This window comes from Schistocerca nitens, chromosome 9, assembly GCF_023898315.1.
Source record: "Schistocerca nitens isolate TAMUIC-IGC-003100 chromosome 9, iqSchNite1.1, whole genome shotgun sequence".
Classification (NCBI taxonomy): Eukaryota; Metazoa; Arthropoda; class Insecta; order Orthoptera; family Acrididae; genus Schistocerca; species Schistocerca nitens.
The window spans coordinates 97457011-97745368 of NC_064622.1; the positions used below are offsets into that span (position 1 = coordinate 97457011).

Sequence of the window (288358 nt, forward strand, 5' to 3'; positions counted from 1 at the left end):
GTGGAGGAGGGAGAGTTGCTTCCTGCTGCAGGTACCCCCCATGCGACCACAGGTTACTTTCTTCCCCCCTCAACTCGTTGTGCTTTTAGATGCTCTTGTGCACAATGCTGCCTGGGTTATCTCAATTTTCTTTTACCTATTGTGCAACTACTGCCATGTTCTTTTTGAAACTCTCTGACTTGCTTATATAGTTGGAGCAGCCAAGTCCCCACTTTCTTCACTCTTTTACCTTTTTATGTGTTTCTCTCCTGAAATGGAGGGACTGATGACCCAGTAGTTTAGTCCCTTTAAACACATAATCCTCCTCCTCCCCATTATCATCATTAACATCAACATCATCATCCAGCTTGCCCTACAGTTCCCTGCTTATGGATCTCCCTTCATGTTGTTTTGATGCTGACAGGGTTCATGAGTGTGACTTCCAGTTCTGCAGTGACTTTTGCAGCTGTTACCCTCTTAATTTTCATCACAAACCTCTTCAATGACAGTCCATCATGATCACTCAGCATGAACTCTGACTTATTACATAGTGTGTGATTTTTTCTGCTTTTCCTGTATGTGGTATAATCTTTGATATGGTGCCTCTTGCAACATCAAACACTTCATCTCCCACAGTTACTGGAGCACCCTCCATGTGAGCATCAAATTTTTTTCCACATTTGAATTCTCTTAGCTCTGACATATGCACTCACAATTACACAGAACATTATTCTGACCAAGACTGGCACTTACAACATGTTGATATTACACAGGTGCCACTTATGATTAAATATAACAGCACCACTGGCAGGCTTGGCTGTCATCTGCATTTATCTTTAAGCACGTGTTTCTCATGGTGTTTCCAAATTTTTGACCAACCTCTGTACTTCCATACACTGCAAACCACTGTCAGGAGCATGGCAGAGGGGTAATTCCCCTTGTACCAGCTGTTAGAGCTTGTTCCCATTCCATTCACATATGGAACTTGGTACTGTATGTGTCCTCACAATCCCTACAAGGGTGATACATAGGGGTTCTAGTCTATTCCTAGATGCATCATTTAAATTTGGTTCTTGAAACTTTGTAAATAGAGTTTTCCCTGGATAGTTTGCATCTATCTTCAAGCATCTGCCAGTTCAGTTTCTTCACCATCTCTGTGACATTCTTCCGCAGGTCAGACAAAACTGTGACAATTTGCACTGCTCTTCTCTACATATATTCAATATCCTCTGTTAGTTCTGTCTGGAATGGGTCCCATACACTTGAGCTATAGGACTAACAGAGGATTTGGATGTATATAGAGAAGGTCAGTGTGTACAGTCACAGATTTGCTTGACCTTTCGAAGATTGTCAGAGAAATGATTAAGAAACCAAAGTGGCAGACACCTGAATATAGATCAAATTATCTAGAAGAGCCTATTTACAAAGTTTCAAGGGTCAACTTTAAATGATGAATCTAGGAATGTACTACACATCACTCCTGTAGGAATTTGAGGACAAGATTAGTTTAATCACAGTGGAAACAGTGCCAAGACAGGATGGGTCGCATAAGTGATTTGTAGGCCCTAAAAAATTTCCTCTATGGACTGACTGTATTTCTCTAGTTTTCTATCAATAAATGGAAGTCTGCCACCTGTTTCACCTCCAACTGAGCCAATGTGATTGTTCCATTCCACATCCCTAGAAATTGTTACACCCAGGTATTTGTATCAGTTGACCGATTCCAGCTATGACTCATTGATACTGTAGTCATAGGATACTGTATGAAGAGCACAATTATACATTCCTGAACATTTAAATCAAGTTGTCAATCTTTCCATCTTATCATGATGTGACTATTTGTGCAGCCTTATTCAGCAGTGCTTTGTTATACGAGGGCAGTTCAATAAGTAATGCAACACATTTTTTTTCTGAAACAGGGGTTGTTTTATTCAGCATTGAAATACACCAGGTTATTCCCCAATCTTTTAGCTACACAACACTATTTTTCAACGTAATCTCCATTCAATGCTACGGCCTTACGCCACCTTGAAATGAGGGCCTGTATGCCTGCACGGTACCATTCCACTGGTCGATGTCGGAGCCAACGTCGTACTGCATCAATAACTTCTTCATCATCCGCGTAGTGCCTCCCACGGATTGTGTCCTTCATTGGGCCAAACATATGGAAATCCGACGGTGCGAGATCGGGGCTGTAGGATGCATGAGGAAGAACAGTCCACTGAAGTTTTGTGAGCTCCTCTCGGGTGCGAAGACTTGTGTGAGGTCTTGCGTTGTCATGAAGAAGGAGAAGTTCGTTCAGATTTTTGTGCCTACGAACACGCTGAAGTCGTTTCTTCAATTTCTGAAGAGTAGCACAATACACTTCAGAGTTGATCGTTTGACCATGGGGAAGGACATCGAACAGAATAACCCCTTCAGCATCCCAGAAGACTGTAACCATGACTTTACCGGCTGAGGGTATGGCTTTAAACTTTTTCTTGGTAGGGGAGTGGGTGTGGCACCACTCCAGTGATTGCCGTTTTGTTTCAGGTTCGAAGGCATGAACCCATGTTTCATCGCCTGTAACAATCTTTGACAAGAAATTGTCACCCTCAGCCACATGACGAGCAAGCAATTCCGCACAGATGGTTCTCCTTTGCTCTTTATGGTGTTCGGTTAGACAACGAGGGACCCAGCGGGAACAAACCTTTGAATATCCCAACTGGTGAACAATTGTGACAGCACTACCAACAGAGATGTCAAGTTGAGCACTGAGTTGTTTGATGGTGATCCGTCGATCATCTCGAACGAGTGTGTTCGCACGCTCCGCCATTGCAGGAGTCACAGCTGTGCACGGCCGGCCCGCACGCGGGAGATCAGACAGTCTTGCTTGACCTTGCGGCGATGTTGAGACACGCTTTGCCCAACGACTCACCGTGCTTTTGTCCACTGCCAGATCACCGTAGACATTCTGCAAGCGCCTATGAATATCTGAGATGCCCTGGTTTTCCGCCAAAAGAAACTCGATCACTGCCCGTTGTTTGCAACGCACATCCGTTACAGACGCCATTTTAACAGCTCCGTACAGCGCTGCCACCTGTCGGAAGTCAATGAAACTATACGAGACGAAGCAGGAATGTTTGAAAATATTCCACAAGAAATTTCCGGTTTTTTCAACCAAAATTGGCCGAGAAAAAAAATGTGTTGCATTACTTATTGAACTGCCCTCGTAGATAACTGCATCATCTGTGAAAAGTCTGAGGTTGCTATTAATATTTTCTGCAAGGTCATTAATGTACAACATGAGCAGAAATTGTCCCAACACACTTGCCTGCAGCACACACAAGGTCACTTTTACATCTGTTAACAACTCTCCATCCAAGATAACTTGTTGTTTCTTCCCTACCAAGAACTCCTGAATCCAGTAGCAAATTTTGCTTGATACACTATATGATCATACATTCGATTATAGGTGTAAGTTTGGAACTGAGTCAAATGCTTTTCAATAAAACTGGACAACTGCAAGTACGGCTTCACTCTGCAGGTTCCATACAAACTTAATTGTGTATGTTGATGATGATAATGATGATGATGATAGTGATAATGATAATGATAACAATTCCATGTAACTCAGTAGCGTGTTGCAAGTCTTTACATCAAGTGCCACTTTGGTGACTTGCCTGTCCGTAATCTACACAAGTTATCCATCAAGGGAAAGGGGATCTACACGAGTTATCCATCAAGGGAAAGGGAACCTACATTTTAACATGGAATCTGGATCACACATTGTTTGTGGAAACTTTTTGTACTGTTGAGAGATGAAAGCTATGTTGAAATGAAGACAGAATAATCCATGGTCCACCCAGGATTTGGTCCTGTGACCTCTCAGTTTCCAGGTGCAATCTTTATCACTAGACCACCAGGCTTGATATGTATATAGACAGTTCATCTATAGGATTTGATTTGTGAGTTTGTGAATATCAAAACATTTGACGTATATGGTTGTATCTTCTGATTGCATTAACTTAGAAGCTTAAATTATTTATCCTGCCAAGGGACCATAGACATTAATACTTATCATAAAGTTCAACTCAGTACCTTTACCCATTCCTGAGAAAAAGGGGTCTGAAAAGACAGAGAGACAAAAAGCAGAGAACAAATGGCAAAAAACTATGTTTTGTGTGATATAATTAAAAAATTTTCCCCCCCATGAACCATGGACCTTGCTGTTGGTGGGGAGGCTTGCGTGCCTCAGCGATACAGATAGCCGTACCGTAGGTACAACCACAACAGAGGGGTATCTGTTGAGAGGCCAGACAAACGTGTGGTTCCTGAAGAGGGGCAGCAGCCTTTTCAGTCGTTGCAAGGGCAACAGTTTGGATGATTGACTGATCTGGCCTTGTAACAATAACCAAAACGGCCTTGCTGTGCTGGTACTGCGAACGGCTGAAAGCAAGGGGAAACTACAGCCGTAATTTTTCCCGAGGGCATGCAGCTTTACTGTATGATTAAATGATGATGGCATCCTCTTGGGTAAAATATTCCGGAGGTAAAATAGTCCCCCATTCGGATCTCCGGGCGGGGACTACTCAAGAGGATGTCGTTATCAGGAGAAAGAAAACTGGCATTCTACGGATCGGAGTGTGGAATGTCAGATCCCTTAATCGGGCAGGTAGGTTAGAAAATTTAAAAAGGGAAATAGATAGGTTAAAGTTAGATATAGTGGGAATTAGTGAAGTTCGGTGGCAGGAGGAACAAGACTTCTGGTCAGGTGACTACAGGGTTATCAACACAAAGTCAAATAGGGGTAATGCAGGAGTAGGTTTAATAATGAATAGGAAAATAGGAATGCGGGTAAGCTACTACAAACAGCATAGTGAACGCATTATTGTGGCCAAGATAGATACGAAGCCCACACCTACTACAGTAGTACAAGTTTATATGCCAACTAGCTCTGCAGATGATGAAGAAATTGAAGAAATGTATGATGAAATAAAAGAAATTATTCAGATAGTGAAGGGAGATGAAAATTTAATAGTCATGGGTGACTGGAATTCGAGTGTAGGAAAAGGGAGAGAAGGAAACGTAGTATGTGAATATGGATTGGGGCTAAGAAATGAAAGAGGAAGCTGCCTGGTAGAATTTTGCACAGAGCACAACTTAATCATAGCTAACACTTGGTTTAAGAATCATGATAGAAGGTTGTATACATGGAAGAACCCTGGAGATACTAAAAGGTATCAGATAGATTATATAATGGTAAGACAGAGATTTAGGAACCAGGTTTTAAATAGTAAGACATTTCCAGGGGCAGATGTGGACTCTGACCACAATCTATTGGTTATGACCTGTAGATTAAAACTGAAGAAACTGCAAAAAGATGGGAATTTAAGGAGATGGAACCTGGATAAACTGAAAGAACCAGAGGTTGTACAGAGTTTCAGGGAGAGCATAAGGGAACAATTGACAGGAATGGGGGAAAGAAATACAGTAGAAGAGGAATGGGTAGCTTTGAGGGATGAAGTAGTGAAGGCAGCAGAGGATCAAATAGGTAAAAATACGAGGGCTAGTAAAAATCCTTGGGTAACAGAAGAAATATTGAATTTAATTGATGAAAGGAGAAAATATAAAAATGCAGTAAATGAAGCAGGCAAAAAGGAATACAAACTTCTGAAATTTTCCCAGCGTATTTCTTCTTCTAATAATTTCTGGGTATGCAGCCGGATCCCGTCGACATTCTGCCATGATATTTCGGCCCAGAGACGTCCGGCCATCATCAGGTGAGTACGCAACTACTGAAGAGCCCAGGTGCAGTCGCGGTATTTATGCCGAGTCTAGCGCATGCGAAATGTACTGGCATCCTACAGCGCATGCGTCAGGTGTTGACATGCGCAGCATAGCCGAGTTGTACGTGGTGCCCTCGGTGGTGAAAATAAAGGTTCATCTAGTCATTGAGTATCGAATGACACTGTCGATTCCACTGTGATTGTATAATTTTAATAACAGGATTCCAATTTTTATCCAGCTGAAAGCCGTTGTCACGATTTATAAGATTATTGGCAAGACGTCTTTCCACTGATTCCTTGATTACGGAATCCCACTTCCGGAAACCGGGGCTAAAATTTTTGTTCCATTGTATTCCATGGAATGTTCCAATGAAATACAGTGCTCTGCTACTGCCGATTTTGACGGTTGACGCAGACGGGTGTATCTTCCCTGTGAATGTGGCTCTGCATATATTGGCCAGACGACAAGAACTGTCCATGAACGATGTATAGAACATGAAAGATACACCCGTCTGCGGCAACCGTCAAAATCGGCAGTAGCAGAGCACTGTATTTCATTGGGACATTCCATGGAGTACAATGGAACAAAAATTTTAGCCCCGGTTTCCGGTTTTTGGGATTCCGTAATCAAGGAATCAGTGGAAATACGTCTTGCCAATAATCTTATAAATCGTGACAACAGCTTTCAGCTGGATAAAAATTGGAATCCTGTTATTAAAATTATACAATCACAGTGGAATCGACAGTGTCATTCGATACTCAATGACTAGATGAACCTTTATTTTCACCACCGAGGGCAGCATGTACAACTCGGCTATGCTGTGCATGTCAACACCTGACGCATGCACTGTAGGATGCCAGTACATTTCGCATGCGCGAGACTCGGCATAAATACCGCGACTGCACCTGGGCTCTTCAGTAGTTGCGTACTCACCTGATGATGGCCGGACATCTCTGGGCCGAAATATCATGGCAGAATGTCGACGGGATCCAGCTGCATACCCGGAAATTATTAGAAGGAATACAAACGTCTCTAAAATGAGATCGACAGGAAGTGCAAAATGGCTAAGCAGGGATGGCTAGAGAACAAATGTAAGGATGTAGAGGCTTTTCTCACTAGGGGTAAGATAGATACTGCCTACAGGAAAATTAAAGAGACCTTTGGAGAGAAGAGAACCACTTGTATGAATATCACGAGCTCAGATGGCTACCCAGTTCTAAGCAAAGAAGGGAAGACGGAAAGGTGGAAGGAGTATATAGAGGGTCTATACAGGGGCGATGTACTTGAGGACAATATTATGGAAATGGAAGAGGATGTAGATGAAGATGAAATGGGAGATACGATACTGTGTGAAGAGTTTGACAGAGCACTGAAAGACCTAGGTCGAAACGAGGCCCCCGGAGTAGACAACATTCCATTGGAACTACTGACGGCCTTGGGAGAGCCAGTCCTGACAAAACTCTACCATCTGGTGAGCAAGATGTATGAAACATGAAATACCCTCAGACTTCAAGAAGAATATAATAATTCCAATCCCAAAGAAAGCAGGTGTTGACAGATGTGAAAATTACCGGACAATCAGTTTAATAAGCCACAGCTGCAAAATACTAACACGAATTCTTTACAGACGAATGGAAAAACTAGTAGAAGCCGGCCTCGGGGAAGATCAGTTTGGATTCCGTAGAAATACTGGAACACGTGAGGCAATACTGACCTTATGACTTATCTTAGAAGAAAAATTATGGAAAGGCAAACCTACATTTCTAGCATTTGTAGACTTAGAGAAAGCTTTTGACAATGTTGACTGGAATACTCTCTTTCAAATTCTAAAGGTGGCAGGGGTAAAATACAGGGAGCGAAAGGCTATTTACAATTTGTACAGAAACCAGATGGCAGTTATAAGAGTCGAGGGGCATGAAAGAGAAGCAGTGGTTGGGAAGGGAGTGAGACAGGGTTGTAGCCTCTCCCCGATGTTATTCAATCTGTATATTGAGCAAGCAGTAAAGGAAACAAAAGAAAAATTCAGAGTAGGTATTAAAATTCATGGAGAAGAAATAAAAACTTTGAGGTTCGCCGATGACATTGTAATTCTGTCAGAGACAGCAAAGGACTTGGAAGAGCAGTTGAACGGAATGGATGGTGTCTTGAAAGGAGTATATAAGATGAACATCAACAAAAGCAAAACGAGGATAATGGAATGTAGTCGAATTCAGTCGGGTGACGTTGAGGGTATTAGATTAGGAAATGAGACACTTAAAGTAGTAAAGGAGTTTTGCTATTTGGGGAGCAAAATAACTGATGATGGTCGAAGTAGAGAGGATATAAAATGTAGACTGGCAATGGCAAGGAAAGCGTTTCTGAAGAAGAGAAATTTGTTAACATCGAGTATAGAGGTGTCAGGAAGTCATTTCTGAAAGCATTTGTATGGAGTGTAGCCATGTATGGAAGTGAAACATGGACGGTAAATAGTTTGGACAAGAAGAGAATAGAAGCTTTCAAAATGTGGTGCTACAGAAGAATGCTGAAGATTAGATGGGTAGATCACATAACTAATGAGGAAGTATTGAATAGGATTGGGGAGAAGAGAAGTTTGTGGCACAACTTGACCAGAAGAAGGGATCGGTTGGTAGGACATGTTCTGAGGCATCAAGGGATCACCAATTTAGTATTGGAGGGCATCGTGGAGGGTAAAAATCGTAGGGGGAGACCAAGAGATGAATACACTAAGCAAATTCAGAAGGATGTAGGTTGCAGTAGGTACTGGGAGATGAAGATGTTTGCACAGGATAGAGTAGAATGGGGAGCTGCATCAAACCAGTCTCAGGACTGAAGACCACAACAACAACAACAACAATTAAAAATTAACAATTTTTGGATTTTTCACTTTGCTTCTTGCCTATTTTTATGATTCTAGGGGAAAGGGAAGTGACCTCTATGTTTTGATGAGTGGGTTTATGAGTATTGAAGTATGTGACACAAATGGACATATCTTTTGATTGCATTGACTTAGATGCTTAAATTTTTCAAATTATCGAGGGACTGTGGACCTCAGTAAGTGACATAAATTTCAATTCAATACCTCTACCTGTTCCTAAGGAAAAGGGGCCTTACCTGTTGGACAAAGAGGCAGACAGACAGGCAGGCAGGCAGACAGACAGGAAGGCAGGCAGACAACAGAGTGAAAATAGTGCATCTACCTGACTGTCTTGATCCATGGATTTCAAGATATCATGTGAGAAAAATATGAGTTGGATTCACATGATTGATATTTTCAGAATCCATGCTAACTGGCATAGAGGAGGTCATTCCACTCAACATACCTCGTTACATTTGAGCTCAAAATATATTCTAAGATTCTACAGAAAACTGATGTTAAACATATTGGATGGTACCTTTGTGGATTACTTGCTACCCTTCATTTAGACGGGTGTGATCTGTGCTGTCTTCCAGCCACCCAGCATGGCTTTTTGTTTGAGGGATCTAAGACAGATTATGGTTTAAAAAAGTGGTTACCCAGCCACAAATTCAGTATAGAATCCGATAAGGATTCCATCAGGCCCTGATATTCATTAACAAATAAACATTTGAAAATAAAGTTCATCGTTTCTACTTTTGCTTTGCTACACTATATTTCAGTCCTTGTCTCGCCCTCGCCCATGAATGTCATGCCACCAACTCAGGTACTGCAACGGCCTTTACATATGGGCAGAATTTCTTTGGGTTTTGTGAGAGATCTCTCAATAATATTCTGCTACAGTTCTCATTGAAGACTTCATGCATTGCCCTCTTGACTGCCAAACACATTTCATTCAGCATCTTCCTGTCTATAGTTCTTTGCTTTGTTTTATACATATTATACAGTAGCCTCTGTTTGTTTAGAAGTATCTTTACAGCAACTGTATACCATACAGAGTCCCCCCACCATCAAGAATTATTCTACTAGTTACATATCTATTTAGTGCATGATCAACTAATCTTCTAAACCTAAGCCATACTTCTGCTACAAGCTTCTCTCCAGTGCTAAATATTTCAAGTTCTTTATTAAGATACAACACTAATGCTGGCTCTTTACCTACTTTTCTCAGCATGTAAATCGTTCCACTTGTTGAACTTGCAGTCATACAGTAAAAGATTTTTCCATGTAATTTATTGTTGCGCCTTATCATAGTCCTGAAAGGTACTTATGGAATTATTCATACGAGATCAGCCAATTTCTTTTTACTCTTACACTAAATCAGAGTTGATACAAACTTATTAGTATCTGATGGAAACAAAGATTACAATAAATATTTGTGTGAAACAGTCTTTATCTGCATTCCAAGTAACTCTGTGTTTTCGGACCTGCAAGATATATCCTGATCCCTGTTCATGTTTTTCTGAGGCCATCACTAGTTTTTCTGCTCCTGGAATGTGGTTACTACACATATTTAAGTAGCGAGTACTTAATGCCATTGATCAGTATTTACAGCTTTCACTATTATTAGTACAATAGTCCTGTTAGACTAATAAAAGCAATAAATAATTTAATACTTTCTGTTTTTGTTCTTTCACACTTCACACAACATTTTTTCATACTGCTTATGGATGGCGACAATCTGTTTTTGATGAAACTGATAACCATGTTCCAGAAACGACCGATGGAAGTAGATGCAAAAAGCAACAAAGGCTATCATGAATGGCATCATAGCAATGGTACCAGCCCAGCATGCCGTTAGTGTGTAGTCCCAGAATTTCACCCAGTTCAGCAAAACAATCTGAAAAATTTAAACACAGATACGTTAACCTGCAAGCTTACCAAAGAATATAGTTAAAATATCTGATATCATTATGGTACAGACTAGTATACAGTCTGATCCTGTAACTTCAGTATACAACCTGTACATAGGTCATGGGAATGACTGCATCTGTAATTATTGTCAACTTTCCGACATCTACAATTTCTGTGTAATTTTTATGTTATGCCAGGTTTCAAATGTAATTAGAGTTAACAAAAATACTGATGTGATTCTTGAAGTTTTCTCAGCGTACTGAATGTTCAATGAGATTTCGGGATTGCAGCCAGATCACGTTGACTTCTTGCCACGATATTTCGGCTGGCAAGAATTCAATGTGATCCAGCTGCAATCCCGAAATCTCATTGAACAAAAATACTGTTTATGACATACTATTGTTATTTTGTATAAAACCATGATCTATGGAAGATTTCAAAATACTTTATTTTTTGTAAACAACTTAAATATATTCATCCCATTTCTGCAAAAGTGCTGACTATAATAAATTTTCACCTTTTGTCAAAGGCTTAAAGAGAATGTTTGTAGCAAGAAGCACCAAGCAATTAAAATGTATATTGACTTTATCTGTGCTAATTGTTTGCAATACATAATTCTCCAAATTTCGATCTAAAACTGTTTCTATGTATAAATTCTGCTCACGTAAGATTTGAAATTACATTTTGTGTTAACGAATCCTATGTTTTAACTGTCAAAGATTTAGAACTTTTAATTAGAATTTCAGTTTGGTATCATCTAAATAGTAATGTGAAATAAGCTGATTGTTGTATTTATTTATACTGCTGTGGCAGTGACTGCCAAAGTCCAATTCCAGCTACTTTTAAGGCAGGTAGCTTGTGATAGTTATTGCCAGGAGAGTGTAAAATAAAATTTTTCTTTGTCAGGTGAAATTGGGAGCAGTAAATGACAAGTAATATAAAACAGTGTTTTGGTTCATTAAGATTAGTAATATCCAGACAGAATTACACATCTCACAGATGAGTATACTTTCAAAATTGTTCAAACTTCAGTCTCTTGGTGATGTACATTGGCGACTGTTCCAATAAAGTCAGAATAGTTTTTTTAAAAATAATTATTTACAATGTTTACAGTGCTTATTATTTCATGATTTTCAAATGGCAGATGTTATGATATACTGTGAATAAGGCATAGCAATAAGTTACGACTGCTGTTTAATCTGCACCATAAAGATGTTTAACTTATATTAATATGTGCAAAACATGTCAGGTATACAGCATGACAATTAATGGTGCAAGACATAATGGGAACAAAACATTCATAGCAGTCCTAATATGATATTCCTTAGTGCTTTGAGAGAATGAGGCTGAAGTGAAGCTTGTTTTGTTTGGACGCAAAATTTAACTCTTTCTGAAACATATTCCTAAAGCAATTTGAGTTTTGTTCTTCCCAAAAAAGAAATGAGGATAAAATTGAATACAATCAAGGATGAGGGTTGGATATCATAACACATGGGAAGAGAGTGTCCCAGCAGTGTGAAGCTCGGAGAAGGAAATGTAGCACCAAGTCGATGAAGCGATGCGGTGATCAGTCGGTATCAGATGTCGTGTGTGACCTGACTAGCTGTGTTGTATCTGGCCTGGAAAGAGGTCACAACTGGACTGTTTCTCACAGAAGGGAAAGGTGTGGAGCTGTGTAGGTCCAAAACAATGAAGTTTTGAAGTCATGGCAGAGGACAGAGTGGATGGCAATCAAAGTGATGCAGTCTTCCTCCACATCAGAGGAAGGATGACAGTGCTCAGGAGTGTGACATGGTGTGTAGAGTAATTGAGCATGCAGGGGGATGTGTGGAGCACAAAGAGAATGTGATTATGTAGCTGTAAGGAGAGATCCTTGACTGAGGAAGAGGGGATGTCGATGTTAAAGAGTGCGACACAGGAGAAAGAGAGAGACACTGGAAGCTGGAGACAAGCGCCAGTGGGAGAAGTATAAGAAGGAGGGATGTCATATGTGTTTCCTCGAGCACTCGGAACACATGAAGCACATGAATCACATGTGTAGCTGGTGCTGGGGAAGTCAGACAGTGAGAGTTCCATGGGGGAGGAGAAAAGTCATCAGGTGAAGGAGATGTTAAGGTATCCATGAGAGGGTGACCATCATCAAGCATACAAGTTGGCTTAAGGGTCTGTTTGATGGAGACAGTGGCTTATCATGTAAGAGGATATTGATGGTGTGGGTGGCTCTACAGTGCACTTTGTAGGGACCAGAATAAGGCCCTTACAGTGTCATCGCAGAGTATTATGTAGTCACAGTGCTCTAAGTTCTTATGAATAAAGGCATGTGGGGCAGTGTGGGTGTGCAAAGGCAGAGCGCAGATGTGAGTAATGTGTATGCGGACATGCTCAACCAAAGTTGAGAGCTTGGATGACAGGGGGAGGCTTGGAGTCTTTGACAAATTCAGTAGGCAAGATCAGTGGTTTGCTGTAAAGTACATTGGCCAGTGAAGCCTGTAAGTCCTTAAGTCCTCCTCAAATGCCGTGCAAATTCTGAGCAGAACCCAGAGGGGGAGGGGGGGGGGCTTGGACCAGGAAGAGGAATGACACATTAGTGCTGCTTTAAGGGTGTGGTGGCAGTGTTCAACCAACCTGTTACTTTTGGGATGGTAAGCAGTTGTGCAAAATTTATTGGCACTGCACAAATCGCACAGCCTGCTGGAAAGGACTGATATGAACTTTTGCCCTTGATCAGTAGTAATACGAAAGGGGCAATCATAGTGAACAATCCAAGAGGTGACAAATGCACAAGTGACAGTATCTGCAGTGATGTGATGAAGCAAGCTGGGATAATTTTAATTCCCCTCCTGTTTTGCCATTTGCCTCCTTAAATGCGTTTTGTTACTTTTAACTAATTATCATTAACATATGTTAATATAATCTACATTTCCATAAAGGAGAAAGATTGGCCCTCAGTTTTAAAGTAAATTACACCAGCTCTAATTTTGTGCTTAGTTTTATGTATGTAATTGATTTTCTAATTTATTTTGACTATTCCTAGTTAGTATCTTTCAGTATAGGGTGAAATTGGTCACTGTTTTGTAACTTAAACTCTACTGTTGATGTATAAACAAATGTAAATTCTATACTAATTATAAACATCTGGAAGATGAACTAATAGTATTCTTTAAGTATGTATTTGGGTCCATTTGAAAACATGTTAGCAAAAGCCAGCCCTTCATTAATTCCAAAGTAATTAACAGTTTTGTCAAAAGTATTGTTTGCATAACTATATTTGGTAATTTCATGATTTAAACAAACAATTCAGCCTAAACCTCGTAGTAAAAGAAAATGTTAAAAAGACGCAATTTTTTGATAGATTCAGTTAATTTAATGAGTTAAGTTTTAATTGTGATTTCTGTAAATTTAACTTCAAACAATGTGTAGTTTCAGTACTGATTATTGTGATGATATATAAGGGTCCTATTTTTGGTCATGAGACAGTCAGTCCACGGCCAAGTTTCAGACGAGTAACCTGTGCTGGTTAGAACAACAACAATGCTTCAAATTAATTGTGGAACAACTGTTAAACAATTAGGCTGTGTGCAAAAACAGTCACAGTGTCTGCTCCATACGTACCTGATTATTCTACAAAAACTGTGAACTTTGTGGTTAGGTTTTACTACTCATAGCTGATCAACAGTAAACTATCATAGCAGTATGTGGAGTTTCGCAAGCTAACTAATAATGAGGCTTATCAAAGGTTAAACAATAGTGCACTGGGCATATAACTGTATTATTAGGGGGTTGTGAACAGTGAAATTAAAGTACTGTAAAGAGTAACTGTGCATAGGTCAGCTACATCATTTAAAGTAGTCAGTGTCGGAATCCATACAACCCATTTTTCAGCCAGTACATCGACACTGAGAACAACAAACGAAGAAATAAAAGCAGGTGGAACCGCCACAGTGGCCGGGAGAGGCACAGCCTCAACCCACCTGCTGATGCTATCAATAATATATGGTATGTATTTTCAGCCATCTAAAAGGAGCAAAGGACCAATGAGGTTGTTATAACAATGTTGAAATCATCCTTTGTGGATGCTGAATTGGCCCAGTGAAGGTCAGACATAGCATCCAACTTTATTATGGTGACATAGTAAGCTTGCATTTTTCCAGGCACAACAGTCTGACTTAACCCCTGTCCAAATGAAAAGTTTGGTGACATGACGGGTAATGGCCTTAATGCCAGGATGAGCGAGTCATGAATTGCTTAGAAGACTGCAGTGCATTGAGACCAGATTGAGGGGGCATATGGTACCTGCAGAGGTATCACATAGCACAAGGCATGAAGAGCCAGGGAGGCGGTGTGGCTCAATAGCCGATGTGGTAGCATCATTTTGTGGTAAATGGCAGATATCCAGGTATCCAGATCATCTTGTTGTGGGCATGCCAGTTCAACCAACTCCAAAAGTAAAGCGGTGATGTGTACTTGTGACATGTAGTCTGTGATAACATTATTGGCTCCTTTGATATAATGGACTTCAGTTGTGTACTGGCAATGAGGTCCATGTGATAAATGCTCCAGGGTGGCAAGTCATTAGCATGATTATGGATGCCATCTGATAGTGGTTTGTGATGTGTGTAATTAGTTACAAATCAGCTTTCTATGTCTTCACGAAATTGGTGGACCACCTTTTATATCACAAATAGTTCCTATGGGAAGCAGACCACTTTTGTAGTGAGGCAGAGAGATTCTTGGAGAAGAAACAAAGGAGCTGTGTTGAGCCACCAAAGTGCTTTTGTAGGATGGTGCTGATCAAAGATTCGCTCATCTTGGTAGTGATAGAAATGTGTGCATCAGTGAAGGTGTGAGTGAGCATGACAGCATTGGCCAGTGTGATTTTAAGCATGTCGAAAGCATGCCACATGTCATCCGACCATAGCACTTTGCAGGTGACAGAAGTGTTTTTGCTTGCCAAGGCATCTGTCAGACTGTATTGCAGGGATGAAGTGTGAGAAATATGATGCTGGAAAAATAATCATTCCAAGGAAATGTCAGATGTTGCAAAATGTCTTGGTTAATGGCAAATCATGGATGAACATGACATGATTGGATGTAGGGCAAATGACATTGGCAGAGATGGTTTGGCCCAGGAAACGTGTTCTTCAAGAGAAACAGATCAAGATATGTTTAGTAAAAGTGAGTGAGAACAAAAGTAGCAATATTCAAATAAGATGAATGGGTGATACTAACAGTTTTAGGTATATCACCACGGTGCATGGGGGTTTTGTGATAAGCCTTGTGACAGTCAGTATTGCTGAAAATCTGTGCACCATACAATTGTTGCACAAAATCCTGGATGTACAGTATTGGATAATTGTTGAGGATTCTCCAAGCATTGGAGTTTGCAATAGTCCCCACATAAGCAGAAAGAACCATCTCTCTTAGTACTAGGTGTATACGGGACATAAATTACTGTCCAAAGGATGCACAGTTCCAGAATCTAAGAGGTCCTGGGCTGCAACTTTAGCATGGCATTGAGGCAGTGAGCCATACACTGGTTTGGGGAGACCTCTGTAGTAACTAGCCTATGGCAGGTGCTGTTAGTGATAGTACCTATGAATGAGGGGAGCACATGTGTAACAATACTGGACAGTGGAGCTGGAACATATGAAACACTGGTAGTTTGATTGTCCCTGACCTGCAGAGTTTGCAGCGAAGGTAAAGATGGAGATCGGTCAGGAACAGGTGAAGCAATGATGATGTCGTGTGGCCATAATGCAGTGAAGTCAGTGACAGTGCCGAGAGCAAGTGACAGGTTAGCAGAGGCATCGGTGATCAGTTGATGCAGTTTGTTGTTGTCAGAATGATGACTGATGATCTCACAATGTTGAGTCACAAGCTGGGCCACCAAGTTGATGAATTCCATCTTCAGACATGTGCAATTGGAGACAGTGGAGATGAGCGTGTTACAGTGAATGGGAGGAGAGGGGTGTGAGGCTGCAAGGTACATGAAATGTGGGAGCTCGATGTGTGATGAAACAGTGTGGCTGGCTAGAGGATTGGTAAGAGATCAAAATGTTTGAAAAAATTGATCTCGAGGTTGAGGCTGTTGATGTCTACTACCTGGAAGGTCCAAAGGAAGAGTAGGTCTGGTAAAAAAATGAAATGAACGCATGGCATCGTTGACCGGGAGGCCCCATCCAGGGAAGTTCGGCCACCAAGTGCAAGTTTTATTTCAGTCGCCGCCGCATTGGGTGCCCAGTGATGAGGATGAAATGATGATGAGGACAACACAACACCCAGCCCTGAGCAGAGAAAATCTCCAACCTGGCCGGGAATTGAACCCGGGCCCACTTGCATTGGAGGCGAGCACGTTACCATCCAGCTAAGCAGGCGGACAGTAGGTCTGGTGTGTGCTGGAGATGGCCAGTTGAGCCATAGACAGCTATGTCAGAGTTGTTGGCTGTATGAAGTAACAGTGATGCAGGGAGAAGGCTTGAAGGAGCACACTATGGCGGGTTGATACTGGCATGGGCCTCGGTGTCAATGACGAAGTTGAGAATGCTGGTGCGGTCGAAAATTTAGAGCCTGCCAGCGGGTAGAGCCAGTATGTTGGACAACTGAGTAGAGGAATGGCACCGTGTAGCATGGCAGTGAGTCATGGCACCTAGATGGATTCACAGCCAGAATCTGAGTACTGACATGGCAAATGACATGACTTTTTTGAGTTGCCAAAAGTTACATGATATTAACATAATAGGTATGCCGGATGCAGCATCTGCTGTGCATTACTCTAGCTGCATGGTGTGCTGCACACTTGCTCAGCCACAGGAGAAGAGTAGGAAGGAGGTGCTGATGGCACAGGTAGTACTGGAGGTTGACGTCAGATGGCATAGTAGGTAGCTGATGGAAGTGTGCACTGCAGGCATGACCTCTACCTGTTAGATGAGGAGGCACCTGGCAGGAGGAGTATTGCTAGCCTTTGAATCAACATGAGAGCTGCTGGAGGGAAGGAGCCGGTGATGCTGAATAATACTGTAGGCCTGGGCAACAAGATGGAGTTTCTCTTTTAAAACAGCAGACTTGTGGGCTAGGAGATGTACTTGAAGACTGGCTGGAAATTTAACCGCCATAGGGTCCATAGGACGACACCAAGCAACTTGTCGGGCACCACTTGGGCATGGAGATGATGCCACAATTGTGATGGAATCCCATCCTACAGTTGCACATCATGTATAATGTAGTGAATTGCTTCAGCAGGAAGGTGTGACAGGCACCCGATAATGCTGCACTGAGCTGTTGCATATTTATGTTATGATGGTGGATTCAGCATCAGGTCACTAAGCAGGTCTGGCTCATTGTGTAAGTGGCTAACTGAGCGTATGAAGCATGGATCGTCACTCAGAATTCCATGGACATTCAACAGGTGATCAATCAAGTCAAATCACATTTTGGGTTTCTCTTTCCGCAGGCGAGCTAGCTTAGGAAAATTTCTGACAGGCACCTGCTGCAGCATCGCAGGAAGAGATGATGGCAGCATGGTGACCGTGGTAGCTCCGTAGACCAAGGAAGTGGTGCATTGCCCAGATCTGCATGGAGAGGGTAGGGATACACTGTCCACACAAGGCACATGGTGCAATTGGTGCAGATGAGCACACCATCATCATGGATGGTAACAAATGAGCAAAACATAATGTTGGTGGTACGGGGACCGCACGAAAGTACATGTCTGGTCATAGTGGAAGAGGGGAGTAACTCCACATTATCTACATACATCTGGTGTGGTGTCACTGGGAAAGGGGAAGACACATCTTCTTTGATTTGGCATGGAATGAAGTCGGGATATTTTGGCATGTTGTGTAAGTGCACATGTTGGCCTGTGTGCAGTTCCTGTGTTTGATGGCAGCAACCTGGAGAGGGCAGAGTTCACATTTGCAGACAGATGGAAGCTGGTGGCTACAAACAAGTGCGGAATTTGTATAGGCTGAATGGCAGAAGTGTCACTGTATTTAAAAAAAAGTGCTACATGAAAACATGGTTACCAATGTGGTAATTCCTATTCCCATGGCGAATTAATGAAGAAAGGAGATGATCTACACAAAAGCAAACATTTGGAGAAACCACTTTTATTGAATTTAGCACAATACAAAAAGAGACTGGATCAGAGATAATCATGAAGTCCTTCATCTTTACATGTTCAATGTTGGTGGTCACCATAAGGTTCTCTAAATTTACTCAACAGGGTTTCATGAGAACTATGTAAGCTCTTTTTGAAGGATTTCTGTTTAAGATTCATGAGCATATTTTTGTATGGATTGTACTGACCTATGATGTTCTTAGCAGTGCCTCTCTGAATTTGTTCAGTGTCTGTCATGCTAACACATAAGAACTCCAAATGCTCAAAAAATACTCAAGAATTAGCCACGCTAGCAGCTTGTTTGTGATTTCCTTAACAGCTGCATTGCATTTTCCTAGGACCATTCAAACAGATCCAAGTCTTACATTCACCCACCCTAATACTTTTATTATGTGATCTTCCCATTTCAAATAGCTTGTTAGTAATAGTTATGTGATGTTCTGTGCTCAAGATGTGTACTACCAATCTTGTAGTCAGGTACTGTTGGGATCTTCATCTTTGTTATAGGCATTATCTTACACATGTCCACTTTTTAAAAAAATCTGCCATTCATTAAACCAAGAGGAAATTTTGTCCAAGCATTTCTGTTATTCCATATGATTGTCACATGATGATACTTTTCTGTACACAACTGCAGCACCAACAATCAATCTTATAATGCTGCTGATCCTTTGTGACAATCATTTATCTGTATTGAAAGCATTAGAAGTCCTGTTACACTTCTTTTGAACACATGCAATGTTGCTTTCATTTCTGTGTAACATTCACCATCCATGCTAACATACTGGGTCCTATTAATCAGATATTTCTCAAGCCAATCGCATGCTTGCGAAGACACTCCATATAGCCATATCTCGGTTAGTAGTTGAAATGTGGTACAGTGGTGAATACCTTTTGGCAATCTAGGAAGATGATTAAAATGGAGTCAACACGTAAACTAATCAATAAGCTCAGTTCACCATGTTTTGCCCTGAGAAGGATCTCTCATTGAGTTGACCTAAGGCAAAGGTTGTAGATTAGGTTCCCCCACCCACCCTCTGCCCTCTGGGAGTATGGAGCTCTGTGGGAGGAGGTAATCAGGATTGGGAGACATCAAAACTGTGATCCTCTTCATGCCTGTGCATGTGGCGAGCTGCACCGTGGCTGACTGCAGTGCAGGGCATGGCTGGATCATTTCTCAGCGAGTCAGGAAAGAGAGCACAATGATGTTGGCTTCACATTGTTGAATGTAGCCAGTATTGGCTGACAATGTTACCTGCACTACTAAAGAATGGGTACGTATGAACAGTCTATTGAGTGACTTTGTTCATGATTGTAAATGCCTGCATACCATGAAGATGCAGTGGGACAGGCTGCTGTAAATGCCAATTATGGAATGTTCTCCAACACTGTCATGCCCACAGTGCCACATACGAATCTGATCAACCAGTTTATACCAGGTCACATGGTCCAACTGGTTGTACAGTTTGTGGACATCCTCACAGGATTTACAACTGTGCCACATCCAGGAATTGAGAGCTCATCCATTGTGCCTCTCCAAACACTGATGAGGCAACCAGCACCATCATATACCAGTGACAAGTCTGTATGCCTTAGTGCACATCTTAAGTTACAATCATACCGTCCTTACCAAATGGCAGTGTCATTTGCAATCTCTGAGTGTGTACTTGCCAATCACAGCATTTCTGATGACAGTGAAAAATTCATTGCATTCCCGTGTCACCTAGGTGACCACGTACTCGTAGATGTTATCAGTGACACCATTCTGGTATACCGAGATGACAATGGATATGACACTGTGAAATCAGCATTACTCCAACATTGTGGCAGCAATTAAAACAAGTCATATAAGACAAACATCTGGGAACCAGTCCACCTTCACAACTTTGATGCTGGCTGTGTAAGCTTTTGGACATGAATCTCGTGCCTGATCACACACTTCAGACTCTGTGGATCAACAAACTACCACCCCAAGTGTTACTAGTAATGATTTTGCATGAGCCTGAATTATTTAAGCAGAAATTAATGTCAGCAGGTGGAACTGGTACAATATTGCAACATAGACAATGTATCAGTGTTGTCAATAACAGTGCTGTGCACTGGGACACACAGCAGCTAGTCCGCACCAAGCAGCTGAACCGACCTGAGAACTCATGGACACCAAGTGTCATGTCAACCCCACCCCACAGAGTGGTGATTTCCAGACAATCAAAACAAACACCCACACACTCAGCACAATACCCCTACCAAGACACAATGTCAAGGCCATTGCTGTCCTGGTTTCACACAAAATTTGGCACCACAGTGTAGAGCTGTATGCCAGTGTATGGCCCCAAAATTGAAAGCATGTCCACAATAGGTGCACTGGGTTGTAACAGCAGTTCATGGTGACTAACTCCATTACACGTTGGAAAAAAGTCCCACTTATCATCTCACCAGGGTGGCAGACTCTTTATCCTTGACCACATTCGAAACCAATGTTTCCTCATTGACATGGGTTTGGCAGTAAGTACCTAACTTTCTGAACACTTGCGAGAGGAGATGGACATATCTGCCACACACATTCAAGTGGTGAATGATTCCATATTCTAATATTCTCTATAAGTTGTTCTGTATGGTGAGCTGCTCACTCTGCCTGCAGACTTTGTGATTCCTTTATAAGCACAAGGGACCACAGAGCTCGCCACTCTCCTAAAATGAAATAAGCAACACACTCCATGGCTCAGAATGCCACCATCATAGATGCACAGTTCACCAAAAGCTTTTGTTCATCAAGCACTAGCAGACTGTGACTATGTCACATTATGGGACAACAATGTCCGAGTCACATTGCAGCCACCTTACTCTGGCCCACTCCAGACCAATACTTTTGATATATTGCTCCATGGGAAGCATATCACCAAGGCAGTCAACTGGCTTAAATTCACAAGGGTCTGGCACAATATCACTTGTAATGATAATGTGGAGGCCACGCATATTGATACCACAACACACATCATTTCAGAAGCTGATGGCCCATCGCCCATTCCAAACACAAATGACACGTTCATCATAAACCTTGACATACATCAATTCCTGCCAGATGACATCTGGGTCTAGCTGGTAAATAACTTCCTCATGTTTGAATGGAAGCACGAGGAGCATGAAGTCAACAACACTTTGACTTGCAGTTACAAACTCTTGAGTGATGTAGATTCAGCCACAAATACAACCAGTTTTTCAACTGACTTTCTCATAATTACAGCCCCCAGAACACCGTGATCTCCTACTACCATTCCTATGGATGCTGATGCCTCCACTCTCCCTACCTCACTGCACGCACAAACTAGTTGTGCACTGGCACCAACCATTACAGATTGTTCCTGTTACAGCCACCTATACCAGCCTTTGCCCCAGCTCAGGCAATACCACGTACATTAAACAAGGTGAAGTCAACATCATTGTGCTCCCTGTCCTTCCTCATTGAGAAATGATCCAGCTGTGCCCTGCATTGCAGTCAGTCATGGTATGGCTGATCACATGGTAGGTGTTGAGAGGACCACAGTGTTGACAACTACCTAATCCATATTGCCTCCTTCCCCAGAGCTCCGCACTCCCAGAGGGCAGATGGGGCAATCTGTTTGGACCTCACCAGCAATAGTGGCAGTGGAGCTGATAAAACTCTCTGACCAGAACGGCTATGAGTAGTGTATCTAGAGCAGAAAGTAGTGTGTGCTGAACTTTACACTTATTGTGTTGTGTTGCTGTACAGAATAAAGTTAATTTTTTCCACAACCAAACTGTTATTAGCTATTGGCTTTGTCCTTTTCTGGGATAAAATCCACAGACATTTATGGCACAATCCAACTAAAAGAAGGCACTGGTTGATAGAATACATTCTGAGGCATCAAGGAATCATCAGTTTGGTAATGGAGGGGCATTAAAATTGAATGTCTGAATACAGCAAGCAGGTTCAAATGAATATAGGTTGCAGTAGTTATGCAGAGACACTGCATTGAAACACGTTTTTCTGTTTCACAAGAGGTGGTCATTGAACATGTTAATGTGAAGCACTAAAAGCACCCATATGAAAGGTGCTCTCCCACCATATAAATTCTGGTGAACTATAGTTGCAAGATGGCTCCATTGTCAATGCTCATTAGCAAATTCACAGAATGCAGACAAGTTCCAAGTTTTTCTGCACATGGTTGTCGTAGGTCACCAGTGTGGATTTTGCCCTGGGAAAGGATAAAGCCAAATGAATAACGCTGGCATGGTTGTGGGTAAAATGCACGTGATTGTTTACAGCACTACAACTGATATGCATCCTTACAGGCATAAAGTTCAGAGCACACTACTTTCCTCCCAACATATTCCACTCATGGCTGCTGCCACATCAGTCAGAGAGTCGTATCTCCTCTGCTGCCACTTTGCTGGTGAAGTCCCCACGTGTCTTTTTTTGATCATTTTGATTCAGTACTTCATCATTAGTTAGCTGTTAAGTAATTGTCAAAAAACTGCATTAACTGAAATCTAAGAAGTGGTTGGTCATTTTGGTTATTTTGATTTATTATAAATATCTGTATATTCAAGAGATGAACTGCAAAGAAGGCATCTTATGAGGCACTGACTTCAGTTACATTACAAAAGTGCTATCAAGTCAGCAGAAAATTTGAGCACTTGAGTTGAAAAACCACCATAGTATAATAATCATCACTTTTCACTTACTTAATGATTTTCGTAAGGTCTTAAAGTGGAGAGCAGCTGCGAAGACGGGTGAGGGTTGGATGCGCAGAAGCATGCGGATGTGTACCACATGACTCACAACCAGTCACATGCCAGTGACATTCTTGTCTTCGTTCTGTGCAGGGTGTGCTGCGTTTGGAAGTTCTAACTGTTTATTTCAGTCATTGTGTTCCATGCTGAGTGCTGATAAGCAATCACGCCAAGTGCTACACAAACAGGCAAGAAGAATAGTGTTCCGTGTGTACTTTAAGAGACAATCTTCCACTGAATCCACGCCGGCACAAGGTGCGGATCATGCCATTGCCAAATGCCAGGAGCACACAGCTGAAGCCTGTGGTATTGGTTTGAGGACCATTCAGAGAATATCCAGTGAAGCTAAGATGTCTATCCAAGCCTGCGGCTCAGGTGGTTTCAAATCACCAAGGAAGCAACACAACCACAAAAAAGAAGTGGGTGAGCAAGACGATTTTGTGAAAAATGTTTTGTGGCACATAGTGTTCAGCATGTATGCTGAAGGTGAGTATCCAACAGCTGGAAATTTTAACGGAAGCAAATGAACCATGTTGAGGATACTGAAAGACATGGGGTTCAGGTATCATAAAACTAACAGTGGTAGGAAATTGTTAATGGAACGAAGCAATATTGTAGCTGCAAGGACTGCATTTTTGAGAACAATGCAGGAGATAATAGAAGCTGGCACATCTCGAATTTATTGCTTGGATGAAATTTTGTTAATCAGAACCACAAAAGGACTATTGCTGGAAAATGAGCGACGGGTACGGTGGATTAAAAGTTCCTGTTGGTTAGGGTAACAGAATTATAGTGCTTCATGTCAGATCAGCAGATACTGGCTTTATTCCCCAGGGTAAGCTGACTTTTAAGGCGCCTAAAGCTAAGAATTCTGAAGATTACCACTCTGAAATGACATACAGCGTCTTCAAAAGATGGTTTATACAACAATTATTGCCACATATTCCTGCATTTTCAGTTATAGTCATGGACAATGCTATAGTCATGGATAATGCAAGCATCCGCTCAGTGCGAGTGAACAAAACTCCATATATGAACTCCAAAAAGACAGACATTACTGCATGGCTGTCATCTAACAGAATACCTCATAACTCGTCGCATACCAGAGCACAATTGCTGGTTCTTGACAGTCAACACAAGCCTGCATACAGAGTTTAAGAGATAGACAAAACTGCAAAGCAGTATAGACATCGTGTCATTAGATTACCCCCATACCATTGCCATTAAAACCCAACTGAGCTGGCATGGGCTCAGATGAAAGCATATCGTGTGGAACAGAACAATACATTCAAAATTGCAGATGGTGAGAGACTTACACATGAGGCAATAGACTGCATCTCAACATCTGCATGGGCAGCTTGCGTAAGACATGCAGAAAAACTGCAAGATGAAAGTTACAACAGGGAAACTGGCAGGGACATGGTTATGGAACCATTCATCATAAATCTTGCTGAAACTGACTCATGCATGTTGGACAGCGAAGATGATGAGAGTGGATTTCTTGCTCTGAAGTATGTAAGCACCAATTACTGCTACTTATGTATGACTTTGTGTGACTGTGCCCGCAGCAGCATAAAAAATTATTATTAGCTCAAGTTTCATCTCTGACCTCGTAACAATGCTGTTTTCTTCATAAAACATATTTTGTTCAAATGAGTACACAAACTATAATGCCATAGCTGGTTACACAATGAAAGAAAATTAGTTTTTAGCAACACATTAAATGATCTATTTCTGATATCCTTATGGTCACAAATTATTACAACTTGAAAATGCTTTAAATGTAAATGTATTCGATCACTGTGGGTGCCTAATGTAAGCAATGCAAAAATTCGTTTGATTAACAAAACAAATCCTTGGCATTCAAAGATGGAACATTAAACACTGACAGTATTTAAAGAAAGAAAGAAGCTACATCATGATTACTGACAAAATAGCGTGTGTATCATCTTAAGATTGAAGCTCTTCCATCTCTGTTTGCTTTACAAATAAACTGCACTTTTGGAAGGGATCCGACTTGAGCAAAACACGATTGTTTCTTTTTGTGTTATCCCTCAGAGACATTTTGTTGAGGTTCCAGCATCGTCACTGGGCTTTCATTTGCTTTCTGTCATACAATAGGAAAAATATTTGTTATTACTTACATATAAATAAATTATTGTTCCTAAGAATGTTTTTACAAATCTGAAAACAGCACAAAGTTTTGCATATATACCTTGTTACCACATGTAGTGGTTTTCCTGTTTTTTTTTTTTTTTTTAATGTTTTTCTTTACAGCTGTTCTACTTTCACAGCCTGTCATCTTCAACCATATAGAACTTAATGTAGAGAAATCATTTATTCCGATATTTTGTACGATTGGGAATGTTGTGATTGAGTTCAATATTACTTAATTCTATGTGGAAGGTTGTGTGTGTGTGCACGTAAGGATTCTTGTTACTAAGAATGCGGTTCTTAAAGTTCACTGTGGAATGATGTTTATGTTAGCGTGCCATCAGCTGTCTCAGAGCGTGACCTGACACAAGGAAATTGGCAGCATCACAATGTATCTTCCCTCTCTCTCTCTCTGCGCAGAACGTGACCCTCACCCACCTTCATAGCTGCTCTCCACTCTAAGAGTGGAGATGGCAAAACTGATGCATGATGAAGAAGTACACAACACCGTTGTAAGTAAATCTAGTGGATCTTCTTTTGGCAATCAGTTTCCTGCCCCTATGTTTTCTACCATTGTTGGGAAGAATTCATTGAATTTCATGACCAATAATTTTAATCTAACATCATCTGGCATGCAGATACTGTTATCAGGTAGTCCAACATAATTTACTGTACTGAACTTATTCACTTCACTCTTAATAATATTACCAGTCACCTTTGCTTTGCACTTGAATCTGTTTGTTTCTCGTGTATAATGTGTCATTTGTTTTTTCCTTAACATACTATTGTTCCTGATCCACTGTGAAGGAGCATTGGTTTCAATATGCTCCAAGAATAAATCAGAAGAGAGTTAAATTTTTTATCTATTGTGTGGTAACTGATTTATTTGTGGCCTTCCACATTCACATATACATCTGCATCTACATCTACACCTGCACCTACACAGTGGCAGCTGCCGTGTAAGAGCACACGAGCACATGAACACCCTAATTTTCAACACCTTGTGCATTTTTTGGTTATTTTCTTTTTAATGCTGTTGTATGTAATGTAGATGCAGTGATCTGAAATACACAGGACTAAATCTACTGTACTATGCTACATTGCTACTCCTGTAGACGTCATGAAACTTGGCATCAGTGTCATGGCTCAAATGGCTCTGAGCACTATGGAACTCAACATCTGAGGTCATTAGTCCCTTAGAACTTAGAACTACTTAAACCTAACTAACCTAAGGACATCACACACAGCCATGCCCGAGGCAGGATTCGAACCTGCGACCATAGCAGTCACGCGGTTCCGGACTGAAGTGCCTAGAACCACAAGGCCACCACGGCCGGCCATCAGTGTCATGAGCACACCTTCAGTTGTGCACATTTTAAGGAGCTTTTGCGCATGTGCAACTGGCTTGATGTAATTGCCTTACAGGCCAAACACATATGGATTTGATAAACAACATGCATGGTTCATGGCATGCATAGCTAGCCCCTGCCACTCAACTACAAGTTTACTTCAATGCTATTGGGTGGTAGCACACTGCAGCAAACTTTTAACCCCATTTGATTGGCAGAAATCCTGCTGGATGGTAGCACCCTCCACAGATATACCAATTCACTCAACAACATAGCAAAATTAGTTTGGATGTCGGTGTATGTTATAGATATACAGACAGAAAAACTTATTTTGCGTGTTTCTGAATGAGTTATTGGATATTTAGTTTTGAATTTTATCATATAGTAATCCAGTTGAGGTGCTGAGAACAATAAATCACATCTTTGTCGACTGTGAGAATGCAGATATTCATGATTCTGAAATCTTATGGTCTTATGGTGAGTCAGGTTTATCTGTGCTGTAGGCCCACATTGATTGTATAAACATTCACGAAAAACTGACTCACCAGTTTGTCTGATATTCACTTAAATGTTGGATCAACGACGGTGTGCTTTTGACCCTTATGGTTCTCCGTGCCTTATTTGTGTTCTAGTCAAGTGATCATGCTGGTAGACATTACTACCTGAATCTAATCATTTCCACAAATGGCAGTTTGTTTGGAGTTGGGTTGTTTACTGTGATGGAATCGGCTTTTGTGTGCAGTGTCAACATGAACTCTGCATTAAATGCTAACAGAAAAGAAAATTACCAGTATAAGCCAGTCACAAAGGAACTAAGGCCACCCAGACCAGTTCCATTGGCTCAGAAAGTGACAAAATCAAATAAAGGTGCCTATGAGCTGTAATAAAAATGATTATGGTGAGATAAGTGTACTAACCAATCATGGATCATATGAAGTGAACGATACTGCACCAAAGACACAAAAACCAAAAATCCATTACTACAAAGCTATGTGAAAATGTTTAAAAGTCAATGTTTATAAATACTGAATGTAATTGCAATGATGATTATGGACTTCTCAAAAAAAGATAGTCAATTAATTGTAATTTATTTATGAAATGTATGTGCATATGTAAACTGATGGAGGAGGAGATCGGTGTTTAGCGTCCTGTCGGTAACGAGATCATTAGAGACAGTATAGATTGATATGTCATAGTAAATTCTTAGCTACATGTTGTTAGAGGTAAATCTTCGTTCTTTTGTGTCATTGACTGTATGCGTTTGAAGTGCGAGGATCGAGAACGATTCATGTGTGTTTCATTTATTTGTATTGTGAAGTGAAATGACTGAAATATATGTGTAACTCTGCAGAAGGTCCACCAGAATTCATATTATCATTGAAACATCAACCTGATTATCCTTTAGATGATTAAAAGATAAATCTCAGAAAGGAGAAGAACGACACACCAACAATACAAACAAAGAAGAACACCAAAAAAGATGAGTATTTTTATTATTAACAGAACTGGTTATTTGAATTTGACTGTCCCTTTCACTGGCTGCAGTGTGTCACTATCCAAGTGTGACAGGTGCTGTGAAAATGTGATCAGCAGCCCAAGTTACTAACTTATTCCAAACATTAATAAACCAACTTTGGGCAACAAGAGGGTGGGGACAGTCAGAAAGTTAACATTTAACAAAGAAGTGTATAATAACCATAAGGTGTTGTGTAGATGCAATGTAAGAATGTTCCAGAAGTTAATGTGTGGACTAATACATGCATTACAGATCTTGTATGTTTGCCCAAAAGAATAAAAAAGCACAAAACACCCCTGACCAAAAATGCAAAACAGGGAGGAGCAAAAGCTTCTTGCATAAACTGTTCTTAATTACAAAACAGTACAATTCCAAAAAACAATTATTTCTTTTCAAGACAAGTTATGCATATTATTATTACAAGGATCATTCAGTAATTAAAGTGACAAATTGGTCTGGGGAAAAACTGTTAGCAGGGCAAGTTTGGTACTTTTATGGCTTTAAGTTGGTATCACTGGGATGAGTTCTGATCAGCTGATGTATCATCATTGCTTTGTTTAAAACCTCAAAAATACATCTCAAGATGACGAGTCTGCTCGAAACGTCCACATTAGTTGAACAGCATTCTGTAATTCATTTTTTACTTGTTGATGGTGAGAAACCAGTGAATATATACTGTAGAATGTCTAAAGTTTATGCTGAAGGTTGTATGAATCATGAAATTTTTTACAAGTGGGTAGTACAGTTCAAAAATGGCCGTTACTCAGTGACTGACGAACACCGTTCTAGCTGATCAGTTGCAGTTTCAACTCCCTCACTTGAAAGTAGAATTTATGACGTTATTTGTGCCAACCACCATGTGACTGTGGAAATGATAGTTGATAAAGTTCATGTTAGTACTCGCACAGTTCGTAACATTATCTTTAACAATCTGAAGTACCATAAAACATGTGCAAGATGGGTCCCAAAGGAGTTGACACGGCTACACAAGGAAACGAGGTTGAGAGTGTGCACAGAGTTAAAGGAACATTATGAAAGAGAAGGTGAGCACTTCCTCAACAAAATTTTAACTTGTGATGAAACTTGGGTTCACAATTATGAGCCAGAAGCAAAAAGACTAAGCATGAAGTGGAAGCACACCAACTCACCTGTCAAGAAAAAATTCAAAACCCAAGCATCAGCAGGAAAAGTCATGTTGACAGTGTTTTGGGATGCTGAAGGCCCAGGTTTTTGTTATTATCTCAAAGAGCAGTGTACAATGAACAGACAATATTACTCGGATTTGCTTTTAAACAAGGTGAAACCAGCAATGATATAGAGAGACATCATGGATCTCAGAGGAGAGATGTGATTCTCCAGCAAGACAACGCATGTCCACATATTGCTCAGCTAACCCATGACACCATTGACAAAATGGGCTGGGAAGTACTGCCTCATCTCCCTTACAGTCCTGATTTAGCAAAGAGTGATTTCCATTTGTTTGGTGCACTGAAGGAGGCATTACATGCAAAGAGGTTCCAGGACAACGAGAACATGAAAATGTTTGTGGGAAATTGTTTCAAACATCAAGATAAAGAGTTCTTTGCAGCCAGAATAAAAAAGATTGAAGCCCATTGGAATAAGCATATAAATGTTCAAGAGGATTATGTTGAAAAGTAGAAAAAGTATTGTCTTCTAAAAATAAATGCTTTCTTCTACAGACCAATTTGTCTCTTTAGTTATTGAATGACCCTTGTATTATTACTATTGTTGGCAATGGCTGTAGTTGTATAACCTTGTTGATAAGAATAACTGTTATACAGCATATGCTATTAATGTCACACTCTCAAACTTACCTGAATGTAAAAATTTGTGAATACCCGGAATACATAATCATGAGCCGCCACTGCCTACACTTACAACTGTGCCTACAGCTGTACTTGTCATCTGCAGGCTGACATATGGCACTTGGCAAATGGAACATGTGAGCAAGTTTTATTGCACTGATGCGAGGGCAGGGGCAGGTGTTACCTCCACCATGAAGAGGAAGAGTCCAGCGACGGAGGAGCAGCCCCAGGCAATCTCTATGAGCCGACGCAGCGCGGGTGTCAGAAGGCGCACCACAAGCGGGTGGGTGACACGGTGGTGGGGCACGTGCAGGTCAGGCATCAGGAAGGTGGAGATGACGAGAGTAGCCGTATGCACCGCCACCAGTGCCACGGTGCACACCGCGAACATGGTGAACAGCCAGGCCGGGCAGCGTGTTGGCACATTCACCTGCAGCTCCACCATTGACTGCTGTGGGCACACAAAATGAGTGCGGTTCTTATGCTCTGCCACCTGCTCTGTATACAGTTTGCAAACCACTGTAAACTACTACCTGCATTGATGAGCTAAAACATTATTATCACTTGTTTAGTAGTGTGTTGATCAACTGTCTGCAGACAAAACAGCAGTGATTCTATGTAGCATGGATTCAACAAGTCTTTGGTAGGTTTCCGGAGGTGTGTAGCACCAAATGTCTGTGTACAACCCGAGCAATCCTCCTACATTATGGGCCAATGGTTTCTAGACATGGAGTTGTCTCCAGCTGGTGGCTCAGGTTGTTTCATCGGATTCAGATCATGCGAATTTGGTTCCCTATCGTGCCCCTCAAACTGCTGTAGTTTGATTCTGGTCTGTTGACACGTGCAGTTATACTGCTGGAAGATGCCATAGCTGTCAGGGAAGATACTGAGGATAAAAAGATGCAGGGAGTTCACAATAATGTTCATTGTAGTCCACAGCTGTCACGGTGTCTTCGATTACTATCACAGGTCCCATGGAAGCTCAGTTGAATGATCCCCATAGTGTAATACTACCTCCATCAGGCTGTGTCTTGGGTGCAGTGCATGTTTCAAGCAGCCATTTGCCAGGATAATGGCATATCCAGAAATGATCACTAACTGGTTCAATCTCAATCATGCCGTTACCACAGATTGTTATTGATGATGTCAACATGAGAACATGTAAGGGTCACATACTGTAGAGTACTGTGTTGAACAGCATACATTGAACGTTGTGTAGCAAAACACTTGTGCCTAAAACATGTTGTCAAATCTGTCTCTGATTCCTCCTATCCTGTTTAGAGAACTGACAAGCCTCTGCACCATGTGCCCACAATCCCATAATATAATGGGCAGTGGTCATAATGCTCTTTTGGTTCATCAGCGTAGCATATTAATAGTTGCAACAGTATTATGAAAAGGATACATTGCTACTCGCCTACTCGCCATAAAGAGGAAACACTGAGTCACAGACAAGCACAATGAAAATACTGCTACATTTTGTGTTTAGTGATCATTTCATTGTGCTTGTCTGTGACTCAACATCTCCTCTATATGGTGAGCAGCAATCCATTCTTTTGATAATATTTTGATTAGTCCATCATGGTCTTTCCGTTTGTTAATAATTAAGAGTTTCATCCCGTTCCATCCGCATATGGAGCAAAGATACCTCAAACTCAGTCCCACCTAAAACTTTATGAAGGTTTTTCACCCAAGAGAACTTGAACAAGCTAAATGCCCTCCTTAGTAAAGAAAAGTGGACAGAGATGTACACAGCCAATGATGTCAACATGAAATTCAACATATTTCTTGACATAATGATCCACCACTTTGAAGAGGCATTTCCGCAAAAACCAGTAAGAATAAATAATAATAATAATAATAATAATAATAATAATAATAATAATAATAATAATAAACATGTACCATACAGCAAAAAGGAAGTGACGCTTGATAAAGGTCCGCGTCACTCCATTCTTAACCAGACTTCTAAAAAGTCTGAGAAAGTAAAGAAATAATAATAATAATAATAATAATAATAGAAACAAGAGTTGAATTACATCAGCTATAAAATTTCTTGCAAACATAAAAGAATACTCCATATGTTATGTAAACAAAGTAGTGACTCCCCCAACTAACGGAACACTATAAAAACTACACATGTATCCTAAGAAGAGTGATTAGACAAGCAAAAAGGATGCAGAATGATGAGTACATTGACAAATCCAGCAATAAAATAAAAGCGATGTGGAATACCATAAAAAGGGAAAGAGGGGAAATGAAAGTTTCACACACGAACATAGAAATCAAACTCAACAATGAATCTATATCCAATCCCGAAGTTGTGGTGAACTCTTTCAACAATTTCTGTACAAGCATAGCTGAAAAACTGGTCCAAAATAATCCTAACACAAATTACCAACCAGCAAACCAAAAATATCACACATGTGCAGAGTCAATTTTTATTACCAAAGTCACTGAAATTGATGTTGCAAAAGCCCTCAGAGAGTTAAAAAATTCATATTCAGCTGGAATTGATGGTATCCCAGCAGCTGTAATCAAAAATTGTGAACACACAATTGCTGAACCATTAACTCACCTCTGTGACTGTTCTTTCCAGGCAGATATCTTCCCTGAAGCTCTGAAACTTTCTAAAGTAATCCCTATCTTCAAAAAAAGTGATAATAAAGATATGAATAACTACAGGCCTATCTCAATCTCATTCTGCTTTTCTAAAGTTTTTGAAAAAATAATGTACAAAAAAATGATGGACTTCATCGAAAAAACAGATTTACTAAGTTTAGCTCAACATGGGTTCAGAAGCAACAAATCTACTGAAACTGCAGTATATGATTGCATAAGTACGCTATTAGAACTGTTAGATAGAAAACAACCCATAACAGGCATATTTCTGGATCTGTCAAAGGCTTTTGACACTGTTGACCACAAAATATTACTGGAAAAATTAGAACACTACGGTATCAGAGGAATTGCAAACAACTGGATTGCTACATTCCTAACCAATCGGATGCAGAGAGTCAGCATGAAATATACTAATAGACAAAATAACTCAATAACCGAAATACTATCAAGTAATAAAACTGTAAAGCAAGGTGTTCCCCAGGGCTCAGTATTGGGACCCCTACTTTTCCTCCTGTATATTAATGACTTGAGCCTGAATATTGATGCACACAAAACAATAATATTTGCTGATGACACAACTGTACTCCTCAAAGGGGAGAATACAGAAGCTGTGCAAAAAGCTGTGAACTTGGCTACTGATCAACTCGGCAACTGGGCAAAAATCAACAGATTAACTATCAACACCAAAAAGACAGCTTCCATGAATTTTCACACAACACAAAATGCAAATTCCTCTCAGCCATTTGTCACTATAAATAACCAGTCAATAGATACCGACACTGTTTTCAAATTCCTAGGTCTGTGGGTTCAAGATAACCTGAAATGGAATACACATACAGGAAAGGTAAATGCCAGGATTTGTACTGGCTGTTATGCATTGAGTGTACTGAAAACATGTGCTAGCCTGAAAACATTAACCAGTGTGTACTACGCTTACATACAAGCCCACCTAAAATATGGTGTAATATTCTGGGGAAATTCTCCAACTGCTCCGAGCACATTCAGAATCCGGAAGAGAGCCATGAGGATTATTACTGGAAGCAAACCCAGAGACTCCTGCAAACCCATCTTCAGAGAGATGGAAATCCTTACACTGCCTTGCCTCTACATTTTTGAGACTCTAAATTTTTTCAGAAACCACATAGTGCCAACTGACCCCAGAATCGTAAAAAATAATGAAATACATGAACACAACACCAGGAAAAACGCAAACCTGCATGTTATATGTACACACACTCAACTGTGTAAAAAGGGAGTTTTCCACATGGGCCTCCAACTGTTCAACAATCTTCCCACTGGTATTAAGTCCATTGAAGACAACATAAAATTTAGCAAAGCTGTGAAGTCATATTTGTTGTGTCACTGTTCTTACTCTGTAAATGAATACTTAGAACAGTAATGTTGCTGTTTGTGTTAAATTGAAAACATTGAGCAATATAATACATTAGGATACTATAGGCCTACGTTAATATATGTTAACAATGTTAAATGATATTTTCCGACATCTGCAACACACTGTGTACCATCAGATCACATGGAATAAATAAATAGAATGTTTACATGCCTCCAAATGTAGTGGAATTAGTCTAAAATTGCCTTCATGATCTCTACGGAAGTGATAATTAGGGAAGAAAAATATATCTAGACTAATTCTGGTTCTCGAAATTTTTTAAGTGGGCTTTTGAGGGATAATTTGCATCTCCAATTGCTGGGGCTCTGGTGCAGCTTCCTGGTGAGAGCTTGGGGTGACCCTGGATAGGCCTGCTTAAGTTGGAGCTGCAGTGTGGGAAAGGTCCTCCATTCGTACAGAGTTTCTTGCATCTGGGTACTTAGACAGTGTGTTATGTCATGCAACCAGGAAGGTCTCAGGTGGCGAATTCTCAATGCCTTTTGGGGGACCTCACTGTTCAATGAGAGCCATTCAACAGGGAGTTTCTTGATGTCTGAATAAATAGGTTCATACTACAGAGTCCTTACGAAAGTTGATAGAGCTTGAGCTCTCATATTCATTGTCCCTGCCACTTCCTACAAACCTCTTTGAGGCATAGTGACTCACAAGCACAGTTGGAGGGAGAAGTGGAGTCAGATGCTTTGTCTGGCCAGGCCTAGGTATGCTCAGGGGCAGCGACTTACAAAAAATATTGGGGGGGGGGGGCATACTGGGGGTTATGATCTGGGAAATTTTATAAATTTTAGATGAAAAATAGTGAGTTTTAAAGTTTTTTAAAGCATTTTAGAGTCATATGATCATTAGAACCCCAAAAACTGGACTCTCGATACCTCAACACTCCAGGAAACTCAACAAGCCTGACACATTTTTTAGCTTTGAAAAAAACACAGTATTTTTGTAAAAATATAATTCAATTTACAGTAACAATCGTGCTTATAGACTATTACAGAGCAGTAAATATATAGCTCTGAAAAGACTGAAATTATATTTAAATAAATCCTAAACTATCATTAAAAGAATAAAACATAAAATATTGCTGTTGCACAATAATAGCACTTTGATTAATAATTGAAATAGCTAATTTAAGCTTACTTTGAATAAAGCTCAGTGTCATTAAATAAAAACAGTATTTCAAAGTTAATGCTTTAATACAGTTAATAAAGTTAATACAGTATGCCTAATACTTTCAGTCAAAAATTACGTAAATAGCGGGTTTTAATTGGGTCTTACACCCTAAAAATATTTAAGTATTTGAAAATAACTAATAAAGTAATATAGTAATACAGTACTAAACTAGTACCAATATTTCGAAACTGAAAATTTAACACTATGTTTGTATTTAATTCTCTATTTTATAAAGATTTTTAATATTGCTCTAAATGCAATTATTAGGGCTAGAGTGTCTTTAGAAAGGTAAAAATGTCAGCCGTCTGACTGGATTAGTGAATATGAAGTCATTGATGACTGGTCGGATATCCAATTCCTCCAAAACATCTCGGTGGGCATGAAGAACAGCCAAGTTGTTCAATCATTTCTGTCCCATTGTTGATCGGAGACATGACTTCAGAAGTCTAAGGGAGCTAAATGGCCATACTGCTGTTGCTGTCATGATTGGATCTACTTGGAGAAACTTAATGCACTTCACTACTTTACAAAACATTTCTCCAATTGCAGGCTCTTGTGTAATGTACTTTCTTATATCACGCATGTTTTTTAAGACCAGTTGTTTTTTATTAGTGATATCGGCTAACATATTCAAGAGTAAGCTCAGTCTCTCAATTTCTATGTCATTTTTGAAAAACTCAATTGATTTTTCCAAAATTGTTTCACCTCTGTTTACTAAAAGCAAGCATTCTTGTTGAACTGCAATGACCTGTGTGAGTACAGTTGAAGCAAACCACTCAGTAATGAAAGATTGCACCATTCCACAAACTTCAATGTAAATAGCTTTGAAGTAATCCTTTGGAGTTTTGAAAGTGTGCGGTGAGCTGGCTTCATTGTGTTCATACTTCTTTGGTATACTTCGATTCCGAGGAAGCGAAGAATCATCTACTTGCAAAGGTTTTTCTTTTAAACACAATTCCCAGAAGTGTTCAAAACTATCATGCCTTCCATTCAATATACAAATCAAGCCCTCATATATTTTTTGCTGATAAGCAAAACTTAGATGAGGGCATTGACTTTTTTTATTAAAATCCTCTACTGGGTTCATTGCATGGCAGTAAAGACATAAAAAGGAATAAGTCTTATTGTATCATTGACGCAAGGTAGCCTGCACATTTGTAACCTGCCTCTGTTTTTCCTCTGCAGAAAATGTTTCAAAAAACTCTAGAAGTTCTTCAAAGTTTTTCAATATTATCAAGATACTAGAAGTTTGCATAGTCCATTGAGTCAGGCAAAGGGGCTCGCAGACCAACTTGATCATTGGCACTCTCACAGCATTTGCTTCTGAAAAGTCCCATCCTTTTGTTGGATTTCCTTACGGTGTTTATTAAGTCCTTGGCTAAAGCCATAATATCCCTCATAGACGTAAGATGGCATAGACTGTCTACAACTGCCAAGTCTAAACTGGGAGCAGTGCAATGCACATAACGTTTTTAGTCCTTCGAACTTACCTCTCATATTCGAGGCACCATCATAGCACTGTCCTCTTAAGTTATCCACTGACAAATCAAGATGAGCAAAAACGTCTTTTAAAATATTAAACAGAGTTTGTGATTCAGTGTTGGGGGTCTCGTATAAGCCAGTAAAGTCTTCATTGAAGATTAACGGATCATCGACAGTATGAATAGAAAATGACACTTGTTCGTGAATCGAAGAATCACTTGTTTCATCAATCATGATAGAAAAATGTTCATTCTTCTTGACCGAAGCCAATACCTTTCTCAATACAGACTTTCTAGTAGATCAATAATCTCATTTTGAATATCGAGGGACATCCACTTATACCCCAAATGCCCTAACAAATCTTTAAACTGAAGTATGTGCTGAATGACAGGACCAAAAGTGCAAGTTTTTTCATTTCCAAAGGAAGAAAAATTATTAGAAAAATGGAAACGGGCTATCCCAACGGAAAATTTAACACTCAGCAAAACAACAAAGGTAAGTCATTTAAGTTCATTTGCGATTATGCTGTAGTATAAAGTAAACATTGAGAGCCATAACCTTAAATTTACACATGCCCTGGCACTTACTGTGTTAATCTTTTGAAAGTATTGTATTATTATTGTTATTACCGCCACTAATGTACCTTAAATTCTGTAAGGGGAAATTAAAGCTAAACACCATTCATAAAGCGTGTCCATTGCAATTTCGATTTTCTATGTTGTCTCTGAATTCTTAGAAGTTACAGGACACTAAACGCCAATTTCTGTTGGGTTATGAGCGTAACACTAATATTTACCTACTTGCTTTTATTTCCTGTCCAATTTTAGTTGTTTGCTTTCCATGAAAGTGAAGCCAAATATGGATCAAGCACGAGTCATTATGTGCTTCGGCATTTTCCACGTAATGTGTTTAAAGAGATTGTTTTGTTATTGATTTAGAGAACTGCATTTGAGGAGTTTTATTACTATGTCAGCAGACCTGCTCTTATAAATCTAACAAGTGGTTGTGTTTAGCAGGTTTAGATGTTTAGGCCTGTTAGCTTTTCAGCATGTTTATCATAGCTTCATCAATTGAACTTATACATGTATGCAGCTCTCTGTGATTTTAAATAGGCTATTATAGGGACAACTGATATTGGTCTATAGTTACCTTGTATGTCTCTGTCACAATTTTTGTGTACTGAAAGTGTAACTATAATTTTAAGAAATTCAGGGAAAGGATTATCATAAATAATTTTATTTATAAAATGGAGCATTGGCTTTCTAATTTCCATAAGTATACATTTTAGAACATAGTTGCTGTGCCCATGGTAGCCCTCTGTTCTCGAGCTGTTCAGTTTGTTTTCCGAGTTGTGAAGATCTGTAGCAGTAATTTTTATCCAAGTGTTTCTTTTATTTATTATACTCTGTAATTGCAAAAGGAAGGTCCCCACATAAGATGCATCATCACTTTGTGATACAAGGAAACTTTCAGAGTTCACAAAATATTCATTGAAGTTAATTGGGATAGTGATTTCTTCCAGTCCTATGTTTGTTTCACTTTTTATCACATTGCAGGATGCTTTACATTTCTTTTTAGAATTTAAAATGTAGTTATTAGCTTTGATTTTTGCTGCTTTAATTTCAAATATGTACACTTCTCTCAAGCTTACAGAGTTGTTCTTGTTCTTACAATTGTCAGCAGTTACGTTCTTCAGGAGCAGTAAAATATCTTCATTTTACTTAGTTGTGGTGTGCTCCATTTTTTAGTGTGTGGTTAGTGATTATGGTATTGCCAGTGTTGCATCTTTAGAAACAAGAGGGCTGTTACTGCCTAGTGTGTGTTTCATGATGGAAATTAATGTAAAGAAGCTGGTCAGTATAATGGACCGTTCAATTAGTTTGAAGTCATTTCTCATTCTTTCAGTGTTCTCTTCATTGAGAATTCTGTATTTAGTTAACATCTTTAAATTATCAGTAGACAGTTTTCCATCTTCAAGCCATATGCCATCATGTCATATATTCCTAATTTGCTGGTATCACATTCCGCTTATTTCTGCTCATTGCTAATTGTCAAGCCATGCTTCCATTCTGGTTGGTTTTTTATTTCAGCAACATAAATTCATTGAGCTTACCACATTCAGCAAATAACATTTTTTTCTCTTTAGTTTTTATTTCTAGGTTAATATCTCCAGTGCCAAAAATTTTGTAATGATTTTATTTTGCAATCATTAGAATTGAAGTGGAGAACCTTCTTGTTTCTTCATCAGTAGCTGGCATTTGGTAAATAGAGGCAATAAGAAGTTTGTGAGTGTGAAATGCCACAGCAAATACTTCAAAAACATAACTTGTTGTCACTGAATAAGCAAATAGTACAAACAAGTTTATTTCTGTACTTTTAATCCAATGTTCAGTCACACAGACATTGTTGCACTTAATTTCATCCTGCCAGTACTGGAATTAAGTAACTATACTACTTAAGGATTGTACATTTACATGTAACAAAATTAGCTCATTTTCGCTACAACAAGGAACTGGACCTAGTTTTTGTATTAAATTTTAGTGTGTCTTTTGTACTATGTTCTGATGTTCTTTGTCATTTGCCAAGACCCATATATCTCTGGCTTTGTCAGGCTTATACATTTCTCTGATCAGGTTCTGATGGTTAAGACATGTGGTACTACTTGCTAGAGCAGGTAAATTTATTATTTCCCATGTTAAATATTTTTTGGGTTAGTTTTAATGAATGAACTGACCTAGAAAGAGAATGTGGTACTCATAGTGCTCAAGATATTTGAAAAAAGTAATGAGGATTTCAACTAGCTTTTTTAATAACATGACTCGGGAAAGAACAGGTGGTCTTATATGAATGGTCAGACACTGAGGTCAAAGATAACTCAACTAATAGTTCCTAAATATCTGCCAGAAATAGTTATAAAATGTAATATTCAGCATTTACAAATATGAAAGTTTCTTTTTAATTTAGTCTCTTAGTAATATTAGTTGCTTTACTAAGATCATTGTAATTGGTCCAGCATTGTCATGTGGATTATTGGTTGTAGGTGTGTGAACAGCATTTTCATCCTCATGAAATTATAGCAACATCTCAAGATGTCAGAAGAAATGGAGACGTTCCTCGCACACTTGCAAGACCAAGTTTGCTTTCAACAGCAGTTCCTTCTGTTTTTCTGAACTGCCCTCACTATTTGAGCAAACCTCCAAGCTACAGAATTGGCGCTGAGGTAAAGAGACAGAAACTTTAAGAGCAAAATATTCAGGCAGCTGTTCAGGGTGGTCTGAAGGAAAGGGAAATATATTTAAAAGCTCAGTCCATTGAATCACTGTGTGAGTTAAAGGCAAACCTGCCAATGTTAAAGCTATCTGATTTCTGGAGTATCATTGCAAAACCTACATTTGTATTGTTTGCAAACATTCAGACAGTTCCTTCTCCTGTGATAAAATATCCTGTTCTTCTTAGTGAAGGCCTTGATGTATCAGTATTTGTCCTGAACAAGCAAAGAAACAAAATAGGACTAAATGGGGACAAGGTTTTCACAAGGGTTTCAAGCATTCTTGAATTAGGTAATCTGTTAGACTGTGTGGAAGAAGCTGACATGCAGATTAATATTCGAAATAATATTGAACAAATTTTGAGTTACGTATGTGACATTCTGCAGACACTTAATTTATCTTAGTATGAAAACAGCAAAAACATACACTTTATCATTGAACAGTTGAAATTACTATCGTCAAAGAAAATTTCATACACTCCATCATTCATGATATTGTCTTGTTTATCTTACAGTATTTCCCCATGTGCTTATAGGTTTAATAGAGATTATGGTTTTTTTGTAGGCCCTCATCCATCAACAATTCAAAGAGTGTGTTCTAGTATTAACATAGGCCCCCAGAAAGAGCAATGTGAAAATAATTTTTTATCATATACAAGAGGTTAATTTAAATTTCTTGAACCACATGAATATCATGTCAACCTTTTAATAGATGAGATACATCTAAAAGAATATTTTGACTATAAAGGAGGAAGTGTTGTTGGTATGGTTAATGGTGAATGTTTGACAGCAAATTCAGCATATGTTTTCATGATCAGCAGTATACTGAGTAACTTTAAAGATGTTGTTCATATTTTACCAATCAAGAAATTAACAGGTGATAATTTGCATCAGTGGATCAAAAGAATTATATTGGGTCTTGAAGATACAGATTTCAAAGTACTGTCTGTAATTTCAGATAATAATTCCATTAATAGGAGGGCAATGTCATCATTTTCAAATCCCTCTTCAGTCTCTTATGTATATAACCATCCTAAAGATTCAATGAGACCATTGTTTTTTGTAATTGATTCTGTACACATTATGAAGTGCATTTGACATAACTGGTTAAAGCAAAAAACTAATTCCCCTATGATTTATCCCACATTTCAAAAAAAATGATTCTTGCATACATTATGCCTGTTTTGATACCTTACTGAGGCTATATGACCTTGAACATGAAAAACTGGCAAAATATTGTTATGGTCTTACTTTGAACGCTATGAGACCAAATAACTTTGAGAAACAAAATGCTAAACTAGCTCTGCAAATTTTCAGTGATGTCACAGCTAATGCCCTTCAAACACTAGCTCCAAAACACTCCTTAGATCACTGTGTGGAAACAGCAAATTACATTAGTTTGTTTATCAAATGGTGGAAAATAGCTAATGTGAAAACACCATTTAAAGGTAATAGGTTAAACGATGAATTCATGAGCCCTTTAAAACAATGTACAATAGATGACCCCAAGTATGCATATCTTACAGGAATGTTAGAATGGCTAAGCAGATGGGAAAAAAATAAACATCTGATATCCTGAGGGCTCACTAACAAAAGAAACATGTTCAGCATTAATTCAGACAACACCGGCCTTTATAAAATTGTCTGAATGTTGTATTAATGAGTTGCAGTTTTCCTACTTTTTACCTGGAAAATTTCAAACTGATTTGTTCAAAGAGAGATTGGAAAGTATAGGCAGTTATGTGGAGGTCAGTACAATGTAAGTATCAGGTAGGTGTATGAGGTAGAAAAGAAGCTTCGTTTGCAGTCTGTAATCAGGCTAAATTTAAAATCAACTGTTTTTGGCGAAATAAGTACACAGTCCATACAGGATATTTTCTCAGATGACCCAAATAATGACATCGAGATTCTTTCCACATATGATGAAACAGTAGTCAATCCATCAGAACTTAATGAAAACTCCAGTGAAGATTTGCCTGTTCTTACATATATAGCAGGGTATTGTTGCTACTCTGTTTTGAAAAATACAATATGTGAGTTTTGTAAAGATATTCTGGTGTTAGATAACATTTTATATGATCAAGAAATGTATTCCCTAATACAGAATGTAAGTAGAGGAAAACTACTCATTCCTTGCTCTCAAATTATCAGTGTGGTTGTCACTACTTACCTGACTGTTATGAAATTGTGTCATAAATTTGAAGCTGAGTTCCTTAAAGTAACAAACCAAAGGGAACTGGTTTCCCACCAGGCTTGGAATTCAGTTTTAATGAATGAAATGCTCTGGGAAAGAGAATGTGATAGTCACAGTCCTCAAGATACTTGCAAAAAAGTAATATGGATTTCAACCAATGTATTTCTTAATAATTTCACCAAAAAGAAAAATCAGAGCAGTGTGAAGGATGATGTCCCTAGAAAGAAAAACATATTCAACAGAAGTAAGTGAAGGCTGAATTGAACTTTAATTGTAAACAGCATGCTGAATTTATGCATTTTGAATACATACTGTACACACAAGTTGTAAGAATATTTTTACCCTGTATTACTCTGAGCTATTGTGATTAGTAAAGCTATTACTTAAAAAAGAAGACTGATTAATTGGTCAGTGCATGTTCTTGAAACCTTGGATTTTCATAAATTTTTTGTACATTGTGTTCAAATTTGCTCCAGTTATCATTAATTTCCATTTTGATAATTTGAAACAAAAGCAAACAGTGAGTATCCCACTAGCTCCAGCTATAATACAATTTTTTTGCCTTAATACAGCAAATTTTGAGAATGCAATTTGATCTGAAAAGATTGTACACTTCTGTTAAGTTTCCTTAAATTAATCTGTTTTGAACATACATAGGCTTGGTATCACCATCATTTTAGAAATGTAATCATGCTAGTATTATCACTGCAATGAAACTTTTTCACTAACAGAACAGTTTTAACAGACAAAGACTCTCCAGGTTTAGGGTCAAAAGTAAAGAGTTGGCCCTTTTCTTCCACTGTGTTTTTTTTTTTTTTTTTTCCATACCCTGCAGTTGCTTACTCCAGACTCTTTTTCTGTATGAGTTATGTAGGAAAGTCAACATTGAAAATTTTTCACTTTTACTAGTTGTGTTTAAACTTGTCAATCATTTCTGTTTGTGTATCATCACAGCCAAGTATTTCCTGATTTTCACCAGTTTCTTCCTGAAAAAATGTTTCACTTAATTTCAATGTTATTTTGTCAGCTTTATCTTTATAATATTTTTTGAGATGATACATTTATTTATTACTGAGGATTTCTGTAATGAAGGCAAACACTTTCAAAAAATACAAGCCTTCTTCAGCATCCACAAACTCAGGGCCATTAGACATGCTTCAACTCAGTTGTACCATTCCATAAGATTTTTTGCTTTCAATGATCAGTAGTTCAAGTTTTTCTTCATTATAAATTATTTCACTCTACATGAAGTCTTTCTTAAATACGCAAGTTCAGATTAATCATCCATGAGTTACATTTCCATGACATTTACTTATGCAGTGTAAGTTTCTTTCTAAAGGATTACAACAAAACTTTGACCACTTTTTATCCACAGTTTGTCTTCTTAAGAAATCATTTAAGGATAAATCACAATTATCAAAAAGATGAAACAGATAAGAGATACAAAAATTTACAATTCATTAGTTTAAAGCAACACTTTTTAAATAACAATTATTCAAACACAGTAATGCCTGCCAGTGAAGTTTAGTGCTGGAATCTTCAGAATGTCCTGAATCTTATTGCATTCTGTGGAAAATGCCACTACTACTATTTTTAAAAGGCTGCTGTATGTATGCTTGACTCGTGCATTACATGTATTGCATTGCTGCAACCTGCTCCCCTTTCTCCCTCTAGTCCTTTGTTAATTTTCTTTCAACAATTGATTTCTCCTGAAGATCATTATTGTGTCAATAAAATTGAATGGTTTTGTTTTATTATTATTTATTCCACAGTATTTATTTTCTCTTGTGTTAGTTACAATTTTTAAGCCAAACAGCTTTAGAAGTTGATCTGACACCCACTGAAGACACCTTATAAATAAGCAAAATGGGTCTGTGTGCATGAGTTAAATAAAAAACACTTAATGTGCAGCTTGGAAAAGGCCTTTTTCTTTTAAACTACTGCAAGTTATATACAGCCTCTGCCAAAACTGCTACCACAAGTAACTTGTTTATTTCATTTTAACGTAACTCTCATGAACCAGTCTGCAAAAGTTGTAATACAGTTGGCAAAGCAAATTGCACTAAAATAAAATTTATTTCAATATGTTCCCACTGGCATACCATCATGAGATTTAGTGCATACATTAAAAATAGTGTGTAAGTAACAGTTTTAAAGAAACTCTGATTTTGAAATTTTAAGGATTACAAAAATGGGTTTGGAAGAATTCAGCATTTTTGTGAATCTAGTAAAGTAGCACACATCTTTAAACATTAGAAGAAACTGAATAAAATGGTTTTGGGGTTGTGGCCTTTTTAAGGTTTGAAAGCAAGACAAAAATGGCAGAATTTTGGTAATTTTAAAAATTAAGAACTCTAAAATAAAAAGCACAAAAAATATTCAATTTTGGATTTTTCATCATTTTGATAGAATAAAATGAAATATGCAAAATTGCGAATCATCAATGTTAAATTAAATTTTGTATTGATGGACTTCACATGGAAAGATCTTGATGTTTTCATTATTAAAACTGCTAATTTGTGTGTAGTTAAGAACATGTGTATTGGCCTAATGAAGCCATCAATCCCGTTACAAGTTTTGGATTTTCAGTGTAAAAACAGGTCAGTTTTAATGTATTAGTGTGTGAAATAATTGATATAAGAGAAATTTTGCTGAAATAGCGATGTACGAAATGGTTCAAATGGCTCTGAGCACTATGGGACTCAACTGCTGAGGTCATTAGTCCCCTAGAACTTAGAACTAGTTAAACCTAACTAACCTAAGGACATCACAAACATCCATGCCCGAGGCAGGATTCGAACCTGCGACCGTAGCGGTCTTGCGGTTCCAGACTGCAGCGCCTTTAACCGCACGGCCACTTCGGCCGGCAGCGATGTACGACACTAGAAATATAATATGTAGCCAGAGAAAAGCGTTTCTAGACGCGCCTGCCAGTAGAAGCTGTTCTTGCATGGACGGAACTTGTATGACTACTCTCGGCAGGAGAGCTGCTCAGCACACAGGCCTTCTCTCTAGGTGGCATTGCGCTGGCCCGCCGGCGCCAGATTTACCGGAAGGTTTGTGGACCGGGACAAATTCAAAGTGTGCCCGCAGCACCGTAACATTATCATGATTCACACCATTCGTTTTCAGTTAACCTGCTTACTACCATAATAATTATTTGTTTTAACTCATTACTGAATATATTTTAAAAGGTAACTATCGTCAAACAAGGAAAATAAAAAATTCCAACATAAGTTTGTGATTTTACAAAGCATAATATAACTAATAATTTTCTTAAATTATTGTGGTAGTTCCGCCCCCCAAGCGAATTTTTGAGGGGCCTCGGTCTCCCTCAAGTCCCATGGAGTCGGCGCCTGTGGGTATGCTTGGTCGAGTACGTATTCAAATCGGAACTGCCACAAGGTAAGGAACAAGGAGATTTCAGGGCTTGTATGTTTAGCACCTAAGATGCTATGACCTTGAGAAGCCCTGGTGTCAGTTTGGTCCTGGTAGGTGAGAGCCCTGAATTTATTTTTAACCCACAGGGACCTAGGCTTGACAGTGAGTAAATCCGGGGAACTGGAGCCCACAGCCTCTGATGGCCTGCTTGGTGCATGTTGTGGACTCAGCTCACTGTGGAGATGCTGCTGTTCCGTCGTTTAGCTGGGATCTGCCGAGGTGGCACAATCGCCACGTGATTCCCTACTGCAGGGCAGTGACTGATGGTGCACCTCCGGGAGGAATTTGACCCTTTTTGAAAGAGGAATTTTCCTACGTCACGTCCAGCATGTATGTGGAGCTGGGTAGTGGATGAATAATTAGAGGCCCTGTATTCATGATAATCCAACATCAATCAGTGAATTTCAGAAGTGGATGCTGTGCAAAATGTGAAATTAGTGAGCAGGGAGAGCGGTATGTTAACCAGTGTCTAACATTGGGATGCTTTATTTCGCTAGAAACCTCTTAACAGACAATGTAATATGATGCGGTGCGTTGTTTCGATGCAGAACCCATGATTTTCTTCCACAATTTGGGTCGCTCTTTCTTATTTTCTTATGCAGTTGAGCAAGAACCTCAAGGGAATAATATTATAGTCTAACCTTCAGGAACACAGTAAGAACACACAACTCCGTAAATATCAAGACGAACAGTCATCACACAGACTAACATAATAGTCGCGACACTTTGCCTCTTATTTCGTTGCCTACTGCTCCAGCAGTGTGCCAAGCAGATAGGAAGTAAAATTGTTGAGTTCGGCGCAATCGTGAGAGTGAAAGCGAATAGCAGTTGTTTATTTTGGTTTGTATAATGGTTTTTACAAACGGGAGGGTCTGTAGTGCAATAAATTGCAGCAACAGCCAGAAGATGATACCACATCTGTCTTTTTATAGGTTTCCTAAGGACCCTGAGAGGTATATACCATCATGTTATTAAACTGTGTCAGGATTCACTTGCAAACTACATGTGAATTAATGATCAATGTTTCGTTTCAGGAGCAGAAAATGGCTAGTGAATAGCAAACGGGAAGATCTTGTGAAAAAAGACCCTGTTTACCTTCACTTTGAACAAAACCAATTCATGAACGCAGGCAATAATAAACTCGTGAGAATGGAATAGCCATACTGTTTGACATCATAAATAAGCCGCCTCAGCTGACGGTGAAGAGGGAACTGCTACAAAGGTTCGACAATTCGTCAAAAGCTGTAGAACACTCCTATGGCACAGAAGCAGCCAATTCAACTCTCCATATATCAGTGCCAGATTCATCAGAATCGTCAACACAGACCTGCTTTGACGATGAAGTGGTTAGGTTAAGTGTAGTTATTCGTGTCTTGCAAAAGCTTCTGAAGTATCAGAATGTGCAGATCGCTAGACTTCGTGCAAAACTATTACGGGTCAAGGAAAGTGCCTATCATTTTAAGTACAGACAGCAGCAGAAACTGTAACAGAAGGATCAAGTGAAGAACGACAAACAAAATTTGAAGACTATAGGATCCCGACACGGGCACCAGTTCCATGGGACCTGGGGGGGGGGGGGGAGACAAGCCCCCTCAAAAATTCGTTTGGTGGGGCGGAGCCACCCCAATAATTTAAGAAAATTATTAGTTATATTATGCCAGAATGAGATTTTCACTCTGCAGCGGAGTGTGCGCTGATATGAAACTTCCTGGCAGATTAAAACTGTGTGCCCGACCGAGACTCGAACTCGGGACCTTTGCCTTTCGTGGGCAAGTGATCTACCAACTGAGCTACCCAAGCACGACTCACACCCCCTCCTCACAGATTTACTTCTGCCAGTACCTCGTCTCCGACCTTACAAACTTTACAGAAGCTCTCCTGCTAACCTTGCAGAACTGGCACTCCTGAAAGAAAGGATATTGCGGAGACATGGCTTAGCCACAGCCTGGGGGATGTTTCCAGAATGAGATTTTCACTCTGCAGCGGAGTGTGCGCTGATATGAAACTTGACGTTTGAAGTCATGTCTCCGATCAACAATGGGACAGAAGCGATGAAACAACTTGGCTGCTCTTCATGCCCACCAAGATGTTTTGGATGAATTGGATATCCGACCAGTCATCGAGGACTTCATATTCACTAATCCAGACAGATGGTTGACATTTGCACTTTCCTAAAATTTGCCCTAATAATGGCATTTAGAGCAATATTAAAAATCTTCATAAAATAGAGAATTAAGTACATACATAATGTTAAATTTTCAGTTTCAAAATATCAGTACTAGTTTAGTACTGTATTACTATATTACTATATTAGTTATTTTCAAATAATTAAATATTTTTAGGGTGTAAGATCCAATTACAACCTGATATTTACGTAATTTTTGACTGAAAGTATTAGGCACACTGTATTAACTTTTTTAACTATATTAAAGCATTAACTTTGAGATATTGTTTTTATTTAATGAACCTGAGCTTTATTCAAAGTAAGCTTAAATGAGCTATTTCACTTATTAATCAAAGTGCTATTGCTGTGCAACAGCAATATCTTATGTTTTATTCTTTTAATGATAGTTTAGGCTTTATTTAAATATAATTTCAGTCTTTTCAGAGCTTTATATTCACTGCTCTGTAATAGTCTATAAGCATGATTGTTACTTTAAATTAAATTACCTTTTTACAAAAATACAGTGCTTGTTTATGTTTTGTTTCTTTCTTCAAAGCCAAAAAATGTATCAGGTTTGTTGAGTTTCCCGGAGTGTCGAGTTATCGAGAGTGCAGTTTTCGGGGTTCTAATGTTGATCGTCTGACTCTAAAATGCTTTAAAAAACTTTAAAACTCTGGGAGGCGAAAAAGTAATTCAAATATTTCGTAAATCACGCAGGAAAGGGATGCAAACTAAACATTATGCTTACGGCGCATCTGACGTTCTCCTTTCTCGCCGCTTGGAGCGCTAGTGTCGCTCCAGCTGTCAAAAGCAGTGAGTGTCACGCCTTTTATGTTAGTTAGACTGTGGTCATCATCACTTTGAATCTTGATTTGCTCATTCACTCTTAATGTATTTAGGCCCTTCCAATGCATGGATTGGCCGTTAGTTTCTGGATGATACGTGAAAAACCAAAAAATTAGGATCTTGTCAGTGATATCCAAAGTTTCAGTACAAATATTTTCACGAGCTTCTTTTTGTGCGATCGGGAGCATCTTCGGCACCAGTTTCGCACACACTTGGTTATACAAATTTGGTCTTAAGCATTCTTTGTCAATTCCTTCGCTTTCAACAATCGGTGGAACACTTGACCGACGGTCAGGTCGAATTAGATTACCTATTTTCATGCGTTTTTGATGCTGAAGGGCTTCCCAGGCGTGAGTATTCTTCAGCGTCTTCTCGTTCATCTCGGAAGCGCTCGAAGCACTCAAAAACTCTCGTACGTAATAAACAGTCTTTGTTATACACATCTTTTAGTAAAAGATTGGTTTTAGTAGCAGTTTTTCCAAGTTTCATGTGAAACTTCATGACAATTCGTTGTCCAATTATTACACTTATCACTTTTCCGGCAAAACGAAGGCCACAGTCACACTGATTTGTCTACAGGCACTACAGATAACGCATTCCACTAAGAAGGCTTCACGTTTCTCAGCTATTGGTCGTTCGCCTTTGGCGCATGCGTACTTATTTTGTCATGGCATCCATACTGTAATTTTGTAACTACACATCGTGTGTACCGTATGTACACTGAAGAGCCAAAGAAACTGGTACACCTGCCTAATATCGTGTAGGGCCCACGCGAGCACGCAGAAATGCCGCAACACGACGTGGCATGGACTCGCGTGAATAGTTAACGGTTGTGCAAACACACTTGGCCTCTTAGTAACAAATAATCCTGAGCTAATAACGAGCATCAAAACGGATACAGGGATTAATCAACACAGGGTTGTCGTAGCGAGACTGAATATTGTAACCCCCAAATCCTCCAAAAATAAACAAAACATACCTATTCAAAAAAGCAGATAAAAATTCACTTGACGCCTTCCTGAGAGGCAATCTCCACTCCTTCCAAATTAGCAATATAAGTGTAGACGAGATGTGGCTTGAATTCAAAGAAATAGTATCGGCAGCAGTTGGAGGTTTATACCAAATAAATTAACAAACGACGGGGCTGATCCTCCTTGATACACAAAGCGGGTCAGAATACTGTTGCAGAAAAAAAAAATCCAAATTTAAACAGACGCAAAATCTCCAAGATTGGCGATCTTTCACAGAAGTTCGAAATTTGGCACGAACTTCAATGCGAGATGCTTATAGTAGTTTCCACGACGAAACTTTGTCTCGAAACCTGGCAGAAAATCCAAAGAGATTCTGGTCGTATGTGAAGTATGCTAGCGGCAAGACACAATCAGTGCCTTCTCTGCGCGACAGCAATGGAGATACTATCGAGGACAGTACTGCCAAAGCAGAGTTACTAAAGACAGACTCCCGAAATGGGTTCACAGAAGAAGACGAAGTAAGTATTCCAGAATTCGAATTAAGAACAGCTGCCAACATGAGTAACGTAGAAGTAGTGAACCAACTTAAATCACTTAATAAAAGCAAGTCTTCTGGTCAAGACTATATACCAACTAGATTCCTTTCAGAGTATGCTGATGCAATAGCTCCACACTTAAAAATCATATACAACCGTTCGCTCGACGAAAGATCGGTACCCAAAAACTGGAAACTTGCACAGGTCACACTAATATTTAAGAAAGGTAGTAGGAGTAATCCACTTAATTACAAGCCCACATCACTGACGCCTATATGCAGCAGGATTTTGGAACATCTATTGTGTTCGAACATTGTGAATTACCTGTCTATAGAAACACAGTCAACACGGATTTAGAAAACATCGTCCTTGTGAAACACAACTAAATCTTTACTCGCATGAAGTGTTAAGTGCGACTGACAAATTTCTAACTGATACCTTATTTCTGGATTCGCGAAGGCTTTTGACACTGTACCCTATACCGGCGGCGGTGGTCTAGCGGTTATACGCGATCAGTCCGGACCCGCGCGACTGCTACGGTCGCAGGTTCGAATCCTGCCTCGGGCATGGATGTGTGTGATGTCCTTAGGTTAGTTAGGTTTAAGTAGTTCTAAGTTCTAGGGGACTGATGACCACAGATGTTAAGTCCCATAGTGCTCAGAGCCATTTGAACCATTTGACACTGTACCACACGGGTGGCTTGTAGTGAAACTGCGTGCTTATGGAATATCGTCTCAGTTATGTGACTGGATTGGTGATTTCCTGTCAGAGAGGGCAAAGTTCGTAGTAATTGACGGAAAGTCATCGAGTAAAACTGAAGTGATTTCTGGCGTTCCCCAAGGTACTATTATAGGCCCTTTGTTGTTCCTTATCTATGTAAACGATTTGGGAGACAATCTGAGCAGCCGTCTTATTTTGTTTGCAGATGACGGCGCCATTTATCGACTAGTAAAGTCATCAGAAGATCAAAACAAATTGCAAGGACTTGGAAGATCAGTTGAACGGAATGGACAGTGTCTTGAAAGGAGGATATAAGATGAACATCAACAAAAGCAAAACGAGGATAATGGAATGTAGTCGAATTAAGTCGGGTGATGCTGATGGAATTAGATTAGGAAATGAGACACATAAAGTAGTAAAGGAATTTTGCTATTTGGGAAGCAAAATAACTGATGATGGTCGAAGTAGAGAGGATATAAAATGTAGACTGGCAATAGCAAGGAAAGCGTTTCTGAAGAAGAGAAATTTGTTAACATCAAGTATAGATTTAAGCGTCAAGAAGTCGTTTCTCAAAGTATTTATGTGGAGTGTGGCCATGTACGGAAGTGAAAAATGAACGATAAATAGTTTGGACAAGAAGAGAATAGAAGCTTTCGAAATGTGGTGCTACAGAAGAATGCTGAAGATTAGATGAGAAGATCACATAGCTAATGAGGAGGTATTGAATAGAATTGGGGAGAAGAGGAGTTTGTGGCACAACTTGACTAGAAGAAGGGATCGGTTGGTAGGACATGTTCTAAAGCATCAAGGGATCACCAATTTAGTATTGTAGGGCAGCGTGGAGGGTATAAATCGTAGAGGGACACCAAGAGATGAATACACTAAGCAGATTCAGAAGGATGTAGGATGCAGTAGGTACTGGGAGATGAAGAGGCTTGCACAGGATAGAGTAGCATGGAGAGCTGCATCAAACCAGTCTCAGGACTGAAGACCACAACAACAACAATCTGTATGGCACGAAAATTTACAATTTACCCTAAATAACGAAAAGTGTGAGGTCATCCGCATGAATGCCAAACGGAATCCGTTAAGCTGCGGTTACACGATAAATCAGTCAAATTTAAAGGCTGTAAGCTCAATTAAAAACCTATGAATTACAATTACGAACAACTTAAAGCGGAAGGAACACATAGAAAATGTAGTGGAGAAGGCTAACCAAAGACTGCGTTTTACTGGCAGGACACTTAGAAATGTAACAGATCTATTAAGGAGACTGCCTACACTACACTTGTCCGTCCTCTTTTAGAGTACTGCTGCTCGGTGTGGGGTCCTTACCAGATAGGATTGACGCAGTGCATCGAAAAATTTCAAAGGAGGACAGCACGTTTTGTATTATCGCGAAATAGGGGAGAGAGTGTCACTGAAATGATACAGGATTTGGGATGGATATTATTAAAACAAAGGCGTTTTTCGTTGCGGAGGTATCTTCTCCCGAAATTCCAATCACCAACTTCCTTCACCGAATACGAAAATATTTTGTTGTCGCCAACCTACACAGGGAGGAACGATTACCACGATAAAATAAAGGAAATCAGAGCTCGTACGGAAAGATATAGATGTTCATTCTTTTCGCGCACTATACGTGATTGGAAAAATAGAGAATTGTGAAGGTGGTTCGATTAACCCTCTGCCAGGCACTTAAATGTGCTTTGCAGATTATCCATGTAGATGTAGACTCGACTAATGTCTGAAGCAGCGCTGGAGGGAATTGACACCATGAATCATGAAGGGCCGACCATAAATCCGAAGAGTATGAGCGCGTGGAGATCTCTTCTGAATAGCACGTTGCAAGGCATCGACGTTCTTGGAGCCACTCTCTAGCAATTCTGGACGTGTAGAGTGTCGCTTTGTCCTGCTGGAATTTCTCAAGTCCGTCGGAATGCACAATGGACATGAATGGATGCAGGTGAACAGACAGGATGCTTATGTAAGTATCACGTCAGAGTCATATCTAGATGTATCAGGGGTCCCATATCACTCCAGCTGCACACGTCCCACAGTATTATAGAGCCTCCAGCAACTTGAACAGTCCCCTGTTGACATGCAGGGTCTATTAATTGATGAAGTTGTGTCCGTACCCATACACGTCCGTCTGCTCGATACAATCTGAAACGAGACTCGTCCGACCAGGCAACATGTTTCCATTCATCAACAGTCCAACGTCGGTGGTGACGGGACCAGCCGAGGCGTAAAGCTTTGTGTCTTGCAGTCATCGAGGGTGCACGAGTGGACCTTAGGCTCCAAAAGCCCATATCGATGATGTTTCATTGAATGGTTCGCACGCTAACAGTTGTTAATGGCCTAGCATTGAAATCTGCAGCAATTTGCAGGTGGATTGCTCTTCTGTCGCGTTGAACGATTCTCTTCAGTCGTCGTTGTCCCGTTCTTGCAGGATCTTTTTCTGGCAGCAGTGATGTCGAAGATTTGATGTTTTACCAGATTCCTAATATTCACGGTACACTCTTGAATTGGTCGTACAGGAAAATCTCCACTTCATCGTTAACTCGGGGATGGTGTATCCCATTGCTCGTGCGCCGATTATAACACCACGTTCAAACTCACTTAACTCTTGCTAACCTGCCATTGTAGCAGCAATAACCGATCTAACAACTGCGCCGACCGCAGCGCCGCATTGTGCCTGTTTACATACCTCTATATTTGACTAGGCGTGCCTGTACCAGTTCCTTCGGCGCTTCATTGTATAATATCACTTGAATAAAATGCTTCAGTGAGGGGTGACTGAAAAGACCTGGCGGTGCTGCAGACTACAGAGAACCACGTATCTACATTCACATCTACACTCTACAAACCACTGTGTAGAGCAAGGCGTTGGGTACTTCCCCCTGCACCACTTACTAGAGCTTCTTCCCGTTCGATTCGCGTAAAGCGTTCGGGTGCCTCTGTCTGTGCTGTAACTAATCTGACCTTGTATTCATAGTTCACAGAGGAGAGATACCTTCGGGTTTCTAGCATATTCATATATTCATCACGTAAAGGATAGTTGGCGTCTTTCTTCAAGCTTCTGTCTGAATGAGATTAATTTGCAGTAAAGTGAAGTTATAGTATTTTGAGTGGAATGTGATGTTAAAGTCCGCGTCATGTTGGAAGGCGGACCAATTTTCAGCTATTCTTCTCATCCGCCTCCACTAGCGACTGGCAGCCAATAATATTCATTCTTTCCGAGCGGGGAAGAGGTTCAAATGGTTCAAATGGCTCTGAGCTCTATGGGACTTAACTTCTGAGGACATCAGTCCCCTACAACTAAGAACTACTTAAACCTAACTAACCTAAGGACATCACACACATCCATGCGAGAGGCAGGATTCGAAACTGCGAACGTAGCGGTCGCGCGGTTCCAGACTGAAGCGCCTAGAACCGCTCGGCCACTCCAGCCGGCTCGGGGAAGAGGAAAAAGAAGATATAAAATGCTGGACAATATCAAAGGAGGCAAATATTCAGAAATGAAAAGACTGCATATGGACAGACAAAAGTGGAAGAGGCTTAACCCATGACAAGACCTGCCGTAAGGCAGAACACCATACGTACATAAATTCCGAGCGGGTAGCAGCGAGTTACAGCTAGACAGCGAGAACCTCGCTCCTACATCTGCACTGTTGCAATACTTCGTGACAGCCGAATTATTCATTCACTGTCAGTTTTTTTTAATTCTTTTTTTTTTCTTGTAGCAGTATAGGTGTGAATGTGTATCTTTAAATGTTTAAGTGCGATTAGAAAAAAAGAGTTTGGTAACGGCAATAAATGCAAAGTGCTTCATAAGCTGGCGAATTGGGTTATTTAAAGCAATTATAACTTTTTTAAACGTGCATTTGAAAGCTGGTGTCCTACTGTTGACATTTGAAGACACAAATGGTTCAAATGGCTCTGAGCACTATGGGACTTAACATCTGAGGTCATCAGTCCCCTAGAACTTAGAATTACTTAAACCTAACTAACCTAAGGACATCACAGACATCCACGCCCCAGGGAGGATTCGAGCCTGCGACCGTAGCGGTCGCGCGGTTCCAGACTGAAGCGCCTAGAACCGCTCGGCCACACGATCGGCTGAAGACACAAGAACGGACTCCAGAACCATGTGGTGTCGGCAAGAAATGATAGTGTCAGAACGTAGAAATAGTTGGTTTCGTCTCGCCTGGAAAGCATCGAAATCTTAAGGAACCTGTAACATAAATTGATGGTTTTAACATCGATGTTTTAAAGTGCTCCATGTGAATGATGAATGCCCGACATCACAAAAACGTTTTACAGTTATGCAGGGAAAATTAGCTTCGTCAATGTAAAGAATTTTAATAGACGTTTGTTCCTAATACGTTAAGAAGAGAGTTTTTAGTTCAAAGAAGTGACGTAGGTGAAGCACGAACTACATCCACATAAAGATTCACGGCCCAAGAGAGGGAGGTACTTCAACAGTGTATTAGCTTGACGAAACTTGGGTCAATTAGAATCATTCCAGGAAGATCTGCTGGAAAATGAGTGATAATACTGCCGGTCCTAAAGTCTTCGTAGGATTATGTTCTCGGATAATTATTCTGCATGCTGACTCTACGTTTGGTTTTGTTTCTGAGAATAAACTGGTATTTATGTGCAAGGAAAACAGCAGTGACTGCTATTCGGATATGAACGCTGTCAGTTTTGTGACGTGATTCAAAATTCTTATCATACCTTCCTTCGAAGTGGGCCATTGCCAGTTATAATTCAACTGTTACAGAGAAAACACCAAGTATAAACACCAGAAAAGCGGATATTTTTCCCTGGCTTAAAAATAAAAACATTAAGCACAGTATAAAGCAGACTGGTACCGATCTCCTACAGCTCGTTAATTTATACAACTCACGTACAAACTTTACTTCCTTGCACGTGAATGGGGTCACACAGTTTTGCGTTTACCCACGTGTCATTGTTGATGTAGCCTTACGGAATTAATTTGGGCAAAGGATAAGGCTATATGGGGAAAAAATTCAAGGTAACTTTCACTGAATCGCTTGTGCATGAGGCAATAGACAACATCCCAACTTAAGCGTGGGCACAGTCTGTACGGCATGCTGAAAAGCTTCAGAAAGAATAATTTCACAGGGAAGTAATGATGGTTACAAGCCTTGAACCTGTCATCGTAAATTTACAAAACAGGTTGTTCAGAAACAGATTCAAATACAAGTACGGTGGTATTGCGACGTAGACTTTGGAACAAAGTAATAATATTTCTTAGTTTTAAAGACTCGTGGTTTAAAAAATGTGTTTGCCAACACATCAGTTGCTTACGTAATAATGAGAACTTTCTAACCTTTTTGGCTATTATGTTCAACATATTGCCCAAGGAGAAGTTAAGCTTCTCCCACCATGTTGTACGCTCTAACAACACGCGAGAATGCAGCTGGATAAAATCGTCAAAAGTCCGATATTCCCACATGTAAACCCCTGCCATTTTCAAGGCGCGAATGGGATAAGGCCCGAAAATGACAGTGACTGTTACTTGTCGAGATATCGATCGCTTTCGATGTTATCGGTCATCATTCCCTGGAGTTATTCGCAGATGATAGTTAATTGTTTGCTCGTCCAATGGATTATAAATGCGGTCTCTCACTGTAATGTCCAGCGAGTTAGTTTACACTCGTAATGCCCGTTAATCGCGAAAAATATGACAACTTACTCACCATTTTTACGATAGCCTTTTCATTAATCTTCTCTACCACTAATTCTTTTTTATGCGCAGCGATTACACTTAAAACAAATCAACACACACACCTTATATACATTTTTCAAAAATTCTGTTGAGTGGAAGCAGTTGTCAGGCAAATTTAATGTTTTCGATTTGTGCTTGATGTTAATTTTGTTGTTTATTAGATTTTTACGTATAATAGAATTCAACTCGCAATAAATGATAATTATTGCAAGTAGTTTCAATGATCTTGTCGTTAGACAATTGTCATTTTGAGAAAACTTTATTCACGTCTTCACAAAGCTGTGTCAGCTGTTCTCGCCTCCCGATGTCACGCAGAGTAAATCTGTGAGCAGTGAACGTAACGTCGTCACGACGTGAATTAATGTTCCTCTCATGACGACTGATCGAAATTGATTTTAATATTTATTATTCCCCTCATAGAATTGAACCGACGAGGATTGACTGAAAAGTAATGCCTCCACCTTCGTAACTCTTCAACAGTTGGCAGCATTGGTATGCGGCAGGTACTGGCTTGTTTCGTAGCCTGTTCTCAACAGCTCCAATTGGCGAGAAGCGTTAGCACTGAAAGGTTGTGTTGTTACCGTGTAAAGTATGGAACCCTGCGCAGACGGTCGGTCAATGCGATTTAAGCAACGTGCAGTCATTGAATTCTTGACAGCAGAAGGTGTCATCATGAAGGAGATTCATCAGAGACTGAAAGCAGTTTACGGTGATTGTGTTGATGTGAGTACTGTGCGTCGTTGGGTGAGTAGGTTTAAAGATGTTAAGGCGGAACATTTCACCCGAGTGACAAACAAAGAGTTGGATGATCTATGACAGCCACCACCGAGTTTCACAAACAAAATGTTGACAGATTGATTCAGGACGATCGCCGTATCACTCAGAGAGAAATTGCAAGCATGACAATGGCAAACCACACACTTCACGTGCCACCACAGCAGAACTTCAGAGACCGAGTCTCACCACGGTACGGCATCCTCCATACAGGCCAGATTTAGCACCGTCTGACTTCCATCTGTTCCCGCGAATGAAAGACGATCTGCGGGAACATCATTATGCTTCTGATGAAGACGTGGAGAAAACTGTGAGACTGTGGTTGCGGAAACAGAGTGTTGACTTGTTCCGTGACGGCTTCAGAAAACTTGTTCATCGTTGGCAGAAATTTATCCAGTTGGCTGGTGATAACGTGGAAAAGTGAATATTGGTAATTAAAGATCACATTCTAAGGATTATTTCTGCATTCCATTTACTAAAATATTCCCATCCAAACCCAATTAACGAAGGTGGAGGCATTACTTTTCATTCAACCGTCATATAATACGATGTACCGTAGGCAAATGAGCCTGCCTGTTGTTCGCAGCAATGCAGTTTCGCCACACGGACTTTGCCCACTCTCTGCTGCCGCGCATGCGCAGTTCTCATCCCTTCACTGCTCTGCCCCTACGCGCGGACGCGTCGTCTTACGTGGCGTGAGCTATAGTATATGTGAAGGTACCCCAGTGGTGGAGTCACTCGTAAGTCGTCAGTTCTGAGATCGAAGAATGGGGTGTGTGTTCTCTGTAGGTTAAAGGCCATACAAGATAATTTCAGATGGTCATTACAGTTTTTAGTTGACCATGAGTAGTATTTTTCAATAAAAGTAGCTGATCCTGTGTGGTGTGCGTACTGTAAGACCTTCGGTACACACACCATCAGATTATTTGACTTGTCTCTCTAACGAAGTAGGCGAGTGTCAGCAATATGTCTCGTGGTCTTATTGTGGCGTATTTATCTTCTGCCGTTAGGTCAGACGATAGAAATGCCACTTGCATGCTTAGAGTAGCAGGTTGACGGTGACCAACTTTAAACAGAACTTGATTAATTTTCACACACATTTATTAAAATAATAACAAGCATAAAAATTACTTAACTTGGTTCTGTATGCTATCTACAATTGACAATCTGAAGTTACTTTGGTATTGGTACGTTAATCTTATTCTCAAATATATCTCTGATACTTGACAAAAGTGTCTATACATTTATCTTCATGGCTATGTACAGGAATATGGTAATCTTATTAGGTGCAGACTGAAACTTGACTATAGACTGGTACAGACACATGTAGAACTCGTACAGACTTGCAGACTGACTAATCGGAGGTCTGTACACTCATTATAATACCTCGCACGTTCATGTATCACTGCGCGAGTGTGACCCGCGAGGAGGAAAGGTTCTACGTTAGCAGCAATCTCATTGGCTGCGTTACATATTAATACGCAGATCAGCGGAAGCAGAATTTTGTCCTTCTCTATGGCAGCGCCATCTCGAAGTGCGGAGACGGACGAGCGCTGCGCCTGCGCTGTTGTGCTTAGTGGGGCGCGCTCTAGTGGGAAAGTTGTGTACGCACTGACTACGCGGAACTATGTACACAACATCCTGTATGGCAGCCCGGAAAATTTTGTCACTCTACTTTGCACGCAAAGAGCAATTTAATGTTAACTACTTTGGGTACATCATCTTAAAAGCAGTGGCACAGCTGACACGCCTGAGTAGTGTGCTTGAGTGGGTGACGGAGCTTCTCGCCCTAGAACTCCTCGAGTAGCCCCAGACTGAGTACTCTTTAGCTCAGCACAGGACGTTATGTGAAATCATTCGACAGTTTCATCGCAAGTTGTATGTGCGGTATGCCACGGGCTGTGAGGTTGACACTGGGGTCTCATAGCAGTTCGCATTGTTCTGGATGTTCAGATGGATAAAAGTTGCAGAGATGAAGAGGCTCGTACAGGATAGGCTACCGTCAAAACAGTCTTTGGACTGAACACCACCACCACCACAACACCAACACAAAAACCATCAGCTACAAGTAGAATGGCATCTATCAACTAGTGGTGTCTATACAGGAGTTTTATCAGTGGGTTTGAACAAATTAAGCCACTTTTGACGCTAAGAGAGTCCACAATTTAATGCTTTCTCCACCATTGACACATATGGGTCCCACGATAGGTTATCAGAGAACCAGTGGGGAACTGCTATATATTATGGCTTCGTATCAATGTCTCGATGGTGAAAGCTAACTCGCTAATGGTTTCCAGAATCCTTCTGGTTGCAGACTGCACCTGTAAGTTGTGCTATTTTCAAGAATCATTGTTAAGGCTATGCCTCGCATTGTCGTATCTAATTAGTTGGCGCCTGCAGATAGGCAACCCAATGAGGATATTTGCAAAGCGGGCTGCTGTCGCCCCTTGCCAAACAATTCGTATCGGTGCACTGTATGCACGTATTGACGTTTGCCGCGTCATGCCGTCACAGACGATTCCTGTCTGAGTACATGTAAAATGAGGGCCTTATTATCCACTAGACAGTGTAGGCAACTGCCTAGGGGCCCCACATCGGCTACAAGCCCCGCACCCCGAGAAAGAAAAACAACTTCTCTGAAAATATTTTTTTCGAGTGAAAATTGAATTTGAATATTTGCTTGTAGCAAACTCTCAATGAAAGCATTACTGCCTAGGTATTTTTGATATCTCTTCGTCATGTTTCAGCCCAATTTGGAACGCGTTTCAAATTGTTATAGAATAATATTATATTTTATGGCGGCAGTTTTAATGATGATTAATCAAAGGATGGCACGGAAACGTGCTTCAGAAACTCTGCATCGTGAATGCTTACTTATTGGTGCATGTATTTATTTATTCTACGGCCACATCACGTTCATAAGGTTGGCAATACTGATTCACATGAATATAGCATTTGGGGAGTCCCCGATGATGTATCACACATAAAAGTTTAGAAACACCTTCAATTGTTTAATTTTCATTTTATTGTATAATTGCGATCGACGAGTTTTGCGACAGTGAATTAAATTTTTTAAAAGATTTACTGTGTACCTGTGTTTCAAAACTATGAATTTGGATATAAGTGCTGGACGACAAGTGTAATAAACTGAAATTACATTTACGATACCACGTAAGGCTGAATACGAAATTTTATTTTACATACATATTCCGTCTTAAATTATAGTCAGATATATTATAGTTAGAAAATATAGTTTGAAATTGTAGTTGGCTGTGAACTTCACCTAAAAGAGCACATGGAAAACAGTGAACTTTTAAAGCAGACGGAGAACACATGAGCCACTCTCGTTTAATTTTATTACCACTTATATGTTTCAGAAAAAAAACATGGTTTCAGAGAAAATCTTTTGCTATCGTCGTATTGTCGGCTTGAGGCAGAAAAACCGCACTCAAAGTGTTGACTTGCGTTCGGTCTCTAGTACATCAAAAACCTTGTATTTCGTTGGGAAATAAGATTTTAAAATTCATTGTTAATGAAATTATTGAAGCAAAATATTTCTTAATAAGCGTCGACTCGACACCCGACACTTCATACTGATCACTTGACTACTTCAAATGGAGAATTGCAGAACGTTTTCTCACATTTATTCTGTAGTCACAAATGGGACGAACTAGCCACCTCAATTTTAAATTTTTTAAACCAATATAACACCGATATAAAAAAATGTGAGAGGTCAGTCTCATGTTAATGCGTCAAATATGTCTGGTTGTTACAATAGTCTACAGGTGCAAATTAGAAAATAAATGACATCGCACACTACGTTCCGTGTGTGGCGCACTCACTGAATTTGGCCGGAGTACGTGGCACCACATAACTTTTCTTCAGCGTCAACTCATCGCTGGACAACTGTGCTGAGACATCTTGAAAAAGGCGGTGAACGTAACTCATACTCGTCATTAGTTCTGAAAAGACTATGCGACACAAGGTGGGGTGCAACGGGCTATACGACTACGGCTTTGTCAAAATGTTACAACGGTTTCCAGGAAGCTTTGCAATGATACTAGGCACGGTGAGGAAGATGAGCGTGTGCAAAGAAGGAAACGGCATCACAATGAGGGATCTGCAAAAGACGTTGGGCACAGAGGAAAAGAGGAATTAAAAATTGAAACTCATTTGGCTTTACTAGACATGGTGTGTAGGTACGGCAGTGTCGCGACGACTATAAGTTTACCGGCAGAAATTAATTCTCTGTTTGGATTTCCAGCAGATTTCTCGACGAAATCCAACAATGAAATCAGAGAGCCTTATACAAAGTTTAGGGAACATCATTCCGAGGATATTGAGCCTGAGTTTACTGACGGGATGGTGCAGTTCAAGTACTTCACCGTACAATCAGAGGGTGCTTGAAAAGATAAAAGCGTACCTGCCGAGGAGTTGTAGAAACCTGGTAACATGGCGCAGTCATCTTCCCCGAATGTAACTCCAAATATATAGGAGTCAGATGATCACAAACGCCGCGGGTGAACGTAACTTTTCGAAATTAAATTTAATCTTCGCCCATCAGTATCTCGGAACATTGGCGATAATGGCGATTGAAAATATTATATTGGGAAAGATCAACTTCCAAGCTGTTTTAAACGATCTTGTGTCTAAAAAAAGTGTTAATATTTAAACATACTGTACTTTCCAAAAAGATTTAATAAGAAATACACTTATTTTTCTTTCATTTGTTTCAATTTTTTTATTGAATTGGGAGACGGCATACCTTCGTAATGTACACTACTGGCCATTAAAATTTCTAGACCACGAAGATGACGTGCTACACACGCGAAATTTAACCGACGGAAAGAAGATGCTGTAACAGGCAAATGATTAGCTTCTCAGAGCATTCACACAAGGTTGGCGCCGGTGGCGACTCCTACAACGTGCTGACATGAGGAAAGTTTCCAACCGATTTCTCGTACACAAACAGCAATTGACCGGCGTTGCCTGGTGAAACGTTGTTGTGATGCCTCGTGTAAGGAGGAGAAATGCGTACCATCACGTTTCCGACTTTGATAAAGGTCGCATTGTAGCCTATCGCGATTGCGGTTTATCGTACGCGACATTGCTGCTCGAATTGGTCGAGATCCAATGACTGTTAGCAGAATATGGAATCGGTGGGTTCAGGAGGGTAAAACGGAACGCCGTGGTGGATCCCAACGGCCTAGTATCACTAGCAGTCGAGATGACAGGCATCTTATCCGCATGGCTGTAACGGATCGTGCAGCCACGTCTCGATCCCTGACTCAACAGATGGGGACGTTTGCAAGACAATAACCATCTGCACGAACAGTTCGACGACGTTTGCAGCAGCATGAACTGTCAGCTCGGAGACCATGGCTGCGGTTACCCTTGACGCTGCATCACAGCAGGAGCGCCTGCGATGGTGTACTGAACGACTAACCTGTGTGCACGAATGGCAAAACGTCATTTTTCGGATGAATCCAGGTTCTGTTTACGGCATCATGATGGTCGCAGCCGTGTTTGGCGACATCGCGGTGAACGCACATTGGAAGCGTATATTCGTCATCGTCATACTGGCGTATCAGCCGGCGTGATGGTATGGGGTGCCATTGGTTACACGTTTCGGTCACCTCTTGTTCGCATTGACGGCACTTTGAATAGTGGACGTTACATTTCAGATGTGTTACGACCCGTGGCTCTGCTCTTCATTCGATCCCTGCGAAACCCTACATTTCAGCAGGATAATGCACGAACGCATGTTGCAGGTCCTGTACGGGCCTTTCTCGATACAGAAAATGTTCGACTGCTCACCTGGCCAGTACATTCTCCAGATCTCTCACCAATTGAAATCGTCTGGTCAACGGTTTCCGAGCAACTGGCTCGTCACAATACGCCAGTCACTACTCTTGATGAACTGTGGTATCGTGTTGAAGCTGCATTGGCAGCTGTATCTGTACACGCCATGTGCTGGTCACACATAAAACAGTAGTACAGCCGACTCTAGATAATTCGAAATTCAAGGGACCCAACAAAAATCTCAAATAATTGAGAGTTCGATTTAGCGAAAGTTTAAATGGTGTAGGTCGAATCACGAAAAAGTCAAAATAAGAGTATAAGCTCAGAATACTCTTTCTGTTTACAAAAGGAGGTAGAAAGGAACAACTGAAATTTTAATGAAAAGGAAGTTTATTTCTTACCTATTTAATTATTTTTTACTTGCGGAGAAATCCATCCATGGCCAGGTATTTACTTTCAGCTGTGCGCTCATATCAGTATCATGCAGCGCCTGGCCTACTGCCTAATGTTCGTGGCGTAATATCTCCCGAAGTATGTGCCGTACTCTCATATAATTTTGTAGGTACGTTACGCGACGTATGTGAATACTGTCTGCAACGTGTGTTGCAAATAAAGTTAATAGTGACGAGGTAATAAATTTAAGTGTCGTGCACGACGCGGTAGTTTATCACGCATCTCACTGGTTATGACGTCATATCTCCTGAACTATTTGTTGAACAACGATATAATATTGAGGTACATTCCGCGGCATACGTGGATACTCTCTGTCAAATTTATTAGTCACGCATGATGCACCTGTTTTACACACATCTCATTGTTTATGACGTCATTTCTCCTGAGGTATGTGTCGTACAATGATACAATGTTGCACTTAACATTCAGTGCTATGTGTGCTGTAAAATGAGTCGCGAATACAGTAAGTAGTAAAGAAGTAATAAATTATAACAGCGGGCAAGTAGAAAGCAATAAACATTTTTCCCTTCATCATTTTGTAAGGGTCCTTAGAAAGAAAAAAAAAGTTCGTAAAAGTGTGAAATTATGTATTAAGTTTGTTGTTAGTCCCAAAGTACTCTCATTCTCAAATACTGAGTGAATGAAGTCTGGAGATTCACACGTCTTATCCACCCCCACCGCTTTGATAGATAGGGGGTTCTTACACCCACAGCGATTGTTGTCTGACAGTAAGGTATATTCGTACTAAGTCTGGTTGAATTCGGTCCAGTGGTTTAGGAGGAAATGTGGAAAACACACACACATTTGTATAATATGTATGGATACCTACATTTCAAGGGAAATGGCATGTGCAGGTTTCCGGAAATACATAAAAAAACTTCAGTTTCATTAATGTTTTCAAGCTGATCACACAGTCATCAACGGTCACATTTTGGCCTTTTTTTTTTTAGTAAGCCACCACTCACTACCGGTCGACCCTTCAGTCCTCATACTAATAGCGAATGACTTATACTTTTTTAAAGGATATAACAAGATATGCTTTGTCCTCTACATTGACTAACAACAATTATAACAAAACATTTCAATCACACGCAGGAAATCACCTCCCTGGGTAAGCTTCGTACTTTTTTTAGACATATTGTCTGCAAACTGGCCTTTCTGTTACACAACTGTCGACAGCACAGATGACGGAAACCCGGGACGTTTTCGCTACATCCTCTGTTTTCTTTCCTCTACTGATTACACGGTCAATAATTTACTTGTTTTCTGCGAAAGTCAGACACTGCCCTGACGTCTTTTTTACAACTGATTCATGGACTATAGTGAATTATGTGCAGTTGACAAAACAAAGGAGTCTCATGAAGAGCTGAATGACGAAGTAGTTATGTGAACAACTGACGAATCAATTCGAATTAATGGCTGTTGGATACCGCTACCTTCGAACAATAGTGTTTGCGGAGCTATCTATAGTGAGAATTGTTTCCACTTTTCGATTGTACCAAAACACACGGGCTTTCTTCAGTTCATCGAGACTTTTTTCAAGGCACTTGACAACTATTTCGATTTATCGAGAAACTCGATTTATAGGTGTTGGATTTAGCAAGAGTCGACTGTATTTGTATTATGCGGTTGGAAGAAGGAAGGAAGATTGAAGAGTTTAAAGCCCCATCGACAAAGAGGTCATTAGAGACGGAGCACAAGGTCCTTTTCAAAGGAGTGATCCCGCCATTTGCCTCCAGCGATTTGCGGGAATCACGGAAAACCTAAATTTGGATGGCCAGACGGGGATTTGAACCGCCGTCCTCCCGAATGCGAGTCCAGTGTGCTGACCACTACTCGGTGCTAGACGATTGCAAGTCGCTGTGACGGGCAGGTACTGCACGAACAGCACACGTCACTCTGATACCCTTATCGCCCAAGTGACAGTTATGCACGGCACTAGACGGAGTGTAGATTGTGTATTTCCATAAACCTGGTATAGTCTGAGTTCTACTTACTTTCTGGTTACTACGTAGCAAGTGGCGGGCCTCCTGTTTTATGCCATATCACAGCTTTTGATAGCTGCGTGGAGTGGCCGTGCGGTTTTAGGCGCCATGTTCGGATTGCGCGGCCGCTCCCACCGGAGGTTCGATGACCTCAGTAGTTTGGTCCCTTAGGAATTCACACATATTTGAACACCTTTCAACACTCTTTATTCTTCCGCAAATATTGTATTCCACTGACTTGTAGATATAACCATTTATTCTAATCTAAGCCAATTGCCATGTTTTGTACTAATTAAAGGTAAATTAACAAAACAATGGTACTGTTTGCTGAATATTGTTACAGTGAGGATATGTAAGTGCCAGTTACCATTAGAAATGAAACAGTTTGCAACAACAAAGCATATTACCAAAGAAAAATCTAAGGAGAGAACAGCTCATTAAAACTCTAGTCTCAATTACATTTTACATGTTAACCCTCTCTCTACAATGTTTTTCAGAATGAAGTACATTAATGAACGATTATATTAACTAATATAGCAGTCAGAAGTAACAATATTTAGTGCCGTTTCGTTTTTCTCTGTTGGGAGAGGTGGAATATGGAGGATTATTCGTAAGTGCATCTTGGGTTTCAGAAGACGACTACAGACACCAGTGGATACGGCATCTGTCCAAGTTTTTAACTCATTACTGGCAGGGTCGGGTTAACCGTGGCGGGGCCCCTAGGCAATGCACGTCTCAGGACCCCTGTACCCATTTCTACCTTCGTAAAATATATTTTTTCTACCACATCACAATTTTATTCGTAATTACCCTGTTGTTCAGTGATGAATCCAGCTTCGAAGTGAACCCCGATGACCAACGATGACGTGTTTGGAGACGCGCTGGGCTGTAGTGGGATACGAGCCAGACTGTCGCCCGCCACACGCCATATGGCCCGACTAGGAGGAATGATTGTCGGGGGTGCCATTTCTTACCATTTGACTGTCATCTGCGGCATCCTTACAGCACAACAATATATCTACGATATTCTACGCCCTGTTTTGTTGCCCTTCATGTCAGGCTATCCTGGACTCATATTTCAGCAAGATAATACCCACCCACACACGATGAGAGTTTCTGATGCTTGTCTCCTTGCTTGCCAAACACTACCTTGGCCAGCAACGGCGCCGGATCTCTCCCCAACTGACAACGTCTCGAGCGTTATGGGCAGAGCCCTCGAACCAACTCAGGATTTTGACGTTCAATGCGCCAGTTGGACAGAATCTGGCACTATATCCCTCACTAGGACATCCAACAACTCTGTCAGTCAGTACCGAGCCGAATAACTGTTTGCATAAGGGGCAGAGATGGACTAACACATTATTGACTTGTTCGATTTGCGAAGCTCTTTGTCTTGAACAAATCATCCAGTTTTTCTGAAATTTGGGGTCACTTTTTTCACTGTACATGTTCATCACATCTACCGATTTCCATCCCATTCGGATAACTGCATCGTGGGGCATCTTTTCTTTTGTCTTAGATGCTTATAAAAATGTCATATTTTGGCCTTATACCATGTAGTTATAATTAAACTTTCTCTGTTTAACACGTTATAACACGGAAACTAATTACAGTACGAGTACCAGACTTGGTAGCCGTAATGTCAAGGAAATGGGGAATTGAAATAATTCAGAATCAGTTAAACACTTCCAGTGCGCTGCTACGGTACATGATGCCACTACATACCGCTACCATTACTGCTACAAAAGGGGCTCAATAAGGCGCCCATCAGTGTCCAGAAGAGTCTGAAAGCGCAGGATTGCATTCTGGACAGCAGAACGAAGCATGTTCGTAGGTATGCTGGCTCCCTTTCTTGATATGCTGCGCTTTAGATAAACACCTGTGTGAATGTTCACCGGGTAAATCCTGTCCTTCAGGTAGGCCCACAACCAGAAATCATTGGGAGTAGGATCTTGTACGGATACCATTTGAGAATGGTTTCAAGCACCTTCTGTTCAGTGGACCACAGGATGTTCAACTGCCGTGACACAGCACGCGCACTGCCTGACGACCGGTAATTGCGCGCAACGTTGTCTGCCATAGTAACAGCGATTTCGTCAACCACTGGGTGGTTGAATCAGTCGTGGAGCGGCACTCAGTTCTCCGGTTGATTCGAACTTCTTCATCATGCTCCGCACAGCAGGTGGAGAAAGAGGATCCTTCCATAATTCTTTCAGCCAGCGATATTCTCGAAATGCAGCTGCAGTACTGTTGTTCTGATAACAGAGCACCAATAATGTCCTGCTCCTTTTGTCCAAGCTCACGTTGACATGTCGACAAGTGCACTGTGACTGGTCAGGTGTGTGAGACTATGAATCACGATGACTGATCACCGCACCTGGTGGCCATAGTTGGAACTGGACGGTGGCGCTGTGACGCATGGATATCATGCACCCCATACTCTGGACGTTAATGCTACCAAGACTGGTACCCGTACGGTTATTAGTTTCTGTGATATAACGTGTTAAGTAGGGAAAGTTAAATTATAACCACCTGGTATATGCTGCAGGACCAGCAGGGAAGAAATTTTCGTTGCATTATACACTTCTGATGATGCCTAGACAAACAGGCGAAACATGTATGATATATGCTGCGGGACCAGCAGAGAAGAAATTTTCGTTGCATTATACACTTCTGATGATTCCAGAATGAGATTTTCACTCTGCAGCGGAGTGTGCGCTGATATGAAACTTCCTGGCAAATTACAACTGTGTGACGGACCGACACTCGAACTCGGGACCTTTGCCTTTTGCGGGCAAGTGCTCTACCATCTGAGCTACCTAAGCACGACTCACGACCCGTCCTCACAGCTTCAATTCTGCCAGTACCTCGTCTCCCACCTTGCAAACTTCACAGAAGTTCTTCTGCATACCTTGCAGGACTAGCACTCCTGGAAGAAAGGATATTGTACTTGCCCGGGAAAGGCAAAGGTCCCGAGTTCGAGTCTCGGTCCGGCACACAGTTTTAATTTGCCAGGAAGTTTCACTTCTGATGATGCCTAGACAAACAGTCGAAACATGTATGGTTAGAAACAAAATGAACACTCAGCTGCAGAAGACAGAGTTTATCTTATCTACATCGTAAATATGATCAAAGGAACTGTAGTCGACTGTTGGCGTCCATCGTGACTCACCATGGCGAAGGCGCAGAGGATGATGGATGCCGAGGAGGAGGCGCGCAGGCGCGACCTGGTGCGGTGCAGTTGGCGGAGTTCCAGCCGACCGCGCTCGCTCTCCAGCGACTGCAGCAGCACAAGCCGCCCCAGTACCTCATCCGCCCCCGGCTGGAAGCGGGTGAGCGTGTTAGCCGCCGTACACAGGTAGCGGAACTACAGGATACTAATAAAAAGGCTCGCATTATTTCGCCACCTCGTCTTTCCCTGCAGTTCAACCATATGAGGTATGCCCAATTGAAAAGGAGACCTTCGCTGTAGCGGCTTTGTATTTAATGCCAGCGGGTGGTTGGTTTTCCAAACGATGGCGTGGTGGAGTTTCTACTTACACAAGCGGAGTTAATAGCTTCGCAGCAATTTCCTCATTTCTGGAGAGTTGTTTTCGCAGGATGATGGTTCAAATGGCTTGAGCACTATGGGACCTAACATCTGTGGTCATCAGTCCCCTAGAACTTAGAACTACTTAAACATAACTAACCTAAGGACATCACACACATCCATGCCCGAGGCAGGATTCGAACCTGCGACCGTAGCGGTCACGCGGTTCCATACTGAAGCGCCTAGAACCGCACGGCCACACCAGCCGGCGCGCAGGATGAGAAGAGGTGTACGGAGAGTAGAGTCTCGCACTGTGCAAAACATTCCATGGCGCCGACATTATGAGGTGGGATGTGTAAACCTCGTGGACATGCCATGCCCTGGGCAGGCGCACGTTGTCACCTCCAGCGCCACGATTTCGGCTGTGGGGCAGCTAATAAGGACGAGTAGTCAGATCACCATAAGTGACATTGCTATTGAAGTGTCAATAAGCAAAGGAACTTCGCATCACATAATCCACGAAAAGCTTCGTTATGGAGAAGTTTGTGCACAGTGGATGCCCAAGCATCTTTCAGAGATTCCGAGAATCTCAAATGGATGTGATGAGACATGGTGTCATCACTTCACCTTTGCCTCCAAACAGATGAACATGGAGTGGCGGCGTCCCGGCTCCTCTCGTCCAAAAAGAGGCCCACCCTGCCTTGAAGGCCGCAAAAGTGATTCTCAGTTCCATTTTACACGAAGAAGGACCTCTACTCATCGACTGGCTACCACAGGGCACAATAGTTAACGCCAAGCAGTGTTGCAACATGTTGCTGAGGCTGAAATAGGCCTTGGAGAACAAGTGCGCAATCAAGTTCTTGATTGGGATGGTGCTTCTCCAGGACAATGCTAGACCACATGTGGCCAAGAAGACCCACGAGTGGGGGGGGGGGGGGGGGCGGTGGCTAATACGGACGAATCGTCGGATCACCAAAAGTGACATTGCTGTTGAAGTGTCAATAAGCAAAGGAACTTCGCATAACATAATCCACGAGAAGCTTCGTTATGGCAAAGTTTGTGCCCAGTGGATGCCCGAGCATCTTTCAGAGATTCAGAGAATCTCAGATGGATGTGATGTGGCATGGTGTCATCACTTCACCGCTGCCTCCAAACACATGAGCATGGAGTGGCGGCGTCCCGGCTCCTCTCGTCCATAAAAAGGCCCACACTGCCTCGAAGGCCGCAAAAGTGATGCTCAGTTCCTTTTTCTACGAAGAAGGACCTCCATTCATCGACTGGCTACCACAGGGCACAACAGTTAACGCCAAGCAGTGTTTCAACACGTTGCTGCGGCTGAAATAGGCCTTGGAGAACAAGTGCACAATCAAGTTCTTGAATGAGATAGTGCTTTCTCCAGGACAATGCTAGGCCACATGTGGCCAAGAAGACCCTCGAGTTCCTTCAAAAATTTCGATGGGAGGTTCTTTATGGACCCAATATCTCCCCTCGCGTACCTTTGGCTTCTCAAAACAATCTCTGAAAACTCAGAGGTTCACCTGTGACAAGGACGTGCAGTACACAGTGGAAAACTGGATCCGTCAGCAACCCACGGGTTTCTACACTGAAGCCATCCGCTCCCTTCCTACGCATTGGGATCAGTGTATCAAATGGTTCAAATGGCTCTGAGCGCTATAGGACTTAATATCTGTGGTCATCAGTCCCCTAGAACTTAGAACTACTTAAACCTAACTAACCTAAGGACATCACATACATCCATGCCCGAGGCAGGATTCGAACCTGCGACCGCAGCAGTCGTGCGGTTCCGGACTGAGCGCCTAGAACCACTAGACCATCGCGGCCGGCGATCAGTGTATCAATCAATTGCAGTTAGGTGTAGTTGTACTGTTCCAGATGAATTGTAATTATCACATAATCAATAAAATTTACTTACATGTAACTGTACTGTCCTTTCATTTGGGCACACCTTATATAAACTTTTTGGGTTTTGCCACGACACTCCTGTGTATGTCATTCACATCATATTCGCCATAAGGCTAAGGGACTGAGACTCATCAAGACACGGAACCATTTCGAAGAACCCAACCAACTGGAAACCGGAGAAGTTTATATTGGTTCGATCACAGTTTATTCAAGAAACTAAATGATTTACAAAAATTATCTGTTATCGCTATTACAATGTCGTTGTAGTCTTCAGTCCGAAGACAAACTACATGCAGCTTTCCGTGCTAGTCTATCGACTATAGGCCTCCTCATATCCAAGTAACCACTGCGCCCATCATCTACTTGAACCTCCTGATTCTTCTCTAGCCTTGGTCTCTCGATACAATTTCCCTCCCCCTTCCCCCCCCCCTCCCCACAGATACACACTGTCCAAAGCTCCTGCGTCCCGTTATTGGTGTCTTTATTGTTTATTTCTGCCGTTATCGGACTCAAGTATAGGAACTTTACACACAGATCGTGCTTCATTACAAAAATAGCCTGACCACGTGCCTCATATGAATACGTGTCTTTTATAGCTTTCATATACTAAAGTTACTTAATTAAAGAAAGAAAAATGTCACTTTGAAATAATAACAGTACATAACAAATTATTTCGTTTTGTTGTCGCTGTAGCACGTAACGCACTTCCCTAGCAATGCCTACACTCACCTCGTCCCATTTAACAATTATGACTATTTCACATTCACACTGAAGTAGCCATTGCTACGTTCCATTTCCACACTAATTAAACAGGAAATCACTGATCACGGAAGTCTTCTCATTTAAGTTCTTCTAACAATATGTTTCTCCACGACAACGAGTGATTCTCCAATACAATCCTGTATCAGCCACAAATCTCTTAATTAATCCCACGTGCCTTTCCGCGGAATAACGCAGTTACTAAAATAATTTTCTTCTACGAACCTTTTAATACCACTTTCTACCAAATTATGCACGTTACTCATCCGCAGCGTGGCAGTCCGCGTACACTCCGTACCGAAGCTCAACACCGATTCTTGTCTCCTCTCCACACCAAGATGGCGCATGGGCGCTAGTGCTGGGACAATGGTCCGTCAGCTGTTCAGCTGGCTGTCTGAGAAAGTTGCATGTCTCGGATCGGCGGCGAGTTGCGCGCCCTCGGTCGAAACGTTTTTAATCTTATTCAGTGGTAGTGGAGGATGTTGTTCAGATTGTTACATACTGATTTGATTGTTGTTATTACATAATAGTCGCAGGAGTGTGCGCGCATTGTCGATGTTCTAATCGCCCACAGTTTACAATAGATAGCACTGCGGAATTAGCTATTGTTTTAACGCAGAAACTTATGTTCGCCTATGTCATATCGCAGTTCCGCCCACCTGCAACTGTTTTTCTTGTATTATATAAGGTGCATTAAAAAAGAAACGCCACGCCACGTTTACCAGTAGCAATGTCCAGCAGGTGATGTCCTCATTATTGAAGATCGGCAGGTTGCGGTACCGGCCATTGCCCGAAGGGTCGGGTTGAGCGTCGGAATTGCAACAGACGTTCAGCGTTCTCCATACACTTGTGCTATTCTTATATGAATTTCCGTTCCCCGCACTACTCCGTCTACTATCAGGAAACTCACTACACTGCTTTGCTCTTCTCCTAAATCCTCCATTTCTCTGTTCTCAGCACGACTGAGCGCAGTAGACAGTCGACGGTGTACATTTTGTAGAGAATATAGGATCCAGCTATTCGTTAGAAAATGAAAGGCAGTATATGGAAGAGACAATACCTTTACAATTTGATTAAACTGAAACTCAACCCACCTCTCCTATTGAAATAAGGAAAATAATAAATTCACTCAAAAGTAGAAGATCGCATGGAATTGATGGCATTTCCAGCAGAGTATTGAAAGCTTGTTCCCAATAGATAAGTAGGATTCTTAGCCTCATGTTTAGTAGCTCACTGAAACAGGGCATTTTTCCAGATAGACACAAATATGCTAATCTCAAATCATTGCATAAAAAAGGGGATAGGTCTGATGCTAACAACTACTGCCCGATCTCACTTTTGACAGCTTTATTCAAAATTCTTGAGAAATTAATGTATTCAAGAATAGTTTCACATATCTGTAAAAATGAATTATTAACAAATTGTCAATTTGGTTTTCAGAAAGGCTTTTCAACAGAAAATGCTACATATTCTTTCACTGGTCAAATGTTAAATGCTCTGAATAATCGAAAGTCACTCATTGGGCTATTTTGTGAAGTCTCAAAGGCTTTCGACTGGTGAATCATGAATCTCTTCTAGATAAGCTTAGGTATCGTAGTATGAGTGGGACAAATGGTTGAATTCATATTTAATTGGAAGAATTCAGAAGCAGAGGTTGAAAATACCGCTTCAGTTGTAATTTACTTTATTTTCACACGACCGGTTTCGGACTGTTGTAAGTCCATCCTCAGGTGTCGTAGCTGTGCTGTGGTCCTCGAGCGCCGCGTGTACTCTCTGTTCTGCGCTCATAGGCAGCACACCGTGCCTGGTGCACGCGGCGCTCGGGAACCACAGCACAGCTATGACACCTGAGGATGGGCCTATAGCAGGTTGAAACCGGTCGTGTCAAAATAAAGTAATTTGCAACTGAAGCGGTATTTTCAACCTCTGCTATAATGTTCAGTTGCGGATGTTCTGCCAACAGGATTGTTTGCAGAATTCAGAAGGTTGAAATTAACGGTACAGATAGCCTGCAAAAATCAGCAGTCTCCACTAACTGGGGAGATATCAAAAATGGCGTCCCACGGGGTTCAGTCTTGGGTCCCTTGTTGCTCTTAATATATATTAATGACCTATCACTTTATATTCATGAAGATGCAAAGCTAGTTCTTTTTGCTGATGATACAAGAATGGTAATCACAGCCAAGAAACAAGAATTAGCTGAGGAAATTGCAAATAATGTCTTTCAGATAATCGTTTAGTGGTTCTCTGAAAATGGACTCTCACTAAATTTTGAGAAAAAATAGTATACACAATTCTGTACAGTACATTGCATAACATCATTGATAAATATAGTCTGTGAACTGAAGTCTGTTGCTAAGGCAGAATATTAAAAATTTCTGTGTGTGCATTGATGAGAAACTGAACTGGAAGAATGATAAACATTTCAGTAAATTAACCTACTATGTCTGTTTCCATTTACTGCTTTCATATGGCATCATATTTTGGGGTAATTCATCATTACGAGAAAAACAATTCATTGCACAAAAGCGTGTAATGAGAATAATAGCTGGAGCCTTCCCAAGATGACCATAACTCGGGATATTCACAATACCTTCGCAATACATACATTCATTCAAGAAATTTGTTTTTAATAACCAAAACCAGTACAAAAATAATAACGAGGTGCATAGCTACAAACCTAGAAGAAAGGATGACCTTCAGTATTCTCGGTTAAATGTGACTCTGGCACAGAAAAATCATTGGTCATTTGTTACATAGCATTAAAGGTCTGATAGACAGCCAACTCCAACATTTAAATACAAATTGAACGAATTTCTGACTGACAACTCCTACTCAGTAGATGAATTTTTAAATATGAAGTAGTATATATCATCACGAAATGTCGTATTCATGATCTATGGAACAAGTATTAACGTAATGTAATGTAATACGTGCCCGCCCGGTCGTCCTGTTGGTGTGCGCCATTCTCATCTGTAGGCAGTGGCATTGTGACCACTTCAACAGATTTTGTTTTACAGCCTCCAGCTAATTTCTTTTTGGAAGCAACTTTTAGTGGGAACAGGGAACGGCCAGTGGAAACTGAATTCTGTTCCTGAGGTCGGGCGCCCGGGTGCAGAATGTGAAAACAATTTCGTCGAGCTGTTTCGCAATTGCCGGCAACCCACATGGGGTGGACGGTGCAAGTTTCGAGTCCTCTGAAGCGGAAGTAGTGTTTTGGAATCTGTTTCTGGTGTTGGTTGTAAGTGATCGTCACTGAACAAAAAAGCTGTTGTTCCGTGCGGGAAGTTTCGTAAGAGTTTGCGACTGCGTCCCAGATCGCGAGGATAGGAACTACCCGAATCGTTCACCCATTTTAAAGGCGGCTGCTGCTGTTTTGCGGGCGTAGTACGCGAATTCTGTGGGAAGAGGACGCGAAGCAGAACGTGGGGCCATTAGCTAGCTAGAGCGGTTGTCTAACGAACGAGACGGTCTCAGGTAACAGAAATTTGAAATGTGGAGTTGTTGTGTTGTGCTTGTCTTTTTTAACTTTAGGTTGTCACCCGTTTTGTTTATGGAGGAGATTATCGACGACAAGGAGACGAAAGACTAGTTTTAATCGGCGTTGTGACTGATTGCGGTGCCTATTTTCCGGACCAATGGTAGGGTCTGGGAGCAGTTTGAATGTAGATAAACTGCTACAGAATATTAATAAATGGTATAAGAAGAGTGACAGCTTTAATCCTATCTTCCGGGGCAAGGCGGGGCTGACGTCCGTTATTTACACTAAAACTAAACTAAACTCCACCCGAACAGGCCATTAAGGCTCAACGGATCCGACCGGCCGCCGTGTCATCCTCAATCCACAGACGTCACTGGATGCGGATAGGGAGGGGCATGTGGTCAGAACATCGCTCTCGCGGCCGTGATGCGGATAGGGAGGGGCATGTGGTCAGAACATCGCTCTCGCGGCCGTATATCAGTTTATGAGACCGGAGCCGCTACTTCCAATCAAGTAGTTGCTCAGTTTGTCTAGCAAGGGCTGAGTGCAGCTCGCTTGGCAACAGCGCTCGGCAGACCGGATGGTCACCCATCCAAGTGCTAGCCCAGCCGGACAGCGCTGAACTTCGGTGATCTGACAGAACCGGTGTTACCACTGCGGTAAGGCCTTTGGCCCGTTATTTAGACTAATGGCTTAATTCTATACAGAGTACACCAGTACGTACAGGGGCTGGACAAAAGAGAATGAAACGCCGCGAGAAATGCACGCTTGAAGGTAAATGCAGACGATAGGGAAGCATGCAGGTTGCGCTGTTGTAACAGGACCTGTGCAGTGTGCCCTCAACACGCTGCGAGTGTCATTCGTGGTCAGGACAGTTTTCTGTGGAGTCAGTCGTCAGCGCAGTGTCGCTGTTGAGTGAATTACAACGTGGGCGAATTGCCGGTACTCGAATGGTGGGTTGCTTCCGTAACCATCGGAGCCGAAGTGTTTGGTTCTTCAAGAGGCACACGTTTATATCGAATACAGGCAAGTGGAAAAACATCATCCGCTCAGTCACAACGCGGGCGAATGTCTGTATTGAGTGATAGTGCCAGACGGTCACTGAAGAGGACTTTGGCGAAAAATAAGAGAACGACAATTGCAAAAGTCACTGCACAACTGAATGTTGCACTCGCGAACCGCTTCAGCACCAAAATAATACAAATGGAGCCGCATAAGCAGGGAAATACAGGGCTAACTGTATTTCCAGAACCACTCATCAGTGATGCAAATGCTCATAACAGGAAAACGTGACACCAGCGCCATAAAACCTGGACTATGGACCGATGAAAGAGTACCATTTGATCGGATGAGTCTAGTTTCAGTTTCTGGCCGAATTTGTGTCGCAAGCGTAAAACATGTTGGGAATCGGTGATGATTTGGGCTCCATAGTTACTGTGCAAGGCCCCATTACTGTGTGAGCACTGTGGCTGTCCAGTTCCCTCAGTGGTGATGCAGTGTTACAAGGCGACAGAGTCCCTGTTGACACAGCTCGCCCGGTCCAGCACTGATATTGTGAGCATTGTCGCCAGATCTCAATACTGCTCAGCCACTGTGGTCGATTTTGGAGAGAAAGATCCATGATCGCTATTGCCACCAACATCGTTGCCTGAAATTGGCAGTATTTTGAAAGAAGGGTGGTGTAAGATTCCCTTGAAAACCATACGGGATCCCTATCTGTCCAGTCCAAGTGGACTGGAAGCTGTTTTGAAAGCCTAAACTTTGCCTCCATCGTAATAGGAATGCTCATTGTTGTGTTTTGGGTATTTCCATGTTTTTCCCCACCCCTGTACATGTTGCAATGCTGAGAGTTAATCAAGGCCAGTCAACAGACGGTTCCGAGGAATCTCGCCGAGCAGTATGTCGCGTAATTCGCCCCGCGCAACTCTGACTGCTGACTGAAGCAGCGTGCGAGACTGTTTGGCCAAGAGTCAGTATCGGCGGCGGTCATAAAATTGTAATTGGATCCTTCTATCGACCACAAGACTCACCGAAAACTTTCGAGAAAACCGCAGTTCACTTGTACGAAAGTTACATAATAATACTTTAAACACAGGAGTCGACTTTAACCATCGAATTACAGTTTTGTTAGTGGTGGGCGTGACAGGACATGATGAAACATTACTAAACGCCTTCTCTGAAACCTACTTAGAGCAGATAGTTCGGAATTCCACTAATGATGGAAATATTTTAGATCTAATGACAATAAAACAGGCCTGACCTCTTTGAAGATCGAAATTGGTATCAGAGATCATGATGTGGGTGTGGCAACAATGATTACCAAAGTACAAAGGGCAAGTAAAACAAATAGAACGATATATTTGTCCAGTAAACTAGGTTAAAAAAGCAGCAGTGTCATATCTCAACAAGGAGCTTGAAACTTTTAGCCAGAAAAGCAGCATGTAGGGGAACTATGGTTCAAGTTTGAAAGGATAGTTGACCATGCACTGGATGGATATGTGCCTAGTAAACCAATTCCTACTTTAAAGAAACTACTAAAGAAACAAGGAGTACTGCATAATAGGTGTAAATAAAAGCGTAGGGCTATAGAAAGAGAGACACTGAATGAAAACGTTCGTCTGTCAAAGAGCAATGAACGTAGCGTTCAGTGACTACCGTAGCAGGATATTTTCAAATGATCTTTCACAAAATCCAAAGAAAATCTGGACGTATGTAAATGCTGTTAGTGGCACCAAAATTTATGTCCAGTCACTCGTGGGTGAGATAGGACTAAAATTGAGGGCTGCAAAGAAAAAGCTGAAATATTTAACTCCGTTTCCGAATGGTCAATTATAAAGACAAAACCCAGAAGAATTGCCCCAGTTTAATACCCGGACCATTGAAAAGATGAGCGAAAGGGGCGTTAGTGTCAGTGGAGTTGAGAAACAGCTAAAATCGTTAAAACTGAACAAAGCTCCAGGCCACGATGGAATCCCTCTCGGATTCTATACTGAATTTGCGGCCGAGTTAGTCCCTCTTCTCACTATAATCTATCGTAGATCCGCGAACAAAAAACCGTGCTCAGTTCTTGGGAAAAGGCACAGGACACACCCACCTACAAGAAGGGTAGTAGAAGTGACCGAAAACTACCGTCCAATATCCTTGACATCTATTTGTTGTAGAATCTTAGAACATATTCTGAGCTTAAATATAATGAGGTATCTTGAACAGAATGACCTCAATGCCAACCAGCATGGTTTTCGAAAGCATCGATCATGTGAAACGCAACTCGCACTTTTCTCACATGACATCCTGAAAACTTTGGATTAAGGCAATCAGGTAGATTCAGTATTTCGGATTTCCAAAAGGCATTTGACTCAGTACCACATCTATGCTTATTGTCAAAAGTGCGATCATATGTGATATCAACTGAAACTTGTGATTCGATTGAGACCTTTTTGGTAGGGAGGTCGCAGCATGTTATCTTGGACGGAGAGTCACCGTCAGATGTAGAAGTAACTTCGGGTGTGCCCCAGGTTCCCTTTCTGTTCATGTTGTGTATTAATGCCCTTGCGGACGATATTAATAGTAATCTCACACTTTTTGCAGATGACGCAGTTATATATACAGTACTGGCCATTAAAATTGCTACACCAAGAAGAAATGCAGATGATAAACAGGTATTTATTGGACAAATATATTATACTAGAACTGACATGTGATTAGATTTTCACGCGATTTGGGTGCATAGATCCTGAGAAAATGTGTGTGTGAAATTTTATGGGACTTAACTGTCATCAGTCCCTAAGCTTACACACTACGTAACCTAAATTATCCTAAGGACAAACACACACACCCATGCCCGAGGGAGGACTCAAACCTCCGCCGGGACCAGCTGCACAGTCCATGACTGCAGCGCCCCAGCCCCGCTCGGCTAATCCCGCGCGGCGATCCTGAGAAATCAGTACCCAGAACAACCACCTCTGGCCGTAATAACGATCTTGATACGCCTGGGCATTGAGTCTAACACAGCTTCGATGGCGTGTACAGGTACAGCTGCCCATGCAGCTTCAACACGACACCACAGTTGATCAAGAGTAGTGACTGGCGTATTGTGACGAGCCAGTTGCTCGGCCACCATTGACCAGACGTTTACAATTGGTGAGAGATCTGGAGAATGTGCTGGCCAGGGCAGCATTCGAATATTTTCTGTATCCAGAAAGGCCTGTACAGCACCTGCAACATGCGGTCGTGCATTATCCTGCTGAAATGTAGGGTTTCGCAGGGATCGAATGAAGGGTAGAGCCACGGGTCGTAACACACCTGAAATGTAACGTCCACTGTTCAAAGTGCCGTCAATGCGAACAAGAGGTGACTGAGACGTGTAACCAATGGCACGCCATACCATCACGCCGGGTGATACGCCAGTATGGCGATGACGAAAACACGCTTCCAATGTGCGTTCACGGCGATGTCACCAGACACGGATGCGACCATCATGATGCAATAAACAGAACCTAGATTCATCCGAAAAAATAACGTTTTGCCATTCGTGCACCCAGTTTGGTAGTTGAGTACACCATCGCAGGCGCTCCTGTCTGTGATGCAGCGTCAAGGGTAACTGCAGCCATGGTCTCCGAGCTGATAGTCCATGCTGCTGCAAACGTCGTCGAACTGTCTTGCAAACGTCCCCATCTGTTGACTCAGGGATCGAGACGTTGCTGCACGATCCGTTACAGCCATGCGGGTAAGATGCCTGTCATCTCGACAGCTGCTAATACGAGGCCGTTGCGATCGAACACGACATTCCGTATTACCTTCCTGAACTCGCCGATTCCATATTCTGCTAACAGTAATTGGATATCGACCAATTCGAGCAGCAATGTCGCGATACGATAAACCGCAATCGCGATAGGCTACAATCCTACCTTTATCAAAGTCGGAAACGTGATGGTACGCATTTCTCCTCCTTACACGAGGCATCACAGCAACGTTTCAGCAGGCAACGCCAGTCAACTGCTGTTTGTGTATGAGAAATCGGTTAGAAACTTTCCTCATGTCAGCACGTTGTAGGTGTCGCCACCGACGCCAACCTTGTCTGAATGCTCTGAAAAACTAATCATCTACATATCACAGTATCTTCTTCCTTTCGGTTAAATTTCATGTCTGTAGCACGTCACCTGGCAATTTTAATGGCCAGTAGTATAATAATGTACTGTCTAAAAGCAGCTGAATAAATATTCAGTCAGATCTTGATAAGATTTCAACATGGAGTAAAGATTGGCAAGTTGCTTTCAAAGTTCAGAAATGTAAAATTATGCACTTCACAAAACTAAAAAAAAAAAAATCTTAGTTTCCTATGACTCTAATATCAGGGAATCACAGTTGGATTCTGTCAACTCATACCAGACGCAACCCTTTGTTGATATATGAAATGGAAAGATGACATAGGCTCAGTAGTGGGTAAAACAGACGGTAGAGTTCGGTTTGTTGATAGAATACTGGGGTAGTGCAATCAGCCTTCAAAGGAGACTGATTACAAATCACTCGTGCGACCCACCCTAGAATATTGGCAAAGTGTGTGGGACCCGTACCATATAGGACTGACAGAGTATATTGAACGTATACAAAGAAGGGCAGTACGGATGGTCACAGGTTTTTTCAACCGTGGGAGAGTGTCACTGAGATGTTGAAACAACTGAACTGGTAGACTCTTGAAGACAGACGTAAACTATCCCGAAAAAGCTCACTTTCAAAGTCTCTGCAACTGGCTTTGGATGATGACTAGGAATATACTACAACCCGTTACATATCGCTCCCATAGGTCTCATGAGGATAAGATTAGATTAATTACGACACGTACAGAAGCGTTTAAACAATCATTATTCCTGCGCTCCATACTTGAATTCAATGGGAAAAATATTTAAAACTGGTACAATGGGACGTACCTTCTTCCCTTTACTTCACTGTGGTTCGCAGAGTATAGATGTAGATGTAGGTAGATTCTGACGGCAGGGTAGTGTGTCTTCGCGTGGTGCAACTGGACGAGAAGATCTGACGTTAAACTTGTCGCTGATCTCAATTGTGTTGCTTCCCAGTACTTCGACCTTCCTTCGGTTTACCCTGCGCCCATTAGTGTCCCGTTCATTCCATGCAACAGATTCAGTAATTGTTCCTCACTCTCTTCAGCGAACTTGGCATCTAAATCCTCTTGTTTTAACTGCAAGATTAGAACAGTAGAGGAGAATGATTTGCATGCTTGCCTCAGGACTTTTTAATCTTTCTGACGTATCGTCTAGAGCGACCATCAACATTCATTTGTAACATTCAAAAGTGTTATAAGTATATATTACCAGTCATCTTTGCTGACCGGACATGCATGCTGCACATGGTTGAAGTAAGAGTTCTGCAGGAGTTCTGCAAATGTACGAGCCACGCAGTTTTAGACCGTGCTGCTGGCGGCACGTGGCGCGTGAGCCTCTCTCTACAGCGGGGCAATAATTCACTGGCAGCCAAAGAGTGCCCAGGAGCGTCGGCTCAAGTAAACTAAACACAATGCGTTACCGTCAACAATTTTTCTTCTTTTGGGGCCAAGCGGCATATTATATGTCTGATAACGACATGATTATTAGAGTAGATGCACAAAATAGCTGCTTATAATAAGCTGCTGTTTCTTATTTACATAAATGATATGCCTTCTAGTATTACAGGTGATTCAAAAATATTTCTGTTTGCTGAAGACACCAGCTTGGCAGTGAAGGATCTTGTGTGTAATATTGAAGCAGTATCAAATAATGTAGTTCATGAAATAAGTCCGTGGCTTGTGGAAAATAATTTGATGCTAAATCACAGTAAGACTCAGTTTTTACAATTTCTAACTCACAAATCAACAAGAACTGATATTTTGATCAGACAGAATGGGCATATTATAAGCGAGACGGAACAGTTCAAGTTCCTAGGCGTTCGGATAGATAGTAAGCTGTTGTAGAACGCCCATGTTCAGGATCTTGTTCAGAAACTAAATGCTGCTTTATTTACCATTAGAACAGTATCTGAAATAAGTGACAGTTCAACACGAAAAGTGGTCTACTTCGCATATTTTCATACGCTTATGTCATTTGGTATTATTTTTTGGGGTAACTCTTCTGATTCAAAAAGGGTATTTTTGGCTCAAAAACGGGCTGTTCGAGCTACATGTGGTGTAAGTTCGAAAACCTCTTGTCGACCCCTATTCAATAGTCTGGGAATTCTGACATTGCCCTCACAGTATATATTTTCTTTACTGTCGTTTGTTGTTAGAAATATTAGCTTATCCCCAAGAGTTAGCAGCTTTCACTCAGTTAATACTAGGCAGAAATCAAACCTGCATGTGGAATGCACTTCCTTGACTCTTGTGCAGAAAGGAGTGCACTATTCTGCTGCATCCATTTTCAATAAGCTACCACAAGAACTCAAAAATCTTAGCAGTAGCCCAAACGCTTTTAAGTCTAAACTGAAGAGTTTCCTCGTGGCTCACTCCTTCTATTCTGTCGAGGAGCTCCTGGAAGAGCTGAAAAATTAAGCAAATTCCGGTGTTACATTGTTGATTTTCTTTATTTAAACTTACGAACTGTCGCCTGAATACGTTTCTTGTATTTCATTTTATCTGTTTCTACTATCGTGTTATAATTTCATGTATTGACTCGTTCCATGACCATGGAGACTTCTCCTTAATTTGGTCCCACGGAACAATAAATAAATAAATAAATAAAAAATTACGACACACTGTTTTGGCTTTATCGCAATTTTGAAGTGCCTGCTATTAACAATTTTAGCGAGAATAGGTATGGATGCCAGTGTCATTTGTATTAAAGTAGCTGCTATGGACTCACGTCTAAACTGATGTGACGTCCATATCACTTCGTTAGTGGACTGTCTTATCACTATCACTGTTTTAATAAGATGGTCAATGACGTCAAGATGATAAAAATAAAATGTCAATGACGATGTGACAGCAGTTTGACAGTTCCACTTTTACTACGCTATACGTTTACAAAGATTGTGCCGATGAACAGCGATATTATTTTATTAACTAAAATTTGTTGAAATTGTCTTTAGTTGTTGCATTAATTGCTTCCGATTTATCCATTTTTGTGTTCTAAAAGTTCAACAAAGTTTTTGAGGTAGTACTTGTGTTTAAATTCTGTATGTTCGTTTAACATTTCTTGTGTGTATTTTATCGTTTACATATAGATTTATAATTCTTCAAGAATGTTCACTGTAGAAGATTTTGGTATTCTGTGCAGAATCTGTAGTGCATTTTCGATCGTATCGGCAGTGTGATTTTGATTTTTCAAGTGTAGAAATAAACTCGGCTGACCGTATCTGCTCTCTCTAATGCGTTCTTTACATCTCACGTTAAAATTTCTTCCTCTTTGGCCAATGTAAAAGCTATTACAGCTGCCACATGTGATTTTATATATGCCTGGGTTATTATATTTTGAGGTTCTAGTGGTGTCGGAACTTAATTTTATTAAAAGGTTGTTATTAGATGGAAAGGCTAGTTGAATATTTGTGGCTTTAAAAAGTGCATTAATTCTCTTGGAGATTCTACCAAGGTAGACTGCTGGCATGTATCTTGTTTTTTGTGTTAGTAATGTTCCTCGACTTAGGCAAATCTCGCTATGTATTGTGTTTTGCTTTGGCGTTTTATATTTGTAGTATAATTTTCTGATTATGTTGGGATCAAAATCATTTGTATAAGCTATATAACGAAGTGTGTTAATTTATTTTTCAATTGCAGATTTTTCCAATGGTAGGTTATTTAATTTATTAATCACTGAATGGAAAAATGCTAGTGTATGAGCCATTGGATGACTGGAACTGTCATTTATAACGTTGTCAGAAGTGGTATTCTTTCTATAGACACAAAATGTGTGGCGATTATTATTTTTGCCAATTGTGACGTCTCGATAGTTAATGATATTGTTTTTTTTTTCAGTTTCCAAAGTGAATTTAATTTTAGGGTGCATTTGGTTGAGTTTTTGGTGGATATTTTCGATGTCTGCGTGGCTGCCATCTACCAACATGAGGGTATCATCTGCATACCTAAAATAATATATGCGTTGTATTTTCATATCAGTTCTTGTGTGGATTGTATTTTGAAAACGGCGATGCGAAAGGCCAAGGCTTTATATACTGGTGACTGCATTTTAATATTGAATTTAATGTTAGACATGGATTTTTACGGCGAGTAGCCTATAATACTTGATTGCACAATACACTCGTCACCCATTAAATGAATTCTGATTTGTTACTGGCGTTACTTCAAAGTGAAATTCGTCATTTATGATGAAATAAAATCAGTTACTGTGAAGCACTTGCATTAAATACGAAGCTCTTCGTCCTCCATGTGGGTTAAACTTTAACATGAACCTCCATGCAGTTAGTTGAAAACATTTCTATCACGGCCATGATAGATTGCGCATTATCAGCGAATTTATTGAGGCCCATTCGGTTGGCGCTGTTCCTGATTCAGATTTTACACTACTGGCCATTAAAATTTCTACAACAAGAAGAAATGCAGATGATAAACGGGTATTCATTGGACAAATATATTATAGCAGAACTCACTTGTGATTACATTTTCACGCAGTTTGGGTGCATAGATCCTGAGAAATCAGTACCCAGAATAACCACCTCTGGCCGTAATAACGGCCTTGAAACGCCTGGGCATTGACTCAAACAGAGCTTGGATGGCGTGTACAGGTACAGCTGCCCATGCAGCTTCAACACGATACCACAGTTCATCAAGAGTAGTGACTGGCGTATTGTGACAAGCCAGTTGCTCGGCTACCATTGACCAGACGTTTTCAGTTGGTGAGAGGTCTGGAGAATGTGCTGGCCAGGGCAGCAGTCGAACATTTTCTGTATTCAGAAAGGCCCGTACAGCACCTGCAACATGTGGTTGTGCATTATCCTGCTGAAATGTAGGGTTTCACAGGGATCGAATGGAGGGTAGAGGCACGGGTCGTAACACATCTGAAATGTAACGTCCACTGTTCAAAGTGCCGTCAATGCGAACAAGAGGTGACCGAGACTGTAACCAATGGCACCCCGTACCATCACGCCGGGTGATACGCCAGTATGGCGATGACGAAAACACGCTTCCAATGTGCGTTCACCGCGATGTCACCAGACACGGATGCGACCATCATGATGCAATAAACAGAACCTAGATTCATCCGAAAAAATAACGTTTTGCCATTCGTGCACCCAGTTTGGTAGTTGAGTACACCATCGCAGGCGCTCCTGTCTGTGATGCAGCGTCAAGGGTAACTGCAGCCATGGTCTCCGAGCTGATAGTCCATGTTGCTGCAAACTTCGTCGAACTGTTCGTGCAGATGGTAGTTGTCTTGCAAACGTCCCCATCTGTTGACTCAGGGATCGAGACGTGGCTGCACGATCCGTTACAGCCTTGCGGATAAGATGTCTGTCATCTCGACTGCTAGTGATACGAGGCCGTTGGGATCCAGCACGGCGTTCCGTATTATCCTCCTGAACCCACCGATTCCATATTCTGCTAACAGTCATTGGATCGCGACCATTTCGAGCAGCAACGTCGTGATACTATAAACTGCAATCGCGATAGGCTACAATCCGACCTTTATCAAAGTCGGAAACGTGATGGTACGCATTTCACCTCCTTACACGACGCATCACAACAACGTTTCACCAGTCAACGCCGGACAACTGCTGTTTGTGTATGAGAAATCGGTTGGAAGCTTTCCTCATGTCAGCACGATGTAGATGTCGGCACCGGCGCCAACCTTTTGTGAATGCTCTGAAAAGCTAATCATTTGCATAACACAGCATCTTCTTCCTGTCGGTTAAATTTCGCGTCTGTAGCACGTCATCTTCGTGGTGTAGCAATTTTAATGGCCAGTAGTATAGAATCATTGCGTGTCGAGATCGAGAAGGTAAGAGAGCGAACTGACTTAATAACACCGGCTGTAACATTAAATTTCAGATAGGAAGACTGCCACATCCTTTGGCCCTCCAGTCAGAAGATTTTTCTTCATAGCTTCTATGACATACAGGTCAAACACTAGAAAATAATTACTGCGTGCCTGTCTCACGCGCTTTTTAAATTCCTGGTCTGTCATCTCATTCATAAAGCGAGGAATCGCACGCCGTATGGCCCAGTCCGGTAGCGATGCTCGAGCAACGCGCGGAACGGACTATGAAAGACCTCGCTGACAGCGTCTGCGGTCTTTGACGTCACAGACGACGCGTGGCGGGCGGCATGGACGAGACCGGTCGCCCAGACCGAGAGCAAAGCTGAGGACAGCGGAGTCCGGGCAATCACGCATGCACCGGCACGCCTCTAGACCATTTTTCTCGCAGTCTCTTACGTCAGAGGAACAGCAGTGGACGTCAGGTGGAGAGGGGACCGTAGCTATAGTAGGCGGAATGGCCAGCGATCGTAATGAGCCAAAAGCGTTTGTCCCGCCTGGCTCAGGGCTCACTTGGCTGCATCTGGGTCTGAACTCGCAACGGTGTGTGGCGCAGGGTTCACAGCGTCCCAGTATCATTTCATTGCCTCAGCGGACGTTGTACAAGAAGAAAGATTGTCGGTACCCATCTACATCTACATCTGCATGATTATTCTGCTACTTACAATAAAGTGCCTGGCAGAGGGTTCAATGAACCATCTTGAAGCTATCTCTCTACCGTTCCCCTCTCGAAATCGCGCGCGAAAAACGAGCCCTTAAATTTTTCTGTGCGAGCCATGATTTCTCTTATTTTATCGTGATGATCATTTTTCCCTATGTAAGTGGGTGTCAACAGAATGTTTTCACAATCGGAGGAGAAAACTGGTGATTGAAATTTCATGAGAAGATCCCGTCGCAACGAAAAACGCCTTTGTCTTAATGATTGCCACTTGTAACGTATTACTATGTTTACGACGTTTCTCATCTAGCCATATGCGTTATCTCGCATTTCTTGCTGCTTCCCTCACACAATTAATGACAAAAATTCAGAAATTCAGGGTCGCCACCAGCCCAAGCCCTTCCTAACCATTTAGAAAAAAAACGGAGAAGGAAAATTATTAGTTTAATTACTTTAATAATTTAATTACAAGTACGCAAATTTCTTTAAGCAGCCAGATAAATAGCACTCCACGTCGTGCAGAAGCAACTTTATTAATTCAGGATTGGAAATCGGAGTAAGGGGGTAAGATAGACACCAAAGAATTTATCTTTCACGTAGATTATTTATTGTAACTAAATATTTGGTTGCTCATCCTAACTACACATAACTGGTGCTTGACTCGAAATATTTAAGTAAGAATTACGTGAGAATGAAACAGAGCACAATTTAACTACAGCAAGAAGAAACACAGAAGACGGGGGTGGGAGACAATTATACCGTCATCTCCTTTGCATCAATACCATAAAACTAGTGAGATTTTCATTACGATTCTACGCATGCACTATTCTGGACAGAGGTTTAACCAATACACGAGGCTGTGCGATAATTATTTAACATACTAACTGCGTCTGTTGCTTGCAAACGGCCGAACTACAGCACGTGGTGCATTCTGACTCAAACTATTGTGCTGCTTTGTAGAAAGCGCACGAAAGAACAGATATTCTTGCAGAAATATTCTTGTTTCTTAAACAAGCAAACTGTTAAAATAAAGCCTTTTGCGGTGCCGTGGTGGACCAGAAGGGTCACTGATTACCAAACACGTGGCACAAAATCGACCCACAAAGACAAAAGCAACTTCCACAAAATATAAGATTAAAAAGCATTAAAAATCATACTCGTTTCGACACAGTATTACACTCAAGTACGGTTGAAGTGATCCTAACCAGCTTTTCCTAATCAGATTTACCGTTTGAAATTCAACTTCACTGTTGTTAAAAATGAACAAAGTAACTTCCACACTTTTAACTCAAACACCCAAAATCGCCTATTTAAAGCAATATAATTATGGCACATTCGGAAAAATAACTCGATTCACACGTTTCAGTTAAGCTGAAGTTCTTAAGTATTTCAACAGTTAAACATAACGAAGTCCTAACTCAACCTGCTTCCTATCACCTGTAACCCCCCTTAAGAGCTACGATCCATACTCACCAAGCGTTCACCGTAGAGTGCCCCTTTCTCTTTCGAGATTACCTAGCTCCCCGTGCAGCAGAAGCTACCAGAGGGGTAGCCCTCCGTCACCAACCTCACACACAAAAACAGTCTTCGAGTAAGATGGGTAAACCTCTCTGTTCAGATATTGGAAACCTAAGGTGGTCATCCTGTGCTCTCCTTCGAACGAGAAGCAACATCGTCTGCTCCCAGCAGACGATGACCAACTCAGCGTTTCCCGCAAAACAAAACCGAAACCCCACATTAAAACACATATATAATATTCAATAGGCCTTATCTGAGTGCCCAGTCTTTCCGGAAGAGCTCATGAATTGAGCTAAAATCAGGTGGTAAAATGTATAAGTTGTACCGAATTCGACAAGCGTCTTATGAAACGACTTGACAGAGACGTTTCACACTCCCGTTCACGTATCATGTCCGTGGTACTATATCCCTACTTCGCGATAATACAAAACGAGCTGCCCTTCTTTGTACTTTTCGATGTCATCCGTTAGTCTCATCTGATGCGGATCCCACACCGCACAACAATACTCCAGAATAGGGCGGACAAGTGTGAAGTAAGCAGTCTCTTTAGTTGAGCTGTATTCTTCCTTCTAAGTATTCTGCCGATGAATCGCAGTCTTTGGTTTGCTCTTCCCACAACATTATCTATGTGATCGGTCCAATTTAGGGTATTTGTAATTTTGATCCCTAAGAATTTAGTTGAATTTACAGCCTTCACATTGTAAGAGGTCCAAGATTAAGGAATTTGTTGCTAGCGCACTCGAGCAGATGTAATTTCGATGGATTGCTCACGCGCTGCCTGCTATATGTAAGCTGTAAGAGAATCTCAGACCAAAGAGCAGTGTTGTATGCAGTAGGAACTGTGTAGCAGTTGGAGTAAGTTGTTGCTAGCGAGCAGTCGTGTGTATGAGTTGGCTGGGCCGGTCGTAGGGGAGCGATGGCGGAGCCTGAGCGATATGATATAAGGTAAAAGCAGCCTCGCGCATATGTAGTTATGTTGTATCAAATCCCATGTAAATGTTTCAAAAAAATCTCTTAATAATAATCTTTCTCATAAAAAGTAACAATTTAAAGAATTTACTAATTTCTCCAATCCTTGGTCATCCCGATTATTGAAAAGAAAAATCAGTTGTTTCCTTTTATAAATGACAAATCTATCGGCCAGCTTTGCACAGGGATGTGCCAGAAAAATTTCTTATAGCAGCATATATATATATATATATATATATATATATATATATATATATATATATATATATATATATATATATATATATATGCGTTATCCGGCGACCTTATTGAGGTAAGAATTTTCAATTTATTCAGAATGATCTGTCAGGGCCATGACGCGGCGCTGCTGATGTCCAAAATTCACCAGTTTAAATTGACATTCATTATTGAAAGGTTATAAGTGAGCGACAATTTTATTGAGAAGTTAGTCACATTGTATTATTGGGAGGTTACGAAATTTTACTGTTGGGGGATTTTGGAGTGTATCTGTTGGAAGGTTACGCTGAATGTGAATTATATACTTATATTTTTTACTGTTGGGAGGTTATTAGACATATTATTTATCTGTGGGGAGGTTACACTTGTCGACAACCGGCCAGGATCTTATTTTCTTTGTAAATTTCTGAGAAGTAGTCAGTTATATATCTGCTCTTATTTATACTATTGTTAAAGGTAGTTTGCATCTGGCGCAACGCATTTACTAATTTGTCACTCTTTCTTTCACAGATCATCGGCAATTTATTGCTCTTGGTTGTCACTGTAATTGTTACATTTTTGCTTTATCTTTGTTTGATTTTGTGCTTATCGTTGACTTGTGAAAATGCCGCGAAAAACTGCTAACAGTACATCGTGATCCGTAATGATTGAAAAAGCCGACTTGAATAATTTGACTGATAATACTAGCGACACTCAGTGTCTTAATGATAATCCTCCAGTTACAGACAATCAGTGCATACCGACCATCAGTAATGATTCTAATCTAAATGATGAGCAAACAAATTCAATTGTGTCCACTGTAAATTTAACAACAACGCTGGCCAGTTTGACACACCTGATATGCAAAAGTTACACAATGAACAGATAAATGTTTCTAACGAAGGTGAACAATATACACAAAACACGACAAATTTATTTGATTCCGATGTAGTGACCAACAGTGCACATCCGATTGGCAAACCTTTTTGTGAATCAGACAATGACCAAATGGTTATACAAAACGTGACACATGCAGATACACCATTACACAGCACAGAGAATACAGCAGCTAATTTTGGCATGGATCGAGTTATGGCATTATTGCTACAACTTAATGAAAATCTCAAACAACAAATTAATGAAAATAATGAAAATCTCAAACAACAACTTAATGAAAATCTCAAACAACAACTTAATGAAAGTCTCAAACAACAACTCAATGAATCGAACAAACAACTTAATGAAAATCTCAAACAGTCGAATGAAAAACAAGACAACAATTTCAGACAACTTAATGAAAGTTTCAAACAGTCGAATGAAAACCATGACAGGTCGTTCAAACAAATTAATGAAAAACTTGACACCTCTATTGAACAGCTTACTGAACAGATTACAGCCGTTGCGGAGCAATGTAATGAAACTAAAAAACAATTACGTGAGGAAATTAAGGCATGCGCCAGGAATAATAGTGAAGAGATACGCTATACACATACTGCCACAACTAAATTACTTAGAGATGAAATTAGTGCAGTAGCCAAACAATGTTCTGAAAACGCAACACAGTTACGCGACGAGTTTAAATTAATGTCATCAGAACTTTCACGCACAGTGGATGCGAAAGTAGACACGAAATTTGACCAACAGCCAAATTGACGAACGTTTTAATCACCACCTACAGAACAGTGAAACGCGTTACCGTAAATTTATACAGGAACAGAATAAAGTAAAGAAACAAGTCATGGAAACAATTACTGTACAGAGACGGGAAGATTAGCGAAAGTTATTTACAAAAGCAAAAACATACGTAGACAACAACATTGCTACAGTATCAGACGAAATCAATACTATCAAACAGTTGAACACTGAAATGCATGGTGAAATATCCGATCTAAAGACAAAAACAGGTACTAATATTCAGACTTTGGAAAATAAAAATACAGTAGACTTTCAGACAATGACCAACACTTGAACAGTTAGAATTAATACAGGATCCCGATGCCATTAAAGCAGACGGTAAGAAATTAAACAAAACCACTCGTAAGATGCAGAAACAAATTAATGCTTATGAAACTAAAAACGGCGATCTGGTAAAAGCACTGACTGAAAAATTAGATGAATTGGCCAGCCGTATTGACGTTATCGAAAATAACAATGACACCAAATCAGACGATACGTCACCAGTTTCGTTTAATCAGACACCTGAATTCCAATACATACAGCAAACAGTCAGTGAGGTAGGTTCGTCTATTAATATATTACGTAGAAAATTGTCATCTTTACAGCAAGAAGTGACAGAGATGAAAAATGTCTCAGCCTCTAACACGATACAGCATACGCCATTTTCCGAACATTTCTCACACTCACACAGCCAGTATAATTGAGGTAATTTACAGAGAGTACGTGACTTAGAATCTGAACAGACAGACAGATAGATTCTCATACAATCCTGAACCTGTTCAGACATTCAGAAACGATAATTTTGATTATAAGCACTTTCTATCCGTGAGAAAATCTAAGGTATTTAAAAGTGACAGAACACAGATACCCCCTTTGGACTAGATACAACAATTTGCTTTTGAATTTGCACCGGATTGGCCTGTAATGCAGAAACTAAAATTTATTTGGAGCGCGTAAGCGACCTCAGGGGATTCATTACACTTCGATGAATATGTGCCGTAGCGTGCACAGGGCCACGAGCCATAGTAGTGCTATTTCTTCTTTAGTTTTCTGCGCTGCTGCCTACTCTTTTACTATCCTTTATATCTATCAAAACAGCTCTTCAACTATCGATCTATCTAGGATTAAGAATGAGTAAAGAAAACCTGATACGACAAGTTTTACCTGAAAGTGACAATTTTCATTAGATACTCCCGAAAAACAAGAACCAGCATAGTTTTAATAAGTGATAAAATTTTAATCATCAGTATGTACAAAATTTTCAGTAATCGGAGACACATTTTGGCAACAATATAGGGTTTTCGCCACAACAGCAACAAAACCAGCCGGTTAGAATACCTAACCAACAATGTAGTCTGCAAGGTCAACCAAGCCTTAATGTTTCGCCGGCCTACAAGGATAGCGTCGGCTCCACCAAATAGTAACGCACAGCAACAAGGAAATCACTACGTACAGAAAACACGCCATTTCAACTCATATCGCAATGCGCCGTATAGCAACGATTATTATGACAGACGTAAAAGTGAAGAGCATAGTTTTCAGCGTAACAGTCGGTCTTACCAACAGCAGAATCATCCGCAACAACAGATTATCATGAATGAACCAGACAGTCGGTATCATCCCGAACCTAATACGTCAGGAAGGAATAACAGAACAGTACAAATAGTCGAAATGCCACAGCATCCTCCCGCAAATAACAGCATTGACTAGATACAGTACAGACTGAATCTTCCAGCAACGTAAGCAGTACTTTTGACAGACAGACTCTTGTTCACGAAAATGTTATTACTTTTGACGACATCCGAGACACTCTTTTGCATGAAAAACCAGTTATTCAAAAAACCATTTCCCACCCTGTCACTGAAGTAAAGATTTGATTATCCACATTTTCAGCAGTAATCGATTCTGGATCACCCATGTCAGTTATAAATGAAGAAACCTTCAACGAATGTAACAATGAGAATATTTATCCTACGTTACCATTAGGCAAAACTAAAATAAAAGGAGCAATATCTAGTAAAGGAGTAGATGTAAAATTACAGACACACTTATCATTTTGTATTGCAGGTCATACGTTCCACTCAAATTTTTGGATTGTTCCCTTATTGACAACAGACGTTATTTTAGGTACGAATTTTCTGGTACAACATGACGCAATTATTGACTTTCAAAATTCCTATTTAATGTTAAAGGATGAGAATGTACAACTGGCATTAGAATTTCAGCACGCTTTATCTGCAGATGAACAGGCAATTAATCGAACAGAGGTCTTTTCTACATCGCGTAACACGGACTGTCATTCCACATTGTTCACAGATACGCACGTACACAACTACAATACACCAGACGAAGCCGACTATGATGTTATGCAAATGATTTCTGAGAAGGTAAAACAGAGCAGTGCAAATACTGATGACGAACGTATTCAACTACGAAATATTCTTTTACAGCAAGCTCCAGTTTTTGACAACATCCCTGGTACTATGTCCGGTTTCATGTATGAATTTCAAGTTAAACAGCACGACACATTTAAAGCCAAACATTATCCCATTCCGTATATTCACAGAGAACAAGTTAAGAAAGAATTGCAAGCTATGCTTGACGAAGGTATTATTGAACCGGCAGTTAGTCCGTACATAAACCCGCTCCACATTGTTAAGAAAAAGGATGGATCACTTCGCCTCGTACTTGATTCGCGTCACATCAATGACATTATTATTAATGAAACAGATCGCCCACCGACACTAGAAGAACTTTTACAGAAATTTCATGGTACTGCTATTTATTCCACATTAGATTTGAAGTCGGGATTTTGGCAAATTCAGCTCCATCCGAACTGCAGGAAATACACAGCATTTCTCTGTTTTGGTGACTGTTACCAGTTTTGCAAATTGCCGTTCGGTTTAACAATTTCTTCAGCAGCATTTATTCGCGGTTTGAATAATATACTTCCGACAGAACTTAAAAGACACAATCACAACGTATGTAGACGACATCCTTATTGCAGAAGCTAACTGGTCTGAACACAATTTGATTCTGGAATAACTGTTACAAACTTTTCGTGCATAAGGACTGACAGTTAATCTTAGCAAATCGCACTTTGGCAAAACTTCCATAAAATTTCTTGGACATGTAATTTCAACAGAAGGTATTGTGCCTGACCCGGAAAAACTTAAAGCTTTACGTGACATTACTGTTCCAACGACGAAGAAACAACTACGCAGCTTTTTGGGATTAATTAACTTTTTCCGTAAATTTATTCATTACTCTGCTTTAGACACCCCTAGATTATGCCAGTTGACGAGTAAAAACGCTATTTGGTCCTGGGATAGCCAAGCACAGTCTGAATTTGTCAATCTGAAATAAGCTTTGTTGAACGCACCACTTTTATCACACCCAGATCCTACCAGAAATTTTTCCATTGCCACCGACAGTTCTAACACCGCTTTAGGCGTACACATTTTTCAGGAAATTGAAGACGGTACTACAGTAATTAAAAACATCGCTTTTGCAAGTCGCATTCTGTCACCAGCTGAACGCAATTATTCTGTTACAGAGCTTGAAACATTGTGTTGTATGGGCTTTTACCAGATTTAGGCATTTTCTTTATGGAAGACATACTACCGTTTACACAGATCATAGAGCTATATAGTTTTTACTCTCCGCTAAATTTACACATGACAGATTAAGCAGGTGGAAACTTTATTTACAGGAATTTAATTTTACAATTGTTCACATTCCCGGTACACAAAATATTGTAGCAGACGCACTATCCCGCAAGACATCGCAACCAACTTCTGCCAAGCAAATTCTAGCGTCATGTATATTCAACAAGTTGCATTTGAAAATTTCATTTCGTCGTCATTACGAGACATAGCACAAGAACAGAACAAAGACAACGTGTGGAAAGAAATAACGTTACCATTAGAAACCATTACACTTTACGCAATATAACATTCTGTTTCGCCGCTCTCACCCTGACAGCAACAACTGGTTATTATGTATTCCTGACGAGCTTGTTAACAAATTAATTTGGTATACTCATTTAAGTTACGCACATTATGGAGCCAGGAAATGTTTTCTTATACTGAGACAGAACTGTTATTTTGCCAACATGGGAAAACGTATTCGACGAGTTTTAACGTCATGTAAAATCTGCCAGAAAGCTAAATCAGACACGACTTTGTGTGACTTATCGCGTAATCGGAATGTAGCGCATTTCGTTTAGTACTCATGTGAATAACTTCACACTTTTCTTTATTCAGGGTCATTTGCACTTTTCGCACCATACAATATATTACCTAATCATTTTGCAATTCGTTTTGGTCATCTGATGAGTTTACAAGACGGTAAATGAAAGCATCATCTGCAAACAATCTAAGACGGCTACTCAGATTGTCTCCTATGACGTTAATACAGATCAGGAATAGCAGAGGGCCTATAACACTTCCTTGGGGAACGTCGGAAATGACTTCTGTTTTACTCGATGACTTTCCGTCTATTACTACGAACTGTGATCTTTCTGACAGGAAATCACGAATCCAGTCGTACAACTGAGGCGATATTCCAGAGGCACGCAGTTTGGTTAGAAGACTCTTGTGAGGAACGGTATCGAAAGCCTTCTGGAAATCTAAAAATATGGAATCAATTTGACATCCTCTGTCGATAGCACTCATTACTTCATGAGTATAAAGAGCTAGTTGTGTTTCGCAAGAACGATATTTTCTGAACCCATGCAAACTAAGTGTCAATAAATCGTTTTCTTCGAGGTACTTCATAATGTTCTAATACTGTATATGTTCCAAAACCCTACTGCAAATCGACGTTAGTGATATGGGCCTGTAATTCAACTCCTACTTCCCTTATTGGGTATTGGTGTGACTTGAGCAATTTTCCAGTCTTTAGGTACGGATCTTTTTGTGCGCGAGCGGTTGTATATAATTGCTAAATATGGAGCTATTGTACCAGCGTACTCTGAGAGTAACCTGACTAGTACACAGTCTGGACCGGAGGCCTTGCTTTTATTAAGTGACTTAAGCTGCTTTGCGACATGCGAATATTTCCTTCGTCTTCTTTGGTGAAGGAGTTTCGGAAAATCGTGTTTAATAACTCTGCTTTGGTGGCACTGTCATCAGTGACTTCACCGTTGTTATCGTGCAGTGAAGGTATTGACTGCGTCTTGCCACTGGTGTGCTTTATAAATGACCAGAATCTCTTCGGGTTTTCTGCCAGATTTCGAGACAGAGTTTCGTTGTGGAAATTATTGAAAGCATCTCGCATTGAAGTGCGCGCTATATTTCGAACTTCTGCAAAACTTTGCCAGTCTTAGGGATTTTGCGTTCTTTTAAATTTGGCATGCTTTTTTCGCTGCTGCTGCAACAGCGATCTGACCCGTTTTGTGTACCATGGGGGATCAGTACAATCACTTACTAATTTATGTGGTATGTATCTCTCGATACTATCTCTTTGAGATCATTCCTCAACTTTTCTGCGCTTACATGATCAGATCGGAAGGAGTGCAGACTGCCTCTTAAAAAGGCGTTAAGAGCATTTTTATTAGCTTTTTCAATAGACATACTTTGCGTTTCTTTTTGATGGTTGTAGGAGTTACGGTATTCAGCCTAGTAGCTATTGCCTTGTGGTCGCTAATCCCTGTATTCGCCACGATACTCACTATTTGTCTAGGATTATTTGTTGCTAAGAGGTCAAGTATGCTTTCGCAACCATTTACGCTTCGAGTGGTCTCATGAACTAATTGTTCAAAATAATTTTCTGAGAAAGCATTCAGTATAATTTCGGATGACGTTTTATGCCTGCCACCGGCTTTAAACGTATAATTTTTCCAACATATCGAGGGTAGATTAAAGTCACCACCTACTGTAATTGTATGAGTGGGGTACATTTTTGAAATGAGACTCAAGTTTTCTTTGAACTCTTCAGCTGCTATATCTTCTGAGTCGGGGGGTCGGTAAAACGACCCAGTTAATAATTTAGTCCGATTGTCAAGAATAGCCTCTGCCCATACTATTTCGCAGGAACTATCTACTTCAATTTAACTGTAAGGCAAACTACTTCTGGCAGCAATAAATATTCCACCACCAACTATGTTTAATCTATCCTTTCTGAACACTGTTAGAACTTATTTCCGGCTTTAGCCAGCTTTCTGTAGCTATAACTATTTGAGCTTCAGTGCTTTCTATTAGAGCTTGGAGCTCTAGTTCTTTCCCAACACAACTACGACAACTTACAACTACAATACCGATCGTTTCTACAACTAACTTGCTGTGTTTTTCCTGCCCCCTTTTAGACAGACACCCTTTCTGTGGTTCCCTGAGGCCCTTTAACCTAAAAAACCGCCCAGTCCCTTCCACACATCCCCCGCTACCTGTGTAGCCGCTTCCTATGTGTAGTGGAATCCTGACCGATTAAGCGGAACCCGGAAACCCAAGGTTACACGGTCACAGAACCACCTGAGCCTCTGATTCAGACCCTCCACTCGGCTCTGCACCAAAGGACCACAGTCGGTTTTATCGACGATGCTGCAGATGGTGAGCTCCGCCTTAATCTCGCTAGCAAGACTGTCAGTCCTTACCATTTCCACTAGGCGCCCAAATCCAGAGACAATCTCTTCCGATCCAAAGCGACATATGTCATTGGTACCGACATGAGCCACCACCTACAGTTGGCTGCACCCCGTACTCTTCATGGCATCCGGAAGCAGCCTTTCCACATCCGGAATGACTCCTCCCGGTATGCACACGGAGTGCACACTGACTTCTTCCCCTCCTTGGCAGCTATGTTCCTAAGGGGCCCCATTACGCGCCTAACGTTGGAGCTACCAGCAAACCTACACTCTGTGAACGCCCAGACCTTGCGAGCCGAGAAGCTTCCTCTGGAACAGGGTGGACGACTGCATCCGGCTCAGAGACATCGTCAGCAACAGATAACGCCCGAAACCTGTTCGTCTAACAAACCGCGGAGGTCCTGCGATCGGCCCCTCGGAAAGTTTTTCACTGTCTGCCAGACTTCGCAATGGTCTCCCACTCGACCACGGGTGAGGGGTCAACCTCAGTGCAGGCAGTACCCGGGGCGGCCACAGCAGTGGACCGAACGGGGGACACGTGTGATGTGCTCGACGTCTCTCGCGTCCCCGCGTTCGATCCCCCATAGTGATGCCCGTTGGCCGCAGCCTCAAGCTGTGTGACGGAAGCCAACACTGCCTGCAGCTGTGAGCGAAGGGTCGCCAACTCAGTCCGCATCTGTACACAGCAATCACAGTTCTTATCCATTACTGCAGTCGCTCCCGTTTGAAGTTCGTAAAAATATACAACAAATGAACAGTGTACTTGGCTTATTAGCAGCAGGAACACGTGGTGCTCGTGTCACTGACGGTCTATTCCACACTGCGCTATACTATCCAAAACAAACAGAAGACTGTACGATATGAGGGTCGATAGCAACTGCGGTATGGTATGCTACACTGTTATTAAAATAAAAAACTTGTGCGTAGTAAGTACTCGAACATGCAAGAAATTATAAAAAAATCTAGTAACTACACAGGCTGTTTGTTGTTGTGGTCTTCAATCCAAAAACTGGCTCGATACAGCCCTCCATGCTACCTTATCCTGTGCAAGCCTCTTCATCTCCGAGTAACTACTGCCTCCCTCTACGATTTTTCCCCTCATGCTTCCCTCCAGTACTATGTTGGTGATCCTTTGATGCTTCAGAATGTGTCCTACTAACCGATCCATTCTTTTAGTCACGTTGTACCACAAATTTCTCTTCTCCCCAATTCTATTCAGTACCTCTTCATTAATTACGTGATTTGCCCATCTAATCTACAGCATTCTTCTGTAGCAGCACATTTCAAAAGCTTCTATTCTCTTCTCGTTTAAACTGTTTATCGTTCATGTTTCAGTTCCATACATTGCTACACTCCATACAAATACTTTCAGAAACCACTTCGTGACACTTAAATCTATACTCGATGTTAACAAATTTTTTTTCTTCAGCAACGCTTTTCTTGCCACTGCCAGTCTAGGGTTTTATCTTCCCTACTTCGACCATCATGAGTTATTTTGCTTCCAAAATAGCAGAACTCGATTACTATTTTAAGTTACACATTTCCTAATCTAATTCCATTAGCATCACTTGATTTAATTCGACTACATTTCATTATCCTCGTTTTGATTTTGTTGATGTTCATCCTATTTACTCCTTTCAAGATACTGTCCATACCGTTCAACTGCTCCTCCAAGTCCTCTGCTGTCTCTGACAGAATTACAAAGTCATCGGCAAACCTCAAAGTTTTTATTTCTTCTCCCTGGACTTTAATTCCTACTCCAAATTTTTCTTTTGTTTTCTTTACTGCTTGCTCAATACACAGATTGCACAGATTGAAAAACATCGGGGACATGCTACAACCCTGTCTCACTCCCTTCTCAAGCACTGCTTAAAAAAAAAAAAAAAAAAAAAAAAAAAAAAAAAAAAAAAAAAAAAAGGTCGGCTAATCCCGCGCGGCCCACTGCTTCCCTTTCATGCCTCTCGACTCTTACAACTGCCGTGTGGTTACTGTAAAAATTGTAAACAGCCTTCCGCTCGCTGCATTGCTACATCTGTATCTGCATAACTACTCGGCAACTGACAGTGAAGTACCAGACCGAAGGGTTCAATGGAACCACCTGCAAGCTATCTCCCTACAGTTCCACACTCGAAGAGCGGGTGTGAAAAACGAGCACTTAAGTCTTTCCGTGCGAGCTCTGACTTTTTTAATCGTATTACAGTGATCAATTCTCACTATGTAAGTGGGCACCAATAAAACATTTTCGCATTCAGAGGAGACAGTCGGTGATTGCAATTTCGTGAAAATATCTCGTCGCAACAAAAACCACCTTTGTTTTAATGATTGCCACCCCAACTCGCGGCCGGCCGCGGTGGTCTAGCGGTTCTGGCGCTGCAGTCCGGAACCGCGGGACTGCTACGGTCGCAGGTTCGAATCCTGCCTCGGGCATGGGTGTGTGTGATGTCCTTAGGTTAGTTAGGTTTAAGTAGTTCTAAGTTCTAGGGGACTTATGACCTAAGATGTTGAGTCCCATAGTGCTCAGAGCCATTTGAACCATTTTGAACCCAACTCACGCAACATATCCGTGTCACTCTCTCCTCCATTTCGCGATAATACGAGACGAACTGCCCTTCGAAATTTCTCGCTGTCCTCCGATAATTCTGTCTGGTAAAGATTCGCTACTGCACAACAGTACCCTACCAAAGTACGGCTAAGCGTAGTTTAGCAGTCTCGTTAGCAGTTGTATCTTCTAACTGTTCTGCCAATAAAAAGCAATGTTTGGTTCGCTTTCCCCAGCATATTATCTATGTGATATTTCCAATTCCTAACTGTAATTCATACGTATTTTGTTGAACTGGCAGCCTTTAGATTTGTGTGACTTATCATGTAGCCGAAATTCAGCGGATTCCTTTTAGTATTCGCATGCATGACCTCACGGTTTTCATTATTTAGAGTCAATTGCCACTTTTCAACTTTTCACGCCCTACATATATCTTGTCTGAATCATTTTGCAATTGGTTTTGATCATATGGTGACTTTACTAGACGATAAATAACAGTATCATCTACAAACAATCTAAGATGGCTGTCCAGACTGTCTCCTAAATCATTTATGTAGGTTAGGAACAGCGGAGGGCCTGTAACACTTCCTTGGGGAACGTCAGATAGCAATTCTGTTCTACTCGACGACTTTCCGTCAATAATAGGAACTGTAACCTTTCTGACAGGAAATTACGAATCCATTCGCGCAATTACAATGTATGTCATTCGCACGCAGTTTGATTAGAATTCGCTTGTGAGGAAGGAGTCAAAAGCTTTCTGGAAATCTAGAAATATGGAATCAATTTGAGATCCTCTATCGATAGCGCTCACTACTTCTCGTGAATGAAGAGCTACTCGTGTTTCACAAGAATGATATTTTCTGAATCCGTGCTATTTTCCATTAAATCGTTTTCTTTTCCACGCACCCGATTTTGCTAATTTTGTAGTCGTGATTATTCTGCAAGATTAAAGTCGGAGGAAGTAGTATACTTATGGGGTCGTTTTGGAATGCAGTCTTCCGGTAATTGGAACCATCCCCTTCTCGCAGTGTCTCCAGTGTTTCTCGAATATACCAATGACCATCTCACATTCACTACTCAAACTCGTGACGAATGGTGCAGCTCATATTTGCATCTTTTCTATTACTCCCATTAATCCAAACTGCTAATGGTACCACACCGACAAACAGTACTCAGAAGACGATAGCACAAGTCTTCTAAGCGACCTGTTTCGTGCGAGAGTTTACTCTAGTGTATGTGACTCCGGCATCTGCCTTCCTCGATATTATGTTTATGAGGAGTTTCTGGCTTACGTAAATCCGCACAGAAGATACTAGATGGCCAAGACTCCTACTAGTTCCAGTGAGTGTTTGCAGTTCGCAAGGTCACACGATGCCGGAGCGTTTCGACCATTTACAGGCATTACATTGCATTTACCTATGTTCCGAATCACGCCAACCTTTGGATTAAGCGCTTATCAACTACAAATCTGTCAGCATTTAGTATAACTACACGCCTTCTCCGTACATTACTGCGTTGTCTGAGGAGAATGGAAAGTCTACCATTAACGATTAGGCAATAGGATTACACAAATAGCTGTACTCAGTAATTTTTACTTGTGTTTTTACTGCGCGTTTCGGAGGGTGATATCTCCTTCATCAGAAAGATTTTGACGATACTGACGGAAACACACTCTTTGAAATTCTGAAGATACGAGCAACAGGGATGAAATACAGGAAATGAGAAGTTGTCTACAACTGGCATTCAAGATAGACTATAGTTATAAGAGTCGAAGGACATGAAAGGGAAGGAGTAGTTCAGAAGGGAGTGAGATAGGAGTGTAGCCTATTTCTGACGTTATTCAGTCGGTACAGTGAAGGAAACAAAGAATAAATTGGAAAAGGGAATTAACAGTGAAGTTCAGACGAAGAAATAAAGACGTTGAGATTTGCTGATGACGTTGAGACTATAGGTTCACCGCATTTCTCATCATTTCTTAAATGTATCTCCACAGACAAACTTTGTTTACTCCTTTTTTGAGTTAATGTAATTATTGTAGTATTTTCCTATGTAAACACTTTGTCATTTTTGTATCTTCGTGTAAACTATACATCATGTTTGTCTGTGTTTGCGACATTCATTTTCCACCTGAAGATGACCTGAGATGCCGAAAGCCGCTTCGTGACCAAATAAATACAATACACGAGAACATTAAGAAGAGTTTTCCATTCCAACGTTGTTATCATGTTCTGCCAATAACCGATGGAAGATTCAGTTAACTTTGTAACTCGGTCAGAGACGGGAAAAGACTTGGAAGAGAAGTCGAACGGAATGAATAATGTCATGAAAAGAGGTTTTAACATGAACATCAACAAAAGTAAAATAACAGTAAAGGAATGTAGTCGAATAAAATTAGACGATACTCAAGGATTTAGATTAGGAACTAATATACTACAAGTAATAGGCTGGTTTTGCTGTTTGGGCAACAAAATAACTGATGATAGCTGAAGAAGATTGCGTATAAAATGCAGACTGGTAACGAAGAAAAACGTTTCTGAAAAAGAGATTTTGAACGTATTTGTCTGGAGTGTAGTCATGTGCGGAAATGAAACATGAACGAGAGAGAGTTCAGACAAGAAGAGCATTAAAATTGAAATGTGGCGCTACAGAATAATGTTGAAGATTAGATGGGTATGTCGAATACCTAATGAGGAGACACAGAATCGAACTGGTGAAAAATAAATTTATGGCATAATTTGACTAAAATAAGGAATAAAAAAAAATGGTTCAAATGGCTCTGAGCACTATGCGACTCAACTTCTGAGGTCATCAGTCGCCTAGAACTTAGAACTAATTAAACCTAACTAACCTAAGGACATCACACACATCCATGCCTGAGGCAGGATTCGAACCTGCGACCGTAGCGGTCACGCGGTTCCAGACTGAAGCGCCTTTAACCGCACGGCAAAAGAAGGAATCGGTTGATAAGAGACATCCTGAGGCATAAAGGAATTTTGCCTTGAAATTTGTAGAGACAGGGCGACAAGGAAAAAACCCTCCACGCGCACGCATTCCAAATACACAATTTTGGCCCCCTGTAAATGTTGCAATTAAAAGTATGAGTTAACGAGCATTGCGCTCTCATTTAAATATACGGCCGAAAGAGTCAGCCTACAGGAATTGTGAAACGATCCCTGTCGTCGAGGACCGTGTGCCACAAAAGGCGCAGATTCACCAGGAGATGGGGAAACTCACAGGAGTCTGTTGTCTACTGAGGTCTAAGCGCTGTAGTGTGCGAGTGAGACAGACGAGAACCTACGTCATAGGGAAACCCTGTACAAGGCATGTGTGGGCAAGGAGACGTAGCAGTGGTAAATATGGCGGACCTAAGATCGGCTATAAAGGGAAACATTTATGGAAACTATTTAATTCTGTAGTAATGCAGGGAATGAGGCCATCCTCCAATACAACTTGAATATAGATCATATCTATAATAGTTTAGGATTTACTGTTAAAGTGTAATTCACAAGTTTTGTAACAAAGACCTGAATGCTAAAATCTGAACGTTTTAATCGATCTTAACGATCGACATTTCATATAGAAGCGCATCATTAAAATGACAAATGTTGCAAATATCAACTCTGTAACTTCGTTTGCGTAAAAGATATAGTAAATTTAAATTATCAGTATTTTCAGTTAAGTATCAGATTATTTCCTCCACGCGAAACACATTGAACGATGACAGCTTGGCACCTTATTGGATCATTAGGTAATGGAATATTTGTTGTAAAGTTTAGTGCATAATTGTTACTTTTCTTCTTGATTTATTTACCAGAAAGCACATTGGTGCAAGGCTACTGGCCGTGGCTTTCAAAGCTAAGAAGGAAATTGTATTCGTTTCATGTAAAAGAATTTAACGTTTATCATGTAATGGATATTATTGTTACTTTATTTAGAACGTGAAAGTGGGCAAGTTTTGATTATTTAAATATGTTAAGAAGTAAATGTAGAATAAGCTGTAGCCAATCAGATGCACGGCTTCAGGAAAGGGAACTGCCCTGGTCAGTTGAGCGAGGATATTCCGCGCGCGGGAAACGCGGCCGGGGGCAGGTAGAGGGACAGTGCTACATGTAGCAACCTTGGGACAGTGCTGGTGCAGACTGGGAAAGCGGACAGTTCGGCTTGAGACACCAAAGGGTACAGTTGGGATTGAGGCGTAAAAGCGGGCGGTCGGTCTTTAGGCAGCTAGGAAGTGAAACGACAGAAAATTTCGCGTTGTGTGGTATCGCGGGACTTGGTGGAGTAATGGACTTGTAATTCGCGATGAGATTGTGAATGATCGAGCTGGGTCAAATGGATATGGGCTCAAGTGTAACAGTAACTCTAAATACGACCACTTTCGCTATTAGTTTGTTTTCTGAATAAACATTATTCTAACCAAATCGCAACTGTGTGGCCTACGTCATTTATGGGTCGTTAATTTAGTTCCCGATATTATTATTACTGTTATTATATGTTATGTTAACTTTGGTTAAATTGTCTGGCTGCTGGCAAGTTTGCAAAATACAAAGGGTCACAAGTGCCTAATTTAAGACGTGTAATGCGACACGCGCGGTTCAACCCCTAGACGAGTTGGAACCAAGACGTTTCGACGAAGAGGAACCGCATGTGCGCCCGAGCATCTATGGGTATGTGAGCTCGCAAGAGCAACCGACAATTCTTCCGCATCCGGAAATCAAAGCAACACTAGAAAGAGAAAATACACCTGCCAGAGCCAAAAGTAGTTACGCAGAGATGAACAGGCTTGCACAGGATAGTTTAGAGTGGAGAGCTGTATCTCCATACTGAAAACCACAACAACAAACGACATCAGGTGGGTTCAGGAGATACAAGAGTCATGGGTCAGACCGTATTACACTCTCAAATTTTCTTTGACAAAGAAATGTGATCAAATATTCATCAAATTTTCTTTGACAAAGATACTTGACGTGGCACAAATAGGGGAATTACTTTGTCTCCAGAATTTCTTTGACAAAGATCTTTGACGTCATCGTACCTTCAGAATCGGTGACAAAGACTTATTGGCCTACTGTGCTCTGCAGTTGCCTGTACAACTGCACTGTAGTTACATTTGAAAGAGGAGCAGAAGAAAAGCAAAAGGAAACGAACTTGGGTGGAGCAGGAAGTTTCACGGCGAAATGCAAAAAGCATCCCGCAAAGTCTGTTGCGGAAGTTGGAAGTCGAGGAGATAAACTGTATGAAAATTACTTGCGAATGGGCAAGAGTACATTTCAGTATTTGTTCAAGAAAGTGGCTCGTCATATTACGAAGCAGAACATTCAACTCAGAAATGCTGCATGGACGAAAGACAGACTTGCCGTAAAACTGCGATTTCTTGCAACATGGACAAGCTACTGTAGTTCACAGTGCTGCCCTCGAAGAGCCCAGTACACATTAGCGAAAATAATATCAGAATCGTGCGAATCTATTTGTAAAGCACTGAAGAAGAAGTATCTGAAGGCAAATAACTGTTTAATATGTACTATAGCCGTTAAGAAATACTTGTATGTCTACAAACGTTGTAGATTTACTCCTTTATTTCCTCGGGGGTACATCCTGACCCTACTTCTCTGCTAATGGTCTCCGCAATTTTGTTTACAGCTCATGCTTCTTTTTATCCTGTTTTTGTATTCGGCATGCCGCAAGTTGTAAACTGCTTCATCTGCCTCGTACATTTCTGTCAATTTCGTTGTAGATGCGACGCACCAAGCAAATCTCGAAGCATTGTTGATAAACACTGGAGATCAGACAGCTGCAGCGATGTTAGCGCTCCAAGCTGTTACAGTTCTCCATGCAGTCAACAGAAAATGAATGCTGTCTTTGATCAAATCTAAGGCGAGACGCTACAGCTGATCAAAGAAAATCTGATCAAGGCCTACCTTTGACAAAGTTCATTATTATACTATCAATTTTTATCTGACAAAGAAACTTTGTGAAAGAAAATTTGATAGGGTAATACAGCCCTTAGAGTTATTTGTATGTTTGCAATTGATACAACATTCACAGCCAGGCCGATCTAAAACGTCTAAATTAAGTAACAAGTTTTATTTTTATTCTGTAGATCGATGCCCTTGCAGCTGACAGGAACATCAGTTACTCTAAGCGACAAAACCTGTGCTCCCAAATTCGCCTTTTAATCGTTCAAACTTCATGTAGCGTGTGCTCGTATTTTATATGTTTGTATGTTTTTTTCGGTAGCGGAACATTCGCGCAGAGAAGTGTGGAAAACGACCTGAGCGCCATCCATCGGCATCCGACGTAACATTTGAGTGATCTCTCGTACCTGCGGCGAGTCACAGCAACGGCAAGCCAGAAGGTCTCTCATATCTGTCAAATTCGGCGATTAGTGTTGGTGGGAGTTGCGAAACTGAGCCGACGGAGTCGCTTCTTATCGCGGTCTGTTGTTTGCAGTTATCAGGACAGTGCCAGGGGATAATACTTACGACGTGGCGCGAATACAGAGGCGCCTTGTCTTGTACGTCGTGACGGCGTTGGTGTTTAACACACAACACCTTTCATGCCAAGCAAGGCCACCCATCTGGTTTTCGGCAGGCCGCCGGATTTACACCTCTTTCAAGTGAACCAAGCCTTCTTTATTTTGAACTAACAGCAATACAATACTGACTCATTTCTTGGCATCCGAAATAAAGACAAGGCTCCATACTGGTGTATTTATGCAGTAGAATCTTAAAAATAAACAAGGCCAATTAGGTTTTGACGTCCCGTCGACCACCAGCATCAGAGACGGAAGACAGCAATGTAGCGTAGCTCCACTTGCTCTCATATCGCTTGTAACATGTGTTCCTACTTTTTCTCTCGTTGTGTAATGTGCCCCATATTAAGTATTTACCTTAAATGCCAAAATTCTGTACAAGATATAATTTGTTGATCTTTACTTTTGAAGCTTTTGACACTGTTGACTGGAATACTCTCTTTCAAATTCTGAAGGTGGCGGGGGTAAAATACAGGGAGCGAAAGACTATTTACAATTTGTACAGAAACCAGATGGCAGTTATAAGAGTTGAGGGGCATGAAAGAGAAGCAGTGGTTGGGAAGGGAGTGAGACAGGGTTGTACCCTATCCCCGATGTTATTCAATCTGTATATTGAGCAAGCAGTGAAGGAAACAAAAGAAAAATTCGGAATAGGTATTAAAATCCACGGAGGAGAAATAAAAACTTTGAGGTTCGCCGATGACATTGTAATTCTGTCAGAGACAGCAAAGGACTTGGAAGAGCAGTTGAACGGAATGGACAGTGTCTTGAAAGGAGGATATAAGATGAACATCAACAAAAGCAAAACGAGGATAATGGAATGTAGTCGAATTAAGTCGGGTGATGCTGATGGAATTAGATTAGGAAATGAGGCACATAAAGTAGTAAAGGAATTTTGCTATTTGGGGAGCAAAATAACTGATGATGGTCGAAGTAGAGAGGATATAAAATGTAGACTGGCAATGGCAAGGAAATCGTTTCTGAAGAAGAGAAATTTGTTAACATCGAGTATATGGTTCAAATGGCTCTGAGCACTATGGGACTCAACTGCTGAGGTCATTAGTCCCCTAGAACTTAGAACTAGTTAAACCTAACTAACCTAAGGACATCACAAACATCCATGCCCGAGGCAGGATTCGAACCTGCGACCGTAGCGGTCCTGCGGTTCCAGACTGCAGCGCCTTTAACCGCACGGCCACTTCGGCCGGCTAACATCGAGTATAGATTTAAATGTCAGGAAGTCGTTTCTGAAAGTATTTGTATGGAGCGTAGCCATGTATGTAAGTGAAACATGGACGATAACTAGTTTAGTCAAGAAGAGAATAGAAGCTTTCGAAATGTGGTGCTACAGAAGAATGCTGAAGATTAGATGGGGAGATCACAAAACTAATGAGGAGGTATTGAATAGGATTGGGGAGAAGAGAAGTTTGTGGCACAACTTGACTAGAAGAAGGGATCGGTTGGTAGGACATGTTTTGAGGCATCAAGGTATCACCAATTTAGTATTGGAGGGCAGCGTGGAGGGTAAAAATCGTAGAGGGAGACCAAGAGATAAATACACTAAACACATTCAGAAGGATGTACGTTGCAGTAGGTGCTGGGAGATGCAGAAGCTTGCACAGGATAGAGTAGCTTGGAGAGCTGCATCAAACCAGTCTCAGGACTGAAGACCACAACATACTTTTGAAGATGAGCTTACACTAATAAAAGGTTGTTGTATACACTACGGTGACAAAAGTTATGAAATACCTTCTATTATCGTGTTGGACCTTTTTTTTCTGCGTAGTGCTGCAGATCGACGTGGCATGGACTCGCTAGAAGTTCCCTGCAGAAAATATTGAGCCATGCTGCCTGTGTAACCGTCCATAATTACGAAAGTGTTGCCGATGCAGGATTTGTGCACGAACTGACCTCCAGATTGTGTCCCATAAATGTTCCATGGGACTCATGTCGGGCGATCTGGGTGGCCCAATCATTCGCTTGAATTGTAAAGATCAAACCAATGGCATGGCGCATTGTCGTCCATAAGAATCCCATCGTTGTTTGGATACATGAAATCCACGAGTGTTTGCAAATGGTCTCCAAGTAACCAAACATACCCATTTGCAGTCAATGATCGGTTCAGTTGGACCAAAGGAACTATCCATTCCTTGTCAACACAGCCCACACCATTATGGAGCCACCACCAGCTTGCACAGTCCCTTGTTGACAACTTGGGGCCATGGGGTCTGTGCCGCACTCGAACCCTACAGTCAGCTCTTACCAACTGAAATGGGGACTCATCTGACAAGACCATGGTTTTCCAGTCGCCTAGGGTCGAACAGATATGGTCACGAGCCCAAAAGAGGCGCTGCAGGCGATGTCGTGATGTTAGCAAAGACACTCGCGTCGGCCGTCTGCTGCACATATCAACGCCCAATTCCACCGTGCTGTCATAACGGATACGATCGTTGTACGTCCCACACTGGTTTCTGCGGCTGTTTCACACGGTGTTGCTTGTCTGTTAGCACTGACAACTACGCAAACGCCGCCGCTCTGGGACGTTAAGTGAATGCCGTCGGCCACTGCGTCATTTGTGGTGAGATGTAATGCCCGAAATTTGGCATTCTCTCCACGCTCTTGACATTTTCGATCTCGGAATATTGAATTCCCTAACGGTTCCAGAAATGGACTGCCCCATGCGACTAGCTCCAACTACCATTCCGCTTTCAAAGTCTGTTAATTCCCGTCGTGCGGCCATAATCAAGTCGCAAACCGTTTCACACGAATTACCTGAATACAAACAACAGCTCTGCCAAGGCGCTGCTGCTTTATATCTTGTTTATGCGGTACTAACGCCGTTGTATATGTGCATATCGGCATCCCATGACCTTTCTCACCTCAGTCTATATATGATTGATGTCTTCGATATAAGCATTCTGTATTAAAAGCATTTCAGTGAAGGGAAAATTCCATATAAAACCGCGAGCACTTAAAAATTTGACCCCACTAACATGCGTTTGTTTAATGTTAATATACGTTCTTTTAAAAGACCTGTTTTCCTCCCAATCTGGAGAATACTTCGTCTTGCGTAAGAAACACACAACTGTGCAAAGTGTCGTCTGCAAACCTTTCGAAAATTCAGTATTACCAATTTGTAGTCCTATTTTTTGTCCTGATAATATAGAGCATTAACTAAGATTTTATTATTAGAATAATTTGGCGGACGTTATTAGGAAAGCTAGGGGAAATTTACACGGTTATAAAGCCGTTCATGAAGTAAATCCGGAGTCAGAGCAGTGTAAAGAATAAATTGCCAATAGTTAATCAAAATAACTTCATTGTTAAATTATACGATTATTGCCCATGATACATGTCTTCTATGTCATTATGAGATATGCATTTCTTTCTGTAGTTGAACATTTTGTGTGGAATTTTATAGAGACAACATGGACTACGCCACAACGTGTCACCATAACCGTGCTCAATCGCCATTCTTCATCAGAACGGTGTTGGAACAATCACTATAAATTGTCACTCGTCTAACGAGATCAGTCCCCGTGGAATCTGTGTAGGTTACTGGCCTGATTCTGCAAAAAGTAATGAACAATGTGAACTGCAAGCTAATCGTCGTGTGAGCAGATGTGTAAGCACACGGACTGTCACTATGATTGAAATTTCTCAAGTATCATGTTAGTTCAAGCCAATTTCTATCTTATGGTCGACTTAACATACGAAAGGTATAATACGAAGCGAACAGGTCAGTAATCTTCCGAGCAAAAATTTGTATATGGCAACGATCGGGAAAAGAACCTGCAGTTTCCTTTTGCAAAGAAACCGCTCCAGCACTTATCTTAATCAGTGTAGGGAAAACCACGGAATACGCAAATCTGGTTGGCCAGAAGGAAATTCGAACTCTGCGGTTCCCGAATGCCAGTCACTCCCTCAGTCACTTCCTTAGGCACTATCCGTTTGCTTTTCTAAGCTCACAATAGATGAGGTTTTTTAAAGCCCGTGTGCTCGCAATCAAACCAACATATAGAAATTGTGTTTCGGCTCTTTACACAACCCCCAAAAGCTTTTAACACAGCAGTGGAAATCAGTACAAAGGCGTGCATATTTGCAGGAAAGTTAGAATAGTTGTGTACAACGTATATTCAATAGTATGAGATCTAGTATACCGACAAATGCAATCAAATGGTATCGCATTTGATGTCAATAGTACAGTACGTAAAAAGACATCAACGGTTCAGGTGGTAGAGGGTGGAACTCGGTATATAGTCGTAGGCTCTGTGGATGTTAGTGCGTGCGTACGTGCCTTTGTTCTAGATAGGAAACAGACGCGACTAGTGACAGCGTGTGTTGTGTACATAAACCAAGACTGTGACAATGCCAGGTGAAAAAATCATCATGAGATGAACAAGCAAAAATCTGTGTGTACAAGGAAATTGGACTCTTTAATTGTCAAATCGCCAAGAAACTGAACCACGCTGGTACAGTGATTGATAATTTTGTTAGATTGTGTGCACGTTATGGACAGAACGGAAAATACGGGCAAAGAAGAAATTTTTCTGAGGCTTCGAAACGATTACTTTTACGCAAAGCAAGGGCCACAAACTGTTACTCTTCTCAACGTTTTGCTGATTTACAGTTGCCAGTAACTGCCAGACATGTACAAAAAATTTTGTCATACGACTAACTTCTTACATTCAAGGTATGACTGCAGAAACCTTCCCTAAAATCCAAATATTAACTGGCTGAATCGAATTTTGCTGGACTTCAGAATGGGATAAAGTGATTTTCAGCGATGAAAAGAGGTTTAATTTGGAAGGGCCGGATTGAATCAATATTATTGGCGTGATCTGAGAACAGAACAGCAGGTAAGAATGAGCAGAAATTTTGATGATGGACGTGTTACGATTTGGGAAGCCTTCTGCGCTAAAGGTAAATCATACATTGCTTCTCTGAACACTAGAATGAACTCTAACATGTACACTGAGATGTTAGAAAGAGAATGATTAGAATGCATGAGGATCTGGGGGATAAAAGTCTAATGTCTCAACAAGATAATGTATCTACTACAGGCCCTGGTCTGCACGTAGCACTGAATTTGAAACCCTTGGAAAGCCTTAAGGGAATTCTTGCAAGGCGTATTTATCGCAATTGAAAGCAATTTGAGCCCGTATGTGAGCTGGAAAGAGCGGTACTGAAGAGCGCACGACAATTACACTGCAAGAACTACAAACCCTAACAAAATCAATGCCGAAGAGAATTTTTAAAGTAACTGGGAAAAACGGACGCTGGACAGAGTACTGACAATGCAATAACACAACAGGATAATGAGTGTCTTTACACCAATTTCCACCCAGGAAATGCAAACGCCTTGTTTTCTTACAAGTGCTATGAAAGAAACTATGTCATTCTGTCATTATTGTTTATGTCTTATACACTGATAAGCCAAAACATCGTGGCCACTATCCACTGCAGGCCCGGATGCCTCCTGGTCGCATTGCGGGCACGTGACATGGTAAGAAAGGTATGTAAGCTAGGTACAGACGGATGGGGGATTACCTTAGCGAAGATATGAGCTGCAAGTGGAGAAATCCACTGAGACAAGCGACGTTCCCAAAGGGCGCACTGTTATTGCCCAGAGCCTGTGAACGAGTAGCTCGAAAACGGCGAAGCTGGTCCAATTTTCACTTGCTACGAGGCGTGTTTTTTAAGTAAGTACCGTTTTGAAATTAAAAAAAAAGACGTGCTAAGATATCTCAATAATTTTATTTTCATATGAAAGCCTGTCCTTAATCTACGCTCTGACGCCATTACAGTCTGTTCTTCCTTGTTTACGTTGTGTACTGAGTGTTTAAGATGCCTCCTATAATCGTGAGTCCCGCCGACTGTGAAGTAAGGGCTGTTGTAAGATTTCTTAGTGCTAAAGGCCTAAAAGCGATCGATATTCATCGTGAGGTCTGTGCAGTTTACGGAGAAAACATTATGAGTGTTGGAATGGTAAGAAAGTGGGTGAGAGCATTTACAGATGGCCGCACAAATGTGCATGATGAACAACGGAGTGGGCGCCCTTCGGTCGTTAATGAAAGTTTGGTGCAGGAAGTGGACTATAAGGTGAGAGAAAACAGACGCATTACGATTTCCTCCTTGCGGGATGAGTTTCCTAATGAAACTTGGTAGAGCACTCAGCTGACAGAGCACTTGCCCGCGAAAGCAAAGGTCCCGAGTTCGAGTCTCGGTCCGGCACAGTTTTAATCTGGCAGGAAGTTTCATATCAGCGCACACTCCGCTGCAGAGTGAAAATCTCATTCTGGAAACATCCCCCAGGCTGTGGCTAAGCCATGTCTCCGCAATATCCTTTATTTCAGGAGTGCTAGTTCTGCAAGGTTCGCAGGAGAGCTCCTGTAAAGTTTGGAAGGTAGGAGACGAGGTACTGGCAGAAGTAAAGCTGTGAGGACGGGGCGTGAGCCGTGTTTGGGTAGCTCAGTTGGTAGAGCACTTGCCCGCGAAAGGCAAAGGTCCCGAGTTCGAGTCTCGGTCCGGCACACAGTTTTAATCTGGCAGAAGTTTCACATCAGCGCACACTCCGTTGCAGAGTGAAAATCTCATTCTGGACTTTCCTAATGTTTCTCGTAGTGTTTTGTATGGCATTGTGACCGAGCACTTGAATTACCGAAAATTGTGCGCACGTTGGGTACCGAAAATGTTGACGGATGTGCACAAAACCAAACGTTTAGACAGTGCATTGACTTTCCTTGAGCGGTACCACAACGACGGTGATGATTTTTTAACCCAAATTGTTACGGGCGATGAAACATGGTTGGCCTACGTCACACCAGAATCAAAGCAACAGACCATGGAAGCTGAGCAAGGGCATCGTTTTGCTGCAAGACAATGCCCGTACGCATGTGACGAATCAGACCAAAGATCTCATCACAACTTTTCGATGGGAACTAGATCATCCTCCATACAGCCCCGATCTTGCGCCCAGTGACTACCATCTGTTCCTGCACTTGAAGAAACACCTGGACGGTCAGCGTCTTCAAGACGATGACGAAGTCAAAACAGTGGTGATGCAGTGGTTAACAAGTCTGGCGACAGACTTCTATGAGGAGGGTATTCAAAAACTGGTACAACGTTATGACAAGTGCCTCAATATTGGCGGAAATTATGTAGAAAAGTAGATTAAGGTACATGCTTTCTGTAAAGTGGAACATATGGTGATCCGTGGCATCTCTGTCGAAAGTGCACAATGCTGATGCATGACTGCAGGCACACCGTTCAGCGTACATTGTTGAACATGGGGCTCCGCAGCAGACGACACCTGCATGTTCACATGTTGACCCAACGACGTCGTCAAACAAGATTGTAGTGGGCTCAGGACGAGCGAGATTGGACAGCGTATCACTGGAAACGTCGACAGTCGTCTTCACAAACGCCGTCATCGAGGTGAACGGCTGCGCCGCACCACGGACGCGGACTGGTGGGAGCAGAGTTATGCTATGATAGACATTCCCCTGTGCATGCATGGGACCTGTGGTAGTAATCGAGGACACGCTGATGGCTGCGAACTACCCTAGTCCCTCCATGCTCGATGTTTTCCCTGGCGACGATGTCATCTTTCAGCAGTTCAGCTGTCCGTGTCTCGAACCCAGAATCGTGCTGTAGTGGTTCTAGGAGCATGATAGTGAAATCACGTTAGCGTCTCGGCCACCAAATTCGCCTGATTTGAATCCGATGGTTTCCATCTGAGTTGCTATCGAGCGCCAACCCCGCGTACAGCAATCAGCGGCCAGCTACACTGTGCAACAATGAAAATGCAAATCGAATGAAAATACCCAATTCCTATTAATTCTAATGTGTTGATCGCGAATATCACAAATACAATTCAAAATTGGCTCTAGTTTTCATTTTACACTGTTTTATTACGGTGAGATAACTATATACGGATTTTTATGTTAAGTTTAACATCAAATATTATAATGGTTTCTCAGAGTCATAATAACTAGTAACAATGAATCATATTATTGTCCCTGGTCTTACTTGTGTGCAATATTTTGGATATAAACATTTTGATACCAATTTTAGTGATCTTTCTGTCTCCCTCCTCTTCAACTTCAGTGGCTTTATTAATGCATGTAATAATTTTTGCACATTTGTTTCCAGATTAACTACCAGTTGTTCAAGTTGACTGCTATTGAAGTGAACAAAAATGCCACGAGTTTGTGTGCTGACACATTTTGCTACGTCTGTGGAGAAGTGGCATTTGCTTCACAAAAACAGCAAATAACTCCATTGATTAAAAAAGCTTACAGTTGTTATTTTGGCTGCAAAATAGGTTATCAGGATAAACCCTGGGCTCCACATGTGATCTGCAACACTTGTGCCAGCAAACTCCGGAATTGGATGCATGGGAAAGGACATCCAATGCCATTTCAGTGCCCATGAGCTGGCGTGAGCAAACTAACCATTTCAGTGACTGCTACTTTTGTATGGTTCCTCCTATCAAGAAGGGAATATCTAAGAAAAACAAGCGGACAGTGATCTATCGTAATATTCCATCTGCCATACGTCCAGTTCTACATGGGGAAGGATTGCCAATACCTGAACCACCGACAGAGTACGAGATTTCTTCTGATGGGGATTCTGAATGTCCTGAACCATGTACATCACAAGATCCAGAGTTTCTTCCAAATATATCTTCAACTGTTGATCCACAAAAATTGTCTCAAAATGAGTTAAGTAATCTCATTAGAGATTTGGAGCTCTCTAAAGCTAAGGCTGAGATTTTAGCCAAAAGATTGCAGCAGCGCAGTTTTCTGGAAAGCAATGTAAATGTTTCATTCTACCGCAGAAGAGAGCAACAATTTACTCCTTTTTTTTAACATGCAAGATAGTCTTGTGGAATGTGTACACATACATGGTCTAATGAAAGCTCTCAGAATTAATTACAACCCTGATGAGTGGAGACTCTTTATTGATTCGTTAAAGTTGGGCTTAAAAGCAGTTTACATATTGGTAACGAGCTTCCTTCTATTCCAGTTGGGCATAGTAAGCATATGAAAGAGTCATACCAAAACATGAAAATTTTACTAGAGGCCATCAGGTCTAATGACTCTCAATGGCAGATTTGCGGTGACTTGAAAGTGGTTGCACTGCTATTAGGTATGTAGTTAGGGCATACTAAATATTGCTGCTTTCTCGGTGAATGGGATAGCCGAGTTAGTGAATCTCATTACAGTAAACATGAATGGCCCACCAGAAAATCTCTTCAACCAGGTATAAAGAACATTAAGAGTGGACCGCTAGGAGACCCTAAAAAGATTCTGCTCCCGTCTTTGCACATCAAGTTGGGTCTCATGAAAAACTTTGTTAAGGGAATGAACAAAGGCGGTGACGCGTTGAAGCACTTAGGCAAAAATTCCCTTACTTAAGTGATGCCAAAGTAAAGAAGACATCTTTGTGGCCCACAGATTCGAGAGCTTTTTGGAGACCATACTTTTGATGGAATCATACAAGGTGATGTGAACATGCATCGTAATGTTTAATTTACAGTTCTTAGGGAACAAACGAGCAGTAAATTACATGGATATTGTAGATAACATGTTGTCATCTTACGAAAAACTTGGTTGCAACATGTCACTCAAACTGCGTTTCTTCCATAGTCATCTTAACTTCTTCGCCAAAGATTGTGGTGCAGTAAGTGGTGAACATGAGGAGTGATTTCATCACGATATTGACACATTTGAGAAGAGGTATCCCGGAAAGTAGAGCCCTACTATTTTAGCAGATTACTGCTGGACTGTCATAAGGGATGTCCCCGAGTATGTGTATAAACGTCAAGCCAAGCGAAAACGGCCATCTTCTGAATTTATCTCTGAACAAAGTATGTAATTGTATATACTGTACATATGGACATTTAACATTTGTAATCCTTTATATACATTTATGACCAGTTAATTTATATATATTCATTTGTGCTTTACACAGTTCTGGTACAAAGTAGACTTACAAAATACTTTCTTTCATGTAATATTAACTTAATTTTTTCTTAATATTTTACTTTTGTGCTTCCAGAATGGCACTGAAATTTTTCAGTGCATAACACATAACATAATTCAAGTAATTATTCACTTAAAATATGTTATGCTAAATCTTGGAACATGAATGCATATTTAGTTAGTGAGTTATTTATACAAAAATGTAGATTACTTTTTCTAAAAAACTAGAGCTAAATATTTATGAAGATGATGATTTTGTATCACTTTATACTGAGATAAACATGCTACTCTGTCTTGTGCAAGCTTCTTCATCTCCCAGTACCTACTGCAACCTACATCCTTCTGAATCTGCTTAGTGTATTCACATATTGGTCTCCCTCTACGATTTTTACCCTCCACGCTGCCCTCCAATACTAAATTGGTCATCCCTTGATGCTACAGAACATGTCCTACCAACCGATCCCTTCTTCTAGTCAAGCTGTGATACAAATTTCTCTTCTTCCCAGTTCTATTCAATACCTCCTCACTAGTTATGTGCTCTACCCATCTAATCTTCAGCATTCTACTGTAGCACCACATTTCCAAAGCCTCTGTTCTCTTCTTGTCAGAACTATATATCGTAAATGTTTCACTTCCATTCATAGCTACACTCCATATAAATACTTTCAGAAAGAAATTTCTGACACTTAAATCTATACTCGATGTTAAGAAATTTCATTTCTTCAGAAACGCTTTCTTTGCCATTGCCAGTCTACATTTTATATATTCTCTACGTCCACCATCATCAGTTATTTTGCTCCCCAAATAGCAAAACTCATTTATTACTTTAAGTGTCTCATTTCCTAATCTAATTGCTTCAGCAACACCCGATTTAATTCGACTACATTCCATTATCCTCATTTTGCTGTTGTTGTCGTTCATCTTATATCCTACTTTCAAGACACTGTTTATTTCGTTCAACTGCTCTTCCAGATCCTTCGCTGTCTCTGACAGAATTACAATGTCATCGGCAAACCTCAAAGTTTTTATTTCTTCTCCACGGATTTTAATTCCTATTCCGAATTTTTCTTTTGTTTCCTTTACTGCTTGCTAAATATACAGACTGAATAACATCGGGGATAGGCTACAATCCTGTCTCACTCCCTACCCAACCTACCCAACTACTGCTTCCCTTTCATGCCCCTCGACTCTTATAACTGCCATCTGGTTTCTGTACAAACTGTAAATAGCGTTTCGCTCCCTGTGTTTTACACCTTCCACCTTCAGAATTTGAAAGAGAGTATTCCAGTCAACATTGTCAAAAGCTTTTTCGAATGCTAGATACGTAGGTTTGCCTTTCCTTGATCTATCTTGTAAGCCAAGTCGTAGAGTTAGTATTGCCTCACGTATTCCATCATTTCTACGGAATCCAAACTGATCTTCCTCGAGGTCGGCTTCTACCAGTTTTTCATTCGTCTGTAAAGAATTCGCGTTAGTATTTTGCAGCCGTGACTTATGTAACTGATGGTTCGGTAATTTTCACATCTGTCAACACCTGCTTTCTTTAGGATTGGAATTATTATATTCTTCTTGAAGAGTGAGGGTATTTCGCCTGTCTCATATATCTTGCTCTCCAGATGGTAGAGTTCTGTCAGGGCTCGCTCTCCCAAGGCTATCAGTAGTTCTAATGGAATGTTGTGTACTCCAAGGGCCTTGTTTCGTCTTAGGTCTTTCAGTGCTCTGTCAAATTCTTCACGCAGTATCATATCTCCCATGTCATCTTCATCTACGTCCTTTTCCGTTTCCATAACATTGCCCTCAAGTACGTCGCCCTTGTATAGACCCTCAATAGACTCCTTCCACCTTTCTGCTTTCCCTTATTTGCTTAGAACTGGATTTCCATCTGAACTCTTGATATTCGTACAAGTGGTTCTCTTTTCTCCAAAGGTCTCTTTAATTTTCCTGTAGGCAGTATCTATTTTACCCCTAGTGAGATAAGCCTCTATATCCTTACATTTATCCTCTAGCCATCCCTGCTTAGTCATTTTGCACTTCCTGTCGATCTCATTTTTGAGACGTTTGTATTCCTTTTCGCTGCTTCATATACTGCATTTTTATATTTTCTCCTTTCATCAATTAAATTCAATATTTCTTCTGTTGCCCAAGGGTTTCAACAAGCCCTCGTCTTTTTACTTAATTGATTCTCTGCTGCCTTCACTATTTCATCCCTCAAAGCTATCCATTCTTCATCTACTGCATTTCTTTCCCCCATTCTTGTCAATCGTTCGCTAATGCTCTCCCTGAAACTCTCTACAACCTCTGGCTCTGTCAGTTTATACAGGTCCCATCTCCTTAAAATCCCACCTTTTTGCAGTTTCTTCACTTTTAATCTACAGTTCATAACCAATAGATTTTGGTCAGAGTCCACATCTGCCCATGGAAATGTCTTACAATTTAAAACCTGGTTCCTAAATCTCTGTCTTACGATTATATAATCTATCTGACACCTTTTAGTATCTCCAGGGTTCTTCCATGTATACAACGTTCTTTCATGATTCTTAAACCAAGTGTTAGCTATGATTAAGTTATGCTCTATGCAAAATTCTACCAGACGGCTTCCTCTTTCATTCCTTACCGCCATTCCATATTCATCTACTACGTTTCCTTCTCTTCCTTTTCCTACTATCGAATTCCAGTCACCCATGACTATTCTTCTCCCTTCGCTATCTGAATAATTTCTTTTATCTCATCATACCTTTAATCAATTTCTTCGTCATCTGAGAAGCTACTGTGGTAGTCGTGGGCTTCGTGTCTATCTTGGCCACAATAATGCGTTCACTATGCTGTTTGTAGTAGCTTACCCGCATTCCTATTTTTTTAATCATTATTAAACATACTCCTGCATTACCCCTATTTGATTTTGTATTTATAACCCTGTATTCACTTGACCAGAATTCCTGTTGCTCCTGTCACCGAACTTCACTATATCTAACTTTAACCTATCCATTTCCCTTTTTAATATTTCTAACCTACCTGCCCGATTAAGGGATCTGACATTGCACGCTCCTATCCGTAGAACGCTAGTCTTTTTTTTTCTCTTGGTAACGACTTCCTTCTGAGCAGTCCCCGCCAGGAGATCCGAATAGGGGCGAGTTTACCTCCGGAATACTTTACCCAAAGTAAATCTTAATGTAACCATACAGTAAAGTTGCATGTCTTCGGGAAAAATTCCGGCTGTAGTTTCCCCTTGCTTTCAGCCGTTCGCAGTACCAGCACAGCAAGGCCGTTTTGGTTAGTGTTACAAGGCCCGATCAGTCAACCATCCAGACTGCTGCCCCTGTAAATACTGAAAGGGCTGCTGCCCCTCCTCAGGAACCACACGTCTGTCTGGTTGCACCTACGGTACGGCTATCTGCATCGCTGAGGCACGCAAGCCTCCCCACCAACGGCAAGGTCCATGGTTCATGGGGGGAAGAAATAAACATAACTAAGTCAAAATCATGCAATCTGCACACTTTTATTTCAAAATTGTTGTTCAGTGTTATTTACGGGAATTACATGACCGGTGCGCAGACACGTGCTGCCACAAATCTACCAACGAACTGTAGTATCGATATACTCAGAATCGGTGATATATTGCGTCACAAAGATGGCCCAGTAAGCTATTTAGCAGGTGGTCATAATGTTTTGGCTCGTGCGTGTATGTCTCTACTATTTTCATAATAAATTCAATACGTGTATGCTTCAGACATTGCACTGTTGTTTTCGTAAGGGCTGCCTTTACATTGTCTTCCACTACTGTACTACTTATTTTATCCAAATATGCTTCGACTTATTGTTTCAGTCATCAGTGAGGTTATATGCTGCTCAGGTTTTAACCTCTGGATGGTCTAGCGTGGTTGGAACGTCTTTAATTGTTCAGATGGCTTGTCAGAATTTGAATCGTTGTTCTTATCTTCACACACAGATTTATCACTTGCAGATGTAGGCGCAGAAACACTGTACATGTTAATTCTTTTAAGTTCAGTGTTTCGACATATGACTACTATTCACTAAAATGTGCAATGTTCTTGCGCCGTCATCTGCAAGTGTAGAACATGGGGGCAAACTCCCACAAGCTCTCTGACCAGTTAATGAATGTCCAACAAAAGCTAGCCATCTAGAGATTAAGACCTAATGAAACATGATGATGATGATAGCAAAAATGAGGCGAAAGATGCTTGTTTAAAAAAAGAAAAATGATCATAATACAAGAAGTTTTCTATAACAACACAATTTTCTGGTACAGTCACGTTTAACAACACGATTCATTTCAGCAGCATACTGTGATCCTCATGTGCACATATATTGATTGAATACAATTTTTATGACTACTGTAAGTAGGCTGTTTAGGTTTTTATGTTGGTAACGCCACGTAGCGCTCTGTATGAAAATTACTGACTGTTCTGTGTGAAGTCTGTGGCTGGTTTGCATTGTTGGAATATTTGCTATTGTATCTGTAATTAGGCTGTTTATGTTTTTATGTTGGTAACGCCACGTAGCGCTCTATATGAAAATCACTGGCTGTGCTGTGTGCAGTCTGTGGCTGGTTGGCATTGTTGGAATATTTGCTATTGTAGTGTTGTGCAGTTGGATGGCCGCGCGGGATTAGCCGAGCGGTCTTGGGCGCTGCAGTCATGGACAGTGCGGCTGGTCCCGGCGGAGGTTCGAGTCCTCCCTCGGGCATGGGTGTGTGTGTTTGCCCTTAGGATAATTTAGGTTAAGTAGTGTGTAAGCTTAGGGACTGATGGCCTTAGCAGTTAAGTCCCATAAGATTTCACACACTTTTGAACATTTTTTTGTAGTTGGATGTGAACAGCTTGTAGCGTTGCGCAGTTGGAGGTGAGCCGCCAGCAGTGGTGTATGTGGGGAAAGAGATGGCGGAGTTTTGTGTCCATCAGAAATAGTAAATTTGTAAGACTGGATGTCATGAACAATACATATATTATGACTTTTGAACACTATTAAGGTAAATACATTGTTTGTTCTCTATCAAAATCTTTCATTTGCTAAGTATGCCTATCAGTAGTTAGTGCCTTCAGTAGTTAGAATCCTTTATTTAGCTGGCAGTATTGGCGCTCGCTGTATTGCAGTAGTTCGAGTAACGAAGAATTTTGTGAGGTAAGTGATTCATTAAAGGTATAGGTTATTATTGGTCAGGGCCATTCTTTTGTAGGGATTTTTGAAAGTCAGATTGCGTTGCGCTAAAAATATTGTGTGTCAGTTTAGTGTTGATCAGAATAAGTAAATAGAGTAATGTCTGAGTACGTTCAGTTTTGCTCAGCCGTTTGAAAATCAAATAACGTAAGGGGTTTACCAGCACAGTAATTCATTAATTTTTCAAAGGAGATGTTTCACTACGTACGTCACATGTTTTTGATGTTGCGTATGTCAGTGAGGTTAGGACAAAAATGTCGTAGCTATGGCATAAGTAGTCAGAGCACATGATGATGTCAGCGTGCTGCCGAACCGCGTAGTGCAGAAGTAACTATTGTTTTTAAACGTAACTGAAACTGCGGTATAGTTTATAAAATTTATGACTGTCACAGAGCCCCACCAAGATCCATGTAATACTTATACATTTAGGTTTAATATAAGATTTTATGCTATGCGTAAATATGTGACGCTCCATTATCATATTTTTTTCTGCAAACACGACTTCTGTTGCAGCATCGAAGACCAAGTCCGCAAGCTTAGCTGGATGGTAACGTGCTTGCCTCCCGTGCAGCGGGCCCGGGTTCGATTCCTGGCCGGGTTGGAGATTTTCCCATCTCGTGGACTGGCTATTGTGTTATCCTCATAACCGGCGCCCAAGTCGTCCAATGTGGCGTCGACCTGCACTTAGCGGCCGAACTCCCCCGGAGAGGGCCTCCCGGCCAGCGATGGCATACGCTCATTTCATTTATCGAAGACCAAAAGCCAGTGATTTAATGCACTTAATTATTTTACACACGCTCTGTTATCCTGATGCAAGCGTTCGTAATTGTGCCTAAATTTTGGAAGGTTGACTGCCAAGGATTAGATTGCCTAAAGCTCTTCTACATGTATGAGACAGGCGACATATCCCCAGACTTCAAGAAGCATGTAATTATTCCAGTTCAGAATAGTCAGGTGCTAAAACTGTAAATGCTGCCGGACCACCAGGTTAATAAGTGATAGTTGCGAAATGCTAACACAAATTATTTACAGAAGAATGGAAAAAATGTTAGAAGCAGACCTTGGAGAAGACGAATATCGATTCGAGAGAAATGTCGGAACGACAGAGGACGCCACCATGACGTCAGATAATGACGCAAGTACCGTTGTTCAAGATGCCTGCACCCAGTCTATCCACGACGTGATGTAGATCTAGTTCCTATCGGCGCCGCCAGAGAGCTCTGTCATGACCTCAGCTGATGACGTTCTGAGGGTGGGGGAAATGGCGGGATCCAATAGGAGCCCTTACTGATTCTACGACTTCTGTTAGAAGACAGGTTAAAGAAAGGCAAACCCGCTTTTACCTTATTTGTAAATGTAGAGTAAAAGCTTTTGATAATGTTGATTTGACAACAGTTTTTGAAATTATGAAGGCATCAGGGATAAAATACGGAGAGCTACCTGTCATCTACAATTTGTACAGAAAGCAAACCGCAATTGGAAAAGCTGAAACACATGAAAGGAAACCAGTGCTTAGTACTGTGGCCTATACCCGATGTTTTTCAATCTGAACATTGAGCAAGCAGAGAAGAGAAGAAGGATAAATTTGGAAAGGAAACCGACTTTGTAAAAGACGGAATAAAAACTGTGAGGTTAGCCGATGACATTGCAGTTCTGTCAGTGATGACAAAGTACTTCGACAAGCAGTTGAACGGTATGGATAGTGTCTTGACAAGTGATTATAAGGTGGAAACCAACAAAAGTATTCCAATGGTAATGGAGTGTAGCCGAATTATATCAGGCGACGTTGAGTGAATTATATTAGGAAATTAGGCACCAACAGTAGTAGGTGAGTTTTGCTATTTGGGTATCAAAGTGACTAACGATGGACGAAGTAGAGGGGATACAAAATGTGGATTGGCAATGGCAAGAAAAGAGTTTCTGAAAAAGAGAAATTTGTTAAAATCAAATATATATGTAGATTTAACTGTTATGAAGTCTTTTCCGAAGATATTTGTCTGGAGTGTATGTCTTCAAATGTGTGTGAAATCTTATGGGACTTAACTGCTAAGGTCATCAGTCCCTAAGCTTACACACTACTTAACCTAAGTTATCCTAAGGACAAACACACACACCCATGCTCGAGGGAGTACTCGAACCTCCGCCGGGACCAGCCACACAATCCCTGATTGCAGCGCCTTAGACCGCTCGGCTAATGTCTGGAGTGTAACTTTGTACGAATGTGAAAATGGACGATGAGTATTTCAGACAACAAGAGAATAGAAGCTTTTGAAATGTAATTCTACAGAATAATGCTGCAGTCGCGCTGGGAAGGAGAGGATAGACTGAAGTGGAGAGCTTCATCGAACCAGTCTTTGGACTGAAAATCACAGCATCTACAAAGCTCTTTTGGCAATTTGGAAGTTTCGAAAAGACCCATAAAATATACACTACTGGCCATTAAAATTGCTACACCACGAAGATGACGTGTTACAGATGCGAAATTTAACCGACAGGAAGAAGATGCTATGATATGCAAATGATTAGCTTTTCAGAGCATTCAAACAAGGTTGGTGGCGGTGGCGACACCTACAACGTGATGACACGAGGAAATTTAACAACCGATTTCTCATACACAAACAGCAGATCACCGGCGTTGCCTGGTGAAACGTGGTTGTGATCCCTCGTGTAAGGAGGAGAAATGCGTACCATCACGTTTCCGACTTTGATAAAGGTCGGATTGTAGCCTATCGCAATTGCGGTTTATCCTATCGCGACACTGCTGCTCGCGTAGGTCAAGATCCAATGACTGTTAGCAGAATATGGAATCGGTGGGTTCAGGAGGGTAATACGCATCGCCGTGCTGGATCCCAACGGCCTCGTATCACTAGCAGTCGAGATAACAGGCATCTTATCCGCATGGCTGTAACGGATCGTGCAGCCATGTCTCGATCTCTGAGTCAACAGATGGTGACGTTTGCAAGACAAAAACCATTGCACGAACAGTTCGACGACGTTTGCAGCAGCATGGGCTATCAGCTCGGAGACCATGGCTGTGGTTACCCTTGACGCTGTATCACAGATAGGACCGTCTGCGACGGTGTAGCCGGCCGAAGTGGCCGTGCGGTTAAAGGCGCTGCAGTCTGGAACCGCAAGACCGCTACGGTCGCAGGTTCGAATCCTGCCTCGGGCATGGATGTTTGTGATGTCCTTAGGTTAGTTAGGTTTAACTAGTTCTAAGTTCTAGGGGACTAATGACCTCAGCAGTTGAGTCCCATAGTGTTCAGAGCCATTTTTGCGACGGTGTACTCAACGACGAACCTGGGTGCACGAATGGCAAAACGTAATTTTTTCGGATGAATCCATGTTCTGTTTACAGCATCATGATGGTCGCATCCGTGTTTGGCGACATCGCTGTGAACGCACATTGGAAGCGTGTATTCGTCATCGCCATACTGGCGTATCACCCAGCGTGATGGTATGGGGTGCCATTGGTTACACGTTTCGGTCACCTCTTGTTCTCATTAACGGCACTTTGAACAGTGGACGTTACATTTCAGATGTGTTACGACCCGTGGCTCTACCCTTCAGGCCGCTGGTGTGGCCGTGCGGTTCTAGGCGCTTCAGTCTGGAATCGCGTGACCGCTACGGACGCAGGTTCGAATCCTGCCTCTGGCATGGATTGTGTGATGTCCTTAGGTTAGTTAGGTTTCAGTAGTTCTAAGTTCTAGGGGACTGATGACCACAGATGTTAAGTCCCATAGTGCTCAGAGCCATTTCTACCCTACATTTGATCCCTGCGAAACCCCACATTTCAGCAGGGTAATGCACGAATGCATGTTGCAGGTCCTGTACGGGCCTTTCTGGATACAGAAAATGTTCGACTGCTGCCCTGGCCAGTACATTCTCTAGATCTCTCACCAACTGAAAACGTCTGGTAAATGGTGGCCGAGCAACTGGCTCGTCACAATACGCCAGTCACTACTCTTGATGAACTGTGGTATCGTGTTGAATCAGCATGGGCAGCTGTACCTGTATACGTCATCCAAGCTCTGTTTGACTCAATGCCCAGGCGTATCAAGGCCATTATTACGGCCAGAGTTGGTTGTTCTGAGTACTTATTTCTCAGGATCTATGCACCAAAATTGCGTGAAAAATGTAATCACATGTCAGTTCTAGTATAATATATTCGTCCAATGAATACCCGTTTATAATCTTCATTTCTTCTTGGTATAGGAATTTTAATGGCCAGTAGTGTATCTTTCTGAATGTGCCGAAACAATTTTCGTAGAATTTTCTATCCCATATTTAGTTATCCACCAATTCCTGGCAGCCTTCCGATTGCACAAGACGAGTGATGACATTTAAGCGGTTTATTATCGTTGTTCTCGAAAGATTCAGTGAATAAATTATCTAAACCTAAAAGAGCTAAGGTATCTTCCAATTCAAAACTGCGGCTTTCTGTATAATTGCGTTGTCTTAAGTTCCCTCGACGTGTCCGGCCTTCAGACTGAATCTTATCTGCAAAAGTAAATGTTGGACGACAGGAGTAAATATCTCCATGCAGTCTTGGTTGAGTGGCGTGTCACGAAGGGCTGACACTCGTGCTTTCCAGATTTCCACTTTTCTTGCGGAGGAATTCTTTTGCATTTTGCTGGAATGGAATCAGACTTTGCTTTCCCTCCGACTCCGCGGCACTGTCACGTTGCTCTCTACGTTTCACAACTTGCTTTAATCCTTCTACTGCTGGCATTTTGATTTCTTCTTTTACATTAAACTTTGTTTCACATATTTGATGAGACAACGTCCATCCCCACATCCGGTGCGGCACAGTGCTGACTAAATCTATGTCCTATGACACATCCCCTGCGGACGGAATATGGTGCGATACTGGTGTTTTACAGTGAAATTTCAGTGAGCCAAAACGAACTGAAAAGTTAAACTTACGACAAATGAGTTCGAGGTACGTTGCAGAGAAAAGCAAGACATGACATAGCGGCATGGTTTCCCGTTTCCTTGCCACTTGCTGACATTATCTTTGAAGCTGTACGCGTAAAGTCTACTTTAATATTATATAGGAATTACTTTTGATTTATCGCGCTTTACTCCACGCAAACGCAATTTATTACCACTGCCTGTTAGGAGAGTCACGTAACGTGAGTTAAAATAAATCTGTGCTAATCGACTGAATCTGTTTTCAATCAAGTAGTTGAAATCCCAGGTCACTTTCTTAATTAATTTTATGTTCAACATTTGCATCTGGTGTTCAATAGCTGAATATAACATCAATGTGCACCCCTTTCTAATTAAAAGGGATCAATTCTGAATCAATTAATGTCAACACTGCCACCGTAGTTCAATCAGGAGTCACAGGGCCTTATTACTTTCTTTGCGTTATCCGACATTGCGGCAGTTTTGCACTCTCTGTTGATCTGTTAGTCAGTTACCTGGGGTGAACACACACCAAAACTAGATAAGTGACTGGTGGGGTGTTACACTCATATTTGACGAGACAACGTCCATCCCCACATCCGGTGCGGCACAGTGCTGACCAAATCTATGTCGTATGACACATCCCATGCGGACAGAATATGGTGCGATACTGGTGTTTTACTGTGAAATTTCAGTGAGTCAAAATCAACTGAAAAGTTAAACTTATGACAAATGAGTTCCAGGTACGTTGCAGAGAAAAGCAAGACATGACATAGCGGCATGGTTTCCCGTTTCCTTGCCACTTTCTAACATTATCTTCGAAGCTGTATGCGTAAAGTCTACTTTAATATTTATTTACGCATGTACCTAACCTGGAAAGGTTAGTGCCTTCTGGCGCTCTGATACATCTAGTCAGACATCGTTAATGAGTCAACAGCACACACGCATAGCACATAATGTTAATAATAATATTATAGTTATGATATAGATAGATACTCACCTATTAGAAGAACAAAGCGAAAGGCCGTTCATGCAGTGATAATATATTTACCATAAAATTTTTAGAGAAACTACAAGAAGTCAATTTGGAGACAAATGTAGTTTTTATTGACTTCGAGAGAGAGCTTTTGACAATGTGGTCAAAAAGTAACTATGAGACTGGTTGTCCTATATATCTTACTGTAGATACAAAAAGCTTATACAACGACACAAAAATAAGTATAAAAGCTGACAATAATAAAACTGAAGAAATCACTACCAATAAGGGACTTAAACAAGACTGTAGTCTGTCACCTTCCTTGTTTAAGTAGTGAGTAATTTGGTTAAGAACTGGAAAGAGAATGTAAATTCGGGTATACAAATTAATAGAAATAAATATGTGTAATGTATTTATGTATGCAGACAATGTAACAATTCTGGAAGAAAGACAAGATGAGATACAAAAACCAGTGTATGCAAGACTACATCAATTCGGGAAAAGGGAATGTAAACTGCCATGTCAGTAAAGAAAATAAAATCATCGCTCACCGTGGGAAATACACTGACCGCTTAAAGTAACAATAGATGGTATCCCACTTGAGCAAGTCTCCAGTTTTAATTTCTTAGGGCGTGATTAAGCTATAATACGGATAGGGATATAGAAAATGAGTTTAACAAATATCAGTCAGTATGTGGAAAGATTAAAAAACATTCCACAACAAAACACGGCATAAAACAAAATTAGAATTTTATAAAACAATGGCTACATATGTATTAGTATATGGAAGTGAATCATAGATCCCTAAAAAAATGGGATATAAGTAAACTACAAGCAGCAGAAATGAGATTTCTCAGGGAAGTTAAAGGTGTTATCAGGGAAGACCACATAAGAGATAAGAAAGTTAACAATCTACTGCGAGGCACCTAACTGTGAATTGCAGAGTAATCATGTAGATGTAGATATAATACTGATGAAAAGACTGAGAAAATTAAGACGTTATGAAAACATCACCTGGAAAGAGTGAGTGGAGAAAATCCGACGACAGGTCACGGTTTACCAACCAAGAGGAAGAAGGGATATAGAAAGACCAGGACTGAGGCGACGGTGAAAAGTGAAGGCGAAACAGCACTACTGCCTAAATCTTGAAGTGCAGAAAGAGGAAGGAGAAGAAGAAGAAGAACGTGGATACGGTAATGAATTATGTGATTTAAGAAATATGTCTTACTAATATTTCCTTGATACGGTCTTGCTGAATGGGAATAATGACGTCTAACAGAAAAATGCATTGCAGCAGCATACAAGGAATCAAACGTGGAGAAGAAGTTGACTGTTCAGATGAAGATCGAGAAGTGGTAGCGAAAGGAGAGCAGACGAGTTCGCTGTTGGACAGAAAGGATGCAGCTGCGATACGCCGAGAGGGAAAGCACACCGATGGCAACAGATAAAACTTTCATCTCCTCGTAACTGCTGAGTGGATATGGATAAAACAGAAATTTGTCCCAGAGTGGTATTGTTGAGATGGGGGTAGAGCAAGATTTAGTGTTATGGGTGGGCACAGCCAAGCTACTTGATATACGAGAAGAGATTTTGAGGACATCATTGACTGAGAAACAGATAAAGAAAAGAGGTAGAACGAAAATCACGCCACTCAAGTGGTCGCATCCAGTCTGACTGGGCATAGGAAGAGCTGACGTGATCAGACAACCGATTGTTACGAACGTATCGTACACAATCGTTCGTAGCCAGCCCGGGCTGATTACATTCAGGTACTATTGTCGAAACCGGAGCCCACTTCTTAAAGCGCATTACGGTTTTGATAATAAGTTTCGTAAACTTGACGTAGTGTACTGTGGTATTGGCTGGCAAGGGGCTATTTGCATTTTTCTCTCCCCGAATCAGCTGGAAGCACTATTATTCTGGGCCGTGACAACATAGGCCAGTGTATCGGTCTGTTGTCTGAGTAGCCTGTACCAACGTACAAGAATGCGCTGCGATTTTGCGGTTAGTGGTTTGCGTTAGTTGTGGCTGCCACGCACCCTTAGGAGAGCATGGTGTCGTGTCCGTGTGACAGTTAACAGAGCCGTAGGAAGATGCAACATCGAGCACCTGTTTCTGGGAAGGAGTATTCGGTACGTCGTTTTGCAGAAGCAAATAATGCAGCATCTCGAATACCGGAGAGAGGAGGAGTTAAAGGTTACTGAAAACGAGAGTATTTGAGAATACCGTGCCAGGTGGCGCATTGGTTAGCACACTGTACTCGCATTCGGGAGGACGACGGTTCAATCCCGCGTCCCGCCATCCTGATTTAGGTTTCCCTAAATCGCTCCAGGCAAATGCCGGGATAGTTCCTTTGAAAGGACATGGTGGACTTCCTTCCCCGTCCTTCCCTAATCCGATTAGAGCGATGACCTCGCTGTTTGGTCTCTTTCCCCAAACAACCCAACCCAACCCAGTATTTCAGAAAATTCCAGGCAGTGATTTATAGCGTCTTGCAAAATTCTATAACATGTTCGGAGCTCAAATATAATGAACTATCTCGAACAGAATGACCTCCTCCATGCCAACCAGCATAGATTCGGAAAACAACGTTCATGCGAAACTCCCAACTCGCATTTTTCTCACAAGTCATCCCGAAAGCCATGGACCAGTCAGATACGTGATGTATTTCTTGACTTCTGAAAAGCATTAACTAAGCAAAGTTCGATTTTAGCGGGTATCAGACAAAATTTGTGATTGGATTGAACATTTCTTGGTAGGGAGAACGCAGCATGCTACCGTGGATGGAAAGTCGTCGATAGAAGTTGAAGTAGCTTAAAGTGTGCGCCAGGAGAGTGTACTGGAACCATTTCCGTTCGCGTTGCACACTAGTAACCTGGTATGCAGTGTTAATGATAACCTAATACTTGTTGCAGACGATGCAGGTGGCTGTAGCGAAGTACCGTCTGAAAAATCTGCACAAATATGCAATCAGATGTTAAAAAGTTTTCAAAGTGGCATGAGGTTTGTCAACCTGATTTAAATGTAAGTCGTCTATCTCGTAAAAGCAAACTTACGAAGTTTCAAGAACCAACACTACGTGACGAATCTAGAAAAATATTTCGTCCCCCAAGTACCCGTCCCAAAGGGCCGCGGTGGTCTCGCGGTTCTAGGCGCTCAGTCCGGAACCGCGCGACTGCTACGGTCGCAGGTTCGAATCCTGCCTCGGGCATGGATGTGTGTGATGTCCTTAGGTTAGTTAGGTTTAAGTAGTTCTAAGTTCTAGGGGACTGATGACCTCAGATGTTAAGTCCCATAGTGCTCAGAGCCATTTGAACCATTTTGAACCAAAGGGCCGCGAGGACAAGATTGGATCTATTACAGTGTGCCTAGAGCCTTTTGTGCATTCTTCCCACATTCCATACGTGATCTGAACGGGAAGAAACCCTATTATGAGGTATAAGGCTTAGTACCCAATGTCGAGCACTCACTCCACAGTGGCTCTAGAATATGGCTGTAGACGCAGATGTAGATAAAAAACTTGCAGGGGAGGCGTTATCGAAATGCCATGCAGTTTGAGATCGGAACTTGCTACCCTCAGTCATGTGAGTGTACCCAACTTGGTTGTCCTCCATCAACATCTATTCTTACCGAGAGGCAGAAAATGTATCGACATGTTTTGTACCGTGTATAACAAAGAAAAATCCGTCCATTCAGGTCGCGGAAGGCCCAACGGTGACGACCGATCGCCGCGTCATTCTCAGACGACAGACGTCACTGGATGTCGACAGGGAGGTGCATGTGGTCAGCACACCGCTCTCCCTGCCGTTGCCAGCTTTCGTGACCGGAGCCGCTACTTCTCAGTCAAGTAGCTCCTCTATTGGCTTCACAAGGGCTGAGTGCACCCCGCTTGCCAACAGCGGTCGGCAGCCCGGATGGTCACCCATCTGTTAGCCACGACCGACAGCGTTTAACTTTTGTGATCTGACGGGAACCAGTGTTACACCGCAGAAAGGCCGTTCGCATTGTCTGTAATGAAGACAAAAATGATTTTTAGCACCATATCAGTATTTTATGAACCAAGCATGGACCGCTCTGTCGGTGTAGGTTTTGTGGAGGCAGTTAGAGATTGAGTTTTTTGTTTATCTACAAGTTCATGTCTCATTTTTGCAACTGTTATGCTCTATCTCCATCATATATTAACAGCAAAATACCTCGGGCACTGTGTCCAGGACTAGAGGCATCCAGTTCATATAGATTTGGATTCCGAAGTACAGTGGTGTAGGAATGAAAATTTCCTACCATCTGGAACGCAACGCCTTTTCCTGGGTGGACAGACAACCACAGGCATGGGCATAATAAGAACCGGGGAGTATGGTGGATGTTACAGCACTCCCCAGCTCAATCGATCAAACAGATCAGACACACATTACGTTGTATACGTGGTGACCCGTAGCGATGCCATTCGTTTGACTGGCGTTTCGGGTGTGGGTCGTACTCTTTTCTCCAGGTCCAGCGACTCCAGAGCGTTTTATTACGCACTTTTGGTAAAAGTACTTTCTTGGGGAACCTTTGGAGAAACGGAAGCATTTTTTGGGACGAAAATTTCGATACTGGGAAAATTTGGGAATTATTTTGTCTGTCTAGCCTTACTACTTACGCCATCTCTGATATTTTAGTTCAAACAGTCCGCCTGCTTAGCTGCGTGGTTACGTGCTTGCTTCCTATGCAGCGGGCCCGGGTTCGATTCCAGGGTTAGGGTTGGGGATTTTCTCCGCTCGTGGACTGGGTATTGTGTTGTCCTCTCCATCATTTCATCCTCATCACCGACACGCAAGTCGCCCAATGTGGCGTCGACAGAAATAAGACTCGCACTCAGCGGCCAAACTTACCCGAACGGAGCCTCCCGGCCAAGAATGCCATACCCTCATTTCATTTCAGTTCACTTCAGACAACAAATATTTAGTTTTCTAGAAAATCTCTAGATGCCACTTTCTCTTCAAATGAATCGATAAACCTTCCCTTTTGTGAAAGATGTTAGGCTCACCGCGGTGAAATCTCCCTGAGACGTCAGTCACTATGACGCGTACGGGCCCAGTTTCGACAGGTTAGATCACGACAAAATATAAGTCTGGTGCAAATGCTGGTACTTTGCTCTTAACGTAGATACGCAAATCACTCTGTAACCGCGCTACCGTTACGGTCGCAGGTTCGAATCCTGCCTCGGGCATGGATGTGTGTGATGTCCTTAGGTTAGTTACGTTTAAGTAGTTCTAAGTTCTAGGGGACTGATGTCCTCAGATGTTAAGTCCCATAGTCCTCAGAGCCATTTGAACCATTTTAAGATACGCAAAGCGGAGAACTTCATGAACTGTAAAAGTGTGTATCCTTGTACTACAGGATTAATGAATTGCGACTAAAGTCTATGAATCAAAGAAAGCGTAGCGTTATCACTTCACTTCGATTCCAGTGAGACTTGTTATTTAAAGCAAATGTTGAGAGTTTCGATAAGAATTAATTTGTGCAGCAGACAGTAATCAAATAGATACGAGCATAAGAAGACTGTCGTGGATCTAATCTTCGGTGTTGTTTATTCAAAAGCTCGATTATGAACTTCGATAATGGAGATCAACAACCATGTTCCTCAGAGGCTGATGTGAAAACAGCACAGCTTCAGAAAATGCCTTTTTTACGGTTGTTGCAGTTTGAGGGCGTGATCTTGGCTTCCTGCAACCGGAGAACCGTCTCACACCATCAGCTACGGGGATGGTAAGAGTTTAACGTGAATTCGAAACTACTAAATGATCGTGTGACGAGGGCCTTCCGTCGGGTAGACCGTTCGCCTGGTGCAAGTCTTACGATTTGACGCCACTTCGGCGACTTGCGCGTCGATGGGGATGAAATGATGATGATTAGGACAACACATCTCCCAGTCCCTGAGCGGAGAAAATCTCCAACCCAGCCGGGAATCGAACCCGGGCCCTTAAGATTGACAGTCTGTCGCGCTGACCACTCAGCTACCAGGGGCGGATGCATGCACAGAAAAGCATCGGCAATAAGCTCGTGTCTGTGTAAGTGCACGCTTCCTTAAATACTCTGGGTGTTTCTGAATCACTATTATACCAAGGAAATGTAATTCCGAAACGAGAGAAGTACCCCACAGAATCTGCAATTAGCCGAACTCGAGTATTGCCCGTCAGTGCGTGACCCTTACCAGGTGGGTTAAACAGAGGAGATACAGAGCTTCCAACGAAATTTTGCCCTCGATTTGGAAAGCACAAGAACCGACGAAGATTCTGTAAGCTACATCGTTCGTGGCTGTTTTGCATTTCATAAACCGAAAGTATGTTAGGCGACGACCAGTTTAGTTTCATGGGAAGAAGAGGTACTTCAGAAGCAATTATAATATTAGAAAACACCCCCGTCGAAGGTTCGAGACCTCCCTCAGGCATGGGTGTGTGTGTTGTCCATAGTGTACAAAGTTAGTTTAAATTAAATTGAGTAGTGTGTAAGCTTAGGGACCGATGACCTTAGCAGTTTGGTCCCATAAGATCAAATTAGAATACAGATTTAGAAAAAAACGATAACATGTGCATTGCATTCGAAGATTCGGAAAAGGTTTTCAATTCTCAGGCAATGTGGAACCAATCAGCAGGCCCGGGGTGGCTCGCGTATCTCTACAATACAGAGTACACATATTATGAACGTAGAAGCAACCACATCGTAGGGTTATCTGTGGAGAGGCCAAACTAGCACGCCATTCCTGAAAAAGGGCAGCAGCCTTGCCAACAGTTGCAGCGACAACAGTCTGGAATATTGACTGATGCTTTTCTGTAGCTCGAAACTTAGCGAGACACTTTATTAGTCTCGAAATCTGATAGAAAATCCGAAGAGATTCTGGTCGTATGTGAAGAACACCAGCGGCAAGACAATCAAAACCTTCAATGCGCCATACCAATGCTAATATTGCCGATGACAGTGCCACTAAACCGGAGTTACTAAATACAGTTTTTCGAAATTCCTTCACCAAAGAAGACGATGTGGATATTCCCCAATACGAATCGGGAACAAATGCCAACATGAGAAGCTTAGAAGCAGATCTCACCGAAGAAGCTTAAAGCACGTAATAAAGGCGAGTCTTCTGGCTCAGGCAGCATACAGGTAAGGTTCGTTTCCGGGTATGCTGATACAGTAGTCCCATACTTAACCTTCATAAACAACCATTCACTCGACGAAAGATCCGTACCAAAAAGTCTGGAAAATTTCACACGTCAAACTAAATGTAAATGTCATGCGACTAGGGCCTCCCGTCGGGTAGAGCGTTCGACTGGTGCAAGTCCTTCGATTTGCGGGTAGATAGGGATGGAATGATGATGATTAGGACAACACAAAACCCAGTCCCTGAGCGGGGCCCTTAGGATTGACATTCTGTCACGCTGACCACTCAGCTGCTGGAGGCGGACACACGACAAACTGAACTCACGAAAAGATGCGTGCCCAAATACTGCAGCGTTGCACGAGTCACATCAATATCCAAGAAAGGAAACAGGAGTAATTCGCTGAACTGCAGGTAGACAGGATCACTAACGTCGATTTGCAGTAGGATTTCGGAACATACACCATGCTCGAACATTATGAATAACCTCGAAAGTAACAGTCTATTGACACACAGTCAGCACCGACTCAGAAAGTATCGTTGTTGTGAAATACAACTAGCTCTTTATTCTCACGAAGAAATGAGTGCTATCGGCAGGGGATCTCAAACTGATTTCATATTTCTAGTTTTACAGAAGGTTTCTGACATCGTTCCTCACAAGGGACTTGTAATCAGATTACATGCCGTTGTGCGACTGGATTCGTGATTTCCTGTCAGAAACGTCACAGTAAATGGTAATCGACGAAAAACCATAGAGTAAAACAAAAGTGATATTCGGTGTTCCCAGACGAATTAAAGAGACCTTTGGAGAAAAAAGAAGCACATGTATGAATATTAAGAGCTCTGGTTGCAAGCCAGTATTAAGCAAAGATGTCCGCAGCTCGTGGTCGTGCGGTTGCGTTCTCGCTTCCCGCGCTCTGGTTCCCGGGTTCGATTCCCGGCGGGGTCAGGGATTTTCTCTGCCTCGTGATGACTGGGTGTTGTGTGATGTCCTTAGGTTAGTTAGGTTTAAGTAGTTCTAAGTTCTAGGGGACTAATGACCATAGATGTTAAGTCTCATAGTGATCAGAGCCATTTGAACCATAAGCAAAGAAGGGAAGGCTGAAAGGTGGAAGAAATATACAGATATTTGGTACAAGAAAGAGGAGAGGATGTAGATGAAGATGAGATGAGAGATGTGACATTAGTAGAAGGATCTGACAGGTCACTGAAAGGTATAAGTAGAAACAAAGTCCCTGGAGCAGAAGACACCCCTTAAGAATTATTGAGACCCTCAGAAGAAACAAACATGAGAAAACTATTTCATCTCTTAATCAAGTTACGTAAGACTGGCGAAATACCCTAAGACTTACTTAAGAATGTAATAATTCTCTCTCGAAAGAAGGCAGGTGTATTACCAGACAACCAGTATAATAATTCATCGTAAAATACTGACCCGAATTATTTACAGAAGAATGGAAAAACTGATAGAAGCCGACTTTGAGGAAGATCAGTTTAGGATCCAGAGTGATGTAAGAGCACATGAGGCAATACTGATCCTACGACTTATCTTAGAAGACAGACTTAAGGAAAGATAACCTATGTTTATAGTATTTGTACTTTCGGGAAAAGAACTTGTGCAGAAACCAGACTGCATGTATAAGAGTCGAAGGATTTGAAACGGAAGCGGTAGTTGAGAAGGGAGTGAGACAGGGCTGGGTCATCCAATCTGTACACTGAGTAGTAAATTAACTCAGGGAACAATTTGAAATGAGAATTAAAATTCAGAGAGAAGAAATAAAAAGTCTGAGGTTTACTGATGACACTGTAACCTGTCAGGTACAGGAAAAGACTTGAAAGATATGTTGAACGGGGTGGTTAATGTCGAAAGCAGGAAAGAATAACAATTCGGCATAAACGGCTTAAAGAAAGGGATTGGCTGATAAGGCACATATTAAGCATCAAGAAATCGCCAATTTGGTAATAAAAGCAAGTGTGTGGGATAAAAATTGCAGTGGGAGACTAAGAATATACCGTAACGATTGCGATGGCAAATAATAGGCCGGCCGTTGTGGCCGAGCGGTTCTAGGCGCTTCAGTCTGTAGCCGCGCGACCGCTACGGTCACAGGTTCGAATCTTGCCTCGGGCATGGATGTGTGTGATGCCCTTAGGTTAGTTAGGTTTAAGTAGTTCTAAGTTCTAGGGGACTGGTGACCTCAGATGTTAAGTTCCATAGTGCTCAGAACCAATTGAACCATTTTTGACAAATAGTAGCTGATCTTAGATTTCACGTTATACATATTTCCGACAATTTCCGTGTTTGGTATATCCGTCGAAAGACCGATAATTTTTGTATAGTTCAGAAGACAAAGAATATACACACATCAAAAAGAGTTTTGCATCACCTCGGTTCTGAGAGTTCCGGAACCTCTACAGAAAATTGGAATAGAGATCAACATAAACATCATTCCTGCCCTTTTTATTGCTCATGAAAACCACACATTGCATGTTGTACCAACATACAGCAAACCCCCAGAGGTGGTGGCCCAGATTGTTGTATACACCGGTATCTCTAATACCCAGTAGGGTGTCCTCTTGCATTGATTCATGCCTGTATTCGTCGTGGCATACTATCCACAAATCCAGATTGTCCCACTCCTCAACGGCGATTCGCAATAGATCCCTGAGAATGGTTGTAGGGTAACGTCGTCCGCACACAGCCCTTTTCAATCTATCACAGGCATGTTCGATAGGGTTCATGTCTGGAGAACATGCTGGCCACTCTAGTCGAGCGATGTCGTTATCCTGAAGGAAGTCATTCACAAGATGTGCACAATGGGGGCGTGAATTGTCGTCCACGAAGACGAATGCCTCGCCAATATGCTGCCGATATGGTTGCACTATCGGTCGGAGGATGGCATTCACGTATCGTACAGCCGTTATGGCGCCTTCTATGATCACCAGCGGCGTACGTCGGCCCCACATAATTCCACCCCAAAACAGCAGCGAACCTCCACCTTGCTGCACTCGCTGGACGGTGTACCTAAGGCGTTCAGCTTGACCGGGTTGCCTCTAAACACATCTCCGACGGTTGTCTTGTCGAAGGCATATGCGACACTCATCGGCGAAGAGAAAGTGATACCAGTCCTGAGTGATACATTCGGTATGTTGTTGGGCTCATCTGAACCGCGCTGCATGGTGTCGTGGTTGCATAAATGGACCTCGCCATGGACGTCGGGAGCGAAGTTGCGCATTATGCAGCCTATTGCCCACAGTTTGAGTCGTAACACGATGTCCTGTGGCTGCACGAAAAGCATTATTCAACATGGTGGGGTTGCTGTCAGGATTCCCCCCGAGCATGTCATCGACAGTTCCTGTCTCTCTGCATGTGCTCCATGTCCGCACAACATCGCTTTGGTTCACTCCGAGACGGCAGGACACTTTCCTTATTGAGAACCCTTCCTGGCACAAAGTAACAATGCGGACGCGATCGAACCTCGGTATCGACCGTCTAAGCGTGGTTAAACTACAGACAACACGAGCCGTGTACCTCCTTCTTGGTGGAATGACTGGAACTGATCGGCTATCGGACCCCATCCGCCTAACAGGTGCTGCTCATGTATGGTTGTTTACATCTTTGGGCGGGTTTAGTGACATCTCTTAACCGTCAAAGGGGCTGTGTCTGTGATACAATATCCACAGTCAACGTCTATCTTCAGGAGTTCTGGGAGCCGGGTGTCGCAAAACTTTTGTTGATGTGTGTAATTAATTTCGAGGAAATCAGTGCTAACTAAACTCTTGGAAACCTCGGCAGGCGCCGATATTTGACAAGTTATGTACAAAGAACTGTCCTGTGTTCACGAGTCTACAGCAGCTCTCCTCCTACTGTGCACACAGCCAAGAGTCACCTGGTTAGTAGTTGCTAATTCAATTTGAACTCGCAGTGCCTGACACTGCTCGTTAACTGAGCTTCTGCTTCAGAGCTACGTGGACCCTTATACTTGAGTTATTGGCAGTTGCTGCCTAGATTAACACACTGCCGAACCGTTTACTTCGACGATTCTGCGCCCAAGCATTTGAAGACGACGCATGCTAACCGGACCATCATGATGCGCGAAACCATGTGGAGATCAACACTAATCCAATTCTTTTTGCTATTCTATTCATGCATTTTTATGTAATATTTAAACAACACATTAAAATATTAATATAAATTTTTGTGGGTATACAATACTTTAATACAAGGTACACAACTTTGCTTCCGCCATTTTTCCCCAACATTTGAGGCTTTAATGAAACAAATTGGTTACACATGTATCATTCGAAGTATTTTCTATCGCTGGCCAATTATTTCTCCCATCTTTCGGGCAGTGTACGAATCCCGCATCGAAAAACTTGTTCATCTTTTGATGCGATCCACGAATCGATCTCATTTGTGACTTCATCATGAGATCGGAAGTGTTGGTCAGCCAGGCCATGCGCCATTGATCTAAACAGGTGATAGTCAGAGGGAGCAATCTCTAGAGGATACGGCGGGTGGGATAGGACTTCCCATTTTAATATTTCCAAGTACGTTTTGACCTCTTTTGCAACGTGGGGTCGAGCGTTTTCGTGCTGCAAAATCACTTTATCATGCCTCTCGCTGTATTGCAGCCGTTCGTCTGTTAATTCTCTGCTCAAACGCATTAAATGCGTTCGATAACGAGCACCTGTGATTGTTTCACTTGGTTTTAACACCTCATAGTACACGACGCCGAGCTGGTCCCACCAAATGCAGATCATGATCTTGGAGCCGTGAATATTCGGTTTGGCCGTCGACATGGAAGCATGGCCGGGATATCCCCATGATTTTTTACGTTTACGGTTATGGTAATGAACCCATTTTTCGTCCCCGGTCACAATGCGATGCAGAAATCCCTTCCGTTTTTGCCTCTGAAGCAACTGTACACAAACATACAAACGTCGTTCAACGTCTCTTGGTTTCAGCTCACACAGGACCCAAGTTCCTTCTTTCTGAATCATGCACCTAGCCTTGAGACGTTTCGAAATGGCTCGCTGTGTCACTCTCACTAATCGTGCCAATTCTTCTTGAGTTTGACGCGAGTCTTCACTCAGCAATGTTTCCAATCCTGCCTCTTCGAAAACATTCTCTCTTCCACCACTATGCCGGTCTATGACGTTAACATCGCCGTTCTTGAAGCGTTGAAACAACTCTCGACACGTTCTTTCACTAACAGCGACCTTAACATAAGTACTTGAGAGTATTCGATGAGATTCAGGCGTTGTTTTCTTCATATTGACCAAAACAGTAACACCTCCCACAAATGACGAGAATTAGGCTCGTAAACTGATATTTTCAATCAAGAACAACTTTATGATGCAGACACAGATCGACTAATGTTTGAAAGAAGTTATGTTGACCGAAGTCCACGCTAACTGCCTGACATCTGCGATCTGTTTCTTTCGACCGCTACTTACCGTTGTCGCCACCTATGGGCAAACGGCGGAAGCAAAGCTGTACACGTTGTAGAAATCATGATCTTCTTGTGTGTTGTCAGGTGTGATTTCTTCAGGACGAATATAATAACACGACACCTAAAACTAGATATCGTCACAGAAAATTTAATTACGAGAAGCAAAGCTCCCGTTGAACGAATTTCTAATAGGATCATCCCTACGATTCTAAAAGTTAGTGGTTCTGCATGATCTGGTAGTTTCGAAAGCATTGTGGTAGATGTAAAGCCACTTCACACTCCGTGCATCCCCACGACGTTTCGTTTCGTACTTCGTGTTTTATGCAGAAATAAAAGTAATAGGGTACCAAGTGTCGCCCACTTTCCGTTCGTTCCATTCGTTGTCTATTATCTGACGTGCGAAGAGATTTGTTTCCGTAACAAGAATTTCCCAATATTTGTCATCGGACGTAATAAGACAAAGTTCTAATGACCCTGGGAGTTCACTTAAATGATTAGAAACTGATGCTTTTACACCACTAGTGTCAGAATATTTCCAGATGACTGGTATGGTCTTAGGCTTCCTGTCAAATCCATGATACATATGATTTACGTTTTGAATTCTTCTCTTCACTATCGTCATCTATAGTTCTACTTTGTACGATCTTGTCGCTCTCACTGGATTCTTCATCACTACTTCCACGTATGTGCCCCCCTCTCAACATAAAGTAAGGGTTACTTAAATTGTTTCTAAAAAAACGAAAGAGCAATACCACTAGCTTGCTTTGTAACATAGATTTAACGAATTGCGACCAATTCTCGCAGCGTAATTGTAAGAAATAAATCACAATTGTAACTGACAAGTGTTTGAGAGTTGACACATGATGTTTACGTCTCGTCCGACTGTCGCTCCCGTTCGTACGACTCGTGATGTTTACGGTTGGCCGTCATTTGTCTCTACGAGTCTGACTCGAGATATTCGTATTTGTTCCAAAATTGCTATCACAAATCGTACTCGTCAAACTACAGCAAGGGGTTAACTGTTGCAGTGCTTCAAATATCGCAATAGCTGCTTTGTTGGTGAAGTTGTAGCTAATATTTGCTCGGATTGGACGGTGCGCTGCTGTCACAAAAATATCACACATTTTTGGAGGTTAGTTTTGGACTGACGGAATTCGGGAGAAGGTGAAGTCATCTAAAGTCCCCCACTTAGCTGTGTCCAGATGGTCAGCGAATGCTAGTTGGAGACATGTTGCACCACTGGGTTCACTTTGCAGCTCGTTGTATGCGCTGGTTTTTAGTCATATGGCCTCTGGCTGATGATGTCTTTCATCTGTTGTCCGCAGGTGGTGATCCAGTGGTTACCGTTGCTTGCCTCTGGATTTTGGGATCCCTGTTCGATTCCGGGCCAGGCCGGAGAGTTTCTCTGCTCGAGGAGTGGTTGTTCGTGCTGGTGTGGACCATGTCTCATCATCATCATCGATTCGCAAGTCGCCGAAGTGGCATCAAATAGAAAGACTTACGGCTATGAGCGAACTACCCCAGACGCGGTTTTTCGGCCAATAACGTTATACTATCATTTCATTTCCATTTGTTCCTATCTCATGATAATCTCTTCATACCACCGTAACTGCTGTAGGACTGTTGATATTTTTTTAAAATATAGAATCCGATATACCGATATTTAAAAAAATATTATTATCGGCCCTCGATTTATCGAAAAAAGTATCGATATGTCGAAAGAGGAAATATCGACGATTCGACATATAAAAATATCGGCTGCACATTGTTAATTCACTGCCGGCTTTAGAGCTGATATTTAAGTACTGATTTATTATTACATATTCTGTACATCAACAAGCTAGCAGCCTGCCTATCTCCCTCATAGCAAGAACTGAAAGGAAAACGATGCACGTTCACGCTTGGTGATAACCACTTTGCTAACAATAACTGCATTAAGTGGCACAATAAAAGGTGTCCGGTGGGCCCGTCGTACAGTTTCATCACATATCTGATTTGTCTGGAACACTTCGTGTCGCCTTCCTTGTTTTTTCGTTTCTGGAAACGCTAGCGATCTAGCAGTTACGAGGTGAAGCTAAACGTTGCAGTTTCTGCTGGTAGCCCCGAGCGTCGATTACGTCATCATTTTCCCTCACACGTCTCTGCCAACCGCAAAGACCAATCTTGTCATTAAGATTTTTAGTCACCATTTTCAGCAACCTTTTTTGAAGGACGCCGACACGAAGAAATAGCGCTCTAGTTGCCTTAAAATTGTTTTTTAACACAACTGGTGTGCTACTTTTTCACATCGGAAATCTTGTTATTCCATTCACACCGCCTCCCCCCACCCCCAACCCGTCACAAGTGTAATCGGACTTCTTCTTTGTGCCACCTATGCTTGCTTTACACAAAGAGAAAAACTGGACATGATGAAAGCTCAAAAAGTAGTTAGACTCCTTCACACAGTGAAAGCAATGTTCTACTACAATTTCAAAACAACAATTTCAAATATTTACCGAAAATTGCAATGAAGAATATAATATGGCCACTCGATATTGCCATTTCGATACAGATCTATCGATGTGCTGATGAAAGAAATATCGCCGATATTCACTAAAGCGCAAAAGAAACTGGTACAGGCATGCGTATTTAAATACAGATATATGTAAACAGGCAGAATACGGCGCTACGGTCGGCACCGCCTATAGAAGAAGCAAGTGTCTAGCACAGTTGTTAGATCGGTTACTACTGCTACAATGGCAGGTTATCAAGATTTAAGTGAGTTTCAACGTGGTGTTATAGTCGGCGCACGAGCGACGGGACTCAGCATCTCCAAGGTAGCGAAGAAGTGGGGATTTTCCCGTACGACCATTTCACGAGTGTGCCATAAATATCAGGAATCCGATAAAAGATCAAATCTCCGACATCGCTGCGACCGTAAAAAGATCCTGCAGGAACGGGACCAACGATGACTGAAGAGAATCGTTCAGCAAATTGCTACATATTTCAGTGCTGGCCCTTCAACAAGTGTCAGCGCGCCAACGAGTCAACGAAACATCACCGATATGGGCTTTCGGAGCCGAAGGCCCACTCGTGTACCCTTGATGACTGCACGACACAAAGCTTTACGCCTCGCGTGGCCCCGTCAACACCGACATTGGATTGTTGATGTCTGCAAACATATTGCCTGGTAGGACGAGTCTCGTTTCAAATTATGTCAAGTGGATGGACGTGTACGTGTATCGACACAACCTCATGAATCCATGGACCCTGCATGTCAGCAGGAGACTGTTCAAGCTCGTGAAAGATCTGTATTGGTGTAGGACGTGTGCAGTCGGAGTGATATGGGACCCCTGATATATCTACATACGACTCTTACAGGTGACACGTACGTAAGCATCCTGTCTGATCACCTGCTACACCCTACATGTTCGTCAGCAAGTCCTGCACATATTCCATCTCCTTTCCTTACTGTTTCTTGCGGGGCTAAATTAATTACTCTTGAATGCGGTAGGACATGTCCCACTAACCTATACTTCTCTCCTGATAAGCGCCATCTCATAATCCTTTCCTCATTAATTCTTTTTGCTAATTGTTAACTTTGCACCGCGCGTAGTGGCCGCGCGGATAGTGGCGCCACGTCACGAATTGCGCGGCACCTCCCGCTGGAGGTTCGAGTCCTCCCTCGGGCATGGGTGTGTGTGTGTGTGTGTGTGTGTGTGTGTGTGTGTGTGTGTGTGGTCCTTAGCGTAAGTTAGTGTAAGTCTAGGGACCGATGACCTCAGCAGTTTGGTCCCTCAGGAATTCATACATATTTGAACTTCATATTGCACGTGATCTGAGCCTATAATTTGTAATATTCTTTGGTAGCACAACATTTCAAACGATCCGCAGTCGCCTACGTCGCTTTTAGTGCTGTCACTGTTTCGCTTTAATATCATACTGCACTTCAGACGCACACGTCGATCGAGGTGGCGCAGTGATAAGGCACAGAACTCGCATTCGAAGAACGGCGTCCGGCAATCCTTGCTTTCCCTAAACCACTTAAAAATTTGATCGGTTTGGAGCTTTGAAATGGCCGGTTTTCTTCCCCGGCCTCCCCCCTCTCCCCTTCACAGGATGTGATGATGATGATGTATGATTTGTGAAAAGCTCAACTGCGCGGTCTGTACACAGTCCAATCGAGCCACTTTCACAAATGGTCATGGAATGATGAGGACAACACAAACACCCAGTCCCCGGGCAGAGAAAATGCCCAACCCGGCCGGGAATCGAACCCGGGACCCCGTGATCCAGAGGTAGCAACGCTGGCCACTAGACCACTAGCTGCGGACATCACAGGATGTGGCCTGTAATGAACCCGCCATCGACGTGACGCTAATAAGTACACCTCCTTTTTGCAGGCGTGTACTTCCAGATACTTTTGCTTCACTCACATATCAATATCGGAACGGAGTAGAGCTTTTTCATTGAAGGAAGCTTTTTTCATCTCTGCGAAACAACATGTGTTATCGTCCTGGCTTCGTGCAAGCCGTGTAGTCTCTCTTCCTAGGGAGGAAGGTTCCTCCACTACTGTGTCGTTCCCCAATTACACTACTGGACATTAAAATTACTGTGATATGCAAATGATTAGCTTTTCAGAGCATTCACACAAGGCTGGCGCCAGTGGCGACACCTACAACGTGCTGACATGAGGAAAGTTTCCAACCGATTTCTCATACACAAACAGCAATTCATGGTGTGGGTTCCTGTAGTCATGTCCTAGTTCATGAACCACGGGCAACGTATGAGTGGCCAAGTAAGTGGTCCCGACAGTCGGGATACCAGTTACTTTGGAATAAGGCTGGGTATCTCGGACATATTCGGAGACGTGGTCACCTTTGTGCTCATACGGCAAAGACTACCAAATCCACCGGTTAGTCCCTCAAGCGTTAGGGACAAAACTCAATGGGACTCGGGGCAAGTAAGGCTAGCAACCTGCTTCCCTGGTACTTTAAATATGATGCTGGTAACAATCAGAGCAAAATGCCTCGGACCTTTGGAGGTGTCGGAGTCCCACCTCTAACTGACAAACCAGGGTCTCCTAAGATACGACCTGGCAAAAAAATGGTAATGAGATGGGGAGCTATTAATATCAATGGGGGCTACTCTGGGAAGAAGGTAGAGCTGGCAGAGGCTGCAAGTAAGATGGGGCTGGACGTTTTAGCTGTTAGTGACATTCGGGTAAGGGGTGAGAAAGAAGAGGAAGTGGGAGAATACAAGGTCTACCTGTCAGGAGTCAAAGCAGGAATAGCACAATGGGGTGTAGGGCTTTACATCAGGAAATAAATGGAACCCAGCGTAGTTGCAATAAGGTATGTAAACGAACGACTGATGTGGATAGATTTGACTGTGTCTAGCAAGAAAATTAGGATTGTGTCAGTATATTCGCATTGTGAAGGGACAGATCAAGATAAGATGGATAGTTTTTATGAGGCACTCAGTGATGTAGTTGTTAGAGTAAAGGACAAGGACAGTGTTCTGCTCATGGCTGATTTTAACGCCAGGATTGGAAATCGAAGAGGAGGAGGAGGAGATTTAGTGTTTATCGTCCCGTCGACAACGAGGTCATTAGAGACGGAGCGCAAGCTCGGGTTAGGGAAGGATGGGGAAGGAAATCGGCTGTGCCCTTTCAAAGGATCCATCCCGGCATTTGCCTGAAGCGATTTAGGGAAATCACGGAAAACCTAAATCAGGATGGCCGGAGACGGGATTGAACCGTCGTCCTCCCGAATGCGAGTCCAGTGTGCTAACCACTGCGCCACCTCGCTCGGTGGAAATCGAAGAGAAGGGTATGAAAAGGTTATGGGTAAATTTGGAACGGGAAACAACTCTTGGATTTCTGTGCCAGTATGGTCTTAGTAATCACAAACTCCTTTTTTAAACATAAGAACATTCACCGGTATACTTGGGAAGGCAGGTGAACCAGATCTGTCATTGACTATATAACAACAGATCAGGAATTCAGGAAGGCTGTGAGGGACACACGTGTATTCAGGGGATTCTTTGATGACACTGATCATTATTTAATCTGCAGTGAAATTGGGATTGTGAGGCCGAAAGTGCAGGAGGTCAGGTCCATATGTAGGAGGATAAGAGTGGAGAAACTTCAGGATAAGGAAATCAGGCACAAGTACATAACAGCGATCTCAGAAAGGTACCAGTTAGTTGAATGTAGTCAATTACAGGCATTGGAAAAGGAATGGACAAGGTACAGGGACGCAGTACTAGAAGTGGCTAAAGAATGTCTTGGAACAGTAGTGTGTAAAAGTAGGATGAAGCAAACAGCTTGGTGGAATGACACAGTCAAGGCAGCCTGTAAAAGGAAAAAGAAGGCGTATCAAAAATGACTACATACTAGAACTCAGGTAGACAGAGAAAGTTATGTTGAAGAAAGAAACAAAGCCAAACAGATAATTGCAGCATCCAAGAAGAAATCTTGGGAAGACTTTGGAAACAGGTTGGAGACTATGGGTCAAGCTGCTGGAAAACCATTCTGGAGTGTAATTAGCAGTCTTCGAAAGGGAGGTAAGAAGGAAATGACAAGTATTTTGGACAGGTCAGGAAAACTGCTGGTGAATCCTGTGGATGCCTTGGGCAGATGGAGGGAATATTTTGATGAGTCGCTCAATGTAGGTGAAAATACGATCAGTAATGTTTCAGATTTCAAGGTAGAATGGGATAGGAATGATGATGGAAATAGGATCACATTTGAGGAAGTGGAGAAAATGGTCAATAGATTGCAGTGCAATAAAGCAGCTGGGGTGGATGAAATTAAGTCGGAACTCATCAAATACAGTGGAATGTCAGGTCTTAAATGGCTACACAGGATAATTGAACTGGCCTGGGAGTCGGGACAAGTTCCATCAGACTGGACAAAAGCAGTAATCACACCAATCTTTAAACATGGAAACAGAAAAGATTGTAACAACTACGGAGGTATCTCTTTAATCAGCGTTGTCGGTAAAATCTTCTCAGGTATTGTTGAAAGGAAAGTGCGAGTATTAGTTGAGGACCAATTGGATGAAAATCAGTGTGGGTTTAGGCCTCTTAGAGGTTGTCAGGACCAGATCTTTAGCTTACGGCAAATAATGGAGAAGTGTTATGAGTGGAACAGGGAATTGTATCTATGCTTTATAGATCTAGAAAAGGCATATGACCGGGTTCCTAGGAGGAAGTTATTGTCTGTTCTACGAGATTATGGAATAGGAGGCAAACTTTTGCAAGCAATTAAAGGTCTTTACATGGATAGTCAGGCAGCAGTTAGAGTTGACGGTAAATTGAGTTCATGGTTCAGGGTAGTTTCAGGGGTAAGACAAGGCTGCAACCTGTCTCCACTGTTGTTCATATTATTTATGGATCATATGTTGAAAACAATAGACTGGCTGGGTGAGATTAAGATATGTGAACACAAAGTAAGCAATCTTGCATATGCTGATGACTTAGTTGTGATGGCAGATTCGATTGAAAGTTTGCAAAGTAATATTTCAGAGCTAGATCAGAAATGTAAGGACTATGGTATGAAGATTAGCATCTCCAAAACGAAAGTAATGTCAGTAGGAAAGAAATATAAACGGATTGAGTGCCAAATAGGATGAACAAAGTTAGAACAGGTGGACGGTTTCAAGTACTTAGGATGCATATTCTCACAGGATGGCAACATAGTGAAAGAACTGGTAGCGAGGTGTAGCAAAGCTAATGCAGTGAGCGCTCAGCTACGATCTACACTCTTCTGCAAGAAGGAAGTCAGTACCAAGGCTAAGTTATCTGTGCACCGTTCAATCTTTCGACCAACTTTGTTGTATGGGAGCGAAAGCTGAGTGGATTCAGGTTACCTTATCAACAAGGTTAAGGTTACGGATATGAAAGTAGCTAGGATGATTGCAGGTACTAGCAGATGGGAACAATGGCAGGAGGGTGTCCACAATGAGGAAATCAAAGAAAAACTGGGAATGAACTCTATAGATGTAGCAGTCAGGGCGAACAGGCTTAGATGGTGGGGTCATGTTACACGCATGGGAGAAGCAAGGTTACCCAAGAGACTCATGGGTTCAACAGTAGAGGGTAGGAGGAGTCGGGGTAGACCAAGGAGAAGGTACCTGGATTCGGTTAAGAATGATTTTGAAGTAATAGGTTTAACATCAGAAGAGGCACCAATGTTAGCACTGAACAGGGGATCATGGAGGAATTTTATAAGGGGGGCTATGCTCCAGACTGAACGCTGAAAGGCATAATCAGTCTTAAATGATGATGATGATGATGATGATGATGATGAAACAGCAGTTGACCGGCGTTGCCTGGTGAAACGTTGTTGTGATGCCTCGTGTAAGGAGGAGAAATGCGTACCATCACGTTTCCGACTTTGATAAAGGTCGGACTGTAGCATATCGCGATTGTGGTTTATCGTACCGCGACAAAGCTGCTCGCGTTGGTCGAGATCCAATGACTGTTAGCAGAATATGGAATCGGTGGGTTCAGGAGGGTAATACGGAACGCCGTGCTGGATCCTAACGGCCTCGTATCACTAGCAGTCGAGATGACAGGCATCTTATCCGCATGGCTGTAAGGGATCGTGCAGCCACGTCTCGGCCCCTGAGTCAACAGATGGGGACGTTTGCAAGACAACAAACCATCTGCACGAACAGCTCGACGACGTTTGCAGCAGCATGGACTATCAGCTCGGAGACCATGGCCGCGGTTAACCTTGACGCTGCGTTACAGACAGGAGCGCCTGCGATGGTGTACTCAACGACGAACCTGGGTGCACCAATGGCAAAACCTCATTTTTTCGGATGAATCCAGGTTCTATTTACAGAATAATAATGGTCGCATCCGTGTTTGGCGACATCGCAGTGAACGCACATTGGAAGCGTGTATTCGTGTTCGCCATACTGGCGTACCACCCGGTGTGATGGTATGGGGTGCCATTGGTTACACGTCTCGGTCACCTCTTGTTCGCATTGACGGCGCTTTGAGCAGTGGACGTTACATTTCAGATGTGTTACGACCCGTGGCTCTACTCTTCATTCGATCCTTGCGAAACCCTACATTTCAGCAGGATAATGCACGACCGCATGTTGCAGGTCCTGTACGGGCCTTTCTGGATACAGAAAATGTTCGACTGCTGCCCTGGCCAGCACATTCTCCAGAACTCTCACCAATTGAAAACGTCTGGTCAATGGTGGCCGAGCAGCTGGCTCGTCACAATACGCCAGTCACTACTCTTGATGAACTGTGGTATCGTGTTGAAGCTGCATGGGCAGCTGTACCTGTACACGCCATCCACGCTCTGTTTGACTCAATGCCCAAGTGTATCAAGGCCGTTATTACGGGCAGAGGTGGTTGTTCTGGCTGCTGATTTCTCAGGATCTATGCACCCAAATTGCGTGAAAATGTAATCACATATCAGTTCTAGTATAATATATTTGTCCAAAGAATACCCGTTTATCATGTGCATTTGTTCTTGGTGTAGCAATTTTAATGGCCTGTAGTGTACATATTAAGCAAGTCCTAATTCACCTTTCTGCTACCTTCCATCACCCTCGTCTTTGTTTCGTTTAACGTTAGGCCGATCCCTGTGATGTGGTCTGTTTCAACTAGTCTCCGGAATCTTGCTTACACGCGGCGAGAAGGGTGATATCATCTGCAAACGTTAGTACTGATATCCGTATCTGTTGCACTTTGCCGGCCTTAGTGGCCGAGCGGTTCTAGGCGCTTCAGTCTGGAACCGCGAGACCGCTAAGGTCGCAGGTTCGAATACTGCCTCGGGCATGGATGTGTGGGATGTCCTTAGGTTAGTTAGGTTTTAAGTATTTCTAAGTTCTATTGGACTGATGACCTCAGATGTTAAGTCCCATAGCGCCCAGAGCCAGTTGAACCATTTGTTGCACTTTCATTTCACTCCCGCAGTTTCATGTCAGTTTCTTCGTTGCTTCTTCGACGTACAAGTTGTACGGACTAATGGAGCACGAGGATGCAAATCGCGGGTTCGCATCGGCTCGAATGGCTTCCTCTACCATGTGTCAAAGGCCATTCTCTGTTCCTACAGGCGGTAGACTGATCTGGTGAACACAGCCAGCCTCGCGCGAATGATCAAGCCGAGCCACCGTTTTGAAAATCGTTTTGAGAACCGAACGCAGTCCTGTGACTTGCAGTCGAATGGAGAGGTTCAGGCGATTCTGTGATGATCCTGGGTGCCGCTTTCTCAACGTTGCCTGTCGGGTGGAGATTTGTAGGGTTTCCCTTAATAGATGAGGCGTGCACAACACGAGGAAGCTGCTACTAGGGTAATGGAGTACTTGTGGCGTGCACATGCTTATTTTTTTCTTTTGTTAGAGAAATCCCTCCTAATCCCCCGATACGATACGTTATTTCACACACGTAAGAATACTGCACCCATTATCTAAAACGAGTAGCGCTCGTCACGACAGATCAGAGAAATAAAATAGTAGCATAGCATTAGTTACCTGCAGGAGTTGCCATGCGAACTAGTCTCTCGCCTGCCACGCTATATCTTTTTCTTTCACAGATAGCATAGACGAAGAAAGATATTTGTTGTTGTGATCTTCTGACCGAAGACTGCTCTGATGCAGCTCTCCACGCTACTCTTATTCTGTGCTCGTCTCTTCATCTCTGCTCATCCACTGCAACCTAAAATGGTTCAAATGGCTCTGAGCACTATGGGACTCAACTGCTGTGGTCATAAGTCCCCTAGAACTTAGAACTACTTAAACCTAACTAACCTAAGGACAGCACACAACACCCAGCCATCACGAGGCAGAGAAAATCCCTGACCCCGCCGGGAATCGAACCCGGGAACCCGGGCGTGGGAAGCGAGAACGCTACCGCACGACCACGAGATGCGGGCCACTGCAACCTACGTCCATCCGAACCTGCGTACTGAAGTCAAGTCATTGGCGCTAGCTCTTCCCTCCATGACCATACTGACGGCTGCTTGATGCCTCAGTATGTATCCTATCAATCGATCCCTTGTTTTATTCAAGTTGCGCCCCCTTACTATTATTCTGAAGCACCACATTCCAAAAGCTTCTGTTCCCTTCTTTTCTGAACCGCTTGTCGTGCCTATTTCATTACGGTGCACGCCTACACTCAAGACAAATGCTTTCAGAAAAGACTTCCTGGGATTTAAATTTATTTTATGTGTTAACAGTTTTCTCATTTACAGAAATTGTTTTCTTGGTATTGCCAGTCTGCATTTTAAATCGTCTCTACTTCGGCCAAGGTCAGCTGTTTGGTTGTCCATGTAGCAAAACTTACCTATTACCCTTAGTGCCTCACTTTTTAGTCTGATTCCCTCAACACCAACTGGCGTAATTCGATTACACTGAAGTTGTTGGTTTACTTTCATGGATGTTGATCTTATAATCTCGTTTCGAGAGACTATCCGCTCCGTTCGTCTGACCTTCCAAATCCTTTGTTGTCTCTGACAGAAGTACAATGTCAACGATAAACCTCAAAGTTTCGATTTGTTCTTCCTGAACTTTAATTGTCCTTCCGAATTTCTCCACGGTTCCTTTTACTGCCTGCTTGTGTGCGGATTGAACAGCAGCGTGGGGGACGGACTACAACCCTGTCTCTCACTCTTTCCTTCGATTTATCGGGCAAAGTGCCGAACGCGTGGTAGCTGGATTCAGCTGCAGCGTACGCCCTTGCTCAATGCATCCTACTCACACTTCCGCAAACCAGTACTCACAAATAGCGCGACCACAGCTTGCGCAAAGACTTCGTCGAAGCCTTTGGCCTCCTGGACACTCTTCCTCGTACTCAAGCCTTCGGCAGGAAAACAAAAAGTTAAAAAAATGTTCAAATGTGTGTGAAATCTTATGGGACTTAACTGCTAAGGTCATCAGTCCCTAAGCCTACACACTACATAATCTAAATTATCCTAATGACAAACACACACACCCTTGCCCGAGGGAGGACTCGAACTTCCGCCGGGACCAGCCGTACAGTCCATGACTGCAGCGCCTAAGACCGCTCGGCTAATCCCGCGCGGCGAAAACAAAAAGTAATAAATCGTATAATTACTCGTTTCCTCTGAAGCAGACCGAGGCAACGAAAACAGAGATATTTTTGGTGAGTACACAATACATTGGGCGTGTCAACAATTTAGCTCAAAATGGCCTCTCAAGACAAGTGACAGTCAGACAAAGTGCCCTACTATATTATTTAAACTATAATTACGAGGTTGAAAACGCAAAAACGTGTATAATTCGGCTGTAAAAAGCCAAAGTAAAGGGCCCACAGGAAGACTGGCTGCCTTAACCCTTGATTACTAAACTCTCGCAAAATTTACTATTGCAGTTGTTACCAACTCGCGATTTCCGCCAATCTGGTATTGCCAGTAGGGTGTAAAAGAGGGCATTTCGCACTTATTTTATATCTGACGTACCATTGGAGACGTTATAATTGTAATTAAATAGTGCATAAACTATAAACTATGACTTCCTTTGAAAGAAACACGGAATAGTAAAATTTTCGACGGTTTAGTAACGATCCAACATTTTCCGCCCTTTAGTGTTGTAGGATTAAGAGCCCCACATACGGGCCACTGATCGCAGAGATCCGTCGCACGCGGTATCGCTTCGAATCGGTCGTTCGCTTGGTCACCCCACGCACGAGAGATTTGCCAAATAATTGCAGTCAGCATTACTTGAACGCCACAGTGTCGAGATGGTCTGCCGTGGGGAATCAGCTGCTATGTTTAGCAGCAGCTGCAGTTGATTTCCTGCAGCGCGGGTTTAGCCGAGCGGTCTTAGGCGCTGCAGTCATGGGCTGTGCGGCTGGTCCCGGCGGAGGTTCGAGTCCTCCCAAGGGCATTCGTATGTGTGTTTGTCCTTAGGATAATTTAGGTTAAGTAGTGTGTAAGCTTAGGGACTGATGACCTTAGCAGTTAAGTCCCATAAGATTTCACACACGATTGAACGCAGTTGATTTCTGAGTGTCCACGAATACTCGAAGAAAAAAAAAATAAAAGAGAGAATGAACTTTATCTGTTGAGTCTCCACGAATACTTGAAGAAAAAAAGAAGAGAGAGAGGACTTTATCTGTTGAACTTGTTTTGAAACGCATTTATTGGGCAGTGCAAGTTAATTTATGCAGTGTATTACATTTCGCACTGACGCCAAATGGTTTTGTACATCTTTCTAGTGTGACGATACGATTCATTTTTCGATTCTTAGTCCTCAATTCCTTTTTAATCCATTAGTCTGGTAGTTTAAGCGCAAGTAGTTACGAAACATAATTTGTCTGCAGTTTCGATGTGTCTACAGAGACGTCGTCAACAGCAACATTACTGATTACCAGAACTCTTGTTATAAATTGTGTGAGGGAGAGTTAGATTTTATGAAATGACATGGGACTTGCGTATAGCTGTTGTAACAGTTTTACCCTGAACATTTAAAAAAAAGTCCACTTAACCGTCTCACTGTTAGGAGTTTTTGTCTCACTGAGTACCACTAGAGTACTATACACTGCTGGCCATTAAAATTACTACAGCACGAAGATGACGTGCTACAGACGCGAAATTTATCCGACAGGAAGAAGATGCTGTGATATGCAAATGATTAGCTTTTCAGAGCATTCACACAAGGTTGGCACCGGTGGCGACACCTACAACCTGCTGACATGAGGAAAGTTTCTAATAGATTTCTCATACACAAACAGCAGTTGACCGGCGTTGCCTGGTGAAACGTTGTTGTGATGCCTCGTGTAAGGAGAAGAAATACGTACCATCACGTTTCCGACTTTGATAAAGGTCGGATTGTAGCCTATCGCGATTGCGGTTTATTATATCGAGACATTGCTGCTCGCGTTGGTCGAGATCCAATGACTGTTAGCAGAATATGGAATCGGTGGGTTCAGGAGGGTAATACGGAACGCTGTGCTGCATCCCAACGGCCTCGTATCACTAGCAGTCGAGATGACAGGCATCTTATCCGCATGGCTGTAACGGATCGTGCAGCCACGTCTCGATCCCGTAGTCAACAGATGGGAACATTTGCAAGACAGCAACCATCTGCACGAACAGTTCGACGACGTTTGCAGCAGCATGGACTATCACTTCGGAGACCATGGCTGCAGTTACCCTTGACGCTGCATCACAGACAGGAGCGCCAGCGATGGTGTACTCAACGACAAACCTGGGTGCACCAATGGCAAAACCTCATATTTTCCGGATGAATCCAGGTTCTGTTTACAGCATCATCATGGTCGCATCCGTGTTTGGCGACATCGCGTTGAATGCACATTGGAAGTGTGTATTCGTCATCACCATACTGGCGTATCACCCGGCGTGATGGTATGGGGTGCCATTGGTTACACGTCTCGCTCACCTCTTGTTCGCATTGACGGCACTTTAAACAGTGGACGTTACATTTTAGATGTGTTACGACCTGTGGCTCTACCCTTCATTCGATCCCTGTGAAACCTTCATTTCAGCAGGATAATGCACGACCGCATGTTGCAGGTCCTGTACGGGCCTTTATGGATACAGAAAATGTTCGACTGCTGCCCTGGCCAGCACATTCTCCAGATCTCTCACCAATTGAAAACGTCCGATCAATGGTGGCCGAGCAGCTGGCTCGTCACAATACGCCAGTCACTACTCTTGATGAACTGTGGTATCGTGTTGAAGCTGCATGGGCAGCTACCTGTACACGCCATCCAAGCTCTGTTTGACTCAATGCCCAGGCGTATCAAGGCCGTTATTACGACCAGAGGTGGTTGTTGTGGGTACTGATTTCTCAGGATCTATGCACCCAAATTGCGTGAAAATGTAATTACATGTCAGTTCCAGTATAATACATTTGTCCAATGAATACCAGTTTATCATCTGCAGTTCATCTTGGTGTAGCAATTTTAATGGCCAGTAGTGTAGACAGCAAGTAATTTACCCGAATATACTGGTAGTATTTCAATGAATTAACATAAAAAAGTACATTACAGTTGTTCATTGCAACACTAATGATTCTATTTTCAGAAATATTACGTTCAAGCATCCGAAAGAAATTTAGATTGGGGTTATATTGACAAAAGTAATACTAAGAGCAAACAATTATGAATACATTGTAATGTGTTGTAAATGTAAAATTGAACGAAACATCTACATCTACATCGGTACTCGGCAAACCGCCGTACGGTGCGTGGCGAAGGGAACCTTGTACCACAACTACTCATCTCCTTTCCTGGTCTAGTCGCGGACAGAGCGACTGTCTACGTGCCTTCGTATGAGCCCTAATTTCTCGTACTTGATCCTCGCGGTCCCTACGCCAAATGCGTGCTGGCAGCAGTAGGATCGCACTGCAGTCAGCTGCAAATCCGGCTTCTTTAAACTTTCTCAGTAGTATTGTTGGAAATGAACGTCTTCTTCCCTCCAGAGATTCCCATTTGAGCTCCCAAAGCATATTCGTAACATCTGCATGCTGATCGAACCTACCGGCAATAAAACTAGCAGCACGCCTCTGAATTGCTTCGATGTCTTCTTTCAATCCGACCTGGTGCGGATCCCAAACACTTGAGCAGTGCTCAAGAACAGGTCGCACTAGCGTCCTATAAGCGGTCTCCTTTACAGATTGAACTACACTTTCTTAACATTCTCCCAATAAACCAAATTCGACCATTCGCCTTCCCTATCACAATCCTCAGATGCTCGCTGCACCTGATATCGCTTCGCGGCGTTACTCCCAGATATTTAAACGACCTGACTGTGTCAAGCAGGACACTACTAATGCTTATCCGAATAATGCGGGTTTGTATTTCCTACTCATCTGCATTAACTTACTTTTGTCTACATTATGAGCCAGCTGCCATTCATCATGTCAACTACAAATTTTGCCTAGGTCACCTTGTATCGACCTAGAGTCACTTTTCTTCGGCACCTTCTTCGACACCTTCCTCTGCACTACAGCATCATCAGCAAACAATGGCAGATTGCTGCCCACACTGCCTGGCAGGTCAACTATGTATATAGAAAATAAAAACGGTCCTATCACACTGACGTGAGGCACTCCTAATGTTACCCCTGTCTCCGAGGTATCATTAATACAATCGACTCCGAGAGAGGAAGTCATATATTTTGAAAGGAAATAGCTTTGAAAGCAGGGGTTATATGTTTTCCAATGTGCTTGTGGGTCATATTGATTCCAGTCTTATTGGGAAGGGTACAATAAAACCTTTTGCAAGAAACGCTAACAATGGGTATAAAAACTAGCAAGAAAGATTATTTTCACTGTTTCAGATGTTTCGTGTAACACCTGTTCAAAACATAACATTCATCTTCCTTTTTTCACAAATGTAACATTCAAGAAACAAAAATCACTTTAAGTGGGACTCGTTGCAAAAACTATGAATAATTTTTTTCGTGTTTTAAATATGAGAATGAACAGAACAGCAACGGATACAACTGACTCAGACGGAGAAAGTCACATATTTTGAAAATAATAGTTTTAGAAGCAAGGGAGATATATATTCCCAATATGCTTATGGGGTAATATTGACCGCAGTTAATATTACAGTAGTATGTCATTCTATTTAGAAGTCAAAAACTTTAAAATGCAAGAAATTATTTCACATATAACTCAAAATCATCAGATGGTGCTCACTGTATCGCGACCATTACCATCACCTTCCCATCAGCTCTACTTCTCTAACACAAGCTTCAAAATATTAATCAACGCAAAATCGGGGTGTGTATTGTGTATTACTTATTAACATCAATGGCGACTCGGGCCTTCACTTCACTTTTCCGAGAAGTTCGTGATCCCCGAGCAATTACAAATTCTAATGTAAACTTCTTACTCAACGTGGGCAAAGAGCAACGAAGCAAAACTGCCCAACCACCCTTAGTAAGTAGTGAGACGAGCAGCAGCCATGTTGCTACATATGGCTGCTAACCAGCCAGGCAGCGATACTGCGTGCACGAATCGCGTTTGATCCATCAGAGTGGCCGGGGTTTCCATGCGATTATCGGTCAGTGACTTCGCTGCTACACTACTGGCCATTAAAATTGCTACACCAAGAAGAAATGCACATGATAAACGGGTATTCATTGGACAAATATATTATACTAGAACTGATATGTGATTACATTTTCACGCAATTTGGGTGCATAGATCCTGAGAAATCAGTACCCAGAAAAACCACCTCTGGCCGTAATAGCGGCCTTGGTACGCCTGGGCATTGAGTCAAACAGAGATTGGATGGCGCGTACACGTACAGCTCCCCATGCAGCTTCAACACAATACCACAGTTCATCAAGAGTAGTGACTGGCGTATTGTGACGAGCCAGTTGCTCGGCCACCATTGACCAGACGTTTTCAATTGGTGAGAGATCTGGAGAATGTGCTGGCCAGGGCAGCAGTCGAACATTTTCTGTATCCAGAAAGGCCCTGCAACATGCGGTCGTGCCTTATCGTGCTGAAATGTAGGGTTTCGCAGGGATCGAATGAAGGGTAGAGCCACGGGTCGTAACACATCTGAAGTGTAACGTCCACTGTTCAAAGTGCCGTGAATGCGAACAAGAGGTGACCGACACATGTAACCAATGGCACCCCATACCATCACGCCAGGTGATACGCCAGTATGGCGATGACGCATACACGCTTCCAAAGTGCATTCACCGCGATGTCGTAAAACACGGATGTGACCATCATGATGCTGTAAACAGAACCTGGATTCATCCGAAAAAATTACGTTTTGTCATTCGTGCACCCAGCTTCGAACTGTTCGTGCAGATGGTTGTTGTCTTGCAAACGTCCCCATCTGTTGACTAAGGGATCGAGACGTGGCTGCACGATCCGTTACAGCCATGCGGATAAGATGCCTGTCATCTCGACTGCTAGTGATACGAATCCGTTGGGAACCAGCACGGCGTTTCGTATTACCCTCCTGAACCCACCGATTCAATATTCTGCTAACAGTCATTGGATCTCGACCAACGTGAGCAGCAATGTCGCGATACGATAAACCGCAATCGCGATAGGCTACAATCCGACCTTTATCAAAGTCGGAAAAGTGATGGTACGCATTTCTCCTCCTTACACGAGGCATCACAACAACGTTTCACCAGGCAATGCCGGTCAACTGCTGTTTGTGTGTGAGAAATCGGTTGGAAACGGGAGAACGTCACGTAGGCAGCTGTACTCTAGATAAAAACCTCCCATAGTAGGAAAAGGGCTACGGTATCTCAGTAAGGGCCACCGGAGGGTCAAGGGAAGACGCTGCTAGAGTCACCATGGTGAAGCTCGCGAGGCTGGTCGGGCATCGCCGCCAAAACTTGAGGTGCTACCGACGTACAGACATTGACAAGGCCAAGTCCGTCACGTTCTTGAGAAAGAATGAGAGAGTCATATCGACTCTTAAGTATCTTTCCAGCGCTGACAAATGAACGAATGCCGTCATGAGACTGCGAGCTCTGTGTTCAGTTATCGGTAGCGTTTGCACTACATACGGAATGCTGATGCCTGATCGACATTAATACATTCAGTCTGCTGGTTATCCACAAGCCCAGCAAGGATATGTTGCAAGAGGCTCCGATAATTAAGGGTAGTTATGCGTAAGCTGTGAACCGTGAAGTCGACAGTGGATTTTATCGCACAGTGTGAGTGGGGTGACGCTTGCTGGTGACATCCCAGAGCCAATATTCAAGGCCACTGATTTATGTATGGCTCCCCGAAGCTTCACCATAAGTGGCTATTAGCTCAATGGACTCGCATTCTGGAGGATGACGGTTCAAACCCGCGTCCAGTCATCCTGATTTAGGTTTTCCGTGATTTCCCTAAATCGCTTCAGGCAAGTGCTTGGATCGTTCCTTTGAAACGGCTCGGCCGACGTCCTTCCCCATCCTTCCCCAATCCACTAGGACTAATGACCTCATTGTTTGGTCCCCTCCCCCAGTTCAACCAACCAACCAACCATAAGTGACCAACCACTCCATGGTTCTGCAGACATCATGTTCGTCACGGACAGTTAACATCATATCATTTGCATACGCACACAGTGCACCTAAAAACAATGCCACCAAGAGACAAACTCGTGGTATGTGTAAGATGTCGTGGTCTCCTGAACTTCATTGCTTACATATTCCTCCCTCACAATCATATTCCGCACATCAAGACGCTTCATTCGAACCCGAACTCGATACGATAAAGTCAATGTTGTATGAATTCATGTAAACGATATGCAAATAACAAGTGTGCACCGGGATTGAAATACTCGAAGCTGGCGTACACACATACATTCCAGACACGACGGTCACAGGAGCTTTTAGTTCGAGAGAGGCAGACGACACACCGGGAGGCCGGTCCCTTCAGAGGACGAGTCAACCTCGCCCGCCGGTGGAGCAGACAGCATGTGCCCGAGTGAAAGGGGGAACGACCCCGTGTTCGGCTTAAAAGCAAATTCCGCTACATTGTGTGGGAGCGTCCAGCCTACGCATTCCTTACACATAGCACGCAGTTTCAGAGATTTTCACAGGGAGACAGCAAACACCAAACGCCGATACTACAGTTTTCCGGATTGGTTGCCTTAAACGAAATGTCATTCTCCCATTTTAGAAGAGCAATGGTGATTGGCAGACGATATTTCTGACGCCTTGAGCGGAAGGAGTAATGGAAGAGACCAAAAGATATGCCCCTTCACGTCTGGCGTGGAGAGGTGCCGTTCCGTTGTCGTTCTTGGAGCGAGGAACAAGTCTCTCCTCAGTATTTCACTGGGAGAGCACCTCTGTCGAGAGCGAATCGAAGTGCCACTCTATATTGAGTCCTTGCGATTAAGCGTTGTTCACTGTGTTGGCCGACACACTTATTGTATGGTGTGAACGGACAGAGTTATAGTTAAACGCCTGCGAGCGAATTTTTGAGTGGCATCGCGGTGGACTGTTTATCTGACCGGTGTACCACGCCAATAGTTAGACTAGGGGCGAATAGGAATCCTTGACTTCATCAAGGCGTAGGGATAGTTTGATTGGCGAAGGTCAATCCAGATAGAACGAGAGTTATCTTATTTGTCAGCAGCGAGCGGCGCAGACAGCAGTCATCACAGCTTACGGTATTGTGCGCTACAGCTATTGCGAGCCCCATATTTCCTCCACAACAGTACACTTCACTGCATTTCACACGCGACAGCCTCGACCGTACCTAGCAACATTCTAAAGGATAATTATTCAAGTTGAGTAGGCGTGCCTATCAGCCATTCTGCCAAGTCAATAACAATCTTAAACTTTGTATAGAAATTTCATTAGCGAATCCTATCCTTGAGAGGTAACTTCACATTCCGAAAAGAACCAGGATATAACCTGTTCAATTCATAACTAAAAGTGCCATTGTGATTTTTCAGAATTTTTGCAAAATGAATAATAATTTTCGTTAGTTTCATGTTTTTCTTACACTAACTAGCACTACTCCAGTACCCAAGTATCCCACTAGTTACGTAAGAAATTTTGTGAATTTTTGTGTCATTTCCTTACAGTGGAAGACTCAAGAAGATATTTATTGCTGAAAGTTTTTGAGGCATTTCTCTTTAGAACGTTAGGAGCGTCTGTCTGACTTCTGTAGTAGTGTCGGGGTGGAAATTGCATCTTGCAGGAGCCACAGGATAAAGGGAACATCTCAGATTAATCCGTTGTGCAGAATAACAGAATAGCAGATCAACCACACGCTCACATATGGTGTCGCAGATCGCACGACAAAGGTTCTAAAGCGAAAGCGTACAACATCGTCGATAAGGGGCACGCGTGTCTAACAGAGCTATTGTAGTCTAATTTAAATTGGTGGACACATGACGTTCAAGGTCCGAAGTTGCGAAGTTCTCGTGACTGATTACTGTCCGCAGGGAGGCACCATAACTCTCTGTAGCGGTAGAAAATCGCATTTAATGCTTCTGTCTCCTACAAAAATGACGTAGAAAAGTGATATTCACTTTTGATACAGGTGTCTACGGTGTCTATAAGCATTTCAAAAATCTGTTCTATGTTTTTAGTAGGATCAGAGCTATCTTAACTTTCTCCTGTGATTTTCAGTGGATGAAATTTTCCTTCTGGGAAACAATTTCATACACATGACTCTTCTCGCCTTATTGACTTGTTGTTGACTATCAAAATATATCCTCGGCAACATATGTTTCCGAAGTTTAGTACATCATTGCTTTTGTCATGCATTAGCTGCTGAAAATGGCGATATTTTTTCTCAGTTTTGTCAGTGTGTAACTCGAACAAGTATCGAGTTAAAAGTCACTAGCTGCTACAAAAATGACATAGAACTTCTAAAATTCACGTTCGGAATAGATGTTTATTGCATCTCTAACGTGTCAAAAATCTGTTTTAATATTCGTGAGTGGCTGAGTTATATTTCTTTCTTGAAACAGGCGAATTCTAGCTTCTGGATAAGTTTCCTTTGAAAGAACTGCCTGGCGCAGTGCTGTCTGCAGTGGGCGTTGCCACACAGTAGCGGCCGACAGTGGCAGGAGTCTACAAGCTTCCACTGGTGTATCGATGACAGGAGAGGTCCAGTCCGCTAGCTGTCACTTGGGGACTATTTACTTACATTCATTTATTTTACTTCTTATTCCACAGAGGCATGAGCGAATAAATCGCGCGGATGTACAACGTGCCATACATTTTACCATAAATCTGTACGTGTTCTTCTTACACATTCGTTTGTACATAAAATAGTGTCAGTTAGAAGAAGAAGTAGGTGTTAAGAGTGAAACTCGTATTAAACATATCACACAACGCTAACACTACCGTACATTATAATAACATTTCTGTACGGAATAGGAATGGGCTGGAAGAGCATCATATATACCGTCGTCCCGTAGTTCTGCACTCCGTTCTGTAACCGAGCGAGGTGGCGCAGTGGCTAGCACACTGGACTCGCATGCGGGAGGACGACGGTTCAATCCCGCGTCAGGCCATCCTGATGTAGGTATTCCGTGATTTCCCTAAATCGCTTCAGGTAAATGCCGAGATGGCTCCTTTGAAAGGGCACGGCCGACTTCCTTTCCCGTCCTTCCCTAATCCGATGAGACCGATGACCTCGCTGTCTGGTCTCCTCCCCCCAACAACCCAACCAACTCCGTTCTGTACTGCGCTGAGGTCCTTTAGCTCTTCGTACCGTTTCGGAAAAAATACTAATAAAAACATTGTTTTTCAAACCGGAATTTATTTCTACAAGTAAAGGCATTTCTTAAACGATCTTCTACATAGTCACCACCATTGTTCAGACATTTTTTATAGCGGGAAACCGACTTTTCTATACCCTCTTCATAGAAAGATTCCACCGGTCTTAGAACCACTGTTAAACACTGGTTTTTGCGTCATCATCGCTGTAAGAGAGCCTCCCTTGAAAATCACCCTTGAAGGTCAAGAACAAGTGGTATAATCAGTTCGTAATAGAATAAACCTGACGTAAACAAACACAAACGCGATGACTGGTCAGAAGCCGTAGCGCACGTACACTGGTGTTGTTACGCTCTTGGGGATAGGTCCTACTTATGTATTAGATATCTTGTTACTAAGTTACGTTAAATGAGTCTTTAAGATATTCAGATGTATTTACAGCCATCAACGTTTTTCTTAATCACGCTTTAGCTATGTAGTTCTTATTTCAAAAAATTGTGTACAGTCACAGGCTCTGCAGTGTTGTGTTCTGATTGTCGCGCTGTTAATGCGCAGTAGAGATGGGCAAACTGAAACACGTAACTGTTTCGAAACAAATGAAACAGTACAATGTAATGTTTCGATACGCTGTTTCGAAACAGTGAAACAATTTGTGTTTTGTAATCTAATAAACCTACACATTTTATCACCTTGAATGTCTACTGTATAAGTATGTCGATATAAACACAAATGAGGTGCGAGAGCACTAATCATGTCGCAGAAAGTATGAAACTATCACTTAGGCGTCTTGGCAGTTTCGTATTTCCTGCAGCAAATGCACTGCTTTCGTGTCGTGTGACTTTCATACTTTTCAATTGGCTGAGGACAGCCATAGCTGAACACAGAAGAACCACCACGAACGGAACTGGAGGTGGGAGCAAACTGCAGAAACAACGGATATGCTACTGGGGTTACCACATTCCATTAGTATGGGTAATATACCCATCCTGCTTCTTTCCATGCACACAAAGGGAATCATTGAGGATAATAGGCACAGTCACTATAGACTCACAAATAACGCCAAATAATTCGAATAAATAACAAAATATAACAAAAAAATTTTGTCTTTCAAGGTGTTTCGAACCGTTACTATACATTCACCATGCTTCCTAGTCCTTCCCGTTCACAATTACACTATCAGTGATATGTCAAACAGATTGCTTGCAATTATACCTACATCAAATTTATGTATATGTCTAATAACTGTCACTCTACGCCTTTTTTATTCAAAATGTTGCAGGCTTACTTGCGTTTCTTAATATGATTACAGTACATGAACAGAGAAGAATATGTTATAAAAAATTGTAATTTAACTGAATGATTTTCACATATTTATTATTTTGAATGTGAATAGTATGCGTTGTTTTATTGTTTAGTTAGTGTTTATAAAGCAGATGTTACGCCTTTTCGGAATGGGATAGTCAGCTAGAAACGAAGCTTTATTTTCGGACATCTTAAGCTTCATGCTATTGCTTGTCAAAAAGATTTCGACACTCTTGAAAGTGTTTCAAGACGTGTTATGCTGTGTTTCAGTACCTGTGCCGAGCCCGAATCTCGTCCGACACAGAGCGGAATGAAACATCACTGTTTCGATACAATCAGTCCGTTCCAAGCACAGGTGGACTGAAACAGCCTTATTTTGAAACAACGATACAGTTTCTGTGTCTGGCTCGAGATCGAGACAAGGGCGGAATGAAACACCGCTGTTTCGAAACAGTGAACCACAGCCGTTCCGAAACACTGAAACAGTTCCACGTATCGATACACTGTATCGAAACATAGAAACAGTGGCCAAGTCTAATGCGCAGTATGAAAATGTCTGATGCTGCTTTCTGTTCCGCAGTGAAACACGCGCTTGGAACACGGTTAAAAAGTGCCGAGAAATAGGCGGTTCTTAATGTTTTTCATAAATTTACGGAGATAATCGGCTTTCAAGTTTTCCACGCCTACACTGAATGTGTGGGATAGTCCGTAGCATAACGGAATATCACTCGATCCGGTTATTCGTGCGTTGGTTCAAGTCTCCCTAGTATAATTTTTTTCTCGTTCAGTTTGAAATACTTACATCTCGTAATTATAAAACTCATTATCATTTTTTATGAATAATGAACGTCTTCTTGTTTCTAATTACATTTTGGACGCGAAATTCCTGTTTCCATTTCAAATACAAATTCTTAATTATCGATGTTTCATGAAAGTCTGTTCATAAAGGTTGTTTAAATGAAGAAAACATAACAATTTAATTTTTAAGGCAAAAATGAGAAATCAAATCCTCTTTATTTGTACTCTGTCCATCGTTTTGGCCGGCTGAAGTGGCCGTGCGGTTCTAGGCGCTGCAGTCTGGAACCGCGAGCCGGCTACGGTCGCAGGTTCGAATCCTGCCTCGGGCATGGATGTGTGTGATGTCCTTAGGTTAGTTAGGTTTAACTAGTTCTAAGTTCTAGGGGACTAATGACCTCAGGAGTTGAGTCCCATAGTGCTCAGAGCCATTTGGACCATTTGGATCCATCGTTTTGTACCACAGAGGTAGATAAGTATCGTAGAAACATGAAAAACAATCATTTTCATAGCATTGAGCACATCTTACAAATGCTGCATTGCCATTACACCTTGAACCCAACAGAACTGGTCTGGAGCCAAGCTGCGGTATTTGGCCCTAGAAGTAACACGGCTGTTAAGCTGCCAGACGTTTTGGAACTCAGGCACGCAGCTTTTTCACACGTCACTGCCGAACGCTGGCGGGATATTGAACGGCTCGTCATAAAAGAAGAAGAAATATTGCTGCGCCTGGTTGGCTTCGTGGATTCTGTTGTTGATATGCTCGTTATCAACGTAGCAGTTGACACTTCAAGAACTGAAATGTATTTCTTGGATTCGGATAAGGAAGGAGCTAAGAGATTACCAGACGACTGACTGTAAGTAATACCTTCAGTGGTTCCAATATTTAACTATACGTTGAAATACTTCAACACTCTCTTACATTACAGACAACTTATGCAAAAAATTACCCTGTGGTTAAGTCAGGAATTTTCATCATTCTTGTTTTCAATTACAATAGTACGTTAGTTAAAACCGATAACGTGTTGCGGTTTTCGTCTAGTCGTCTAAGTAGCGTATTGTGGGAGATTCGCAGTGTATTGTGTCATTCTGCTTAAAAATTAAATGACATTCGAAGCTGTATTGTTCCTCTACTCTTCTCTTTTTACGTGCGAACTGCAGCTGGCCACGTCACTGCAGATTAGCAGGACCAGCTGAGCGGCCAGTGCTGTCCTAGCTAAATGCGCCGGTCAAGTTTTTGTCCTGTATTATCGCTAAGTCGAATTGCGCGCCACGCAACGCACAAAACGTACTCTTATTGTTGTACTTGACAGTACGTGAGACAGCTTGGCTGCAGTCCCACGTGACACGGAAATCCAATGAGGTTCTAGCAAACGGGGAAGAAAACATAGTGAAATGTTTACATCGGGTTTATTCTTGTGATGAACGGATTGTAGTTACAGGGTGCGAGATCGGGACTATACTGCAGATGGTCGAACTGCTTCCAACCGAATTGTTGAAAAAGGTTTTGAGTCACAGCAGCTAAAGGAGGGGCGTGCGTTGTCGTAAAGCAACGCAATGCATTCACTTATCATTCCACGCCTTGCGCTTGAATTGCGCGCATGAGATTCACCGTATCGTGCCGTATTGGCGGTTTCGCATCTGCGAAGGAACTCAGCAAGCAGAAAATGACGTAAAAACGGCGTTTAGTAATAGTTGTCTTCACTGGCGGCATCTTTCTATGAAGAGCACATAGAAATGTTGGTTTCCCGCTATGACAAATGTCTGAACATCGGTGGCAACAATGTAGAAAAATAGTTTTAGTATTGCTGTTTCGTGTAAAACGAATTATGGTTTAAAAATGATTTATGTTTTTTTTCGAATCGCTACTTACTTTCCGGACATGCCTGCTACTTGTTCTTTGTACTCTGGTCGTGCTACACTTTTTGTTCATTTTGTGCAATGTAAAATTCTCGATAACATACGACATAAGAGGAAGTATGCACTGACATGTAACGGTGAAATACGTCCAGCTGTTCGAATAGATTTCTACATGAACTCCTCGGATGGGTTCCACACATGGTTCTGATCAACTCGGTTTTCTGTTGTACAGAAATTTTACTGTTAGAGTTTTTGCAGGTGATTGATTTTTCCAAAATATTATCAAAAATAGTTCAAATGGCTCTGAGCACTATGGGACTTAACATCTGAGGTCATCAGTACTTAAACCTAACTAACCTAAGGACGCACACACATCCATGCCCGAGGCAGGATTGGAGCCTGCGACCGTAGCGGTTCCAGACTGAAGCGCCTAGAACTACTCGGCCACACCGGTCCGGCCAAAATATTATCCTATCTGTATCTACACACATACATAGATACTCTATGAAGCACTGTGAACGGCATGGCAGAGGGTATTTAGCATAGCATGACATGTTAACGTTTCTTCATGATCTAATCACGAATGGAGTAAGTGGAGAATGGCTGCTTAAGTATCTCCGTTCATGCTGCAGTTATAGCTAGAGTCATGAACGATGGCCGTCGAGTTTAGGCTTGTTCTGCACACCTACGTCACATATGCTCCGACAGCCAATGAGTGTTCAGTATGTTCTGAGCGCTCTGCTGTGAATTCCGTAGCTAATACGAGCATGAAACGTGATCGTGGGAGTTGTTTAGTGAATTTCGATTCCATTTGTCATCGCTAATAGTGATGGTAAATGATAAATTCTGCACAAGTAAGCGAGAGACATAATTTGCCGGATTTACACTTCCTTCAAGCGGAAAGCATGCGCATGCGCGTACTGCAACTGTCGTTTGGAATCGGCAACAACGCAATCTCCGTTAGTGCCTCGACACGCCCGGATCGCCATCGTTCGTGGATGGGACTATAATTTAGTCCACACTATCCCTGTGGGAGCAATACGTAAGGACCCGAAGAATATCTCTAGATTCTTCACTTAATAGTGGCTCTCGATCTTACTCAATTAGGCTTTCGCAGAATTAATTTCATCTACCTTCATGAGTCTGCAATGGAGAATTTTCATTATTTTAGTGTCGCTCTCCTCTCAGTCAAGCAATCCTGTGACCATTCCTGTCGCCTTTTGTGTATCAGTTCGAATATCCTCTGTTAGCCCCGTTTGGTACGGGTTCCAGACACTCGAGCAATACTCTGAGAGGAGACACACGAGGGGTTTGTCAGCAGCCTGCTTTGTAGATTGACTGCATTTCTCCTACATCTTGCCTATGAGCAGAAGACTGCTGTCTACCTTCTGAACCTTTAAGATCGATCCCTTTCAAATCCATACAAACTGCTGCACCCAAATATTTGTATGAAATGACTAATTCCACTTGTGAACTATTGATCTGTAGTCATAGGTTTCTCTAAGTTTCTTTAGCTTCGTGAGGAACAATATGTTATAAATGATGATTAATTGACAACCTCAGCTACCGATAGGTGTTGTTGATATACCTCGATGTGAGGTTGTCAATTAATCATCATTTATTCCAGGGAAAAGCTGCACGGTCATCAACAGTAACTGTTCTTTCGAGAACAAGTTACTGTCTTCGTATATACAATATGTTATGTTTTTATACAAGCAAGTTGTCAAACTATGCATCACTTTGCAAATTTATCAAGCTCGGGTTGAATATTTGCGCAGCTTTCGTCAAAGAGTACATTACATGAGGGCTATTCGGAAAGTAAGGTCCGATCAGTCGCGAAATGGAAACCACAATGAAAATCAAAAATGTTTTATTTTCAGCAGTTAGCTACAACTTACAGTTACTTCCCTACATAGCCGCCAGTCCGACTAAGACATTTCTCGCAGCATTGTACCAATTTTGCAGGACCATCGTCACTCAAGGCAGCAGCCTGTGCTTCCCGCCAGTTATCTACACTGATCTGCAGGTCGTCAATTGTGCCGAAGCAGGCCGCTGTGACCGAGCGGTTCTAGGCGCTTCAGTCCAGAACCGCGCGACTGCTACGGTTGCAGGTTCGAATCCTGTCTCGGGCATGGATGTGTGTGATGTCCTTAGGTTCAAGTAGTTCTAAGTTCTAGGGGACTGACAAACTGCCTATTGGCTTCTGTCTCGGGTTCTTCGGCCGACGTTCATCTAATGATTTTTCTGACGTTTCGCCAGCACGAGTGGTTGGCATTGTCAAAGCTTCACCCTCCATTGCCGGTGGTGAACTGGAGGCGAGCTCGCGGCCGCAGACTATATGTACCTGGCGCGCCAACGTCCGAGGGCTTCTCCGCGGTCATTTCCGGTGCGGTTCTCCTCTTGCTACCTGCGACGGTCGTTCGCTGCAGTACGGGAAGCCAGGATCCGTTTACCTTAAGGCTTTCCTCTTTCTTGTTGAAACTGTTCGCGTGTTTTTGGATTTCTACAGCTTCTCTGAACAAGCGCGTGTGATAGTGCTTCTCTACAGCCAGAACTTCCGTGTCGGCGAATTTTATTACGTGGTCGGTCTCATTCAGTGCGTGCTCTGCCACGGCCGATTTCTCCACCTGCCCCAACCTGCAATGTCGCTTATGCTCTTTGATCCTGGTGTTAATGGATCGTCCAGTCATTCCGACATAAACTTTTCCGCATGTGCAAGGTATACGGTATATTCCCGACATTGCAAGTGGGTCTCTTTTCTCCTTCGCCGATCTAAGACACTCTTTGATCTTCCTTGTCGGTTTGAAAATCGTCTTTACGCCGTGTTTGCGCAATATACGGCCGATTCTGTCCGTCACTCTGGGAATGTATGGCAGAAAGGCCGTACCCGACATTTCTTTTTCTGGTTCCTTACTTCGCCGAGTGTTTAGCTCTGTTACACTTCTAATGTAATTTGTGGAGTACCCATTGCTCCTCAGAACAGTTTCCAGGTGTTGTACATATAGTCTGCGGCCGCGAGCTCGCCTCCAGTTCACCACCGGCAATGGAGGGTGAAGCTTTGACAATGCCAGCCACTCGTGCTGGCGAAACGTCAGAAAAATCATTAGATGAACGTCGGCCGAAGAACCCGAGACAGAAGCCAATAGGCAGTTTGTCAACAAGTGGCCACGAAAGCCTTAACAATTTTGTGTTCTAGGGGACTGTTGCCTCAGATGATAAGTCCCATAGTGCTCAGAGCCATTTGAACCAGTTTTTGTGCCGAAATGTTGCCCTCATAGCCGGCGGTTCATGAAGATGAGGGAGAACCAAGTCCGGGCTGTACGGCGTGTGATCAAGCACATCCCATCGAAAACACTGCAGGAGCGTCCTCGTTACGCCTGCAGTGTGCAGCCGAGAATCGTCAAGAATAAGGAAATGCATGACTGTGGGCTGGATGAAATCAGGCATAATCTCTCATAGACAGCCATTCTTTGCGGGCATCTTTACGTGCTCACTATGCGCTCACAACTGAAAAGAGCTATGTGACGCGATCGACCGGCATACTAGAGACACTGTCCAACACATCTGTGCAAAGCTTCATCGGATTGGATTTTCGCTGCCTATGGTTTCCGTTCCGAATTGCCCTCATACATAAGTGCATTACTGGCGAAAAGTCTGACGTTGCTATTGATATTGTCTGCAAGGCCATTACTATACAGGGTGGTCCATTGATCATGACCGGGCCAAATATCTCACGAAATAAGCGTCAAACGAAAAAACTGCAAACAACGAAACTTGTCTAGCTTGAAGCGGGAAACCAGATGGCGCTATGGTTGGCTCGCTAGATGGCGCTGCCATAGGTCAAACGGATATCAACGCAAATAGGAACCCCTGTTTTTTATTACATATTCGTGTAGTACGTAAAGAAATATGAATGTTTTAGTTGGACCACTTTTTTCTCTTTGTGATAGATGGCGCTGTAATAATCACACACATATGGCTCACAATTTTAGACGAACATTTAGTAACAGGTAGGTTTTTTTTAAATTAAAATACAGAACGTAGGTACGTCTGAACATTTTATTACGGTTGTTCCAATGTGATACATGTACCTTCGTGAACTTATCATTTCTGAGAACGCATGCTGTTACAGCGTGATTACCACTAAATACCACATTAATGCAAAAAATGCTCAAAATAATCCGTCAACCGCAATGCATTTGGCAATACGTGTAACGACATTCCACTCAACAGCGAGTACTCCGCCGACCGTAATGTTCGCACATGCATTGACAGTGCACTGACGCATGTTGTCAGGCGTTGTCGGTGGATCACGATAGCAAACATCCTTCTACTTTCCCCACAGAAAGAAACCCGGGGATGTCAGATCCGGTGAACGTGCAGGCCATGGTATGGTGCTTCGACGACCAATCCACCTGTCATGAAATATGCTATTCAATACCGCTTCAACCGTACGCGAGCTATGTGGCGGACATCCATCATGTTAGAAGTACATCGCCATTCTGTCATGCAGTGAAACATCTTGTAGTAACATCGGTAGAAAATTATGTAGGAAATCAGCATACATTGCACCAATCAGATTGCCATCGATAGAATGGGGGCCTATTATCCTTCCTCCCACAATGCCGCACCATACATTAACCCGCCAAGGTCGCTGGTGTTCCACTTGCCGCAGCCATCGTGGATTTTCTGTTGCCCAGTAGTGCATATTATGCCGGTTTACGTTACCGCTTTTGGAGAATGACGCTTCGTCGTTAATAGAACGCGTGCAAAAAATCTGTCATCGTCCCGTAATTTCTCTTGTGCCCAGTGGCAGAACTGTACAGGACGTTCAAAGTCGTCGCCATGCAATTCCTGGTGCATAGAAATGTGGTACGGGTGCAATCGATGTTGATGTTGCGTTGTCAACACCTATGTTTTTGAGGTTCCCGATTCTCGCGCAATTTGTCTGTTACTGATGTGCGGATTAGCCGCGACAGCAGCTAAAACACCTACTTGGGCACTATCATTTGTTGTAGGTCGTGGTTGACGTTTCACATGTGACTGAACACTTCCTGTTTCCTCAAATAACTTAGCTATCCGGCGAACGGTCCGAACACTTGGATGGTGTCGCCCAGGATACCGAGCAGCATACATAGCTCACGCCCGTTGGGCATTTTGATCACAATAGCCATACATCAAGATATCGACCTTTTCCGCAATTGATAAACGGTCCATTTTAACACGGGTAATGTATCACGAAGCAAATACTGTCCGCACTGGCGGAATGTTACGTGCTACCACCTACTTATACATTTGTGTCTATTACAGCGTCATCTATCACAAAGCGAAAAGAGTAGTCCAACCAAAACTGCATATTTCTTTACGTACTACACTAATATGTAATAAAATGGGGGTTCCTATTTAAAAAAAAACGCAGTTGATATCCGTTTGACCTATGGCAGCGCCATCTAGCGGGCCGACCATAGCGCCATCTGGTTTCCCCCTTCAAGCTAGACGAGTTTCGTTCTTTGTAGTTTTTTCCTTTAATGCTTATTTCTTGAGATATTTGGTCCGGTCACTATCAATGGACTGCCCTGTATAACTCGAAGAACAAGGTCGCTAACACACTCCTGTACTCCTGAAGGTGCTTCTGCTTCTGTCAGTGACTCTCCATCCAAGACAAACATTGTGTACTTCGTCCCTAGCAAGAAAACATGAATCCAGTCACAACTTTTGCCTGATGCCCCAATGAGGTATGACGTAGTGGAAACACCTTTGGCTGCAGCCTTACCGCCGGCTGTACAAAGTGAGAGCCAGAGCTGCGGTTACCTTTCTCCTGCGGACGCCGTCTTCCATGTCGTCGCTGCAGACAGCGCCATCCACCGACCACCGGCGTCTCCTCAGCGACTGACGGCTCGCGGCGCCGCGACGCCGACGTCCGCTTGCTTGCCGGCTTATCGCTCCGCGTGATTGGTCACACCGGCAGCAGCGGGAGGGGGGGGGGGGTGTGAGAGGGGGGCCGACATATAGACAGCGGTGGCCGCGCGCCTCTTCCGCGCCACCGCAAACACTTGCGAAAACGCCTCGGCAGCTGGGACTCCGATCTGCGGTCCGACGCGGATTTCCCTCCCGGAGCGGGCTTTGTCCCGAGTCACGGTGAATCACGCACTGCACCTTTTTCAGAGAAACGGCCGCGCGTTGGCTGTCAAGTCCGCAGCACAGTAGGGCCCTGCACGACCTGCACCCGTCTTCACCCACTGGGGCTAGCCCTACATCTACATCTGTACCCCGCAATATGCCACACACTACGTGGCGACTCCCGTTCTTAAAAACCGTACAAATGCGACTAGGACTCTCGCTCTGAGGGTTTCGGAAAGACTTAATTATATGTAAGTATATAGATAGTTCGTCAACGTGTAACCTCCCCCTCACTTATCGACATTAATGACAGTGAAATATTAAACCGCGTGTACCTAATAAAATTTGGGAAAAGCAATCGTCACTTAAGTTAATCTGTCGGTAAAGAGGGAGGAAGGGTTACATCTAAATGAAATGATAAATGCAAATGAAATTGGCGGAAATTATTTTTGAAAAAGGGTAAAGTTAATAAAGAAAGTAGTTAGCAATGAACTGGCGTTAATTAGATATTTGAGATTTGGGGAAAATTACGGTCGCCAGTCCTTGTAAGACGTGTATATTTCTATTGTCTATTGTCAAATCACAATTTTTGAAAGATGTTTATATTTTATTAATAGGATTAAGTAGGAATAATTAATATTTGTCATGTTGGAAATAAGTGTGGTAGCAGGGAATGTCTGCACCAAAGTATTGTTGACAAGAGAGACCGCAAATTGATATAATTTTAAAAAGGGCGGGAGAGACCGCGTATGGATACATTTTAAGAAAAGAGCGGAAAAGACCGCGCATTGATACATTTTGTAATGGTAGCAGGGATTGTCTGCACCAGAAAGCATTGTTGGCAGGAGAGACCGCACTTTAGCGTTCGTGGGGTCAGTAGTAAACGAGATGTGAAGCGAGTTGTTAGCAGGTCTGAAGCGAGAGTTTGAGTGCCTGCCAGGCACTAGCTATGATTACAAGAGATTATAAACGGATGTACAGAGACATCAGCTACCTATTACACTCCTGGAAATTGAAATAAGAACACCGTGAATTCATTGTCCAAGGAAGGGGAAACTTTATTGACACATTCCTGGGGTCAGATACATCACATGATCACACTGACAGAACCACAGGCACATAGACACAGGCAACAGAGCATGCACAATGTCGGCACTAGTACAGTGTATATCCACCTTTCGCAGCAATGCAGGCTGCTATTCTCCCATGGAGACGATCGTAGAGATGCTGGATGTAGTCCTGTGGAACGGCTTGCCATGCCATTTCCACCTGGCGCCTCAGTTGGACCAGCGTTCGTGCTGGACGTGCAGACCGCGTGAGACGACGCTTCATCCAGTCCCAAACATGCTCAATGGGGGACAGATCCGGAGATCTTGCTGGCCAGGGTAGTTGACTTACACCTTCTAGAGCACGTTGGGTGGCACGGGATACATGCGGACGTGCATTGTCCTGTTAGAACAGCAAGTTCCCTTGCCGGTCTAGGAATGGTAGAACGATGGGTTCGATGACGGTTTGGATGTACCGTGCACTATTCAGTGTCCCCTCGACGATCACCAGTGGTGTACAGCCAGTGTAGGAGATCGCTCCCCACACCATGATGCCGGGTGTTGGCCCTGTGTGCCTCGGTCGTATGCAGTCCTGATTGTGGCGCTCACCTGCACGGCGCCAAACACGCATACGACCATCATTGGCACCAAGGCAGAAGCGACTCTCATCGCTGAAGACGACACGTCTCCATTCGTCCCTCCATTCACGCCTGTCGCGACACCACTGGAGGCGGGCTGCACGATGTTGGGGCGTGAGCGGAAGACGGCCTAACGGTGTGCGGGACCGTAGCCCAGCTTCATGGAGACGGTTGCGAATGGTCCTCGCCGATACCCCAGGAGCAACAGTGTCCCTAATTTGCTGGGAAGTGGCGGTGCGGTCCCCTACGGCACTGCGTAGGATCCTACGGTCTTGGCGTGCATCCGTGCGTCGCTGCGGTCCGGTCCCAGGTCGACGGGCACGTGCACCTTCCGCCGACCACTGGCGACAACATCGATGTACTGTGGAGACCTCACGCCCCACGTGTTGAGCAATTCGGCGGTACGTCCACCCGGCCTCCCGCATGCCCACTATACGCCCTCGCTCAAAGTCCGTCAACTGCACATACGGTTCACGTCCACGCTGTCGCGGCATGCTACCAGTGTTAAAGACTGCGATGGAGCTCCGTATGCCACGGCAAACTGGCTGACACTGACGGCGGCGGTGCACAAATGCTGCTCAGCTAGCGCCATTCGACGGCCAACACCGCGGTTCCTGGTGTGTCCGCTGTGCCGTGCGTGTGATCATTGCTTGTACAGCCCTCTCGCAGTGTCCGGAGCAAGTATGGTGGGTCTGACACACCGGTGTCAATGTGTTCTTTTTTCCATTTCCAGGAGTGTATAATAAGAGGAACTAATATCATTGAATTAATTTTTTGAGAAACTCAAGGCTACTGAAGGTATGTTTGTACATTGCTAGTTGTAAGATTATTGTAAAAAGTAAGTCCCATTTGAACGTTTGTAAAATCATTTCATTCACAATATAATTAACTTTTGCCAGCAATATTGCATTTCTAATTGTAATCTATCCCAAAAACCATCAACGTAAAACTTTGCAAAATTTTATTGTTGTCAAGAAAAAGTTAACTATGAATTAAGTAACTTCAGTCAAATTAATTAAAGAATAACGTCAGCTTTGCTATTAAAGAGTAACGCCAGCTTTGGTAATAAATACAGCCACTTATTATGAAAGCCCACCAAAAGCTAATAGAGTATAGTAAAACAGAGTAAGTATAATCATGTCGCAGTTCGATGTAGCAGTCAGATGGCGATCCAGTAACAGTAAAAAAAGGTAAGGAACAGTTTTGGGTTATTGCAGATAACGACTGAGGGCCACGACGACGACACATTCTATGTTTCATCGAAATAATCAGAAAATCACTTTTAATAAGCAGCAATTAAATTTGTATGCGAAGATTGAGAAAGAGAATAAATTTCAAAGGGGAGATTGCATTTGTTATGATTAAGCAAGAGATAGAAATCCTAAGGAAAGGTTTCATAGTTGATTGTAAAAGGGATGGTTGTCATTAACAAAAGAGGAATAGAGGAGAAGGGGTAGGTTTCACTATGCACAACTACTATAATAACTGGAAAAGAAAGGTTAATGCGCATATAGTTAGCACTAAAGGCGTGGCAGCTGAAGGTTGACACGTGTTGTGTGAAAACTGAATATTTGTCAGAAGTAATAAATTTCGGTACACTCTGACTTAATTTAGCAAAAGAATTAATAAAACCGGAAAATTGAAAGTTAATTCAGTGACTGAAATTAATAGTGAACTTTGTTTCTGAAGCACTACGAAATTAAATAAAATAAGGTTAGTCTTGGGCTACCCCAACAATCATCTCAAAAGCAACTTGAATCTACGCAATTTAGAAATAAGAGATTTATCTTTGAACTTGAATTAAATGATTTTGAACAATTAACAGTAGTAAAATTTAGTACGTACCAAGCTGAGCTGCAGTCACAGGTAAGCTAAAATATGGTAACGAAACTCGCACTCTTAATATCTGCTTGTGTAATCTAAATATAGTTCTGTTTGGTTATTGTAGCCAGCTATGAATACTTTGATTGAACTTTGAAATTAAAGCAGTGAAATGGAATGATATTACTTTAATGCTGGCGTTTGAATTTCAACGACACACGGGTTCATTTCGGAAAAGGAACGGACCCTGCTTGGTAATGCAATTGGGAAATGAGCAAGAAAGGTTCATGTTAAGTTGCTGTATTTTAGTGATGCAAATGGAACAGTTTGAAAAGGTGAAGTCTGCCATACAGTTCTAAAACTTTACGTGCTTTCAGTCTTGGTTGATTGAAGGTTTGAAGTGGTCGATCGAGGAGGTGGCGACCATCACTTATTGTCGGCCGTCGCTGTTGCAGAAACTGGGTTTTGGCGCGCCTTGGCTTCAAATGGCTCTGAGCACTATGGGACTCAACTGCTGAGGTCATTAGTCCCCTAGAACTTAGAACTAGTTAAACCTAACTAACCTAAGGACATCACACACATCCATGCCCGAGACAGGATTCGAACCTGCGTCCGGTGCGGTCGCGCGGTTCCAGACTGAAGCGCCTAGAACCGCTCGGCCACCACGGCCGGCGGCGCGCCTTCTTCTCGACACGGTCACCAGGCGAAACGGGCGCTTGATGTGTGCCAGCTAATGTTTCCCGTCCGCGACACCGTGCCAGAAACTATCATAGCATGTCGAGCGCAATTACATGCTGCCAAACCCCGAAAGCGCGGCAACTCGCGGGAGCGTCACTCAACGCACCTGCTCCACCGCCCTACTCCAGCCAGACTCTGATCTGCCCGCGCTACACGCGGCAGAGTTAACACTCCCCAAGATCCTAAACCCTTTGGTTTTCCACACGACCTATCGATGTAATCGTTCGATAGCATAGTTTTCCCTAGGCAAGACCCAGCGTAAAAATACAAATAATATTTACAAAACAAACCAATTATACATCAACATAAACGTACACACACACACACACACACACACACACACACACACACACACACACACACACACACACACACATATATATATATATATATATATATATATATATATATATATATATATATATATATATATATTGTTAAACAATTACGGTATATAAAGACACAGAAATGTCATATCTTCAGATAACAAAATAAGGAAAAAATTTATAGTACAATAGATGGAAATAGGACGATATGCATTTCCGGCGTTACGAACGGCCTTGCCACAGTGGTAACACCGGTTAACATCAGACCACCTGGATGGGTGGCCATCAGCGTCTGCCTAGCACTGTTAGCAAGCATGGTGTACTGAGTCCTTGTTAAGCCCATTGAGGAGGTACCTGACTGAGAAGCAACGGTTCTGGTCACGAAAACCCACAACAGGCGGGAGAGCGGTGTGCTGACCATATGCCCCTCAATATCTGCATCCAGTGACGTCTATTGGCTGAAGATGACACTGGGATTGGTTGATACCGTTGCGCCTTCCGAAGCCTGTTCGGACAGAGAGAGAGAAGAAGAAGAAGAAGAAGAAGAAGAAGAGAGGGAGAGAGAAAGAAAGAGAGTGAGAGATAGTTGAGCTACAGGGTGATTTCAGCTGCCCATACTTCTGGGTTTTATGCAACCTGCAACGTCTTCAAAAGCCATGGGGGAGATTTCTATATTCTCTCGATTGCTACGCACAAACTATTAGTCCTACAGAAAAAATGAACCTTTTTGTAGGAAATTTGAAGTATTTAAATAATAAATAGGATAGCTTTTCGCTGGAGGCCACAGTTTTCAAGTTATTCAAGAGGAGCATGTTTGAAGATAATTTTTATAAGTTATTCTTGAATAATTCGAAAATTATGGTCTCTAGCGGAAACGTATCCCAGTACAAAATTTAACTACATTAAATTTCCTTTAAAAAGGTCCTGTTTATTTTTTTCTCTAACGCTAATAGTTTGCGTGTAGTGAGAGAGAGATAATGATAATCTCGCGCCTTGGTTTTTCAAGGCATTGCTGGTTGCATAAGATCCATAAGTAGGGGTGGGTCGGTCATCCTGTGTAGCTTTTGATGAGTGAGTTTGCCAGTATCAAAATATGGTTGTACAGACTTCCAAGGGAAAACAGACCTTAGTAACTGATGCAAATATTAAATTGATCCTTCTACCCATTCTTGAGGAAAAGGGGTCTCAGCAGGTGGACAGACACAAGGAAAACAAATGGCAAAAAAAATTTGCGTTATGTGATACAATTACAAATTAACGATTTTCGGATCTTTTGCTTTACTTGCACTGTTAAACATCGCTTCTTGCCAAATTTCATGATTTTAGGTCCCAGTGGGAAAGTCTCCAAGAAGTGTGGCAGCACATCTCACAAGAGCATCAGGTAATATGGACCAGTCAAACGGGGAGGCCGCATATAAGGTCCTATTAGGTGATCTTGGACAATGTCCGCCTATACTTTGACAGAGAATCGCTGCTGGTAGCCACTGATATGGATGGTGTGGGTGTTGTTCTCGCTCCAAAAGTGGCTGCTGCTGCTGCTGAAAACATCATCACAGGTGACTGAGGCCTCATCCGTAAACAGTATGAGCTCTACGACGTTTTTCACTACAGCAGTACGTTGGATAATCCATTGACAGAAGTTAATGCAGGGCTTGCACACGTTGTGGTTCAAATGGCTCTGAGCACTATGGGACTTAACATCTAAGGTCATCAGTCCTCCAGAACTTAGAACTACTTAAATCTAACTAACCTAAAGACACCACACACGTCCATGCTCGAGGCAGGATTCGAACCTGCGACCGCAGCGGTGGCGCGGTTCCAGACTGAAGCGCCTAGAACCGCTCGGCCACATCGGCCGGCGCACACGTTATGATAAGGGTCTAAAACATGTTCCGTCTATACACGCCACACCGTCTCCTTCGAAGTGTGTGTTTCACCGGCAAGTTGACGGGTGTGTGGTCGGCTACATGATACAGCAGCATCTCCTGGAAGTCTGGTGTTCAGGCAGAATCAATCCTGTCTCGCTTAAGTTGCTATCCATTGGCATAACCTTCTCCCAATTGGGAAAGCGTCCTCTGGATATTCGTGCTGCTTTAAAGTAACTGTATACTGCAGCACCGGACATTCAGTGCATGTCTGTCAACTCTCGTGACGAGTTACATTCCATCTTTGATTATGCATTATGCAATGTAAAAAGTAACACACCTCCCGATGGACACACCACAAGCCGCCTGATACAGTGGACAGCTGACATCAGGGATAGTGGTGTGCGTGCGGCACTGATTACTGCGCCGGTGCGACACATGCGGTTCTCACGTGACGCACTTGCTATAAGCTACGTTTTATACGGTATGTGTGCTCGGCAGTCAGAGGTGCACGCTGTTTACCGGCAGCTGCCTGTCCCAGTGTGCAACAGGTTCCTGGGATGTTCGCGAGAGTGCGGCAGAACTGCCTGCGCCGTTGCGGTACACACATTCAGACTCTCACCCGTCGTTTTGGACATTTATTATGAACCACTTTGTCGTTATTGTTGTTATGCGGTGTACGCTGTGTATGCCCAGAACACAATAAATTTGCATTTCGGACCATTGGTTTCCTATCTCAATATAATCGCTTGAGAACACACTACCAATTGTTTGAATTTGACTCAAAAGGTTTGAGACATCCTGCATGTAAAAAATGTAGGTATCTCATCATATCCAGTTGTTTTTTCTCTGTTGATCGATTTCGATTGGTTTTCTATGCTGGGGCCACGTATTTCGGTATCTGTCAATTTCCTGTCCATACGACGATCTAACAGAGAGACCTTCACCAGTGAAACGGTTGTGGAAGGAGGCGTTTAGTATTTCGGCCTCCCAAATTCTAAAGATGGCAGGGGTAAAATACAGGGAGCGAAAGGCTATTCACAATTTATACAGAAATCAGATGGCAGTTATAAGAGTCGAGGGGCATGAAAGGGAAGCAGCGGTTGGGAAGGGAGTGAGACAGGGTTGTAGCCTATCCCCGATGTTATTCAGTCTGTATATTGATCAAGCAGTAAAGGAAACAAAAGAAAAATTCGGAGTAGGTATTAAAGTCCATGGAGAAGAAATAAAAATGTTGAGGTTCGCCGATGACATTGTAATTCTGTCAGAGACAGCAAAGGACTTGGAACAGCAGTTGAATGGAATGGACAGTGTCTTGAAAGGAGGATATAAGATGAACATCAACAAAAGCAAAACGAAGATAATGGAATGTAGTCGAATTAAGTCGCGTGATGATGATGGAATTAGATTAGGAAATGAGACACTTAAAGTAGTAAAGGATTTTTGCTATTTGGGGAGCAAAATAACTGATGATGGGCGAAGTAGAGAGGATATAAAATGTAGACTGGCAATGGCAAGGAAAGCGTTTCTGAAGAAGAGAAATTTGTTAGCATCGAGTATACATTTAAGTGTCAGGAAGTCGTTTCTGAAAGTATTTGTATGGACTGTAGCCATGTATGGAAGTGAAATATGGACGATAAATAGTTTGGTCAAGAAGAGAATAGAAGCTTTCGAAATGTAGTGCTACAGAAGAATGCTGAGGATTAGATGGGTAGATCACGTAACTAATGAGGAGGTATTGAATAGAATTGGGGAGAAGAGGAGTTTGTGGCACAACCGGACGCTGGGACGCTGAAGAAATTTGTGGTACAACTTGACTAGAAGAAGGGATCGGTTGGTAGGACATGTTCTGAGGCATCAAGGGATCACCAGTTTAGTATTGGAGGGCAGCGTGGAGGATAAAAATCGTATAGGGAGACCAAGAGATGAATACACTAAGCAGATTCAGAAGGATGTAGGTTGCAGTAAGTACTGGGAGATGAAGAAGGTTGCACAGGATAGAGTAGCATGGAGAGCTACATCAAACCAGTCTCAGGACTGAAGACAACAACAACAACAACATTTCGGCCTTCTCTCTGTCATCCTCCGTTTCGATGCCTTTACGATCGAAGATTGTCTCCACAGAGGACTTTGATATCCGTTTACTCATTTAACGAAAGACCAAAACTCCTTAGGATTTTCCGTCGGTCATAGAATTTTAATTATCACTCAGAAGATATAAAGTCACATACAGTTAATTTTTTGTTTGCTTGCTGGTAAATGTCTGCAGTCCGGTTACATACTGAAATCCCTCCGACATAGTACCGCAACTCGCCGTTAGAGGCGCCAAAACAAAACAACAAAGCCCATTGTAAAGTGGAATATGACTTCATTAGCCATCTGAATTGGACTGACCAATTACCGAATGATATTGCGAGTTTTTCTCTTGTCCCCCTCAGAGGCGTGTCTTCAAATGCTGAAGGATGGATTGCAACTGTAGTAGAACAGTAGATATTTACTTTGGCCATCGCTATTTACTTTTAACACCCAAATAGCAAAATTATTCTTCTAATTTCAGTGTCTCGTTTCCTAACTCAATTCTTTTAGCATCACTTACAATTATTTTGGCTACATTCCATTAAGCTTCTCTTACTTTTGTCGTAGTTCATCTTATAATATCTTTTCAAGGCACTATGTATTCCGTTCAGCCAATCTTCCGAGTCCTTTTCTGTCTCTGTCAGACTTACAATGCCATCGTCTTTCCTGAATTTTAATTCTCTTTCCAAATACGACCTTCGTTTCCTTTTGTGATCGCTCAGTACACATAATGAAAACTTATAAGATAAAAGGACTTTGATTCGGATGAGCTCTGTTTGCCACCATTTCCTTCTCATTTCCAACGTATTTTGCGACCATGATGCACTAATCTCCCTTTCCCTTTCTCCATGAAACTAAGAAGCAAGATTGCAGAGCGTAAAAAGTGCGGACATAGACCTAGCGTTTTAGAAGATAATTTATGAACAGAAAAACGGATTTCACAGATAGCTGAGAACAATATTATCATTTAATCTCATCAGAGGCCTCGTAAGCAACACGCAGAACGGAGACGAGGGGATAAAGGCCTGTGAACGTAAACAAAGTCTTTTGTTGTGACTTCGTAGCTTTCCGCTTAAATAAGTCTTGAAAGTTCCTTCGGGTTTGCTGCTGGATCCTAAAATCAATTTGATTCACTATTTCGGTGATCCAACTGTTCTCCATCTTCAGGAGAACGCTACTTTTGCTGCTGGGTCCCGCTGAGAACTGAACCCAGTTCCTTGCGGGGCTCAGAAGCAGAAGCAGCGTTCTCCTGAAGATGGAGAACAGTTGGATCACCGAAATATTGAACAAAGTTGATTTTAGGATACGGTAGCAAACCCGAAGAGGCTTTCAAAAGCCTTTTGTTGTTATGGCCCTCTACATATTAACGCCAAGGAAGAAAACAGGTATTTTCAAAGAGGTATGTGTTAACTTGTAATTTATGTGATAGTTATCAGACGCAGTGAATATTGGCAGCGATGGCGACACACTCCTGATACTCTTGTCTCAAACCTCGTTTCTCTGGTACCCTTAATTGGTTTAGCCCAGTAATGATTCGCAAATACATGAAGGAGAGGAGAATGATCAATGATCCAGAAAAGATGGCCTTGTAAGCCGAAAACGGGTTAACAATAAACGCAATATTGTAGAACAAAAGCAAACTGGTGCTTTTTATTTATTACAGCGTATATGACTTTAATAAATGTCATGTTGAGCGGACTGCAATTACTCCCCCTTACATCTTGAAACATACACTTCGATGTGTCTGCACCTCTTGCACTCGGTCAATCACTGTCTCCAACTCAAATATTACGTCCAGCGTCAATACAATGTCGGCGAGATAAGACAATTTTCGCTACTGGGTGTAGTTTAGGTAGCTGTTTATGAATGAAAAACACTTTCAGCTTCACTGATGAGCTGCATCAGTGAACATACAAAGCGTTTATGCTATGAATATGAAAGCGGAAGAAGGAGCTACAAATTACAGAACAAAAAGCCGTTCAAGGTCAAAATGCAGTCGATAAAAACGTTACACTGACGAAAATATAAATCCACAGTCCAGCTGAAGATTGAAACGCAGGGAAGCGCTACAGAAAAAGTGGCTGGTTGCTGTATTTCTTCAAGTAATTCACTCCACACCCACGGACTTCAGCCAGAATTAACAGGGATAATTAATTTTATTTACATAACCCCTCTCTCCATACACACACACACACACACACACACACACACACACACACACACACACACATGATGTCCATAATTAAAGTTCCAGTTTCAAAACGCTGTAGAAAGAAAAGCACTGCTCAGAATAAAGTCAAATTTGAACCGCATATTACTGACGCAAGGGGAAAACTTTATGGAACAAAAAAAAAGTAACGAAAATTTTACCAATAGACGGCATCATAACGTAAGTCGAGTCGGCAACAAATGACAGGTTAATCGCATTACGGCGGCTATGGTTTGAGTTGCACATTACACCATCCGTATGGTTCAATGTGCTTGACTACACAGGTTCGGCAAGTCAATAGTTGTTGCACCCTATCCACCATGCCAAGGAGTCTGACAGAAAAACCGGTTTTTAATTGTCCTGAGGCCAAAACCCGCATAAAAAGCAAAATGGCAGCGGTTTCTTATTGTCGTTGGACCAAAAACTGTATAAAAGCAAAATGACATCGGTTTATAATTGTCGCGAGACTGGCACAAGATGTTTTCAATGTTGTGTTCACGGTTTCCCGCCAGCAGTTGACATCGATAAAGAGCATATTCCACAACAGGTCGTTGTGTCCCGGCGGTCACGTTCAGAATGCGTTGCGTAATGTGTGCCTTCAGTTCAGCCACGTTCGTGATTGGATCACTGAACACATCTTTCACTCAACCCCACAGCCAGAAGTCGCGCGGATTAAGATCAGGTGATCTGGACGACCAGGCTGTAGGGGAATGACGGCTGATAATTGTAGTATTTCAAAAATGTCTCTACAGCAGTCGCTTCATTGGCTGGGCAATGTGCGGGGCAGAGCCATCTTGCATAAAAATGGTCCTACCCACACAGTCACACTGTTGAAGGGTTGGAATGACGTTGATGCGCGGAAGACTCTCATAGCGTTAACCAGTGACGGCACAGGTAACAGGATCCGCAGGAATCGTCGCCTTGAAAAAATCGGCCCTACAGTAAACGATGCCGTCACCCAGCACAACAGTCACCTTGTAAGGTTCTTTATAACAATTATTAATGCTTTAAGATTACGTTGAACGAATGTCTGAAACGTGGAATGGATACATAACTCGAACTGTCGTGTAGCGTATTGTAACTGCAAGTAGTGTGCTTACTCTGTGTTATTGTTGGCAAAACTTTATACGAATTGATTGGGCAATGCACTCCCAATATCAATAAACAAATACAGTCACTGCAAAATACATTCAGCCTCTTAGGCAGTGAATCATTTGGCCCTGTTCAAAACTGATAACTTTGATCCCTGTGCACATAACAAATAAATTAAATTGTCTTACCTCTAAAGCAACAACGGAGTAACGCGATATATTCTGGTCTTTCATAACAATCAAAAATATGCTAGCTAAAGGCTCAGCAATGTGTAATGCTGGCCATAATACTTTGAAATGCACATGAAATTCTTTAGGTTGATAAACGATAACATTTAAGAAAATCCAACTTCTTTAAAAAATATATGACCTGGACAGGGATGCAATACTGATTGTGGTGAATTACTAATACTGTTTTTTTTTAGCAAAATTACGTTGGAAGTTAAGTTTGACTTTTCAAAAAATCTGACAGTTGAAGTTTGATTATAACAATTGATTCACAAACAATGAGATTTAAACCGCAAGTATTATCTAACTTCATTAATCCAACATAAACGCAACTTATCAAATTACATATAGCTCTGTTAAATTCTTAGAAGCATTACAAAAATGAAATAGTAATTAGCCTTTTTATCAAAACAGTTTACGTACATTCTACGGTTACTCAACAATTACAAGTTATCAGCCAACTCATCTATACTAACTCGCTGGCAAAAAGAAAAATCGTAATTACTTAACATCTTTTCCTTGGTTGCATGAAGACTTCCGCTGCCAAGTTCGAAAATACTGACATACCTAAATTAATCTAACACTAGGTGACTTCACGCAGCACACCACAAAAACTGGCTACTAGACTTGGCCACTGTTTCTATGTTTCGATACAGTGTATCGATACGTGGAACTGTTTCAGTGTTTCGGAACGGCTGTGGTTCACTGTTTCGAAACAGTGGTGTTTCGTTCCGTCCCTGTCTCGGATAACCGGACCAGATTCGATCTCGAGCCAGACACAGAAACTGTATCGTTGTTTCAAAATAAGGCTGTTTCAGTCCACCTGTGCTTGTATCGAAACAGTGATGTTTCATTCCGCTCTGTGTCGGACGAGATTCGGGCTTGGCACAGGTACTGAAACACAACATAACACTTCGTGAAACACTTTCAAGAGTGTCGAAATCTTTTTGACAAGCAATAGCGTGAAGCTGAAGATATCCGAAAATAAAGCTTCGTTTCTAGCTGACTGTCCTATTACGAAATGGCGTAACATCTGCTTTATAAACACTAACCAAACAATAAAACAACGCATACTGTTCACATTCAAAATAATAAATATGTGAAAATCATTCAGTTAAAGTACACTTTTTATAACATACGCTTCTCTGTTCATGTACAGTAATCACATTAAGAAACGCAAATAAGCCTACAACATTTTGAATAAAAAAAGGCGTAGAGTGACAGTTATTAGACATATACATAAATTTGATGTAGGTATAATTGCAAGCAATCTGTTTTGACGTATCACTGATAGTGTAATAGTGAACAGGAAAGGCTGGGAAGCATGGTGAATTTATAGTAACGGTTCGAAAACCCTTGAAAGACAAAAAAATTTTCTGTTATACTTTGTTATTTATTCGAATTATTTGGCGTTATTTGTGAGTCTATAGTCACTGTGCCTATTATCCACAATGGTTCCCTTTGTGTGAATGGAAATTAGCAGGATGGGTATATTACCCATACTAACAGAATATGGGAATCCCAGCAGCATATCCGTTGTTTCTGCAGTTTGCTCCCACTTCCAGTTCCGTTTGTGGTAGTTCTTGTCTTCAGCTATGGCTGTCCTCAGCCAATTGAAAAGTATAGAAGTCACACGACACGAAAGCAGCGCATTTGCTGCAGGAAATACGAAACTGCCAAGACGCCTAAGTGATAGTTTCATGCTTTCTGTGATATGATTAGCGCTCTCGCACCTCATTTGTGTTTATATGGACATACTTATAGAGTAGACATTCAAGATGATAAAATGTGTAGGTTTATTAGATTACAAAACACAAGCTGTTTCACTGTTTCGAAACAGCGTATCGAAACATTACATTGTACTGTTTCATTTGTTTCGAAACAGTTACGTGTTTCAGTTTGCCCATCTCTACTGGCTACTCCATCGTCTTTCCCCCACAACTGTGTGCCAAGCGCTCTCTTAGTCCAACAGTAGCAGTATCTCTGGGTCTGCGATATAACGCCTATCAAAGATATAATGTCCGAAAGAACAGACACCATATCCATATACACTCCTGGAAATTGAAATAAGAACACCGTGAATTCATTGTCCCAGGAAGGGGAAACTTTATTGACACATTCCTGGGGTCAGATACATCACATGATCACACTGACAGAACCACAGGCACATAGACACAGGCAACAGAGCATGCACAATGTCGGCACTAGTACAGTGTATATCCACCTTTCGCAGCAATGCAGGCTGCTATTCTCCCATGGAGACGATCGTAGAGATGCTGGATGTAGTCCTGTGGAACGGCTTGCCATGCCATTTCCACCTGGCGCCTCAGTTGGACCAGCGTTCGTGCTGGACGTGCAGACCGCGTGAGACGACGCTTCATCCAGTCCCAAACATGCTCAATGGGGGACAGATCCGGAGATCTTGCTGGCCAGGGTAGTTGACTTACACCTTCTAGAGCACGTTGGGTGGCACGGGATACATGCGGACGTGCATTGTCCTGTTAGAACAGCAAGTTCCCTTGCCGGTCTAGGAATGGTAGAACGATGGGTTCGATGACGATTTGGATGTACCGTGCACTATTCAGTGTCCCCTCGACGATCACCAGTGGTGTACGGCCAGTGTAGGAGATCGCTCCCCACACCATGATGCCGGGTGTTGGCCCTGTGTGCCTCAGTCGTATGCAGTCCTGATTGTGGCGCTCACCTGCACGGCGCCAAACACGCATACGACCATCATTGGCACCAAGGCAGAAGCGACTCTCATCGCTGAAGACGACACGTCTCCATTCGTCCCTCCATTCACGCCTGTCGCGACACCACTGGAGGCGGGCTGCACGATGTTGGGGCGTGAGCGGAAGACGGCCTAACGGTGTGCGGGACCGTAGCCCAGCGTCATGGAGACGGTTGCGAATGGTCCTCGCCGATACCCCAGGAGCAACAGTGTCCCTAATTTGCTGGGAAGTGGCGGTGCGGTCCCCTACGGCACTGCGTAGGATCCTACGGTCTTGGCGTGCATCCGTGCGTCGCTGCGGTCCGGTCCCAGGTCGACGGGCACGTGCACCTTCCGCCGACCACTGGCGACAACATCGATGTACTGTGGAGACCTCACGCCCCACGTGTTGAGCAATTCGGCGGTACGTCCACCCGGCCTCCCGCATGCCCACTATACGCCCTCGCTCAAAGTCCGTCAACTGCACATACGGTTCACGTCCACGCTGTCGCGGCATGCTACCAGTGTTAAAGAATACGATGGAGCTCCGTATGCCGCGGCAAACTGGCTGACACTGACGGCGGCGGTGCACAAATGCTGCACAGCTAGCGTAATCGACGGCCAACACCGCGGTTCCTGGTGTGTCCGCTGTGCCGTGCGTGTGATCATTGCTTGTACAGCCCTCTCGCAGTGTCCGGAGCATGTATGGTGGGTCTGACACACCGGTGTCAATGTGTTCTTTTTTCCATTTCCAGGAGTGTAAGTATATAGTTCTGGAAATACCGGCCATGACCTTCTTCTTCTGTGCGGATGCACACATATTACCCGAACTCTTACGGGACTTGGTAAGAATGTCTTCCACGAGTAATGAGTGTGTTGGGTAGGGACACTACGAATGTAGTGTGTGGACATATAAGGTGAGAATGTGGGTCTCGCGGGAGGCGTGCGCGAGATAGTCCCAGCAGTCGCACTATCCTCCGTGCCCTTTGTGGCTCAGATGGATAGAGCGTCTGCCATGTAAGCAGGAATTCCGGATTCGAGTTCCGGCCGGTGCACACATTTTCACCTGCCCCGTTGATAAATATCAACGCCCGTCAGCAGCTGAAGGTATTGATATATAATTGAAATTTCTACAGAATGAAGTGGCACCGGATGGTGTGCGTGCATATCTTCCGTTGCCCTTACACATCTACATGGATACTCTGCAAATCACATTTAAGTGCTTGGCAGAGGTTTCATTGAATCACCTTCACGATAGTTCCCTTTTATTCCAATCTCTAACAGCGCCCGGGGGAAAAATGAGCACCAATATCTTTCCGTGCGAGCTCTCATTTCCCTTCTTTTATTATGATGACCATTTCTCCCTATGTAGGTCTGCGTCAACAAAATATTTTCACATTCAGAGTAGAAAGTTGGTGATCGAAATTTCATGAGAAGATCCCGCAGCAACGAAAATCGTCCTTGTTTTAACGGTGTCCATCCCCAATCCTGTATCATTTCAGAGACACTCTCTCCCTTATTTATCGATAATACAAAACGTGCTGCCCTTCTTTGAACTTTCTCGATGTACTCCGTTAATCCTGTCTGGTAAGGGCCCTCCACCGCGCGGCATTACTGTAAAAAGGACGGACATGCATAGTGTAGGCAGTCGCTGTAGTAGATATGTTACATTTTCTAAGTGTTTTGCCAATAAAACGCTGTCTTTGGTTTACTTTCCTCTCAACATTTTCTGTGAGTTCTTCCCAATTTAAGTTGTTCGTAATTGTAATTACTAGGTATGTAGTTGAACTTACAACCTTTAGATGTAACTGATTTATCGTATAAGCGAAGTTTAATGGATTCCTTTTAGCAGTCATGTGGCTAATCTCACACTTCTGACTACTTGCGGTCAGTTCCCAATTTTTGCTCCACACATATAACTTCTCTGAATCCTTTTGCAATTTGTTTTGACCTTTTGATGACTTTACTAGACGATAAACGACAGAATCATCTGTAAAAAACTTAAGACGGCTGCTCAGATTGTCTCCTAAAGTGATTATATACAAAAGGAATAGCAAAGGTGCAAGAGGTCCATGACTAAGGATTTATTGCTAGCGCACTCGAGCAGATGTAATTTCGATGGATTGCTCACGCGCTGCCTGCGATATGTAAGCTGTAAGAGAATCTCAGACCAGAGAGCAGTGTTGGCTGCAGTAAGAGCAGTGGCAGTAGGAGTAAGTAGTAGCCAGCAGTCGTGTGTATGGAGTTGAGTGGGCCGGTCGTGGGAAGCGATGGCAGTGCCTGAGCGATGTAATACAAGGTAAAAGCAGCCGCGCGCATATGTAGTGTGTTACAACAAAATTTGTACTATTGTTACATCAAGTCCCGTGTAACTGTTTCAAAAAAAATCTTTTAATAATAATCTTTTTTATAAAATTAACTCTTTGACAATCATTCGTCTGAATTTAAAGAATTTACTAAATTCTGCAATCCATAGTCATCCCGATTAATGTAAAGAAAAATCAGTTGTTTCTTTTTATACATGACAAATCTAGCGGCCAGCATTTCACTGGGCTGCGCCATAAAAATTTATTATAGGAGCAGATATATACGCCTTATCCGGCGACTTGATTGAGGTAAGAATTTTCAATTTATTCAGAATGATCTTTCAGGGCCAGGACGCAGCATTGCTGACGTCCAAATTTACCAGTTTAGATTCACAGTCAGTTAATTATTGAAAGGTTATATATAAGTCACTTTTTTTATTGGGATGTTAGTCACGTTATTATTGTGAGGTTACGGAATAATAAACTGCTGGGTGGTTACACTGAATGTGAATGTTATACATATTTTTGCTGTTGGGAGGTTACAAAGGGCCTATAACACTATCTTGGGGAGCTCCAGAAATCACTTTTGTTTTACGCGATGACTTTCCGTCAATTACTACGCACTGTGCCCTCTCTGCCAGAAAATCACGACTCCAGTCACATAGCTGAGACGATATTCCACAAGCACGCCATTTCACTACAAGCCGCTTGAGTGGTACAGTGTCAAAAGCCTTCTGGAAATCCAGAAATGCGGAATCAATCTGAAATCCCTTGTCGATAGCACTCAAGACTTCGTCTATGTAAAGAACTAGTTGTGTTTCACAATAACGATGTTTTCTAAATCCGTGTTGACTGTGTGTCAATAGACCGTTCTCTTCGAGGAAACTGATAATGTTTGAACACAATATATGTTCCAGAATCCTGCAGCATATCGACGTTAATGATATGGACCAGTAATTTACTGGAATACTCCTACTACCTTTCTTGGATATTGGTGTGACCTGTGCAACTTTTCCAGTCTTTGGGAACGGCTCTTTCATCGAGCGAACGGTTGTTTATGATTGTTAAGTACGGAGCTATTTGTTCCGGCGTAATAGTCCAGCTCCGGCACGACGGTCAGTCCAACAGAGAGGGCTGTGAGACGACGTCCGCCAATAGCACGCCGACCGACCCCTTTCTAGGACGACAACGAGACAGCAGCGGCATCTACACGAAGAGGGCATAAGCGCAGCGCCGCCTGGCCGTTCTACGAGCTCTATAGCAGCGACTTAGGAACTGTATTATTTCACTTGTGTTACGAATTGTATGTACTGACAAGCAAGGAACTGTATTATTTCACTTGTGTTACGAATTGTATGTACTGAAAAGCTTGTTTGTCTGTCTGTCGCCCTTTGCTCGCGACGCGTCTGTATCTCACAAAGTTAAGTATTGTAACAATACCAGAGAAGGAAAGTTGCTACTCACCATATAGCGGAGATTCACACCTTGTACTGCCTACTCTTCGAATATGGGGAGTCTGGGAAACCTGCTCTCTCGAATCGCTAGACAACAACGCAAGCAACTCGTATTAATGAGTTTTATTACAGAAAATAAATGCCGATACTTAACTTCGACAACAAGGCAGGATGCAACAGAAACATCCTGCATTGCTATCCATAGCAAAATCACCCATGTTCAGGAGTTGCTTCCTGCTCACCGACCTGCTTCCAACTCCTTAATTTCTTGCTCGCACGGAAGTGGACAATGAGTCCCCATGGAAAATCCTGTGGACAGACGAAGCCCATTTCCAAGGATATGTCAACACGATGAATGGCGATCTTTTACGGAAGCTCGAAATGTAGCGCGGACATCAATACGAAACGTTTGCAATAGTTAATAAACCATTAAAGACAGTACGGAGTGTAATTATACTCGCAGTTATATGTGTAAATGTACATGTACATTGGAGTTCATAAGTACAGTAACGTGAAAATGTACATTACTTTTTAACTCCAAGATACTCAAATACTTGAAAATGGCTCTAAGCACTATGGGACTTAACATCTGGGGTCATCAGTCCCCTAGACTTAGAACTACTTAAACCTAACTAACCTAAGGACATCACTCACATCCATGGCCGAGGCAGGATTCGAACCTGCGACCGTAGCGGTCGCGCGGTTCCAGACTGAAGCGCCTAGAACCGCTCGGCCACAACGGCCGGTGACACGCCATTCTCAAACACACACCTGGGAGTTACAAAGTACCTGTCGTACAACAGTTTTTACTTACAGTACGTGTGTCCACATTACAAGTACTTGTGTGCTTATAGACATACCTTATTATTGACTGTCATTAGTGACACAATATAGCGTTAAAAGGCACGAACAGCTTTTGTACAGAAAGTTAAACTGTGAACAACAACAACAAGATGGCGCGGCCGTTTCGTTGTCGTCCTAGAGAAGGGTTGGTCAGCGGACTACTGGCTGACACGCCTCACAGCCCTCTCTTCTGTAACGTTCCTGGCCGGCGCGCCGTTACACCGCAACAGTTCACTCGACGAATTTAGTGTGAAAAGTCACTGCGATCAATGCTTATCTGTATCGGGAAACAGCAGTGAAATTGGCGAGAGTCATACAAAACGGGTGGCGTGGATTGGTTTCTCGTGTCTTTGCGATTCTTCGCACACTTTCCTCCATTACACTGCTCCTGCAATCAGATGCTTGATGGATTAAGTTGATGAATAGTATGTAAGTGACTGCAGTTTGTCTGTACTGTGAAAACAGCAGTTTAAAAAATCATCACACAGAATGAACACTTAAATCGACTCTCTGTCGTAATACTTGTAAGATAACAATCTGGCACCCACAGTCCTAAAAATTAAATACGGGAAAATCGAGAGAGTTGATCTGTTCAGATATTTCGGCGAAACGAATGAGGAGACTGGAACCACAGGAAGAGGATGGTTATGAATTTAGTTGCTGCAGAATGGAAATAGCCTTCAGTATTATAAAGATACCTGTGGCAATAAATATATCAATACAACGCAGTCATCAAACCAGAGTGTATTTATGGGACTGAAACACTAATTCTGAACAGTGAGAAAAACATGGAAGTAATTCAAAAGAGAGAACGAAATTAAATCAGGAAAACTTTAGGTTCAAATTAGACTAAAGATAGGAAATACAAAATAAGAGCGAATAGGGAAAGTGTGAAGTTTATAAACTTTTATTCTAATATGAAAAACAGAAACACAGGCTAAAATTCTATGGGTAGTTTAAAAGAACTGAACCAGACATACTAACTAGAGGGTTGTGGAGTTACACGAAAATCGCAGTAAAGCTAAGTGTGAAACAATACAGAGGACCAGGGCGGTAAAGGTAGACCAAAGCATGCAGAAATCGCGAGATGACATTTATTTAGGCAGCAGAAAATTCACGACTAAACAGTTGGCCTGGCAGAAGACTCATGGAGACAGTAACAGCTTTGTATGGCGACAGGAATAGAGCGCACTGCGAGGCAATGAAACTAATATGTAATATGGGAACAAAGGGGAACAAAGAAAAAGCGAACAAATAATGATTCGCGTTCCAGACGGACCGACCGCTATGTCATCCTCTGCCAACGGCTTCATTTGCTGAAACAAATGTGAATTATAATAATAGTAAGTTACCATTCATTTACCACAACAGGTTTTCAGAATGTGAAAAAATGGACTGAATGACTGGTTGCAGAAACATCACTAGTCCATGCCTACTGACTTTGCGAACAACAGAAAAATTTGTCTGTGTGCCGAAGTATTCTGTTCTCTTTGTCATTTCAATCTTACTTTGTAGGATACATTTTCTGGTGATATCCAGACACTATTTTCAATGATGTTGTAGTTAGATTATGTAATGGTTTTTATATTTAATCTCGGTGGACATGTACTGTTTCTGAAATCAGTTGCTTTTCACAAATATAATTCTGTGTTACTAATCAGTTTCTTTTAAAATTTATTGATTTCAACACAGAAACTGTTATTGTAACGCAACATAATAGGCTCCGAAAATCAACGTTATTGTTTCCCAATACTAAAACCGTTATTGTGACTATTGAACACAGTAAATTAAATAACAAGTTTGGCGAAATATTGCTTGTCCCCATAGTTCTTACCCACAGTCAGGTTCTTTACAGCCTGCTGAAGGCCAGTTGTAGAGTGCCTTATAAAGGATATGTGCTCTTCGAGAATATATGACTACAATCTCTTGAGGTCAGCTATTTTATCACTTAGTGGAACACAGTTTTCGTATGCTGCAGCAGTTGGAAGAGTTACTGTCGTGTTTAAATCAATCAGTAAACTAAAAGTGCGACTCACTGCCACATTTCCATTTGTATTCAAATTCCATGAAGTCTCATATGATGAATGACTGTTTCTTATTTCATGGGATTACTTTGCAGTTCATTGTTTCCAAAGTAAAGACTTAGCGTTTACAATATTTTGGCCACCACTTTTGAAACAGCTTCACCGTGGTATTTTTGTAAGGTACTTGCAACAACAATAAGTTCTGCACACTGCATGATACTATAAATCCGATCGACAGCTTTAGTTTTATTCTTAATCATCGCAAAGTCACTGTCACAGGGTAGGGATGAATGGCCCCGGACCGCGAAAGAATGATTAACTGTGACAAAACGGTCAGATGCTGCAAATGCCATGACAGACCTTACCGTAGTATTATTCTTGATCTACCTTGGGCAGCCACCTGAAAACATATAAAGGTATTTTATGTTTGGTGGCAAATCGTTTCGTATGTAATCCAGCAGAAAAGTACAGACTTCAACGGGACTCTTCTTTGCGACATCTTCGTGATAAATATACAATGCTGCGTGTCCTGTTTTGTGGTAATAGATGTTGAACACACTAACATTAAGTTGCCGAAGCTAGAACACTTCCAAAACTGATACGGCGGGAAGGGACAGATTCAGCGTGGTATCTGTGGAAATACTTGCAACATCATCCTGTTTCTGACATTTCTTTCACTTCACGAAAACAAGCAGAAAAGTTTGAAGCCTTTCGCTTATGAACCATCATTTACAGAGCGCCAACCATCTCGGCTATTTCATTCAGTGTCTCGGTTTGTAATTTATTTTTACGCCCTTCACAAGTTCCACAGGTGTCAACTTGTGGACGTTCAGGATTAAAACGTTACACATTAAAAATATCGCTTTAATCCAGTGGGAGTGACCACTATAGTAACATAAATAACTGAACTGACTTAACGTTTGCTTTAGTGGTTAGAAGTGAAATATCTGTGATGAAAGGGGGGACTGACGGAGGACGTCGAAAAAGTGCAAAGAAGGGCAGCTCGTTTCGTGTTATGGCCCATTAGGGGTGAGAATGTCACTGATATGATACGCGAGTTGGGGTGGCAGTCACTGAAACAAAGGCGGTTTTCTTTGCGGTGAGATCTATTTACGAAATTTCAATCACCAACTTTCTCTTCCGAATGCGAAAATATTTTGTTGAGACCCAACTACGTAGGGAGAAATGATCATCATAATAAAATAAGAGAAATCATAGCTCGAAGGGAAAGATTTAGGTGTTCCTTTTTCCCTCGCGCCAATCGAGAGTGGAATGGTAGACAAGTAGTATGAAAATAGTTCGACGAACCCACTGCCAGGAACGTAAGTGTGAATTGCAGAGTAACCATGTAGATGTAGAAGCTGTGACAGTATTTTGTGGCAGACAGAGCCAGTGCACAATGGAGCAGACCAGGCGACCTAAGGGATCAGGAAGTGAGCTGCGCAGTGCGACAGCGCCGCTCGCCATTATCTCCGCTCCAGTTCCTGCTGAGCGTCCCATGCCTGTGACGACCCACATCTATCCAACCATCCATCCGTCCAATTGCACATGCTAAGGAGAGCTTTGGTCTCAGGCTACGAGGAGGCGAAAAACGGAAGAGGATTGCTACCGTTGTTGTCTTATATGACACAGTATCTGCGCGTCTCCAACAATTAGTCGCCTGAAAATAGGCCGCTACAATGGCTCACAGAAAACACCGCTAGCCATACGGGAGACAACAGTCCACGACAGTAAGCCAAATAACGCCTTTCCTATGACGTTCCGTGAGAAAGCTGCACGTTTTCTGGATATCTGACTGAAATGCGGGTGGCTGGATTGAACTGGTTCGTCAACAGATGGCATGCTGAGGGCAGGCACAGATCTAGGCGGGGTGTGTGTGTGGGGGGGAGGGGGGGGGTTGGCTAACCGGGGTCTCTGGCCCTGACGGCAGTTTCAGGGGGCGCCAAATTCATACTCTTTTAGCAAAAAAACCTTGTTTCACAAAATGCCCAGCATCCAGCGCACGTTGGTCTATCGATTATTCATTTGATTTTGAAACATGCTCCTCTTGGTTTTTGAACATATTGTAAGTTGATTTGTGAACGAATCATAAGCTGATCTTTGGATGATTGTGTAGTGTATGTAATGTCTGTGCCAGAGGAAATAAAAAACTTGCCCTCTGACAGAAGGGGATGGGGCTATACGATCTGAGCTGAATAAACTCGAACGGGTGAATGTTTGTTAATGTGGTTGACTGGATCGATGATGATGTCCCATACTCCGAGGAGCGTAGGGGACGATGCGGGAGACCAGCACCGCCGTACTAGGCAAGGTCCCAGTGGAGGTGGTTTGCCACTGTCTTCCTCCGATCGTAATGGGGATGAATGGTGATGATGAAGACGATACAACACCCAGTAATCTCAAGGCAGGAAAAATCCCTAACCCCGCTGGGAATCGAACCCGGGACCCCGTGCACGGGAAGTGAGAACACTACCGCAAGACCACGACTTGATTGAGTGTAAGAGTAATAAACGTTGTTATAATTACTAACGAAATCCATGGATTCAGATTACCAGAGTGGAAATAAACGACTAACTGGAATAACAGGTAAGAAAGATTACATATTAGTCTTGTTGGTGTATCCAAGACAATGAAATTTTGACAGAAAATTTTTGCCAGATCGCTACACTACTAAGGGCTAGTTGTTCAGTTCCCTTTTAGCAGCCGCTGAAGTTCTGTTCACGGATTAGCGCGGAAAACGCGTTGTACGAACAGGTAATAACGACTAACCGGAAAATAAATGTGGAATAACTAAATTGGTGATTGTGGCAGTGGTAGTGATAATAAGTTTCTGGAGAATAAGTTTCGACAATGGTAGGAATAGTTACAGGATTAGGATGACAAGATTGTCTGTTAGATCGAGGAAAGAGAAGAAACGGGGACATCACACAAATTATATGGAGAATATGACGAAATTTCCTACTGCTGTTTTTCGATCTCATTCTTAAGAAACTGGAGCTTGTGAAGGAAAATTGAAACTGTTTCCTAACATAAGACTCCCTGCTTGCGGGTGCTTCGTGAATTACAAAATGTTCAAATGTGTGTGAAATCTTATGGGACTTAACTGCTATGGTCATCAGTCCCTGAGCTTACACACTACTTAACCTAAATTATCCTAAGGACAAACACACACGCCCATGCCCGAGGGACGACTCGAACCTCCGCCGGGACCAGCCACACAGTCCATGACTGCAGCGCCTTAGACTGCTCGACTAATCCCGCGCGGCTTCGTGAATTACATTCTGTCGCGTTATTTATGTAAAAGAGGTAGTTAAAAAAGACCATTGGCGCCAAAACAGACACGCTTATTTGGCATGTGTTATAACTGCTGCAATATTAGAAAGGCCTATTTCGTTTTATCTAGCAGACAGTGACAAAACAGACTCAATCAAATCGAAAAACCACACCAGTCTTGGGTAATATTCGTATTAACAGCGTTTTCTGTATTAGACAACGACATTTTGATTTGTCATGTAGCAAAACGTTTGACGAACTTTGATGAGTTAATAGATTCTTTCCCAGAATGGAAATCACGCCGCGTAAAGCTCTAGAAAGATTGAAGAGAAAAGTATGTTGGGACCTGAGGGTTGAAGAAATGTGTACTGTCTTGCTTGTTCTTGTCTCCACTGCTTTGTTTCGTTCCACAAAAGAGAAAGTTATTAATCGATAGACAATAAAGAGTGCAAGTTTTTTGAAGATTCTTATTATCCCGGTTACAAATAATTCCACCCAGTAAGGGAGTAGGATGTAAAACCGGCCGACTGGGAGCAAGAGAGGCAGGCACAGGACATTTTAATTTCCACTGTGTCCTGAATACAGGTTTGATGGCTTCCATTACAAAATATACACTTCTGAATTCCACAGAACGAAATGCAGTGACGCGTGATGGAAGAAGACTGTGTGAAGAGGCGTGGCACTGCACTTTCACACGTGTAAGACCAAATAACATGTCTTACATTTACTCGAACATATATGGTTTATACATCGAAATCTTCAGGAAGATCTGCGCTACGAAATGAACATGTTTTTGAGAAATCAATTTTTATTTAAATTTTAAACGTCAGTTTTAAACGCACGAGAGGCGCGGGGGGGGGGGGGGGGGGGGCGCCACAATGATGTTTTTGCCTCGGTTCGGAAATATCGTAGATCCGGGGCTGCTACATTCACACGATCTATATTCACAAACTGAGCAAATTTCTACATGGCGTGTGACGAAGGGTAATTGGTGAGCCGCCATTATTTCCTCTACTACTACTGATCCACCCATCACATAACTAATGAGGAAGTATTGAATAGGATTGGGGAGAAGAGAAGTTTGTGGCTCAACTTGACTAGAAGAAGGGATCGGTTGGTAGGACATGTGTTGAGGCATCAAGGGATCACCAATTTAGTGTTGGAGGGCAGCGTGGAGGGTAAAAAAATCGTAGAGGGAGACCAAGAGATGAATACACTAAGCAGATTCAGAAGGATGTAGGTTGCAGTAGGTACTGGGAGATGAAGAAGCTTGCACAGGATAGAGTAGCATGGAGAGCTGCATCAAACCAGTCTCAGGACTGAAGACCATAACAACAACAACATACCACTGATCCATTTTCCGTACGCAACGGTGGTGGTTTTTATCGCAATAGGAAAGAGAGTCGGAGGCTGTGCAACGGTTTTGTCGAAGTCAGAGAATTATCGTAACAACAGCACTGTGTAAAATTTTCAGTTTCTCTTTGTAATGTCTCTTGCAGCGGTCTCTCCGCAATATTTTCATAAATTTTATAAATGATATAACTCAGTACATATCTCGAAATATCTCTTCTTATCTTACCGATTATCAATGTAAAGTAGTTTCAAGCCCAATTAGGCTATTCCTTGGAGCGTCCATTTACTCCATGGAATAGCTTCTCTGTTATCTATGTTTTCTCTTCTGAAAAGAATGAAGGAATATTTGCGCATTAGTCGTGAAAGAAGGAGGATGTATATGTATGTATTGTTGAGCTAGTCGCCATTTTGATGAGATTCTGTATGAGAAGGAATTTAATACATGAACTAAAGTAAGTGTGTTCGCGTATTATTTAACTGATTATTATTGACAGTGTCTGCTTATTACGTTGTGTTGCACGGGATCAGTGGGGAACGTCTGATTTACACTGGACGAACCTGCCGTTTTGTATGCTCAAGATATCCAGTTACTTCAAATAAACAGGCTAACACGGTCTTACCAGCAGGTCTCCGGTCTTCCCCATGTGATCACCGAAAGTTAATAATTATTACAAATGTTTCCAGGAGATCGACTGACAATTTTCGTCGCACCGAGACTTCGAAATTGCTTCACTGCCTTATGGAATTTAAGTTAAACGCAATTTAATCAGGATAGAACAGTATTGAACTGTGTGAATATGATAAGCCTGCTTTGTGAATGAAAATTCCCTTAACATACGCAAGTTTTTACTATCCTGATCAGTGAAGCTAAATAAGGCCATTACATCTTTTATATAACAATTTATTTTTATTGTAAATTACTAGTGTAATTACTCATTTCTATATGCAATGGAAAACATATGTATCAAAAACTACGAAAAATAGCGTCTCATTAAGTAATGTTTGGCATAACAGATTTCCTCAAGCTTGGAAGCTCCAAATCTCGCTCGAAATACACTAAAGTGACAAATATCATGGGAAGGGAGTGAGACAGGGTTGTAGCCTATCACCGATGTTATTCTATCTGTATATTGAGCAAGCAGTGAAGGAAACAAAAGAAAAATTCGGAGTAGGAATTAAAATCCATGGAGAAGCAATAAAAACTTTTAGGTTCACCGATGGCATTGTAATTCTGTCAGAGACAGCAAAGGACCTGGAAGAGCAGCTGAACGGAATGGACAGTGTCTTGAAAGGAGGATATAAGATGAACATCAACAAAAGCAACACGAGGATAATGGAATGTAGTCGAATTAAATCGGGTGATGCTGTGGGAATTAGATTAGGAAATGAGAGGCTTAAAGTAGTAAATGTGTTTTGCTATTTGCGGAGCAAAATAACTGATGATGGTCGAAGTAGAGAGGATATAAAATGTAGACTGGCAATGGCAAGGAAAGCGTTTCTGAAGAAATTTGTTAACATCGAGTATAGATTTAAGTGTCAGGAAGTCGTTTCTGAAAGTATTTGTATGGAGTGTAGCCGTGTATGGAAGAAACGTGGACGATAAATAGTTAGGACAAGAAGAAAATAGAAGCTTTCGAAATGTGGTGCTACAGAAGAATGCTGAAGATTAGATGGGTAGATCACATAACTAATGAGGAGGTATTGAATAGAATTGGAGAGAAGAGAAATTTGTGGCACAACTTGACTAGGAGAAAGGATCGGTTGGTGGGGCATATTCTGAGGCATCAAGGAATCACCAATTTAGTATTGGAGGGCAGCGTGGAGGGTAAAAATTGTAGAGGGAGACCAAGAGATGAATACACTAAACAGATTCAGAAGGATGTAGGTTGCAGTAGATAATGGGAGATGAAGAATCTTGCATACAATAGAGTAGCATGGAGAGCTGCATCAAATCAGTCTCAGGACTGACGACCACAACAACAACAACAACAACCTCCTAACATCGTGTCGGGCCTCCTTTCGCCTGGCATAGTGCAGCAGCTCAACGTGGCGTGGACTCAACAACTCGTTGGAAGTCCCATGCAGAAATATCGAGCCATGCTGCCTCTCTAGCCGCCTATAATTTCGAAGGTGTTGCCGGTGCATGATTTTGTGCACGAACTGAACTCTCGATTATGTCCCATAAATATCCGATGGGATTCATGTCGAGCGATCTAGGTGGCTAAGCCATTCGCTCGAATTGTCCAGAATTTTCTTCAAACCAATCGCAAATTGTTGTAGTCCTGTGGCATGGCGCATTGTCATCCATAAAAATTCCATTATAGTTTGGTAACGTGAAGTCCATGAATGGGCTATAAATGGTGTCCAAGCAGCCGAATAACTCAACGCGAACGCTGCTGCTCTCGGTCGTTAAGTGCTGTCCTTCGACCACTGCAGTGTCCGTGGTGAGAGGTGGTGACTGAAATTTGGTATTCTCGGCGCACTCTTGACACGAACTATTTCCGAAATTGAATGTCCCACGTGTCTAGCTGCTACTATCATTCCGCGTTCAGAATCTGTTAATTGCCGTCATGCGGCTGCAGTCATGTTGGACACCTTTTCACACGAATCACTTGAATACAGATGGCAGCTTCACCAACGCACTGCCATTGTACGCGATACCAACGCCATCTTCATATGTGCATATCGCTATCCCATAGAATTCTGTCACCTCAGTGTATTTGTTTTAATTCGATTTTTTTAAAAAATGATGTTCAGTTTTTCTGTGCAGCACCCTTTTTCTGAAATTACCGACAAAGCTTGGCTCCAGCGGCTACACCTTACACACGGTGGTGAGAAACAGTTTGAGAAGCTTTTAAGGGTGTCACAGGGGAGGTTGTACTGAGAAATAACTGTCGGGATAAAAAAATCGATACGTTGCACTGTTTCCGAGTTACTTTGCTTTGAAGTTAGCCAATCAGGTCGTTGAGCGCCCAAATCGAGGCACTTGCACGCGCTAAAATGCGATAATGCACAGACATCTGTGGGTCAGCCAATTACGACTTCTTGAAATGCTCGTTACCAGTTAAAATCTGCCTTTTTCGTAAGTAATAAACCAGGTGAGCAAAAGTCACGTTTATTCGCTCTGAGGAAACCAAAAGAAGAACACATCTGGCGACTCTTCCTCCGGCTGGCTGCTTGAATTTGCTTGCACCTGTAGCCAATTTTGCACCGCATCAGTGACTTCTGCATCGGTAACAAATCTTCCCCTGAGCGCTTCCTTCAGTGTTCCCAACAGATGGAAATCGCTTGGAGCTAGGTCTGGACTGTATGGCTGTTGTTCCATTAGTTCGAATCCCAACTCCTTTATTGTTTCTGCCGTCCGTTTGACCATGTGGCCGAGCGTTATCTTGCAGCAGGGTGACACCTTTTCTGTTTTCCGCAACGTTTAGATCTGATTGCAGTTTTTGGTTTAGTTCGCAATACATCACAATAGTTTTTACTGTTCACAGTTTCCCCTCTTTGGGATGGAATGAACGGTTACACCCCCTCCCCCCCCCCCCCCCAGTATGTTGTTGTTGTTGTTGTGGTCTTCAGTCCTGAGACTGGTTTGATGCAGCTCTCCATGCTACTCTATCCTGTGCAAGCTTCTTCATCTCCCAGTACCTACTGCAACCTACATCCTTCTGAATCTGCTTAGTGTATTCATCTCTTGGTCTCCCTCTACGATTTTTACCCTCCACGCTGCCCTCCAATGCTAAATTTGTGATCCCTTGATGCCTCAAAACATGTCCTACCAAACGATCCTTTCTTCTAGTCAAGTTGTGCCACAAACTTCTCTTCTCCCCAATCCTATTCAATACCTCCTCATTAGTTACGTGATCTACCCACCTTATCTTCAGCATTATTCTGTACCACCACATTTCAAAAGCTTCTATTCTCTTCTTGTCCAAACTGGTTATCGTCCATGTTTCACTTCCATACATGGCTACACTCCATACAAATACTTTCAGAAACGACTTCCTGACACTTAAATCTATACTCGATGTTAACAAATTTCTCTTCTTCAGAAACGATTTCCTTGCCATTGCCAGTCTACATTTTATATCCTCTCTACTTCGACCATCATCTGTTATTTTGCTCCCTAAATAGTAAAACTCCTTTACTACTTTAAGTGTCTCATTTCCTAATCTAATCCCCTCAGCATCACCCGATTTAATTTGACTACATTCCATTATCCTCGTTTTGCTTTTGTTGATGTTCATCTTATATCCTCCTTTCAAGACACTGTCCATTCCGTTCAACTGCTCTTCCAAGTCTTTTGCTGTCTCTGACAGAATTACAATGTCATCGGCGAACCTCAAAGTTTTTATTGCTTCTCCATGAATTTTAATTCCTACTCCGAATTTTTCTTTTGTTTCCTTTACTGCTTGCTCAATATACAGATTGAATAACATCGGGGAGAGGCTACAACCCTGTCTCACTCCTTTCCCAACCATTGCTTCCCTTTCATGCCCCTCGACTCTTATAACTGCCATCTGGTTTCTGTACAAATTGTAAATAGCCTTTCGTTCCATGTATTTTACCCCTGCCACCTTCAGAATTTGAAAGAGAGTATTCCAGTTAACGTTGTCAAAAGCTTTCTCTAAGGCTACAAATGCTAGAAACGTAGGTTTGCCTTTTCTTAATCTTCCTTCTAAGATAAGTCGTAAGGTTAGTATTGCCTCACGTGTTCCAACATTTCTACGGAATCCAAACTGATCTTCCCCGAGGTCGGCTTCTACCAGTTTTTCCATTCGTCTGTAAAGAATTCGCGTTAGTATTTTGCAGCTGTGACTTATTAAACTGATAGTTCGGTAATTTTCACATCTGTCAACACCTGCTTTCTTTGGGATTGGAATTATTATATTCTTCTTGAAGTCTGAGGGTATTTCGCCTGTCTCATACATCTTGCTCACCAGATGGTAGAGTTTTGTCATGACTGGCTCTCCCAAGGTCATCAGTAGTTCTAATGGAATGTTGTCTACTCCCGGTGCCTTGTTTCGACTCAGGTCTTTCAGTGCTCTGTCAAACTCTTCACGCAGTATCTTATCTCCCATTTCATCTTCGAGCTCTTCCATTTCCATAATATTATCCTCAAGTACATCGCCCTTGTATAAACCCTCTATATACTCCTTCCACCTTTCTGCCTTCCCTTCTTTGCTTAGAACTGGGTTGCCATCTGAGCTCTTGATATTCATACAAGTGGTTCTCTTCTCTCCAAAGGTCTCTTTAATTTTCCTGTAGGCAGTATGTATCTTACCCCTAGTGAGACAAGCCTCTACATCCTTACATTTGTCTTCTAGCCATCCCTGCTTAGCCATTTTGCACTTCCTGTCGATCTCATTTTTGAGACGTTTGTATTCCTTTTTGCCTGCTTCATTTACTGCATTTTTATATTTTCTCCTTTCATCAATTAAATTCAATATTTCTTCTGTTACCCAAGGATTTCTATTAGCCATCGTCTTTTTACCTACTTGATCCTCTGCTGCCTTCACTACTTCATCCCTCAGAGCTACCCATTCTTCTTCTACCTCCCTGAAACTCTCTACAACCTCTGGTTCTTTCAGTTTATCGAGGTCCCATCTCCTTAAATTCCCACCTTTTTGCAGTTTCTTCAGTTTCAATCTGCAGTTCATAACCAATAGATTGGGGTCAGAATCCACATCTGCCCCTGGAAATGTCTTACAATTTAAAACCTGGTTCCTAAATCTCTGTCTTACCATTATATAATCTATCTGATACCTTTTAGTATCTCCAGGATTCTTCCAGGTATACAACCTTCTTTTATGATTCTTGAACCAAGTGTTAGCTATGATTAAGTTATGCTCTGTGCAAAATTCTACCAGGCGGCTTCCTCTTTCATTTCTTCCCCCCAATCCATATTCACCTACTATGTTTCCTTCTCTCTCTTTTCCTACTGACGAATTCCAGTCACCCATGACTATTAAATTTTCGTCTCCCTTCACTACCTGAATAATTTCTTTTATCTCGTCATACATTTCATCAATTTCTTCATCATCTGCAGAGCTAGTTGGCATATAAACTTGTACTACTGTAGTAGGCATGGGCTTTGTGTCTATCTTGGCCACAATAATGCGTTCACTATGCTGTTTGTAGTAGCTAACCCGCACTCCTATTTTTTTTATTCATTATTAAACCTACTCCTGCATTACCCCTATTTGATTTTGTATTTATAACCCTGTAATCACCTGACCAAAAGTCTTGTTCCTCCTGCCACCGAACTTCCCCCCCCCCCCCCCCCCCCCAGTATAGTGTTAGCATAATCTTTCCAGCTGATGGTTGTTTAAATGTCTTTAGTTCTGGTGATGATGGCTGTTTCCAACCCATGCTCGCTGCCTTACTTTCCGGTTGGTGATGATGCACCCACTTTTCGCGTATAGCAACGATCTGCTGTAAAACTCCATCTGCCTCGCGATAACTGGTTAAATCTTTAGAAGAAATGTCCATCCTTGGCGCCTTATGCTGCGCTGACAATTCTTCCGGTATTCACCTTGCACAAAACTTTCCGAAAATTTCGCCTATCTTGTTAGATGGAATAGACTGAACCATAATTGATGTGCAAACTATTGGCGATTTCGTCGATTGTGACTCGCCTGTTTCCCATCACCACACCCTCAACGACTCCCAAATTGTTCTCAGTTGTTGACGTCGATGACCTGCCCGATCTCCCTCTTCACATAAAGAAGTTCTTCCCTGTTTCAAGCGATCTGTCCATTCGCAGACCTTGCTTCGTGATAAACAACTGTCACCATACTGCTCTTGCATTCGACGAATAATTTCTGCAGGCTTAACACCTTCCGCAAACAAAAAGCGAGTCACTGCCCTGATTTCCTTCTTGGTGCAGATCGACTACGGGGCTGCCATGTTTCACGGTCTGCTACAATACAACGGCTAATGCGGGAATAAGACTGAAACACTGTATAGAATTGTTGCCGACGACAATACTGCAGCCCTGGATGCTAGTAGTGTTACCAAACTCTACGGCGAGAAATTGCCTAAGTCCATTCTTGACTTCCCCTCGTATTATACACCACTTAAACGTGTAGAACTCAAAATATTTATGAATGCTTCACAAAACGCAAACTCGTATCTAACAATAACAAAAACTGTAGAAAATGACGGAAACTGCTCATGGCAGCGTCTAGTGCGCATTCATTCATGTGATTCTAAAATCGATCAATAGACTGGAGTACCGAAAAAAAACATCAAATGTTCCTATTGCATTATCCTCCAGTTACAACGCTCTCCCGTGCCATGAGGTGAAGAATGGTTATGTGCGATTAATATTTAAGTTTCCTTGAGGATGAGCCAAGATTAAAAGGATTGTAGCACAAAGAAAGTGGGAGAATGTTGTCCCTGAAAGTATTTCAGAGAGTGATAAATCTCTACAAGTCATAATTTGAAATTCGAAGTTTTTCGGGAGTCTTTCACTTTGTCGTATTAGGTAGCTATTTCACAACGATGCCGCTGCGTAATTTATTAAAAGAGATTCGAAATGCAATACACTGCGATAAAGCCCACACAAAAAACAGCGGTGGTTATCCCTTCTTTCCCTACAGCGAAAAAGGCAGAAATAATCGCAGAAAAAGGCAGAGGCCAGACTGAGATTCATTGGAAGAATCCTCAGAAAATGCAGGAGAGGTAGCTTACGAAACCCTCGTTCGATCAACACTTGAATATTGCTCGTCAGCATGGGCTGATAGACGAAATAGAAAAGATGCAAAGAAGAGAAGTGCATTTCGTTACAGGTTCATTTAGTAAGCACGAAAGCGACACACAGACGATGAGGCAACTCCAGTGACAGAGGCTGAGCCGATCTGGACGGTATGGTGTACTATTAAACTAGCGAAAGCGTACGTTTCTAGGAGAGTCAACTAGTAGATTGCTTCCTCCTACGCATGCCACGCCAGGAGACCAAGGAGATAAAACTGTAGCCCGCAGGGAGGCTAACCGGCAATCGTTCTATCCGCAAACTGTTCGCAACTGGAACAGGAAATGGAGGGAGTGATACTGGTGCACAAAGTACCCTCACCCGCACACCACGAGATGGCTTGCGGAGTACAGAAGGAGATGTCACTCAACTATGACAGTTATGAAAAACAAGAGAAACGCCGTTGCGTTTATCCCTTCCGAGCCTTTAAACAAGTCCATTCCAAATGTCGAAAGCATATTGTTAAGGCGGCTATGAGCAGTGTATATAAAATCCATAACACTTTTGAACTTCAAAATCAGGAAACTTCACACAGTCAGGTGACTTTACAAGCAATGTATGTTGGCGACGAGGAAGTCTGTTCTGCGCTCCCGAATACTTACACCAAAGATATTCCAGCTTTATGACCGAACAAAAGAAGGGGAAAATAGAAACAGTGCAATGTTGAGGGTCAGGCCAGAGAGTTAAACATCATTCCATGCGCGATGTTGTGAAAAACTCGTGACGGAAAATGGTTGATGCCGACGTCAATACGTGAGATTAGGCGAGGAAGCGTAGAATATTGCTGATCAGTGCATACGCGTTCGTGGAGAAATACACGGGACAATAATTATTAACGTTGGGCTATATCGGGCAGCGTATATGTACACAATAGCTGTCGTATTTCACCAGCTTTTAACCGCAACGGACGCTGTGGGAAAAATAACCAAATGCGTGACATGTATTTGACTTTCCGTATTTTACATAAGGCCAGAGTACCGAAATACACAACGGTGACCACGAACATAAATTCAGTGATTACGGTACACGCGATTCGTTTGTTTGAAATCTAACCCTCCTGTCTCGGTTTTACGGCCTATGGAGAAAATCTGAGACACTACGAGGGCGTATTTTAACGAGTTGCTGCTGCTGAAACGTTGATTTTCGAAGCAGTTAATGTTGAAATTGACACATGGTGCGCAGCCACATTGCAAGAGCAGCCTTCGGTCAGAGAGACATTGTCAATGGAGACAGCTCTCGACGCTGTGGAGAGGTAAGATTATGATTAGAACATGAACGTTATTGTCTTGAAACCAAGATTTCTATTAGCTTACTTTTGGATACCGGTTGCAGGCACCATGTGAAGTAAACACTAATTTCTTTTATTGTCGTGTTTTCAGTCAAGATATTTTTGATCATAATGGTTAAAGTGTGTAAGGCCTTTAGTTGGGTGGGATAGCACATGTAAGGAATTAATAGTTCGTACCACAAGAAATGTTGCTCTAAAAATTAAAAAATTGGGAACACATTTTTCCAGGTCACGTCAACGAATTTTAAGCTGAAGCTATGGAATGCTACCGTTTTTGAACAGATGCGAATGGTTGAGACTATTAATTTATGTATAAATGTGAATTTAATAATAAGGCTCATAAAATACCTGTTTCGCAAAAAGACGAGCGGAAATTTATGAAATACTAATTCCATGGTCTTTCTTCTTTTTTCTCTTCCTGTTACGAAGTTCGTGACTTGCTATTTCGTAATCTCAAAACTAGAAACAGCTTGTCACAGATGAAGTACGAAGGAATGTTTGTATTCCCGCCTTGAAAAGGAATAATTTTACGAGTAACGACTACAAAAAGCTATGCAGCAAACAACAATGTTTTTACGCGAGATCGGGAAGGAATTGAAGCCAATGCTGTGCTGTCGTTTTTTTGTATTTTGCTTCGCGTGTATCACTTAAAAATTGAAACCAAAATTCAGAGGAATACACCAATTGCGCCAGAAATTGAAGTATTACACTTCAATTTCCGACGCAATTGGTGCTTATTAAGTATTTCTCTGAATTTTTAGTTTCATTTTTAAGTGTTAAACGCGAAGCAAAATACAAAAAAAAAAATGACAGCACAGCATTAGCTTCAGTTCCTACTTTTATTTCTACTTTTGTCTATATGATTGTAAAAAAATAGTTCCGCAAGAGCTTCAGTCCCTCAAAAATCAACATTTAGCTGAAGTTTAGTTTAGTTTGGATAAACATTTGTGAAAAACTGCATGATTAATGTTGCTGAATAAGAGCTGCCATAACAAGAGTATTAATCTTTAGGATACAGCAGCTGCAAAACACAGTCAGCAGAACGTTGTATATACACTTGAAAATGTTGGTAGGGGAACCGTTGTCAGTTTATGTTCAGAATCAGTGCAGAAAATTCGATTGACACAACATTAAATAACTGATGTGTTCCTGTGCCATAGACACTGATCAACTGGTTCATTTTACTTTTGTGTTCATTGCTGTTAACCAAAGGAATCTGCTAAATCTCTTACCTTCATGCTTAAAAACGTAAATTCTCAGTCACCAGAACCATACTTCTCGGTCACACTCACCAAGTAAGAACACTGTACTCATTCTCTAACGCTGATTAGATAGCCTAGTACTTACAATTCCTTTCTTCGTAATCAAAGCTTTGGCAGATATTCTGCTACAGATCTTGATATTGTTTCCTTACCTGTACTGGAGTTAATTATTGATGTGGTCTTCATTTTGAAGACTCTTTACGATAGTCTATCATTTGCAAGCCTCTTCAATTCAGAATAAATATTGCAACCCACATGCATTTGAACCAATGCTGTATTCATGCCTTTGTCTCCCTCTACAACTTTTACCCTCACATTTCCCTCCATAATCAAACAAACGATTCCTTGATGCTCCAGGTGTGTCCTATTCAGGTGTGTTCTTGTCAAGTTGTGCCACAAATTTCTTTTTTCCCTCATTCTGTTAAGGGGCTCCGGAACGCCCTATACTTGCAATGTTAAAATAACGCTTATAAATTACATCTTTCCTCACAAAGTATTTGAGGCAGGAAGTTGAACTTTTTACAGATTATTTATTGGAATATGGGCTACAACTTAACACAGGGATTTTACAAAATTTTAGTTCAGTTATTAAAGATGATTTTTTCAATTGTAATGAAAATTCACAACATTTTTTTGCAATTTTTTATTTATATATTCAAATATATACAGTTTTTTGGAAAAAGGCTATGTTAAATTATGCAGAAGGTACTGTGTAACATTTACTGAAAGTTTGAAACAAATATGTTTGGAAGATCCTTAGAAAACATGTAATTAGTATGAGAAAATAAAAGTTTTGGGAATCGAGCGACAAAGATTGGATTAACTTTTTAGTGCATTCCAGGTCCATAGGATGGATTATCTTCATCCTCTGCAAACTCCTCCTCCAGCTTCCTCTTGTTCCTCCTCCTGTTTACTCTTGCTTGTATTTCTAGACTCTTTACAGCCCTGTCTGCAGCCCGAAGGCGTTCCTTGTCTAAAGCAAGCATCGCTCGTACTATGTTAGAACCTATCTTCATTCCCATATTTCTAAATACCTTGCACCTTACAATGTTGCCATCATTGAAAGTCGCAACAGCATCATACACACCAAAGTGAAGTGTTTCTATTCCAACAAATACAGTCTTGGGGATTCTCGACCATATAACACTATTTACACTTTCATTGGGGTTTTGAGTTTTTCCGTGAATACACTTTTTCAACAGTTCAGGTGCTGCTAATAGGTTTTATCACCTCCATTATTGCATGAGGCAGACTATGCTTATGAGTGTACACTTCACCAGTTAGCAATCCTTTGTTATATTTACACCAACTGTCTTCTTCTTTGGGACACAAGCTATGTTGGGGATTTTCATCGTCTTTATTGTTTACAGTAATAACACATACCTTTGGCTTTCCAACATTTCTCCTTTTCTTAAAAGCCTTCAGAGGATTTGTAATAACTTTACTTTTACTCATTATTATACTTCAACAAAACAGAGACTCAAGAAACAGAATTAATTACGAATATTTTCGAGATAACGACAGAGTAAATAAACATGAAACAATCGACAATCACACCAGCGATATATATTGAACCATCACAGGTTAGCCACAACACATACTTTATCTCACATCACTAAAATGTACCTGATGAACACGGACGTTAATAATAACACCATTTGACAGCAGTTTAACAGCGCCACAGTGGGTCACACCCATGTAGAACACATTTCAAAAAAAATTTAAAAATAGTTGTAGTCTTCGGAATTGAATAAATTATATATCTATTAAAAGGTAATAGTCTGCAGATTCAGAAAACGCAAAAAAGTAAAAATTGAACTTTTCATGATTTTGAGCCTTTCCGGAGCCCCTTAAGTACCTCCTCGTTAGTTACTTGATCTGCTCATCTATTCTTCAGCATTCTTAAGTAGCACAAAATTTCAAAACTTCATCTCTCTTCTTTTCTGAACTTCTTTACTGTCCACGTTTCACTTGAAGTGTACAAGGCTACACAAGAGAAAAATGCTTTCAGAGTTCCAAACATCTAAATTTGTATTCGATGTTAACAAATAACGCTTTGAGATCTTGAGGTGTTGGCAGTCTGCACGCACGTGTATAGACGACAGTGATATCTGGCAGAACATCCGATACCTCAAGAAGTCAAATTATCGAGAAAGCCTGAAGAATAACAAATAACTCTTTTCAGAAATTCTTTTCTTGTTGTAGCTAGTCTGCGTTATGTATTCACTCCACCTCAGCCATAGTTATTTTCCTGCAAAAATTTCAGAACTAATTTACTACTCTTAGTGTCTCATTTCATAATGTAAATCCCTCAATATCACCTGATTTAATTCCACTACATTCCATTACCTTTGTTATGTTGATGTTCATCTTACATCCTGTTTTAGAGACGATATCCATTCCCTTCAACTACCCATTCAATTCGTTGGCCATCTCTGATAGAGTACAGTATCGTTGGCAAATGTCTGAGATTTTAACTAAAAACACTGTTTTTTGCCTTCTTTCACAAATGTTATAATGGTTACTGCATGGCCTACGTTTTGGGTTAAAAGCACATTTTCAAGTATTTGAAAAACTAGGTTCTGCAGTAACCATGCTAAAATTTGTAAAACAGGGCAACAAACAGTGTCTCTTTAGTTAATTTACAATGTTTTAACAAGAACAATTCAGTTAAAACGATCTGAGGTGTTATTCCTTCTCCCTGAACTTCTCTTTTCGAATTTGACTTTTGTTTCCTTTACTTTTTGCCCAGTGTCTGGGTTGAATAAATCGTCGGTAGCTTATAAATTGTCTCACTCCCTTCTCAACCGTCACACGTCCATCGACTCTTATAATTAAAGTTTGATTATTGTACAAATTATAAGCAACCTTCCGCTCTCTGTGTTTTTCCCCTGCTACTTTCAGAGTGAAGAGGTACTGAATAGAATTGTGGAGAAGAGAAATTTGTGCCACCATCTAACTAGAAGAAGCGGTAGCTTGGTAGGACACATTCTGAGGCATCAAGGGATCACCAATTTAGTACTGGAGGGAAGCATGGAGGGGGGGGGGGGTGTAAAAATCGTAGGAGACCAAGAGATGAATACAGTAAGCAGATTCAGAAAGATTTACATTGATGTAGTTACAAAAGGCTTCCCCAGGACAGAATAGCATGGAGAGCTGCATCAAACCAGTCTTTGGACTGAAGACCACATCAGCAACAACAACAACAAGTTTCAGAATTTCCAAGAGTGTATTCCAGTCAACTTTGTTAAAACTTTCTCTAAGCCAACAAAGCCTTTCTTTAACCAGTCTTCTGGACAAGTCGTAGGGCAAGTACTGCGTCGCGTGCTCTTACATTTCTACGGAATCCAAACCGGTCCTTTGCGAGCTGGTGTTCTACCAGTTTTTCCGTTCTTCTGTTAACAGTTGTCAGTATTTACAACCATGACTTATTAAAATGATAGGTCGGCAATATCCACACCTGTCGGACCTTATCTCTTTTGGAAACCAGAATTATTACATTACTCTTCAAGTGTGAGGTAGCCTATTTCGCGTTTCATCTATCCTGCACATCAGCTTTTTTGTCAGGACCGACTCTCCCAACGTTCTCATTAATTCTGAGGGAAAGTCGTCTACTCCAGAGGCCTTGTTACGATTTACGTTTTGCCGTGCTCTTCTCGCAGTATCATGTCTACCATATTATCATCTTCATGTATTTCCCCCTCCGTTAGTTCGTTGAAGTTCGTTTCCCTTGTACGGACCTTCTGTATGTTACCTCCACCTTGAAGATTTTCGTTCTTTGCTTGCCACTCCCTCAACATCTGTGATCTTGATATTCATAATGCCGCTACTCTTTTCTTCAAAAATCTCTTCAGTTTCCTTTAGGCGTCATCTATCTTTCACCAAGCCATGCATGTTTCTACAGCCTTGCATTTGACCTCTAGCAGTTTCTGTTTACCCATTTTTCACTTTGTCATTTTTTAGACGTCTGTATTCCCTGTCGATTGCTTCACTTGCAGCATTTTTTAAATTTGTTCCTTTCGTCAGCTAAATTTAATATCACCTGTGTTATCCAAGGACTTTTTCTGGACATATTTCTTTGTACCTGTTTGATCCTGTGCTGCCTTCACTATACCATCTCCTTAATTTTCTACCGTTTTGCAATTAATTCAGTTTTAATCTGGAGTTCATAACTAATAATTTATGGTCAGAGCCCACATTTGCTTCTGGAAATGTCTTACAAATTAAAATCTGGTTTCGAAGTCTCTATGTCACCATCATATAATCCGTCTGAAATTTTCCTCTTTCCAGATCTCTTCCATGAGTACAACCTAGTTTCTTCATTCTTGAACGAAGTGTTTGTAATGATTAACTAATGCTCTGTGCAAAACTCTACGTATTAAATCCCTTTCCCAATTCTCCTGCTATTTTTCCTTCTCTTCCTTTTCATAATGTCGAATTCCACGCCCTCCGAACTATAATTTAATTTCCATCTCCCTTGACTGAAAAATTTCTTTTATCTTATCACACATTCTTTCATTCTCTGATCGGATGCGGAGACATTTGGTAATAAATCTGGAATACTGTGAGTGAATGTTTACTTCATGTCTGTCTTGGCTACGATTATATGATCACTGTGCTGTTCGTAGTAGTTTACCCAAATTCCTATTTTCTTATTCATTGTTAGATACAATCCTGCATTCTACTGGTTGATTTTGTATTTATAGCCCCGAACTCATCTGGCCAGAAGTCCTGTTCTTCACTAACTCCCAATATATCAAATGTCATCCTACCCGTTTTCCTTTTTAAATTCTCTGACAACCTACCTGATTAAGGGATCTAACATTCCACACTCTGATGTGTAGGACGTCAGTTTTGTATTTCTTGATGACATCCTCCTGAGTAATCTCCGTCTGGAGATCCGAATGGGGGACTATTTTACCTCGGCAATATTTCACCCAAGAGGATGCCATCATCATAACGCTATACAATAGAGCTGAATACTCTCGGGGAAAAAAATAAATCGCGGCAGTAGTTCCCTCTTGCTTTCAGCCTTTCGCAGTACAAGGACAGGAAGACTGTGTTAGTTGACGTTACAATACCTCTGTTCCTGTTGCACTTACGGTACGACTATTTGTACTGTTAAGGCACTCAAGTTATCCCACCTCGGTAAGGACCACGGTTTATGGGGACATGTTATAATTTGTACAAAAACCAGACGTAATTGATGAAATGGGAGGTCATTTTGAAACGTCCCCATTGAAAAACTAATGAATTACTGTGCTGATAAACCTCTTACATTATTTGATTTCCAAACAGCTGAGCAAAACTGAACGTACTCAAACATTACTCTCTTTACTTATTCTGATCGACACTAAACTGACACACAATTTTTTTAGCGCAACGCAATCTTACTTTCAAAAATCCCTACAAAAGAATGGCCCTGACTAACATTAACCTATACCTTTCACAAATCACTTACCTCACCAAAAACTTCGTTACTCGAACTACTGCAATACGGCTAGCGCCACTACTGCCAGCTAAATAAAAGATTCAAACTACTGAAGGCACTAACTACTGATAGGTATAGTTAGCAAATGAAAGATTTTGATAGAGAACAAACAATGTATTTACATTAATAGTGTTCAAAAATCATAATATATATAGCAGTTCATGACATCCATTCTTACAAATGTACTGTTTCTGATGGACACACGTCCAGATCATCCGCTCTCAAAAATCCGCCATCTCACTTCCCCACCTTCACCACTGCTGGCGGCTCACCTCCAACTGCGCAACGCTACGCGCTGTTAACAACCAACTGCCCAACACTACAATAGCCAACAACAATGCAAACCAGCCACAGACTGCACACAGCACAGCCAGTGATTTTCATACAGAGCGCTACGTGGCGTTACCAATATAAAAACCTAAACAGCCTACTTACCTAGCCCCCATGCTCCCCACAAAAAATTTTACAAATTGTTTTGGGCAGTGGCTAATACAGATTTGAAAAAAAATTTCATAATTACAATAACAAAGAAAGCAAATGCACACACTTATCGATAAAATGTTGGTCAAAAGCTAAAATTTTCTCACAGTCCATAAAGACAGTCCTGATCGTTCATCACAGTAAAATTGCAGTGTTTTTCTCAAAGTCTGAGCAGTCAAAGAAAATGCACAAGGAAGTAGTGGATTTCCATGCAGTATGACTTTACTAACGTGTCCACGTAAGAAATTTTTAACAAAGGCGTTGGATACAGACCGTCCAGTGGCTTTACGTAACGGAGTGAAAGAAACAAATTTTGAATTAAGTTTAACAGCGACTAGAATGTACGAAAATCCATTCGATATTCTGACAAGGGGTCCCAAGAGATCAACAGCAGCAAATTCTTTTAATTTAGAGGGAATGATAGGAAACAACGGAGCACGATGTGAGATGGTAGATGGTTTCGCCTTTTGACAAAGTTTACAAATAGACAAGACTCTTCGAATTCTCTTTTCCATATTGTTAAAATAACAAGTCGTTCGAAGAATATGATAACATTTCCGTGGACCAAAATGTGCGTAGCTGAAATGAATATACCAAATGAGCTTATTAACAAAATCGTCTGGAATGCAAAGTACCCATGACTTGTCATCAACAGTGCAGAGTTTGAAGAGTATGTTGTTTCTAACCAGATAATAATGCCGAATCTGAGTGTGCGTCTTTTCATGCCATTTACTTTTGATGTCTTTCCAAATCGGAATTTATCTTGTTCATGAGCAATGTCCTTTAAAGATGTAGCGATGAAGTTTTCAAAGGCGACTTTCTGAATGTAAAGAATACTGAAATTTTTCTCGAGGTTGCCTTCTGTGTTACTTTTCTCAGGCCCAGCCGGTGCGCGTGACAGTGCGTCCGCAACAATGTTCTCCTTGCCGGGAATGTAGACTATTGTGAAGTGGAATTCTTGCAGAAACAATGCCCAACATTTTAACCTGTTATGATTTAATGTTGAAGACATAAGGAATTGTAATGCACGATGATCAATGTATACTTTTACGTGCTTGCCAGAAAGAAAGAAACGAAATTTCTTAATTCCCCAAACGATAGCTAAAGCTTCTACTTCAGTAACGGAATAATTTTTTTTTCAGATTTTGTTAGCACTCGGCTAGCAAAAGCAATGGTTTTCTGAACAGTAGTGTCATTTTCTATGGCTTGTCGAAATAAATGGGCACCAAGACCGACTTTAGAAGAATCCGTGCTAAGGCAGAAATCTTGTGACAGATCTGGATGAGCTAGTATTGGCGCGTTAAGTAGCGATTCTTTCAAAGAATTGAATTCCAACTGTGCTTGTTCATCCCAGTTCCAAATAGTATTTTTTCTAGTGAGAGAACAAAGTTTTGGTGTAACTAGAATTTGCATATTCAGAAAACGACTGTAAAAATTTACGAGACCTAGAAAACTGCGGACTTGTTTTTTTGTGGATGGAACTGGAATGACTCTGATTGCTTCTAACTTTTCAGGATCCGGCTGAATGCCTTCAGAAGAAATAATATGTCCCAAAAACCTCACCTTTGACCTACCGAATTCAGACTTTTCCAAGTTAACTGTAATTCCAGATTCTGCAAAAATACGTAACAAACTGTTGAGGATGCGATTATGTTGTTCCCATGAAGCTTCTGCTATTAGAATATCGTCCACATATAAGGTGATGTGACATTTTAAGAACTCAGGTAATATGGAATTTAGCCCGCGAATGAATGCTGCCGAAGAAATGTTCAAACCAAAAGGAAGTTTCCGAAACTGATAACAAACGCCGAAACAAAGAAAAGCTGTATATTTTGTACATTCTAGATGAAGTTCGATCTGATAAAAGCTGGATCTGAGATCAGTAGAAGACAACACTTTTACACCATTAAAATTTTGAAGAATTTCTTCCATCGTTTGCGGCCTGTCTGTTTCAGGAATAATGATAGTATTCATTTGTCTCGAATCTAAGACAAGTCTGATCGATCCATTTTTCTTCTCAACAACATGTAATGGATTGTTGTATGAGCTTACTGCAGGCTCAATAATGCCCTCGTCAAGAATAGATTGTATTTCTGTTCTAACACGGTCCCTATAATGTGCTACAATTACGTATGGTCTAACACAAAATTTAGTATGCTCCCGAACACGAAATTGGTATTGAAATCCCTTGATTGTTCCTGTTTTGCGAGTAAAAACTGTGGAATGTGCTTGTAAAATCTCAAAAAGGTCCTGCCTATCAATGTCATTACAGTTCTCAATTGTTTGAATTTTATTCTGAATTAACTCATTAGTATCAAATACGCCATCGATATCATCCCTGTCAGTACTTGCAGAGTGATTGTTAGTGTCAAGTTCCGTCGAAAATCCCGAACTGTTGTCTAACAGAAGATCAAGCCGATTAATTTCCTCATCATGGTTTGAGAGCCAATCTTCAAATTTCAAAGCAATTGACTTACCTTCTTTCTCTAAACTTATTTCAGCATCGTGAAAGTTTAAGATTGCTTTGTATTCATTCAAAAAGTCTACTCCCATTATAATTTCCGTCGACAATAATGGAACAATAAGGAAGTTCATAGAGAAGCTGTGGCTTTGACAAAAGAATTCTAAGTTGGTTTGTTGGCGTACATCTACACTTTTTCCAACGATTGCACCTTGTAATTTAATCTTACATAAAGGAAGTGTGGGGAAATCGTTCGATTTGTAGCATTTGCTAAAAGACGTTTCATTAATTACTGAAATGGGACTGCCAGAGTCAAGTACTGCTGTAAATTTTACGTCATTTACTGTAATGTGAATCACAGGATATGAAATGTTGTTATGTTTTACGTCGTGTTCCTGGAGTAAGATGTCCCTAATGTCTTCCATTTTTACGTAATTACTAGCTACGGCAGCTGCGTCGTCAGTTTCATAAGTACGTTTTGTGGCTGCCAGCGGTATGAGTCATTGCCTATTGTCTCTTTGTTGGCGCACGTCGTTATTGGGATTGGGAGACCTAACTTATACAAATTCACCTCGTCGAGAGGGCCCTGCCCTGTTTGAATCCCGCCAGTTCTGATGCAATTCAGGTCTGTCGTTACGATCATATCGGCTGTCGTCATGTCGGTAGATTAAATAGTTACTTTCTTGTCAGTCACGTGGTGGAGAATTTTGTAACTTCCCCACAAAATATGTTAAATGAAAATGGAAATGAGCCAAGCGTAAACTCCCCACAAAATAATAATTAAAAATGTGAGCCAAGCGTAGCCTGCCCAAAGAATAATAATTAAATGAATTTTTCTAATATTGTAACCTCTGAACAAAATTGGCTCCCATTTATTGTCTGTGTGCAGAAATGCATTCACATTTAATGTTACCACAAAATTCTATTCTCATTTAATGTCAAGTTCGAAACAGAAAAATTCCTAAACACCAAAATAATAAAAAAGTTTTGTAACCTGATGAATTTTATGAGGACAGCAGCGTTGCCCTTCGGCCCTGTATTCTGAATAAAAAAAGCGAAAATCCTTACCTCAATAAAACTGCAATTATATCTGGTCTTAATTAGTCATTTTTCGACACAGCTTCGTGCAATGCTGGCGTATATATATATATATATATATATATATATATATATATATATATATATATATATATATATATTTATTTATTTATTTATTTATTCTTGGAAGCAATGATAATGCATTGGAAATTGAAATGAATGCTTTTCTTTAAAAGAGTTACTTTATATTATAAAAATTATTATTGGAGAATTTTTTTTGAACAAATGAAATTACAATTAACATACATTATTAAATATGCGCAAGGCTGCTTCTTTACCTTCTACTACAATACTCATCCTCCAGAATCCTGACCAGAGTCGCGAGCAGAGCACACAGCCAACGCATGCCGACTCCCGCCGACTCACGCAGACTACACCAGACTACTACTGTCCAATCGCGCAGACAAGCGCAGACTAGCGACAAGCAACAACTAACGACAAACTACTCTCTGGTCAGAGATTCTGTCATGCCTCGCCCATCGCCAGCAAAGTATTCGTCTTACAAATTCTCTCTGAATCGTAACTGCGCGCTGGACCGTTGCGTATGAAGTTATTGTCTCCCTTGATAATAATTATTTTGGTTCCCATATTGTCTGTTTCTCTGATTGTCTCTGTGATAGTCATTACCGTGGAGAGGTGATCTTTCCCTGTAATTATTACCACTCTGCCAACGGTTGTCATACAAGTGGTGTCTGTTTTGGTCACGATTTACGTTGTAAGAATAGCCTTGTCGTGTCCATTTATAATTCTGTCATCGCGGAATTGTGCCGTATATGACCCGTAATTGTTGTGCTCCTGTTTTCGCGCTCCACGATTGTCAGTGTCAATTTCCAATTCTTGTAACAGTCCCTGAAAAGCTGCAATGTCGTCTTTGCAACGTCCTGCCAAAATAATATGTCGTAAATGTTCAGGAAATTTGATTAAGCAAATGCGGATGAGTTCTGAGAGTCTTTATGGGTTTGACAGGTACTTATTCTTGTGCAACATGTCTACAAAATATTTCACAAGACTGGAAAATTCAGATTGTTCGAAATGTTTCATCATTATGATGCTATGTTTTACTCGGTCTTGTGTAGCTTGAGACCAATATGCTGCGAGGAAGGCATGATAAAATTCTCCTTCACTGTGACAATCGTGAATGACCGATCGCATTCTTACAGCTGGTTCATTCTCTAAATAGCAACACATAAATTATAATCTGTGCTCTAATGACCAGTTGGGAGGAAAACAATGAGAGAATTGATGAAGCCACGCTTGTGGATGAATGTCGTTGCCAGAATTCTTAAATGTTTTGAATTTATGTGTAGTAATAAACAGCTTACAGTCAAAATCATCATGTCGGCGAGTCGCATGTCGGTCATTGTTACGTCGTTTCGGCGGTTCCATCTCAAAATTCGGTGTACCTTGCCAATTTCTTTCATAATTTCCGAAATGCCCTGTGTTATTATTTTTTGGCTTTTCTGTATTTCTAAGTCCCTCTTCCCGTGTTGGTGCGCGATTGTCCTCTGAAATATGTAATTCTTGTATTACTTGTGCCAACTGATCTTGTACTTCCCAGATTTCTCTTTTGTGTTGCATATTAATTTGATTGTGATTTTGTTTGAATTTCTTAATTTGTTCATACTCTTCTGTGTCAGTGAAGGCTACAGGTTTTGTGTCACTCAGATCATCATCCACCTTTGTAGATAAGTTAGTGAATTGATCCGAAAGTTCGGCTACTTTCTCCAATAGTGAACTGATTTCCTCAGTGTGTTTTTCTGAACCAAGTTTCAGAGTATCCATTTGTATTGAAATCGTATCTACTGTGTCCTTTAAGTTTTCCTGAGTTTTTGCAAGTTGCGTAACCGAATTGGTAGATGCAACTGAGTCAATTTTAGCTTGCAAGGTGTCGTGATTTTCGTGAACAATAGTTTGCAGTTCCTTTATGGCTGCTTCGTGATTCTGTAATGCATTTTCATGACGCGAAAAAATAGGTTGGAAATGCTCATAAATTTCTGTTTTTACGTCATTACAGACTTTTTAACATTTCGATTCGATTTTATGTAACTCAGTAGTTAAATCTTCCCATGTTTGTTCAAGTGTGGTGTCTAACTTTGGAAGATTTTGTTCCATTGCATCTAACTGTTGCTGTGTTTGTCTCTGGTGTTGTTCCATTGTGTCTAACTTTTGAAGATATTGTTCCACTGTGTCTAACTTTTGAAGATTTTGTTCCATTGTGTCTAACTTTTGAAGATTTTGTTTCATTGTGTCTAACTGTTGCTCTGTTTGTCTCTGATTTTGTTTCATCTGTTGCATTAATTGCAATAATAATGTATTTGTGTCTGGAATCTGTTCCTCTATGCTTTTCGGCAGTGCATTTGCACTGGCAACATTCACATTTTGACGAGCAGAAAATGTGTCTTGACTTACTTGAGAAAACGGTGAAGACGCAAAACCTGAATCTACAGTATTTTCAGGATTGTGTCCTGTCATTTCGGATTCCTGAGGCGATCAGTTGCTGACCGATCGATCGATAATGCTTCCCTGTTCACTAATTGTTTCACTGTCTACACCATTATTTGCAGCCCACTCCATTTCCCTATGCACAATTACCAAATTACTAGTTTGAAGATTAGTTAATTCATTACACGGTGGGGCTAACACACTGCTTTCGTCTTCACTGTCATTTCTCAGTTTACTTTGGAGCCTAGTATTACGGTTTTCACACGCCATTATTGTCACAATATTTCACACGACAACACAGAAGAACACAAATTGAAGAGCAAAATAAGAAAACACATTAACATAGCACTGAAAATAATATCTCATTAATTGCAAGCACAGCTGCGAAATACTTGGTGCAAATCTACATGCATGCCACAACTGTTTTACTGTAAAACAATGAAAAACTACAACCACAAAGGAAATTCTCTCTATAATTATGCACTAGCAATAAACAATAGTTACACTAATTACACAAACTACAAGAAAAAAATCAGAAGATTCCAGTGAGGTATCCTGGCAGGGTCGCCATATGAAGCGTCCCCTTTGAAAAACTAATGAATTACTGTGCTGATAAACCTCTTACATTATTTGATTTTCAAACAGCTGAGCAAAACTGAACGTACTCAGCCATTACTCTTTTTATTTATTCTGATCAACACTAAACTGACACACAATATTTTTAGCGCAACACAATCTTACTTTCAAAAATCCCTACGAAAGAATGGCCCTGGCTAACATTAACCTATACCTTTCACAAATCACTTACCTCACAAAAATCTTCGTTACTCGAATTACTGCAATACGGCGAGTGCCACTACTGCCAGCTAAATAAAAGATTCAAACTACTGAAGGCATTAACTACTGATAGGCATAGTTAGCAAATGAAAGATTTTGATAGAGAACAAACAATGTATTTACATTAATAGTGTTCAAAAATCATAATATATATAGCAGTTCATGACATCCATTCTTACAAATGTACTGTTTCTGATGGACACACGTCCAGATCATCTGCTCTCAAAAATCCACCATTTCACTTCCCCACATCCACCACTGCTGGCGGCTCACCTCCAACTGCGCAACGCTACGCGCTGCTAACAGCCAACTGCCCAACACAACAATAGCCAACAACAATGCAAACCAGCCACAGACTGCACACAGCACAGCCAGTGATTTTCATACAGAGCGCTACGTGGCGTTACCAATATAAAAACCTAAATAGCCTACTTACAATTTCTTATTGTAACATGCAAAAACAACGCATGCATTTTTCAAGTTCGTCTGAAAACTAAATGTTTTCTACTAAACTAATACTTTATCTTTCATTGCTGTGGAAGCTGTGAACTAAATGACGCACACTGTAGTAAAAAGAGAATTTACTAAGAAAATTTAATTCTCGCGCTTGTAAGACCTAAGCGCAAAATAAACTGTATATACAACTTTGAAAACTTTATTTGCTAGGCTTTCAACTGGCCAGTTTGTTTAATCGACTGTCATTGAGAATTTGGCACAATTCCGTTAATTGCCGTACTGCGTGTAATGCTAACGAAAATCGGTGAGGTGTTAAAATCAGTTCTTCATTTCAAATAGAAAGTTCTTCTTTACAAATGTAAAATATTTAGACTACATGTCACCTACATCCACATGTGCGTAATGACAGAAACCCGGCTGTATTCAGTGCGTAATGCAACGTACAATAACAGGGTGGATCAGACGCTGCGAACCACCGACTTTGAGGAGCTTCGCCATATCATCCACGGACCACTCGGAAGTAACTCCTGTGCAAGGGTTTAACTTACTATTGTCCCATTTTCGAAATTATTGAGGTCAAACGTCATAATGAAGCTACCGTTTAGGATCGGGTGCAGTCATTAAAGCAAATGAAAACCTGTAATTTTTGTACGCATGTATCATGCCTGCAACTAAGTAGTCTCGGAGAATGGAATAATCACTGATTTCTACCGATTACACATAATAAGGAAAGATCTAGGTAACTGGGATGCTGCCCACTTGATATAAAAACTGCATTCAGGTCACAGTTATTCTACGTGCGCGGGCGTCCAAATCGCTCTTGTTGCGGTATGTTTTACTCTTTGGTAACAAAATGAAAGCTGTCGCATATTTTACATATTGCTACTTTACGTAACATAATTTGATTGAGAAGAAATAGAAAGTAATCAACTTATGTGCTTATACATTGTGATGACACGTAATTGATCCTCAGTGCAGACTGCGTGATTGTATTGCATTTTTCTGCGCTTTTTTCCCCACAAAAAATATTTTGCGCTTTCGTAGGGAATGCGAAGAGGAAAAATCGACTAAATTTGTTAAACAATTATTGCTGTGAAATATCTCTCTCCTTCTCTCTCTTTTACGATAGGACATTTTTTATTAATCATGTGAGTCGTTATAGCAGTAAAACAGATGACTACACGATATTTGTCGGATTTTTAATTAATAAACCATAACAGGTAGGGATATCGCAAATATATATACACATTTTCTTAAGTGTGCTTGTATGCGTGGGTGTACATGAAAGAGACTTCTCCCATAAAATAAGTGAGTCTTCGAGAAGCATCAATATAAATGATTTTATTTAATATAACTATACATAAATAACGCGATAGCTGTAATTTTTTTCTAATGAATAATATATATTGTGTATATATTTTGCAATATCCACCTATCGACTTCAGTTACACTGAAGGGGAGCTATCGAAATGCAGCGCATGTACCGCTTGGTCTCCGTACCCGTTAATAGGTGCTTTCCTCCTCAGGTTTATAGGCAACGAATCTAAATATCACTTCTTGGATCCCTTGGAAACTATTAGGTTGGGAGACCTGATATGTAAAAATGAAATTTCTTAATTTTTAAGAAGCTTAACTTTTACACCTGGCGGAAAAGGATTCTATTGTATGATCTTCGATCTCAATTTTCGAAACCGCAATCGTATTGATGAAAACTCTTTCACAGGAGCTACTTTCTAGTGTCCCTCTAGTAGTATGCCCCAGCTTGTCAAAACTGGAGAGTCGCACGGCCTGGACGATCTGACCTCTCTCCTTCTTAGGTGTTGGTTTCAACCTCAACAGGACAGAGACACGGGACTGCAACTTGTATCTCACAACACGACAGCTGTGGAAGCGCATGTTTTATGGAACACCAAAGTAAATGACAATATTTGCATTTTAATATGAAATATTATTGTATCTGGGAAAGCTAAATGTTAGAAGGGCAAACATTTTCATATTTGCTGACCACCCAGTAAATTAATTTCGAACGGTGAACCTTGTAATAAACCATTAAAGACAGTACAGAGTGTAATTATACTCTTAGTTATATGTGTAAATGTACATGTACATTGGAGTTCGTAAGTACAGTAATGTGTAAATATACATTACTTTTTAACTTCAAGGTACTCAAACACTTGAAAATGGCTCTAAGCACTATGGGGCTTAACATCTGAGGTCATCAGTCCCCTAGACTTAGAACTACTTAAACCTAACTAACCTATGGGCATCACACACGTCCATGCCCGAGGCAGGATTCGAACCTGCGACCATAGCAGCAGAGCGGTTCCGGACTGAAGCGCCTAGAACCGCTCGGCCACAGCGGCCGGGTCAAATACTTGAACGCAATCTAGGTAATAGCTGTCAACCTGCTGTTCACGCTATAGTTTCAGGCAAGTTCTTGGAGCCAAATTAGGAAACTGTCATCAACCTACTGTCCACTACATAACGCCACCCAAGTTCTTAGAGGGAAAGAAAGAGAACATATTCAAACCTATTTTTTTCTCTGCCTGTAAATAAATTTTGCCGAAAGAGAAAAAAAGTAAACAAATGGTTGAAAAGAGCATAAGCTCTCATCAGCTGACACTGTCCCTTCGAGAAGAGGAACGAAAAAATTATTCAGTCGTAATAAATCAGTGCAGGGAATTTGGCCTATAGAAATATCTCTCATTGTGTTGTGCTGCAGGAAGGACTGCTAGCTGACTACGCAGTTTTACTCAGTACTGTCCTGTGGCATAATTTTCTGGGGCAATGTTGCTAATGTCAAAAGAATTTTTATTCGATATAAATTTGCTGTAAGTATCGTCTAAAGTTGATTAACCGAACACTTTGCAAAGCTTCCTCAGAGGCCTATAGATTCTTACGCTTACATGCCAGTTTCTTTACTAGTTAATGATTTTGGAGGTTGATAACGTAAATGTAGGACAAACTACGCAGCACAATGTTAGAAGTAAAAATTCTTTCTACATCTACATCTACATCTATACTCCGCGAGCCACCTTACGGTGTGTGGCGGAGGGTACTTATTGTACCACTATCTGATCCCCCCTTCCCTGTTCCATTCACGAATTGTGCGTGGGAAGAACGACTGCTTGTAAGTCTCCGTATTTGCTCTAATTTCTCGGATCTTTTCGTTGTGATCATTACGCGAGATATATGTGGGCGGTAGTAATATGTTGCCCATCTCTTCCCGGAATGTGCTCTCTCGTAATTTCGATGATAAACCTCTCCGTATTGCGTAACGCCTTTCTTGAAGTGTCCGCCATTGGAGCTTGTTCAGCATCTCCGTAACGCTCTCGCGCTGACTAAATGTCCCCATGACGAATCGCGCTGCTTTTCGCTGGATCATGTCTATCTCTTCTATTAATCCAACCTGGTAAGGGTCCCATACTGATGAGCAATACTCAAGAATCGGACGAACAAGCGTTTTGTAAGCTACTTCTTTCGTCGATGAGTCACATTTTCTTAGAATTCTTCCTATGAATCTCAACCTGGCGCCTGCTTTTCCCACTATTTGTTTTATGTGATCATTCCACTTCAGATCGCTCCGGATAGTAACTCCTAAGTATTTTACGGTCGTTACCGCTTCCAATGATTTACCACCTATGGCATAATCGTACTGGAATGGATTTCTGCCCCTATGTATGCGCATATACTATGCATGCGTATTTACTTTTGGAACAGAACATGAAACGAGGTCGTTTCGCCTGCCTTCTACAGCAGAGCTGTGGCCTTGAAACCTAAATAAATCTTAGACTTCGCAGTCTCTGTCACATTTTACATTATTTACAAAGATAGCCGGTTTCTGATTTAAAGCCATCATCGGATCTCTAAAAGGAAAAAGAAAAATTTAGAATTTGTGAATCATGAATCTATTACATACATAATAGCAGGAAAACAGCAAACTTATTATTTAAATAGAAGGCAGCGAAGTAGAGGACACGTGGTCCTTAACTGAAACGACAAACAGTGAATGTAATTCGTAAATAATGAGTGACAGTTAAAAATCTTGGCTGTGGTGGAGGTGACAGTGACAGATCTTATAAAGTAAATGTTTATTGAGAGTAATTAAACGTTGAAAAGCATAGTCAAAAGGGAGGATCCTACATCTGCCAATTATATATAAGAATTGTTTTAGTAAACCGTTATAAAAATCGTACTGTGCTTAAATTCTGAACCTAAAGAAAAATAAACGGATATTTTGAAAGTAGTAGCGATAATGTAAAATATATCTCAAAATGAGAAAGGAGTATAACTAAAATATACACCAGAAACGTAGTTTCGATTAGGAGGTGGCTGTTCAAGGTGACATCAGCAGTATTCTCACTGAGCGGACAGTCCACTAGCGTGTAGCAGCCGTAGAAAAGTCAGCGATTCGATGCAGTCAGGTGGCAGTGTTGTGTTCGTCACAGGCTCGTGTTGACACCGACAGGCAGCGCTGTTGTCGTCACCGGCAAGCGGCTAGCTCACAGAATGAGTACCGAAGGTAATGACAGAAATCCAGTTGTGAAAAGATACCGCCACAATTAACAATGTTGTGGCTAATCCTCGCGGTTACCTTACAGGTTAGCAAGGATTTCAGTTTCTTCCTACACATTAAATATGTTACCTTCCTGTTCACGAAGAAAAACTGTTTGTGTTGGACGGGATACATGTCATTGTATGACAAGTGGCGATGATGTGTTCACCACATGCAGCCTTACTGCTATGCCTGTATGTATCCTCCTCGAGTCATGAGATTGAGTTTATACTTGTTTGACCAATACGTCAAAACTACCGCACTTCAGTTCATACACTCCTGAAATCGAATATTCATCCTGTTCATCACTTGATATACTGTATTATGTTTCAGCTTATTTCCAGGCGTGTTCTTGACATGAAAACTTGCTTTTAACTTGTGTTTGCAAAACCATTTGCCCATTTTGACAGAAACAGTTGTATGTCACGACGCAACATGTATTGTTTTCTCTTCAGTGTTACTTTTACTAGCGACAAGGGTATGTAGATATTAAAAGTTTATTGTGAAAGCATTCTTATACATTTTAATATAAATTGTCGACAATTTGTGACAATGGCTATTGTGAACGAACTGTTTCAGAATTGAAGTTCCTTACTCGTTTCATTTTGTTGTAGTGGGAGTTTTAACATTCTGTTAATTATCGTTCTAAAGTAGGCAATTTATATGGCTATCTCATATTATCCTCTAAGTTATTAATCTATCAAACAGTAACAGTCCCTTTACATTCTTCTGAGGCGCTCTAGATCTTATTTCAATATACGTATTTACAGACTCTCCATCGAGAAGGAGCTCTGCTGTTATAAATTCGATTCAGTCGCTTACATGATGTTATAGGATTGTATTTTCTTTAGTAGGCGTCTGTGTGTGCTACTAAATCAGGAGCTGTTAAGAAGTCTAGAAACACCGATTTCTCAAGGTTCACGTTTTCGGTCTCCATGATGGACGTGTATTCGAGCACGTGATAGCCCTTTGAAATTTATGGACCAGTTACAATGAGGAGAATAAATAAGAACACGGTCGAAAACATTCGAGCATTTACCAGATAAAAACGGGAAGTATCTATCCCTATGCGCGGCAAAGGCATCGGCTGGTAGTTCTAACGGCTGCCGCTAGGTGGCAGGAGCTGACTGCTCTCGCAGTGGCTGAAGCTGCGTTCATACACGAAGTTGAAACATAGGATAGAGTGAGATAGTAGAAGAGGATTTATTTACTTTGAAACATATTTGCGTGAAAGTGTTGCCGATGCATAGCGTATATACTCATTGGCAGATGCAGGATCGGTTCTGAGGTGTGGGGAAGGAAGAAGTGTCACAGGTTGTGTAATTGACTCTGTCTCCCACCCCTCCTCCTCCAATACTAATGTAACTTGCTGTCATTCGCACTTTTAACTTGCCAAAGATATGTATTAACGACAATGAACAAATAACAATGAAATATTAATGTTTTTTGTTTACATTAGTGAATTTACATTATTTGGCGATAACGTCCAAAAATGGCGTTTCACGAAAATTTAACTTTGATTTATGAAAATCATACGCTCAAAGAGTTGAGAAGAATGATAATAGCACGAGCCTGTTACGAAGGGAATGTTTTTTTTTTTCTCTCTCGTTTCCGCCTACGTTTTGGTAGTCAGTTTTTTCTTCAACTACATCTGCATGACTGCTCTGCATTTCACACTTAAGTGCTTGGCAGGAGCGTCATAGAACCACTTTCAGACTATCTTTCGATTATCCACTCTCGAATAGCACGTGGGGAAAACGAAATTTTCATGTGAAAACTCTTAAAGATTTTTAAATGAAACAAACTTTATAAACGTTCTTCATGTCGACATATTTATTTCTCAACATAGCCACCAGGCGACGAACGCATTTCTCCCAACGAGCGACCACTTTGTTGCTACGGTCACTGTAGAATGTCTGAGTTTGTTGACGGAGCCACTAGTCATCTCTGCTCGCACCGTTTCAATACTATGAAAGTGAAGCCCTCGGAGATGTTCTTCAGGTTTTCAAAACAGATGAAAATTGACTGCGCCAACTCGGGACGCTACTGAGGACGGTAAATGATAGTGAAACTAAGGCGTACATTAGTTGCAGATATAGCAAGGCTCGTGTGTGGTCTTGCATTGTCATGCCCAAGGAGAGCGTGCTGCACTTGTGGACAAACTCTTCGAATTCGAAACCCGATTACAGCAGGCTGTTTATCAAGCAACGACATCGTTACGTTATTCACCGCCATGTGACATGCTAGAATTCGCAGCCCTCTAGCAGCAGATGGCTGCTACTTGTCAGTGAAGTGGGGAACTCGACCGAGTAATATGCACAACATGTGATACCCAGGGGCGGCTGTAGGGTGGGTTCTAACCGGGCCACCGCGCAGTGCGACAGGTTTGGGGGCAGAAAAATGTTAAAATTTTAATATGGTCCAAAATAATGAATTAAACAAGACAATGAAAATTTGCATAATTGAAGAAGCGAAACAATAAGTCATTAACAAAATCTTGTGCCTTGCTGAAATTGTCTACAGTATTGTTAAGCAGGTGACAACTAAGCGCTGAAGCTGGACTCCTTGCAAAGCTTGCTAGTGGCAGTGTTGCCGACTCAGTTTCCATCGTGAGCCTACACAACAGTGAAATGTTTGCATGTCAGTTTGAAAGGCCCAACAGAAGCGAAAAACTGTATAACTAAGTAACTAAGAAATGAAGATAAGTGTCACCATTTGATGGCCAAATAGCTTCTGTACATCAGTCCTTAATTACCTGCTGGATTATCACTGGTTGTAACACTTTTGTTATAAATAAATAAAGAATAAGTAAAATATGTTTTGCCACTTCACATAGCATAGTCTTTTCAATCCACACATTGGTGGAATCCTTGCCCCGCAACTGCCTCCCCCCCCCCCCCCCCCTTGGATCTGCCATTAACACCAATTGCTCTTCTTCTTGCCATGCTCCTGTAAATTAATTTTCTCTGCTTTGTTCAGTCTTCCCTCATTCCCTTTTCTTTTTCGGTAATTATGATCGGTATATACTGTTACTAAGATCACATAGGCTGTAATACCTAAATATAGTTCTTATATACTATTCTCATGCTCTGTCTGGATGATACTTACAGACCTACACAAATAACACAGGTCAACGATGGAAAAACTTTTTTGCCGAAAATACCTTATTCTCACGATTTTTATGGTGGGAAATCCAAATATGATACTTAAAAAACTGTATCACCCACCATTTATTCAAATTTTACAGTTAAATTTATTAAATTAAGCGAGTTTTTAAAGAATTTAACAGCTTTTATATAGTTAAAATAATTTAAAAAGGAGGTGTAATGGATGTGGATGACGTTGATAGCACTGCTGAAAAACATTTGCTGGATAAAGGGTCGATTCTATTTTTGTGTTAACAGATGGTGTTTTGTTTAATGCCAACCTAACCTCACTTTCTCATTGCCTGTACATGTACTCAGTACAATGTCTAATCTGCTGACAGATTTTGTTATATTTGTGGTGAATTTGTGATTAAAAAATACCAAAGAAACATTACAGACTTTGTGAAAAAGATTTATCTGTCATACTTTAGATCTAAACTTGGTGATCAAGATAAATCTTGGGCGCCGCATGAGGTATGTCATGTGTGTGTTGAAGATCTGAGAAAATGGTCCATAAAGGAGAAAAAAGCCTTTAGATTCGCTGCTCTTATGATATGGAGGGAGCCAAGAAATCATTCGAATGATTGCTACTTTTACTGGTCATAATTCGAAAAACAAGAAGGTAATAAGCTCCCTTAACCATCCATCTGCCATCCGACCAGTAGGGCATGGTGTAGATTTGCCAGTTCCTGAACCACCAGATGATTTAAATTCTATTCCAACAGAAGTATTTTTTGATGTACAGTGTGATTTAGATGAACCAGATGATGATGAATTCCATTATAATACAGAAAGTCTAGAGCCCAAATTGTTTACTCAGACCGAACTTAACGATTTGGTTAGGGATCTGGGCTTAACGATAGAAAAAGCTGAATTGCTTGGCTCTAGATTAAAATAAAAGAACTTACTGGCAGTCAGAACCACCGTATTCATGTATAGAAAGAGAGAGCAGCAATTTTCCAAGTTTTCTCAACAAGGAGGTGATTTAGTGTACTGGTCAGACATTCCTGGTCTGATGAATGAGTTTGGCATTGAATACAAAAAGGAGGCTGTTTATTGATTCATTCAAAACTAGTTTAAAGGCTGTTTTACTACACAATGGTAAGATGTATGCATCTATGCCTGTTGGACATTCTGTGTATGTGAAAGAAAGCTACGAAAACCTAGAAATAGTGCTAATAAAGTAGGCTGTTCTGGTCATGGTTGGATGATATGTGGCGATCTAAAAGTAACATGCACTCTCCTTGGTCAGCAGGGTGGCTTTACCAAATTTCCACGTCTCTTGTGTGAATGGGACAGGAGGGCTAGGGATCAACACTAGTGTAGAAAGAACTGGCTTGTGAGGGTGTCTTTAAAACCTGGTGAGAAGAACATTCTACGCAAAAACCTTGTAGATCCAAAAAACGTACTCCTACCGCCTCTACATATAAAGTTAGGCCTAATGAAACAGTTTGTAAAGGGTTTACCTAAAGATGGACCATGTTTTAAGTATCTCTGCCAAACGTTTCTACACATTTCAGAAGCTAAACTAAAAGAAGGCGTCTTTGACGGACATGACATTAGAAAATTGATGTTTCATGTTAACTTTGAATCCACAATGACCTTAAATGAGAAAGAAGCATGAGTATAATTGAAGCAAGTCGTTACAAAGTTATTAGGACATGAAAAAGACCCAGAATATGATTCTGTTATAGCTATAATGTTAAAGAAGTATAAGACTTTAAGATGTTTAATGAGCCTGAAAGTTCACTTTTTGAACAGTCACCTTGATTACTTCCCGGACAATATGGGAGATGTTAGTGAGGAGCAAGGAGAGCGTTTTCACCAGGACATTAAAGTGATGGAAAATCGCTACCAAAGCTGCTGGAACACGAACATGATGGGGGACTACTATTGGTCACTTCACCGAGAAGTTCAGCAAGCGACTCACCGTAGAAAAAGCTACACAAGAAGCTTCAAAGAAAAAAAAGAAAGAAAATAAAACCCATTCCAACTGACAACTGTAACCGCTATTAACACATATCATTGTTTTACGCAGCTTACTGTAAACGCAAACCATGCGTATGTTGTAACAAAGCGTTTCATTAATTTCCCTGTTTACTATATAGCATAGGATTTTTATACTATATAATAAAAAGCATATTGCTCGAAAACTATGAGTGATACAAAAAACTAAGGCTAGATTTGGATTCAGCTCATAAAAATCTATAAAGATCAGCTATCAAAGTAAAAAAGTTTTTCAAAAAATTTTTTCGTTGGCCTGTGTAATCAATCCCCTATGTGCAGCTTTTGAATTCTTACAGCACATACAAACGAACATATTATTGCTAATTTAGATGTTTCTGTTGTGCTATTTGGTCCAGAGACTGGTTTTATGCAGCTAATTTAGATATGTAGTCATTAATACAGATTGAATTGGGAATCTCCCAAATTTTTACCAACAGCGATTTATCATTTCTTATTTTGTTGCCAGTGGGATTATTGTGGCATACTAACTCTGTGTATCCTGTCTTACATTATTGTCTAGCTTACTCGTTTTAGTATAATGTGATGTGAAGTTTGTTTCCTGTCGGTGGATGTAAAGTTTGTTTTATGTAGGAATCTGTCTTTTGTTAAGCCTCTGTAGCTTTGCGCCAGGGTACAATTTAAACTAATGTATACTCTGAATTGTAGAAACAGGCTGTAGTGTAATATTCCCAGTGTTGAGATGGCTGTATGGGCACGTTCCCAAACGGTGTTAATTAATAAAAATAAAGATAATACGAAAAAAAGTCGAGGGGCATGAAAGGGAAACAGTGGTTGGGAAGGAAGTGAGACAGGGTTGTAGCCTATTCCCGATGTTATTCAATCTGTGTATTCAGCAAGCAGTAAAGGAAACAAAAATTTGGAGTAGGAATTAAAATCCATGGAGAAGAAATAAAAACTTTGAGGTTCGTCGATGACATTGTAATTCTGTCAGAGACAGCAAAGGACCTGGAAGAGCAGCTGAACGGAATGGACAGTGTCTTGAAATGAGGATATAAGATGAACATCAACAGAAGCAAAACGAGGATAATGGAATGTAGTCGAATTAAATCGGGTGATGCTGCGGAAATTAGATTAGGAAATGAGAGGCTTAAAGTAGTAAATGAGTTTTGCTGTTTGGGGAGCAAAATAACTGATGATGGTCGAAGTAGAGAGGATACAAAATGTAGACTGGCATGGCAAGGAAATCGTTTCTGAAGAAGAGAAATTTGTTAATATCGAGTATAGATTTATGTGTCAGGAAGTCATTTCTGAAAGTATTTGTATGGAGTGTAGCCATGTATGGAAGTGAAACGTGGACGATAAATAGTTTGGACAAGAAGAGAATAGAAGCTTTCGAAATGTGGTGCTACAGAAGAATGCTGAAGATTAGATGGGTAGATCACATTACTAATGAGGAGGTACTGAATAGAATTGGAGAGAAGAGACATTTGTGGCACAACTTGACTAGAAGAAGGGATCGGTTGGTAGGGCATATTCTGAGGCATCAAGGGATCACCAATTTAGTATTGGAGGGCAGCGTGGAGGGTAAAAATCATAGAGGGAGACCAAGAGATGAATGATGCTGTCTGCTTCAGATCTCGCGCCGTACGCTCCCGTCTGCTCAGGGAATGACAAAAAAGCGAACAGATTTTATTGGTGCAGGGTGTCCCAGCAGGAATGGGCAGTATTCAGGGATATAACTGGAACCATCATTCAAAGCTTTCAGGTCTAGTAAAAATGGGCTCTAAAAAACATGACTGAGGAGTTATGACTTGCGGAGATAGGGGGCCGTTTGCCATAGAGGCACGATGACCAACTGGTATTATTTCGTTTAACTTCCGTTAAAAAGTGCCATAGAGTTTACTCTATGGAAAGAGCCAATGACCAAGGAGGTTGCTGGTAACAATTATTGTCGACTTTCTACATAAGCGCTAGTGCAGCTAGATTCTCGAGCGAGGTGGGCTTTGTTGTGTACTCCAAGGTAATGCTCTCACGAAACAAGTAAGCACAACGATTAAAGTCCGTAGTTTAAGGGTTGTTTTGACTTTGAATACTGTGATGAATGTTTAAAATGTTTTTGTAATCGAAATAACCTAATTCCAATATGGCGTTGGGGCACATTGTTCCACATGACCAACCTGCCCCACTGACTTTTTCGAAATTACTACTCTTATTAATTTTGACAGGTCCAACATAGTATATTCCACAACAAGTAAACACTCGACAGAGTTTATAACAAAAAAGGAAAAACTGAAATAATTAATCATAAGGATATCGATTATGTAAAATTAATTGACTTGAGAGAAATATCGGTACATGCGTAATCGATTACTAGAATAATTTCGGTTAATTAGTATTAACAACACCTCCTACATTAGGTCGCTACCTACCGCGGCGCGAGGTCGGTTGTCGGATGCGCGTTACGTGAAATTAGCAGCGGGACGAGAATAGTACACGCGATAGTAGTTATTTATCTTATTGTCCTACAGACCACTGAAGAGTCTTGTCTGTGGGCGAAGTGTACAGTTTGTTAAGTACCTACATGAGCAAAAAAACTGCAGGAATCAGCACAATGCAACGCCTCAGTGTGGCCAGTCTATGTGAGTTCCAGGCCCAGTACACAACTGTTAGGCCGGTATTACACTATCAAATTTCTTTCTCAAATATTTGATCAAAGATGTGATCAAATATTCGTCAAATGTATTTGACAAAGATCTTTGACATGGCGCTAAAAAGGTGTACTACACTGTCATCATATTTTTCGTCAAAGTTCAAGATGGCTGACAACAACAACTTATTAACTGCAGCAGTTGCATGTACCACAATTGCACTGTGTGCATATGCGGAAGAGAAGCGTGGGAAAAAAAGGAAACGTACCTGGGTGAAGCCGTGGGTTTTACCACGACACGATAAAAGCATTCAACAAAACTTGTTACGTGAGCTTATAGTGGAGGACGTCGAGTTGTACATCAATTACTTAAGAATGGATGAGCATACATTTCTGTATGTGCTCAATGAAGTGTATCCTCATATCACAAAGCACAATAATCACTTAAGAACTGCTTTATCTACAGAAGACAGCTCACTGTAACACTCCAATCCCATGCTACAGGTTGGTTAGGTTAGGTTAGGTCTCCAATCTTCTTAATCAATTTTTGTATTCAGGGTGCCTCACGTTGTAAAGCGCCTCATCAGCTTCATACATCCCTATTAATTTTTTAGTTGTCGGTACACACCAATTGTATTTACCGGCAATGTTTATAAAAACACTACAGATGACAGAACGCTGCAGCGATGCTAGCGCTCCAAGTGGTAACACGTCACATTGCAGTGAACAGAAGACAAGCGACTTCTTTGATCAAATCTACAGTGAGGCCTTAGATTTGATCAAATATTTGACGACATGTGACAAAGTTCCCTGTTACGCCATCAAATTTCTTTGACAAAGATACTTGACAAAGATATTGGACAAAGAAATTTGGTAGTGTAATACCGGCCTTATATCAGGAAGTTCGGTAATAACTACTATTCCTAATAGCTTTGTGCAGTGCGTTAACTTAACGTGCCTATTATTCTCCATTCTACATGAGTTTATTTTTGTTTAAATTAAAATGTAATATTCACGACTGGACAGTTGGCTTGGGAGACAAATCCAATAAGACCGGACAACTCGGTCTGACGAGCGGAAAAGGAGCCTATTCTGAGAAAATGAAAGTAATACGTGCACAAAGGAAAGCCAAAACAAAACCCCAAACACAGCCTTTGTGGTATACCACATAGTCCAGTAAGACCCAAACGTGAATAATAATAAAATGTAAAATTACAAAATGCAGTGCCCATCGTTAAAAAGGAACTGCAGCTGTTTGCTCCAGTTATCTACGGATCGGTTGATTGAATTCCAGGTATAAGCCTCATCAAGACGTTTATAAAGGCACTGCAGAGAATAATACATTCCGGTTTGACAGAACAGCAATGTCATTTTCGACGAATGCTACTGCCTAGGTTAAGTGCTTATTATCGAGCAGCCAACTGAAAAGATTAGAGTTTATGGACTAGAAACTCAGAAGGCATTTCTAGACATTGGAAAAGCTTCCGATAATGTGAATAAAGTAATGGAAAAAAGTTGGATATGCTATCATCTTGAGAGGTGGCATGAGCCCCCTCTCATATTTCTATCTTACTCTGAGTGATTCGATTTCCTCTCTAATTGCATGCAGTGAAAAGTTGCTATTCCTTCATATGCGGACTTCCTATGCAGCGTCTCTCGTCACCCGGATGGCCCGGTGACAGGCGGGTTCTGCTGATCTTGAAGGGGTTAAGCCGACGGGTGTGAGGGAGTCGAGTGGATGCTTTCCAGACGACGACATTGTCATAAAGCGGGGGGCGACACGCCCACAGGGGTCTGATGGAGCGGCTGGGCTAGAGATTGCGTTACTTCGCAGAAACTTAGTGAAAACACTTTCTGGCAGGCTACCAGCAAGGCGTGGGACTGAATTGTGTTCCCAGGCAGTCTTTGCGGGCAAATTCCCGCGTTTTCTGCAAAATCATAACTGTGATTGGCTTGCTCAGGGGATAGCTCCGTGACGTAGCAAAATCCGCGCAGAAATTGGCGCCAAGTATCTCCATTGGTGGAATAGTAGTGCATCGGCAATAGAGTGGAATTTTCCGCCGGTTTTCGAGTTGCTGAATTGGAACGTTTAACCACGGCCACTGTCGTGGGGGCGGGAATGTCGTGTGTTCGGCTTGTACGGCTGCTCTTGAGAGAAGTCTGCTCTTGCCTTTCGGTCGGAGTAGGTTACAAGACTGAGCTCTCGCTGCTCTGGACAGCCTGCCTTCCGTTGGCTGTCTAATATACTTTCATTTAATTGTAACTGACGAAGTTGCTGAGGTTTCGACTTCAACGTAAGTTTCCGAGTACAGTTGGCAATTGAGCGTTCTGCGTACAAGCGGCCTATGTTGTCCATCATGAGCAGTTTTGGCTAAAGTTGAATGTACCGGAGTTACTGTGTGACTTCTGTTGTTAAAATCACTCACTGTACCGTCAGTGATTGTGTGGCGAGCCTTCTTCGTCTCCCTCAGAGGCTTATTTGTGTTGCTAGGAAGTCTTTAGTCTGTAACAACCAGACCAGGAGAATTTGTTTCAGGCTATACTCGCGACATTATCATCACCACGACGGGACGTTGAAGCAACCAGCCATCGCCTCCGGTATGCCAGATCGTGTCCTTGCAGTTAAGAAGACAGCTTGGTAATGTACGTCCGCAGCACCGGCAAATCGGGGAATTTTGATAGGTGATAATCAGAGCTCAGCAGAGCGCGCCTGTTCGTCTTTTCTAACTTTGTTCTGTCTTTGGTGTTCATTGTCCTGAGTTATCACTACTGTAGCAGCAATTAATGTTGGGTTGGCTGGGTTTAACTCTTAAGATTTGAGTTGCAAGGAATTGGCTCCACATACCACTTGGTCATAAATGTCACATTCTAGTTTATGGACAACTTCACCTTCACAGCATTTATTTGAGTATCCAATTTGATGTATTGTAAATGTTTCATGTGTTTTGTTTATTATTTTGAGTTTAGTCATAATAAATCAAATTGTTATTTTGGACAGAAATTTCATTCTGCTAATTGGTAGAGCAGCCCTTTCATTTCTCACTAAGTTAATGAAACTTTCCTTTATCTGAATAATTTCTATCCAATTAAATTATTGCAGGTACCAAACTCTTTTCTACTCCACTTGCAGGATCGATTACAGTCAGCTCGCATTTCTTCTTAATCCACGTGCAACAGCAAAAGTCAGAGTTAGAAAAGGGGGGACTTAGAGCATCGTTTCCATATGAAGATTCTAGAAGAATTTAGTGTTAAATACACTGCTAGCCCCGGCACCTCGAAATCTTATGTTGGTTATGAGGGGTTTATATGGCAGGTCTAACACTATCCACTAAATCATTAATATATCAAACAGTACGGTCCTATTACACTCTCCTGATGCACGCCACATATTATTTCAGTATACCCTATTTAGATACTATCCCTCCAGGAGAGCTTTGCTGTTAGAAAATGTTCGATTCCGTCACATACCTGATAGATGTGTGATAGGAATGTATTTTGGTTAGTGGATGTCTATGTGGTACTGAATGAGAAGCTCTTAGAAACTTTCGAAGCACCTGTCAGACCTGTTGTCCGATTAAAATTGCTTGATAATTGACACTTGATGAGAAGGAGCTGGTTTCCTCCAATCAGAGCGTTCAGCATCACACCCGTACTGTTCTCCATGGTCAAACTGCCACAACAATTGGTCAATTCACTTTCTTCGCCTTTCTCTCTTGTTGGGTTTGGATCCCAAACCCTGGATCTGGCCCTTCAATTTCGTGTTTCATCACACATGATAACCAAAAAACACACACGTATGCACATTATAATGCTAACGACATAAACGCATTTCATACACAGCACTAACTTAACACTACTAGATACTTCCGCACAAGACGCGGTTCAGCGTTACATATTCAATTACTATAATCACAGAGATAGGCTTACATTATAAAAGTTCCGCACGACATTATGTGAAGTCAAATTTTTCAAGGCTGCAATTTGTCGTTGCTACAGAAATATCATTCTCATAAATGTAACCAGGGTACCCAGAATAGTGGTTGCCTCAATTTGTTGCTAGAAAACCTGGACGTTTCTCTAAAATGAACTAAAAACGCCCATAAATAGTGAATCATAAAATGGGACATTTAGGGACACTTTTCTTAACCTTAAAAACGTGAAATATTATGCAAATTACTGCTGTATTCAATTGATTTAGTAAAATAAATGAACACTTTATACTGTAACTAATTTAATAAAACCCAAGGGAGGGCATTCAAATGGTAATAACATTTTACAATATTGAATAATGAACCATCGACCTTGCCGTTGGTGGGGAGGCTTACGTGCCTCAGCGATACAGATAGCCATAACGTAGGTGCAAGCGCAACTGAGGGGTATCTGTTGAGAGGCCAGACAAACGTGTGGTTCCTGAAAAGGGGCAGCAGCCTTTTCAGTAGTTGCGGGGGCAACAGTCTGGATTATCGACTGATCTGGCCTTGTAACACTAACCAAAACGGCCTTGCTGTGCTGGTGCTGCGAACGGCTGAAAGCAAGGGGAAACTACAGCCGTAATTATTCCCGAGGTCATGCAGCTTTACTGTATGGTTAAATGATGATGGTGTCCTCTTGGGTAAAATATTCCGGAGGTAAAATAGTCCCCCATTCGGATCTCCGGGTGGGGACCACACAGGAGGACGTTGTTATCAGGGGAAAGAAAACTGGCTTTCTATGGATCGGAGCGTGGAATGTCAGATCCCTTAATCGGGCAAGTAGGTTACAAAATTTAAAAAGGGAAATGGATAGGTTAAAGTTAGACATAGTGGGAATTAGTGAAGTTCGATGACAGGAGGAACAAGACTTCTGGTCAGGTGAATACAGGGTTATAAATACAAAATCAAATACGGGTAATGCAGGGGTAGGTTTAATAATAAATAAAAAAATAGGAATGCGGGTAAGCCACTACAAACAGCATAGTGAACGCATTATTGTGGCCAAGATAGATACGAAGCCCACGCCTACCACAGTAGTATGTACAAGTTTATATGCCAACTAGCTCCGCAGATGACGAAGATATTGATGAAATTTATGATGAGATAAAAGAAATTATACAGATAGTGAAGGGAGACGAAAATTTAAAGTCATGGGTGACTGGAACTCGATAGTAGGAAAAGGAAGAGAAGGAAACGTAGTAGGTGAATATGGAATGGGAGTAAGTAATGAAAGAGGAAGCCGTCTGGTAGAATTTTGCACAGAGCATAACTTAATCATAGCTAACACTTGGTTCAAGAATCATGAAAGAAAGTTGTATACATGCAAGACGCCTGGAGATACTGGAAGGTCTCAGATAGATTGTATAATGGTAAGACAGAGATTCAGGAACCAGGTTTTAAATTGTAATACATTTCCAGGGGCAGATATGGACTCTGACCACATTCTACTGGTTATGAATTGTAGATTAAAACTGAAGAAACTGCAAAAAGGTGGGAATTTAAGGAGACGGGTCCTGGATAAACTGAAAGAACCAGAGGTTGCAGAGAGTTTCAGGGAGAGCATGCGGGAACGATTGACAAGAATGGGGGAAAGAAATACAACAGAAGAAGAATGGGTAGCTTTAAGAGGTGAAATACTGAAGGCAGCAGAGGATCAAGTAAGTAGAAAGACGAGGGCTAATAGAAATCCTTGGGTAACAGAAGAGATATTGAATTTAATTGAAGAAAGGAGAAAATACAAAAATGCAGTAAATGAAGCAGGCAAAAAGGAATACAAACGTCTCAAAAATGAGATCGACAGGAAGTGCAAAATGGCTAAGCAGGGATGGCTAGAGAACAAATGTAAGGATGTAGAGGCGCGTATCACTAGGGGCAAAATAGATACTGCCTACAGGAAAATTAAAGAGACCTTCGGAGAAAAGAGAACCACGTGCATGAATATCAAGAGCTCAGATGGAAACCCAGTTCTAAGCAAAGAAGGGAAAGCAGAAAGGTGGAAGGAGTGTATAGGGGGTCTATACAAGGGCGATGTACTTGAGGATAATATTATGGAAATGGATGAGGATGTAGATGAAGATGAAGTAGGAGATATCATACTGCGTGAAGAGGTTGACAGAGCACTGAAAGACCGAAGTCGAAGCAAGGCCCCGCGAGTAGACAACATTCCATTAGAGCTACTGACAGCGTTGGGAGAGCCAGGCCTAACAAAACTCAACCATCTAGTGAGCAAGATATATGAGACAAGCGAAATACCCTCAGACTTCAAGAAGAATATAATAATTCCAATCCCAAAGAAAGCAGGTGTTGACAGGTGTGAAAATTACCGTACTATCAGTTTAATAAGTCACGGCTGCAAAATACTAACACGAAATCTTTACAGACGAATGGAAACACTGGTAGAAGCCGACCTCGCGGTAGATCAGTTTGGTTTCCGTAGAAATGTTGGAAGACGTGAGGCAATACTGACCCTACGACATATCTTAGAAAATAGACTAAGTAAAGGCAAACCTACATTTCTAGCATTTGTAGACTTAGAGAAAGCTTTTGACAATGTTGACTGGAATACTCTCTTTCAAATTCTGAAGGTGGCAGGGGTAAAATACAGGGAGCGAAAGACTATTTACAATTTGTTCAGAAACCAGATAGCAGTTATAAGAGTCGAGGGGCATGAAAGGGAAGCAGTGGTGGGGAAGGAGGTGAGACAGTGTTGTAGCCTATCCCCGATGTTATTCAATCTGTATATTGAGCAAGCAGTAAAGGAAACAAGAGAAAAATTCGTAGTAGGGATTAAAATCCAAAGACAAGAAATAAAAACTTTGAGGTTCGCCGATGACATTGTAATTCTGTCAGAGACAGCAGAGGACCTGGAAGAGCAGCTGAACGGAATGGACAGTGATTTGAAAGGAGGATATAAGATGAACATCAACAAAAGCAACACGAGTATAATGGAATGTAGTCGAATTAAATCGGGTAATGCTGCGGGAATTAGATTAGGAAATGAGACGCTTAAAGTAGTAAATGAGTTTTGATATTTGGGGAGGAAAATAACTGATGATGGTCGAAGTAGAGAGGATATAAAATGTAGACTGGCAATGGCAAGGAAAGCGTTTCTGAAGAAGAGGAATCTGTTAACATCGAGTATAGATTTAAGTGTCAGGAAGTCGTTTCTGGAAGTATTTGTATGGAGTGTAGCCATGTATAGAAGTGAAATAAAATAGTTTAGCCAAGAAGAGAATAGAAGCTTTCGAAATGTGGTACTATAGAAGAATGTTGAATATTAGATGGATAGATCACATAACTAATGAGGAGGTATTGAATAGAATTGGTGAGAAGAGAAATTTGTGGTACAACTTGACTAGAAGAAGGGATCCGTTGGTATGGCATATTCTGAGACATCAAGGGATCACCAATTTAGTATTGGAGGGCAGCGTGGAGGGTAAAAATCATAGAGGGAGACCAAGAGATGAATACACTAAGCAGATTCAGAAGGATGTAGGCTGCAGTAGGTACTAGGAGATGAAGAAGCTTGCACAGGATAGAGTAGCATGGAGAGCTGCATCTAGCCAGTCTCTGGACTAAAGAGCACAACAACAACAGTACTGGTAACACAAGAATTGTTTATTTTGAAACATTAATACGAGATACAAAGTTGTCTACAGAAACACTGTATGTTGAATTGCGAAGTTCACATAATTTGTTATCCTACGCCTCACATTTATCTGAGTCCTGAGCTTTGGAGAGAAGATCTTTCCGCTGTATGATGTATTCATGAAACTTACGTTAGAGGAACTCATTTGATAATTAAAATGTATTTAATTATTGCTTTGGCAGTTAGTACTTGTAATCTGTTTCGTTCCTCAGTCCATTACACATTCATGAGTGAAATTACTCGTTCCACGTTTGCATTATGCCCAGGAATACTGGAGACGAATTCACACAGATTCAGCAACTGAGAATACTGTTCTTCGCATACAGTCTTTCGAAAGAACAAGTCCATTTCTCCTGACGTGATTTACTACCCCAGTTATCGCTATTTTTGTTGATTTCTGATTCAGTGAACAGTTGTAAAGAAAACTGGTCAAACAGTAAACTATCATCTATTGGCAGTCCTCTACCTAGTACAAATGTCATTGTCGTTGTCACATTGCTCCACTCCAGTTCTGCGTCCAGCAACATCCATTTAAAAATGGAAAACTCATTGAGATTTGTTGACCATTTTTCTAAATAAGCTGTACACGTTTCATAAAACTGTTCTATGTCAACATGGAATTTTTGAATTTCACTAGTTAACCTTGCTGTTCTGCAACAGAGATGTCACTTTGAGTGAAATAAAACTTTGCTCTTTGCGACGTTGTATGATTCTGCTAGTACTTTCCAAAATCGCAGCTACTTCTATAACACTGGTGTCTGCTTTCTCAAGTTTTGTCTCTGAAACCCACTCAACTGACTATGCAGGAATATGGTTCCGTTAACGGATTCTGGAAGAGGGTTGTCTGAAATTTAGGTGCCTTGTCTTCTAAGAGGAAGAATGATATAAGAACATCATACAACTTCAGTACTCTCTCTACAGCAACAAACAATCCCTTTGTACTGCGTATATAGAGAAGTAATTGAAAAGTTTAATTATAAAGGTTTCTACGTCAACACTCACTCGTCAGCGGCTGTCTTGGCAGTAGTATTTGAGCAGAGTAGCAAACTCCTAATAGATTTTCGTTTACTTCACTTTTCAGTCTAGCAAATAAATTGTTTGCACCTGCTCGTCGCACTCCTCCAAAATTATTGTTAGCATTGTCACCGCAAAATGCAATACACTAACTCTTATCAATTTTATTTTCTTCTAATGCAGTAATGCAGTACGTACTTATTGTAGAGGTGGTTTCATTTGGCAGCGCAACTGATTTAAGCAATTTCACTTGAATGCCATTCGGAGGTGTAAAATGTTGAACAATTACTGGAAATATTTTTTCAGCCTTGTGATCACTCGCATCTGTAGCTACTGAATAACAGCGGACCGGTGAAAGGTCGTCGCGTATTTGTTTAACATTGTCTGGCGCCAAAACTGCTTACAGAAGTGCTGTTATTTGGTTCTGCCCAACGTCACACTCTTCGCTGCGACAGAATCGTTAAAACGATTGGAGCTTAGCCTAGAAGTACAGTCTACGTATTTCAAAAACATACACTACCAGCCATTAAAATTGCTACACCAAGAAGAAATGCAGATAATATACGGGTATCCAATGGACAAATATATTATACTAGAACTGACATGTGATTACATTTTCACGCAATTTGGGTGCATAGATTCTGAGAAATCAGTACCCAGAACAGCCACCTCTGGCCTTAATAACGGCCTTGATACGCCTGGGCATTGAGTCAAATAGAGCTTGGATGGCGTGTACAGGTACAGCTGCCCATGCAGCTTCAACACGATACCACAGTTCATCAAGAGTAGTGACTGGCGTATTGAGACGAGCCAGTTGCTCGGCTACCATTGACCAAAGGTTTTCAATTGGTGAGAGATCTGGAGAATGTGCTGGCCAGGGCAGCAGTCGAACATTTTCTGTATCCAGGAAGGCCAGTACAGGACCTGCAACATGCGGTTGTGCTTTATCCTGCTGAAATGTAGGGTTTCGCAGGGATCGAATGGAGGGTAGAGCCACGGGTCGTAAAACATCTGAAATGTAACGTCCACTGTTTAAAGTTCCGTCAATGCGAACAACAGGTGACCGAGACGTGTAACCAATGGCACCCCATACCACCAGGCCGGCTGATACGCCAGTATGGCGATGACGAATACACGCTTCTAATGTCCGTTCACCCCGATGTCGCCAAACACGGATGCGACCGTCATGATGCTGTAAACAGAACTTGGATTCATCAGAAAAAATGACGTTTTGCCTTTCGTGCATCCAGGTTCGTCGTTGAGTACACCATCGCAGGCGCTACTGTCTCTGATGCAGCGTGAAGGGTAACCGCAGACATGGTCCCCGAGCTGATAGTCTGTGCTGTTACAAACGTCGTCTAACTGTTCGTGCAGATGGTTGTTGTCTTGCAAACGTCCCCATCTGTTGACTCAGGGATCGAGACGTGGCTGCACGATCCGTTACAGCCATGCGGATAAGATGCCTGTCATCTCGACTGCTAGTGATACGAGGCCGTTGGGATCCAACACAGCGTTCTGTATTACCCTCCTGAACCCACCGATTCCATATTCTGCTAACAGTCATTGGATATCGACCAACGCGAGCAGCCATGTCGCGATACGATAAACTGCAATCGCGATAGGGTTCAATCCGACCTATATCAAAGACGGAAACGTGACGGTACACATTTCTCCTTACACGAGGCATCACAAGAACGTTTCACCAGGCAACGCCGGTCAGCTGCTGTTTGTGTATGAGAAATCGGTTGGAAACTTTCCTCATGTCAGCACGTTGTAGGTGTCGCCACAGGCGCCAACCTTGTGTGAATGCTCTGAAAAGCTAATCATTTGCATATCACAGCATCTTCTCCCTATCTGTTAAATTTCGCGTGTGTAGCACGTCATCTTCGTGGTGTAGCAATTTTAATGGCCAGTAGTGTATGATGTTTAACGGTATGATATCACATTGTTAATTCCGCTGCTGCTACTGATTGGCTCTATTTTGATAACTTTGAAATAAAAAACTGTCTATTTTTTTTAAGTTCACATGTTTGATTTATGTTGTTGGCTGCGTTAATGATATGTAATATCCATGTGAAATGCAGACATATGATTTACATAATCCAAATTCCACTTCATAGTCATGTCTTCCTCATTGGATGGAAGACCATTCTTCTGTATATTTGTCTTGAAAGGAACACTTTCGCTTTGGCATTTGGAACTCACTTCACACATACGCAAATATAAACTAAGCACAATAAGCCTCGGCCAGAGAACACGTAGCAGCAACGTCTTAAGTGAACTGAATCCCAAGACTAAAGTTAATAACAGTAAGATGCGTTACGCGCAATAAAAGCCCTTTAGAGACACTGGCAAGTGCAACAATGAAACAAAAATCATTACTTTGCTTAACAGTGACAGTTAAAGTACAAATCCACGCCAGCATTTTGGAAGAAATAGCCGGTATGAGAGTATTTCTTTGGCGTCACAAAACCGGGACGAAACTGGCGTCCCGAAAGCTTTTGTTTCTAATCCGAAACCAGGACTTTGCCGGAAAACTGGGACGTATGGCAACCCTAGTCGAGTAGAAAGTTGTAGGTTCAAATCTTTTGAAACGTCATTTTTTTAAAAGTTCTGAATGTAATAAAAAGACTTTCATTATTATTTTTATTCAATTAACTGATTTAAATGTAATTTTGTTTTTTAAATTTCTGATAATTTGCCACCTCCTTTTCATTATTGTATTGACTGTTTTATTTGCGCCGGCCGATGTGGCCGCGCGGTTCTAGGCGCTGCCGTCTGGAACCGCGAGACCGCTACGGTCGCAGGTTCGAATCCTGCCTCGGGCATGGATGTGTGTGATGTCCTTAGGTTAGTTAGGTTTAACTAGTTCTAAGTTCTAGGGGACTAATGACCTCAGAAGTTGAGTCCCGTAGTGCTCAGAGCCATTTTTTTTTGTTTTATTTGCCCCTATTTTTCTTCCTATCATTTTTCATTTGGAATATGCCAGTATCGTCTATAATGTACAACCAAGTGCCAACCAGGACTGCTCATCGCTTGATACAGCGGCAGTTCATGTAGCCAATGTAAGAATACTTTCAGGTAAGAAATGAATGATATCGAGAAATTACAGTTTGTTTTTTAGCGCTGAAATTGGCTTGAGTTTGTTCGTAGAGGTTAGCTTTAATCGCCGTGAACAAAGCCATCGCGACTTTAGTTCTGCGCCGGCAAGTGTGGCCGAGCAGTTCTAGGCGCTACAGTCTGGAACTGCGCGACCGCTCCGGTCGTAGGTTCGAATCCTGCCACGGGCATGGATGTTTGTGATGTCCTTAGGTTAGTTAGGTTTAAGTAGTTCTAAGTTCTAGGATACTGATGACCTCAGAAGTTAAGTCCCATAGTGCTCAGAGGCATTTGAACGTTTTTTTTTTTTAGTTCTGCCACTGACTGTTGACCGCCGTCTTCAAATGGTTCAAATGGCTCTGAGCACTATGGGACTTAACATCTGTGGTCATCAGTCCCCTAGAACTTAGAACTACTTAAACCTAACTAACCTAAAGACATCACACACATCCATGCCCGAGGCAGGATTCGAACCTGCGACCGTCGCAGTCGCGCGGTTCCGAACTGAGCGCCTAGAACCGCGAGACCATCGCGGCCGGCTGACCGCCGTCTTCTCGGAAGCATTGCACATCACGTGGTTGTGGTTAGGTTAGGACATGAGTTTAAATTCAGAGCTACAAAACCCGTCGTCTGCCGCAGTTCAGTCATTGCTCATTTAAAATCAGCTGTCGACAGAGCATCTCTCATTTACGACATACCTCGCGGCGACCGCTTCCAACGTTACTCCGCGTTACAAGTTAACAACATTTGTGGAGTGACCCACCGTGTTTGTTTGTCACCTATAAGCGAGCGGTAGCGGGCAGCCGATGTGGCAACACTGTAACTGCAAGTGACAGACGTCAACTATCAAGTAATTTTAATCCGACTATAGTTACCTCGAATCATCACGGATTTCGTGGAGAGTTGCTGGTCATGTATCGGAGCACGTGATAGTTCTATGAAATTTGTGAACGATTTATCATGCGATAAATAAATAAGAAGACGAACGAAGGCGTTCAAACATTTGCCAAATAAAAGCGGAAGCGACGGAAATGAAAAGACTAGCCCAATACGAGACGAGGGCATCGGCTGGTAGTTCAAACGGTTGCCGCTAGGTGGAAGGAGCTGCTGCTCTCGCTAGTTATCACAACAGCGGGCGAAGCTGTGAAAACTTTAACAGGATAAGAACAACAGAAGAGGATTTATGCACTTAGAAGCATGTTTACATGGGATGGTTGCCGTTGCATAGCGTATAAGCGGATGAGCGGCGGAGGGGAAAAGCGTCACGGTTTGTAATTGGCTCTGTCTCCCTCCTCTCCTCCTCTTGCCGTCATTCCCACATTTAACGCGTCACAAATGTGTACGATGATGTTGATGATGATGATGTCCTCCTCGCCATGTCCGGCGACAGCGACTCCGTCATTCGTGTAGTCCGTATTGTGGATGGTGCTTGCAAAACCGAGCTTTTGCTTTGAAGATCCGGTCGCATGAAGTGCAATACAGTTGCCCAGTGGAGTTATACGTATAGATGTAATTAGGTTTGGGCTTAGATTTGCGGAGCTTTCGTTTATCGTCCAGGTTCTTTAGGCGGATTTGCTCGAATTGTTCCACACACTTGTGTACAGTTGAGCGGCACTCTGATCGGTGCAATGCAAGCTCCTCCCAAAGTTTGCTCGGAATGCCACAGACTGTGAGGTGGCGTTTGATGGTGTCTTTACATCGCAGGTGTTGGCCACCTTGCCGCCGCTTTCCACACGAGAGCTCTGAGTAGAACACCGCTTTGGGAAGTCTACTGGCGTCCATGCGTATGATATGGCTAGTCCATCTCAGTTGGTGTTTCATTAAGAGGGCTTCAATGCCAGGCAGTTTCACGTGACGCAAAATCTCCGTGTTTGCAAAACGGTCTTCCCATTTCATGCGGAGAATGGATCTCAGACAGCGAAGATGAAAGGTGTCTGTCCGCAGCTCGCGGTCGTGCGATAGCGTTCTCGCTTCCCGCGCCCGGGTTCCCGGGTTCGATTCCCGGCGGGGTCAGGGATTTTCTCTGCCTCTGATGACTGGGTGTTGTGTGATGTCCTTAGGTTGGTTAGGTTTAAGTAGTTCTAAGTTCTAGGGGACTGATGACCATAGATGTTAAGTCCCATAGTGCTCAGAGCCATTTTTGAACCATGAAAGGTGTCTAGCCTCCTTATGTCAGCTTTATAACAGCACCAGGTTTCCGAGGCGTAGAGTAAAGTTGGTAATATTATTGCTTTGTAGACCGCAATTTTAGTTTGTAGTCTGAGATCATGTGATTTCCATACTCAGTGATTCAGTTTGCCGAAAACTGAGGCTGCATTGGCTATACGAGCTGCAATTTCTGTTGTCAGGCTGTTGTCGCTTATATCTTGGCTACCTAGATATTTAAAGTGTGACACGTTTTCCAAATATTTGTTGTCCAGCTTAATACTGCAGTTGTCTGTATTGGAACTCCTAAACATGACACTTTGCCGGAGTCATCTGCGCGTGAATATATTTCAGTGGACAAGCACTTGCGCAGGGGCAGTTCCACTCTCTCGTCCTCAACCTCGGTTGAAAGTGGATCGCAAGGCCGATACGACTGCCGAGAGGCAGAGGACGCAGTGAATGACCGCATGCCAGTAGGAGTACCTGAAATAAATGATAACTAACTTAAACCCTCAGCTGCCGACAGGTGTTGTTGATATACCTCGATGTGGACAGCTGAAAAAGTGTGCCCCGACCGGGACCCGAACCCGGGATCTCCTGCTTACATGGCAGACGCTCTATCCATCTGAGCCACCGAGGACACAGATGAACAGGGCGACTGCAGGGACTTATCCCTTGCGCACAGGTTGCCCAAGCTCTTACGGGAATCGCCAAAGAGTGCGCGAGTAATGAGTGGGTGGGCAAGTGTCTATAAGGTACAATACATATGTAGAATTGTGGACAGTTGGGAATGTGAGCCTCACGGGAAGCGTGCAAGGGATAAGTCCCTGCAGTCGCCCTGTCCATTTGTGTCCTCGGTGGCTCAGATGGATAGAGCGTCTGCCATGTAAGCAGAAGATCCCGGGTTCGGGTCTCGGTCGGGGCACACATTTTCAGCTATCCACATCGAGGTATATCAACAACACCTGTCGGCAGCTGAGGGTTTAAGTTAGTCATCATTTATGCCGTGAGTATTTGCCTATCGACGTTACGTGCCTCCTACACCGATGACAATGGATGGCAGGAGAAAGGACAGGGCTAGGACATGGTGAGGGTAGGAAAATGGGGTGGATAGGACGTTGTGGGACACACTTTGTCTGGTTCCTCCCCTTCAGCCTGTCCGGCTTGGGTGACCCTTCTGGTAGCTAAGCTACCGCCGGCATAGCCCTCCGGATCCAGAGCACGCAGAGCTCCTCGCCCGTACGGACAGTGCTTCGTTAAGGTGGTGTCGCTTGAGGAGGTACGATAATAACAATAATAATAATAGTGAAATATTAATAATGTTTTCTGTTCACATCAGTGAAAAAAACAATGCTTTGCGTGACGTCCAAAAATAGTAATTCAGAAAAAATAACTTTGCTTCTAAAAAACCGACGCCGAAACGTTTGAGAAGAACGGCAATAGTGCGAGTGTGTAAATGAGGGGAAATCTGTGAGCCTTTTTTCCCCTCCGGTCGTTTCCACCTACATTTTGAAAGTCAGATTTTTCTTCAACTGTATCTGCATGCCAACTCTGACACTCACACTTAAGTGTTTGGCAGGGCCTTCATAGAACCACTTTCATATTATCTTTCGACTGTCTACTCTCGAATAACGCCTGGGGAAAACAATCACGTAGAAAGAAGTGCTGAAAAGTGATGTCGCCGAATTTTTTATGTGAAAACCCTTAAAGCTTTTATAAATAAAACAAACCTTATAACCTTCGGCATCTTTATTCTCCATGTTTACATATTTATTTCTCAACACAATCACCATGGCGACGAACACACTTCTCTCAACGAGAGACCAGTTTGTTGATACGGTCACTGTACTGTGCCTTGCTTTGTTGATGGTGCCACAACGCCACCTCTGCTTGCGACGCTTCATCACTACCGAAGTGAAGTCCTCGGAGATGTTCATCAAATTTTGAAAACAGATGAAAATCGTATGGGGTCAAGTCGGGACTGTATGGAGGATGATCGATGATAGTGAACCCAAGGCGTTGGATTGTGGCAGATGTCGCAGCGCTCGTGAGCGGTCTGGCATTGTCGTGCTGAAGGAGAGGGTGGGTGGACGAACTCTTCGAATTCGAAACTCCGTTACTGAACGCTGTTTCTCAGTCAGAGACATACACTACTGCCATTAAAAATGCTACACCAAGAAGAAATGCAGATGATAAACGGGTATTCATTTGACAAATATATTATACTAGAACTGACATGAGATTACATTTTCAGGCAATTTGGGTGCATACATCCTGAGAAATCAGTACCCAGAATAACCACCTCTGGCCGTAATAACGGCCTTGATACGCCTGGGCATTGAGTCAAACAGAGCTTGGATGGCGTGTACAGGTACAGCTGCCCATGCAGCTTCAACACGATACCACAGTTCATCAAGAGTAGTGACTGGCGTATTGTGACGAGCCAGTTGCTCGGCCACCACTGACCAGACGTTTTCAGTTGGTGAGAGATCTGGAGAATGTGCTGGCCAGGGCAGCAGTCGAAAATTTTCTGTATCCAGAAAGGTCCGTACAGGACCTGCAACATACGGTAGTGCATTATCCTGCTGAAATGTAGCGTTTCGCAGGGATCGAATGAAGGGTAGAGCCACGGGTCGTAAAACATCTGAAATGTAACGTCCACTGTCCAAAGTGCCGTCAATGCGAACAAGAGGTGTCCGAGACGTGTAACCAATGTCACCCCATACCATCACGCCGGGTGATACGCTAGTATGGCGATGACGAATACACGCTTCTAATGTGCGTTCACCTCGATGTCGCCAAACACGGATGCGACCATCATGATACTGTAAACAAAACGTGGATTCATTCGAAAAAATGTCTATTTGCCATTCGTGCAGCCAGGTTCGTCATTGAGTACACCATCGCAGGCGCTCCTCTCTGTGATGCAGCGTCAAGGGTAACTGCAGCCATGGTCTCCGAGCTGATAGTCCATGCTGCTGCAATCGTCGTCGAACTGTTGGTTCAGATGGTTGCTGTCTTGCAAATGTTCCCGTCTGTTGAGTCAGGGATCGAGACGTGGCTGCACGATCCGTTACAGCCATGCGGATAAGATGGCTGTCATTTCGACTGCTAGTTATACGATGCCATTGGAAAGCAGCACGGCGTACCGTATTACCCTCCTGAACCCACAAATTCCATATTCTGCTAACAGTCATTGGATCTCGACCAACGCGAGCAGCAATGTCGCCATACGATAAACCGCATTCGCGATAGGCTACAATCCGACCTTTATCAAAGTCGGAAACGTGATGGTACGCATCTCTCCTCCTTACACGAGGCATCACAAGAACGTTTCACCAGGCAACGCCGTAAACTGCTGTTTGTGTATGAGAAATCGGTTGGAAACTTTCCTCATGTCAGGACGTTGTAGGTGTCGCCACCGGCGCCAACCATGTGTGAATGCTCTGAAAAGCTTATGATTTGCATATCACAGCATCTTCTTCCTGTCGGTTAAATTTCGCGTGTGTAGCATGTCATCTTCGTGGTGTACCAATTTTAATGGCCAGTAGTTTATTGTTAGTATCAGCGTTGCCAATTGAATTTCAACCATGCACCTGCACAATACTGAAATGCACGCCGTCAGCTTGAAGAGGCCTACAAAAGTGAAAACTTTATAATTAATAAATGAAGATAAATGTCAGCATATCATGGTCGGGAGCTTCTATATAGCAAGCTATGAAGCACTTGCTGGAGTATCGTCTCGTAATTCGTAATAAATAAATAAAGAATAAGCAAAATGTGCACTGTCCCATCACATAACAGAGTCTTTTCAATCCAGACACTGATGTAATCGTTCCCCCGCCTCTCCCTCTCCTTCCGATCTGCCATTAATACGATTTACATTGCTCTTCTTCTTGCCACTTTCCCGTAAATTAATTTTTTCTGCTTTGTATGTAACATCTTCTTGAGTTTTCCCGCATTCCTTTTTCTTTCTCGGTGTTGAAATTATAATCAGTAGGTATTAAGATAACACGAGCTGTAATACTTAACATATGTATTTGTATACTATTCCATGTTCTGTCTATATGACACTTACAAACATGCACGAATATTCAGTTCTCTTTTGCTGTTTTGTGTGACGGTGTGAGTGAGAGAGTCGTAGGATGACCGCGGATTCCATTTTCCAACTTACATCTTATTGCATGCTGTTAACGATTCATAACCACATTCGTATTCCGTTTGTTGAGTATGGCCGCTGATGATTCCGCTGTTGAGCGCCCCATCTATACCACCACAACCACCACCAAATATTCGCCGGCCGTGGTGGCCGAGCGGTTCTAGGTGCTTCAGTCTGGAACCGCGCGACCGCTACGGTCGCAGGTTCGAATCCTCCCTGGGGCGTGGATGTCTGTGATGTCCTTAGGTTAGTTAGGTTTAAATAGTTCTAAGTTCTAGGGAACTGATGACCTCAGGTGTTAAGTCCGATAGTGCTCAGAGCCATTTGAACCGTTTGAACCAAACATTCAAGTCCGTGCCCGCAGCTTTTGAATTCTTACAGGACATACAAAAGAACATTTTGCTGCTAATTTGGATACGTAGTCATTAATATGGATTGAATTGGGAATTTCCCAAATTTGCACCGACTGCGACTTATTATTTCTTATTTCGTTACTAGTAGGATTATTGTTACCCTGTGTTATATTTTCTTACAGTTTACTCGCTTTAGTATACTGTTGATGTAATGTTTGTTTGGTGTCGGTGGATGTAGAGTTTGTTTTACGTCGGTATCTGTCCGTTGTTAATCGTACGGAACCGCATACCAGGGCACGACTTAAACTAATGTATATTCTGAATCGTCGAAACAAACTATAATACATTGTCAGTGCTGATATCACTGTACGGACACGTTCCGAAAGCCGATAAATTAAAAAAAAGGGCCGAACCCTATATTGGAGCCGATACAACTAAACTGCACTGCACGAACTATTAATCCACTTTCGTCGTATTTCAAATATTAGCGCTACAACGAATTTATTTAGGCTTTAACTGCTACTTTTCGCTGCAATAAATAAAGGTGCTTTCAGAACTGCTTGTTTTGAGCCATAAATCATGGTCATGGCATATCGGGAAGTACCCTTTCTCGATTTCCAACCACAACAGTTTTTCCAATATATACTAAGTATGAACTGGCAATCTATAAGCTTTTATCAACAAATGAAGCGTATATGTAAGTCACCCACTGCCCTATTACCTTCTGCTCGTTACAGCAAGAAGCCCCACCAACACCGCCTACGATGCAGTACTGAGCTATGCTGTCTGCTTCAGGTCTCGCGCCGCACGATCCCTTCTGCTCAGGGAACGAGAAAAAAGCGAACAGATTTTACTTGCAGATAAGTGTGTCAGGAGGAATGGGCGATATTCAGGGACATGACAGAAACGACCGTTCAGAGCAATGACGTCTAGTAATCACGGGCTTTAAAATGCGTACCTTAAGAGCTATGAACACCTGTTACTCTTCGCTACTATGAAACACTTCTGTTATACCATACAAGTGCTCCTAGCTCGTAAGGTAAACATTTTAAAGACCATGTTTACTAGACGTCATTGCTCTGAACGGTCGTTTCTGTCATATCCTTGAATATTGGCTATTCCTCCTGCGACACTTTGTAGACCCTGCAAGTGACATAACTTTAGTCGACACAATTAATTTTAGTATTATAGACATGATTGTCTTACTGGGATTGCCGCGATCGTTCATAGAATAAAAATATGGCATTTCAGTCTTTGATCGCTATTTTTTTATTTTCAATGACCGGTTTCAGGCTAGTTGCCCATCTTCAGATCATATATTGCAGTTACAGAGTAATCTGTCAGGGTTGTAACTCAAAATGTATTACACTGTAAACGTGCCACTTCTGTTTCTCTGACTGTTGCCCAATACCTACCAGGCTCTGCTCTTAAAGTCGTGTAAACGTCAAAACACGTGTCCGTAGGTGGAATGTGTGAAAATAAAACGCCATGCATGAAGGGTGTTTTAGGAAAGTTTATGGTGTCTGAAAATGCATGGGGGGGGGGGGGGGGGTGGTTCGGCAGTGGGAGTGAGGAGGCGGGGGGCAGGCTTGAAATTCTTGCACTGAGCGGCAAACTTCCTGGAATCGGCCCCGCTAATACCTTGAAACGGTACAGTAGTTTCCGCTCCACAAGCAGCAGGTTTCGCTGCTCGCTCGCACTGGGAAATACAAACGGAGACGGCTCCGCCGCCAATTTTATTGCAAGACGCGGCCGGGCGCGGGTGCAACAGAACCCATGTGGACGGGTGGAAAGAAATGTGTCAGGCTTCATAATACGTATTTATATGTGTCGTGTATTATGCATTTCTTGTACGTGAATGTGAATCTGCACATGAACTTTCCTAATCCTCCTCCCACCTTTCCATAAAGCGTGGCCGAATCTTGGTTGGGAAGTAGTTCTGTAGTATAGTAGTGCCAACCTTACTCTTGGGTGGGGGATCAGAGAGACAGCACAGGTGGGTCTAAGTCAGAGACGTTCCAGTGTCACAAGATTTGGGGTGGAGAGGTTGGTCACGGCCAAGTGGTTCGACCATCCCCTCCACTGGGGCCCAGGAAGACCTCTGGGTGCCCGCGATATTCTGGGAGTGTTACAGAAGACGGATAAGTGAGTAGACATGCCCTCAGTGCGTCTGTCTCGATGCTCAAGCGTGGAAGAGAGGTATTTGAATATTTGCACTAATTCTTTTATTTTCAGCTTCGGATTCTGTAAGGAAATGAATGTTCTCGTTTAAATTCGGAAATTTGACCCACCTGTGTTAATGTATCTGGTCCCCAGTTTGCCCGTTATCCTCCTGACATAGTGGATGCCCCATGTAAAATGTTGGGAGACTTTGGTGATATACACTCCTGGAAATTGAAATAAGAACACCGTGAATTCATTGTCCAAGGAAGGGGAAACTTTATTGACACATTCCTGGGGTCAGATACATCACATGATCACACTGACAGAACCACAGGCACATAGACACAGGCAACAGAGCATGCACAATGTCGGCACTAGTACAGTGTATATCCACCTTTCGCAGCAATGCAGGCTGCTATTCTCCCATGGAGACGATCGTAGAGATGCTGGATGTAGTCCTGTGGAACGGCTTGCCATGCCATTTCCACCCGGCGCCTCAGTTGGACCAGCGTTCGTGCTGGACGTGCAGACCGCGTGAGACGACGCTTCATCCAGTCCCAAACATGCTCAATGGGGGACAGATCCGGAGATCTTGCTGGCCAGGGTAGTTGACTTACACCTTCTAGAGCACGTTGGGTGGCACGGGATACATGCGGACGTGCATTGTCCTGTTGGAACAGCAAGTTCCCTTGCCGGTCTAGGAATGGTAGAACGATGGGTTCGATGACGGTTTGGATGTACCGTGCACTATTCAGTGTCCCCTCGACGATCACCAGTGGTGTACGGCCAGTGTAGGAGATCGCTCCCCACACCATGATGCCGGGTGTTGGCCCTGTGTGCCTCGGTCGTATGCAGTCCTGATTGTGGCGCTCACCTGCACGGCGCCAAACACGCATACGACACCAAGGCAGAAGCGACTCTCATCGCTGAAGACGACACGTCTCCATTCGTCCCTCCATTCACGCCTGTCGCGACACCACTGGAGGCGGGCTGCACGATGTTGGGGCGTGAGCGGAAGACGGCCTAACGGTGTGCGGGACCGTAGCCCAGCTTCATGGAGACGGTTGCGAATGGTCCTCGCCGATACCCCAGGAGCAACAGTGTCCCTAATTTGCTGGGAAGTGGCGGTGCGGTCCCCTACGGCACTGCGTAGGATCCTACGGTCTTGGCGTGCATCCGTGCGTCGCTGCGGTCCGGTCCCAGGTCGACGGGCACGTGCACCTTCCGCCGACCACTGGCGACAACATCGATGTACTGTGGAGACCTCACGCCCCACGTGTTGAGCAATTCGGCGGTACGTCCACCCGGCCTCCCGCATGCCCACTTTACGCCCTCGCTCAAAGTCCGTCAGCTGCACATACGGTTCACGTCCACGCTGTCGCGGCATGCTACCAGTGTTAAAGACTGCGATGGAGCTCCGTATGCCACGGCAAACTGGCTGACACTGACGGCGGCGGTGCACAAATGCTGGGCAGCTAGCGCCATTCGACGGCCAACACCGCGGTTCCTGGTGTGTCCGCTGTGCCGTGCGTGTGATCATTGCTTGTACAGCCCTCTCGCAGTGTCCGGAGCAAGTATGGTGGGTCTGACACACCGGTGTCAATGTGTTCTTTTTTCCATTTCCAGGAGTGTATATTTGGCCAACGCAATTCCGTCTTGCCGGAAATGTGCGTGCAGATTAGTATATAATATACCCGAGCTATAAGCTGTAAAATTGTAATATCTGTAAACTGGAACAATAGCTGCAATCGCTGTAATGTCGAATGATAATGTTTAAAATAAATAGGTAATCAATTGTCATCAATCTTTAACATACCCTAAAAATCACAAAGGGGGCCAAGTTAAAGTAATTCATTTAAAATAAAAGAATGCAGGGACCCACACATCAGCGTGTGGGCCCTCCAGCCCCTTGATTGATTATCGTACAGAAAGGGCACTCTCTCTAGGTAGCGCCCTCAAGCTCCCCTCCCCAGTTATTCGTTGCGCAATTTTCATTCAGGTCTTGACGACGTCAACTTTCATCTGGCGTCCCTAGGCAAGGAGGTTTGACGGTAATCTTTCAACCTCAATCGATATTGGGAACAGAATAAAAGATCGGAGGTCTTGCTTTTCAGTACGCCCTCGTAAATCTTTCCCACGTGCTCTGATTTCTCTTGTTTTATTACGACGGTCATTTCTCCCTATGTAGGTGGGGAGCAACAAAATATTTTGCATTCGGAGGAGTGGGTTGCTAAGACTTCTTGAAAAGGTCTCGCCACGAATAAAAATACCTTTGCTTTAATAATTGCCACCACAACTCGTGTATCATATCCATGCACTTCCTTCCCTATTTCGTGATAGATGAGCTGCCCTTCTCTGACCTTTTTCGGTGTCCTCCATCCATCCCATCTGGTAAGACTCCCATGTCGCGCGGCATTACTCCAGAAGAGAACGGATATACTTAGTTTAGACAGTCTCTTTAGTAGACCGGTTAACAAATTCTAAGTTTTGTGGTAATAAAATGCAATCTATGGTTCGCTTTACCTGTAACATTTACTGTGCCATGGTTCCACTATAAACTGTTCGTAATTGTAATCCACAGGTATTTCGTGGAGAATTTTTCTGTCTTCCTTTACTCATCTTATTATGGTTTGCCCTTGCTGTCTGTGGACTCAGAAACCGCGTTGGATTTGTTTTTCGCTGCTAGTAGGTCTGCACTGAAATCCTGTCATGAATGTTGCAGTTTGAAACAGAGATTCCATTCTGGCTCAAAATGGCTCAAATGGCTCTGAGCACTATGGGACTTAACATCTGAGGTCATTAGTCCCCTAGAGCTTAGAACTACTTAAGCCTAACTAACCTAAGGACATCACACATCCATGCCCGAGGCAGGATTCGAACCTGCGACCGCAACGGTAACGCAGTTCTAGACTGAAGCACCTAGAACCGCTCGGCCACACTGGCCGGGGCCGGCCGAAGTGGCCGTGCGGTTAAAGGCGCTGCAGTCTGGAACCGCAAGACCGCTACGGTCGCAGGTTCGAATCCTGCCTCGGGCATGGATGTTTGTGATGTCCTTAGGTTAGTTAGGTTTAACTAGTTCTAAGTTCTAGGGGACTAATGACCTCAGCAGTTGAGTCCCATAGTGCTCAGAGCCACACTGGCCGGCTGATTCCATTCTGGCCCTGACTTCTATATGCGCAGGGGAAGGGGAAAGGGGGGGAGGGAGGATACTAATTCCACCGACAAGTTTCAGATGGACTGGGATGTGAACTGCAACCGTCTGAATGCGAATCCAGTGTACTAACCACTGCCCCACCCTTGCCCTGCTCGAATGCCCACAGCGTTAAATCGAAATTCTACCATGCTTTCTGGCATACAGGAAATTGTGTTTATATTCAGACTGAAGTAATGAATGAAAATTCGTACCAGGGCCAGTATTCGAACCTTGGTCTCTTGCTCACTAGGCAAATGCGCTACCTACTACGTTACGCAGGCACAGTGGCTGGACTCTAGCACATCCTTCTCCTCGATCCAAAATCCCGCTGACGCCTCAGCATCGTATGGTATTCCTCTTGGGTTGCACGCGGGATCCCCCATTTCGTCCGATGCTGAGATGCTATTCCACCACAGTTCAGAGCCTCTACAATGCTATTTGAGTTTAGTGGTCTGGTGTGTAAATAGGAATTTGAATCGAGAAGGGAGACATGCTAGGGTAGTCCATGCAATTGTGCAAAGCCACTGTGCCACAGTGGTTTAGTTGTTACCACATTTGCTTAGTGAGGAAGAGACTGTGTTCGAATCCGACCTTAGTACAAATTTTCAGTCATTGCTTGCATTCTCCCCCTCATTCCTTCTTCCATCTATTGTTCATATTAAACAATGTCCAGTCCAAGTAATTAATAAACAAAGTTTTTGAAGATTTGAGAGGAGTGAAGATTACAATAAACTTCCAAGTTTACTTAGCTTGTCATATTGAGATGGCTCCAGTTCTTCTTGTCTAGATGTCTGATTCTTGAAGATGAAAATCTTACCTCAGGTCCTCACGGTCGGTTTTCAGTAAATAAATTTGAATATTTTTGTTGCAGCATTTTTTACGTAAATATATTTCCACTGATTTTCTCACATTTTAATATATCATACAGTATTTTGATTTTTCACATTAACAAAGTTGAAATTACATTGTTCGCACCTATTGTACAAAAATACGTCCAATCATATCAGAGGCAACCTTCCGACTCTCACATTCAGCGGAATTTACAATATTCCAAGGGGTTTACAATTTTTCTTAACGAATTCCTACTAGTTTTGTTACATTATTATTTTCCATTATTATTTGATAAATGAATCCAGAAGTAAACATAATAAATAGTATAGGACTGCGTAATTAACAATAGAAATTTTAAGTGTATAAATTCGTAATTTCAGATGTTTCTAAAAAAGTAATTTTAACTGTGTATTCAGAACTAGTATTTACGGATTGTAACATTGAAACTAAAACATTTTATAAGGTAATTCCTGACCATAAATTTTAGCTTGAAAAATTGCAAAAAAATGGTTCAAATGGCTCTGAGCATGGGACTTAACATCTGAGGTCATCAGTTCCCTAGACTTAGAACTACGTAAACCTAACTAACCTAAGGACATCACACACATCCATACCCGAGGCAGGATTCGAACCTGCGACCGTAGCAGCAGCGCGATTCCGGACTAGAGCGTCTAGAACCACTTGGCCACAACGGCCGGCTGAAATACTGCGTACTGTGTATAAAATAATATTAAAGTTTTCACAAAAGCAACGAGATAATAATGACCTGTCCAAAATTCGAAAAATAATACTGGTATCGACAAGTACTGTTAAGGAAAAGTAATACTAGAGGAGGATGTCCCGTTACATGCTTCAGTCAGCATGTATACATCATAGACGCTTTAGGCTATGAAAGGCCTCTAGAACGATAGTTTCATTTGAGGAAATTGTGAACCGCGCGACCGCTACGGTCGCAGGTTCGAATCCTGCCTCGGGCATGGATGTGTGTGTTGTCCGTAGGTTAGTTAGGTTTAAGTAGTTCTAAGTTCTAGGGGACTTATGACCTCAGCAGTTGAGTCCCATAGTGCTCAGAGCCATTTGAACCATTTTTTTTGAGGAAATTGTGTGTTGCCATTCAGAAATCCAACAGCCAACTATGGCCAACAGAAGAAGAGTTATCTGAGAGCTGTGTTATGGGCCCAACCCTTAACTCAGTTACATCTGAATTTATGCTCCACAGGTCACCTTACGATGTGTGTGTGTGTGTGGAGAATACTTCGTGCACCACTATCACTGTCCCAGTGGTGAATGGTTCGCCCTAATGCCAGCTCGAATCTCTATATTCTACCTTCATGGCCTTTCCAGAAGATATACGTTGGAGGACGCAGTATATTGGTTAACCCGTCTAGACAGTTTAACAGTAAACCTTGCCATGATACAGAACGCTTCTCTTGCAGCGTCTGTCACTAGAACTGACTGAGCATATCTCCATGGATACTTTGGCGCTTACTAAATGAACTTGTAATGAAACGCGCAGTTCTCGTTTGAATTTCTTCTGTTTCCTCGATCAGTCCCATCTGGTGCACGTCCCAGACTGACGGGCAATATCCAAGTAACGGTTGGACGAGGGTTGATAATCTACCTCCTGTGTCGGTGGAATGCATTTCTTGAGGATTTTCCCACTAATGGGTCTTTCTGTCTCCTTATGCGCAATACGTCACATTTGGTTACGTTGAGGTTCAACTGGCAGTCCCTGTACCAAGCGTCAATCCTCTGCAGGTCTCCCTATGTTTCCCTACAGTTTTCTAGGGTTGAGACTTCCCTGTATACATCAGCATCATCCGCGAAAAGCTTCATGGAACTTCCGACGTTATTCACTAGGTCTGTATATACTGTGCGAAAAAATTAAAGGGTCACGTTTTTAAAATCCCGTCATTTTTCTCCAGTGCAAAATCTGGCTCAACAGTGCCCAAAATCTTTATAATGGCGCAAAAGCGTGGCATCCTGCAATGTCACCCTCTGGTGCGGTGAAGCTTCAAACAGCAGGGTTTCGACGCGTGCACAAAAAGGCGCAAGCTCAATAGTACATGTCAAGTGTAAAGTGGGATATTGAGGCCACGTTGGCATCAAGTTTCATCACACGTCCGCCCAACGCCACTGTGGAAGTGTCACACCATGGAGAAGTCGTAACCACCCCCTTCTTAACCAAATCTCACCCCTTCATTTGACGCCTCTACAATGGAGGTCAGAACCGCGACGCCCGTGGTTGAATCACGCAATTTTCTTATCGGTGGCCGAGGAAATATTGCAGACACACCGCCACTCAAAATCGACGATAAAGGGCCTCATGAGGTGGCATGAACAATGTCAATGAAACCATCCCTTCACTTGGGACGTTAATTCACACACATTTCCCGGTCGAAGACGACAGTTTGCAGTTAGATGTACAACAGAACGACGTTCTTAACAACATCTGACACCCTGTGTGGGCTCGAATATCTCTGATTTTATCTTTATGGTCTCTTGGCGAGATATATGTAGGAGGATCCAATAGATTTGTTGACTCTTCTAGGTAAGTAAGCTCTCGGAGCTTTAACAATAAACCACACAGTGGTAACGAACGCTCTCTTGCAACATCCGCCACTGGAGTTGCTTGATCATCTCGTGACGCTTTTATGCTTGCTAAATGAATCTGTAGTAAAACGTACTTCTCTTCTTCCGATCTGTCTATTCCCTGCATCAATCCTATTTGGTACTGGTCCCCTGCTGCCTAGCAATATTCGCGCTATAACACGACCAGCAAATGTTCCGCTACTATCGCTCCTGAGGCAGGGGTCTATGAAAGCATCCGACGACCATGTTTGATGCCTCGTAACACCTATCTTCACACAAATTATATCGCATTTAGATTCCCTGCTGGCCTCAATGCCCAGCTGGGTAAATTCGAAGAATCGGCATTCTAGGAAGACTGTGCGGAGTCTGCAGAGAATACTGTGGCCGATGCACAGTGACCAAGTTTTATCCAAAGCGCTGGGCGAGTTTATTTTTTTGTTCGGAAGGAGGAGCCGACAATGTCTGCCACCTTTCGGCCACTCAGCGATCACAGAATCGAGGCGCACGGCCTGCAATCTTTCTCAACCGATTTCATTTTTGCTTTACTTGTAGCTTTATATGTCATTTTCAATATGATGTTCCCATCATTTCGTTAATGGTCGTAGTCATTGTGATATTTACGTGGAAGTAAGCCACTGCACGAAATCCGAAAAAGTTTCCAATGAAAAATGGGGTCGGTCTGATTTTGCAATTGCTGCGTATTACGTAATATGTTACTGCGTATGAATTTTAGCTAACATATTGAATTCTCCTTTAGACTTTGGTAGAGGTCTCTATCTGTCACCAATCTCGAGAAAATTGATCTGATGTAGCACACTCATTTGCGATCGCGTCACGCCCGCGATAAAGCCAGAGTAAAGTATCCACAACATACCTCACATTTCGTAAACGGTTTGAGATACCGAAATGAGATTTTGGCAAATGATAGCACGAAAAGAGGAGAGTATTTTGCCATACAATTATTATGCGAAACTTCATTCCCTACCGTGTTACTCCACTAAGTACAAACTTTTTCGAAGAAAGAATGTGATTTTTAAGGGCATCGATAGCTGGTGAAATGAGAAATATTATGGGTTTTGGAACAATGTAAGTGAAGACATTAAACATTTATTTTGTGGTGAGGATGCGCTTTTTTATAAGATGCTGACCTTACTTTGCTTCATTTCCTCACTTAATAAACTTAAACTATTGTTTCAGAATTCTCTGGCAATTGCGTCTGCACAACTTGTTAGTGAGGTAAGACTACACAGTTTACACAACCTCAGTTGTGTTTTGGCAAAAGAAAGCAATTTTAACATGGCAGTCTGAGAAATTTATAGGTTTTACTAATAATTCGCCACTTCAGACACTTCTCTGAAAGTTACAAATGGTTAACAAGCCAGGCAAAAATAAATCACTCCATGTTCAGCGAAATTATTTTTAGGTACTAACGAAAGCAGAGGTGGCAGATCATTTTGAATGGCCACGGTGGAGTTGTGCGCGTGGAGGTGTCCCATTGAACATTTACAAAAAAATGTGACTGCAGGCTTCAGTTTAGAACGGCACTTCCCCTCCAGCGGTAGGCGTTTCCCTTGCAGCGCCCGTCCACAACCCCCACCACTGCCGCTCTCCCCACGCGTGCCCTGCCGTCTGCGCATCTACCAACCACGGCATTCTGCTGCCACCGTCGCGTATCTCGCGTAAATAAGATAAGTGCGTCTGAGCTCCTTCCTTTATCCTCTCACTGGATTAGGTTTTGTTCCTCTTCCTGGTGTGTTTGCGGCATAGGGAGCGAGTTCACACCTTCAAGTTATAAAAGTATCAGCTGAAGATACTCGCACCACTGCTATATATATGCAATTCTTCACTATCAAGTGGTATTTTCCCACAACAGTTAAAAACTACAAATGTTGTACCCCTTTACAAAAAGGGCGATCGGCAGCAGATGGTCAACTATAGGCCTGTGTCACTCCTCTCAGGTTTTTCAAAAATCATTGAAAAACTAGTTCTGCCACAATTAACCGATTTCTTTAACAAAAAAAAAATATGATGTCAGTATGGTTTCAGACCTCAGTACAGTACTCAAACAGCCACTTTTAGCCTCATAAATCGTATTTTAAATTCAGTGGATAATCACAAAAATGTTTCGGGGATTTTCCTGTATTTAACAAAAGCATTTGATTTAATAGACCATGGAATTCTCCTAAGAAAGTTAGAGTGGTATCGTGTGAGAGACCTGCCACACGAGTGGCTGAAATCCTACCTAGAAAATCGCTCTCAGATAACAGAGATAAAACACATGGGAAAAAACGAACTCCAAGCTTATCAAACGAAACCTTCCACATTAACCCACGGTGTACCACAAGGCTCAATTTTAGGTCCCTTTCTCTTCTTCATTTTCATAAACAATTTCCCCCTACACGTTCAACACTCCTGACCAGTGCTATTTGCAGATGACACAAGCATATTAATTGAAGGTGAAAACGAAATCGCTCTAAGTTTAAATGCTAAAGTCACCAATGAAAATGTCACAGAGTGGTTTATGAGGAATAAATTACTGATGAACCCCCAAAAAACAGTCGTCTTACACTTCCATAAACAACAAAATAAAAACCCATTAAAACCAAACATGTCCATGGAAAACCAAAGAATTAACAGTGTCACTGAAACAAAATTTCTTGGCATCTACTTACAAGACAATCATAAATGGAATTCTCACACCACATCATTAAATTCCAAACTATCGAAAATGACTTATGTGATGAGGATTATGTGGAACAACACAAGTCCTGAAACAGTTAGAGCAGTGATTACGCTTGCATACACTCCCTATTGAGATATGGCATCATATTCTGGGGAAATTCTCCTCATAGCGTAACAACATTCCGGAAACAAAAAAAGATTGTGAGGATAATGAAAAATGCTAACAGCCGAAAATCATGCAAACCATTCTTTAAAGAACTGGGGATTCTACCCCTACCATGTATCTATATACTAGAAGTTGTCATGTACCTAAAAAAAAGAATGCTAAAAAATGGAAATGTATTTATCCAAAATAAATCTGTACATGAACGCCATACAAGGGCAAATCATGACATACACAGACATCATTGTTATACCACACTGTGCAAGAAAGGTGTATATCACTCGGGTTCACATTTGTTTAATAAGCTGCCAAGTAACTTAAAGGCCATAAACAAAATCCATAGCTTTAAAAAATCTGTAACTTCATATCTCTTGTAAAACTGTTTTTACTCAGTAACACAGTATCTTGAAAAAAAGTTAATTTCGGATGTAACAATATAAAAATGTAATGTAACAATATAGCAATATAACAATGTAACAATTTATAAATGTAATTTATACAATCAGTGTAACAGTATATTAATGTAATGTCATTTTGTCCAACATCTAAGGTATGGTATATGTACCTCAAAGATTCAGGACGTAAATAAATAAATAAATAAAGTGACAGTCTGTATGTTCTGTCAGGTTCAGGGAACGTTTATGATTGTCGGCGGTTAACAAAAAATCATCAGCTGCAGAACAAAAACTAAGTTTACCTTAACAGTTCCGTCTCATTTGCGTAAAAAATCAACCTTCGCCGTCATTTATTTCTTAAGGACCATGTGACACTAATATGCTGATATCCTTAGACGTAGTACAGAACGCAACAGAACATTCTCCACAATAAATGGACCAGACCATTGCGGCTTGTTACCATACGCGATCAACCTCTCACCCATTCGATAACCGTTGTTGCGTGCCAAACCAGACCTATTGTTAAGGACACGGACAAATTTTATTACGTAAATAAAAATGTAAATATTCGTTTGTTAAAAGTCTTACATCCCCAAAAGTTCTTCACCGATGGCTTTGTAATTACGACACAACGTTGCATTCAATGACCAGTTTCATCCGCCTTCACTTACTTGAGCGCCAGCTTATAATATATAAATACATGTTTAAATACTAAAGGGTAACATCGTTACCGGAAACCTCGAGAACTCCTTGACAAATTTTCTTCAGATTTTCACAGGACAGTCTAATAAACATTGAAATGGACACAGTCTATGTTTTTTTTAACAACAATGTATAGTTTTTCACTTAAACCCGACTGCGAAAAGAAAACGCTGTGCTTTGGTCTGCTGTGAATATGTGCGCTTTTGTTTGCTTTCTCGCAATCAGGACTAACTGAGATACTAGGGTATTTAAACAATTAGAAAAGCTGTTTCTCCAGTACATATTCTTTCTCATTAGATATACACGTCGTTGCGCTGCTATTTTCTCTTCCTTGCAGTTGGTTTTCACAGAAAATAGAAAAGTTGTAGTTATGGTTTTCCAACTTATGATTAGAATACTACTATGGGATCTGAATTTGCAAAGACAATAAACAAGGTTCAAGGTCAAGAAGGGGACAAAGAAGGGGTGGCGGAGGAAATGGACATAGAGTGGGGGAAGAGGAGATGGACAGACAGGAAAGGAGGAGGAGATGGGAAGAGAGGATGCAAAAGGTGATGGACAGAGAGAGGGGGCAGAGTGTGAAACTGCACAAGGAATTGGAAAAGGGGAGGAGAAGATCGGAAGAGAGGATGCAGAAGGAGATGGTCAGAGAGAGGGGGGTGAGAGAGGAGTTCGACAAGGAGAGGGGGAAAGAGATGGACAGAGAGGAGAGGAGGAGGAGATGGGAAGAGAGGATGCAGAATGTGATGGACACAGAGAGGGGGCAGAGTGACAAATTGGACAAGAGGAGGAGGGCGTGGACAGACTGGAGGGGAGGAGGAGATGGGAAGAGAGGATGCAGAAGGTGATGGACAGAGAGACTGGGGAGAGTGAGGAATTGGACAAGGAGAGGGGGAGGAGGTGATGGACAGACAGGAGAGGAGGAGGAGATGGGAAGAGAGGATGCTGAAGGAGATGGTCAGAGAGAGGGGGGTGAGAGAGGAGTTGGACAAGGAGAGGGGGAAAGAGATGGACAGAGAGGAAAGGAGGAAGAGATGGGAAGAGAGGATGCAGAATGTGATGGACACAGAGAGGGGGCAGAGTGACGAATTGGACAAGAGGAGGAGGGCGTGGACAGACTGGAGGGGAGGAGGAGATGGGAAGAGAGGATGCAGAAGGTGATGGACAGAGAGACTGGGGAGAGTGAGGAATTGGACAAGGAGAGGGAGAGGAGGTGATGGACAGACAGGAGGGGAGGAGGAGATGGGAAGAGAGGATGCTGAAGGAGATGGTCAGAGAGAGGGGGGTGAGAGAGGAGTTGGACAAGGAGAGGGGGAAAGAGATGGACAGAGAGGAGGGGAGGAGGGGATGGGAAGAGTGGATGCAGAATGTGATGGACAGAGAGAGGGGGCAGAATGAGGAACTGGACAAGAAGAGGGGGAGGAGGAGATGGACAGACAGGAGGGGAGGAGGAGATGGGAATAGAGGATTTAGAAGGAGATGGACAGAGAGAAGGGGCAGAATGAGGAATTGGACAAGGAGAGGGGGAGGAGGAGATGAACAGAGCGGAGGGAAGGATAGGATGGGAAGAGAGGATGCAGAAGGTGATGGACTGAGAGAGGGGGAGATTTAGGTATTGGACAAGGAGAGGGGGTGGAGGAGATGAATAGACAGGAGGGGAGGAGGAGATGGGGAGAGAAGATGCAGAAGGTGATGGACAGAGAGAGGGGGGAGTGAGGAATCGGAAAGGAGTGGGGGAGGAGGAGATGGAGAGACAGGAGGGGAGGAGGAGATGGGAAAAGCGGATGCAGAATGTGATGGACACAGAGAGGGGGCAGAGTGACGAATTGGACAAGGTGAGGGGGAGGAGGGGGTGGACAGACCGGAGGGGAGGATGAGATAGATGCAGAAGGTGATGGACAGAGAGAAGGGGGGAGTGAGGTTTCGGACAAGGAGTGGGGGAGGAGGAGATAGAGAGACAGGAGGGGAGGAGGAGATGGGAAGAGAGGATGCAGAATGTGATGGACACAGAGAGGGGCAGAGCGACGAATTGGACAAGGTGAGGGGGAGGAGGGGGTGGACAGACTGGAGGGGAGGAGAAGATGGGAAGAGAGGATGCAGAAGGTGATGGTCAGAAAGAGGGGACAGAGTGAGGAATTTGACAAGGAGAGGGGGCGGAGGAGATGAATAGACAGGAGGGGAGGAGGAGATGGGGAGAGAAGATGCAGAAGGTGATGGACAGAGAGAGGTGGGAGTGAGGAATCGGACAAGGAGTGGGGGAGGAGGAGATGGAGAGACAGGAGGGGAGGAGGAGATGGGAAGAGAGGACGCAGAATGTGATGACACAGAGAGGGGGCAGAGTGACGAATTGGACAAGGTGAGGGGGAGGAGGGGGTGGACAGACTGGAGGGGAGGATGAGATAGGAAGAGAGGATGCAGTTGGTGATGGACAGAAAGAGGGGGTAGAGTGAGGAATTGGAGAGGGGGAGGAGGAGATGGACAAAGTGAGGGGGCAAAGTGAGTTATTGGACAAAGAGCAGAGGAGGAGGAGATGGTCAGACAGGAGGGGAGGAGGAGATGGGAAGAGAGGATGCATAATGAGATGGTCAGAAAGAGGGGGGAGAGAGGAATTGGGAAAGGAGAGGGGAAAGAGATGGGCAGAGAGGAGGGGAGGAGGGGTTGGGAAGAGAGGATGCAGAATGTGATGGACACAGAGAGGGGGCATAGTGACGAATTGGATAAGGTAGGTGGGAGTAGGAGATGGACAGACTGGAGGGGAGGTGAAGATGGGAAGAGAGAATGCAGAAGTTAATGGTCAGAAAGAGGGGAGAGAGTGAGGAATTGGACAAGGAGAGGGGGAGGAGGAGATGGATAGACAGGAGGTGAAGAGGAGAGGGGAAGAGAGGATGCAGAAGGTGATAGAGAGGTGGCAGAGTGAGGAATTGGACTAGGAGAGGAGGAGGAGGAGTTGGTCAGACAGGAGTGGAGGAGGGGATGGGAAGAGTTGATGCAGAAGGTGATGGACAGAGAGAGGGGGCTGAGTGAGGAAATGGACAAGGAGAGGGAGAGGAGGAGATGGGAAGAGAGGATGCAGAAGGAGATGGTCAGAGAGTGGGGGTGAGAGAGGAGTTGGACAAGGAGAGGGGGAAAGAGATGGACAGAGAGGAGGAGGAGATGGGAAGAGAGGATGCAGAATGTGATGAACACAGAGAGGGGGCAGAGTGACGAATTGGACAAGGTGAGGGGGAGGTGGGGGTGGACAGACTGGAGGGGACTACGAGATGGGAAGAGACGAACCAGATGGTGATGGAGAGGGGGCAGAGTGAGGAATTGGAGAGGGGGAGGAGGAGATGGACAGACAGGAAGGGAGGAGGAGATGGGAAGAGAGGCTGCAGAAGGTGATCTACAGAGAGAGGGGGGAGAGTAAGGATTTGGACAAGGAGAGGGGGAGGAGAAGATGGAGAGACAGGAGGGGAGGAGGGGAGGAGAAGAGAGGATGCAGAAGGTGACAGAGAGGCGGCAGAGTGAGGAACTGGACAAGGGTAGGGGGAGAAGGAGATAGACAGGAGGAGAGCTGGAGATGGGAAGAGAGAATGCGGAAGGTGATGGAAAGAGAGAGGGGGCAGAGTGAGGAATTAGACAAGAAGAGGGGGAGGAGGAGATGTACAGACAGGAAGGGAGGAGGAGATGGGAAGAGAGGATGCAGAAAGTGATGTACAGAGAGAGGGGGCAGAATGAGGAACTGGACATGGACAGGGGGAGGAGGAGATGGACAGACTTTAGGGGACGAGGAAATGGGATTAGAGGATGCAGAAGGAGATGGACAGAGAGAAGGGTCAGAATGAGGAATTGGACAAGGAGAGGGGGTGGAGGAGATGTACAGAGAGGAGGGATGGATGAGATGGGAAGAGAGGATGCAGAAGGTGATGGACAGAGAGAGGGGGAGATTTAGGTATTGGACAAGGACAGGGGTGGAGGAGATGGACAGACAGGAGGGGAAAAGGAGATGTGGAGAGAGGATGCATAAGGACTGAGTGAGGGGGCAAAGTGAGGAATTGGAGAAGGAGTGGAGGAGGAGAGGATGGTCAGACAGGAGGGGAGGAGGAGATGGGAAGAGAGGATGCAGAAGGAGATGGTCAGAGAGAGGGAGGTGAGAGACGACTTGGACAAGGAGAGGGGAAGGGATGGAGAGACAGGAGGGGAGGAGGAGGTGGGAAGAGAGGATGCAGAAGGTGATGGCCATAGAGAGGGGGTGAGTGAGGAATTATACAAGGAGAAAGGAGGACAATATGGACAGACAGGTGGGGGGAGGAGATGCTAGGAGAGGATGCAGAAGGTGATGGACAGAGAGAGGGGGGAGAGGGAGGAATTGGATAAGGAGAGGGGGAGGAGGAGAGGAGAGACATGAGGGGAAGAGGAGATGACAAGAGAAGATGCAGAAGGTGGTTGACAGAGAGAATGTTGAGAATTAGGAATTGGACAAGGAGAGGGGAGGAGGAGGTGGACTGACAGGAGGGGAGGAGGAGATGCGAAGAGAGGATGCAGAAGGTGATGGACAGTCAGAGGGGGAGAGTGAGAAACTGGAAAATGAGAGGGGGAGGAGGAAGGGACAGACATGAGGGTAGGAGGAGATGAGAAGAGAGGATGCAGAAAGTGGTGGACAGAGAGAGGGGTGAGAGTTAGGGATTGGACAAGGATAGGGGAAGGGGATGATGGACAGATAGGAGGGGAGGAGGAGATGTTAAGAGGCAGTGCAGAACGTGATGGACAGAGAGAGGGGGGAGAGTGAGGAATTGGACAAGGAGAGGGGGAGTAGGAGATGGACAGAAAGGAGGGGAGGAGGAAGTGGGAAAGGGGATTAAGAAGGTGATGGGCAGAGAGAGTGGGCAGAGTGAGGAAATGGACACGGAGATGTGGAGTAGGAGATGGACAGACAGGAGGGGAGGAGGAGATGGGAAGAGAGGATGCAGAAAGCGATAGACAGAGAGAGGGTGCAGAGTGAGGAATTAGACAAGGAGAGGTGCAGGAGGAAATGGACAAACAGGAGGGGAGGAGATGTGAAGAGAGGATGCATAAGATGATGGACCGAGAGATGGGGGAGAGTGAGGAATTGGACAAGGAGAGGTGTTGGAGGAGATGGACAGACAGGAGGGGAGGAGGATATGAGAAGGGAGGATGCAGAAGGTGATGGACAGTCAGAGGGGGGGGGAGAGTGAGGAACAGGAAAAGGGGAGGGGGAGAAGGAGATAGACAGACAGGAGGGAAGGAGGAGATGGCAAGAGAGAATGCAGAAGGTAATGGAAAGAGGGAGGGGGCAGAGTGAGGAATTAGACAAGGAGGGGGGAGGAGGAGATGGACAGGCAGGAGGGAAGGACAAGATGGGAAGAGAGGATGCAGATGGCGATGGACAGAGAGAGGGGGCAGTGTGAGGAATTGGAGAGGGGGAGGAGGAGATGGACAGACAGGAAGGGAGGAGGAGATCGAAAGAGAGGATGCAGAAAGTGATGGACTGAGAGAGGGGGCAGAATGAGGAACTGGATAAGGAGAGGGGGAGGAGGAAATGGACAGACAGGAGGGGAGGAGGAGATGGGAATAGAGGATGCAGAAGGAGATGGACAGAGAGAAGGGGCAGAATGGGGAATTGGACAAGGAGAGGGGGAGGAGGAGATGAACAGACAGGAGGGAAGGATGAGATGGGAAGAGAGGATGCAGAAGGTGATTGACAGAGAGAGGGGTAGAGTGAGGAATTGGACAAGGAGAGGGTGAGGTGGAGATGGAGAGACAGAAGGGGTGGAGGAGATGCGAAGAGAGGGTGCAGAAGGCGATGGACAGAGAGAGTGGGGAGAGTTATGAATTGGACAAGGAGAGGGGGAGGAGGAGATGGACAGAAAGGAGGGGAGGAGGAGGTGGAAAAGGGGATGAAGAAGGTGATGGACAGAGAGAGTGGGCAGAGTGAGGAATTGGACACAGAGAGGGGGAGGGGGAGATGGACAGACAGAGGGGAGGAGGAGGTAGGAAGAGGGGATGCAGAAGGCAATGGACAGAGAGAGGGTTCAGAGTGAGGAGTTAGACAAGGAGAGGTGGATGAGGAGATGGGCAGACAGGAGGGGAGGATGAGATGTGAAGAGAGGATGCATAAGGTGATGGACCGAGAGATGGGGGAGAGTGCGGAATTGGACGAGGAGAGGTGTTGGAAGTGATGGACAGGCAGGAGGGGAGGAGGAGATGGGAAGAGAGGACGCAGAAGGTGATGGGCAGAGAGAGGTGGGAGAGTTAGCAATTGACAAGGAGAGGGGGAGGAGGAGATGGAGAGACAGGAGGGTGGAGGAGATGGGAAGAGAGCGTGCAGAAGGCGATGTACAGATGGTGGGGGGAGAGTGAGGAATTGGACAAGTAGAGGGGGAGGAGGAGATGGACAGCATGAGTGAGGAGGAGGAGGAGGTTATGACGTATATCCAGTGCCCATATATATTTAGCAAATGCGAAACATTGCCAGGTTCGCTCGTAATAATATATGATTAGAATAATGATCGAAATTTGACATCTTTACGTACAGTACTAAATAAATTGTTGTAAAAGTGACACATTCGCGATTCATAAACGTCTTACAGGCTGTTTGAGCAAGTACGGAGACACATAGAAAGTAATTTTCCGTCATTCAGTACGCGACTTTGCACTTTCCTCTTGAAATTGCAGCTGCTGTACCCCATAGAATACGAGAGGTATTGTGGCCAGTCAGAAGCTTGTGTGGGAACCTAATCTGAGCCAAGTGCGCCCAATTATGTGGATATGAGAACGCAACTACAGACATGAGACTGTAACATTTCTGTACCCTCTAGTGTTAGGCCTGGTATTAGCTTATTAGTGTTGGTTAACATTCAATATGATGCACTAAATGAGTTATGCGATTTAAAGACACTGACTTTTTCGAAATTATGTTAATGTCTCATTCACTAAATTAGTAAAATTAGCTTTCCTTTCCATCAGCAGTAGTTCTTTACTATCGATAATGTGAATTTGTAATTTTTCTGGTTAAGAGCTACCAAGCGACACCGTTTTAAAATCGAGAGTTAAATTTCTGTAGTTGGAAATACTGGCTTTGAAACGTTCTTATTTTCGTGCTACTTATTTTGAGTACTGTTAGTTAGCAACACTAACCACATGACAGTGTGTTTGGTTGGTACGTACTTTAAAATCATTCTGGCGTGAATGAGTTTCTTTCGCGCTCTACGTCATTGTTATGACAATGAGACAGCGGCGTCATTACATTTGAGTACCTGGATGCAACAACAGAGTTAAACGGCTAACGCTGTTACTGTGAAAACGCGTGCATTGCATTCTTCAAACATTTGACTGTCTCCTTTAAAGAAATTAGTTCCGTATGGAGTCGTTACATGGCAGGAGCTCTTTGGAAAGAAGATCGCGTCCAACGCTTTGTTGCACCCATAACTTTAGTTCATTGTTCACAAACACAGCGCGGCCACATGGTGAAGATGGACGCTCTTCGGAAGAAGAAATTATTGTTGATGACAATGACAGTAACTGTGTAGAGTTAAAATGACAACGCAGTTCGGAAGGGTGGAAACTAAATGTTGCTAAGAAGCTTCAAAATTATGGCAAAATTTACATATCTGTACACACAGGCAAGAAAATATCAGCCAAGATGTTCAAGTCAGTTGAATCGTGTTGCAAGAAGTGGTCTGTGTTTTATTCGTTCATTTTTCTCTGCCTCTTCAAGTAGACAAAATTTAGTATTACACAGTTCTGCTTGTTTTGTTTGTTGCAGTCTATCTAGCTGCTGTCATTGTTTACAAATCGATCAACAGAAGCAACTGTTTGCTGCATTTTGGGATAATAGTGAGACAGTACTTCAGGATGTGATTTTGATAGGATACATATATATAAAAAAAACCACATCTCTCAATCTGAAGCACAAAAAAGGAACTATTGTTGGACGTATACCATAAACATAATGGATTAGTAAAAATAGTTTGCCAGGAATTTTTACGATCTGTGCTGCAGATTTCTGAAACGAGGCTGAGATCAGTACAAAATATAATAAAGATAGTATGTTATGTTAACACTGACTTACCCATGTCACAAACATTGTTTTAACGTCTGTAATATTTTCTTCAATAATCAGATTCAGTAAAAATTATTTAGGGTGGTTCTGCAATGTTCCAGGTGCTATTCCTGAACACAAACGGGGTAAACACTATAATCAACTCAATAAGATATAAAAAAAGTTTGGCATCTTGTTAAAGAACATTGGCCCCAGTTCCGTCATAAGGAGTCCCACTACAGCAGTGCCAGAACCAAAAGGATGTATTTTGATAATCCTGAATTAACTACTCATAAACTTTATACGTGCTTTAGGCAACATTTTTATGAGTTAGAGGGGAAACCACTTAAAATGAAGTACAGCACTTACCACAGACATTGGACGGAACATAGTCAATATTCTTTAAGGCAACCAAGATCAGATAGGTGTGATTTTTGTGCTGAGTTTGATGTGTTTTTGGCAAAAAATCCTGAGGACCAATGTAAAGTTAAATATAACCTACATAAGGCATGTGCCAAAGGATATCAATCTTTGAAGGCAAATTTAATGCAAGAAATTAAATCTGTCTCTGACGATAGGATTCTTTTTCTAGAATTTAATTATGCCCAGAACTTGCCTATACCTAAATTAAATATAACTTTACAGTTTTACAAACGACTTCTTTGGTGCTATTTCTTTGAAACAGAAGCAAGAAAAACCCACAGTCTGTGTGTTCATGTTTGTATGATTTTATTCAGAAAGTGTTGGCCATATATGTGGGTGTGAAGAAAATTGTGTTTCTTTTTCCGAGTCCTGTGGTGGACAGAACAAAAACATTACCATCGTTATGTTTTCATCATGGCTGGTCAAACATCTCAAGACTGAAATTGAACATATCTTCCCTGTTAGGAGTCACTCCTACAGCCAATGTGACCGAAATTTTGGAAAATATGGTACGCTGGTAAGCAGGAAGTTACTGCTGCATATGTGAAAAGGATGCAAGAATGCTGAGTGTACACCAAACCATTCAATGTCATTAATGCTGCTTCCCTGATAAAAGACTGGTCAAAGGCTCTTGCTCTAACGTTTTTTAAGACAGCATGTGCCAGTGGTTACAGATTTAGCATTCAGAAATTTTATCGTCTACACTTTTCTCCAAGAGGTGTGGTATCAGGATCACACACATGTACTCCAGTATATCGACAATTTACTATTTTCATTCATAGTTCCACTTTTGTAAGTTTCACTGACCTTAATTTGAGAAATTAGCTAAAACCAGGAGTAAATCTTGCTAAAAAAAAGAGGAGTCTTATCATTATGTACATTTTTGGAACCACAAAATGCTGAGTGGCTTACATGTGTCCTAAAGACGGAATGTGTGCTCAATGGTGCCCCAAATAACATGTCAGATGTTGAATCAGAATCTGAGGACTAAAGATTGTGCAGTAACCATAAAAATACTAGAGCTAGAACATTTGTACAACAAAGATGCTGAACAGTATATATTCTATGCAGTAACAGCGTTAATTGACTTTCAATAAATGTAAATATTTATAATTATGTCATTAAATATGACGAGATGCTATGCCAAAGCATTAGACATTTGCATATTCTTGATAATAAATCTGTCTCCCAGTGCATTAGTGTTCTATTGAATGATTCCTACACTTTCAAAAATTTTGAGGCCATTTATCTCAATTTGGCATTTTTCCACTAACGCCCTTGTTACACCTAGGTACTCATTTATCAAGCATTTTTAAAATGTTAAATACATATACTTGTAAGAGGTCCGAGCAGATGTAATTTCGATGTATTGCTCATGCGCTGCCTGCTGTAAGAGGTCCGAGCAGATGTAATTTCAATGTATTGCTCATGAGCTGCCTGCAATAGGCAAGGTATAAGAGAATCTCTGACCAGAGAGCAGTGTTGACTGCAGTAGGAACTGTGTAGCTGCAGCAGTAAGTTGTGGCTAGTCTGCAGTCTGCTCTGGTCTGGTCTGGTGTATCGTGTTGGGTGGGCCGGTCGCGGTGCAGCGATGCCGGAGCCTGAGTATTATTGTATAAGGTAAAAAGCAGCCTCGCGCATATGTAGTAATATCTCAAGTCCCATGTAAATGTTTTAAAAATCTCGTAATAATAATCTTCCTCATAAAAAGTAACTTTTTATAACCATTCGTTTCAATTTAAAGAATTTACTAATTTCTCCCATCCATGATCATCCCGATTGTTGCAAAAGAAAAAAAAATCAGTTGCTTCCTTTCATAAATGACAGATCTATCGGCCAGCATTGCACAGGGCTGTGCCAGAAAAATTTATTGTAAGAGCAGATATATATGCGTTATCCGGCGACTTCATTGAGGTAAGAATTTTTCCTTTTTTTATTCAGAATGATCTTTCAGGGCCATGACGCAGCACTGCTGACGTCCAAAATTTACCAGGTTAAATTCACAGTCAGTTATTGAGAAGTCATAAGTGAGCGACAATTTAATTGAGAGGTTAGTTACATTATATTATTACGAGGTTACTGAATTTATTTTTTTGTTGGGACGTTACACTGAATGTGAACGACATAATTATAATTTTTACTGTTGAGAAGTTAAGGAATTTTTCTGTTTTGAGGGTACATTAAATGAGAAAGAATTTTGTAGAGAGGTTACAAATGAGAAAGAATTTTGTGGGGAGGTTACATACTGTAGCAGACTGAATAAACTTGAAGTCAGCTTGTACCCTTAGTAAATGTTATTGTGAGTTTTAGTTTCTTTATCGGGATAAAACTACGTACGATCACGAATTATGTTCATTTTAATTAATTAATTCAGTAGTACTGTACTACATTTTTTTATTATTCTTGTTATATTTAGTTCAATAGTTACATAAAAAGCTGCACGGTTTTCTGAATAATGAACTGATTGTTTACCATGTAGTATCAAGTTGATATCGTATGCAGAAGTGCCTGACTGTAACACACTGTGGGAAAACTGGGCTGTAGGGTAAAACAAATTACAGCAATAAAATACTAAGCATGAAAATACTCTGTTAATTTTATTACTCCAATATTCAGTAACAGAAGTTAATAGTGACTATGAATGGCGTCTGGTAAATGAATAAAATTCTGTCATTTCTTCTGTTGGCTGCATTTAGTCAGACTGGCATGATTATTAAAAAATTAGGTCGCTTAATTAAGGAGTTGAGTTATTTCAAATGTGCACAGCTCAGTATTATATTACCAGACTCTGGCACGCTTAGCAAATGAAAGATTTCGTGGTAGTTTGATAAGCATCAAGAAGGACATTATCACGTCACTGGAGCGATGTAGTCATATTACTTGGAAGAATGTCATAGACCGTTGCATAATAAAAGCAGTATTGTATTTGTATTATTATTCCACTGGTCAATGTAAAGGATCCATTACTCTCTCTCTCTCTCTCTCTCTGAACACGTTGGCACATGAGGCAGTGTCAGCACGTAAGTACGGAATCACATCTTTTTTTTTTTTTTGTTTATCTAATGCGTTAAATGACAAATTGTTGCAAACAAATGTTTCTTAACATCACTGGGTAAAATGGCCCTTTGTAGAAACTTCCACTGTGATACCAGCACTACATACTAAACATAGCGTTCACATCTCATGCTCAAAGTGATGCCCATTGGCTTGCATACATAGGGTCACTCTGCGGATGAAGGATGTTGGTAAACAGCATCCTTCACTGCTCCCCAAAGAAAATAATCCAGCGGTGTAAGGTCCGGAGATCGGGCAGGCCACCTAACTGGGCCACCTCGTCCAATCCACCTACCAGGGAACTTACGGTTCAGAAGTCGTCGTGCTCGTGAGGCGTTATGTGCAGGGCATCCGTCATGCTGATACCATATGACCATTCTCCCGTTTAGAAGTACGGTGTCCAAGAGAACAGGAAGATTGTGTCGTATAAATTCGGAGTATTGTCAGCCATTTTGGATGCCATTTATAAAGAAAGGTCCGATAATGGTATCTCCAATAATCCCACACCAAACATTAACTTTCCACGGACGTTGATGCTCTACCTGACGGAGCCATTTTGGATTGTCTGCGGACCAATAATGCATATTCCTCATATTGACAATTCCTTTGTTGGAGAATGATGCCTCGTCGGTAAAGAGAACATCTGCAAAAAAATTTGGATTAGTCTGAAGTTTTTGCTGAGCCCACCGACAAAATGTTACCCTATTGCGGAAGTCATTTCCATGAAAATCCTGGTGTAAATGAACATGGGAAGGATGAAATTTATGACGTTTAAGAATACGTTGTGCACTTGATTTCGACACACCTACTTCACGTTCAATTTGACGTGTGCTGATTTGAGGATTCACAGCTATGGTAGCGAGCACAGCAACTTCAGCACGTTCATCTGTGCTTGTTCTAGGACGATGTCGAGGTCTTGGATTTAAGCTTCCCGTTTCACATAGATGAGATGTGAGACGACCAAATATCCGGCGCGAAGGCGATGGCTTGTCACGGAATCGTCTTCTGTACAGACGTTCTGCCTGAACAGCATTTCGTCCACCTACAACAGGGTACAGTACAGGTATGTAGAGTAGGGTAGAAAACAGACATATTAACTTAATAATCATAATGTTCACTAACAGTACTATCAACAAACAAGCAATCTCATAAAGTATTTCCCGTCAACGTACATTCTCCATAGATCAGCAGAATTTCTACCATATCTTCATGTGTGTACATGATACTGTACAGTATAAGTTCCACAACACAACGTTTATTCACAATGTGTACTACCTCCGTGCCGTCACTAGATTACTCTGATGCACGACTACACTGGCAAGCGGTGTACTGCACGCCAAAGCAACAACAAATGGGATGTTCGGAGGGTGGTGGAGTACAGGAGTTTGCATGGGTCGCAAATCATAAACAAGGCGAAGTGGTAACTGTGGCAGTAGTGGGAACTACGTTGGACACTTGACTAGGTAGAGCCAGGCCCTGCGCGACAGGCACAATGGGTCGTATAACGCATTAGATAAACCTTATTTTGGGTGTGCAGGATAAATAAGACAACCTGACGGGTGTACACCGATCGGTACTGGTTCATATTGTGTACGTAGATACGTAAAACGTGCAAGGGGGAAACCATTATGTGCTTATGAGAGTTGATGGCAGCAGACCATATTATTCGTTTCGGACCTCTTGATAAGTATGGAGGTGTGATTACACATGTCAATCACATCGCGATTACGGGCAGCATGGGGTTCACGCCTGAGCCTCAGGACGTGCGCTAGCAGCGCATGTCGGGTGTATCGAGCGTCAACTTCACGTCCCAATATCTCGGGATGTAATGGGAATATTGCGATGCAATCAACGCCATTGTGTATGTGCTATGTCATGCTATGGACTGCTGAAGAAAAAATATAGGAGGTCCATTTAAAAAAACATAAGTTTGTGTTAAAAAACACATATGCTTTCGTTTGAGAATGTTTCCAAATATGTACATTCATGGACCCCAGCCCTACATTGATACCGGTGAAAGTCGTTTTCCAATAGCTGTTATTGTTCCAGAGATATTTTTGGTGGACAGGATAGCTGGGACACCCTGCATATCCTGACCCATCAAGGCATCGCCAGTTTGGTAACGGTGGGAAATGTAGGAGGCAGAGGGAGATCAAGGCTCAAGCATAGGAAGGGTGCAGATTGCAGCGGTTATTCCGAGATGAAGAGGCTGCCACTGGATGGACTATCGCCGACAGCTACTCCAAATCAGCCTGCGGGTAGGCGACAACAACAACACCCAAAACGCGATGAAGACTGTTTCCGAATTAGGACTGCATGGCATGCTACATCAAATTCTCTTTTTACGTTTCTCGTAATTTGTGAGGGGGCTTCCAGATTTTCCTTTCATACTCTGATTGGTTCCCCACCATTCACTGTATGCGTGTAACGCCTCAAACTGAATGAAGATTTCATTTATACACAATAAAAGCCACATCGCACACAGAGTCGCACGAACTACACAGATTTCCTGGAACTGTAATTCAAAAACCGAGTTTAAAGACACTCGACACTCTAACCATTCAGAAATTGAAACAATTACTTAAAACGGTATCGAATTCCTTAGCGAGCACGCTTGATGGTAGTCTGAGAATAAACAACATTTCAAAATCGGAATGAAGCACCTCATAATGGCATTCTTGTAGAAAACATTAAGTATTCCCACTCGTCGATTTAAAATAAAATCTTAAGCTTTGGACGGTAACGACTATTGTATGCGTCAGGAACAAGTGACCGTGAGGAACCAAATATTTATCGGTATGTTTAGTGTCGCGAGCGAGACATTGACTTTTCTCCGTCGCAAGGCCTACATCAACGTTGCATAGACTGGCACATGCCGTGGACACAGCTAACAAACAGACTGCACAGGAATATTACGTAAAATTAAATGTTTAAATTTCGTTACGAAACCTCGCAGATTATATAAGACTTATCCATTGTCAAACTTAAATCTTAGAATGATCTGATTGTTTATTTTCCTTTCGAAGTGTTAAAACCTTCTCATATTATTCTCAGAAAGTTGTAGTTTTGGAATTGAGTTCAGCTGATCCTAAAAACATTCTGTAGAGATTTTCATGGAGCTACCTCTTTTACTTTTTGAATCACTTCACTTTTTTTCTCAATCTCAAAAGTTGGAGATTTGTACCCTTGGAATTAGGTTCAGTATATCGTGAAAACTTATGTTAGAAGTTTTCATGAAGTTACCTACTTTACTTTCTGAATTATTACGTAAAAACCAATTTTCGTGCCAAAAACTATAAAAACGAAATAAGCTAATTTGCCTTCGCATGTGAGACACAAAGCTAAAACGACAGCACGGTATTTGATACAAGTAATAATGAAACTGTACCAGCTTTCACTATGATAATGTTAAAAACACGGTCCTATGGACTCTTTTCAGCCGTGCTGTGGCTCGTGTTGGTGCCGTTGGTAGGTTTCCGCCCTCTGTTGGAGGCCAGACGGTATCGTTTAGTTGGCACGGTTGCGGTTGTTTGTCTTCTTCTCGTGTTGACTGTCGCAACTCGGTTTCGCAAGCGTTCCCTGTCCGCTAGTAGCAGCAGCGGCGGTTATCGATATGTAGTAACTGTTGCCCTATCTTTGGGGCGACGTCGTTGTTTTTCCGGGTCGTGTGAGTGTAGCAGTTCGGTTGGGGACTCAGAAGGCGCCAGGTCCGCGCAGTGCGAGAACACGCCGGGACCGCTCGCTCAAATGGTTCAAATGGCTCTGAGCACTATGGGACTTAACATCTGAGGTCACCAGTCCCCTAGAACTTAGAACTACTGAAACCTAACTAACCTTAGGACATCACACACATCCGTGCCCGAGGCAGCATTCGAACCTGCGACCGTAGCGGTCGCGCAGTTCCAGATTGAAGCGTCTGACCGCTGGCGACGGGCATGGACGGTCGGATGGAAGGGCTGCGGTCACGAGGGTGCACGACCTCGTTGTAAACCAGATCCTGCAGGCTTTAAGATGAGTGCATTTCAATTCAAGTAGAGAAACCTTCACCATTGTGATATCTCGTGATACTCTAGTGACTTTGGTTTGGTTGCTCCTCGTAGTGTCGCCGAGGCGAAGAGCAGCAAGTGGAGTACTTGGGGAAGGTGGTTCTGATTAGCTTTCCTCGTCTTCTTATTACTATTTACTGCGTTCAGCTTGTTACAATTTGTTAAGTTCAACCAGCGGTATTTTTCCTGCTGGTGGCCGCTAACGCCCCAGTTACCTGCCCTTGGAGGTTAGTGTATGTAACGGCACTGTACGTTTCCTCGCCTTGCCGCTGCTGTCCGGTAAGGCCTGTAGTTTTGACAGCTTTCTTGGTTGTAGGTCGTTTGTGATTCTTCTACACTTGTTCTGGGCGCTCTAAGCACAGTATTCTGGGGGCGTAGTGCAGTCCGCCGGTTCCGGCTTTGGCGTGTTGTTCCATTCTTGCATATGGTTTATTGGACGTCAGGCAGTTTCAGCAAGATTATCATTAGTCATTCGTTGGACTGCCACTAGTCTGAGTTACCATCTCGTGAAGTGAATGCAACTCTTGGCTGCCCATCTCATCACTCGCGAAAGTGTTTGTTGCGGACCTTCTCTGAGGTCGATTCCTGGAGCACCGTCTGTGACTGGTCCTTATGTTTTATTATTGTATTATTTATTACCATACCTTGTAATGTCTACATTACAAGGTTATGTATGTCTAGTTAATAGTTCCGGTCGCCTTCTGGAATAAATCTAGCAGTGTAAGAGTTGTGTTACAATGTTACCCTCATCTTTTTTCACTTGTTTGGTAATTAGTTGCTTGTTTCTTTTAATGAGCATTTACTTGTATTTGCTGTTTTACAACAGGTTTATACATTTTTTATATAATTGCCGTCCCTGACGTGTAAGCTTTCAGCCATGATTGTGGTCATTTGCTTTGAAAAAAAAATTCGTTATTTGTATTTTAGCAGTAAGCTTAAAACCTTATTTACTGCCATTCCTGGCGTCTGATACCTTCTGCTGTGTTTGTGACCACTTACCTTTTAATATTTCAATACCTGTGAGCTGTAATTGCAGCGAGGTCTTAAACATTCTTAATTTATTGCCATTCTTTTTAAATTATCTGTATCTGTATTTTATGGTGATTTGCTAAATTGTAACGCACTGAAAACACTATCATTTACACAGTTGTTTATTCCTTCATTAATAACGTGTGGTATTTTTTATTTATTGTTGAGTCTGGAATTACTGTTTTAAAAATAAATTTGTGTAACTGTAAAAGGCAACCAATAGTAACTGATTTCGGCCCCGTCCACAATCGTAACCGACTCCAGCCTTTCCTTGGCTATCAGGTTTCATCTTTAATGATAATAGTCCAAGTATCTTTAACGTGTAGGACAAGATTTTGTTTCATCTAGTGAACGGTATAGGCTGTTGGTCACAAAAGGTATATGAGTCATTTTCTGACCACCCAAGAGAATGTAAGAAATGCTGCGCCCGTCTGAGGACAGTCTAGGCCTCATGATACGAATTTTTAACACTCCATGCGAGAGAAGATGCCACTACATTCGTCAGTCAGTTTATACAGTTTCCAAAGGATGTGCTGAATACAAAACCCGCAGTAAAAAGATGAGATTCGGCACCCTCAACGGTTGATGAGCGCAGCCCAACATATAAATACAAAATTATGTTTGATGAAGAAAATATTGCCTCACGTGTCCACCTATTGGAACTTGTATCAGCAGAGAGTAGGTAGAGATCAGAATGTGCACCAGAAGCTTTAACTGGAACAGCTGCTACAATTTCAGTGTAGAATGGAAGTAGGTCCTCGGTGTTGGGAGAATACACAGAACTCCACCGAGTTGCTAGCGCTGCAACCATCACCTCAAGCATCAGAGACGGCGTTACGATATCTTGACAGCATAAAATCAGTCTTTTCTTTTAAAACTTTTTACTCTTAATTCTCTCCTCAAAGGTACGGAGTGAGCTGTTTGCTGTTTGAACTCCGGCCCATTATAGGGCCTCGATTCGTTTCAACCATGCGCCAGGCTATCTGGCAGTGGAATAGAGTGGTTCCTGATGGGACTGAGTGGATGGTATTGGGTTGCTAGTTCCGCCATTTACCTTACAACTAGGGATCGGTGATTATGTACATAAATGACGTGGCGGACTGGGTGGGCAGCAATGTGCAATTGTTTGCTGATGATGCTGTGACGTATGGTAAGGTGTCAAAGTTGAGTGACTGTAGGAGGAAACAAGATGACTTAGACAAAATTTCTAGTTGGTGTGATAAATGACAGCTAGCTCTAAATGTGGAAACATGTAAGTTAGTGCGGACGAGTAGGAAAAACGAACCCGTAATGTTCGGACACATCATTAGTAGTGTTCTGCGTGATACGTCGTTTAAATATCTGGGCGTAATGTTGCAAAGCGATATGAAATGGAATGAGCATGTGGGGATTCTGGGAAGAAAGGCGAGTCGTCGACTTCAGTTTATTGTGAGAATTCTAGGAAAGTGTGGTTCGTTCGTAAAGGAGAGCACATATAAGACGCTAGTGCGACCTATTCTTGAGCACTGCTCGAGTGTTTGGGATCCGTACCACGTCGGATTAAAGGAAGGAATCGAAGAAATTCACAGATGGGTTGCTAGAATTGTTACTAGTAGGCTCGAGTAATACGCAAGTGTTACAGAGATGTTTCGGGAACTGAAATGGGAATCCCTGAAGGGAAGGCGACGTTCTTTTCGCGGACACTATTGGAGAGAATTTACACGCCGAAAGGTGGATTGCGTAATATCGATGTAGACATACAAAAGTCCATTAACTGACATTTTGCTTATTTAAATGAGTCGATTAATCATATCGATTAGTAGTATCCTAATAATCCATTATTCAATTTATTATTTTATACCTTTGTTTTTAGGTCGATAAACGATTCCCTATTTTTTATAGTAAAACAGTTTGTTCTACAAAACACACAGCGTTCAAATCGCAGTTACAGTACTCTTTTTGTAAATAGCAGTAGTTCATCTTCATCTTCTCTTCAGGTATTAGCAGAATTTGCCTGTTACGGCACCCATCTCTGTCGGGGTCTTCCTCTGTCTCGTCTCCCACGGCACTTACAATTTCTTCCCCTTAAGGGAAGACTCTCACTCTCCATTCTTTGTAGATGTCGTTCCATTTTCTTCTGTAATCTCGAATTTTATCATAGAGGCTAAAGATTTGCAGTTCTTCTCTAATATCTTGATTTCTTAGCCTGTCTTCTCTTGTGCAACCTTTGACACCTCTAAGGAATTTCAGTTCTTGCGCCTAATCCGGCTTTCTTGCTTCTCGGCAATCACGCAAGTCTCACTTCCATAGAGCAGTGTGGGAACTGCGACAGTTTTGTAAAATTCGAGTGTCTTTCTTGGTTTTGTTTTTTAGGTTTCTGTTCATTGTTCCACATACCCAGCTGAATTAGCACTGCTGAAACAGCAGTAGTTACTGAGATTAATGACATACATACTTACCATTTCTTATTTTTAGCCAAAGTATATACCTATTTGATATTTATTAGTAAAGCTCTTTCTAACATGATGCTGTAGCGAATATGGCATTTTTCAGGAATGAACAGAGGAACAGTAATTTATGCAATCTTTTCCCAATGACTCTCTAGCGGCGAGGTGTTACGGTGGCCCCTTCCTCAGAAAACTGTCTTTCTGAAGCAACACAGGAGGCCACAATTCCCACATAATTACGAGCCACAATATGCGGAATAGGACACACTGCCTCATTGTCTTTCCAGAATTGCAGACATGATGATTTTCGTTTGATTACAGGTGAAGCAGAACTTCAGAGACTAAATCCTGGCTATTTGCTGTTACGATGGTAGAGCGCTGTTAGTATTGTGGTTGTGAATGCTCCGCAAATCGTCTTCTGCAGTAGCCGGCAGGTGTTGCGATTCTTCGACTTCGGTTGTTTTATGCATCCGCTTCTTCTGAACAATGGCACTCAAAGTTACTGCCAAGGGATCTTGAAACAGGAGGTGCTTGAGTCGAGGGCCTAGAACTGTGAATACGGCCAACGGTTTGGCCGTCTCAACTTTCTGAGCGTCTTTGGTATTCTCCTGGCAGATTCTCTTTGAGATATTTACATTCTGGTGTAGAAACATTTCTTTTCTTTAACTTTCTTGACAATAAACAAACAAATTGTATTACTTTGCTTACTGTTGCGTAATTTTCACCACTGATTTCTTCGTCCACTTGGTACAAGGGCAGCAAAAATGTAATGGCTCACAGACCAGCAGGGAACAGAGGAAGAATGCCGCTGCGCCGTGTGCTGAGGTGACGTAAAAGGGAGAACGTTCACGTAATTCTGCCTAGTGCTGACAACTCACGGCTTCGCTCACCCTGTACACATCACCAGCTATTGTACAGAAGTAACAAGGTTCGGTGAAAGCACGTCGTAGAGATGTTCATATTCAAACACAACTATTACGTTATTTATTTCTCCATTGATACAGACAATACAGGACTTCGTTGCTCTTCTTAAAACCAACTGCTGTTAGATCGCTAATGCTGGCAGCAGCCGCATACAGAACACAGCCGACCTTAAGTGTTCCTACTTGTGCCGACATTGCATAATGAGGAGTAGGGAACAGGCGGACTTCTTTCCGTAATCAAGCTAAAGACAGCAAGTGAACACTCAACAGGTTTTGAACAAAAGAGAAAAATACCTAAATTACTGATCAGAAGGATAATCAACTGTGTAAAATTAAATGAAGTGAAAGAAATATCGTATATACTTAATTGATTACCAGAATAATTATGATTAGTCGATTAGAAGCAATTAATGGCCTGCGGCAGGAACAGCAAGAATAATTTATACAACGTTTCAAAATAATTCACAGAAGATGGAAATTAAGCCACAGAACAGCGACATTATTTTTAAGAGTGCTATAAAAACCACTCTCATTTACATGTCTTCTCTATAAGTCTTTAATCTCCCCTGCACCATGTGACTGTATACAGGAAATTACGGTCTGATACACAAACTCAGCAACAAAATTAAAGAATCACTTTTTCAAAAACCCGTAATGGTCTCCCACTGCGAGGCGTAAGTTTTAAGTCCAGCTCGAGGGTGCCTACGACATCCCCCTGTAACGGTGCAAAAGCATGGCGCCCTGCTCGGCGATGCTTCAGACAGCAAGTGGTCGATATTGTTGTTGTTGTGGTCTTCAGTCCTGAGACTGGTTTGATGCAGCTCTCCATGCTACTCTATCCTGTGCAAGCCTCTTCATCTCCCAGTACCTACTGCAGCCTACATCCTTCTGAATCTGCTTAGTGTATTCATCTCTTGGTCTCCCTCTACGATTTTTACCCTCCGCGCTGCCCTCCAGTACTAAATGGGTAATCCCTTGATGCCTCAGAACATGTCCTACCAACCGATCCCTTCTTCTAGTCAAGTTGTGCCACAAACTCCTCTTCTCCCCAATTCTATTCAATACCTCCTCATTAGTTATGTGATCTACCCATCTAATCTTCAGCATTCTTCTGTAGCACCACATTTCGAAAGCTTCTATTCCATTCTTATCTAAACTATTTATCGTCCATGTTTCACTTCCATACATGGCTACACTTCATACAAATAATTTCAAAACGACTTCCTGATACTTAAATCAATACTCGATGTTAACAAATTTCTCTTCTTCAGAAACGCTTTCCTTGCCATTGCCAGTCTACATTTTATATCCTCTCTACTTCGACCATCATCAGTTATTTTGCTCCCTAAATAGCAAAACTCCTTTACTATTTTAAGTGTCTCATTTCCTAATCTAATTCCCTCAGCATCACCAGACTTAATTCGGCTACATTCCATTATCTTCGTTTTGCTTTTGTTGATGTTTATGTTATACCCTCCTTTCAAGACACTGTGTATTCCGTTCAACTGCTCTTCCAAGTCGTTTGCTGTCTCTGACAGAATTACAATGTCATCGGCGAACCTCAAATTTTTTATTTCTTCTCCATGGATTTTAATACCTACACCGAATTTTTCTTTTGTTTCCTTTACTGCTTGCTCAATATACAGATTGAATAACATCGGGGAGAGGCTACAAACCTGTCTCACTCCCTTCCCAACCACTGCTTCCCTTTCATGTCCCTCGACTCTTATAACTGCCATATGGTTTCTGTACAAATTGTAAATAGCCTTTCGCTCCCTGTATTTTACCCCTGCCACCTTCAGAATTTGAAAGAGAATATTCCAGTCAACATTGTCAAAACCTTTCTGTAAGTCTACAAATGCTAGAAACGTAGGTTTGCCTTTCCTTAATCTATTTTCTAAGATAAGTCGTAGGGTCAGTATAGCCTCACGTGTTCCATTTCTACGGAATCCAAACTGATCTTCCCCGAGGTCGGCTTCTACCAGTTTTTCCATTTGTCTGTAAAGAATTCGCGTTAGTATTTTGCAGCTGTGACTTATTAAACTGCTTTCTTTGGGATTGGAATTATTATATTCTTCTTGACGTCTGAGGGTATTTCACCTGTCACATACATCTTGCTCACCAGATGGTAGAGTTTTGTCAGGACTGTTGGCCGTATTCACAGTTCTAGGCCCTCGACTCAAGCACCTCCTGTTTCAAGATCCCTTGGCAGTAACTTTGAGTGCCATTGTTCAGAAGAAGCGGATGCATAAAACAACCGAAGTCGAAGAATCGCAACACCTGCCGGCTACTGCAGAAGACGATTTGCGGAGCATTCACAACCACAATACTAACAGCGCTCTACCATCGTAACAGCAAATAGCCAGGATTT

General features: G+C 42.1%; 1 protein-coding gene across 1 annotated transcript; it reads right to left on the reverse strand.

Annotated features, from left to right (window-relative positions):
• Window positions 1-9878: 9878 nt before the first annotated feature.
• LOC126203340 (calcium release-activated calcium channel protein 1-like) lies at window positions 9879-172814 on the reverse strand. Its single transcript, XM_049937626.1, has 4 exons — window positions 172741-172814; window positions 68996-69145; window positions 30417-30683; window positions 9879-10502 (listed from the first exon to the last, which is right to left on the reverse strand). The coding sequence occupies exons 1-4, from the start codon at window positions 172765-172767 to the stop codon at window positions 10296-10298; spliced, it is 651 nt and encodes a 216-aa protein (XP_049793583.1). The 5' UTR covers window positions 172768-172814; the 3' UTR covers window positions 9879-10295.
• Between the last annotated feature and the right edge of the window lie 115544 nt (window positions 172815-288358).

What these genes read in the sequence shown, in the direction of transcription:
- LOC126203340 (XM_049937626.1), bottom strand. Translation starts at nt 172,767, where the DNA reads ATGGAAGACGGCGTCCGCAGGAGAAAG. An exon ending in TCCTCTGCGCCTTCGCCATG is followed by an intron (nt 30,684 to 68,995) that starts GTGAGTCACGAT and finishes GTGTGCCCACAG; the next exon opens with CAGTCAATGGTGGAGCTGCA. An exon ending in TCTTCCTCTTCATGGTGGAG is followed by an intron (nt 10,503 to 30,416) that starts GTAACACCTGCC and finishes TAAATTTTTCAG; the next exon opens with ATTGTTTTGCTGAACTGGGT.